Source organism: Durio zibethinus, chromosome 3 (assembly GCF_047325235.1).
Source record: "Durio zibethinus cultivar Kanyao isolate XHJ-2024 chromosome 3, ASM4732523v1, whole genome shotgun sequence".
Taxonomy (NCBI): domain Eukaryota; kingdom Viridiplantae; phylum Streptophyta; class Magnoliopsida; order Malvales; family Malvaceae; genus Durio; species Durio zibethinus.
In genome coordinates, this window is record NC_143164.1 from 37,676,580 (window position 1) to 37,893,907 (window position 217,328).

Genomic DNA, 217,328 nt, shown 5'->3' on the forward strand with positions numbered 1-217,328 from the left:
AACTTTAACTTTTTAACAATAAAACTCTTTTCAAAGGTCGGTGAAACATTTTTTCAATTGAATTGCTTTGTCGATTTTTTTATTTTAAATATTTTTTTTCAGTTACAAGCAAAATTTCCTAGGTAAATAAAACTACCTTAAATAAAACATTAATATGTCTAATCGTCTTCATTGGTATTGAAAAAAAATTAAATTATTTTTAAATTTTTTCTTATTATTGTTCATCAATATGTGTAATTTTTTATATAATTAAAGTTTTTTTATTATAATTATTAAAATTTATATTATAACGTCTAGATCTTGAGATTGAAATTATTAAAATTTTTAATTGAAATTTTGAAGAAAAAAATTTAATTATATTGAAGATTGTCTATAAATATTTCAATACAATGATAATATATTACAAAAAAATTTTTCACCTACGAATTTCTGAAAACATCTTTACTCGAAATATTTTTATAATCCTATTATTGGATAAAATTTTTTTCTTCCTATTTTTATTACTTATATTTTTAATTTATTAATCAATTTTTATTTATTATTATTTTATAAGAAATTTTTTTTATTGTATTGAAAATTTTTATAAATATTTCAATACATTGATAGTATTTAAAAAAAAATTTCTCACGTAGAGATTTTGTAGGTATCACTACTCGGAGTACCTTTGAATCTCATCGTCGAATAAACATTTTTTTTCTTGCATTTTTATTATTTTGGTATTATTATTAAGTTTATTTTTTTATTTTTAAAGTTCATTTTAAAAATTAACAAAATTATAAAAAAATATTTTATCATTTAATCTATCAAATATAAATATTTTAATATGCATAAATATTAATAAAATAATAACCAAAATAATATTTTTTTAAAAAAATTTTTTACCTGAACTGGACCGATCAACGTGCGGTTCGGTTCGACGGTTCGGATGCGGTTTGACTCGGTTTGAGCGTGATCTGATTGGTTCAGTGGTTCGGTACCGATTCGGTCAGAGGCTGATGGAGAAGTGGGTCGCGGTTCGGGTGTACGGACCCCGGGTCGGATCGCGGGTTGACGTGCAGATCCTAGGTGCTTAAAATGACGTCGTTTTGAGCGTTTATTGAAACGAAATCGTTTTGACTATTGACAGCTTATATAAAAGTCAAAAATTTTTTTTCGATCATTTCCTTCTTTCCTATAAAAAAACGCTTTTTTTTTTTTTTTAATCCTTGCCGACGGCGAGCTCCGACAGCCGTCGTCGGTGTCGAAAAATTTTAAAAAATACCCACAAATTCTTTTCGACCTCTTAAACCCAGATCCGACCTCCTTTTCACCAAAAAGAGTCGCCACTTTCTTAGATCTACTTTCAAAGTTTCGGTGAAATTATTTTTTTTTGTATTCTGACTCTTTTTTTTTTAAACTGATTTTTTTTTGCAGGAAGCTCTCGGCGTTGGGTTCCTCCCGATGGGGAGGACTGTGTTTCTTTTTTTGAGTTTGTAGTGTTTTTTTTCATTTTTTTTACAACGTCTTTCCTCATTTGTTTGTTTTTTTGATTTGGCTAAAAGCTCTATTTATAGAGCTCCGACCGTGCGTGTACTTGAGAGAAGGGCACAGGGCTCGCATGGGGTGTAAGCACGAGCCCATGCCTTATTATTTTTTCTGTTTTATCCAATTGAGCGAGAGTAGTGGTATAAGTGGTAGGGTAAGGTGATCAGAGTGGTGGGGATAGGGCAAGGTGAGGGATGGGCAATAGGATATGGTGGCAGTGGTGCCTTCCCCGGCACCACTGCCATCCCCCATTTTTTTGGTTCTGTTTGTTTTTTTTTTTTAATTTTTCTTTGGTATTTTGTATTTTTTTAGTATTTTATATTTTATATTTTTTTGTGTACTGTATTTAATAATTTTTTTGGGACAAATTTGATGTCCACAATATATATATATATATTTGCATTTCCTAATGCTTATGAAACACAATTCCATTTACATCTCTATAGATTGATAAAATTGATCAACAGGAAATAAGATGCCTAACCATAAAAAAGAATCTTAAAATGATAGTTGATTACAAAAATTTATATGTGCACAATGGTGCATTTGATTGTTGTTCATAACAATTCAGAAAAGGCAGGAAAACCCTCTCTGACGAGATAAGTCATCTATATAGATAAATGAGAAAAGATTTTTATTTGAATTTTTAAAAAAATCTCATTATGGATTGATAAAATCCACAAATTCATTTCTTGTGGATTTTTTTTAAGAAAATCCTATTGTAGGTAAGGGGACACTTCTTGAGGATTTTGAAGAAAATCCCCATGAACATGTTTTTTAAAGTTTATTTTCATTTTCATTTTCTTTCTCTTTATTTTTATTCTTATTTTGTTCAATTCTATAAGTAGCTTTTATATACTAATTATAAAAAAATTAATTAAGAGTTTGATGGCAATGTTATTTAACATTATCAGCAAGGGAAAATAATTTTCTCAAATCATACAAAGTTAAAAACATCAAGGCTCCTCGAAGTTTTGAAATTTCTTCTCTTGAAATTGGATCATGGAAAATAAAATGTTATAATAAATTGGATCATAGAAGGTGAATTTTTATAATTAAATTTACATTAATGGATGATACAAAAATGAAAAAACAAATTTGAGTTTATGATCATGTTTTGAATTATATATATGGATCGATAAAATGTGTAGATAAAAGCCAACCACTGAGATTACTTGACTGCCAACATCCAATTTGGTTAGCAAAATATACCGTGAAAGATCCAAAAGTGAGAAAGAAATGTTAGGAAAAGCTATTAAGGTTAGGATAGGAGAGTTTTATGAATGTAGCAACTCAATGCCATTGGTATATATTTAGCATTTGTTTAGCTTGAAAAATTATCATCAACGACAAATGTGTATGTCATTTGGATGTATGTCGCTTAATTTCCATTGCCATATATGTGTTTTATACTTTCACTAATTAAAATTGTGTAAAGCAAGTTAACTAAATTTAATACTATATTTTTCGGGTTTTATACCGCCTAATGTTCATGGGGAAAATCAATTACCATATATGTAAGTCACTTGATTTTCTAAAATATGATTTTGAAAATTTTGATCTAATGCAAATATTGAGGAATTAGAAAAGTGATGCATGTTGACTAGTGGTGTAATTTTTTTTTTTGTTTTGAAAGTGACATCATATATATGATTCTTTTTTGTACAAAAAATGTAATAATCTAAGAAGCGAAAAAAGAATTGTAAATAATGTGATTTGAATCTCATATCTACTGGAAATGTGATATTTTAAAATTGACTTGAACTAAATCTCTAGTTCCATAGCATGTATATGAATTTTTTATTATTGTTTCAATATCCTAATTATCATGTACATAAATGTTTTCTTTTGAATATATATCAATATTTTAATTGGTAATATCTTTAAGTGCATTAGTATTTATTATCATAAAGAGTTGCAAGTGAATATTTATTTTTATTTTAAAATAATAATCTATAACTTACTGTTAAAATGAAGCTTGTCAGTCATTTGTTTTCCGTTTAATCAATTTTATAGGAAATAAAATATTTTAAAACTTATTGAAACATAAAAAATTAAAATTTTTGTAAGATTAATCTTTTAATTATTCAAAATTATTAGCATTAACAAAAAAAAAAAAAAAAAAAGGATTTCTTGGTGTTGGTCAGCTTTCTACACCCCAAATTGATGGCAGGCCTTAGGTAATAGACTTATGATCCAAGTTCAACATAATTTTGACCCAAAAAGTTGGGCTTTTCTTTTCGCCCTTTTGGAAAAAACTTGGGCTTTTGTTATTATTGCCCGGCGTTGCCATGAACTCCAGTTTTCTCTACGTATCAGGGCCCCAAAATTTATTAATTACAAGACACCCCCTGGCAACGAAGCAAAACAAAGCTAAACATTCTTTTTCTCTACCCCTTTTTTTTTGTCTTGGAATATTCTTTTTATCAGACCCATTTTCTCTTGTCTAAAAATCTTCCCAATCCCAAAAATTGCACTTCATTTTCAGTTTCACCTTTTATTTATTAATAATTTTGATGTTCATCATCAAAACCCCATTATTTATTTATTGACTTACAGTGCCCGACCCAAGACTAAGAGCAAGTGGAACGCGTTTAACATATTCCACGATCATGTTTGATAACAGTCTCAAAATCAGTGGGAGGAAATTTCTGCTTGAAGGCGTATTGAGAGAAAAGTCGAACGGAGTCATCTTAATTTAATTCTTGAAACTGATGTATACCATATCAAGTGAATCAACTTCATTCTTTAGGACTTGTTTATCTCTAGATCTTACAATGATTCTACATTCAGAAACTTAATCATGACTAATAGTTTCGAGTTGCTCCGAATCACTAACATCATCAAGGATGACAAGAACTTTTTTCTGGCAGAATTTGCCCTCAGATGACAGTGGATCCTTCTGGCAGAATTTGCCCTCAGATGACAGTGGATCCTACTCTGGGAGTGCCTCGACAACAACGTGTTTGTATACAAGCCTTAATAAAGACTAAAAAACTCATCTCAAACAAATCCATCATTTCAGTTATCGAAAAAATAAGTTCATACATAACAAATACTTCAAATTCTACTAGAAAAGCGCACCATGTGAAAACATAATATGCTGGATAACAAAGGTTCAAGAGTTTGCAAAGGCTACATTTACAACAAAAAAAAAAAAAAAGAAAGGCAGTGCAATATCACAACCGTGTGACAATCTAATATCCCAAAAGGCGCTCAAAAGTAGTGATACATCGTATCTTTTATCATTTGCAGAGCAGTCAAAACGAAAAACTTCATCCTCTAAGATGGGCTCAAAAATCGGTTTCCTTGTAATGGAGTCTGATGTTGTTGCCTTGCCTTCAAAATCAGCCATCTTAGGCATTAGCCTCCTACCAATAAAGCATATTGTTATAACTCTTATTTCTACGAGTCAAACTTTGTACGTAAAAGCAGACAGAATATTACATACACTGACATTCCCTTTATAAATACACCAAGAAAAGGTTTCATGCTAGAAGCATGCATGATATAATTTAAGACTACTTGCACACATGGACATTAACCTCAACAATATACAATTTCAAAATATACTTGCATCCAAATCTTGGCACTCATCAAAAAGCCTGAAGATATTTTGAGATGTACCAAGCAAAACTCAAAAAATACCAAACACTAGAGATATAATGGTTTATTAGCATCAATTATTGAGCCTCTAATCTACATGCTGAATACATGAGAAAGCCACACGAAATAGGCAATACAGAGCAAGTGAGGGAGACTCGAGAGGAAGCAGTTAAATCTAATGTAGGATCTACTCATGTCATGGCAGTTAAAGCAAAGGCACTTTAAAATGAAGTCACCTAGTTAGAATTTTTATATTTTTTAGAAAAACTTAAGAACTGAGGGGAAATTTCAAAAAGAAATAAAAAAAAAAAAAGCACAAAATAGAAGAGATAAGTGGAGCTTGAAATAGAGGTAATAATTCATGAGAAGGGAAAAAGTAAAAAGAGGGGAACAAACAGTCAAGACCCAGAAAAAAAAAAAAAAAAAAGAGATAGAGAGAGAAAAACACGAGAATCTTACATAAAGACTTCCGCATTACGCTATGTATCTGATAATTGAAAGGAATAGATTCAAACATAAGAAAATTACAAAATTTTGGCATCCAAGTTCCTTACAGATTTTTTCAACTTCAAGCATGCTCCACTTTTCCCTTACATGGGAAGAATACCTTTTGCAGCATCCTGTGAAAGAAAATAAAAGGAAAGGAGGCAATAAGCAACCTTTTGGGAGAAAAAAGTTATTCAAAGAAATTCAACATCTAACTCTTGAAAGAAATTTCTTATTATTTTTAGGCTGAAATTTCTCAAACAATGGAGATATATAAGGTTTCATTTTCTCTAACATTAGTAAGTAATTTTTGCCTTAAATATAAAAAAAATTAAACTAAAATTAAACTATCTAATTTTTACCATTTTATTGCAACTATTGAGTGTTCAAAATTTTATTTTTATTAAATTTAACTTGTTAATTGAACAAAGATTAATTAACAGTTATCATATCTCACAATCACATAACCTAAGTGATTAATTTTCATCTAATCAAATGTTCAATTGAGTGAAAATAAATATTCAATGATTTAATTGATTATAATAAAATTTTAAAAGTTTAAATGATAATTTAATTTTAATTCAAAATTTTTTTTATATTCAAACTGTAATTATTTTCATCATGATCAAAAAAATGAAAAAGGTGAAGCTATTGCTTTTAAAGCAAATCATTTGATTGGAAACTTTTTGGTTATTGGGCATTACAAATTATAACAGATATTATTTATAGATTCAGAAATTAGTAACAATTCATAAATGTTTTTTATTGTATCGTATGCATTATGGTGAGAATTCACTAAAAAAGATGGTAGAAAAAGTAACTAGTATCACAAATTAAATCATCCACTTACTTTTGTAGACCCTCGATCAAGAGAGAGAAAATAGTTTTAATCTTATTAGGCTCTGGCTCATGTCCATTGTCAGGGCTAAAATTTCTTTGATCTTCCTCAGAGCCAGAACTTTTTGTCTGCCCAATATCTTCTTCGGTCAGGAAAATTTCACTGGATTCAACATCATCAGAGAGCTGGACCTTTCGCCGGATTATGGCTGCATCTATATAGAATACATGAACACCAACGCAATCCAAATGGGTGAAGTAGGATTGAAATTTAAATGATGCCCCTACATAAGGCATGGCTTCGTGAAGCATATTGTGATCAAAGACAATGAAACGTGCATGATCGCTGCCCTCATAACCATCACCATTAATGGGAGAACAACTATGTATGAAAGTATGACAATCACCGCTTGTGGTTCTCAGTTGGGATTTGAACCTAAAGTGCACACCCGGTCCATAACGGTTCAGGACAATGCATAAAGCAAACCCCACTAATCCACTACTACACTTATCTGGATCTAGCTCCACAGCTATTGAAGAATACCTGCTCCAACGCTCGAACTGTTCTAACATTTGACATCCAGGTAAAACACAAACCAATTTCACTTTGTAGTAACTTGTTTCATAAACTTTGCCTTCGGGGTACCCTACCGATCCCCCGCTGCTGCACATTAATGTTTTATAATCCATCCAATTGGAGTCCACTTTCTCTACCAGCCCCTTTGCCGATTCCACTGTAGATCTCTCCACCAATTGCTTTGTAATGCACTCAATCTTGAGCAGTGTATTAGCCACAATGTTGTTGATTGCATCTCGATTCAGTTTGATGCAGTTTTCAAATACAATCGAGACAAGTCGTTTCAGTTGGAACGGACTATCAACTACAATCAAGTCATGCTCGGGGAATATATTTGGATATTGATCAGTGAACGAAACTGTTTGTAATGAACTGCATCCATCTGCTTCTATTTTTTCTAGATATGGTGGGAGCCCTAGCAATGATTTAAGCCTTTGGCATCTTGTCACTACCAATTTTTGGAGGCTTTTAATCCTAGAGATTGATGATGAGGGAACGTCTTCAATTGAAGTGTTTGCCATATATATTTCTTCTATCTTCTCTGGAAAATTGGGAACCTTTTTGATATTTTCACAACATGATAGACCTAGCCGTTTAAGGGACGTCAAATGTTTCATGCTAGGAAGTTCAACCAGACACCTGCAGCCGTTACATATTAATTCCTCAAGGTTTATGGCTGTTGAGAGATTTGGGATCTCGCGTAACTTAGAGCAGCGGTTGAGGTCAAGCACTCTTAAATTTTGTAGATCCTGCATGAAAGTGGAAGATAACTAGACCAGTTCTAAATCTCTAAATTGTAGGCCATACTAACAATAAAAATAAAATAAAATAAAAGAGAGAAGTAATTAATGAACATAAAATATTAACCTTTGAATGAATAAGACATTAAATAAGAATACCTGGTCTCCACTCCAAAGTAGTTCGATTTTTTCACCGTACGGTAATCTTAATTCAACTAGGTTCTTTGGACTAAAGTTTGATACCAAAGCTTTAAAGGGATAATACTCCCAATGAAGATAGCATAGCTCATCAGAAAGATATTTCAGATCGTGGAACAAAACCCACTTTTTAAACAAAACAGAATGACCGACCAAATCTGGGCAATACAGCTTGATATATCGAAGATTGGTCATCTTTTCAAAAGCAGCATCACAAATTTTTAGAGTTTTACGGAGTTCAAAAGATATCCCTTTAACCGAATCTGTCACCTAATAGCCCAAAGCAAATTATCAAGTATCAATATGATGAAATTTTCTTGCAAATACGCACATACATATTTATCTATTTATTCAAATAGAAGAAGAAAAAGGTGTGTGTGAAAAGCAATTAGCTCTTACCTTATTATCTTTTAACACAAGAGGAACATCGACAGGTCCACGTAACCTACTGCGTTTTCTAGGATCATCCGACTCTTGGCGAACTATATTCCAACACATATCTTCTAGCAAATCATGCATCGAAAGAATATTGTCAGGTGTTGAAATATCAAGTAGGCACTTGTCCTCTAGCTTGGTTATTGCAGATCGTACATTACATTTATAAGAACTATACAGTATTTTTGTTACATCCTCTCTGATTCTCCCTTTAAAGAAGAATGCAACATCAAGAAATATATCCCTTTCTAACTCATCCAGTCCATCAAAACTAATCTTCAATGTATCAAAGACTTTTTTTTCGGGATACTTCTTTAGCTTATCCATTTCACTTACCCAATCTTCTTTATGTTTTGATAATAGTGCAGAACCCAAAACTTTAAGAGCAAGTGGAAGGCCTTGAGCATAATTTGCAAACCTAATTGATAGATCACGGAAATCAGCAATAGGATTGTCTTGCTTAAAGGCATATTTAGAAAAGAGTTTAAGAGAGTCATCCTCACTTAACTTCGTTACCTCATATATTTTTCCATCTCCATTTCTTAATACTTGTTGATCTCTGGATGTTAGAATGATTTTACTTCCACGACCAAAATGTTCAACACATAAATCTTCTAGTTGGTTAGGCTCATCGACATCATCAAGGACAACAAATACTCTTTTAACGCGGAGCACTAAATTGGATAATGAGGAAGCGTCTTGCTTTAATAAACTGCTAAGAAATTCATTTCGTAAAGACTGCCTTCCTTTTTTTTCAAAATTTTCTCGCACATTATAAAGAAAGTAATGATAATGAAAATCAGAAGAGACTTCATCATAAACAGCTTCAGCAAGAGTTGTTTTGCCTATACCACCCATACCACAAATTCCAATTGTTCGAATTTGATCCATACGTACCCAAGATATAATTTTCGCCTTCTGATCATCTATCCCAACCAAGTTCTGATTATGACCACTTGGAGACTTGCTCTTCAACTTATTCCAAACTCCTTTAACGATTTCCTCAATGTGTTCGGATTCAGATCTAATAAATAAAATAAAATGAATGTAAATTTTTTTTCATAAAGAAAACAAAAAACTCAATTCAACATACATATACAATATGAGATCAAGGAATTACGAGATTCAAAATAGAAAATTAGTTGAAAAACAAATAACAAATAAGAAAGTAACAAAGAATTACAAAATTCGGATAAGATCATAAAATCAAATCGAGAGAGGAAGAAACAGTTACCTGTGTGAGTTTTCCACTATATGACAGCCTTTCACATCGGCTACTTTAGCAAAAGCATCCTTCCACTGCTTTACGTCACGGGCCGGCTTCTTTCTTTGATGCTCATCAAAGTATTTTTTAAATTTTCCACTAAGGCTTCGCACATCGGACGGATTAATATGGAAGAAAATGGGCACAACAATAAGTAGTTCCTTAGTATACAACTCCATGATCTCAGAGAGTTCTCTCAAGCACCATGAAGAAGAAGCATATCCTTCAGATAAAATGATTATGGCTATCTGCGATTCCGCTATTGCTTTCAACAGTGCTGGAGAAAGTTCCTCTCCCATTTTCAGGGTTTCTTCATCGTAGAAGACGTAGATTCCACGGTCTTTCAAAGCTTTGAGTAGATGACTCGTAAAGTTAAGGCGTGTTTCTTCACCTCTGAAGCTCAGAAACACTTGATACTCTGGTTGACGACAGGAGGACGAAGAAGAAGAAGCCATGAAAGAGTAAGATCGCAAGACAAAAGAAACAGTAGATCCAGTAATTGAGACAAAGAGATACATATGAAGCTCCGTTAGTCTCCTTTTATTTCTATTTTTATTTGTATTTCGTAAGAGAAACAAATGAAACTTAATTATTTTATTTTTAATTTTTATTAAAGTAAAATATTAACTAAGTTTTATTTATTTCTTTATTGCAAGTGGAATGCTTATTAAAATAAAATTTCTTAGTTGTTAAGTTTTTATTATCCAATTCTTTTGTCAAAGTCCTACTTTAAAACAGGAGTTGATTCGTTTCCTAATGAATATTGTATTATATTATCATTATCAATATAAGAATACCAACTCCGAAATATAAATAATGAACGATATTTTTTTATAATTTATTAACTTAATTATTTTTTTTTAATTTTTATTAATTAAAATATTAGCTAAGTTTTATTTTTTTGTTTATTGATAGTGGAATGCTTATTAGAATAAAATTTCTTAGTTGATAATTTTTTATTATCTAATTCTTTCAAAAATTGTTCCTCAAATCCCTATTTAAAGTTGGATTGATTGTTTGATTGATTAAAAGATATTGCTTAGTAATTAGATTTCTTTGGTAAATAAATTTATTTGATAGACAAAAAAATTTTTTTAAACGAGTATATTAAAGGGCAAGAGATCATGAACGGACAAATTAATTGAGATTATAAATATAAGAAAAAATCTTGAATTTACTTGATAAACTCTGCTTGGCTTCTCTTATATTTGTACATTTGGTTCGAAGTAGAGTGACTACAACAAAAACAATATGACAAAGGTAAAATAACAATTCCTAGTTAGGTGCACACTTCTTATCTGAATTCAACATTAGTTTAATTATGTTATTTACCAAAATGTTAGAATAAGCCAACCATTCATGGGTTGGAGGTTTATCCAACAAATGTAAACTGCCTTGGGCGGTTTTTTGTTTATTAGTTTTGAATCAAATCTGCCCATCAAAACTGCCATGGGCAGTTAAAAATGCTATGGTTCAATCATGCAAAAAATATTGCAGCAGCTTCTCTCCAAAAACTCCAATGTATAGCATTCAACCATTGCAAACAAGAGAAAAAAAATGGCATTCGGTTATAGTATGGAGATGATGAAAAGGCTCTTGTTGAAATCTCTTTCTCACACAATATTCATTTTAGAATTTGGCCATGATGAAAGAGATGAATACATTCATCCAAACTAATTGTGTAGGACTATGTGATGAGTGATATAGTAAACAAAAGAGGAAAAGAGAGAGATCAGCATAGAGAATAAAACCTTCTAAGAATTCTCGTGCTTCGATATTTAAAAACTTACGTTGTGGATAATAAATAATTTTTGAAAACATGATCTTTATATCTTTTCAAAATCAGGGTCTTCCAATGGGACAATAAAACTTTAACTTTTTAACAATAAAACTCTTTTCAAAGGTCGGTGAAACATTTTTTCAATTGAATTGCTTTGTCGATTTTTTTATTTTAATTTTTTTTTTTCAATTACAAGCAAAATTTCCTAGGTAAATAAAACTACCTTAAATAACAACATTAATATGTCTAATCGTCTTCATTGGTATTGAAAAAAAATTAAATTATTTTTAAATATTTTCTTATTATTGTTCATCAATATGTGTAATTTTTTATATAATTAAAGTTTTTTATTATAATTATTAAAATTCATATCATAATGTCTAGATCTAGGGATATATCGTTAGACATTAGCTTTAGGAGTCGCCACCAATATTGTTTTATTTAGGTGCGATTGGTCACCTAAAGAATTTATCCTTTTGAGGAACACCTAAGCCTAAAGGTCCTTAAAAGAATAAGTTCAGGTCTACTAATCAGAATAGAGCTCGGGAGTACGATTACGTGTGAGGAAGGTTGTAGCACCCTCACAACACCCATTGAAATATGGTACCAGCTTAATTTTGTGTTATTCAATAAGCCTTAAAAATTTATCAAGTAATTAATTATTGAAAATTACTCTCAATTGACTCTAATACTTTTAGCAGAAAATTAAAAAAATTCTTTCACCTCAAGAATATACAAGGAGATTATTGTTTCACTTGCAGAGGCTCCATCGTCGGATTATTTAACATTAAAAAAAATCAAGACACAAAAGGAAAAAGAAATAAAAAAAATGATTCAGCTTTAAATATAAATTCTTTTCTCTTCAAAAACTCATTGCTTTTGTACAAGAAAAATTGATACTTTCAACTTTTCCTCCAAAATTTTTTTTCAAAACTTTAATTTCGAAGAAAATTGATACTTTCAACTTTTTCTAAAAAACCTTTTTTTAGAAAATTATTTTCAAATAAAATTGATACTTTTAACTTTTTCTCGAAAATATTTTTCTGAAAACTTATTTTCAAGGAAGATTGATACTTTCAACTTTTCCTCAAAAATATTTTTTAAAAGTTTTATTTAAAGAAAATCATTTTTAAAAAATAAAATAAAAATAAAATAAAATAAGGAATACTAAATAATTCTAATCTAATCAACAAATAATAATAATAATAATAAATAATAAATTAAAAAAAAATCTTTGGAACTACTCGGCTTGGCTGAAAAATGGCTCGGCTCAAGATAGAAAAGTCAGCTCGAAGACATCGGCTCGGCTTGGCTCGACTTGGTTCTAAGAGTCGGCTAGCACAAGGGTCAACGCGGGTCAAACGCGAGTTGACACTCGGGTCGGGCCGCTCGATTTCAAAATGCGTAGATCCTCTGAGAATAATAACATCAAAATGACGTCATTTTCAGCAAGTGTAAAAGGCTCTAACCTCTGTTTTTTTCACAGATGGCTCATTCTCTCTCTCTCCTTCCCCTATTTTCTCTTTATACTATCTAAACAATTTCAGATTCCTATTGAATTTCTACCAAAATCTGAAAAAAAAAAAAAAAAAGCCATCGAAATCTTCAAATCTGGCAAGAAAACTCATTGAAAAATTTAAAGTTCATCAAAAAATTTCACTGGTTTCTGAAAAATTTTCAAAAATTTTTCAGAAAAAAACTACAAAAATTAAAAAAAAATCTTTAAAAATCCTATACTGCCTCTAAACACCTTTAGCTTCTGTTTCACTTCTCTGTTTCTTTTCCTTCTGATCCCTCTCTCCGTGTGTGTTTGTGTTTTGTTCTTTGTGATTTATGGATCTATTTATAGGGATTGATCAGAAGAATTTCTGATCAATCTCAATTCCTTCTTGGATTGGGATTCAATCCTTGAATCCAATCTAGACTCTGATTGAATCTCAAATTCACGATAAGATTCTAATTTTTTATCCTAATCCCAATCGAAAAGATAAAAATAAAAAATATATATTAATAGATAAATAATACTAAAAAAATAAAAAATAAAATAATATATATTTTAATAAATAATAAAATATATTAATAGATAAATAAATTAAAAAATTTTATATATTAATAAATAATAATAGTAATGATAGACAAATAAATAAAAAATAAAAATAAAAATGCAAATGGGCTTACCCATTTGGACCAGGCCCAATTGATCCGGGCCTAGACTAAATTGGGTATCTACAGCTGCCCCTCTTTGCATATTTTTTATGAAACAGAAATTACGCAAAGATGTAGACACCCATTCAAGACTCCATTCGACCTTTTTCTTTTTTTTTTCACTTTTTTGTGTTAAAATTTTGATCAAAGCTCCTCTAAGCAGAGGCTCAACGACTTTGAGAAACATAAACAAAGCTCTTCTAATCAGAGGCTCAACAACTTTAAAAATAAATTGCTCTTCTAATCAGAGGCTCAATGACTTTGAAAAATAAATGGCTCATCTAATAAGAGGCTCAACAACTTTTGGAAATTTTTGGAAAGTAAATTGTTCCTCTAGTAAGAGGCTCAACGACTTTGAAAAATAAAAGGCTCCTCTAATCAGAAGCTCAATGACTTTTGGAAAGTAAATTGCTTCTTTAAACAAAGGTATCACAACTTTTGAAAAATAAATTACACCTCTAAACAGAGGCATCACAACTTTGAAAGTAAATGCTCATTGACAATCACGTCCAAAGGAGTTAAAAATCGTGTTTGAAGGAATTTTAAGAGATTATGCCCAAAGGTCTTACAAATCAACCTTGATACCGAGAGATATCCTATTTCAAGGATTAAAAATTTACTTGACAAGCTTTTTCTCAAATTCAAAAATATCTTCTCATCTATCTTCTCCATGTGGGATTTTGGAATACCTCTGCTTCTTAAATTTATGCACTATATTTTCTTAAATGTAGTATATGCTATGCAATGCGTGTGAAATTCAATGCATGCTATGTAAATGTTGGCTAATTAATTCTTATTTAATTATAGTACTCAAGTTTCTTAAGCTCTTTTCTTGGGCATCGAACCCTTTGTTCTTAAAAAACCAAGCCAGTGTAACTCTTAATCACCTCTTTCATTTAATTCTAGTATCCATTCTGCAGGCAATCTCTTTTCAAATTCAATGTTCTTATCAAATTTACCTTTATCACTCTTGACCTTTCCAATGTAATGTAGTAATCTTTCATGTTATTATTTATCAATCATTATTTCAATATCAAAAAGTAAGAATGTATTCACACATTTCTTCCATTTCAAGGTATTAATGAGAAAATAATAAGAATGATTAGGAAACAGTCAACAGAAGAGGCACACAAAAAGTGAAATAGAATGTCTTTTATTAGCAAAAATGTTGGCAAACTTTGGCCAAGAAAAAAATTACATGGATAAGTATGGGGAGACAATGCCCAAAAATGAACAATCGGACAATCATGATAACACATTTCAAGGTTCTTGAAAACTCAATCATCTGAGGCATTTAACAACTTAGAGCTACTTTGAATTTGCTAGCCTCCGTGCCAATGGATTTTCAAATTTGATGCTATATTCTCCTTATCTAAACTGCCTTTTCAGGTTTTCAACTTAGATAAATCTCTTATGACTAAAACTGTCCTTTTAGGATTTTCGCCTTGAGTCCTCTTTTTTCATTCACTTTTTTTTTCATTTTTTTTCTCTTTTCATTTTTTTTTCATTTTCATTTTTTTTCATTTTTCATTTTATTTTTTTTATTTTTTAAGCATAGTACTTCTTTACAGCATCAAAATTTATAAGGTGGGTAAATCATTTTCATCCATTTCAGTCAGTATCAGTGCTTCACCTTAGAAAAGCTCGTTTCACCACATACGGTCCTTTCTAATTTGGAGTCCATTTTTTTTATTATCATGTTGGGTTGGAAGGATTCTCTTCAAGATCAACTCTCTTTCTTGAAAGCAACGAGATCAAACTTTTTTGTCATAAGCTCTCATCATTCTTCTTTGATATAGCTGACCATGACACAATGCAGTAAATCTCTTTTTTTCTATGAAATTTAACTGTTCATAACGTTCTCGAATTCATTCAGCTTCTTCTAATTCAACTTCTTTTAGAACCCTCAAGGATGAGATCTCCACTTCCACTATTATTACAGCTTTCATCTTATAAACTAAAGCAAATGAGGTTGCCCCAGTAGAGGTGCGCATTAACATTCGATATGCATGCAGTGCAAAAGATAACTTTTCATGCCAATCTTTATAAGTCTTGATCATCTTCTCAAGAATTCTTTTATTTTAGCTCCTCAATTGTCTCATTTATTTTTGGACAGCATGGTATCGAGTTATGATGCTTAATCTTGTATTGAGCACATATTTCTTGCATCATCTTACTATTTAGATTCTTGGCATTATCGAAAATAATTCTCTCTGAAAGTCTATATCTACAGATGATCTCTTTCTTTATGAACTTGTAAACCATAGATCGTATTACATTTGCATATGATACTGTCTTCACCCATTTTGTGAAGTAATCTATCATCACAAAAATAAACTTATGCCCATTAGAAGCTTTTGGGGTGATAGAACCAATGACATCCATGCCTCACATTGAGAATGACCAAGGTGGTGTCATAACATGTAAAGCAGATGGTAGAGCATGGATCTTATCAGCATATATCTGACATTTATGAGCATAGTAAATGCAATCACTCTCTATTGTCAACCAGTAGTATCCTACTCTCATTATCTATCTCACCATTATATGTCCACTGACATGTGCCTCACATATTCTATCATGCACCTCTTTAATAATTTTTCTTACTTCAGCCTTACTTACGCATCTTAGTAATACTTGATCATGGCTTCTTTTGTATAGAACATCATCATCCAGGAAAAAGCTCATAGTTAATCTTTGGATGACCCTTTTAGCGTTCTCCGTTACTTAAATTGGGTATTGCTGATCTTTAATATACTGTAAGATATCATAATACCAGGGCTTCACATCCTCTTCTTCTTATATTTTAGAGCAATGAGCTGGCATATCTTTAACATCTAGCCTGATGGATTGAATGTCAGTATTATCATTAATTCGAATCATTATAGTCAGAATAGCCAAGGCATCGATAATCAGATTCTTTTCTCGAGGTAAATGACCAAATTGGATATCTTCAAATTACTTTATTAACTCTAAAATATGCTTATGATATGAAATGAGTCTTGAATCTCTCGTCTCCCATTCTTCTTTCAACTGATATATAACTAGAGCTGAGTCTTCAAACATTTTTAATGCTTTCACTCTTCTATCTATAACAGCTTGTAAACTCATGAACATGCCTCATATTTAGTGATGTTATTTGTGTAATTAAAATTTAATCTCACTGTTACAAGACAATATTATTCTTCTAAAGAGATCAGAATTGCCCCAATTTCATGTCTCGAGGCATTGGCAGCCCCATCAAAATACATTTTCTAACATTTTTCTTCATGTTTCCCCTTTTTCAGTTGAGAAATATTCATTAGATCTTTGTCAAAAAATTTCAACCTCATTGGTTCATATTTTTCGATAGCACGATTTACAAGGAACTCTGCTATAGCACCCTCTTTTATTACCTTTTAGCTTACATATATAATATCATATTTCGAGAGCATTACTTGCCATCTAGCAATCTTTCAAGATAAAGAAAGCTTCTCGAAGATATATTTAATTGGATTCAGTTTTGCCATGAGCCATGTAGTATGATAGAGCATATACTATCTAAGTCTTTTGGCAATCCATGCTAATGCACAACACATTTTTTCTAATGAGAAATACTTAGATTTTATATTCTGTGAACTTTTTAGTTAGATAGTAAATAGCTCTCTCTTTTTGGCTAGACTCATCTTGCTGCCTCAGCACACATCCTATTAAATTTTCACACACTATCAAATATAGAATTAAGGGTTTTCCTGGAACAGATGGCACCAACACTAAACGATTTAACAAGTATTGCTTAATTTTATCAAAAGCCACTTGACACTCCTCATTTCATTCTCCGAGATTATTCTTACAGAAAAGCTTAAATATAGGATTACATTTGTAGGTAACCTGAGAGATGAACCGAGAAATGTAATTCAATCTTCTCAAAAAATCTCAAACTTCTTTTAGTGCACTCGGAGGTGAAAAATTTTGAATAGCCCGTATCTTGTCTGGAATGACTTCAATCCCTTTTTCACTGACCACAAAGCCTAGTAACTTCCCTGACTTTACCCCAGATATGCACTTGGTTGGGTTTAACTTGAGCTGGAATCTTCTCAACTCCTAAAATAGCTTTTTGAGATTGGTGACATGATCTTTGCCTTCTCGAGATTTTACAATCATATCATCTACATACACCTCAATCTTTTTGTGCATTATGTCACAGAAGAGTATTACCATGGCCTTTGATATGTTACCCCAGCATTCTTTAACATAAAAAGTATGACTTTGTAACAAAAAGTTCCCTACATGGTTACGAAAATGATCTTTTTCATATAATCTACAACCATTTTTATCTGATTATACCTTGAGAACCCATCCATGAAAGAGAAAATTGAATACCTAGCCATGTTATCCACCAATGTGTCAACGTGAGGTCAAAAAATTATCCTTTGGGATAGCCCTATTCAAATCACGATAGTCTACACACATTCATACCTTTTCATCTTTCTTAAGAACTGGTACTATGTTAGATACCCAATCTGAATATTTAGCCACTTGTAAAAAACCTACATCAAACTATTTTTTCACCTCTTCTTTAATCTTTAATAGCATTTTAGGCTTTATTTGCCTCAATTTCTACTGGATTGACTTACATTCTGACTTTAGGGGCAATCTATGCTCTACTATCTCTGTGCTCAGCCCTGACATATCCTGGTAAGACTAAGCAAACACATTTATAAATTTTTGAAATAGATCTACCAAACGTTGCCTATCTCCTGATGAAAGTGAAGTGTCAATTCTGACATCTTTCTTATTCTTTTCATCTCCTAGATTCACTAAGTCAACTATCTCTTGATGAGGCTCAATTGGCTTATTTTCTTGTTCAATCAATCTCATTAGGTCCGAAAGCATAACATATTCCTCAAAATTCTCTTTATTGTCAAGTTCATCAGTGTTAATTGAATTCTCAAAATTAACCTCTTGGTTGTTATCATAATTATCTTCATGTTTATTTAAGGACCTGAATGAATGAAATGAGATATGTTAGCAAGATGTATTTGGGAAAAATGGCAATAATGAAGACACAAGAAAAAATGAATGAAAATGCATCCTTCCTAATCTTTATTAGAATAATAAAAAATAAATAGCCCAAACAAAAAAGACTACCCCAATGCCTAGGGCAATAACTATTGGTATGTACAATTACATTGAATTAGTTTCAAAGGTCAAAGGCATTTCAATGGCACTTTAATTGTTTAGCTCATAATCTGACGGATAAAGACGGACCCACCTTCTTGATTAAGCCCCACTTTATCTTTAATAGTATGGATAGGCAATAGTATGGATGGTTAATTGGGCAAAAGCTTTTTTTATACTTTTTTTTTGTATCTGGGTACATGAATCCTCTAGGTCTGAATATCTCGTATAGGTGTAGGATAATCATTAGTCTTACTGTTTTACCTACTGACCTTCTCTTGATTTTTTATTCTGCTACTTCATAGCCTAGGTCTAGCATTTCACTATTGTCTACCACTGTTAGGGGTTCTTTTATTCCCTATAAGTTTTTACCCAGCCCTAATCCTGGATACCAGCCCTTATTGATGACTTCGCTCATCACTATTTTTGAAAAATATTGGTTTTTAAATCCTTCACCTATAGAATTAACTAGTTCAAAAGATCGATAACAACATTCTATTACTTCTTTGATAGTCTCTACATATAGAGCATTTAACGGTTGGGTCACTAGTATGTCTTCCTCTTCAACTACCACTATCAATTGACCTTTTACATTAAACTTGATCTTTGGTGCAAGGTAGAGGGCACAGCACCTATCATGTGAATCCATAGCCTTCCCAGTAGATAGTTGTAAGATAAAAAAATATCTATCACTTGAAACTTCACATTAAAAGTGCACGACCCAATTTGCAAGGGCATCTCAATATCTCTCAGAACTTCTTTTTTGGTCTCATCAAAAGCTCGCACTATCATTTGACTGTCTTTCACATGAGAGTAGTTGATAGGTAGCTTTGCCAAAGTTGACATTGACATGACATTGATAACGGAACCATTATCAATAAGAACTTTAGCTATGATATGGCTCTTGCATTTGACTGTGATATGCAGAGCCTTGGTACTTTCTTTTTCCTGTGGGAAAATCTTATCATCACTGAATGAAACATAATTTGGCATGACTAAATTTCTAGCCAAATGGTTCACATATTCAACAGATACACTATGTGCCACATATGCTTGGTTCAATACTTTCAGTAAGGTATTTCGATGTGGTTTCAAATTCAATAGTAGTGATAATAATGAGATTCATGCTGGCATTTTGTTCAACTATTCAACAACTAAATATTCACTATGATTTACCAACTTCAAAAATTCACAAGCCTCTTTTCTGACACCGACTTTGAGTGATCCTCCTCAGGTTCTACTTCAAGGTTATTTCTTCCTTCTCCTACATTAGTTTTCTTTCTTCTAGCCCTCTCCAATATTTTTAGAATGTAGCATCTTTCATTTCGAGTAATACCTCCTACACCAATTATATTGGAGGTGTCGACTTTAGAGATATTTTTTTCTTCCCCCTGAACTACTGTATCATAGCCATATTTTTAAGGTACAACTTTATCATCCTTATATGGGAATAGGGTTGGAACTTTAAAAGTTATCGACCTGAGAGTTAGTTAATCTAGGATTGATTTTGGCTTATTCCCATAATGAATTGTCATCGATTTTGGAAACAACTTTGCAGGCTTATTTGTCATGGATATTTCAACACTTTTTAAAACTTTTCCCTCTTCATAGACTTTTAACTGGTATAAATCTAAAAGCTTTTGTACCTCTTGGTGAAACTGCTTACAAGTTTCGATAGGGTGACCATCTGCCCCATTATGATATTTACAACTAGTGCCTACTATATACATTCCATGATAGCTGTATAGATTCACTAGTTGTATCATGTCAACTTTCCATAAAATATCAAATAATTGACTAAGAGGTATCTTAATATCTGTCACTTTCCTTTTCATATAGCATTCATATTCATTACTCAGGGCATTCACATTATGATTAGGCAAAGGATGGCCACTAACGTTTGATATAATTACCCCTCCTGTATCAAAACTAATCATTCTATCCTTAATCAGTCATTGTACTTTATGTTTCAAGGCAGTATAATTTTTAGTGAAGTGACCAGCAATCCCATAGTAATAGTTACAATGAGCTGTGAGATCATACCACTTAGGATAAGATGACTTGAGTGGCTCTAATTTACTAAGAGTAATCAGATGACTGTTGTAAAGCTCACAGTATAACTCTGTATAAGTCATAGGGATTGGGTCAAATACAAATTTTTTACGAGTGGTTCGTTACTCTTAAGAACTTTCCATTGAGCTAGTTGGACGGGTCTGAGATCTTAAGGTAGGTTGAGTGTTGAGACTGTATATGGCATTCTGAGGTCTGAAGAAAGGTTGGTATGTTTGGGGGTAGGATAGCTATGGAATGGGATGGTATGGATAAGGAAATGTGTTATTCACATTAGGATAATATGGAGGGTATCCTTATGATGTGTAGGGTTGATAACCCTTGAATTGTTGCCTATCAAAGCTCACAACTTGAGCTTCAGTCTCTTTCTTCTTCGAAGCTTTTTTAGTGGATGCCTCTCCTCTTTCTAACTTGCTATGCTTGATGGCATTCTTAATAATTTCTCCTGAAATCACCATGTCATCCTGATTTTAGAGTCTTCTTGAGCTTCGACTTTTGGCTTTTCTTTTTCTTTTTCTTTCATGTCATCGAAATCAGGAACTTGAATTAGTTCAACTACCTTTTCAGTAAAGACAGGATTCACATAGCTATGATAATATCCTGGATTAGAGGCTGATGGCATTCCAGGATGTGTAGGATATGCGAAGTGTTATGGTGAAACCTTTTGTGTAGACTGGGCTTGAGGTGAACCAAAACCTAAACGATATAAAAGGTCGACCACTTCTTGTGATGGGAGGCCTTGTTGGCTTGTATTTTCTTCTATTCATTTTCTTTTGTTCAGCTTATTGAGAGCATCTAGAATCTTGCTCAACTCATTATCAATCTTTTCTTGTACTTTTTTTAGCTTTTCAAATCTATGAGAGTTTTTTTACTCTATTTGTCTGGCTCTGGCTCTTGTGTTATATCGATAGACAGGGTTCTCGCTAGATAGAGCTATTCTTAAACCTTGAATACCATATCTTAGAATTAGCAAATTTATATGACTATCTCATGGTTACTTTTTTAAGTGTAATAAGTGAGAATGTAATGAATGAAAATGCATGTATGCAAATAATATTTGCTTTAAGACGGTGTTTAACTAAAAGATTTCATTTATTCCAAAAAACTTTTATTTACGTTAAGTTTATCATCCCAGAGTTATAACCATAAAATCGTTTGATCTACTCATACTGGGCTTTAATTTCCTCGATGAAATTCAATAGACGCTGCCCATATTCTCCTACTGGGGCCACCACTTGTTTCAATGCCTCTGTCTCTTCTACCATCTCTCTTGTCTTGCATACCTCTTTACAAATTTGGGTCGCTAAGTGCTCAATGTATTTCTATCTTTCTAAGTTCTCTTTTTTACCACACCAGACTTAGTATGATAACTCTCTATGCTCTTTAACCAATGCAGCAATATGATCTTCTTGTTCATTTAACTTTTATCTTAACTTGCTTAGGTAGCAATTCAACATGTTATTCTCTATCTGTACTTGGAGACTTTCTTCTTCCAATTTAGCATATTTTTATTTCAATCTTGCATTCTCTTTAGTCAGCTCAACAATTGTTATCTCTTTGGCCATTTCTTTCACACATAACTTCTTATGTTCTTGGTGTAGCTTTGTTAGGTCTTCAATAGTTGTATCACATTCTCTACCAATCTTGTAAACTCTGGCTTCATGTCTTTCAGCTCTATCTTTCTAATGATCATTTTTTTTTAAAGCTTTTAGATTTCTTGCTTTAACTTATCCTTTTCAAACTCAAACTTTTTTGTCGCAAGCTCTAATTATGATGGTATCTCTTCAAGCTTTCCTCCTGTTGACGGTTGAAAGCTTTCATAAGTGAATACCATTTTCTGTCTTCATTTTGCTCTCCAAGGTAAATACCCTAGAGTGACTTTATCAGTAAAAGATTCAAGACTCACTCTTCGGGGGTTTTTCCATGCTTTAATCATCTCATTCATCCTCTGAAATGCTTTTAGCTCACTGTAAGAGAAATTTAACTGATGAAGCTCATGCGTCATAGGAATAAATTGTTTTATCCCAAACTACCTTCTCATTGGGAGTGGTGTATAATTTGTTGACCCTCCTAAACCCAAAAGTGAGACTATCGTATTATCCCCACACTGATACAACATAGGTTCACGATTCATCCATGGGACCAACTAGCTTACTTTGGCACTGGTTAATTTTTGTAAAAAAGCTATCCATTCCATTTTAGACTTTTATTTTGACCACTCACTTTCACAGAATTCCTTGATCGAAGCTCGATTATAGACATAAAGCTTCAAGAAAGCACATTTTTTCCATTCGAAGTGGCTTTTCATCCATAAGTATAATAACTATAGGTAACCTATAAAAACGTCCTCCATTTCGATAACAGTAACTTAAAGATCTGATAGTCTCTGCTAATATTATCGTTGAAGGGTTACAACTATTGATCACACTCTCGAAGAAGTCAACCATCACCATTTCAATATAACCTAAAACTTTTGAAAATATCACCATTCCGCATATAGCTAAGGCAAATACATCTAACCCATGTTATTCGTTGGTATGTTGCACTAGAAACTCATGAAAGAACTTTCAAAGTAGGCAAACCTATTCTTGTTTCTTCTTTGTATGAGAATCCATAACTTTTTTATCTATCCCCATGAGTCGAGCCAAATCCTTACGAAATCCTGACTTTTACTTTTTGACATATATATTATCAAGAGCCTTGAGGTGCAAACCCAACAAAGTCAAATATTCTTCGATGGTTGATGTCATATTAACTTAATTGAAAATGAAACACTTATATGCAAGATCTCAGAATTACGCTGTAGCTCTAATTAGTTGATTGTCGATAACTACTGTGAGAAGGTATGCTATATGTCTGTGTCTTTGACAAAAATACTTTTATCTTGACGGACTCTTTTTCTTCCATATATCAACCAAATCTTCTAGATTATTTTGTTTGAAGAGGATAGATGTTTCTTGAAATAAGATAGAATCATATCCGATTGGTAAACAATCCCCCATCTTCAGTTAAATTTTTGTTGACTGGACCCTTACTTCAATGGGTGACTTACAATGAGCTAATACAGATGAAGAACAAACTTGTCATTCTGTAGAGTTCATGAAAAATTTTTGTTGAATACCATCTTTCAAGCAAATGTTCTTTATACAACTTTATGATATAAGCATGGACCAATGCAAAAGAATGAGAGAAAATGTTAGTATGCCCAAAAAAAGGAATAAATAAATAACAAAGTAAATTAAAACATCACAAAAAATAAAAGGAATAAACCTTATACTTTTGGTCAATTCTAAAAGGGAAGGATGATGGCTCTATCTATAGGTTAGGCATTCTTAAGGTTCACTATATGTGGTTTAAGGTTAAAGTCTAAAGGTTCTCAAATTGCTCCTTACATCATTGTCCATCACAGATTAGTAAGACACCCTAATCCTCACCCATTACAAGCTATAAGCGAAAAATGTTCAATTTGAGTGAGAATATTTCGCTAGCCACTGCGGAGGCATTAAACCTCACGAAAGCAATAAGTACTTTACTCCCTCATAGAGGGACAAAGCTCGGGTATAGAGCTCATGTTATACACATACATATGAATGACATAATTAATAAAGTAAATAAACATGAATGAATAAAAAATCTATACAAAAGGTTCAATTTTATTAGGCTTTTGGATAATACAAATTTATTTGCTGGCCTGACTCTCAGACGTCCCCAGCGGAGTTGTCAAATTGTCATAATATCTAGATCCGGGGATCTATCGCTAGACATTAGCTTTAGGAGTCGCCACCAATCTTTTTTTATCTAGGTACGATTGGCCACTTAAGGAATCTATCCTTTTGAGGAACACCTAAGTCTAAGGGTCCTTAAAAGAATAGGTTCAGGTCTACTAACCAGAACAGGGTTCAAGAGTACGGTTACGTGTGAGGAAGGTTGTAACACCCTCACAACGCCCATCGAAAGATGGTACCAGTTTAATTTTGTGTTATCTAATAAACCTTAAAAATTTACTAAGTAATTAATTATTGAAAATTACTCTCAATTGACTCTAATACTTTTAGCAAAAAATTGAGAAAATTTTCTCACCTCAAGAGTATGCAAGGAGACTATTATTTCATTTGCAGATGCTCCATCGTCGGATTATTTAACATTAAAAAAAATCAAGACACAAAAGGAAAAATAAATAAAATAAATGATTCAGCTTTAGATATAAATATTTTTCTCTTCAAAAACTTATTACTTTTGTACAAAGAAAATTGATACTTTCAACTTTTCCCTCAAATTTTTTTTCGAAACTTTAATTTCGAGAAAAATTGATACTTTCAACTTTTCCTAAAAAACCTTTTTTTAGAAAATTATTTTCAAAGAACATTGATATTTTTAACTTTTCCTCGAAAATATTTTTCTGAAAACTTATTTTCAAGGAAGATTGATACTTTCAACTTTTTCTCAAAAATATTTTTTTTAGAAAACTTATTTTCAAGGAAAATTGATACTTTTAACTTTTTCTCAAAAATATTTTTTAAAAATTTTATTTAAAGAAAATCATTTTAAAAAAAATAGAATAAAAATAAAAATAAAATAAAATAAGAAATACTAATTAATTATAATTTAATCAATAAAAAATAATAATAAATAAATAATAAATGAAAAAAACCTTTGAAATGGCTCGGCTTGGCTGGGAAATGGTTCAGCTCAAGACAAAAAAGGTAGCTCGGAGACGTGGCTCGGAGACGTCAACTCGGCTCAGCTTGGTTCTAAGGGTCGGCTAGCACTCAAGTCAACGCGAGTTGGCGTTCGGGTCGGGTAGCCCGATTTCAAAATGCGCAGATCTTTTAGGAATAGTAATGCCAAAATGACGTCATTTTTAGCAAATATAAAAGGCTCTAACCTCTGTTTTTTTCGTAGATGGCTTTTTCTCTCTCTCTCTCATTCCCCTCTTTTCTCCTTCTTCTCTCTAAACAATTTCAGATTTCGATTGAATTTCTAATGAAATTTAGAAAAAATTATCGAAATCTTCAAATATAACCGAAAAACTCATCGAAAAATTCAAAGTTCGTCAAAAAATTTCATTGGATTCTGAAAAATTTTCAGAAATTTTCTAGAAAAAAAACTCCAAAAATTCAAAAAAAACTTCAAAAATCCTATACTGCCTCTAAACACCTTTAGATTCTGTTTCACCTCTCTGTTTTTTTTCCCTTTGATCCCTCTCTCCATGTGTGTCTGTGTTTTGTTCTTTGTGATTTATGGATCTATTTATAGGGATTGATCGAAAGAATTTTTGATCAATCTCAATTCCTTCTTGGATTAAGATTCAATCCTTAAATCCAATCTGGACTCTGATTGAAGCTCAAATTCATGGTAGGATTCTAATTTTTCATCCTAATCCCAGCCAAAAAGATAAAAATAATATATATATTAATAGATAAATAATAATATATGAATAGATAAATAAAAAAAAAAAACATATATATATATATTAATAGATAAATAATAAATAAAAATAAAAAATATATATTAATAAATAATAAAATATATTAATAGATAAATAAATAAAAAAATTATATATTAATAAATAATAATAGTAACAATAGATAAATAAATAAAAGTAAAAAAAAATTACAAATGGACTTACCCATTTGGACTAGGCCTAATTGATCCGAGCCTGGATCAAATTAAATGTCTACAATTCAAATTTTAAATTAAAAAAAATCACTTTTTGAAAATATTTATATAAATTAATTGAGTTAAATTTTATATTCAGTTTATGTTTTTTTTTAATACATACACAAACATTCTGATACATATATATTAACTTAATTTGCATTGCAATGCACTAAATTTTTTTATTGATTTTAATTTTCATAATTGTTGTTAATAATGCAGCTCAAGTAGCCACTTTATCATTCCCTCTTCCATCGATGGACGTAGAGTAAAACACACATATTGTATATATAGTTTTTTTTTTAATTTTATTTTTTATTACAATAAAGCATATTTATTACAAAATTTTCCAAAACATTAATTTAATTACATTTTAGAAAATTATTCCAATCGTACGATAAAACAATACAATAAGAGAACCTCAAAGTCAAGTCTTTAATTATTATATGGTGGGATTCTATTTGAAAAATTCAACTCAGGAATAATAGAACTTGAATTTAATATGTTAATTTTCATGAAAGTCATATTTGTGGTTTTTGTTTTTCCATTTTATTTCGATGTTTTTTTTGTCAGCCCCAAGGAAAAGTTTCCTTCGTGTTTCAAGGAAACCTCCTGGAACTTGCATGAATGGGACATTGCATGAATGTTTCCTTCATGTTTCAAGGAAACTTCCTGGAACTTACATTAATGGGACATTGCATGAATATCTTTTCAATTTACTATTTAGGAGCTTAAAAGGATATGAAAAAAATGATTTGGGATATTTTCATAAAAATAAATTGATCATATCATTTGGGAGCAAAGTTCACAATAAATTAAAAAATTTTAAATATATATTTTATTCATATTGAGAGTTATTAATATTTTTGTTCACCTTTACTAAAGAGTCGCCTATAAAAGATTTTCTTTTACATGGAATTTCATGATTTTAGGTTGATTTTTTTAGTCAAGAAAAGCTTCCTTCATGTTTCAAAAGAAACTTCCCAGAACTTACATGAATGGGACATTGCATGATTATCTATTGAATTGTTTTGCACTTACTATTTAGAGAAAAGTATTTCATTGGAGAATTATTGTAAAGGGATGACAGCTAACAAAAATAAAATCAAGGATTTTAATTCTCCTTCACCGTGGTGAAATTTCAACCAAAAAAAAATTATAACAAATTTTTAAGTGGAAATTTGGTTCGTTGAAAGAATTCAGTCATCCTCAAATGATACTTGTTGGATTTTTTTTTTAAGACTTCATTAATTTCCGAGTTGATTCATTGTTAAGTTCAAAGTTTAATGTAAATTTGGTCAAACTTTATTTTCACAATAAAATATCACTCGTAAATTCTTCGAATTTTAAACTCAGTTGGATAACTCAAATAATCTTGAATAAGCTCAATAATATTATTTCTCAACCCAAATGAAAATATTTATAATTTTTAACCAAATTTAAATAAAAAAAAGCATAAAAATCAAAGACCTTAACCTTAACAATTGAGAAAGGAAATTACAAGAAATAAACAAATAAAAACATAACAATCCCTAAATCAAAGTTAAAATTATTAAAATGAAAATGAAGAGTGTATATGCATATTAGTTCAAGGGATTGTACCGGTCAATTCTACAAGGGGAAACATAAATCATAGCTAAGAGCTTAAAAGCTGAAAAGCAGGTTTAATCTCAGAGATTGAATTATGAATTTAATTGAACGTTGCTTATGGGGAAAAAAAAAAAAAACCAAAGGAGTGTCAAACTTTTCCACAACTCGAATTCCTAGTGGAAAATCTGAGCCTTGAATTTAGTCATTTTGAAATGATTCTTTCGGTTGGATTCTTTTTCAAAAGTCCTTCGCAAGTATTTCAATTTCCATGAATGCTTATTGCCGACATTACTTGCTTGCATATTCATGGTATTTGTTTTTCCATTTTGTTTCTATATGCTCTTTGTGACGCGCAATCGTACTTGAGAAATAATAGAATTCGATTTAAATTCAAGTAATTTACGTAATTTTTATAAGTGATTTAGGATAAGATTTAAATTTTAATATTTAAATTTTTTATTCTTAAATTAAAGGTACAAGCAAAAAAAATTATGGAGGGATAATTTCGTAAAAATAAATAGTAAAATAGCAAGACAAAGGAAAAAATGATTGAGGGATATTTCCGATTTAGAATCTTAAAAGAATAATGAAAAAAGTAGTCAAAGGTTATCATTCACCGTATTGAAATTTCACAACAAAATTGGATTAATTAGCAAAGGAAAATTATGATAAGAAAAATAACCAAAAATTTCATGAGATCCAATTAATATGAACCTTTTGATAATGGTGAGACCATTACAAATCGTTGGATGTAGCTTTTTGGTGAGATGGTTAGAGATCAAATCGTGTGAACGAATGGCTGTAAATAGAAAAAGAACAGTTGAAAAAAAAAAAAAAACCCGATAGTGGATTGAATATGTAGACTTTGTTACCCTAGAGGCTTAAAATAAAATAAAAAAGCAAATTTAATAATTATTGATAAAGAAATTATATTTAATTTATTTTTTATGATAAAAAGTTTCATGTTATTTCCTTTATTTTTAGTAAAATTTTAAATTTATATAATTATTATATAAACATAAAAAATGAATTTGATGTGTTATAAAATTAGTATTTAATATATTATCATAATAAAATTTTAATTTTACAAGCGATGTTAAAAAATTGACCTATATCTTATTTTATTTTTAATCAATTTTTTATTTTTTAAATATATCTTAAGGATATATATCATTTTCTCAATCTTATTTATGAAATCTAAAAACTTCATTATTAGTGTATTTGATATTTTTTTCATATTTTATACACAACATAAATAAAGCCATATTATGAAAGAAAATTAGCTTTGAACTATATCAAAATTCAAATGTCAAGTTTTAAGAATATTACATCAATTCATTTAAAATATTGAATTTTTGAAAATTATAAGTTAAGTAATTAGACTTTTCAAGTTACAAATTTTTATGAATAATTTTCCTTTTAACATTGTCTTATGTCTACATTATCTACTGAATATACTTAATCAATTTTAATTAAAAAATTGAATTTAAAATTAAGACTTACATACTTCAACATTATGTCAAGCCAATTCAAATTCTTTGTAAGAATGTTTAAATGATATAAAATCTCTGAATCAATTTTTATAAATAATATATTTTGGATTTTAAGTATGAAATGAAAATTAAGTCAACTACTTAATTAAAAAATTTTAATAAATTCATTTTTAAAATTACAATTATAATCAAGTATTGCATTAATATAATCAATTAAATAATTAATTATTACATCATAATCAACCAATGAATTAAAATATAATTAATAAATTTTGTATAATATTTTTATCCTATAAATTTTCTTGTTTCCTTTTACATTTAGCATTTCATATTGGTTTAGAGTTTTCATTTTCTTTGATGGATACACAAACAGAGTAATACATATATATTAACTTAATATGCATTGCTATGCAATAAATTTGTTATTGGTTTTAGTTTTCATACTCGAAGTTAATACATTGTACCACCCCCTAAAATATAATGCAGCTCAAGACTCGTCACTCTAAGTAGCCAGCTTGCCATTATCTCCTTCAACTGGCTTTAGTTTTATTTTTTTAATTGTCTTAATTTTGTCAAATTATTATATATGTAGGAAGTTTGTGTAGTTATTAGCTGTATATAACCTTTTCATTTATTAATATTTAGATTTAAATAAAATTAAAATATTGTTTTTTTTTTATGCATGTAGGGTTTCTAGACGCTTGTTGCATTGGTTAATTTAGAAATCAAATCGTAGACCAAATTAAGGATGGCCGTTAGTATCTATGAATGGGTATTGGGAACTATTTGATCCTATTAAGTAGGATTAGGATATCTTATAATCAAGTTTGATAAGGTTCGAATAGTAAAATTGTTATCCGTCATAGATTTAGGTAGAGTTTAAATAGTGGTCATAGGATATTTATTACATGAATCTGATTATAAATTATTATTTTTTAATATTATATTAATTACTTATTTATAAATCATTTATTATTAATATAAAACTTAACTAAATTAACTTATTAAATATTTTAATTATGATTGTTAACTTTAATTTATTTTTATTAGGTAATTTTAATTTATTAAGTTAAAATTTTGTAATATTAAAATTGGTTTAAATTTAAGTTTGAAAATAAAACTTTGACTTAATAAATGAGTATTAGTGAATTTGGATAATTAAAGGGTATTTTTTATATTATATGTGTATGATTCAGATAATAAAAATTAAAAATATTGGAATAATTATTGAATTCTAATATTTTAGTAAATATACGAATTTAAGTTTGAATATCTCAAAACTAATAGTACCCTACCCTGTAACGTCCTAGACCACATGCTCCAAACTTAGAATCATGAAAGGAAAGAAATCAACACGCATACTTTGATGAATATCATCCTAGAAAGTATGCATTTCGTAATTACAATGTGGCTTTGAAGGATTTAACCGGGCCAGCCCACTCATTTTGCCACCTTTACTCACACCCAAAACTATTTACTATTCTTTTATCTTTTGGTAAGTTGTCCTGCAATAATCACTTATTTCAATAAGATATCTGATAAAAATCTTCTCAAATATTGGACAAAATCTTCATTGTGACAAGATACTATTTATATTTGTATTTCTTAATACCTATAAAACACAATTCTTGTAAATCTTTTATCTTTTTGGTAAGTTATCTTGCAATAATAGCCAATTTTGGCAAGTTATCTCATAGAAATCTTCTCAAATATTGTAACAAAATCTTCCCATATATTAATGTGAAAAGATACTATAAATATTCGTATTTCCCAATGCTTATAAAACACAACTCTAATCATATCTCTATACATTGGCAAAATTGATCAGCAAAAAATAAGATGCCTAGCCATAAACAAGAATTAATCTTAAAATGATAGTTCATTATAAGCATTTATGTGTGCATAATGATGCATTTGATTGTTGTTCATGGCAATTCGGAGAAGATGGGAAGAACTTTTCCAACAAGGTAGGACATTTAGATGAATGAGAAAAGAGTTTTTTTTTTTATTTTTTTATTTTAAAGAAAATCTCATTGTGGATTAATGATAAAATTTACATATTCATTTCTTATGAATTTTTAAAAAAATTCTCATTGCAGATGAGGGGGCACTTCCTGTAGATTTTGAAGAAAATCCCCAGGTCCTTTAAAGTTCATTTTCATTCTCTTTATTTTTATTCTTATTTTGTTTAATTTTATAAGTAGCTTTTATGTCTTAATTATATAAAGATTGATTTGCAACAACGGAAACAGACGATGGAGATTGCGGACCATCTTGGATGAAATTGATAGCTTAAAGGAGAATATTGGAATGGTAGATTTCATATATATTTATAGGAAAGCAAATTCCTTTACAGTTGCATTAGCAAAAATGGAGGTTGACGCTAATGAGTTTTTTTATGCCTGGTTGTAGTTATTTTATTGTTAAAAATATGATTGAGTCACAAGATCTAGTTGACATTATTTCTTGACAACAATTTTATAGGTGAAATTGTTAGGAATAATCACTCAAATCTCATAAGAGATTTATTTGAGATTTGTTTAGGATTTTTCAGATATTAGTTGTGGACAAAAAGACTTGCAAAAGAAAAATTTTAAGAGAAAGATGATTCTTAATAGGTAAGTTTGACTTGCAAGAGAAGAATTCTAAAAGAAAAGAGATTTTTAATAAGTAAGTTTGACTTACAGTAAAAAAATTTTAAGAGAAAATTGATTCTTAATAGGCAAGTTTGTATGGTTATAAATAAGTGAAGTCTCTACAAGTTAGGTATGAGAAAAAGATGTAAGAGAGATGTAGGGTTTTGTGGGATAGACATCCCATAAGAGTATTGGGGCTCTACATTGTCATAACGTCTAGATCCGGGGATCTATCGCTAGACATTGACTTTAAGGGAGTCGCCACCAATCTTTTTTGTCTAGGTGCGATTGGCCACCTATGGAATCTGTCCTTTTAGGGAACACCTAAGCTTAAGGGTCCCTAGAAGAATAGGTTCAGGTCTGCTAACCAGAACAAGGTTCGGGAGTTCGGTTACGTGTGAGGAAGGTTATAGCACCCTCACAACGCCCATCAAAAGATGGTACCAGCTTGAATTTGTGTTATCCAAAAGCCTTAAAATTTTACCAAGTAATTAATTATTGGAAACTTTTCTCAATTGACTCTAATACTTTTAGCAGAAAATTGAGAAAATTCCCTCACCTCAAGAGTATGCAAGAAAAACTACTGTTTCACTTATAGAGGCTCCGTCGTCGGATTATTTAAAGAAAAAAACAAAATCAAAATTAAGATAGAAAAGAAGAAAAGAATGATTTTTTTTTAAGGAAAATTGATACTTTCAACTTTTCCCCAAAAATATTTTTTGGAAATTTCGATTTTCAAGGAAAATTGATACTTCCAACTTTTCCTCAAAAACCCTTTTTTTTTTGAAAAATTTATTTCTAAGGAAAATTGATACTTTCAACTTTTCCCAAAAAATATTTTTTTTGAAATTTTGATTTTCAAGGAAAATTGATACTTTCAACTTTTCCCCAAAAATACTTTTTTTGGAAATTTATTTTTCTTTTAAGGAAAATTGATACTTTCAACTTTTCCCTAAAAATATTTTTTTTGGAAATTTATTTCTAAGGAAAATTGATACTTTCAACTTTTCCCTAAAAATATTTTTTTGGAAATTTATTCTTAAGGAAAATTGATACTTTCAACTTTTCCCTAAAAATATATTTTTTTTGAAATTTATTTCTGAGGAAAATTGATACTTTCAACTTTTCCCCAAAAATATTTTTTGAAAATTTATTTATAAGGAAAATTGATACTTTCAACTTTTCCCTAAAAATATTTTTTTGGAAATTTATTCTTAAGGAAAATTGATACTTTCAACTTTTCCCTAAAAATATATTTTTTTTGAAATTTATTTCTGAGGAAAATTGATACTTTCAACTTTTCCCCAAAAATATTTTTTGAAAATTTATTTCTAAGGAAAATTGATACTTTCAACTTTTCCCTAAAAATATTTTTTTTGGAAATTTATTTGTAAGGAAAATTGATACTTTCAACTTTTCCCTAAAAATATTTTTTTGGAAATTTATTCTTAAGGAAAATTGATACTTTCAACTTTTTCCTAAAAATATATTTTTTTTGAAATTTATTTCTGAGGAAAATTGATACTTTCAACTTTTCCCCAAAAATATTTTTTGAAAATTTATTTCTAAGGAAAATTGATACTTTCAACTTTTCCCTAAAAATATTTTTTTGGAAATTTATTCTTAAGGAAAATTGATACTTTCAACTTTTCCCTAAAAATATATTTTTTTTTGAAATTTATTTCTGAGGAAAATTGATACTTTCAACTTTTTCCCAAAAATATTTTTTGAAAATTTATTTCTAAGGAAAATTGATACTTTCAACTTTTCCCTAAAAATATTTTATTTTGAAAATTTATTTTTCTTTTAAGGAAAATTGATACTTTCAACTTTTCCCCAAAAATATTTTTTGGAAATTTATTTTTTCTTTTAAGGAAAATTGATACTTTCAACTTTTCCCCAAAAATATTTTTTGGAAATTTATTTCTAAGGAAAATTGATACTTTCAACTTTTCCCTAAAAATATATTTTTTTAGAATTTTTTTTATTTTTATTTAAAGAAAATAAAATAATAAAAAATAAATAAAAAGAATATTACATAAACCTAATCTAATAAATAAAAAATAAACAAATAAAATAAACAAATAAACAAAGAAATAAAAAAAAAAAAAACCTGGAGCGGCTCGGATCGCGGCTCGGCTCGGCTCAAGGAAGAGAAAACGGCTCGGGGGAGCGGCTTGGCGGCTTGGCTCGGCTCGGCTCGGCTCGGAGGGGGGCTGGCACGCGCGGGTCAGAAAGCGGGTCGACGCCCGGGTCGGGTTGGGTTCGGCAAAACGCGCGGATCCTCTGGGTTACTTAAGGCCAAAACGACGTCGTTTTGGAAGGGTATAAAAGGCACCTTCCTCCGTTTTTCGACAGAACGCTCCTCCCCCTCTCTCTCTCTTCTTCCTTTTTCTCTCCCTTCTCTCTAGAAACTGAAGAACACCGGTGCCGGATTCTGGAAATTTTCGCCGGAATCTCGAAATTTCACCGGAAGTTGGTCAGAAGATCGCCGGTTCCTGGGATTCTTCGCCGGAAACTGGACTGGTCGTCGGAAACTTCAATGTTCGCCGGAATTGTTGCCGGAAAATTCAAATTTCGCCGAAATTTTCGCCGGATTCTGGAAATTTTCCAGAAATTTCCAGAAAAAATTTTCGCCAAAAAATCTCTAAAAATTTTTTCTCACTCCCAGACCACTCCTAAACTTTTCCTAGCTTCTTATACGTCTCCTTTTCTCTCAAATCAGTAGCTTTGCTTCCTGTTTTCTGTGTCTTCAGCATTGTTCCAGAGGGTCCCTTTTATAGGGGTTGATCAGGAGTTCCTGATCAATCCCAATTCCTCCTTGGACGGGAATTCAGTCTTTGAATCCAACTGGACTCTTCTGATTGAATTCCCCTCCAGAGTGGGATTCTTCAACTTTGAATCTTAGCCATCCAGAATTAAAATCAAAATAAATAAAAAAATACTAGATAATCAAAAGATATGATAGTATAAAAATAAAAAAATAATATCAGATAATTCGAAAAAAAAAATCAGATAAAATTAACAGATAATAAAAAAAAAATAACATAAGATAAACCCAAAAATATATTACAAAAAAAAAAAAAGATAATAATAATAATAAATATATAACTATATACATACAATACATATAAATCTAATCTAAATAAAAATAAATAGACAAAGATATACATAATAATAATACATAAAATACAAAAGAAGAAAAAGAAAAGAAAAGAAAAAAAATACAGGATTGAAATGGGCCTTACCCATTTGGGCCAGGCCCAATTGATCTGGGCCCGGACCCAATTGGGTGTCTACAGCTGCCCCTCTTTGCACATTTTCTGTGAAACAGAAATTGCGCAAAGACGTAGACACCCAATCAAGACTCAACTCAACATTTTTATTTTTTGATTTTTTTTTTTTAAATTTTTGTTTTTTGTTTTTTGTTTTTTGTTTTTTTGTTTTTTTTTTGTTTTTTTTTTGTTTTTTTTGTTTTTTTTTTTGTTTTTGTTTTTTTTTTTTTTTGCCGAAGTTTCTCTAAACAGAGGCACCACGACTTTGGAAAAATAAATTGCTCCTCTCAACAGAGGCACCACGACTTTGAAAAGTAAATTGCTCCTCTAAACAGAGGCACCACGACTTTGGAAAGTAAATTGCTCCTCTCAACAGAGGTACCACGACTTTGAAAAAATAAATTGCTCCTCTAAACAGAGGCACCACGACTTTGGAAAGTAAATTGCTCCTCTCAATAGAGGTACCACGACTTTGGAAAGTAAATTGCTCCTCTCAATAGAGGTACCACGACTTTGGAAAAATAAATTGCTCCTCTCAACAGAGGCAACGGAACTTTGAAAAATAAATTGCTCCTCTAAACAGAGGCAATGAAACTTTGAAAAATAAATTGCTCATCTCAACAGAGGCAACGAACTTTGAAAAGTAAATTGCTCCTCTCAACAGAGGCACCACGACTTTGGAAAGTAAATTGCTCCTCTCAACAGAGGTACCACGACTTTGAAAAAATAAATTGCTCCTCTAAACAGAGGCACCACTACTTTGGAAAGTAAATTGCTCCTCTCAATAGAGGTACCACGACTTTGGAAAGTAAATACTCCTAGACGATCATGTCCGAAGGAGTTGAAAGTTGTGTTTGAAGGGATTTCAGGAGATTATGCCCAAAGGTCTTATAAATCAACCCCGATACCAAGAGACATCCTATTTCAAGGATTAGGGACTTACCTGACAAGTTTCTTCTCAAACTTGCAAAGTCTTTTCATATCTGTCTTTTTCATGTGGGATGTTGGAACACCCCTGCTTCTTGAATTTGTACACTATACTTTCCTGAAAGTAGTGTATGCTATGCAAATGTGCATATGAATTTCAATGCATGTTATGCAAATGTTGGCCAATTAATTCATGTTCAATGTATGGTACTCAAGTTTCTCAAGCTCTTTTTTTTTTCTTGGGTGTCAAGCCCTTTGATTCCTCAAGGATCCAATTGCACTGCTCTTCTAAGATCGAACCAGTGTGACTCTTAATTATTTCTTCCATTCATATTCTTCCTGTAACAAAAAATCTCTTCCCAAATTCAATGTCCTAATCAGGAGCTGAACATCTCGATTCTGCCTTTATCACTCTTGATTTATTCAATGTAATGTAAAAATCTTTTTATGTTGTTATTCATTCATCAATCATTATTTCCAACTCAAAAAGGGAGAATGCATTTGCACATTCCTTTCATGATGGGGTATTAAGAAGAAAGGGATATGAATGGTAGGGAAACAGTCATCAGAAAAAAGAGCAAAGAATGAAATAAAATGTTTCTTTATTAGCAAATGTCGGTAAACTTTGGCCAAGAAAGAATTACAAGGATAGGTATGGGGACAAAACCCAAAATGAACAATAAGATAATCATGATAACATATCTCAAAGTTTTTTCTGAAAACTCAACCCTCTGATGTATTTAACAACTTGGAACTCTTCTGAATTTGCTGACTTTCATATCAGCGGACTTTCAGATTCGATGCTGTATTCTCCTTATCTAAGCCGCCTTTTCAGGTTTTCAACTTAGACAAACCCCCTATGACTCAAACCGCCCTTTTGGGGTTTTCGCCTTGAGTCCTCCTTGTTCACTTTTTCTTTTTTTCATTTTTTCATTTTTTCATTTTTCATTTTTCTATTTTTTTATTTTTTTTAAGCATAGTATTTCTTCACAGCATCAGAATTTACAGGATGGGGTAAATCATTTCCATCCATCTCAGTCAGTATCAACGCTCCACCCGAAAAGGCCCGTTTCACCACATACGGCCCTTCCCAATTCGAAGTCCATTTTCCTCTACTATCGTGCTGGATTGGGAGAATTCTTTTCAAAACCAACTCTCCTTCTCGAAAGCAACGAGGTCGAGTTTTCTTATCATGAGCCCTCATCATTCTTCTTTGGTATAGCTGACCATGGCACAGTGCAGTCAATCTCTTTTCTTCTATGAAATTTAACTGCTCATAACGTTCTCGAATCCATTCAGCCTCTTCTAACTCAACTTCTTTTAAGACTCTCAAAGAGGGGATCTCTACTTCCACTGGTAGTACAGCCTCCATCCCATAAACCAAAGAAAATGGGGTTGCCCCAGTAGAGGTACGAACTGACGTTCGATATGCATGCAATGCGAATGGCAACTTCTCATGCCAATCTTTGTAAGTCTCGATCATTTTTTCCAAAATCCTCTTTATGTTCTTATTGGCTGCCTCAACTGCCCCATTCATTTTTGGACGGTATGGTGCCGAGTTATGATGCTTGATCTTATATTGAGCACATATTTCTTGCATCATCTTGCTATTCAGATTCTTGGCATTGTCTGAAATAATTTTCTCCGAAAGTCCATATCTACAGATGATCTCCTTTTTTATGAACTTGTAAACCACAGAGTGTGTCACATTTGCATATGAAGCTGCTTCTACCCATTTTGTGAAGTAATCTATCATCACAAAAATGAATCTGTGCCTGTTAGAAGCCTTTGGGGTGATTGGACCAATGACATCCATGCCCCACATTGAAAATGGCCATGGTGGTGCCATAACATGTAAAGCAGACGGCGGAGCATGAATCTTATCAGCATATATCTGGCATTTATGGTATTTACGAGCATAGTCAATGCAATCATTCTCCATCGTCAACCAGTAATATCTCGCTCTCATAATCTGTCTTGCCATCATATGTCCACTAGTATGTGCCCCACATATTCCATCATGCACCTCTTCAATGATTTTTTTCGCTTCAGTCTCATTTACACACCTCAATAGTACTTGATCCTTGCTTCTTTTGTAATGGATATCCCTGTCCAGGAAAAAGCTCATAGCCAATCTTCGGATGACCCTTTTATCATTTTCTGTTGCATAAACTGGATATTGCTGATCCTTGACATACTGTAAGATGTCATAATACCAGGGTTTTCCATCTTCTTCCCCCTCTACATTAGAACAATACGCTGGTATATCCTTAACATCTAACTTTATGGGCTGAATGTCAATGTCATCATTAATTCGAATCATTGCAGCTAGAGTAGCCAATGCATCAGCAATCACATTTTCTTCTCGAGGTAAGTGATCGAACTGGACATCTTCAAATTGTTTCATCAACTCTAGAATATACTTATGATATGGAACGAGTTTTGAGTCTCTCATCTCCCATTCTCCTTTCAACTGGTATATAACTAGAGCTGAGTCTCCAAACACTTTCAGTGCTTTCACTCTTCTTTCTATAGCAACTTGCAGGCCCATAACACATGCTTCATACTCAGCGATGTTATTTGTGCAATTAAAATTTAACCTCGCTGTTACAAGGTAGTACTGTTCTTCTGGAGAAATCAAAATTGCCCCAATTCCATGCCCCAAGGCATTGGCAGCTCCATCAAAGTACATTCTCCAACATTTTTCTCCATGCTCCCTTTCTTCCAGTTGAGAAATAGTCATCAAGTCTTCATCAGGAAATTCTAGCTTCATCGGCTCATACTCTTCAGTAGCAGGATCTGCAAGAAATTCTGCTATAGCGCTCCCTTTTATTACTTTTTGGCTCATATATATAATATCATATTCCGAGAGCATTACTTGCCATCTAGCGATTCTTCCAGACAAAGAAGGCTTCTCGAAGATATACTTAATGGGATCCAGTTTTGCTATGAGCCACGTAGTGTGATAAAGCATATACTGTCTGAGTCTTTTGGCAGTCCACGCTAATGCACAACACATTTTCTCCAATGAAGAATACTTGGATTCATATTCTGTGAACTTTTTACTCAGGTAGTAAATAGCTCTCTCCTTTCGGCTAGCTTCGTCTTGCTGCCCCAGCACACATCCCATTGAACTTTCACATACAGTTAAGTATAAGATTAAAGGTTTCCTTGGAACAGGTGGCACCAGCACTGGAGGGTTCGATAAATATTGCTTAATTTTATCAAACGCCTCCTGACATTCTTTGTTCCATTTCCCAGGATTATTCTTACAGAGAAGCTTAAATATGGGATCACATTTGTAAGTAAGCTGAGAGATAAACTGAGAAATGTAGTTCAATCTCTCCAAAAAACCTCAAACTTCTCTTGGTGTGCTGGGAGGCGATAAATTCTGGATGGCCTGTATCTTATCGGGATCAACTTCAATTCCTCTTTCACTGACCACGAAACCTAGCAACTTCCCTAACCTTACCCCAAAGGTGCACTTGGCTGGGTTTAATTTTAACTGAAATTTTCTCAACCTCTCAAATAACTTTCTGAGGCTGGTGACATGATCTTCATCCCCACAAGACTTTGCAATCATATCATCTACATACACTTCGATTTCTTTGTGCATCATATCATGGAAGAGTGTTACCATGGCCCTTTGATATGTTACCCCAGCATTTTTTAACCCAAAAGGCATGACTTTGTAGCAGAAAGTTCCCCACATGGTCACGAAAGTAGTTTTCTCCATATCATCTGCAGCCATCTTTATCTGATTATACCTCGAGAAACCATCCATAAAGGAGAAAATCGAATGCTTAGCCGTGTTATCTACTAGTGTGTCGATATGAGGCAAAGAAAAGTTATCCTTTGGGCTAGCCTTATTCAAATCTCGATAGTCCACACACATTCGTATTTTTCCATCTTTCTTAGGAACTGGGACTATATTGGCTACCCATTCTGGATACTTAGCCACTTGTAGAAAACCTGCATCAAATTGCTTCTTCACCTCTTCTTTAATCTTTAGTAGCATTTCGAGCTTCATCCGTCTCAGTTTCTGTTGAACTGGCTTACATTCTGGCCTTAGAGGCAATCTGTGCTCCACTATCTCTGTGCTCAGTCCTGGCATATCCTGATAAGACCAAGCGAATATATCTACAAATTCTCGGAGTAGGTCTGTCAGTTGTTGCCTATCTTCAGATGAAAGTGAAGTGCCCATTCTGACCTCTTTCTTATTTTTTACATCTCCCAGATTCACTAAGTCTACTAACTCTTGATGGGGCTCAATCGGCTTATTTTCTTGTTCAATCATCCTCATTAGGTCCGGAGGCATAACATATTCTTCAGAATTCTCTTCATTATCAAGTTCATCAGTATTGATTGAATTCCCAAAGCTAACCTCTTGATCGTTATCATGATTATCTTCATGTTCATTTAAAGACCTGCAATTGAATGAAATGGGGATATGTTGGCAAGATGTGCTTGGAGAGATGAAAAAAATGAAGACACAAGAAGAAATGAATGAAAATGCATACTTTCTAATTTTTATTAAAAATAATAAATGATGAATGGCCCAAACAAAAAAGATCACCCCATAGCCTTGGGCAAAAGCTATTGAGATGTTACTATTACATTGAATCAAAATCAAAAGTCAGAGGCATTTCAATGGCACTCCAATTGTTCAGCTCATAGTCTTGTGGACAAAGGCGAACCCACTCCTCTTGATTAGCCCCCACTTCATCTTCAATAGCATTAATGGTTAACTGGGCAAAATGGTCTTCCACATTTTTCTTTGCAACTGGGTACATGAATCTTCCAGGTCTGAAGGTTTCATACAAGTGTGGGATAAACATCAGTCTAGCTGTTTTTCTTGATGGCCTTCTTTTGACTTCCCACTCTGCCATCTCATAGCCTAGGCCCACCCTGTCGCTATTGTCTGCTATTGTTGGAGGTTCTTTGATTCCCTGTAAATTTTTGCCTAGCCATAGTCCTGGACACCAGCCTTTGTTGATGACTTGGCTCACCACTATCTTTGAAAAAGGCTGACTTTGAAATCCTTCACCCACAGTATTGACCAATTCAAAAGATCGATAGGAGCATTCCAATGCTTTTTCGGCAGCCTCTACATATGGAGTGTTCAATGGTTGGGTCACTAGCATGTCTTTCTCCCCAACTACCACTACTAATTGACCTTTCACATTGAATTTGATCTTATGATGCAAAGTAGAGGGTACAGCTCCTGCCATGTGAATCCATGGCCTTCCTAACAGACAGCTTTAGGATGGAGAGATATCCATCACTTGAAATTTTATATTGAAGGTGCACGGCCCAATTTGTAAGGGCATCTCAATATCCCCAGGACTTCTTTTCTGGTTCCATCAAAGGCTCTCACAATCATCTGATTGTCCTTCATATGAGAGTAATCAATGGGTAACCTTGTTAAAGTTGACATAGGCATGACATTGATGGCAGAACCATTATCGATAAGGACTTTGGCTATGATATGACTCTTGCACTTGACTGTGATATGCAGAGCCTTGACATTTCTTTTTCCCTCTGAAGGAATCTCATCATCGCTGAATGAAATGTGATTTGGCATGACTAAATTTCCAGCCAGGTGGTTCACATATTCAACAGACACGTTATGTGCCACGTATGCCTGATTCAACACTTTCAGTAGGGCGTTTCGGTGTGGCTCTGAGTTCAGCAACAGTGATAATAATGAGATTCGAGCTGGCATTTTATTCAACTGTTCCACAACTGAATATTCACTATGTTTTACTAGCTTCAGGAATTCACAAACCTCCCTTTCTGATACTGGCTTTGGCTGATCTTCTTCAGGCTCTATCTCTGGATTATTTCGTCTTTCTCCTTCTTTAGCCTTCTCTCTTCTAGCCTTTTCTAGCATTTCTGGGGTGTAACATCTCTCACTTCGAGTAATGCCTCCTACACCAGTAATGTTAGAAGCATCGGCTTTGGAGACCTCTTCTTTTTGCCTCTGCACTATAGCGTCACATCCATATCTTCAGGGCACAGCTTTATCATCTTTGTATGGAAAAGGAGTCAGGACTTTAAAAGTTACTGGCCTAGGGAGGAGCTTGTCTATGACTGATTTTGGTTTGTTTCCACATCGAATTGTCACTGGTTTGGGAAATAGCTTTTCAGGCCTATCAGTCATGCACACCTCAGTATTCTTCAAACCTTCTTTTTCTTCGTAGACCTCCATCTGATGTGAATTCAAAAGTTTTTGCACCTCTCGGTGAAACTGTTTACAGGTCTCAATGGAGTGGCCTCTTGCCCCACTATGATACTTACAACTAGTACTAGCTATATATGTTTCATGATAGCTGTGTGGACTTACCAGTTGTATCATGTCTACTTTTCGTAAGACATCAAACAATTGATCGAGAGGTGTCTTAATATCTACCACTTCTTTCTTCACATGGCGCTCATGCTCTTTACCTATAACATTCACATTATGATTTGGCAAAGGATTGCCACTAACATTTGGTGCAGTCATCCCTCCAGTGTCAAAGCAGATCATCCCATCCTTGATCAACCGTTGCACTTTATATTTCAGAGTAGTGCAATTTTTGGTGGAGTGACCAGCAATCCCATAATGGTAGTCACAGTGGGCAGTGGGATCATACCACTTGGGGTAAGGTGGCTTGAGGGGTTCCAATTTACTTGGAGCAATCAAATGATTATTGTAGAGCTCCTTGTATAATTCCGTATAGGTCATGGGAATAGGGTCAAAAATAGGTCTTTCGTGAGTGGTTCGTTGCTCCCGCGAGCCACCAGCAGGGTTAGTTGGTCGAATTTGTGGTTTTGGGGTAGGTTGAATGTTAGAACTGTACATGGTGTTTTGGGGTCTATGAGAGGTTTGATAGGTTTGGGGGTATGGTGGTTGGTATGGGTGAAAAGAAGTGTTATTTACAGTGGGGTGATAGGGTAGATATTCCGGTGGGGGGTAGGGTGAATAACCCTTAAGTTGCTGTCTATCAAAGCTCACAGCCTGAGCTTCAGTTTTTTTTTTCTTCGGGATTCTTTTGCCAGATGCTTCATTCCCTTCTAGCTTGCCATTCTTGATGGCGCTCTCAATGATTTCTCCCGAAATTACCATATCGGCAAAATTCTTTGTTGCATTCCCTATCATCTTTTCATAATAGGGAGGTTTTAAAGTGCTAACAAATAGCACTGTAGTTTCTTTCTCGGTCAGAGGAGGCTGTACCTGAGAAGCAATATCTCTCCACCTCTGGGCATACTCTTTAAAAGATTCGTTGTTTTTTTCTCCAGATTCTGCAAAGACAAACGATCTGGGGCCAAATCGATGATATGTCGGTAGTGACTGATAAAGTCATGTGCCATATCGCTCCACGAGTGAATGCGAGTCTTGTCCAGCTGAACATACCATCTGGCCGCAGAGCCAGTAAGACTGTCTTGGAAAACATGCATCAAGAGTTTCTCATCCTGTGCATGAGCTGCCATCTTCCTGCAATACATGGTGATGTGGGTTTTGGGGCACTTTGTACCATCATATTTTTCAAAATTTGGTACCTTGAACTTATGGGGGATAACCACATCAGGAACTAGGCAGAGCCCAGCAGCATCAACTGACCCATAAAAGCTAAACCCTTCCACAGCCCTTAGCCTTTGCTCTAGCATGCTAATCTTGGAACTTTCCTCAGCCTCTACTCTCATCTTTTCCTTCTCCTTCTCTTTTAAATCATCTAGATCAAGAATTGGTTCTACTACCTTTTCAGTGAAGACAGGATTTATATAGCTGTTATACTACCCGGGGTTGAAAGTCGATGGCATTCCAGGATATGTTGGATATGCGAAGTGTTGTGGTGGGACCTCTTGAGCAGACTGAGCTTGAGGTGGGCCAAAACCTGGAGGGTACATGGGGTCAGCTATTTCTTGTAATGGGGGAATTTGCTGGCTTGTACTTCCTTCAACTCATTTTCCTTTGTTCATGTTATTAAGAGCCTCCAGAATCTTGCTTAGCTCACCTTCAATCTTCTCCTGGGCTTTCTCTATCTTTTCAAATCTTTGGGAATTTTCCTGCTCCATTTGCCTTACTCTGAATCTTGTGTTGAATCGATGGGTAGGATTTTCGCTAGACGGAGCTATCCTGGAACCTTGAGTACCATATCTTAGAATCAGTAAATTGGCATGATCATCACATGGTTATTTTGTAAGTGTAATGAATGAGAATGCAATGAATGAGAATGTAATGAATGAGAAATGCATGTATGCAAAGAACATTTACCTCAAAACGGTATTCAACTAAAAAATTTCATTTATTCCAAAAAAACTTTGGTCTACATTGAGTTTATCATCCTAGCATTATAGCCATAAAATTGTTTGATCTGTTCATATTGGGCCTTGGCTTCTTCTATGAAGTTCAAGAGACGCTGTCCATGTTCTCCCACTAGGGGCACCACTTGTCTTAATGCCTCTGCCTCTTTCACCATCTCTCTTGCCTTACGCACCCCTTTATGAATTTGGGTTGTTAAGTGCTCAATGTATTTCTGCCTCCCTAGGTTCTCTCTTTTACCACACCAGACTTGGTATGATAATTCTCTATGTTCTCTAACCAATGCAGCAATGTGGTCTCCTTGTTCATCCAACCTTTGACTTAGCCCGTTCAAATAACTGTTTAGCATATTAATTTCTGCCTGTGCTTCAGTACTTTCTTCTTCCAATTCGGCATACTCTTGCTTCAGTCTTGTGTTTTCCTCAGTCAGCTCGATAATGGTTATCCCTTTGGCCCTTTCTCTCACACATAGCCTCTTATGCTCCTGGTGTAACCTTGCTAGATCTTCAGTAGCTGCATCACGTTCTCTAGCAATCTTATGAACTTTAACTTCATAATTTTCAGCTCTACCTTTCCACTGGGCTTTTTCTTCTTGAAGTTCTTGAATCTCTTTCTTTAACTTGATCTTTTCAAATTCAAATTCTTTTGTTGCCAGCTCTAACTCTGATGGTATCTCTTCAAGCTTTTCTTCTGTCGGTGGTTGAAGGACTTCATAAGTGAATACCATTTCTTGTCTTCTCTTTGTTCTCCAAACCAAGTAACCTGGAGTGACTTTTTCAGTGAATGGTCCAGGACTCACTCTTTGGGGATTTTTCCATGCTTTGATCATCCCATTCATCCTCTGAAATGCTTTAGGCTCACTATAAGAGAAATCTAACTGATGAAGCCCATAGGTCATAGGAATAAATTGTTCTCCCCCCAATTGTCTCATCACTAAGAGCGGTGCATAATTCGTCACTCCCCATAAACCCAGAAGTGGAACCACTGTACTATCTCCACATTGGTATAACATAGGCTCTCGATTCATCCATGGGACTAACCATCTCACTCTGGCACCTTCCAACTTTTGCAAGAAAGTTATCCATTCTTGTTTAGACTTCTGCTTTGACCACCCACTTTGACAGAACTCTTTGATCGGAAAGCGATTACGGATATAAATCTTCGAGAAAGCCCCATTTCCTTGTTCAAAATGGCTTTTCATCCACACGTACAATAGCTGTATGCATCCTATGAAGCGCCTTCCATTTCGACGACAATAACTCAAAGATCTGATAGTCTCTGCTAATATTACCGTTGAAGGATTACAGCCATTGATCACACTCTCAAAGAAATCAATCACTGCTATCTCAATATGTTCCAAAATTTTTGGAAAGATCACCAGTCCGTATATAGCCAAGGCAAATATGTCTAACCCTCGTTCTTCATTGATGTGTTGCATCAGAAACTCATGAAAGAACTTCCAAGGTAGGCAAACCTGTTCTTGTTTCTTCTTTGTATGAGAATCTACAACTTCCTTGTCTATCCCCATGAGTTGAGCCAGACTTTTACGAAATCCTGACTTATATTTTTTGACATATATCTTGTCAGGAGTCTTTAGATGCAAACCCAATAAGACCGAATATTCTTCTATGGTGGGAGTCATATCAGCTTCGTTAAAGATAAAACACCTGTATACAGGATCTCAGAATTGTGTTGCAGCTCTAATTAGTTGATCATCAACAGCCACTGCTAGAAGGTGTGCTATATGCCCATGCTTCTGACAAAACTGCTCTTGTCTTGACAGACTCATCTTCTTCCAGATGTCAACCAAATCTTCTAAATTATTCTGTTTGAGGAGGACAGATGTTTCTTGAGACAGAGTAGACTCATAGCCAATTGGCAAGCAATCTCCCATCCTCAATTGAGTCTTTTCTGATAGGGCCCTTACTTCGTTAGGTGTTCCACAGGGTGCTAATACTGATGAAGAGCAAACTAGGCGTTCATTGGTGTCCATGAAAAAAATTTGTTGAAGACCGTTTTTCAAGCAAATGTTCTTTTATGCAACCTTATGATATGCGTATGAACCAATGCAAAAGAAATAAGAAAAAGGTTAGTATACCCAGAAAAAGAACAAATAACTAAATAATTTTACACATCACACATCACACAAAGTAAAAGGGATGAATCCTATGCTTTTGGTCAATTCTAAAAAGGAAGAGTGATAGCTCTATCTATAGGTTAGGCATTCTTAAGGTTCACTATATGTGGTTTTAGGGTCAAAGTCTAAAGGTCCTCAAATTGTTCCTTACATCCTTGTCCATCACAGACTAGTAAGGCACCCTAATCCTCACCCATTACAGGCTACAAGCGAAAAAGGTTCAATTTGAGTGGGAGTATTTCGCTAGCCACTGCGGAGGCATTAGACCTCACGAAAGCAATAGGTACTTTACTCCCTCCTAGAGGGACGGAGCTCGGGTGTAGAGCTCATGTTATGCACATGCACATGAATGACATAATTAACAAGATAAATAAACAGGAATGAATAATAACACATATATACAAAAATGGTTCAATTTTATTAGGCTTTTGGATAACACAAATTATTTGTTGGCCTGACTCTCAAAGTCCCCAGTGGAGTCGCCAAGCTGTCGTAACGTCTAGATCCGAGGATCTATCGCTAGACATTGACTTTTAGGGAGTCGCCACCAATCTTTTTTGTCTAGGTGCGATTGGCCACCTATGGAATCTGTCCTTTTAGGGAACACCTAAGCTTAAGGGTCCCTAGAAGAATAGGTTCAGGTCTGCTAACCAGAACAAGGTTCGGGAGTTCGGTTACGTGTGAGGAAGGTTATAGCACCCTCACAACGCCCATCAAAAGATGGTACCAGCTTGAATTTGTGTTATCCAAAAGCCTTAAAATTTTACCAAGTAATTAATTATTGGAAACTTTTCTCATTGACTCTAATACTTTTAGCAGAAAATTGAGAAAATTCCCTCACCTCAAGAGTATGCAAGAAAAACTACTGTTTCACTTATAGAGGCTCCGTCGTCGGATTATTTAAAGAAAAAAACAAAATCAAAATTAAGATAGAAAAGAAGAAAAGAATGATTTTTTTTTAGGGAAAATTGATACTTTCAACTTTTCCCCAAAAATACTTTTTGGAAATTTCGATTTTCAAGGAAAATTGATACTTCCAACTTTTCCTCAAAAACCTTTTTTTTTTTGAAAAATTTATTTCTAAGGAAAATTGATACTTTCAACTTTTCCCCAAAAATATTTTTTTTGAAATTTTGATTTTCAAGGAAAATTGATACTTTCAACTTTTCCCCAAAAATACTTTTTTTAGAAATTTATTTTTCTTTTAAGGAAAATTGATACTTTCAACTTTTCCCTAAAAATATTTTTTTGGAAATTTATTCTTAAGGAAAATTGATACGTTCAACTTTTCCCTAAAAATATATTTTTTTTGAAATTTATTTCTGAGGAAAATTGATACTTTCAACTTTTCCCCAAAAATATTTTTTGAAAATTTATTTCTAAGGAAAATTGATACTTTCAACTTTTCCCTAAAAATATTTTTTTTGAAAATTTATTTCTAAGGAAAATTGATACTTTCAACTTTTCCCTAAAAATATTTTTTTGGAAATTTATTCTTAAGGAAAATTGATACTTTCAACTTTTCCCTAAAAATATATTTTTTTTGAAATTTATTTCTGAGGAAAATTGATACTTTCAACTTTTCCCCAAAAATATTTTTTGAAAATTTATTTCTAAGGAAAATTGATACTTTCAACTTTTCCCTAAAAATATTTTTTTGGAAATTTATTCTTAAGGAAAATTGATACTTTCAACTTTTCCCTAAAAATATATTTTTTTTGAAATTTATTTCTGAGGAAAATTGATACTTTCAACTTTTCCCCAAAAATATTTTTTGAAAATTTATTTCTAAGGAAAATTGATACTTTCAACTTTTCCCTAAAAATATTTTATTTTGAAAATTTATTTTTCTTTTAAGAAAAATTGATACTTTCAACTTTTCCCCAAAAATATTTTTTGGAAATTTATTTTTTCTTTTAAGGAAAATTGATACTTTCAACTTTTCCCCAAAAAAATTTTTTGGAAATTTATTTCTAAGGAAAATTGATACTTTCAACTTTTCCCTAAAAATATATTTTTTTAGAATTTTTTTTATTTTTATTTAAAGAAAATAAAATAATAAAAAATAAATAAAAAGAATATTACATAAACCTAATCTAATAAATAAAAAATAAACAAATAAACAAAGAAATAAAAAAAAAAAAAAACCTGGAGCGGCTCGGATCGCGGCTCGGCTCAAGGAAGAGAAAACGGCTAGGGGGAGCGGCTTGGCGGCTTGGCTCGGCTCGGCTCGGCTCGGAGGGGGGCTGGCACGCGCGGGTCAGAAAGCGGGTCGACGCTCGGGTCGGGTCGGGTTCGACAAAAAGCGCGGATCCTCTGGGTTACTTAAGGCCAAAACGACGTCGTTTTGGGAGGGTATAAAAGGCACCTTCCTCCGTTTTTCGGCAGAACGCTCATCCCCCTCTCTCTCTCTTCTTCCTTTTTCTCTCCCTTCTCTCTAGAAACTGAAGAACACCGGTGCCGGATTCTGGAAATTTTCGCCGGAATCTCGAAATTTCGCCGGAAGTTGACCGGAAGATCGCCGGTTCCTGGGATTCTTCGCCGGAAACTGGACTGGTCGTCGAAAACTTCAATGTTCGCCGGAATTGTTGCCGGAAAATTCAAATTTCGCCGAAATTTTCGCCGGATTCTGGAAATTTTCCAGAAATTTCCAGAAAAAATTTTCGCCAAAAAATCTCTAAAAATTTTTTCTCACTCCCAGACCACTCCTAAACTTTTCCTAGCTTCTTATACGTCTCCTTTTCTCTCAAATCAGTAGCTTTGCTTCCTGTTTTCTGTGTCTTCAGCATTGTTCCAGAGGGTCCCTTTTATAGGGGTTGATCAGGAGTTCTTGATCAATCCCAATTCCTCCTTGGACGGGAATTCAGTCTTTGAATCCAACTGGACTCTTCTGATTGAATTCCCCTCCAGAGTGGGATTCTTCAACTTTGAATCTTAGCCATCCAGAATTAAAATCAAAATAAATAAAAAAATACTAGATAATCAAAAGATATGATAGTATAAAAATAAAAAAATAATATCAGATAATTCAGAAAAAAAAATCAGATAAAATTAACAGATAATAAAAAAAAATAACATAAGATAAACCCAAAAATATATTACAAAAAAAAAAAAGATAATAATAATAATAAATATATAACTATATACATACAATACATATAAATCTAATCTAAATAAAAATAAATAGACAAAGATATACATAATAATAATACATAAAATACAAAAGAAGAAAAAGAAAAGAAAAGAAAAAAAATACAGGATTGAAATGGGCCTTACCCATTTGGGCCAGGCCCAATTGATCTGGGCCCGGACCCAATTGGGTGTCTACATACATTTTATGGGTGTGTATGTTTGTTTGTAAGTGGACTAGAGGAGATTGAGAAGGTCTACATAGATATGATATATGGAAGCATATGGATATGTGTTTGATTATATTGAAAGCGTGCACAAAGGTTTGGATTTTTATTTGTTTGAGTTGAGAATACTCTATAAGACTAGCGGATATTGAGAGTGTCGTATGAGTATTCATTGTTAAGTGAGATTGATGATTTGATGTATGTTTGTAATTCTTTACAACTAGTGAATCTTGTTTTTTATCCGTGAATGTAGGTTGATTAGACCGAATCACGTTAAATTGTTGTCTGTTATGTATTTGATTTATTATTTGATTTTGCTTCCGCTTGTATGATTGGATAGGAGGCTTTTAGCCCAACAGAAATATCAAAAAGGCTTGTGTCATTGTAATTAGCATTGCTCATGGATTTTACATTATTCTAATAAAATTATTTTTTCAGCTGAGTGAAAAAATATATATAAAGATTGATTAAGAGTTTGATGTCAGTGTTATTTTAGCATTGCTAGCAATGGAAAATAAATTAAACAAAATTAAAAACACCGAGGCTCTTAGAAAATTTGAAATTTCTTCTCTTAAAATTGGATCATGGAAGATAAAATTTTATAATAAATTGAATCATGGAAGGTAAATTTTTATAATTAAATTTTTATTAATGATTGATAAAAGAATGAAAAAAAAAAAGTTTACGATCATATTTTAAATTATATATATGGATCAATGAAATATGTGTAGATAAAAGCCAACCACGGGAATTACTTGACTGCCAAAATCTAATTTAGTTGGCAAAATATACTGTAGAAAATCCAAAAGTGAGGTCAAAGAGCATGATAGATCCAATTCAAATGTAAGGACATCTCGATATTTAAAATTGTCAACGAGGATGAAATATTAAAAATAACTGTTAAGGTTAAGATAATAGACTTTACGAATGGAGAAGCTCAACGCCGTTGATATATATATATATATATATAGGATTTGTTTAATTTGGAAAATCATCAACAGCAAACCCACAATTATTTACATGTCGTTTAATTTCTATTGCCATATATGTGTTTTATATTTTCACTAATTAAAATTGTATAATGCAAACTAACTAAAATTAATATTTTAGTTTTGCGGTTTTATATCGCCTAATGATTTTGAAAAAAATCAGTTCGAAAACACCATAAAATATGATATTGAAGATTTTGATATAATGTAGCTATTAAGTAATTAGAAAATTGATGGATGGTGACTAGTGGTGTAATTTTTTTTTTTAGAAGTGACATCATATATATGATTTATTATTTTGTACAAATAAAGTCATAATCTAAGGACTAAAAGAAAAATTATAGATAATGAGACTTAAATTTCATAATTACTAGTAATTAGAAATGTCACTTTAGAAAAGTGATTTGGATTAAATCTCTGATTCCATAACATGTATATAAATTTATTATTATTGTTTCAATATCCTTAACTTGTAGATAAATGTTTTCTTTTTAAATATATATCAATATTTTAATTGGTAATATCTTTTAAGTATATTAGTATTTATTGTCATGTACAATTGCAAGTGAATACTTATTTTTATTTTAAAATAATAATCTATAACTTATCATTAAAATGAAGCTTGTCATTAATTTTTTTGTCATGTAATCAATTTTAAAGGAAATATAATATTTTAAAACCTAAAATTTGAAACATAAATAATTAAAAATTTTGTAATATTTAGGGATAAAAAACTTTAAAAAAAATTATTCGAAACTATAATATTTAATTTGATTCGGATTGAATTTTTTATTTGGTTTGAATTAAATTCAAATATTAAATGTATATATTGAATTCGGATCAAATTTCAGATTGAAATATTAAAAACAATAAATCAAACCGAATTATATATTTCATTAGTTTTTATTCATATTTTAAATTTTTAGAAAACAAAAATAATTTTTATATATAAATTTATTTAAATGTATTAAAAATTATATTGAAATATTATATAAAAACAAAAAAAATAGATTTAAAAACCAATAAACTAAACCCATAAAATTTATAATATTATATATTATTTAAAAAAAATTGAATTGATCCTAGTCATTATCACTCATAGTAATATTAATCTTTAAATTATTCAATACTATTACCATTAAGAAAAAAAAAAAAACGGATTTCTCGGTGCTGGTCAGCTTTCAACTCCCTAAACTGATGGCAGGCCTTAGATAATAGACTTGAGATCCAATTTGAGCATCATTTTGACCCTAAAAGTTGGGCTCTTATATTCCCCCTTTTGGGATAAACTTGGGCTTTCTTTATTGTTAGTTGGCACTGCCGTGATCTCCATTTTTCTTTGCATATCAAGGCCCTAAAATTTCTACATGACAGACACCGCCTTCGTTGCCATAGGGCAATCGAAGCACAACAAAGCTGAAAAAAATAAAATCTTTACACTCAGACAAGGTTTAAGGAGGGTTTAAGGCGGCTACTGCTTCCCTTTCTCTACCATTTTTTTTTCTTCGAACATTGCTTTTCTCAAACCCATTTTCTCTTGTCTTGAAATTTGACCAATCTAAAATTTCGCGCTTCATTTTCAATTTCACCTTTTATTTGTTTGTACTTTTGATGTCCATCATCAAAACACCATTAATTTCTTCTAATCTTTTAGACAGATTCGATCACTTTATTCCCTTTGATAATAATAAACCCACAACTCTTTACCAAAACCCTCTAAAGATTTCCAAAGTTATGTGGAGAAACATAGCTAAACATGCCATTTCAAGAAGAACCCATAGTTTTCAATGGTTTCCCAGAACTTATATCTTTCTGGCTGTTTCTCATGATTCAATTTTTCATGAGAAATCAGCGTTTTGGGGTTTAAAGTTTGGATCTTTTTGCTCAAACTCAAGGTCTTTTGATATGGGAGGTAGAAGAATTGGTGAGGTTTTAGCTAATGAGAAGTATATAGGGAAGCCAAGTTTTGGGCTTTGGAGGAATGAGATTGGGTGCAGTGGGTTGAGCCCAAGAGGGTATGCGAGTGTGGCAGAGGCAATTTCATCGACTGATGTTGAAGAGGATGTGTCTGTTGCTGAAGAAATTAAAGAATTGTTGGATGAAATAAAGAAAGAAGGTAGGAGAGAGAATGGAAATAGGCGTAGAATTCGCCAAATAATAGAGAGAGGAATGGGGGAAAGCAAATATCGGTTATTGAGAAGCAGGCAAGTGAAGATTGAGACTGAGGCATGGGAACAAGCTGCTAATGAGTATAGGGAACTTTTGATGGATATGTGTGAGCATAAATTGGCACCCAATTTGCCTTACATGAAGTCTTTGTTTCTTGGCTGGTTTGAGCCTTTTCGTGATGCTATTATTAAGGAGCAAGAGTTGTATAGGTCAGGGAAACTTAGGGCGGGTTATGCCGCTTACTTGGATCAGTTGCCTGCTGATATGACGGCGGTTATCACAATGCATAAGTTGGTGGGGCTGCTGATGACTGGAGGGGAACATGGCTGCGCTCGGGTTGTGCAGGCTGCTTGCCTGATAGGTGATGCCATTGAGCAGGAGGTGGGTGAGATTGAATATCACTTTTCTCTTTATTTGTGTTAATATTATATTTGGTTTTCTTCGAAATTAAGACAGTTGGCTATGTAGGTTCAGATGATGGAAAGCCTATTGTTTCATGTGTGACAAAATGCTTTACCAGATGTTTAGGTGAATAAATTTATGCGTGATAGCTATTTCAGGTTAAACCCGAGTGATATAGACAATAGAAAGTAAGCTCATAAAGACATAGACACAGTGAGAAAAATAGAACCCAAAAAGAATTAAATGCATCATGAGTTATTAGAATGGCAAACCAAAAGCTGAAGGGATGCTAGAAAGGCTGACTTAAACAGTAATTAACTCAAATATTGTGGTGTTGCAAGCAATAAATTTTTTGATCTATTTGTTCCAAATAAAAGAAGGGTGCTGTATTGTGTTTGTTTAAATATTTGGTTAAGATGAATATCCTAAACCTTTATGTTTTGGCATGGTTAAGATGTTTGGTTATTTTAAATTTGAAGTTAACAAATTCTCTCATCTGATATATGTTGACAATTTATTTTGAAATTTAAGATTGCCTGAGTTTTGGGGTTATTTAACCATTTAAAAATGCAAAGAACAAAAGCATTTGAAAGATGGCCATTTTCTATCCTTCAAATACACTAGTTTTTTATTCGATATTGTGATAACAATATCAGACACACCAAAGTTAGATACTTGCATTTTTTTTTTCAAACTTGGACTTTCTGTGTTTTTACATGCTACCTTTGTTCATGAGTCATGACTTTCAAATCTTGTACCTTTTTTTCCATATGGTGCATGATGGCATCTCTCTCTCCCTCGCTCTCTCTTCTTTTTTCCATGTTACTTAAATCCATATACACACATATCATCTCATGGGTAATGCAAGTTTTATGGGGCTTGGACTCCAATGATGCATTTGTCTTTGGCATTTTCTTTTTTGTTTTCATTTTTACCTGGGTGACTCTCGATGATGCGGTATTCTTTAGACCTGCTTCTGTTAGTCCAGAGCTACCCTATTTTTTTCTTTGAAATTGAGAACTAATTGATAAGCATTTCTATCACGGTTAGGTTAGAATACACAAGTTCTTGGAGAAAACAAAGAAAAAAAAGGTTGACAAAAAGAATGAAGATGAAGACGATGAATCTGATGCTGCAATTAAGGTACAAGAGCGGTTGAGGAAAAAGGTAACCAATTTAATAAAGAAACAAAAGCTACCAGCTGTGAGGCAGATAGTGGAGGGGCAGGACGACACAAAACCCTGGAACCAGGATGCTAAGGCTAAGGTCCTTCTAATTTCATGTAATCTGTAAAAAAATGACTTTTTCATTAATCATCTGATTTTTAAAATTGTGATCTATGCTCTTTTTGCCCTAGGTTGGAAGCCATCTTATTGAGTTATTGACGCAAAGTGCTTATATACAGCCTCCAGCTGATCAGTTAGCTGATTGTCCACCAGATATTCGTCCTGCATTTCGGCATTCTTTCAAAACTGTAGTAAAAGAAAACAAGTGAGGACTAATTTCTGTCTTTGGTTAGGCTAACCCTTTCTCTCAGTGATAACTTCAAATATAGTTATAATCATTTCAAATTGCTGTTTTTGGGCATTCTTTCTGCAGGAAAACTGGCAGAAGATATGGTGTTATTGAATGTGACCCACTAGTTCGCAAAGGGCTGGAGAGAACTGTAAGTAAATGGGCATAATATATTACATTTTGTTATTCCTTTGTTATTTAAGTTGTTAGATCCATGTAAAATTTCCTGATAGGATGACTTGTAAACTAGAATCTAGAATATAATATTTAAGCGACAGTTTAGTTTCCCATCCTTCTTTCTCATTTTATTGTTGTCTGTGTTGTGAACTGAGGATAAGTGGTACCATGCACTAGTTGCAAATGTTCTTTTTTCAAATCTATCACAGAAGGAAATATAAAATTGTTCTTTGATTCTTTCTCACACAGGCAAAGCACATGGTAATGCCTTATATGCCAATGTTGGTGCCCCCAGTCAAGTGGACAGGGTATGTTATTTTCCGTTTCATGTCAAGATTATAGTTTGATTTTCCCTTGGATTGAGGTTTTGGATAATTTGCATTAAAGCTAGTCTTCAAGTTCCAAGAAGATACAGCTACAGATCGGTATAAGTATTCAAAATTTGAGGTACTTAATGAGAGGTCAAATTAAGATTGGCGTTGCCTGTTACAGACTAGTAGTAATGGCTAACCAGCATTACAGGCTTAAGATGCTAACTATTACTACTTCCTGGTGACGGAGATTGTCTGTTTATTTTTTTTCTATAGAATTTTTGGTGGCATTCTAGCAAATTTGATTATACATCATTTGTGTTCTAGATAAAGTAAAATGTATGAAGGAAATGTTCTGAGCATTTTTGAATGACAAAGTCTACAATTTTTTATGACAGACCGTTATCCCATGACATGTTTTACTGGATAAAAACTAGGTTCAACTATAGTATTTCAAAAAACTTGGCATTTCTTTTTATTTATTTGTTTTGCAAAATTTTCTTTTTTGCTGGTAAGATGGTTAATATTCTATATACCATGTGGGTAACTGCTATCTTTTTGTCCTTTGCAGTTATGACAGGGGAGCATACTTATTCTTACCTTCCTACATTATGCGCACACATGGAGCTAAACAGCAACGCGAAGCTGTCAGGAGAACTCCTGGGAAGCAGCTAGAAAAAGTCTTTGAGGTTGAAAATTCTTTTTGTTGTTTGATCTTAACCTGATGGTATTCAGCAATGGGAAGTCAGTACCTGACTACTGGCTCAATTGGTTGCACTTATATATATATATATATATATATTTCATTTGCTTACTTGCGTTTTTCCAAGAATTTGATGATTTGTGTAAATAACCTGCTAGGCTCTGGATACACTTGGATATACCAAATGGAGGGTAAATAAGCGGATTCTTAGTGTTGTAGATAGAATATGGACTAGTGGAGGCCGTCTTGCAGATTTGGTGGACCGCAATGATGTGAGCTACTGTATCTTTTTTTTTTTTTTGGAGTAACTGTATTTCTTTCTCGATTTTCCCCCCTTTTTTTGAATTTTTTTAACACAAGGCACTTTTGTCTACTTACTGTGCTGTATATCTTATGGTTTGTGGGGATGAAGTTAAATTCAGTTTGGTTCCATTTCCATTTCTTTTGATTCCCTGACAAGCGGAAATTCTTATCATCAAATCTTGCAGGTTCCCTTACCAGAGAAGCCAGATAGTGAGGATGAAGCATTGCTGAGGAAGTGGAAGTGGAAAGTCAAATCTGTGAAAAAGGAAAACAGAGAGAGGCATTCACAGCGTTGTGACGTAGAGCTTAAACTTGCTGTAAGATCTGTTTGCCTTTATATACTGCTAGTATATTAGTATTTTTATAAACCAGACTTATCCCAACTCTTTAAAACTGTGAACAGGTAGCTCGGAAAATGAAAGATGAAGAAGGTTTTTATTACCCTCACAATGTAGACTTTCGAGGGCGTGCGTATCCCATGCACCCGTATTTGAATCATCTTGGTTCAGATCTTTGTCGGGGTATTTTGGAGTTTGCAGAGGGTCACCCTCTTGGAAGATCAGGCTTACACTGGCTGAAAATACATCTTGCAAATCTGTACGCTGGCGGGGTGGACAAATTGTCTCATGAGGGTCGATTGGCTTTCACTGAGAATCATCTGGATGACATATTTGACTCTGCAGACAAACCACTTGAAGGAAGGCGATGGTGGTTAAAAGCAGAAGATCCATTTCAGTGCTTAGCTGTGTGCATTAATCTCACTGAAGCTTTGAGAAGCTCCTCTCCTGAGACATTTCTTTCACATATACCTGTGCATCAGGTACTTTCTTTTGTCTCCAACCCCCCACCCCCCCAAAAAAAAAAAAATGTTGCTCCTACATTTTGTCTACATGATTATTAGACAATGATCATTTATTAGGGGCACTAATTGATGAATTGAATAGCTCATCTGTAGATTGTTAGAATATATCTTTATGCATATTTATGCCATATAGACATGCATACTTTGTTGATAGACATAAAGACATATATGTAAGCACACACACACACATGAACAAAACATATAATTGAGCTACATGATGGAATATCAAACAGTTTCATGCATATGTCTATAAAAGTGTGCCTGTGATTTTCATTATTCTCAAGGTTTTCAATATCTAAATTGATGGAATTTATTTTCAATGATGATTCCTTTCTACTGGGCTGTTCATTGACTAGCTAAAATGGTCGCTTCAGTTTGATTCATATTATTGAAACCAATACTAACTTAGAATGGGGAATATTTTCAGTTTGGGTTTCATTCAATGGATGATGTATCCTACCTCCTTTCTTATATGTAGTGACAATTCTTCTTTCCTCGCATCTTTCAGAATTTGCTTGCTCTTTTTTTAGCCCATAAGCTGATTCCTTTCCTGTCTGTTTTCTTGTCTTCCTCTAGGATGGTTCTTGCAATGGTTTACAACACTATGCTGCACTTGGAAGAGACAAGGTACCCTTTTTTTCAATAAGAAATTATGATTGAAGTTGTTATACCTGTTTGTTTCTGCTTATAATTTTTGTATTGAAAATTTAATTTCCAGTTGGGGGCAGCTGCGGTCAATCTGGTTGCAGGTGAGAAACCAGCAGACGTGTACTCAGGAATAGCTGCTAGGTAAGCCATTTTTCTCTTGGTTCACACAAAGCCTATTAATGATTGATCCTGATCGTCCGATTTGAGATGGCCATGTCTGGGTGAGCTATCGAATTAAGTCTTTTCTTGACTGCACTTTTCCCCACTCACCTCTTAAGAAATGAAACCAAAAACTATTCTCTAGGAGTGTCCTTTTGAAGAAACTCAGATAAAGTTATTATTCTTCTTCAGCTTTTATTTATGATTTTGAGAAGGGAAATAGCATGGTTAAATCAAGGGCTTCGAACTCATAATTTTATATTTATATAATATTATATATATAAGAGATTGGAAAAGGGAGAGGGGGTTATTTAGTGTTTCCATTCGTTCCATTTGTTTGCAAATTATTTGAAGATGGAAATAAAACATAACTAAGCACTTGCTTTTATTGAGAACTAGAAGTCAATGATGTGTTGTGAGTCAAGTGGATAACCTAATAAGCCTTCATTCCATTCAAACGACAGGGATAATTAAGTTTCAGGTTTAAGTTGAGAAACATAGAATTGCTGGTTTTTATAGAGGAGGCCTCCCTGTTGTGTTTGCCAACTAGGAGACTCAGGGAAAAAGGTCATAAACTCTATTTTATCACATTCTATATATTACCTGTATGCATATTAGGTGTTTAATTTAATACATTTGGACAATCATAATTCATAGCAAGCAGGGATTCTAGTTTATTGGGTTGTGCAATCCTTGAAAATAAGCAACAGTTGAAATGCCAAATGTAAGCTGTCACCTGTGTCTGGTAAATAATAATAGCATTCACACGTATTATATGCTATATAATGAATAGCTGTATCCAGATCTTGATCTTGTTGGGAGCTGCTGGATTTATGTTTTACGATTTATATGTATTTTGGATGACAGAATGCTTTTTAATCAGTTTAATATAACAATATAATAACAAAAAAAAAAAAAAAAACCCATATTCTGAATGTAGAGTACTTGATATCATGCGGAGGGATGCACAGAAGGATCCTGCAGTTTTTCGAGATGCATTGCATGCAAAAGCATTGGTTAACCAGGTATTCCATTACTCTCCTTATATGATATTGACAAACACATTAGTCTAGTTGAGAGATGTCAGAAACATTGTACTATTATTGTTTCTTTCTTGTGCATTTTAATCATTCATGTTGCAAGTATGGCATTGGCAACTTGCTGAGTTAATTTCCATCTTGACGGGTAGCTAGTTTATGTGGTAGTTTATTCTGATGGCTGGAAATATTAACTAGGTGGATAGGAAACTGGTGAAGCAGACAGTGATGACCTCAGTCTATGGTGTAACTTACATTGGTGCACGAGATCAAATCAAGAGGAGGTTGAAGGAACGTGATGTAATCACTGATGACAAAGAGCTCTTTGGTGCTTCTTGTTATGCTGCTAAGGTAAGGAATGCTGGACTTCCGCTACTTTAGCTTCAATTAGTTTCAAGAATATGGGCCCACTTTATGAAATTACACTCTCACCTGTATTGTGAATTTAATGATAAAATATAATTAATTTGTGGGGTGTGCTGTCAATTTAATGATAAAATCTAATTTATTTGTGGGGTAGACAACCTTAATTGCCTTAGGAGAGATGTTTCAAGCTGCACGTGCTATCATGAACTGGCTTGGTGAATGTGCAAAGGTGTGTCTCCCACCCTATGTATTTTCTTTCTGCCCAGTAGTTCTCCATGCTACCATTTGCTACATAATTTAAATTTATTGGATGGTTTTTAGCTTGAAATGTTGAATATGAACAGATAATTGCATCTGAAAATCAGCCAGTCAGCTGGACAACTCCACTTGGACTTCCTGTTGTACAACCATACCGAGTATTTGGAAGGCATCTTGTGAGTTTTAGAATGTTTGTGGAAACTTAGAATCTGCTAATATCTTTATTACCAAAAAAGATCTGAATCTGCTAATATCTGTATTAAATTTAAGAAACTAATACAATTTCGAGCATTTAGCTTCTTTCTGTTAAATTGGCAGGTAAAAACTTCTCTTCAGGTTTTAACACTGCAACGTGAAACTGAAAAGGTACATTTACCTGTCGCAATTTTCTGGTTTATACTTTGTATATTTTAGATATTACTTGTTGAAATCCGCATGCCCTAGCTTCGGTGAAACACTGTATGCAGCATGTCAAACCAGATTCTAAGACAAGCTGCTCTTATGACTGAAAGGGCTAGTCCCAGAATCACACGATTTTAGTGTAAAAGGTAGCTCAAGTTACACTATTAGGTTAGATATAGCTCAGAGTGTTTTTTTTTTATCATAGATGAACCAGCGTTTCGTGCTGCAATGGGCTAAACATTTGATTTTATCAAATTTTCATGCTAGTGCCAAGAGAGGAAAAGGAAAAATGCAAGAGAGAATGGGATGTTACGCTATGCTTGAGGAGTTTGATGGGAAGCAGATTTTACAAGATGCAAAAATCATTTTTCTTAATTTATGTTTAATAGCTTAATTGTTATGATACTGATTATTAAAAAAGGTACAGGCACAATGAGCCTGCTTGCTTATCCCACTATTTCTTGTGGAAATTGGATGTTTATATATTATATTGTTATGGACATTATCTTATAACTCTATATTTTTTGCATAAAGTAGGACTGAGAGTTTAACTTGCACACTAATAAATTTAAGACTTTTGAAATTGCACTATATGAATTCTTCTTATCAAGTTTTTCTATACACACACTCTTCCGCGCGTGCACACACACATTTAGGTGGCCAACCATGGGACTGATTGGCCATGACAATCACTATGCCAATCTTCAGCTATTTTGGAACTCCATACGATGTTTTCACTGTCAACTTTCTAGCTTCACTCTTAACTCTTTTAATGCACATGTACATTCATTTCATCTTATTGAGGACGCTAAGCTATAATAGACTTTGTGGTGAAGTTTGCCTGGTAGCTGGACCTTTTATTGACATGGTTATACTTGCCTATGCCCCAAATGTTAAACCTGATGATTTATTTTCTGCTATAGATTATGGTCAAACGACAGAGGACAGCTTTCTCTCCAAATTTTGTTCACTCTCTAGATGGATCTCATATGATGATGACTGCAGTTGCCTGTAAAAAGGCAGGCTTAACCTTTGCAGGTATTGCAGTTGATTTCATTGTATTTCGATACCTCATTCTTATGGTCAATTTCAAATTACTACGCTGACTAATGCTTACAGGAGTTCATGATTCATATTGGACGCATGCAAGTGATGTGGATAAAATGAACAGGATACTAAGAGAAAAATTTGTTGAACTCTATGAAACACCAATACTGGAGAATGTAAGTGTCTATCCAAATATACCCCAAGTAAATATTATTTAAAAATATTCAATGTTCTTTATCATCCCATAATTTTTTTAACCTTTTCAGTTGTTGGAAAGCTTTCAGCAGTCTTTCCCTACATTGTCTTTTCCTCCCTTACCTGAACGGGGAGATTTTGATCTAAGAGACGTGTTGGAATCACCCTATTTCTTCAACTGATCTCATGTCTTGGGCTTCTCTTCATCCGAGCCTCGAGCAACCTCATGCTTGGTGCTACCTCATTGTTCTTCTTCAACAGATCTGATGTCTTGGCTTCTCTTCATCCGAGCCTCGAACAACCCCATGCTTTGTTCTACCTCTTACTGTTCTCTCAGCTTCCGAATGTACAATCGACAAAAGAGCTAAATTCTAATAGAAAAGAAATCCCAGCAGTGAGTTGATGCTGTACACTTTGTATATAACGTGAAAGATGTTCATGTTATTGAGACTTCAAAGCTGCTGTTAAATTCTCTGGAACTAGGAGGATTGGCTACACTTGTACAGTTGCATGTAATTTCAGAGACAGATTAACAAGGGAGACAATCGCCCCTATTGAAATCCTTTTTTCAGGTAATGTCATGAAAGATTAAATTACTATATTTTTGTACATTACTAACATAATGTGTAATTACATTCAATAATTTAGATCTGAAGTTAAAAATAATATAAATAGAAGTACATCATTACTGCAAATAAAGGCAAGCATTTAGTCTATTGCAAATCTGAATATACAATATTTGCAATTTTACAACTTGATTTTAAGTCTACACAACATGATACAAACTCAAGCATGAAGCATTACCATATTGTACAGAGGGGGATGATGTATTAAACTTAATACACTCCCCTAATAATCTAACTTTATTCATTGGAAGAAAAGTTCGATCTTATAATAGAGCTTATCAAACCTACTTCGAAAACCCAGATTTTCGAATTAGACCTCAAATGATTCTATAACTCAGGTCTCATCAAGGAAACCATGACATGGCAGCAAAGTCTCCTTTCCTGCAATCAAGGAAGCAGCCAGGTAGATCATGCCCTGGGTCCTGCTCCTGAATTCTTCTTAAACAGTGCGTAGGCATCACTATATATGGCCACCAGGTTTGAGAACACAGCAAGGACAATCATGAAAAGAGCTAAGATCTTGTCCTTCTTTGTTGCTATAATGTGGCGATCCCTGAAATGATACCGATGGAAAAGGATTGAGAATATAACAAATAAATATATAGGCTCATTAACAATCTACTGTTTATGCATGTGATATAAGAAAGTTGAACACCAATGTTAAAGAAACGGGAATTAAAATGTAGCTGATATCTAATCGAATGGAAAACAACTCACCTGAGAGTAATAGCAGCAGGAAAAATGAATCCAAGGCAAACTGCAGCAGTTGCTCCAGTGAATTGGAAAGCATCCCAGATGCTGGGTATGAAATTTGCACCTAAGAAGATAACCGTCATGAGTCCAGCAGTAACAAAAGCAAACCTCGTATTGGACAGAGATAAAGGTCTTGCAGAAGGGAAGAGGAGGCCATCCATGTTGAGTCGCAGTGGAAAGAAGACAATGGGAAATACAAGCATGAGGTGAGCAGCATAGCTAACACGGACAGCGTCATTAAGCATGGAGCTATAGGGAATCCCCAGATCACTATCAAAGTTAGCAAGAACATCATCCAATGTTGCATCACCAAATAGAAGGAATCCGAAAAAGCTTATCATTATGTAAACAGTTGAACATAAAGCAAGTGCTGTTCGCACAACTGGTCTTATCTGGGTAGAGTCTTCCAGTTCATTATCTATGCTGTGAACTGCAAATTTAAGCACACAAATAAATCAGATATTCTTGTTATCCTACACCAATGTAAAAGATGAAAACCACATTGCTTAAATCAAGAGTCCAGTTGATGAGTCAACTTGCATACCATTGTAATGGCAGATATATGCAGTGACTAAAACAGGGACTACAGTGAAGAGTTTCCAGAATGAGGTCATATCAGTGACATCAGGTAGCAATCTAGGCATCATTATAGTTCCACTAATCAACTTGACAATTGCTATTCCCACAGTGATGACAAGAAACACAACTGCCAGAGCAACTGATAAGGCAGATGTAAATCTTAAGGAATCTGCAACCATGAGAAGGCGTAACTGCAGGTTAGTCACGTGTAACCAAACAATGAACATGCAATACAAACTATCCAACTTAGATTCTACTGGTAAAAGATGAGGTTCTGAGAGTTCACATGCTATAAAGATTACTGCTAGATTCTATATGATAAACAAATAGCAAACACTTGAAACTTGAAATCAAAGAAAGAAACGCAGCATTCTTGGATTAATACATTCCTCCAGGAAGTGAAAACATATTTGAAATTCCCAAGGAGGTAATTGGTAAGAAAATTTTTCACAGAGCTACTGTAAAAAACGAAATAGTTATAAATCTAATATATTTACCAATTAACATCCACGTTTTTCGCTTTAATTGTGTTTTAATTGTGTCAATACTACTAAGATCTAATGATCTATAATTAAGAACAAGCAAGACGATTAGACAAAATTCAGAAAAAGATATAACACCCAAACCACTAACCAATGCGTTTAAAACATGCCAATGGAGAGAATATGCCCAGTGTTGTGACAATAAGAACAAAGGTACGCCCATTCCACCAGTGTTCTCCAAACCATCCTTCAAGGATACCAGCATGGTGAACTCCACTTGAAGATGTTCCAGAAAGCACATCACCTTGAAGAAACAATAACCATCATAAGTTCATAAGCAAATTTACCCATATTTCCATAACATCAGGCAAGGGAAATCTAGGAAATAAATAAGTCAACAAAAAGGCCATTCTAGTACATGTTCAAGACACAATCGAATATCAAAGAAGAACCAGATATGCAATTCAGTTGTGCGCAATGAAGTCATACCAATAATAATCATGTATACAATGAGTACACCAATGTTGTTGACTAAAACACAGATTTGCAAGAAGATTCTTCCGTACTTTCCAAATGCATCCCCCATAAGACTTCCGTAAGATGTTGTTTTTCCAGCCCTACTAAACCTAAGCAAGAACTCAATTGAGGCATCAGTTAAGAATGCCATAAAGATAATCATAGCAATCCCAAGAACGAGTCCCAGAACTTTCATGGTTGCAGGCAAGGCCATGATCCCAGCACCGACAATTGTTGTTGACAAGTTAAACACTGCCCCAGTAAAAGACGCTCCGTTAAATTCATCATAACCAGCATCTTCATCTCGTTGTTTAGGCAACAAGGGAGCTTTCTCATCAAAAACATGCTTGCTCCTCCTTGACTTCTTCTCTTTCTTTGGTTTTATATCCCCAATTGTCATCTCTTAAAACACCAAAAACTCTCAAAGACACAACTGTATACACAATCTAAACCACCTCACAGGCTAAAACCCTCCTTGAGCACCCTCCGAGAAGACCTGTCCACATAAAAAGTAAAAACTTAGTTGCCAAAACATTAATCCCTTGATAACAAAATCCAAAAAAATTATCTTAATATCCTAACCTGTAACCAAATCTAAACTTTGCACCCTTTTGAGGTCGAAAAAGAGAAGATTTTTCAAATCTTCTACAACAAAAGGTAGATCTTTTCCAAAAAGAACACCAAAATAACCAATGAATGAATTTAATATAAAGGGATTTTTGCAATCAACAGAAACTCATATAATCTACAACCAAAAGGTTGAGTCTTTGATATCAAAAGCCAGCAAAAGAAACGACATATTTCCAATCAACAAAACCTTAAAAACCCAATTTGTATTTCCTTGACTTGAATCAAATATAAGCACCAAAGCAATAATTGAAGCCAAACACAGAAAAGAAAAATCAAAATTTGACCAAACCCAGATAGATCAAATATATATGAGCTTTGAAATGAAGAAATGCGTGACAACCAACAACAAGAAAACTAAGAAAAGACCGTCTTTATGACTCCTCCCAATTCTGGGTGTTTTACTTTGATTTATAAAGAAGCCAAGAGAGCAAAGACGAGAAACACAACACGGCAAAAATATAAAATTAGAAAAATAAATTAACACCTATCTTGCATGATTGGGTGTTATTGTTAATTGGGTTATTAACTGATTTTTTAAAAAATGAAATTAAATGATTATTTTTATCATTTCTTATTTTCATATGTTACTATTAAAATTTATGACAGTAAAGTAGGAAATTTTCAATGAATTTGAACTGTTTTTAAAAAAGAAAATGACATTTTATAGTTTTAACAAAAGCAATGACAACCAATAATGTCTATGTCGTCTACAGGCCCTAAACTTTTGTCTATTTTTTCAAGACGAAGAGCAAAAGAAAATAACATCACAACTATTTCATATACTTTTAAACCAAAATTTAGTTTTTATTTGGCAAGGAAGCTGTTTTCTTTGGATTTTTCTATAATAAAATCTCAAAAAATAACAATTGGCTATAAATTGTAAGGCATGTCATAACTCCTATTCAAAGATGTCATATTCAAAGGTTCTACACAAGGATGCCTCGACTTGTCATCAACACCAAGCAACAATCCCAGCTAAAATTTTCAAACATGTTCAAACGATTCTTCTATAGTAATTGAGCACCAAATCAGCTGCCTTAGTGTAATATACTTGGCTTCCAATGTTCCCTAAGATAATCGATTTTCGTCGTTATTGTCATTAAGCACTGATGGACATGATTAACTCTATAATTAAAATAAAGTAGATTAATTATTTTATAATTAATGTGAGGTTGTTGTTCTTCCAACTGTATAACTGCTGACAACCAAGACAAGGAATGAATCCAAGCCAGCCAACTTATTGGGAGGTTCTTGATTCTTTGTTCTAATACCTATTATCTGATTCATCAGCAAGATTAATAAAAAAGATTAGTTTATTTTGAAATCAAAGGAAGATTACAAAATTTGGTGACCTCATTAGGTTAATAAATCAATCTTTCTGACATGATTTTTGTCTTGGAGGATGGATTGTGGGCTGCGACGATTAAAGGAGGTGGGTCCATTGAGCTCAGTAGGGCACGAAAAGTCGTAAGGAAGTGGACAATGTTCCCATAACTTCACCATCAAAGTAGCCTTTGGGCAGGGAGCAGAGACAGGTCGAAGATTACAAAATTTGGTGACCTCATTAGGTTAATAAATAAATCAATCTTTCTTGCATGATTTTTGTCTTGAGGGATGGATTGTGGGTTGTGGCGATGAAAGGAAGTGGGTCCATTGAGCTCAATAAGAAACAAAAAGTCATAAGGTAGTGGACAATGTTCCCATAACTTCATCAAAGTAACATTGGTGCTTAGGTCATTAGGGATGGGTGAGTGAGTCTTACACCTAGTATTGCAAACTTTTTATATTGTCTCTCACTTTTCAATGCACCCATTGGAACATAATTTTAATAAAAAAAAGTTGAATGACAAAGTTTCTATATGAATCAAGACAACATGATACAAAACAAATTATGTCCTAGACACTTTTTTTTTTTGTTTTGGTTTTGCTTTTGGATTTGCTCTGTTGATACCAACTGTGACGCTACACATAAATTTAGAGAATATAATTGTTTAAATTAAAAGATTATTGGATAAGAATTTAAGTAAAAATTTTCTTATAGTTTTCAATACCCTAGTTTTGATACAAGGAGAGATTACATTATTATTAAGGAAAAGCCAAAGAAATAAGTGAACCTATTTGTTGCACATTTTAGGCTATCAAGCATCAACCCACACTTTTTCACATTATTATATGAATCTTATTTTCGTGATAACCGACATTTGCATGGAAAAAGTTGAAAGTATGCATGAAAACAAGGTCATTCAAGAATTAATTTTAGCAACTCATGTGGCAATATATATATAGTTACATCTTGGACTTTAATTAGGTTTAAGGTTTTTTTTTTTTTTTTTTTTGTGTGTGTGTTAATGTGGATAGGGTTTGGTTGAAGTAGAATATATAGGGAATGGAGTAAGAATGGCATACCACTGCTTAGCTTGCAGGGTTGATGCTACGTATGAATGAGATTGGACAACGATTGAAGCTAGCCCTTCAGGATAAGAGAGAGCAAATTCTGAATGATGAAAATGAAAGCTCAGCGGCACATGGCTTTTCCATTACAAAGTTACGATAAAACAAAGGACATCCTCATAGTCATAAGAAAAATGGATTCAAGGACCTTAGGTTTGCTTGCGTCCGAGTTGAAAAACTATGAGATTCCCTAAACATTTTGTTTTGTTCGATAATTTTTCAAAATATTGTTTGAATTAAATCTTGAATTAGATTGTGTTCAATTATTAAATAAATTTCTATTAACAGTTTTAATGTAATTTGAATACGTTCTAATTCAAGTATGAAATTAATTATGGCTCTTGAATTTATCATTACATTTTTTAAGTTGGATTAAAGCTCAATTTTTAAGTTTTGGAATTTGCTAATTAAGTCTTTGAATTTCTTTTGTTATGCTTGTAATTAAAGATATTTATTAATCAGGTCATATTAAGTTTAATCAAATCTATATTTGATATTAATAATTTATATATTTATTTAGATTCAATTTGATTTGATATTTTAATTTTTAATTTTTTTCAAATTTGATATAAATTAAAAGGTAAATTTTAAATTTACCCATTAAACTTAATTTATATAATAAAAACTTAAAAAAATTCTTTTTTTAAATCAAAATAAAAATTCATATATATATATATATATCTTATATAATATTAATGTTGAATTCAGATTTTAAGTTTTTTTTATCAAAAACTTAACTTTAAATTTAAATGGGATTTAAAAATTATATTTAAATCTTTTTAATAAATTTTAATTTTTTATTTATAATTTTTTTAAATTTAGACCAACTTTCAAGCTTGAATAACTTACTCAACTTTTGAACTGATATACTTGAAACCCATAATTTTCTTTTATGATATCTATTTATCTAAATTTATTTGTTTTTGTGTTATGTAAATAAAAAGTGATCTTTAAATTTTTAGTTTAGTGATTAAATATGTTTGAAGGAACATCAAAAATTTAATTTTGAATCAAAATTTTTTTTATTTATATTAAGACTTTATCTTTTTTATGTAATAAAAAAATAAAAAAATAATTTTTAAACCCAAAGCAAAAGCTAAATCCGAACCCGAATCCAAACATGTCCATTGCGTGACCGAAACAAGGTAAACAATCCTGGCATCATGCAAGAGCATAGCAAAGCGAACGTTAACATGTGTCACTCACTCACTTACTTTATTGTCGGAAATATTTAATGTTTGATTTCTTTTCTTAATCCCATTTTTATTTATTTCGTTTCATCACAAGCCATCCCTTCATTTCTTCCGCTTTCTTGTTCTTTCTCTGCAACTTTGTTGGGGCTCAACACCCTGCAACTTTCCAAAAAGGTAATAAATTTCTCATTTCTCTGCTTTTTTTGGACTTGGGTTTCTTGAGAAACTGATAGAAAACAGCAATTTTCTTTTTTTCTTATTTTTTTTAAAGATTTGTTTGAGTGTGCAAGATGAGCATATTAGGTTATTGATCATGTTGGTAAAAGGTCATTTTTTTTTATTAATATATGGGCAACCTGGAGATGGGCTTTCGGTATTTTTAACTTAATCATAATAATTAGAGAATACAAGAGAAATTGGTTTGATTTATTTGATTTGGCAATGAATTTGCTTGGAGACATTAAATTATAATCACAGGTTAAGGTTCATTTCTTGAGGATCATACTTTAATTTATTTGTTTTTTATATTCAATTATTCACTAGCCGCAATCAAGTAGAAAAAAAAAATCTTAAAAAGAAAATTTTGGTTGGAAAGAATTAGATCGGAATAGCATGTATATATATAGTACTTGAGTGTCTTGATGAAGAGGTTTGTATCTATGGAGTTGTATAGATTGTTATGTCATAAACTTATGTTAAATTGTAATTATTGGCACTAAATTTGTACAAAGTATTTTATGCAATACGTTTTAGCTTTATGCGGTGTAAGAGAATACATGGGATTGAAAGTACATGTTATGGATTACACTAGGTTTATGAGGAATTGGATCACATCTTTGTTGTCTTATGCATTCTTATGTAGCCACAAGGGAGATTTTTTTGTTCCTCTTCCTTGTTTTTATTAGGCAGATTTGTTGCAGTCTTGAGTTTGAGAAGCATGAGCAATTCAATTTCCAAATATAACACACCTACATACTTCTTCAGCATCTACTGAAAAAATTTTAAATTTGTATAATTTTTTGTATCTTTGCCATCTAGAGATGGTCTATGACTGTAAAATTGACAATGTTCTGCACATGTGCATGAAAAGCTAGAGAGACAAAATAGACTGCTTTGACTTAATTCTAGAATGGAATTGTAAACCTTTAAAATGGAATGAAATCATCTCTTGATATCATTTGACCAAGACCCTAGTTCTGTTTTCTCTCATTACTTGCTCTGACAAAATTTTCAATTTTGCTAACTGAATTTTGGTTTTGAATCAGAGCTGCTAACTGACCATTGAAATGGATGCCGATGTCATTCATGAAGAGGGTGTTTCTGGTGATGACTTCAATAGTATGGAACCGGAGGCAGGGTCAAGTAGAGCTGACATACTTGATGGGATATCAGCTGGTGGAGAGGTGGATGGAGAATTAGGAAGGGCTAGTGAGATTCTAACAAGAGTAGAATTAGATTTAGCATGTTCCTCAGAGAAATTGGTTAACTTAAGTGTACTTACAATGCATTTGGCGACTAGGGAAACTGACTTGGAATCATTTACGTCAGAAAAAGACTATTTGCTGGTTGATTCTTTTGAGAAGGCTGTGGAGTTTGATCTCTTATCTGGAATTTTAGATTCCGAGGTTAACGAACTGGATAAGTTTATGGAGTGTCTTGAAACTGACATTATTAGTTCCCGTGAGACAATATCTTCATTTAAGCACTTGGGAGAAGCTTTCTTCAAAATGGAGGATAAGTTATGTGTTTCTGAAGAATCATTGAAGCAGTTAATAGATCAAGTCTCAGAAATTAAGATGCAATCTGCTGATTTCCCAAAGATTTTATCATGTCTTCATGGAAATGAAAATTGTAAGCTACAGAGCTGTTACTAATTTTATTTTGTGTCTATATTTTGCCATTGATTTAATTAAAGAATTAATAATGGGCATATGCTTTAGATTTTTATAACATGGATTAGAAGTCTTTGTTTTTGGTACTATGACTGGGTTTGCCTATTGCTGCTGAATCCCCGACATACCATAGATTATGTCCTAAAGAAGGAAAATGTATGCAAGTTTGTGGAAAATGTATGCAAGTTTGTGGAAACTGAATGCTTTCAGAGCCTTTTCATATTTGACTGGCCTTATTCTACTGGTTCTTGGTAAACCTGCCTGAGATAAAGTAAATGATTCTTTTATGAATCTTGTTTCTCTGGATGTAGGTTAAGGGACAAGGGATAAGCAAGAAAATATTTACTTTTATGCCTTTTTCTAATGTGTGCGTTTTGTAGGGAACAATGAAAATGGTGTGAACGTATCAGAAGCTGACCAATCCTCTAGTGTTGATGCAAAGATAGAAATGCAAACAATTGAACAGCAAAGGAATATTTTGAGGATGCTGGAGAAATCTTTGGCTAGGGAAATTGATCTGGAACAGAAGTTAGCAGAATCTAGGCAAATTGAGGAGGAGCTTAAACCAAGGGTGCTCTCTTTAGAACAAGCGATGATTTGCATGGAGGAAGAGACAATGGATGTTAGTGAAAGGTTGTTTGAAGCAGAGAATGCAGCGGAGGTGTTTATGAGGATTTCAAAGGAGCTACTGGGTCGACTTCAACTTGTTCAGTTTAATTTGAATAGTTCAATTAATCGTGAAACTGAGCTAAGATTGAAGCTCGAAGAGTCCACAGAGAAGTTGGAAGCCAAAGAGAGTGCATTGCGGAAGCTTGAAAGTGGTGATTCTAGAGTCAGTGACTTTCTTCTAGCACAGGCAGACAACTTAAAAGAAAAGTTGACAGAAGCTGAAAATAAGTTCATTCTTGCCGATTCTGAGGCATTCACTTTGCGTGAGAAGATAGAATTATTAGAGAAGCAACTTGAAGAATATGAGTTAAACATGTTGAATGCAAAAGCTTCTGGTGATGAAAGTCGTGAACAACATGATACTTTATGTTCTCAGCTCCATGAATTGGAAAATGTGACTGCTGATTTGAAAGAGAGATTATCTGAAGCAGAAAATAGAGCAGATAATGCTGAATCCAAATGCAAATTATTAGGTGAGGCTAACATGGAACTTAATGAAGAGCTGGGTCTTCTTAAAGGCCAATATATAACGTCTGAAAAGGTGGAATTACTTGAGAGGCAATTGAAGGAATCTGAGATCCGGTTACTGAATGCCGTGGCTTCAGCTGAAGCTAGTCAGGAGAAGCAAAATATGTTGTATTCTACAATTGGAGATATGGAAAATTTAATTGAGGATCTAAAATTGAGAGTTTCAAAAGCTGAAAGTCGAGCTGATACTGCAGAAGATAAGTGTATCATATTATCTGAGAATAACGCAGAGCTAAGTGAAGAACTGAGCTTCTTGAGGGGTAGACTGGGTTGCTTGGAGGCATCTTTAAATCGAGCTCAGGAAATGAAAATGGCAACTGCAAGGGACATAGGCATTCGTGCCAAACTGATAGCAAATTTGCTCATGCAATTGAGCATGGAAAGAGAGCGCCTTCACCAGCAGGTATGGTTGCTTTATCTCCAACTTAACTTAGTTTTCTTTTTCAATGTGGATATGTAACTGAGACATGTCCCCTGTTTGTCATTTTATTGATCACTTTTATGCTTTTCTTACCATCTTTTTTTGAGGTCTTGTATTGTGTAACCAAAAAACAAAGTTCAAAGTTTGAATGAACAACAATTTGGTATATGCTATATTGAGATTGAAAATGATTCAGTCCTGTTTCAAATAGTATTGGTAGCTATCTTACTTTGTTTACCTTAATCAGCATAATAAAGAATTAAAGGCAAATAATTTTTTGGATAAACCTTCATGAAAAATTATAAAACTGCTTTAAACCTGCTTTAACCTTCATGAAACCTTGTCAATCAGTCAATATAATGTATTAGCGTGTGGAAGTTGTTGTACCAAAACTGAATTATAAGTTCTTGAAAACTGTTTAACCTTTTTTGGATTTGAAATATGAATAAACATTCACCAATATTCATTCCCTTTTGAGTAATCTAAGATGCAAACTATATAGGCCTGTAATTGCATTAAAACAAATTAGTACAGGCTTACATGCTGTTAACTTGATTTTAAGATTTACAATAATGGCCATTTAATATTTTTTTAATCACATTTTACTTATTGTACCAAGTAAAGATTTGAACATGTCTGCTGAAGATAGAATAGGCTTTTGACAGCCTTTAATTATATTAGCACTCAATCTGAACAGTAACTATCTTGTTAAGCAGATATCTGGACTAGCTCTGAAAAATAAAATTTTGGTAGTGAAGTTGAAGCAAACTGACAGGGATCCCTCTATAGTTAGGAGCCATGAGAATAGGGGAAATGTGGAGGAATTTTTTTTTTCAAAGCAAGACTCCAGTACTGCTGCTGCAAGAGAAAGTAAGGAAGAAATAACCAAGTTGTCAGCCAGTGGTTCTGAGGTAGGTTTTTGCTAATTTATTTCTCATGTTAGTTAGCAGAGTTGCATATCTAGTAGTACTTGAAGTAATTGTTTCCTTTATTTAACATGTCTTCCTCATGAATTTTATTATGGTTTTGTGCTTTATTTCATGGTATAAAATACTCATCTCGCTTCAAATTTGCCTTCTGTTGTTAGGTTGTTTGAGTTTATGGCCATCTATCTGCCTATTCTGTTAATTTAGATTTTAGGAGTATATGTAGTTGAAGAATACGTTAATACAGGAGTGGCATAAAGGCTCTTCCATCTGAAAGCATTGCTGTTAAAGTGCCTAATTGAAAGTGAAACCTGCTATTCTTGCAATTTGCCTTGTCAAGGAGTTGGTTGTCCTGGTTAAAGTTGCTGTGTTTTCTTGGGATGATGGTTTCACTATCCCAATCTTGGGATAGAATAAAGGTTGTAAATGAATTTTAACATTTCTTTAGAGCAAGTGGGAAAAGCATGTATAAGAGTAATTAAATTGCGATAGCCCATAGGCACTCCAGCTCCTTAATCTCTCTCTCTCATCTATGACTCTATTGAGAGTTGCAAGCCCATGACACTTAAGGCATTATTTGTTGAGACCAAATGATTTCAAATATGGCTATTTCTAGCAGTACCCTGTATTTTTTGCTGCTTGCTAGGATATGTGCATTTTTTTATGTGTATGCTCATATGCCATATATCTGTTTGCCTCAATTGCCATAAACTTTGACATAGTCTTTCCAGCTTTCTCTACCCTCTTGCTACATTTAGCCTGAATTCTTAATTGGTGTAGCCATTTGACCATGCTCTTTTGTTTTGTTTGTTTGTTTTTCTTTTCTTTTTGTTTTAGAACCCTTCTGTAGAAGTGAGATGAAAAAGTAGAATAATGTTTTATGTTTGGAGAGGCTTTTATACATTGATAGCTTATTATATAGCAACTTTATATTTTCTGTATTTGGATGTTATCTGATGTTTGGTTCCTTGTGAAGGATCTCTTAAATGTAACAGCAGTACGCAAAGAAAGAGAAAATATAAAAAGAGACAAAAGGAGAGGAAAGAACACAAGAACTAGAAAGCTAGAACAAGAGGGAAAATGCTCAAGTCTATATTTGATTCTCAACAATCCAAAAACTGATTGACTATAGCCTTTAAGTTACAAATTTTACGAGTTAACTAAAACCCTAATGTAAAGCTGACCTAAAATTAGATAAAGTCCTATTTTCTTAGCTAGGTATGTCTAAAATCCTTAGGTGGTGGTCCTCCATCATCATAATTCTTTTCTTTTTTTGAGTGTGTTCTGTGAAGATTTCTTTTTGCAAAATTGACAGAAATTAAGCATTGCTCCAAATGTTGTTGGTGTGATGTACTATTTGCAGCTGGACAAGACTACTGAATCTGTTGGTGAGTCTGATGTGAGACCTGCAGATGTCACATCTGAGTGCGATAACGTGCAGAGAATAGATGCAAGATTGCTTACCTTCAAGCATATTTCCTTGGCATTACTCATCTTGTTAATTTCAGTAGCAGCTTATTATTTCCAGAAGAAAGAAAGCCCATTTTAGTGATGACGTGCATTCCTCCCTTCTGTCATCTAATCTTGAAAAGGTTTTTACTCATTTTCTCAACTTTAGTTAATCTTTTGCAAATTAGGAATTTCATATCTACCTAACTAAAATGATATGAAGCGTCAAACCTGTAGTATATGCAATCTTTTCCACTAAAATTTTCCTTGGATATATATATATATATATATGTATGTATAGGTATATATATTTGCAGAATTTGCATGATAATGAAATTCATTTTTTGGATGAGGTGATACTCGGTGAAGCTAATACCATCTGGACCTTTGAATGCATAGGAATTTTTGCTGCGGTGGAAGAGTGTTAAGATGCCGGCATCAAAGTTTTCCTTGGATTTCTGACAACTAGTAGAAAAACATAGGCAACCAGCTCTGTTAAATTCCAGGACAGTTAAATTTGGTGTTGTAGATGTTATGGTGTATTTGAAGTAGGCTTTTTGGTGGCTTGCATTGCTTTATTGGTCTTGCAAAGTGCCATAGATGATCTTTCAGTTCTACTATAGTCTATATACATACGCGGGGAAGAGAAATACGTGAACTGTAATTTTTCACCAAAATTTTCATTAACAGTGAAAACTGTCACAAACTGATAAAACGTGAACTTCGTATCTAGTTTCTTTTGAGGTGAAATAAATCTACTTGTATCCTTAATTGTAATACATGGTTTACATCAAAACTCATTGGATGCTTAACATCTAAGTCCTGTGGGTGTTTGCATCGCCATGATGCAGACCTAGAAGCCTCATGCTGTTATCCTGTCAAGTCTGAAAAGAAAGAAAGAATAAGAAAGGGAGAAGAGAACAATTTCTCTGAAGGCAATATTCGTCACCTGAACTTTAAATACATACCACTTGAATGAATTGATGAATCAATTTTTGCCATTTCTTCCCCTATCTATGGCAGTTCTCAAACATCCAAAACTTCTGATACACGTGCTCGCCATGCAAGGTAAGAAGAGCTATACTCTTTTAAAGCTGAATTTCAGGCTGGAAAAATATAGGATTATACGTCCCTTTGATTCTGTGGGCACTTTAAAATTACAAATTACAGAAGCTGTCTTCATGCTTCTTTAATTGGTTTGCCTCTTCCTCAAGGAAAAAATCTATATCGGCCACGTAGCATCTCATTTCATCAACTAAATTAACAAGTTTCCCGTATATCTCTTTGCATCTTGGATGAGCCCTGTCACCTGCAAGGAAAGCATGAACCTCATCTTTTATTTCAATCCAGCTACACCCAGGTTCCTTCTTGAGCTTATTGAACCTCATTATCTTCCTCATATCAGAAACCTTGTCCCACATTCCTGCATCAGCATATATATTTGACAGAAGAATATAAGCGGAAGAATCTTGAGGGTCTAACTGCAAAAGAGAATTGGCCACTTTTTCTGCCACCTCTACGTTGCCATGGATCTTACAAATGCTAAGCAGAGATCTCCATATAACATCATCTGGTGCAAATGGCATATCATTTATGAGCTTTAATGCCTCACTAACTTGGCCTGCCCTTCCCATTATATCCACCATACACGAATAGTGCTCCAACTGAGGAGTTAAACCATAGTCACTTGACATCAAAGCAAAATAACGCAATCCCTTTTCTACCAGCCCTATATGTGCACATGCTCGAAGGACTGAAACAAATGTTGCGTGGTTTGGTATCACATTCTCAGTTATCATATCCTCAAAAATTTTAAGGGCCTCTTCTCCAAGACCATGTTGGGCATACCCACAAATCATGGCATTCCATGTTACAAAATCCCGATTAGTAGCTTTCTCAAATATTAGCTTGGAATCATACAGGTTTCCACATTTTGAGTACATATCCACAAGGGTGCTGCATATGTACACATCCGATTGCAATTCAAGCTTGATACTTTGAGCATGAATTTGCTTACCAAGTCCAACAGTAGCCAAATTGGCACAGGTGTCAAGAACTGTTGCATAAGTGAAGTGATCTGGCTTTATCCCCATCTCCAGCATTCGGGAAAAAAATGTCTGAGCTTCTTCACTTTCTTTTTGCAGTGATAATCCAGAAATTATTGCATTCCAACAGACCATAGTCTGTTGTTCTATTCTGTCATGGATCTTTTCTGCCTCTTCCATCATACCACATTTGCAGTACATATCAACAAGAGCACTTCCGACAAACGAATGCAACCCCATTCCAGATTTGATGATTCTATTATGGATCTCCGTGCCATAATTCAAGGCTTGCTGACCAGCACAAGCTTTTAAGACACTGCCATATGTGAACTCATCAGGCTCCATCGCAGACTGCAGCATGGAAACAAAATGAGAGAGTGTTTCCTCTTCATTTCCATTCTGTTCATGAGCTGCAATAATTGCATTCCAAGAAATAGCATCCCTTCTCTCCATTTCATAGAAAATACGACATGCTTCAGCCAAAGCTCCAGATTTACCATACATGTCGAGAATAGCATTAGCCACACAAACATTTGACTCAAACGTACTTTTAACTGCTAAGGCATGTACTTGAACGCCCTCCAAATACCCTTTCATTACTGCACAAGCACTAAATGCTCCAGATAAACTAATTTCATCAAAACCAAGATCAGACTTGAGCAAAAGTTGAAATAAATGCAAAGCTTGAAAGCCCTGATCACTTTGGGCATAACCAATAATAATAGCGTTAAAAGATTGCAAATTGCGAATCGGAAACAAGTTAAATATCTTTTGAGCTTCAGTGATATTACCACATTTTGCATACATATCTAAAATTGCTGTTCCTACAATTAAATCTGATGCAAAATTAGTCTTCAAGGCATGACCATGCAACTGCCTACCAAACCTAAATGCAGACAACCCGGAACATGACCTCAAAACACTAGCATAAGCAGACTGACTAACCCCAATATCTTCCCTTTGCATCTCCCTGAACAATTCCACACCCTTATTAAATTTATTATTTTGAACACAACCCGCAATCACAGCACTCCAAGAAACCCAATTCTTCTCGGGCATTTGATAAAAGAACCTAATTGAATCATCTAACCTTCTACATTTTCCATACATATCCACTAAAGCACTCCCTGTAAACACATCTTTATCAAAAGCAATTTTAACTGCGGCACCATGTACTTGTAAACCCACATCAAAATCTTCCAAAACAGCACAAGATTTCAAAACAACAGCAAAACTTGTCCGATCAAAACCAACTCCCACCCTTCCCATTTCCACAAAGACTTCAATAGACTTCAAACACTGACCATTCTTCATGTACCCTGAAACCAATGAATTCCACGAAACAACATCCTTTTCAGGCATATCATCAAAATATCTCTTTGCAATCCCCATTGCCCCATTATTAGCATACCCAAAAACCATCGCATTCCACGACACGACATCTCGTTGAGACATTTTATCAAACACTTTAGTAGCAGAACCCAAATCTGCGCATTTTATATACAGCTGGATCAAACAATTCGTAACAAAGATAGTTGGGATAAACCCAGATATTATCAATTGACAATGCGCTTGTTTGCCTGGGTTTAACGATTTTCGTATTGAACATTCTTGGAAAATGTGAGAAAACGTTTTTTTCTTTCTGGGTATTGGTTGGTTTGGTGTTAGAGTGGAAATTGGGATCGTTCTGAAGAGATGTATTTTTGGTGAGGGATGAGACAAGAGGAATTTTGGGAACTTAAAGTAAGAAATCTTACAACCCATGTAAAATTTTAGTTGCTGTCATGCTGTGTCGGGTTTGAGATTTTAAGGTTTGGGGCATGGGGGCCAAGAGCAAGCCCAATTTTAGCTACCCAAAATACGGCAAAACTAGGCAAAGAAACCCATCCCACTATTCAAATGCAATGTAATAGGGACAGCAATGTTTGTACTGTCGCCACTAGGCAAAGGCCTGGCAGCTTCTTTCATCCATGTAACTCCCCTCTAGTTTCTACCATGTGATTTTCTTGGCTTATTATTTTGTTATTGCTTTTTATGTTCCCACATTTTTCTTCATTTTTCTATGCAGCACTCGCTATTTCTTTGCCTTGCACTAAATGTCTCTCTCTGTGTATGAGCAATTATTGATTAGATTTAGACATTTATCATTAAAAAAATTGGTGGTTGATAATATGCCACGGCAGCTCAAATCGAAAATTTTTAAAACTCCATTTCTGACTTCTCTGGATGATCATGCATCCCGTAAAGTTAATGTTTGTTAATAATTTATTGATGTTTCACATTTTCTTTCTACCCAAACAGATTCCAAAAGCTTCAATATTAATTTTTTTTTTTTTTGTAATTTAACACCATATATTTATTATTATATTCAGAAAGCAGCCAGTAAATTTGGTTGATACGCACTATCGGTTTTTGGGTTATGACATTGAAAACTTTTGAGTTGTTTGATTTGTTTCAAATGGTCATGTTTTTAGCCAATAGCAATTCATTTTTAAAATGGAAAATTTCTTCTTTCCTATCCCAGAAATTCCATTACAATAGAGTGAAAATTTAACAATTAATAATCAGAAAGAGTTATGTTTAATTCATTAAGAAGCTCATTTGATCTTGTTCAATTGCTAAATGAGTCCCAAGTTCATATATATTAAGTTAATTAAAGCTAATCAGCTCGATCTTTTACACGAAGAAAGTACAAATTTATTTGTGAAATTAAACAAAATTATTTTTAGATATAAATATATAAATATTAAAGATGATATTCCGAGCAATATTTCATTATAGAAACTATGATTGATATAAGGCCATGTCGATTACATATGTTTCATCATTTTAATTTATGAAACTTTACCAAACTATCAAATGCAATGATGTGAATACCCTATTTATCATCATTGGATGGTCCTGGTAATGAAAGGTACATACCTTTTTCAACCACGAGTTTGGATTTTACTGCCCAATGTGCTCCTATAACTAGCTAGTAATTTTGTCCAATATATAATTTTTTTTTTTTTTTGTGATTTATTATTGGCTCTTACCATCAAATCGCAATGACCTCCACAATCTAATCCAACGTTTGCTGACCAATTTTTTTTCATGCTGTAAATGAATTAAGCCTTCCTTAAATGGTAACAGAAGAATGATGGATAGTGGCTCCTCATGCGAGACGGAGAATTAAACTTGTCTAATCAAACTTTTAGAGGAAGAAGTGAAGTTGCTTTTCTCTCTCTTTTTTTTTTTTTTACGGGCTACTTGTTTCACCTATTCGACAATTATCATGTAAATATTTAAAATCCAAATTGAATTTTCCTTTAAACCATTTGTTATTATATGTTTGTGAATTTGATGAAACCTCTACTTGTCATCTAAAAATTGTTTACAATTCTTCTTTCAAATTTTACTACAAATTCCATTTCTAATGACTACATTGATTGCAAGAGTACGTTATATAAAATAGCTAAGAAATTAATTATATTTCTTTTCTTTTTTTGCAACTTAATTATTTTTTTCTTAATTTGCAACGACCGATATATAATTTATTTCTCGTCAACAATTCTTTTTCCAGTTCAATTTCTCCTCAATAATTTGAAATATTCCATAGTATACACCTGGAGAACCAAAGATTGGTGCCTGGTATCCTACTCGATCATCTTAATGCCCTAATTCTTTGGGGCAGATAAATACAAAACTCGAAAAGCTTCAGTCCTCACCTGGTCACATTGAGGCAAAAAAGCCCTAGAAAAAAGTTGCCCTAGTTTTTGGGCAGGCAAAATTGGGTGGCAAGCGAGGACAAGTTGAAACCAAAAAGAAACAAAGAATGCTAAACGTATCTACAAATGCAGAGTCATGGAAACAAAACCAAAATGATAGCACAGCAGCACCAGCAGCAAGTGCCAAAATTTTCTTAAAATCATTTTTTTTTTCAAAGTTAAAATGATTGAAGAAATAATTCCCCAGTCCCCACATTTTTTAATCTAAATCAGAGAGGGAACTTAGTACAAATCTTGAACCAAAACCACTCCCCAAGGGCCACAGCCATTTTTTCTTGCCCTCTGAGGACACAATGAGACACCATTGGAGAGAATTCCATTACTGACTATGACTTGTTTGTTCCTTTGCACGTTTTGCCCCCCTTTTTTTTATGAGTTTTGCTAATGATGTAACTCCAATTTATATTTTTTTCATAGAAACAACTAATTGATTAAAAACTTAAGGCAAATGGAGAAAACTGAGTGGATTAAATAAGTATGACTTGCTTTACTATGCTTATTCAAAAACTCATTTAGAGCAAACCTGACTGGCTCGATATTTTCTTTCACTAATGTCATCAATAATTGAATATATATGTACCAACAGCGCAGGCCTGATCAAATTTATGTATCCATCACCACCATCATTTACCCGGCTAGAGAATCTAGCTATGATCTTAAAATCTATACATTAATGTAAATAGTGAGTAAAAGTGTATTAAAATTTAATTGATAGAGCCATATCTCCCTATGGGAAAAAACTCCCATATCCACATTATGGATAAGTGCAAACATACAAGTATATGAGATTATTAGTTTTTATTAGTTTACTTTTAAACTAAAAAAACGTGGATAATATACTCAAATATATATATATATATATGCATATGGATAAGTACTTAAAACAATATAATTTCCAATGATTTTCACATATCATAATTTGGGTATGGGGGTATTGCGGATAGAAAACTTGATGCCCTCATACACCATTCAACAAAAATTGTCGTAGGTTGCCTTAATGGGGTGCATAAATGGTGCAAGTGACACTACCGCAAATTGGCGAGCCCTATGTGCCCAGGAACCTAAAAAAAAAAGCCTTCGAAAAAGAAGAGAAAAATTTTTTTTTAAAAAACTCCTGGAAGGAAAAAAAAAAAAAAAAAATAGGGGTTTTCTTTTGCATGAGTTGACAGGCTGAGCAATAGGGTTGTAGGAAGGTGCACTAGGCAAAGCTGCATTGAGCGTAGGGTTAACAAAGTGCCCACAATTGAGATTATCATGCGCCTGCGTGTTTTTTTTCCTACTTCTGTTGCCTACACTTTGAAAAATCATCATTGTAATAATTTTTCTGCGTGGCTTTGTTTGGTCACTTTGGTGTTGAAAGTTGTTGGAGCAGTTAAATCAAGTACCCATCCGTGCATAACCCAAATCTTTTTTCTAGGGAACTGTCCCTTAGTTGGAATGCTCCTCCTCTTCCCAGGATACCCTTGTCATTTTTGTCATGTCATTCAATGGACCAAACAAACAAGCGGAAATGAAGAAAAAGCATGAAGATCAAACAAGGAAATGAAGAAATAGCATGAAGAAAGAGGGGATAAACGAGCACAAGACAAGAAAAGAAAGAGGGGTCTTTCTGCGTCTAATGGCATTATTGACCATAGAGTCCACTCAACCTGACCATAATAAAGTGGCCCTGTATAGGACAATCTCACAAGCAAGTTGAAACTAATTTCAATTAGATTATAAGTAATCAGGAAATTCCCCAATGTAACATGATGTTTCTACATAAAATAAAAATAAAGGCAAAAGCTGGGTGTTTGCTTGAAAAGAAGAAGAAATTGCTCTCCCCTTTCATCTTGTTAAAGTCAGCATATGTCATGGTGTCATACCAAATGAGTTATATAAATTACAAAGGAGAAAAGCTTGCAATTAAGAAACTATTGGCCTGTTTAAATAACTGCATAGAACATCTAGGACCACAAGAAGTCACTATATTAATCTGCCCACCTATTTTCTGCAGTGTTTTTCATTCCTAATTTAATCTCAAAAAGGAGAACCAGCAGATTATGACTGTCAATAGACATGGCATGGATGTTGGCACTTGAAATGAAATCCATTCCTTTCTTGACAAGTGGTATAACAATGCTGACAGATGAAACAGAAGTCTATTTAACTGAAAACCAGACACTGGTTACTGATTAGGGCCAGTAACTGTGTTTATTTAGAGTTATTTTGGTGAAGTGTCTAACTGATGAAGTGGTTGTTGAGTCATCAACTCCTTAAACAATCTTTACTAATTAGAGACATGGAGAAAATGCATCCCTTGCCAAACCTCCCCCACCATTCCTCACGTCAGAAGGCTCTATTGGCTCATGAGCATTTGAGTAAAACCTCAATTCTAAATAAACTTTGCTTGGAAATAACAAATCCCCACTTAAAGATTGACTTTCTTGAATGCCCATAATTTCTTCTCGTTTTGCTTTCTTTAGCCAAAACATTTCCCCCAATCAAATAATTATACTCCCCACAATACCAACTCTATCTCTCTTTCGGATGCAAGCATAATTGTTTATGAAAATGATTATCCTTAACTCAAATTGCATTCCCTTTATGTATGTGCGCGTGCAATCATGCATATGACTTCTATATGTGCACAAATTTATGTATTTGATCTGATATGCACTCATTAATGCAAGACTGTAGACATGATCTGCATGATATTCAAGAGGCCTAATCTTTAAGTAATTTTCACACTGTTGCTATTTATTTGCTAAGAGTGGGACCATTTCAACCTTTTCTCACTCTATAAGAACCTCCTCTCCTCAGGCTTCCCTTCCCCTTCCAACAAGAGCTTAGGTACTTCATTTTCTCCTCCAAGATTTAGTCCCTTTTCACCCAGCTCCAAGTCATGCAGCCTAGTGAGGTTTCAGGGCTCCAATATCTAGTTCCTTCCAATCCATCCCCATATTCAGCACATTTTACCATGAATCAGAGCAAGGAACCTGCATTTGAGTTGAACAGATTCTCAAATCCCATGTATAATTTCTATATCCCTCCTCAACTTAACGAAATCAGTCCCCATTCATCATGTATTAGCAGCAACTCAACCTCTGATGAAGCAGATGAGCAACAATTATGTCTCATCAATGAGAGAAAGCAAAGAAGGATGATATCTAACAGAGAGTCTGCACGTAGATCACGTATGCGTAAACAAAGGCACCTGGATGAGCTATGTTCGCTGTTCGTTTGGCTCAGGAACGAGAACCACCAGCTTATAGATAAGCTGAACCATATTTCAGAAAGCCATGACAAGGTTCTTCAAGAAAATGCTCAGCTCAAAGAGGAAGCCTCTGAACTTCGTCAGATGCTGTCTGATATGCAACTGAGTAGCCCGTACTCAACTTTGAGAGACCTGGAAGATGCTACCCTGGAACATGGTTTATCTGACAACTGAGTCCTAAACCTGTTCACAAATTTATCTATTTGCTAGGCTAAGAAAGAGGCAACGGTCCTATTTTTCCGTTTTCCGTTTTGGGTCTTCTGTTAGGTGGAAGTCAAACCAGTCTGTGCCTAGCTTTAAGATGTTCGAGATTAAGGCAACGAGAATAACATGTTTTTAGCATTTCATTTTAAATCTCATCTAGAACAGCTTTCTTGTTGTTCTTTAAATTATCCAAAAAAAGAAAAAAAAAAGGAAAATGTTACTCTAATAAGTGTTAAATTATGAGACAAACACTTATATTGTGATATTTTTCCATACACCATTCTAACCTTGGACCAGAAAAAGCTTGATAAAGATATTCAGGGGAAGCAAATTTCTATGCACATATGCATTATATCAGGTGTAATACAAAAGGGAGCCATAAGTGGCATCAGGTAGGGGAATAGTAGGACATGACACAAAGAAAGGTGGTGGGTGAGGGTTGTTCATAATACAGAGACTACCATAAAAAGAAAAACTATAAGATTTCCACTTAATACCATGCACTGTTCCTAGCTTTTCAAGAGTTGCCTTTGTCTCTCACCTTTAGTTTTCATAGGTACAAAACACCCTGTATTTTTTACCATATTTCATAAACTGCATCTCTTCCCCTGCCACACATTATTTTAACTTCTTCATGCATCAAGTTTCAGGTCTTATTCAAGCACATGATCATGTCTAGATACAGTTGTTTTTGATACCCATCAAGATTCATGCAATTGCAAAAACAAGAGTTCACATTATTGCTGTTACAAGACTTTTTTTTCTCCCAGATCTTTTCAACCTTACTGAAGATTCTTCCAAGTCTTGATTTTGGAAGTCTTAATCTGTAGAAATTGTTTTTTTTTAAATCCTGATTCAAGTTACAAAATTTTCATGCATCAAGTTTCACCGCGTATTCAAGCACATGATCATGTCTAGATACTATTGCATTCGATACCCATCAGGATTCATGCAATTGCAAAAATAAGAGTTTACTTTAAGATTTTAAGTCATAACTCAAAATTCATAACAGAAATATAACCAAGTTTTAGCTACCAATATTTCAAGTTTGTTTAGCCACAGCTATAGTCAAGTGGTAAGATGTTAATTCACATTGATTTGGAAATATGACGTCAAATCCTATTGCAAGAAAGAAAAATATTAACCAAAGTGATCAGAGCAAGAAACTATGCAATATATTAAACTCCAGAATAGATGACATAGAAGACAAAAGGAATAAAAATAATAGAAAGACTAACATAGGAAAATTTCCTCCCTGAAAACCAGAACAAAAGGGAGAAGCTCTAGCAGAAAATTCCAATCTCAAATGCCTAGGATTTAAAGATCGGTAAGAATAGTTTTTCGATTAATGCACAAAAATACCCATTCCCTTTAATTTTATTCTGTTTTACTCCTTCCAAAAACATTAGCAGAAAGAAGTCACTGCAGGCTCGTTGAACTCAAGATATTCAGAGGCGAAACCAAAATTATTTGCAAATATTTTGGAATGCAACAGAAGACGAAATGGAGATAAATAAGTTCTAATCTCCTTTGCTCCTATAACATCTTCAAGAACAACTTTGGTTGCACATAAATATTTGGTTCAAGTGGAAGATATTTTGATGGTAGCATATCTTGTATAAGTCTAAATTTCGAATTCCTGAGAAAGCAGGGGCAAAATGCAACTGATGATGATTGTGATCAAGGAGATCAGTTAGACAAAAGTACTTTTCCTTGTATAAAGTACAAATGCTATATCTTATGCTCTCTAGTTCCGCTACTCTTTTCTTTGCCTATGTTTACTATATCTCATTTCCGAGTCCGGCAAACAAAGTCTATCGAAACCGCGGGACTCCCATTCTTGCCCGAGGAATGAGTACCGTTGATTCCTAGGCAAGGTAGATGTTTATGCCTATCCCTCACATGTCACAACAAACACTCCCAAATAGTGAAGCTTTTCATTTTATTTTTAACTTATAATTTTTATTTTTATACCAAATGCAAGAGAAGAAAAAAAAAAAAAAAGTGTCTGGTACATTGGTCCTGGTCCTAACACTCCAACTAGATGCTATGATCCGTGGAGTTTTTCCACTTCACAGTCAGTCAGCCTGACAATTTCTAGCGGTCTCAACAATCAATCCCCGTACATACCACAAACCACACCACTCTAAAACTTTCCTCAAATTCTTTATTCCTTTGGTCAGTTCGCTCTGTCAATGTAAAAAACAAAACTCAATAAATTAACAAGCACCGACACGGATATCAGATCTTCAAACCCTTTCGTTGTCAGATCTTAGATCTTATTAGTTTTGTTTTTTGTTTTACCGCCACCTAGAACACATTTTGGTTTCACTAATCAGTTCAAGAGAGACAGAAACTATAACGCTCCTATCATGAACGGATAAAAGATGATATATTGTAGAGATTTAATTTTTTTTTTAGAGATAATTTTTGTGAGATAAAATTATGAGATTTTCATATTAAAACAGATAATATTTTACAAGTTAGATGTAAATTTTCACAAATAGTATCGAAGCGATCATCAGTTCGCAGTCGTGAAAGTTACTAAGTGTTACACGATAAAATCGTGAGAATCATTAAATGTTATACGATGGTCTGATGATTTTGATCCTGTGAATGGATTCGATTTGACAAAAACATCAAGTATTAAAGGTGAGAAGATTGTAATGTCTCTAATCCCACATCAAAAAAATGTGTGGATAAAGAATGATATATACGTAGAGATTTAATTTTTTTTTTACGAGATATTTTTTGTGAGATAAAATCGTAAAATTTTCGAATCAAAACGAATAATACTTCCAGATTGGATACGTTTCTCCACGTAAACATAGCAGTGGAGATAGCTAAATTCAATGGCTGTGGCCATCAGAGGAACTCGAAGGGGCGGATCAGGCGATATCGGAGCTGGTTTCCGTAGCTTATTTTCTTACAGGATCTTTGTCTCAGCCATGTTTTCCCTTCTCTTCATTGCCACTGTCACCGTTCTGCTCACTAGTCATCCTTCTACAACTCATCACCACTCTGTAAATTTCTTCAAAATCCAATATCTTTTTCCGGCTTTTTCAGAGACCTTTTCGATTTTCTAACTTGGGTTTTTTTTTTTTATTATATTTTGGACTCGGTAAAATAAACTTTATTTATTTAATTCAATTCTTCACTTTCAATGCTGCAAAATCCAAATCTCTCCGGGCTTTTTTAGATTCCCTTTAGCGTTTTCTAAATGGGTTCTTATTTTTTGAGTTGATCTTTTAATACTTCAAAATCCAACTTTTTCATGGTTTTATTTCTGATAGCTTTTGGAGCAGAGCTTTCAATGCTTCAAAATTCATTCTTTTTGGGTTTTGAAATATCATTTTAGACATTCTAACTGTTTTTTTTTTCCTTTTTCAAGTTTTTGAACAGAGGCTTCAAAGTGGCGGAAATGCTTACATGCATAGAACATTTCTGGCATTGAACTCAGACCCAATCAAAACAAGGTTAGATTTGGTATACAAGCAAGCCAATGATCACATGACATTAGTGAAAGCATATGCAGCTTAAGCAAGGAAGCTAAAGCTAGAAATTTCAAGGCAATTTGACAATGCTTGATGATTTGGCTAAGAATTTCTCAGATCTTACTTCGAAACGGAGTTATAAATCCTCTTTGTTTGAAAATGATGGGAACTTAGATGAGGATGTTTTAAGGCAGTTTGAGAAAGAAGTGAAAGATAAAGTGAAATTTGCTAGGTTGTTGATAGCTGAATCCAAAGAGAATTATGATAATCAGTTGAAAATTCAGAAGTTGAAAGATACTATTTTTGCATTTAGCGAATTGTTAGGTAAGTCGAAAAAGAATGGAGCTTTTTCAAGCTCGATTGCTGCTAAATCCATTCCAAAAAGTTTGCATTGCTTGGCAATGAGGCTCGTGGAGCAGAGAATTTCACATCCGGAAAAGTATAAGGAAGTGTTGCCTGAGGCTGAGTTTGAGGACCCTAGTTTGTATCATTATGCTATATTTTCGGATAATGTGATTGCGGTTTCTGTGGTTGTGAGGTCTGCAGTGAAGAATGCTGAGGAGCCTTGGAAACATATGTTCCATATTGTGACTGATAGAATGAATGCAGCTGCAATGAAAGTTTGGTTCAGAATGAGACCCGTGGAAAGGGGCGCTCATGTGGAGGTGAAAGCAGTGGAAGATTATAATTTCTTGAATTCCTCCTATGTGCCAGTGTTGAGGCAGATTGAGTCTGCTAAGATGCAGAGGTTTTACTGTGGGTATAAGTTGGAGAATGCAACGAATGATGGGAATAACATGAAGTTTAGGAACCCTGAGTATATGTCAATGCTGAATCACCTTAGGTTTTATTTGCCTGAAATGAACCCAAAATTGCATAAGATTTTGTTCTTGGATGATGATGTTGTGGTTCAGAAAGACTTGACAGGTTTGTGGAAGATTGATTTGGCTGGAAAGGTGAATGGGGCTGTTGAGACCTGTTTTGGTTCATTTCACCGTTTCTCTGAGTACTTGAACTTTTCACATCCTCTCATTAAGGAGAGGTTTAATCCTAAGGCTTGTGCTTGGGCTTATGGGATGAACATTTTGGATCTTGATGCTTGGCGGCGTGAGAAATGCACCGAAACGTATCACAACTGGCAGAGTTTGGTAAGTGTATTGTTTGATTTTGAGTGAACTTAGTGATGTTTGCTACTAATAGAGGTAATAATTTGTTAGCATGATGCTTGGTTTCCTACAGATCATTTCTTGATTTGATGGAGAAAAAGGCATAATGCTTTTACCTGCAAAATTTAACTAACTTCAAAATTCAAAGACTACACCTCAGTTATACTAATGGTAAGAATTATGGGTTGAAGTTTGAAAATGGATGTGTAATTAACTTTCAATTGATGTTCTGATCAGAATGTGGATGGAACTCTGTGGAAATCGGGTACTCTTCCACCTGGCCTGATCACCTTCTACTCATTGACAAAATCACTGGACAAATTCTGGCATGTGCTCGGGGTTGGATACAATCCAAGCATCAGCATGGATGAGATCAATAATGCCGCAGTCATTCATTACAATGGAAACATGAAACCTTGGCTAGACATTGCTATGAACCAATACAAGAATCGCTGGACTAAATTTGTGGATAATGATATGGAGTTCGTGCAGATGTGCAATTTTGGCGTGTAGGAAAGTAACTGCCAGTGCTGCTCTATCAGCTATCAAGTAACAAAGAATACAAGTTTTAGTGATTGTTCATAGTGGCTTGCTGTATTCCAGCAACATTTCGGATTACATTATTCGTTAGTTAGTCTTAACTGCCAGAGCAAATCTTGATGGTTTTATCATCATTTTTTTTTCTTTTTCCCTTCTATTGTAGAATTGCTTTTGTGCTGAACCAGATTGTTCACGTACACAGGGAAATGATTCTTTGAATTATTAAGATCTTTTTATGTCATTATTATGTAAAATTCCCATAGAACTTGCTCTTATTCCAAATCTAAAATATCCATAAATTGATTTAAATTAAGTGATTAAAATAGAAAAAAGAATATTCCCAAAAATTTAAAATTAGAAAAAAAGGGAGAGAGAAGGGAGGCAAAAAAAGCGGTTGGTTTGGTTACCTAACAAAAGGAAGTATCCTCATTCATCTGTTGGTCTTGGGTTAGAAGTTAGTTGACATTGCTGATTAAACTACCATTTTTAATAAATTTTGGTATTACTATGATATGCCAATTACTTACATTATATTAATTTTTTTTTTCAAAAGTTTCTCTTAATTTCTGTAAAATTCTATGGTGAAAAACCAAAAAAGAAAAAAGAAAAAAAGCTATTATAAGAACTGGAATTACAGTCTGTAGGGAAGGGTTTTGACAATGGAAAAATTTTGAAAGAAGATTTTCCAGATTTCAAGGTCTGCTTCAAGTATTCAAAGAATCAAACTTTGATTTTTAAAAGGACCATGAAATAAAAAATTCAATAAAAAAAAACAACCATGATAATTAATATAATAAATATTAATAACTTTTTTCTTTATGAGCAGATAATTTTATAATATAATCTACTATTATATGAGTTTGGTTTGATTTTTATATTTGGTTCAGTATTATATTTATTTTATGATTAGTTTATTTGTTTGATTTAATTAAGTGATTTTTTATTAAAAAAATCAAAACTTACAAATTTGTTAAGCACAAAATTCATCCATTTTGATTGAAAAATTGGAAAAAAAATTTTTGACCAAAATTAGACTCAAACAATTACGTTCATACACCCACGATCAGCATGATAAAACTAAACTGATCCCAAGATCACATTCAAAGAAAATGACTCGCCATCTGATGTTGCCAGGTAAGGAAAAAAGTGGGGTCGATATGACATGGCAAAAATCAGAAGGGTAAACTGTCACTAATGCAGCCTCTTCCAACTACCACGTCGCCATGAGAGCGGCCAAATTTGACCGACCAACTGAGAATTTTAGGACCCTTTTTTCTCCTCTTTTCTATATATATTTGCTCAAGTTCTAAGTACCCATTTGTGTATTTTCTTCAAAAACCCAGATCTTTGATTCGTTGCCTGGGTTCGTTTTGGTTCTTTTTCTATCAGAAACAGAGAAAGAAGTTCTTCAGGTTTGGGTTTTTCTTTATTTTTTTCTTATGTTGAATTTCAATAAAGTTCGAAACTTTTCATCTGTTAGTTTGATCCCTTCATGTTATTTTTTTGGTCAACAATTCCTGCATGTGATTAGTTTCAAAGTTTTGATTGAGCAATCTTCCTACTTTGTTGTTAATTAAGCAAAGAAATTGTCTTCCTGGCTTTTTCTTGACAATTGCTGATCTGAATTTGTGGATTTTGACTTGGTTGGTTGATTAGTTCTTTTTTTTTTTCGTTGTTATAATTTTTATTAGTTTCTGCTTGCAATTTGAATGAATCTAAAATTTAAGTTGTTATTAAGAGTAGTTTAGAATTAGGTTGTTTTATGTATGATTTGAGAAGTCTCAATTTCTTCTTCTTCTTCTTCTGCTTCTTTTTTTTTTTTTTTTTTGTGCTTTGCTGGGGTTAGTTGATGAGCACGTAAAGCATGGAGATCTTATTTGGGATGAACTGTCTTGTCATTTTTTTTCTTCAATTCTTTTGATCTGATTGCTTGTGAATGCAAATAATTTAGTGGTCTTACAGAAGTTATACATTGTATGAGGTATACCTTTGATTAAACAAGGAGAGTTTAATTCTTTCATTTGTTGAATCTGCTGTAAGAGAGTTTTTTTTTTTCCTTGTTGAAGTCTTTTAGGTTATTCATTAACTCTCACAAACTGCTGGCACCTATCTTTCATTTTATCATTATTAATTTTTGAATCTGTTAAGTTGATGGAACTACAGCACAATCTTTTTTTTTTAATGTTTAATTGATTTTTTTTAAACAGTCAACTTTGTATCTAATAAATCTTAAAATGTGAATCAAATTGGTAAATTTTGCATGTAAGAGTTCATAGAAGGTGACGGTTATCTTAGTTGGTTAAGGATTTGGTGGTTGTATCATGGAACTGGAATTGATTTCTTCCTTCGGAAGGGATTTTTTTTTTTTTTTGGGGGGGGGGGGGGGTGTTTATGAGATTGGGAGGGCTCCCTGTGATATATAGCTCTTCCATTGGGCTAAAAAAGATTTAAAAAAAAAAGAGCTTTTACAATGTGAGGCTCACCTTTTATCGTTATCTAAAAGGTCTGAAAGTTTCTATGCAGACAAGATTATTTTTGGTTTTCCACCTAATCAATGGTGATTTATATATAGAAAAATCTTAAAGTTATTTTTCTCATTTTAGATTTTTGTTTCTTTTTTGTCAAATCTTTTTCTTTTGGCATCTCATGATGATGTCAAAATTAACAGGGAGAAATATGGCTCCACCTACAAGAATAGGACTTGCTGGTTTGGCTGTCATGGGCCAAAATCTTGCGCTTAACATAGCTGAGAAAGGCTTCCCCATTTCTGTTTATAACAGAACTACATCCAAAGTTGATGAGACTGTTGAAAGAGCTAAACAGGAAGGAGATCTGCCCGTATTTGGTTTCCATGATCCTGAATCTTTCGTTCAGTCAATCCAGAAGCCTCGAGTGATAATCATGCTTGTTAAGGCAGGGGCCCCTGTTGACCAAACCATTAAGACTCTCTCTTCCTACATGGAGAAAGGTGATTGTATTATCGATGGTGGCAACGAGTGGTATGAAAACACTGAGAGAAGAGAGAAAGCGATGTCTGAACTGGGTTTGTTATACTTAGGGATGGGAGTTTCAGGTGGTGAAGAAGGTGCACGACACGGTCCTTCTTTGATGCCTGGAGGGTCCTTTGAAGCTTTCAAATATATTGAAGATATTCTTCTTAAGGTTGCAGCTCAAGTTCCAGATAGTGGGCCCTGTGTGACTTACATTGGCAAAGGTGGATCTGGTAATTTTGTCAAGATGGTTCATAATGGAATTGAATATGGTGATATGCAGCTGATTGCAGAGGCGTATGATGTGCTGAAATCTGTTGGAAAATTATCGAATGAAGAACTACAAGGTGTTTTCTCAGAATGGAACAAGGGGGAGCTTTTGAGCTTCTTGATTGAAATCACTGCTGATATATTTGGAATTAAGGATGACAAGGGAGATGGTTATTTAGTTGATAAGGTTTTGGACAAAACTGGTATGAAGGGTACTGGTAAATGGACTGTACAGCAAGCTGCTGATTTGTCTGTTGCGGCTCCAACAATCGCTTCTTCTTTGGATTCAAGGTTCCTTAGTGGGTTGAAGGAGGAAAGAGTTGAAGCTGCTAAAGTCTTCAAATCAGGAGGATTTGGTAATGTCTTGACTGACCAAACTGTGGACAAGGCAAAATTAATTGATGATGTAAGGCAAGCACTTTATGCATCTAAGATTTGCAGTTATGCTCAGGGCATGAATCTCATACGTGCAAAAAGCATTGAGAAGGGTTGGGACTTGAAGTTGGGGGAACTGGCTAGGATATGGAAGGGAGGCTGCATCATCCGAGCTATTTTTCTGGACAGAATCAAGAAGGCTTATGATAGAAATCCTAACCTTGCAAACCTTCTTGTTGATCCAGAGTTTGCAAAGGAAATCATTGACAGGCAATCTGCTTGGAGAAGAGTTGTTTGTCTTGCTATTAACTCAGGTATTAGCACTCCTGGCATGTCAGCCAGTCTTGCTTATTTTGACACTTATAGGAGAGCTAGAGTTCCAGCTAATTTAGTTCAAGCTCAACGAGATTATTTTGGTGCCCATACTTACGAAAGGGTTGATATGGAGGGATCTTTCCACACTGAATGGTTCAAGATTGCCAAACAGCTAAAGTATTAAATTTACTGCAGCGGTACTCTTCAGAACTCCCAATAAGTGTAATGACATCTGCTCTGGACTTTATGCTAGACAGAGCTACACCATTGTTATTTCTTTAAAATTTATCTCAACTTCATTCCTCCAATCCAACTGCCAATTTACTCCCTGTCTGAGTGTGTTAGATGTGGTACTGCTTTTTATGTTTTTTCCAGATTTGAGTATTAATAAAGTCTGTGGCTCCATTTTTGACTTAAATGTGATATTTATACAATGGGGGTCACTGTGGTTAATCTGATGTGTGAACTTTAAGTATTTGTTTTGTTTGATGAAGTTTGTGGTCTTTTATATTTATTAATTTGTTTTCTTGGGCTGTTAGATATCAACATCTTTTAGAAAAGTGCACCATCTGACCACTGCAAAAGCCTTGTCCTACATCACTCTTAGGTTTAAGGCAAAATGGTCATTGCTTGTGCAGAATAACCAATGGTGTATATTGCATTGTTTCATTCTTGAACTCTACAACTAAAAGTTTCATATCAAACTATCTTTAGGTCAAGGCAAAATGGTCATTACTTGTGCAGAAAATCAAATGGTGTCTATTCTGCATGATATGTGTCAATCAAATACACCAAAAATGAATTTCAGTACAGTCGGAAATACTGGTTTAGCTAAACCTTGATTATATACCGTTATGTTAGTCAGTATATACATCTTATTTTTCATAAAACACTGGTTGAGCTAAAACTTTATTTTCTATCCTTGTGTTTATACTGATGATGACTTGGGGAAGAAGAGGCATCAGATACCATTGAATCATCACTATTCCCCTCGCTATCATCAACATCATCATCTACGATATTGTGATTGCTGTTATAATTGTTTCACTACATTCGAAATCATCTTCCATAGGAGAGGCCAAGTACCTTGTCCACCCTGATTCACTGCTGCTACATCCTTCGGTGCTGAGAAAGTGTTTGAAAGTGTCCGTTAAAAGAGGTTAAAGGTAGGTGGCTACCAAATACTAGAGGTTAAGAAAGCAATTCCAAAAGGATGTTATTGAGGAAGACCGAAGCTGGCGAGACTATATAGGCAAGAAAGGGCTTTTGTCGTTAGTGCAAGTATGAAGAAACAGAGAGTTTTAGTTTAGGGATGAAGGACCATGATCTTTATTTTGAGAGAGAAAGAGAGAGGGATAGACAATTCAAACCTCATAAAACTCTTGGTTTAGTACAAGCTTTAACTTTCACTTAAACTAGAAATTTTTCCCTGCTTTTCCCGGGTCAGAAATTTCTTTTATTTTTGATAAATGTAAATTTAAAATTTTTTTAACTTAATAATTATATAAAAATTTAAATTCGTACCTTCTCAAATAAAATAATAATCAATTAGTAAAATATTTAAATTTTCTTAAAATTTTTTTACTATTTGAAATCATAATAATTTTATATAAAAAAATAAAAATATGACCTAAATATGTTTAATAATATGTATATATGATTTCCATTTATTCTAAATTTTTATAATTACTTGAATTTAATTCTCAAGTTAAATATATATTTGCATATATTATTTTCAAAAGTTAATCCATTATTATTATATTTAAATATATTAGTTTATTATAATATATAATGTTTTATTTATTTATTTTTTAGAGCAATCAAAGATATATAGATTACAATCATTTTTGTTGTCAATACTTATCTGGCTTTAAAATTTGGGAGAGTGAATAGCTTTAATAATTTGTATAGATTGTTATAGATATCATAATAGTTCCCAAGGTGTATCTAGTATTTAACCATAATGGTAGGATCATTTCAAAACAAACTTTTAGTTACAATACTTACTGGTAAGGATATTTTTGAAATCAAAAGGTATTTTGGTCATTGATTTCATTAGAGATTGTTAGCAAACAATTATAAATATTTTGGAATTTTGAATGGATCCAACATGTTAAATCAACTTAACATGTATAGCGTCACGTGAGCTCAATCATATCATTATTTTATTTCACAAACTTCTCACTTTAAGCTTATAAATAAAGATATTCTGTACTATCATTTCATTCACATTTTATTCTTGCATTTTTTTTTTCCTTTCGACATCTCTCATAGTCCCTCATTTAAGTGTCAAAATAAAAACGCAAAGAACGTTCTTTACTTTTACCTTTAATCACTTTTTTTTTTTATGATTTCAAGATTTTACTCCTTAACTCGGAACTTGACACTAATACTTACTATTATTATAAGCTTGAATCTCACAAATTTTATACTGCTTAATATCACCATTTGTTTTCCTTGAAATTATGAAACATTCAATGTATTAGCATTTTTAAGGTATATAAATTCTCCTTACGAAAATTATATATATTTTATTAATAATAACTATTTTTTGTTTTACTAATTACAATATTAATTTAATTTATACTGTTATCATCCAGGAAAATGTAACAATTTGTTCAAAGATAAAGAGATTTCTCAATTTTTATACTTAAGCCTATATGTGTTTATTTCATAAATAAAAGAGAGTTAAACTTTACATTAAACAAGTAAGCTCCTTTCGTTTAATTTCATTTAATTGACTGAATAAAAATAAAAATAATTGTAAGTTAAAAAACACTATTTTTATCCAACCGAAACAAAAAATTGATTGGAATTCTCCAAAATCTCTCGATTAAATCATTAAAGAGTCAATTTCCAAAATCTCTAATTGTAATAAATAAGGACATGTGTAATAATATGTTATATTATTGATTAATAGAGGAATCAATTGTTAACCAACATATGTCACTTTAATTAAGCATCAACTGAACATATTTTACTGTTTCAATAGAGATTGCTTTTATATTATTTACAGCTTTATAGATATTAGTTTGTGAAACTAGGAGAAAGCATATGGAAACTTCTAGAACTTGAGAATTAAACTTTGAGGTATTGGTTCGAATCTTGAGATGGACTGGTTGAGATTTATGGAAGGAGAGAACTATTTCTTATTATCTATTTCAAAGATCACATGTATGAGAAGAAAAAGAAAAAAAAAAACGCAGAATTTTGGCATAAGAAAAAAAATTGGAAAAGAAATGAAATGAACTTATAGTCAAAAACTGCTCTTTTGGTCAGAAAAAGATTTCTTCTGTCATTATCATCCTAGCCCAACCGTCACCTTTTTTAGGGCAGTGTTACAGATAAAACCATTTCAGTATTTCATAAAAATGAGGGAATATATCTGTGCACTAAAACTTTTGTGTCTTGTCACGATGTTGCTGATGAACACATTCTTCAAAAGTCAAAGCTGGACGAAATATGAGACCCATGTTCTCAAGCATGTCAGGCCACAGCCTCCCCACTTCCATATATATAATCTTTCTTTTCTTTCATGCTTTACTACTGTCTTCTCATCATAAAAAGTCGGCTTTCCTGGATTAAACGTGCATAGGTTCTTTGTCAGGTTATAGTTTAAGTGAGATTTACCTAAGATCTTTATGCTTTTGTTCTGTCTTTGTTTGCTGTTATTTGTCTCCTAAGAAATCTGACCTGTGTCTTTGTTGCTATTGAAATAAAATATGGCATGGTTACCTGTAAAATACAGGACTCCATAAAAAACAAAGTTGTATCTAGAAATGAAATTCTTGTGTTATAAGTCTATAAGATAGACTACTACCTTATTAACCGTAATACATAGTGATTTCTCACATAATCAAGATTAATTGTCATCTATATATGGGCATATAGAGAAATAGAGTGGCCATTCACATACGGAAACGCCCACCATGGCTAAGTTGTTTTTCTTTGATCTTATCTTGTTGCCATGGCCCAATATTGGCAAAAAAGGGGACATAGGGGCCCCAAAGCCATTAGGAACAATCTAGATTTCGCTTGTTTTCCCATTATTTTTATGCTGGGCAACGGCTGAGAACGTCTGGGATTCAGCTGTTCATTATTAAGCTAATATGAACAAAATCTAGATTGTCTCCCACCAAAACAAGTTGAAGTTGAAAAACTTTTCTCCTTGCATTTTCCCCTACTGTTTCTTCATGTTCTAGAGATCAGTAAAAAGCTCAATTAAAGCATTTCAGTGACTTAATTCTATGAGATGATGGAATGTTCTTTTTTCAACTGAATTTATATTAAAAAACCCCATTAATCAAGTGCTAATTGCACCCAAAATTTTCTTTTGTTTTCATCCATCATGTTAATTAGTGAAGAAATAACAGCTTGAGAAAATTTTGTCAAAAAGACTTTACCAAGACTCTGACCAATCCATTTTGTTTACCAAAGTTGATGTCATTTAGGATTTCTAGCTGACATGAAATTCAAAGCTCAATATTCTTTCTCGATCTTTTGGTTCTTAGAATCCATTCGGAAAGTCAACATGGTGAAAAGTTTGTTAGTTAGGTCGAATTTCATTTTTGAAGACATAGTTTAATTGTGATGAGAATTCACTATGAACCATAATTCTCCTCTTCTGGCATAAAAAAAATAGCATAGTTTGGCATTACTGATGCCGGTTCTGATTGCAACTGGAAACAAATGTAAATTTTTACAGCAAAATTTGCCCTGTTGAGAAGTGTGTTTGTGGTCAAATTCGACAACTAGGATCAAGCACAATTATTTTAATCCCAATGAGACAAACTCAGTTTTATTGAAATTAAGATCCAACTATGCCAACATGATCAATACATTTCGGCTCTCTATTACCCGAAGGGGCAAGATAGCAGCTTGAGGAATCTAACAAACAGAACAATATCCATATAATTTGATAATAATTCAAGAGTTTAAGCAAGGGTCATTCCTAGATAATGTAGTGGATTAATGACACTTTGTCTTTTCTGATTGCTCATTCAGTAGATTAAGGGCTGATATTCCTCATTTGTCTGCTTGAAAAGATTATTGGGCAGCCAAATTTCAGATTCAAGTAACTTCTCCAAGAATCAAATCGCCAATGTAGTTCTTTAACTCGAATGAAATAAGGTGACATCATTTTGATTCTTACCCCGTTTTCTTGCAATATTTGAGTTAAAAATGACACCCACTTTAGCCTTTGTCAGTGATTGACTAGGGTCGACCATAGATACTACTGGATAAGAAATTTACAAAGAAATGCCTGAGTAAAAAAGAAAGCCGTATTTAAAAGGCACATCATTAAGGCCCCTCTTTGATATCTGAGGAAAAGAAAAGAAAATGAAATTCTAAGACACAATTTTCTTATGTTTGGTTGAGGTAGAAAAAATTAGAGAAAAAATATTTTAAGGAAAATCTAAAGGAAACTCTAATAATTTTTTTTCTTTGACTTAGTTTCCTTACAAAAATATGAGGAAAGTAGAAGAAATAGCTAGCAGGGTAAATTACTTTCACTCTTTTGCCTGAAACTATCATTTTCATACGTCAATTTTTTTTAAGAAATTAATTTAAATCTCAGTTTATGAAAGTTCAAGTTACTAAAAAAGATATTTAATTAATAACTTTTCATTGAACAAAACTGTTGAAAATTAATTAATGAGCCAAAGATATTATGAGTTCTAGTCTATTTATTTTATGTTTTTAAAAGGTTAATTAACAGTAAAAGGGCAAATTAAGAAAACGGTAGATTCTCTAGGTTTGCTTGGACACTAAAGACACCATCAATTACTCCAAGAATATTTATTATTCCAAACTTCTAAATTAACTAACTAAATTAATTAATATCAAATAAAAAAACTTGGATTAGAATTTAGGAACAGTAACATTATATTTGAAGAATTCGTCAAAACTTAGATACTATTATTTTATTATCCATTATATTTAATGGCTTGAAGGGAACGAATTAGATTTAATTTGATTCATCAAAATATTTTTTTATAAAGGATGTCATAATTTAAAAAGAGAGAGAAAAAATTGTAAATGTTGAAGAATGATCTCCAATCTTACGAGAATTTATGTCTTAAGTTGTGCTTCCACTAACTTTTGTTTTTCCCATGCTATTAATGCATAGAATTTGAGGAAATTTTGGTTTTCAATTGCAAGAATTTGACAGCCAAAGCTACAAATTACATAGCCAAAACTATGCATTCTGATAGGGAGATGAACAACTTGGGTCAATTCCATTTGATAGAGAGATGAATAAATTGGGTCAACTCCAATCAACTTCAATGAGAAACTCAACAAAAATGTGGAAATAACTAAGCAGTTTGTGGAAACAATCATTTCAAATGTCTTCCACTAAAACAAAAGATGATGTAGAAATGCACTTTCCTTAAGATTAATTTGCCATTTTGAAGCAAAAACAAACTTTTCTTTTCACTTACTCTCACTAACCCTTTTAGCTTTTTGTTTTTCCAAGTCTTCCAATTATAATATAGCTCCCCAAGTACATTTTCGAGCCACCACGTCTTTAAACCTAATCCATTAACATTTTTCTTGCTTTTTAATCAAACATGGTTAGGGAATGAGTCATAAAGTAAATTATTAAGGGATTAATTAATCGATAAGGTGGCTAATTAGAAAGATTAATCAATTAATTTTGTCCTTTGTTTTTTTTTTTTTCATGTATCATGAGATAAGTTTAAACCATTGACTATTGTGACCAAATTTAGAGAAATTGATAAGACCAATTTGAGGGGACTATTGATGAAAATGAAGTTTTTTAAATTAGTCAGTTTTCTCAAATTACAGTCTATATATAGAGGTCAATTAATACTAGGGATTAGATAATTGGTAGGAGCTATTAAACTAGGATTAATATGAAAATTTTCACTATAAGATGAGTGAATAGTGTATTTTATCATTGATTATATTCCAATTTATTAAATAATTTAATCATTATATTTTCAATGTTATTGATAAAAATAATAGAATTGAAATATCATTTTCCATTTATTTCCTTTCTTTATATCCAAAAATTAATAAGTTAAAATGGCAAAATTAAACGAAATTGAAGTGCAATGACACATTTCAATGTAGTAACAAAATTAACCTTAATTCCAATAAATTATGACAATGCTCCATAAATTGTTTCTCCAATTTTGCTTAGGGTAAACTCTCTATTAAAGCTTTCATATTTATTTATTTATTTATTTTGATCACACATTTTCCAAAAGTTTCAATTTTGTCAAAGTTTTGGGCAGCTTTTTGTAGTACATAAAACAAAGAAACTGAAAATTGACACCCCAAAGGAACCTACTAATTACTCAACAGAATCGTGCATGTTCCATTTGGCTTTTTAGACATTGAAGCTAGTGGCCATGGCCCTATCCCCAAAACCAAAAAAAAAAAAAACTTGTCTCCTTTCCCCAACAAAGACACCGTCGATTGGACTGGTTTTTTCTGATCTCTTTCCCAGCCCTATTGTTTGCTTTAATATTGCCAGAACAAACACAAAATTAAGATTGCCGAAGGTAAGCTCAACAATTTTTTTTTTCATTTTCATTTACTTAATTTGATCTGATAATTTTCTTTTCTACCTTTGCATATTGGATCAATTCCGAATTTCCAATGCATATGCATTCCTAGATAAACCAAATCAGACAAGAAAAAAATTGAAAAAAAAAAAAAAACAGAAGAACAAAATAGAAAAGGAAACAAATATGAAGACTAATTATTTGTAAAACACCCACAGAAAAGTGATCTTTCATATACTCAACATTTACATATGTTCCCGCAATACTGCAATTACTTTGGACTGTACAAAAGGAAAACAAAAGAAAGATATATGGAAAAAAAATGATTAAGAAAGATATATATAAAAGATTGCTGGAAAGTTTAGCTGCTTAAAGCCTAATCTTTGAAGCTCTCAAACTTGTTCAGTGTTGTGAGTGGAAGAGACAGGATTGGCCAGGTACGTAGGAATTTCATCACCAGCCATGATCACAACAATCTTTGGCTCCATTTCTAGTTGCATGATCACTTGCTTGGCAGGCTTTCCTTCAGCTTCACCAGAGGAATTGGGTGGAGATTTTTTGCATGAACAAGCTAGAAAAACTAATGCCACAGCAATGAGTCCTAGCATGACTGCTATACCACCAAAGAGGTAAGGAATGGGAGAGTTCCAGTGCCGGAATTCGGCCCCGGTAACTGCTGCTGTGGAGTTGCTTGCAGGCCTCATCTCAAATTTTATTATCTCTGTTTTTTTTTTTTCCTACTGGTTTGATGTGCAGTTTAATGGATGTTCATGGGAGCTTTGAATTTATAGTATCAACCAAGTTCCACAGTGCCTGGATTAGCACAAGGAAAATGAGGTTGCTTTTAGTAAGATACCAAATTGCCCCCTATTTTCAACAAAGATTCTTTCTTGGGCTCTACTGATACTAGGGTATTGATTATTTGAGAAGCTTGTTGGTCAATTAAGCAGGCAACAATGCCCTCTTTTGTCACCAGAAATTACATATTCTGACTTATTTAGCTCATTCAATGCAGTTTAAGTTAAATTAACAACATTATTATAAAAAAGAGTTTTATTGATAAAATTTTTTATCGATACTAATTTAAATTTTGTTGGTAATGTATTTACCAATAAAATTTATAAAAAAAAAAAAATCATCAGATTATAAATTAATCAATAATAATAATCCATTGATAAGTTTAAAATTTCATTTATAATTTTATTGGTAATAGTAAACAGTTCAAGGACTGTTCACCCTTATAGTCTTCTAAATTGTGGAATAACCATTAACCAAAGTTGATTTTTTTGGGCCCATAACCATAATTGATTCGAGAATCCACACATACCATTTTCTTTTTTTAGGAGATAGGTTTTGTTTAAAATAAATCAATTCATCGATCACTCAAATTCTTAAACCTACGCGTTACAATATTCATAATCTTAATTAAGAAGTGATTTTAGTTGCATAACTTCTCTTAAGTTATGCAATTAGGTCTTATAATCAACTGAATCATATATTGCAAAAGGGATAGACAGGTAAATTTACTAGGGTTGAAATTCGAGAACGAAGCAACCAACAATGAAAATGAATGCGAATATGTCCCATGAAAGGCTTTTTGCTTGTCTAATAATAGGGCCCATTAAACGTGTTCTTTTGGAACACGTATTGCCTAGTTTTTCCCTTCTGCCTATGACAAGAGAAATGAATTCGTTAAGCAACTTCCTTCCTCCTCCATTTGAAAATGGGGCACTTTTCATGTTCTCAAAACATAACAAGATCCCAAACACTTACCCCTCCTTAACAAGAAATCATCCTTCTTTATATAAGAACATAATAAAAGCTTTGTTGGGATATTAATTAATTGTTGGGAATCCGAGATTTTCCTTTGCAATTGATCAAGCAATTCAGTTTATATATATATAGCTATATATAAACAGACGTAACCTTTTCTTGTTCGATATATAATCTTTTAAGATTAATTATTAGGTTATCAAATGAAGTTAAGTCCATTATCTATACCTTTTATTGCCAAAAACATAAAATTTTTAGTACAATAATTTAGAAACCTCGTAAGCTGTATTGGGTAATACACTAACCATTACTTGATTCCTATGTAACAATCTCAAAGAAATGTGAAAACGAATACTAAAAAAAACCAAAGAAATGGTTGTTTTTCAAGCAACATTGTTGCATGTGCTTCCATAATATAATGCATATTGTAATTGGGTGAGTTTCAATGTTGATGAAGAAGTAAGGTTTCCCTTCATTACAAAGCATGCTTGATCAAAATTTTTGTAGTTATTAAGGTCTCAAATTTGGGAACCACAATGAGACAGTTTAAAAAGGACTGAAGAACTTCATCCAAGTAAATGGTTTAGATTTGAAGGTACTGTAACTTGATTTTTGGTACCAAGGTCTTCAAGAACTTTAAATTTTGATTAATTTCATCACCTCTTTTTAATTTAATTCATTTCTATTTATTCAGCGCACAGATTTCTTTTTAAGTTGCCCAGGCTGACATCAATTGCACATAAAGGTTGACTTAGAAATTTGCTTGATGATCCATATCACTCAAGACAAAGCTAAACCATCATTGTCGGCATAGCCAAACCAGGCATGGTTTTCATGGGAAAATTGTTGGCCAACGTATTTTTTAAGCTGACATAATTTAGAGTAAAATAATTGAGATGGAGGCTTAATCTCAGCAGATAAGAATTAATTGTGATGGGAACAAAAATAATGGTAGGGACGAAGTGTTGGGCATTAGTGGGAGTGGATGGATTGGATTTTGGAAATTAAGAGGGGGGGTGTCCCTTTGGATTACATGGGGACAAGAGATTTTGTCTTAGGGCCTCCTTTGCACCAATAAAGGTCCTAAATTCCTTGTTAATAAGTTAATACTACAATATTATGACGTAAATAGTGTTTTAAAATATTTTTTTGGTACAAAATGCAAAGTAGATAGGTTGCCCAAAGATATGTTGTATCATAAGAATTGTGCAATGGAGATTAGTGCTAACAAAGGGTTCCTGATGGGATCACTTACGTCAAGGTGAATAAATTCATTGATTGAATCAATCTCTTGTTGGTTAGTACTTTAAGTTTCTATATGGATTGGGATTTATTGGCTAGATATTGTGCATCAATTTTAACAGGATGAAATCTACAGTGACATTTCTAGAGTTGGGCAGGGTTGGTTTGCTTCTATCCACATTTATAGCCTAGGATACTTGAATTTGATCCATAAGTCTAACCCATTTCATATTTTCTGAAAAATCAATTTGGGTTTTTCTGTTCTTAATTCTCACTGCTATTCATTACCTATAAAGTGAAGAATCAAGTGTTCTTTTTTTGGGGGGTGGGAGGGAAGGAGAGCAGAGTACACTAAATTTTCCCTTTCTTTCTGAATGGTGACTTCATGGGGTTTTAAGGAGGACTCCAAGTTGAATTAATTCTCAAAACTTTAACTTGGTTCTTTGTTGTTTTTCAGCTAGATTGCCTATGCTGTTCCTTTATTTTGTTGGATATTATGGTCACTGTTAATATATGCAATTATGGATAATCTGTGATTGTGGTGTGAAGACGCTATGACATTCATGGAACGGAATGGTTGTAAATACTCTTTGTAACTCCAGGTAGTTTCTATAATTAATATACGCAAAGTTGCAAGGATAGGTCCTTATGCATGTTGACAAATTGTTGCAGAATGTCAAGTTAGTTCAAGGAAAGTTTAGAATTGGCCGTTTCCAATTGTGTAAGGACAACTCTTAACATGGCCAATTGCAAAGTGCAACTTCCATGGAGATCAAACTAATAAGTTACAATTCACTAATTAAGAGAATTAAACAATGAGAAGCATTTTGGTCATTCCTTATTAGACATCAATGAATCACTTGTTTATTAGTTTAACATGAATAGATTATGGTTCAACATATAAGCAAGAGGATTCTCATTGCCTCATAGGAATGGAAGTGGAACATGCTGCTTTCATTCCAAGGGACTTTGGTTATTCTCTTTCATTTTCGAAGCCAGAATGCCCTTTTATTTAAGACTTCACTCAATGCTGCTTTTTAACTTAAATTAATATTTCTGTCTACACGTAGAATAATTTTTGTATTACACAATTATCAAGAAAAAGGAAAAAAAATGCCATAACCAAGTTGCTTTTTCCTTTTGGGACAGAGAAACTCTTCTGCTTGTCTAAGGTAGTGCGCAACGAATCTTCAGGCAGAGAAAAAGAATGGGGCCAGCCAAAAGGTCCATCTGCATGATTTTATGTTGGATGCTTAACATGCTGCATTATTGATCGCTCTTTTTACTCCCGGAGAAGGTATCATAGTGATTTCTCTTTTCTTAAAGGTCAGAAGAGTAGGCCATCAATTTAGTATGGCAAGTCCTTGATTTTTTTTTTTTTTGCCCACCAACCTAATATTTGAAACTGTAACAAAAGATGGAACACCAAGAAAGGGATATTCATAATTGCAAAAAACTAAATTCCAAAATTATAGATATACATGCATTTACAAGATAGCAGTAGCACGATCTAGACAATCAACAAAATTACTAAACATATACCATCTAATTGATTCAGACCAATTAGATTGAGAAAGATACAGTATCAGTATTAGAGCTTTACTATTAACTCCTACGATTCTCATCTAAGGAGGTTTCTCTTCACTTCTCCCTTTTCTCACTGCATTTAGAATGAAGGGACAATGCCATATCCAGTTTCTGTCATTAGTGTTGTGGAGAACATCTGGTCCACTTCAATTTCCACATCTGTTCTCTTTGCAAACCGACCCTTGATCCGAGGTCTGGTTTCTGCATATGCCTTCCTTGAAGCATACCTTATTGTCTTTTCAAACTTCCTGGTCTTCTTCTTCTCTCTGTATCTCAGGACTCTGGCCTCCCTGTCCATTGGTGTAAGTTGGGGTGGCATCTGAATGGGAGGTCCAGAGAAGAGGTCAATTGTACCTTTGGGAGGCCTTGTATGTGAGATGGAGATATCACTTATAGTTGATTCTGGCACAACGCCGACATCCACAGAGGAAACCGATACCTAACATGAGTCAGGGAAAGTTAGAAAACATAGTTTAACCAACTGACTAGATAGGATTATTATATAAGTTATGTGCAATTCTGAGATGAAGCTGAAGGAGAAAGCGATGCATATCAGGAAAATAGAACCATTTATCATTCTATTACTTTCACAAACACTGGAAAATGAACATGAAAATATAAATTCTACATATTAATGACCATATATAATCTCTAGAACATCTGCTGGAAAGAAATTTAATTCATCTCTCAATTAAACCTTCTATGAACAAATATACGATGCATGCCATATAATTTAGAAACAAGGTTACAGAGTTAGTAAATTTATGGACGATTCTTCTTCACTTGTCTTTCTCTAATGGTATAAGAAAATCAAAATGGATACATAACTAATTAGTATTGATTTTTTTTTTCAATTTTTCAATTCAATAAAAGAACTTTCTTAATTTCAATTATAAATTATATTATAATAATATAACAGCAATTATGAGTCTATGTAAACCCCCGAACATAAGTTGTTACACAGCTCTAGTTATCTAATGAGGTATTTTATCTATCTAGATATGATGTCCATAGGGAATCAGCAAGAAATTATCGTGTTTCAATTTTTCATTGAATAGATTAAAATTAAGGAAACAAAACTTTTAGACTCAAAACAAACTTTCCAAGCTCATAACTGTTTTAAGATTCTTGAAGTTCTTTGTCTTTCCTTTGTGCCTCCACATGGGAAGAAAAAGGGCTTCCTTTACAAGTCTCACTGAATATTATTATTGTTGATTGACTAGGAACTTAAAAGAGAACGTAAGTTACAAGACAAATGATTTCAGATCCAGGGTTTTTGATCAGTCAAACTTAATTTAGAACGATGCAGCTATAAACCATTACCAAGTCAAATATCTGACCCGGAACAAAAGGGAAAAGAAAATAAAAGTGTCAAAATATTTTTTCCATTTGATTCTACTCTTTATGGAAGAAAGGTGAAGTAAAGAAGAAAAGCAAGCTAATAAAGTGCAGAAGAAATAGATAAAAAAGAAGATACCCCTTAGATTTTAATTTTTACAAGATTAAAAATTAGTGGTTGTGAAAATTGCATGTTTAAGCTGATAAAAACAGGCTATGAATGAAAATTTTTGAGGTTGGATGAAGTGAATACCATCTCTTGGCTTACATACCACTAGTATCAAGAACTTAAAACTGAAATAACTTCTATGTTCAATAGACTGAACCACTTCCCAGCAAGTTATTTGTAGCAAAGTAAACCTTACACTGTGACTAATGGAACCATTGTAGCTGTATGCAGCTTTTGAGGAATCATAATCCAGGCCATACTGGAAACTCTGATGTTGCTGCTGCTGCAAGTGATCTTTGGCTTCTCCAGACTGAACTGGCACAACACTGTCACCCCCATAACTCTTATGTGGAACACCATAATGTTGTTGCTGCTGGTTATACTGGTCAATGAATTGATTCTCAATACTTGAATTGTATTCCACGAGGTCCAGATACTCATCAACCTCCCCGCCCAACAAGAACCCATTATTCTGGTTGTTATTTTTCCCAGGATTCAGCAGTAACCATGACGCTGCCTCATCTTCATCCTCCTCCGCAATTGTTTCATCTCCCTCTGTGGCCATAAAACCGTCTTCGGTTTCAGCTGCTGATGCCATTTTTCGTCCACCTTGATCAGTGGCCAAGGGGCCATATAGGCACCCTGAAATTGGAAGAATTGGGACACGGTGGTGGCGACGTGCAAGTGGATTGGCAGAATGGATTTCAGCATCACATGTAGTACATAAGGATGCAGCGTCTGCCCTGCACAAGAAGGCAGCAGGTGCACGCTCACATGCCTCACACACCCACACACGTTCATGGCGCGAGGCCACCCGGTTTGCAGCATGCACACGGGCATCACATCCAGCACAGAGGTACGCTGAATCTGCTCGACAGTACACTGTGCAAGCTGCAGATTGGCATGTGTCGCATACACGTTCCCAATTGTTTCCACCGCCAGCAACATCACTAGTCTCTTGTTTCAACATCTCTTGACACACAAGCTCTCAAAACTGAACTAACTTTGAGTGTGAGCACAGTGAAGATAAGTGAGGAAGGGAGGTCTAGCTGTATGGAAGACCCAAGTGGGGTGGAGAGAATCCAGGGAAGACACATGGCAACAAATTAGTGGCTGCAAAAAGTCGTTACGTTATCTTGTGGTTAGCTTAGTTTTGGGGTGGGCCCGGGACCCACAGCTTCTGCTTTGGCTTTTGGAATAATGTAATGGGAAGGAAGTTGTAAGCTATTTCTTCAAGTAGATGAAAAGATTGTACTCGCCATTTTAGTTGATGGCACTTGGCAGCCAAGCATGCTTATGGGTCCACTGTAAATTGAAACAAAGATTCTGTATCGACGTTTGTCTTTCTGACATGTGAGAACCAACTGGCCACGTATCAGCTTTTTTGGATGAAACAGTTATGGTAGTCACTTTTAGTTTTCTATGGAAGAACGGTATTAGTAGTCTTTGTCTCCATTTCCATCGATAATAGTGCTCTAGGTTATTTGTTGGACAATGATCCTTTCCAATCTCGTTACCGATAAATCTTTCGGCAGACCTGCTTTTACTTCACGGTGTTTGATCAAAATCAGTCAGGACAGTTGGAACTTTATCTGGCAAACAAGAAAGAACTCTTTAAATGGGGTTCAAATTGTTGAACTTGTACATTAAGGCTTCATTTGGATTCACTTACAGCATAAGTGCAAGGAGAATTTTTATCTTTCTGATGCAATCGCACCATCTCATTTCGTTTAGATGTCCACCAATATAGTCTGATTAAACTCCTCTACTGCATTAGAGCAATAATTTTTCACCGCTAAAAAATGGTTCACTGAGTCACTGAACTGAACCATTTACTATAGTACCATCATTTTTTTTTTATTTTGTATTTATATTTAAATTAATTAATGTTTTATATTTTACTTGTTTAATGTTATTTTATTAAGTTTTAATTGATATAATTATATTATTATCAATTTTAAAAATATATATTATTTGACATAAAAATAATTTTTAATTATTTATTAATATTATAAACGTCAAATAATGTAAATTTTTTATTATATATAAATTTTAATATAATGTCTTTAATGATCATTTTCTTATTCATTATAATTCATCTTACTATTATTATTGTAATTACATCCAAACACATATTTTATCACATATTTTAATCTCATCGTTATAATAATTAATTTCACCTCCATCGTTATTTTCAATTTCATAAAAATTAATTTTATCGTTTATTCAAATGAACCCTTAATAATGATTCTTGAGATCTTCCTTTCAACTCCTTTACAAAGATTTACCGATTATTAGATACTGCAATGTAAAACAATTGTTGGAATGGTACGGACATATAACTGCATCAGCAATGCTAGTTTGGTGACCATTAATGACTGTTGCTGTCATTTAACCGCCTAAACTACCCTCATTCAAAGGTAACTCTAAGAAGGGGTGAAAAGAAATGAAGCACCATGGACGTTGGATTAATCAATAATTGAATTATTATAAATTATTCACACATATATTATTAAGATAATCACGTATTTCATGACGGTTCAATTTAAATATATGAAAATGACATTTATTATAGATAAACAATGTAAAGTCAGATGATTATTGGGTGGTTTAATTTTCTCCAATGTGACAATACAACATGTACAATCAATTCTATTGATGGTTAGATATCAAGGGTTTGTTCACACTAACTTTGCTTTAATTACAGTAGTTGAAGTAGCCCCAACCACAAGACAACATGTCAAGCTGACTTATAGCACGTCAGTTGAGTTATGATCAGAACAGTGCTTACGTGGACATAAATAAGCAGCTTTCACCTGATGACAAAGATGCTGGCTCGGAAAACCTAGAGAAAATTTATCCAACCAATAGAAATCTGCCATGAGCTACTAGATTAGGATGCACCTGCACCACAAATTTTGGGACAGTAGAGAGCTGAAACTGATCCCCTCAAATTATGGCCTCTTGGTTCCAACCAAAAAGCTTAGCTCTAAAGTGTGCTGATTGTGCAATTTGTTGTGGTCTTTTGCCCCCAACCATTTATGCTTAAAAGTTCAAATTGCATCCGGCCTTTTTGCCTTGTCTTAATCACTTCGATCATGATATAAATAAATAAATATATCTATTCAATAAAATAAAAATTATGTGGTCCTAATTAATAGTGCAGCCAACCCTTTTTATCTCTTATATAACTCCTTTTCGTAGCATGTAATCAAGAAAAAGAAATGACATAGAGAAAACAAATAAAAAAAGATGATATTAATTTTAATTATATTTAACGAGTGAACGATAACCACGAAATCTAGTATTGCTCTAGAGAGCTAACGATTTTCAGAGGAAGGTATATCCAACAAAATGGGAGAAAAAAACAACTGCCAACGAATTTGGATAAGGTCTGAGCTCTTCAACCAATTTTGTCCGCAGGGGATGGAAATCTCTAGCATATGACTGCATCTTTGTCTGGTTGTTTCAGGAACGAGGATTCTAGGAGATATCCCAACCAACTTTAACACTACGTTTAGGAAATAAGAAAAATAAAAGAAATAAAAAGATGTTAGAAATGCAAAAAAAAAATGTTGTGTTTCCTATAAAAGGAGAAAAATAAAAGATAAAATTATAAATAAATTGTTAATTTAATAGTGTCATATATGCCATTTTACATTTTACTTTTAACTATGTTGATTAAAAATTAACCAAAAATCCATAAGAACTAATTTATTTAGCATCTAATCACATTTTTTTTTGTAATTTGTCCTCGAATATGTGGTTAGACTTTAAAACCGACTTTCCTAAATCTTTCCTAAATTTTGATTTTTTCTTTTTTGGTTATTGGGCTCTTACAATTTCCATAAGAAAGCTCAAATTTCGATGTTTGGAGCCCAATGGACTTAAAATGGGAAAGAAGAAAACAAACTATTCATCTCACTAGTACACATGGGCTTTCGTTTGTTTTGGAATGAAGAGAAGCTTTCCATTGTTGGGTCTCTTCTTTTTTCCCAAATCAGACCTGTTGTTGATTTTCTTAAAGAACAGTACCTGTATGATTTCTTCTTCAGCCAACTTAAAGTGGTGAGGATCAGAGGCCTCTGTGGCACCAAACCTGAATGGGAATTTTTAAAGCTAATACTTTCTCATTCCCCTGTCCTTGAGGCTTTGACTATAGTAAAATATGGAATTGAGAGGGTTACTGAATCATTGTTGCTGCATGTTGAGAGAGCTTCCGAAAATTTGAAGATTATGAGCTTAACATTGTAGGCCAGCTGTAACCATGCTGGTAAAAGGCTGTTTCAATCAATTGTTACTGCAAACCGAGCAGGGTTCAGTTTAGTTTTTATAAAGTTGAAATCTGAAAGCATTTAAGTTATTCACAGGTTGTCATTTAAGCTCATTAGATTATAATATTTTGGGCCAATATTCATTAGATTATAATTAAAAATTAATAAATTAAAATAATTATGAAATAAATGCATTTCAATTATATAAACATATGTCTCTACCATCTTGGATATATAAATTTAATAAGAAGATCATGGATATTTCCAAGCTTTGCTTTAATAGGCTTTGATACAGCAATTTGTTTCCTCTTCTTCCTTTTGTTCTTTCTGTCTTAATTTGGTGTTTCTATGTCTTTGGTGGAGAAATATGGTTTGGGGTTTGTTTTGTTTAGTAATAATTAGGATATGACACACTAGTGATAAGTTGTACCCATCAAAGTGATTATAATTCACTTCGGGAAACTGGCAAGCACAAAATGCATGAGCAACCAAGGATTGAAATGTGCCATATGCTCAACAGAAGGGGGAGATCAGTGAGGACAACGTCCTCTAGACTGTCCAGAATATCAATGTTGCCTGTATGCTTTGTTTTCTTTATTTTGTACCAGTTATTATTTGTTACCTGAACCTCCTGTCCAGTCCTTTCCATTTATCTATCCTCTAAGAAAATATCTATGAATGAAATAAAATAAAATAAAAAAAGCCAAAAAAATAGTGTCAGGGGTTTATAGTAATTGCGCGATTACTCATCTTAATTAAGAATTCAAGCTCAATAACTTTTATTACCGTGCACACATGTATACATACACACATATATGATCATTTGAGAATAAAAATAGTATATAGAGTTAGAATACAAATAGATGAACAAAGTTGGTTGAGGAACAAGCTAAAATTGTTGGTTATTCTTTCTCACCAATCCCACTACAACATGCTAGAGAAATCAATAGTCAAATCTCGAGAAACCACACAAATCTGATCAGTTCCAACATAGTAGGATATCCGAAAAGTTGTTGGGTCAATGATGTTTGAACCGAACCCTGCAGCAGAGTTAGAATTTTTGTAACCAAGCATATATAGTAGGATTATTTAATAGAGTACTAATAGAGAAGGTCCCAGCCAGTTGTAACAGTGCAACAAGAAGTAATGGGGATACCTTGAATTAGCAGAGACTCTTTTACGCCCTTTCTTTTCAAATTAAGAGTCCCAAAAAGATGATTTTGAAGATTGGTGGCAAGTCTCTCTGTATAATGATAGCTCCGTAGCTGTGTCGCAAGCTGATAAACCTTGGAGCCTGGAATGAATTTTTTTTTACCATTATTTTGGCCCTGCATGCTCAGTGAAGCTACTTCCCTTTGTAATTGTATTACAACTTAAGAATATTATGGCTTATTTTGCTTTAAAAACAAGATAGTTCTACCAACATTATAATACAATATTGTATAAATTAGTTTAGATACGATGTCCAATTGCATATTGGTAGTGCATGTATACCTACTCTTTTATGTATATTTACAATTGGACTCCATGTTGTTTATGAATTGAGACATTAATTAAAAAAAGAGGAAAAAGGTAATATTTGAATTCATCAAGTTGGTTGTATACTGAAAATGCCTTTTAGTATCATAAAAATTTCCTTCATCTTTTGGATTCTCTGAGGAAGGAGATGAGCCTTAGAAATTGGGTAGGAGTAGAAACTGGACCACATTCACTTGGTACATAAGACTATGGAAGCATCAGACAAAAGTAAACAAATCCTTTATGTTTAAACAAAATGAAAATTAAAATCTGAAAAAAAATTATCTTCCTAGGGGAGATTGTTGGGTTTTGTTTTACTTTTACTTTTACTTTTCCTTGTGCTATGATGTGTGTTCATGAGAGTATCTCACCCTTGAAACTGAAGAAAAAAAAATGGAAAAGTTCGATGAAGTAGAGCTTTCTGAAAGTGGCTTCGCACTTCTGTTACGCGTTCCCCCATTGATAAAAATACACGTGTATAAACCCAGACTAAAAGTAACAGTATTAAAAATAAATATATATAAAATTTTTGTCAAAGTAAAAAAAAAAAGGACTAAGCATTGATTGGTTTGGGAGGGGGGTTGATTCATTTATATATGAAGGTGGGAACTTGTCTTTGTGCCTTGTTATTAGTGCATCAAATTTTGAAGAGGGTTTCCTTCCTTTCCTTCTCTTTGTCTGTCTGTCTATCTCATATGTTATAATCTATTTGTCTCTGGTAGAGTTTGATATAATATTTATAATCAGTTTGGGTTCATTGAATAAATATTTGTTGGAGCCTTGGGAATTCAGTACTTATTAGAAAAAGATGGGAAGACAACCATGTTGTGATAAAGTTGGGTTGAAGAAAGGGCCATGGACTGCAGAGGAGGATAAGAAGCTTATTAACTTCATCCTCAACAATGGCCAATGCTGTTGGAGAGCTGTTCCTAAGCTTGCAGGTTTCTCTCCCATTGTTTTCAGTTTCTTTCTCTCACCCACATTTCGAGACAGAAAGAGAGGGAATCATAACAAATTTGGATTTTTATTCAAGTTGTCGGGGAAGAAGGGTATCTTTTGTTTTTTTCTAGAATGTAGAAAATTTTTTAGTCTTGTGAATCGTTTTTTTTTCTCAAATAGATCATTTGTACATCTTTCTTACTTTCTTTTCTCAGTTTTTCATGAAGCAAAAACATTGCTCAAGCTGGTTTAGAAATCATTTGTACTTGTTTATGCAATTCATTTAGCTTATTATTTTTCCTTTTTCTGTTTAATGGAAGGATATAAAAATGAAGATGGGGGTTGGCAACTCGGCATAATGATTAGGAATGGCAAGAGTCAGAAAAGCTGACCACTAAGGCAATAATTTTAATTATTTACTCTGGAATATGAATTTGTTGGATGTGTCATTGCAGGATTGTTAAGGTGTGGGAAAAGTTGCAGACTGAGATGGACAAACTATCTTAGGCCTGACCTGAAAAGAGGACTTTTATCTGAATATGAAGAGCAAACGGTCATTGATCTCCATGCTCAACTTGGCAACAGGTTCCCATCTTTGATAGTTTCACCATTCCATACTCAGTCAGCCCCATGTACCCATTTCTTTATTATGCAGTACTCATCAATGTTTGTTAGTCTAAAGATTATATATATATAAAGGTAGAGATAATTCTTTAAAAAAAAAAAAAAAAAACCTGATAGCTTTTGATAACTGGGGCAAATTTGTTTTGCGTTGAGCTCTCTTGTGGCCATAAAAAGCCATCCTTCTAATTTGTCTTCTTTATTATCTCACTTGATTTTATTTTTGTCTTCTTTTCCACTGATTTGTTTTTCTTTTCTTTTTTTTTTTTTATCATTTTTGCAGATGGTCTAAGATTGCTTCTCATCTCCCTGGAAGAACTGATAATGAGATCAAGAACCATTGGAATACTCACATAAAGAAAAAACTGAGGAAAATGGGCATTGATCCTCTCACCCATAAGCCATTATCTACCACTGAACAACAACCCCAGCTACCCTACTACCACCACCAGCAGCAACAAGGGGAAAAGAAACAAGTTTCAAAAGCTGCTGTCAAGTCTCAAATGGACAAAACCAAGGAGCCAGAAACATCCTTACAATCCACAATAACTGAAGCAAAGAAGGAAGATAAGAGCATGACAACTCCATTTTTTGAGCCAATGGAGATGATGATGAACAATAATAATGGTTTTTGCACAGATGAAGTTCCATTGATTCAACCCCATGAGATTTTGGTCCCTAATTGTGCACCATCAACACCATCTTCCTCTTCCTCTTCCTCTTCTTGTGACTCTTCCATGTTCCTTGAAGAATTTCAGTTCCCTGATTTTGGATGGCCCTCTGGTTGCAACACTAGCAGCAACAATAACAACGACCTGAGCTTGTGGGATGATGATTTCAGCATTTGGGATTTGCTAGTCAATGATGATAGTGACAAAAAGCAAGCTCTTAATTCATTATCATCTCCTCTAATTCAGTGCCCAAAAATGGGTGTTGATCAAGATTCTTGGACATATGATCTCTTATGATTCGATTTTGATTTCTTTTTTACTGTGGGTTTTATTTGCAATTTGGCTAATCAGTTGCAGAAAGAAAAATAAGATTTCCATCACTTCTTTTTAGTCTTTTCCAAAAAAATAATTTTTTTATTTGTATATGATGAATTGAAGAGAAAATTTCAATGTGTTGTTGTCAGTTCAATTTAATCTTATTTAATAAGAATGGGATTTTGTGAAGAAACCCGCTCAAGTACTCAATTACTTTGTTAAAAAAAAAAATGACTAAAATAACAAAAAAAATTTTCTGAACTTTATAATTTTATTTAAATAAATTTTATATTGTTATTGAATTCAAAATAAGTTTTTAATCTTTAAATTGAATCTAAATAAGCTTCTAACATTTAATTTATATTTAAATAAGTTTTTAAATTTTTAATTTATACTTAAATAAATTCTTAATATAACTCATTTTTTCATTTAAAATAAAAATTTATTTGAATACAAATCAAAATATAAAATTTATTTAGATACAATAAAAATATGAGTTTATTTAAGAAAAGTAAATAGTACATAAATTTTTTTTAGTATTTTAACCAAAAATTATTTTCAGTCATTTGCAAACTGATTTATTTTTATTTAAATTCATTAGTTTTATAAGAAATATTTTTAGGCTACAAACTAGGTATTCCTTCAGTGATTCCAATGGCGTGATGGTAGTCAGCTTACCTAAAATATATTGACATGAGACAAAAATTTTTATATTTAGAGCCAAACAATTACAAAAGAAAAAATTATTATTATTGAATAGTATATTTTGTAAAAAATTATTTTTTATTATATTATTCATTTCTGGACGAGCAGTAGTATGTTATTCTTAAACCCTAAACACTAAAGAAAAGATTTTTTTTTTTTTCAAAATATATGTATTTATGTTTGCATTTTATCACACTTTGGGTTTACTTGGAAACCAATATTACAAAAGATTGCTTGGTCGTGTTAGCCAAAACCGTAGATTACTAGTAACAATGACATTGGTCCAACCATTTATATATATATCAACTACAGCTTCTGAGAAGCTTCTTGACCCCAATTAATTTGCATTAAATTGAATATTATTTTTTGCTGTTCTGCCACCACATTTTTCTATTATTTTTTTTCTTTTTTCGTTTGTTTGTTTCTTTTTTTTTTTTTAATATATTAGCATTTGTTTCTCTATATTCATATTGCTATTTCTTGTAATTAAGATTCAATTGTAAAATAAAATAATAATAGTTTCAATTCAATTGTAAGAAGGTGAAAATAGAATAGAAGTTTAAGGGTCAATATCCAATACTACAATGTTTATTTCAGGTAATGCGTGTCCTATCTTGTGAATGAAATTATATAGTAGGAAATTTTAATATAAAAAGAAAAAAATTAAAAAAAAAAAACTCAACAAATTTACATATATACTCCAACAATTAAATTAAAATTAACATATGAAAATTAAGAAAATATAATTAATAGATGAGAACTGGAAACAACTGTCTGTGTATTATATATCTTATTATAAAGGTTGACTAATCTCCCCAAACACAACTATAAAGGTTAAATTGCTTAATTTTTCTTGGAATGCCTGCTAAATAAGTGGTATATAACATTTATAAAAATTGGTCACATCAAAGGCCAGTGATTAACACTCGTTTCTTGATTAAAAAAATTATTATTTGAAGAGAAAATCAATAAAAATATCAAATAATAATGTCGAAAGTTAATTTAAAAACAAAATAAAAGGGTTGACTCCAGAAATTAAAACTTGCTAGTCTCCTAAATAAGTTGTCAGATGCTAACTGTTGAGACAGGACATCATACACCATGTCCGGTAGGAATACTTTAGCCTTTGCCGTCTTTGATTTTCTCTGTAACAACTTTTACATTCTTGACTTGAGAATTCAATTCCATTGTGTTGACTATGAAAATTTTCATAAAATAATTGTTTTTTTATAGATAAATTTGAGTGAGATAAGTTGTTAATTTTTTAAATTAAAATAAGATATATTATATCCGATAATTTAAAATAAATAATTAAAAATTATGCATATGAGATGATTCAATAAATATTTATCAATTAAATTCAAATCCAAAATTTTTACATCTAGGAAAACTATTTTTGCTTGTTTTATCAATTTAGTTTTTATTATTTGTATTTTTTAACATAGTTTGTGCATAGTTATTAGATAAATACTAAAAAAAATATATGATTAGATAAATTTAAAAATGATATAATTTGATTAATTATTAATTCAATTGATTTATAAATTAACATTACAATCAAATCAATAAATTATGAGATAAAATTTAAATCTATCGCTCTTCTTAGGGTGGTGAATCAATTATTACTTATCACATTATGAATTAAGTGGAATTTTATATTGGTTTGTGTAGTTTTATTTATTGGTTTTTTCTTAAATGTATAATATTTCATTAAATTATATCTTTATTTAAAAACAAGTAGATGTCAATATATCTTAAAAATAGAAGTCCAAAAATAAAAATGCACAAACTAAAGCTATGGCATAACCAATCGATCTCCTTCACAGATAATTTTCCCCAACTTTTTTATTACAATGTGACAAGTGGCATTCTCTCCCAAACTCCAAAATCAATGTTGGAAAGCTTAAACTCAAAGTCAAATCCAACAAAGCACTTGTCATTTTGATGTTTCATTAATCTCAGCTAACGCCCATATTTTTTCTTTGTTTCTGTCAAATTAGCTCAACAACTTAAAACCAGCGTGTGCAAATTAATTAGTTACAAAAGATCTGATCAATATTTTCTGTTTATTTTGAAGGGATAAAAAACTCTTCCTTGAAAACGACTTTTCAAAATCACTCAAAAGAAGACTTTTCAAAATCACTCAAAAGAAATTCAATTAATTTTGATTTTGGAATTAATTATTCTAGTGTACAAAAAATATAATTAGACAAAACTCGACTCGTTTTACTTTTGATTGTTTAATAATATATTGCATGTATTCACATATAAATAAGTTATTTTTATTTATAAATTTGTTCTATCAAATTTTACTATTACCTAATCACTTTTACTAAAAATTTTATAAGATTCATTTAAAATTCATTTATTTGATTATTTTACTATCGATATTTATTTTATTAATGAAAAACAATTGAACGAAGCCTTGAAATTTTTTATTAATGTTTTTATCATAAAATAAACACATTAAATCTAGCTACCTACTCATGAAAGAATTCTTTAAAAAAAAATTTATAGTAATTACTCAAGAATTGCATAGAAGAAATACTTGTTGATAGTATTATTCATAGGAATCATTAGGTCGATTTTATTTGTAAAGAGTCCGGGGCGTATTAGAGTCGCTTGCAGCTACCAACCACGATTGTCTAAATGTGACTCAATGATTTGGTAGACTTTGACTTTGGGGACAACAAAGAGCAAAAAGTCATAGTGGGATCCTTCATTGTCATGCCCCACTGGTTACCAACATGTATATTTTCTAAATATTTTTTTCATAGTCGATTTTCGAATGCTAACCACTTTGCAACCAAATCCATTGTTGATGAATTAGCAAAGATTAATCATGACATGAGCATATATTGAAGTAGGTGTTCAACAATAGATAAAGAAAGTGTGTAATAAAAAAATGCACATGTGAAAAGGAGTACATATGTTCCCATAACAATGATTGCCTTCCTAGAAAATTTTACTCAAATAAGAGAGGGATAAGAGTAGTGGATGAGTGAATGGATTGGAAAAAAATTTATAAAAGCTTGAGATGAAGCCATTTGGTATAGCATAAAGTTTATTTGAGAGAGAAAAAAAAAATGAAGTTGGCACTTGACATTAATATATATATTTTATAAAAAAAATCATGGTTTAAAATAGAAAAAAGTTGTTAATGATAAGATTTGAATTTTATTTTTTAATATATATAATTGTAAGAATAGATTGAATTAAAATTAAAATTTGATATATATATTTTATTTAAAAAAAAAGAATAAAACAATGGGCAAATAATATTTTTAAAGGAAGTGATGATTTGTCAGCCATTTTTTACATTTTTTTGTTCAGTTCTCCTGGAGATTAGGGCAAATCTGGTTAGACGACATGAAAACTTTTAAGGCATGCTATCTCGGTCGCCCTACGAGCATGTTTACCATTGGCCATTTTAGTGGATTTTGGGGCCCCTTCTGCCTCCACTTTATTTCAAATGTATATATAAATTATATATTTTTGAGGCATTTTCTAATTATTAATCAACTGAATCAATGCTCTAATGAGTGGACATTCAATCTAACTTCAAAACCATAATAGTCTATTTATCCCTTTCATATATGAAATAATAATTATAAGTAACCCAAGATGTCATCGTTTCGCAATGCTCATGTCATGTTGATGGAAATAAGGTTTAAAAAAATTAGGGCTTCAATAAAAGATTATATTGTTTAACCCCTTTAGATGATAAACTTTTTAAACTTTACAACAACAGAAATTAATTTACTATCACATGTTCATTTAATTATTATATTAATTTATTAGTTCTTTTAATATAACTTAATTAAACATTTCATATGTGAAATTTAAAAATTCGTAAAAAATATTAAACTACTACAACTTTTTTTTTTCACTTTATCTTGTTTCTTCCAACGAAAATGAATTGCACTTGAATTTGGTGAAATTAAAGTGATTAATATACAAATGTGTGCATGGTATAAAGTTTCCAATGGACTAGAAAAAGCAAACAGAAAATAGATACGTACTTATTGGGTCCAAAACTGTGGAATGATAAAGTGGAGCATAAAAAAATGTTTTTTCCTCAAACTTTTGCTTGCCACTACATCATCAAATTTAGAGGATATGAACTTTTTTCTTAGGCCATAAGAGCCCCACAAAAGGGGCATGGAAAATTAGAGCTTATGCAGCAAACTTTCCCCATTTTTTTTCATGTCCACCGCTTTCTTTCTTTCTCATGATATATATACATACATATATATATGTATAAATCTTTACCTATATTCAGGTTACGATTTTTTTTTTTATAAAAAAATATAATTATATTTCAGCACCATCCATTTTTATTCAAAAACTTTATCTTCTTGGATACACTGAAAGCTTCTACACTGTTCTTCAATTGAGTAAAGGTGGTAGCATTTTTTAGGGGTAATGAAAAGGAGACATCATATTTTTGGAGACCACACATTTTATTATTTTGGGGTTTCAAATATTTTATGTAACTACTTGGATAAGATTAAGACACATGACCCATTAAAGATTTTTCAATTTGGCAATTTTTTCTTTCCCTTTAGTCTTTGAAATGATCAATTTGATTTTGCCCGCAGGTCTAATCTGTATCAATTATTTTATAACTCATAATTTTTTTGCAATATTAATGTTTCTGTTTGAGTTTAGATGTCATCCATAACGTCATGAACACTGTTTTTGTTTTTCTTTGTTTGATCTTTTTCAAAGATAGATTTCCGACAATTCTGCATGCGCATTTGTATTATTTTTATGAACAAACTTGCGAAAGCAATTACAGCACTTGGGTTGATCTTATTCAATGCACTTGTAAACGAGGAAAGTGATTTGGTTATCTCCTTTCAATCTAAATTTCACATTATTTTATGCTGTCTTTAGTTGAATTCGCGAATAATTTATTTTTATTGATGTCTAATTGTTTTACACGCTTAATGTCTTATTTTTAAGAGTTGGATTTTTTTATAGTTATAGATGTTGTGACGATTGTATTAAACAAATTTATTTTTATTTTATTTTAAAAAGTTAAAAGCTAATGTTTCGATGAAAAGTCATTTTTCAATTTTATCAAATTCACATATAATCGTGATTGATTCAATCATTTAGATTAAGTTTTAGAGATTTGAATGTGATACTAAATGGATGAAACTTTATATCAAAAGTATCATCTGAAAACCTTCAAATTTATCAAGGTATTAAATCAAATGGATTGAACCTTACATCAAGAGTATCATCTGTAAACCCTATCAAGGTAGTAAACGATAAAATTCAATCATTTGTTAGATTTAATTACATGCTTTTGACTTAATTGGAAAGGAAAAATTTGAAGTCTCAATTAGAAAATCATCTAAAAGTGTAAACAGAAAAAATTTTGAACTTCCACTTCACTAGTCGATATTAAACCGAATGGCATCCTAATGTATGCCTGCTGTCTATATCTGTCTAATCTATACGAAGATGTTAGAAACATTTCGTTCGTCCGTGTGCCTAAAGATGTAAATCATTTTGCATATTCTCTAGCTAAGATGAGCGTAAATCACCCCACATACGTAATCGTGTGGCTTCAATTTTGTAATCCTTTCTGTTTTGATAAAATTTCAACTTTCAAAAAAAAAAAAAAGTGTGCGCGTCTGAATCTGTGTTTGTGTTTGTCGATCATAACCAAAGAATGATTTTTTTTCAAAAAAAGGCAAAGTATAGTTATGAAAACTGGAGGATTCAGAATTTCCCATTTAGCTAAATACATGAAAGCAATAATTAGACATTTTCCTATTTCTAAGAGAAACATGTAAACTGGAGTTTGAACTCAATTCGTTAGCGGTTGATTGCTTAAAAGCCTTCAAAATGTTTCTTTGTACATGTTCACGGTTCAAATCTCTAATCAGAATTCCAGTTTAATCAGTGTCTTCTCACCATCCCTATATTGAATGACATCCTCCACGAGACTGGTTGAAACAATAGTCCCACCGTTGTACCCATCTACTAGCAGCTTTCCTATTTTTGATCTCCATTCCGAGCTGTCACTCTCGTTCTTCCGATCATGAACAACTCTGTCACAGTAGTTGAGCATTGTTCCCAAGCCAGTATTTGGCATCCAACCATACTCCATTAACACCTTTGCTTCACCTTCAGTCAAGTCTTCTCCAACCTGAACCAAAGATAAATAAGATGCAGTTACTTTAATGAAACGTCCCATTATATCAATTAACATAGAGATGCAGTCAGGTCTGCTTCCCTTGTCTCCAAATCACACAAAAAATCTGTCAAATTGATGTTCTCAATTTTTTTATTATGCTTTACTACATTTTTATAAAACAGAACCCATAAAAAAAAATGTTTGATGCATTTCTTGTCATTTTTCTGCAAATGAACTTAGGAACCTCTTCTTTGGAAAAACAAATGCCTTTTGAAGTTCCAGCAAGTTGTTTTTCCTCTTGCTTAACAATAGCAGTTGAGTTTTACGTAAGATACAAGTAAAACTATAATCATGAGCTTAGACAGAGAACATCTTTTAAACAAAGGAAAATAAGCAAGGAAATCAAAATTATAACCCAATTATTCATGAAGAGCTCTGTGCAGAAAACAAATGAATTACTCTCACACAATTAACATATAGCCAAGCATGTGGACTGATAAAAACCAGATTAACATTCCCCTTTCTTTTTCGGTAATCCAAACTCATGAATAAGCAATCATACAATTTCTCCCTTTAATAATTTTATAATTTGTCCCTTCTCTGTAGTTATGATAGTAAATTGTAAACTGCTCTAGAAAAACTGATAAAAAATTATAAAATTCATAAATCCATTTGCACTCTAGCAATCATCTAAATAAAAGGAATGAATTATTACCGAAAATCGTTTGTTCTCGATCAGCGTAATCCTGCCACAGCTAGTAAGCTTCATGGCAGTCACCAATCTCTTCAACTGCCAGTCAATGGGTAAGGAATCTAACAGCTCAAAAAAGTATGTTGCATAACCATATTCTGGGCGTTCAAGTACTATTCTGCATTCAGGGCAATATAAAATATTGCATCATCCAAAATAATAAATTGAAAAAAGCAGACTTCAAAACATAATTCAAGAAGTAGATTATTTACCTGTGATGTCTTTTAAAGACAAATATAAATGACTGAAGATCTCGGCACCAACCCCATTCAACTGGCCATCTACGAAACTGCAGATACCGGGTCTGCAAGAGTAGGAAAAAGGAGAAAAGTTAAAAAAATATATAAATTAAAAGAGCAATTAATGACTGAAGACAAAGTAAACTTGTTATGGAGTACAAATTCAACATATTTATGCCATACAAAGCTTTTACCTGTTCCACAAGTGAGAATAGGCAAGCCACGCAATAACTAGGTTTTGAGCCCTTTGAGCATCGTAAAGTGGCAAACCTCAATAAGGAGCTGGGTTGAGAGAATAGCTGTCCCAAACATTATTAATAGAAAAGCTAACATCAGAAGCCATTCGGAAGGAAAAGAATTTTAAATCCAATGTGGCAAATAGAAGTTTTGGAAAATAGAGAAATCTCAGTTCATTGATAATTAATTCCTGCTATGCAGACTGTTAATCCTTTTCATATTGTCAAAGAGAAACTAGAGAATAAATTATTCATATGGAGTCCCCTTTAAAGTTGGATGAAAAAATAAAATTGTCTTTTGAATAGCAGGGGTGCCTCTTAAACTCGAACAGACCAAATTAAACACATCTTCAAGGTATGATGTGTACATACAACAACAACAAAAAAACTAAGCCTTATATCCCATACTCTGAGGTCACCTAAACTAAAAGCCGTAAGCAGAAAAGAAGTTGTGCCTATCTGCTTTGGGAGCAACTTAAAACATATTCAATTAGGACAATTCTCAGCAATGATTGGGAAATAATACTATTAAATCTGTTGACCGCTCCATTTTGAATTTAAATGAAGTGAACTTTACTTGTTGGCTTATGTATAGATAAACCAAACATTAGCGCTTAGTTTTTCAACTTTTTGTAAGTATCCTTAGAAACTGATCTGTCAGATTCCTTTGAATTAAGCATCAAAACACATTAAGGAAACGGCAAAAATAAAACTGCACAAAATAAGTATAGAAGGCAATAACCCTTTTGAACCTTTGTCATCACAGCTTCAAGCTCTGAGAAGCTGCCTTCGTTGAATGATTCATCTAAGGCATCATCATTCTCTGACTCCCCATAAAGCTTAATTTCATCAACTGAAACACCATTATCAAGCAAAACCTGCAATTGATATATTTAAGAAACCTAAAGATGACAATCCAGCCCTAGTAGCTTCAAATTACATAAACAACCACCCAGTTGACATTCCTATAGAAAATCAACCCATGTTTCACCGTAAAGAAGAAAGTATAATGCATACACTACCTTGAGAAGTCCAGGTGCGTCTTCTTCTAAAGCTGTTAGAACTGAATCCCTGAAATTAGTTTCACAAGCAATAGATTCCTGAGACAACGATCACAGAGAAGCGCAATTCAAAAACATTGGATATAACTAGAAGGCAAAACAGATCCTACGTGGCAGTCTTCTTTCTTTTCCTTGGACGGTTTACCCTTAGTGTTTCGGCAGATTCAGAAACAATGGAGCTAAACCCACAGGCTGCAGGATCAGTTTTCCTCAAGCACTCAAAATTCCTGGAAGCCTTCAATTCAAACTCCTCAACTGATGTCAGCAGCTTCATCCGATCTCGTAGTAGCATATAGTCTATCCTATCAGAGATGTCCTCTTCATACTTTATTGATACCATGTTGTCCGAAGTGTTCTTTTCTGGATTTTGCAAGTTATTGTAATCCAATGGTTCAACTTTCACTTTGACAGAAGTATTCAGAGTTGAATTGTATATGTTATTTGTACTTGCAGGAACATAATCATCTCCATCATGTGATTTGAACTCCAAGGATGTTCTCTCAGAGGGACATATTATGTTGCTTTCTTCCATTCTATTTTCTGACCTAGCTGCCTCAGTCCCTACACAACAACCAGGCAATAGTAAATATTGTTACCTGTAGCAGACATCCAACAAACAATATAATCCATTGTACCAGTGGCAGAAGTTCTTTGAAGATCAGAAGCACTTCTATTAGGAATGACATTAAGTTCATTTCCAACCAACCAGGATTCTCCATTAACAAATTGAAGCTCTTCTTTGTTCCTCCCAGCAAAGTATTCCAAACCAGATGAACCATTCACTGAACAACTAGAAAGATCCGAAGCACTTCCTACAGGAATGTCGTTAAATTGATTTCGAGCTGTCATACATTCTCCATCGATAGGCTGAAGCTCTTCTTTAATTATCTTGGCAGAGTATTCCATAAGATCTTCTGCCAACCCCACAGAGGTACCCTGTGTACCATTAATTGACATAAAAATCAGAAAATGAACAAAAAAAAATCCAAAAAGGAGAAGGAAAATGCTTGAATATGAGCTTACACCATATTACTCAAAACAACAAGATTGATCCATAAACCATTGAGCTAAGAAGTCAAAGTTCAAGCTTCAGATAATACTGTTATCCCCAATTTAACAAACAATAACCAATACAAAGATATTTCGCAAAAAAAGGAAAAAAGTCACATTAAAACTTGCATTCACTATTCAATCATTTTCTTCATAGAAGAGGTAGTGGGTAAGAAGAAATTACAAAACACAATTAACAAAAATTGAAACAAAGTTTTACCATAAAACTAGTATAAACAATGTACAAGAACTACCATGTTCTAAGCATGTCCAGAACTCTTTGAAGACAAACAAAGGTTTTACTTCCAACATAAAAAAAGACAAGATAATTTCCCTCTGGAACTGGTTTTGCCAATTCCAGCAAGGCAAGAGAAGAGAAAGCAATGAGAGAAAAAACTCAGATTCAACTTCCAGAACTCTTTGAAGACAAACAAAGGTTTTACTTCCAACATAAAAAAACGCAAGATAATTTCCCTCTGGAACTGGTTTTGCAAATTCCAGCAAGGCAAGAGAAGAGAAAGCAATGAGAGAAAAAACTCAGATTCAACTTCTATTCCCCATTTAATCCTTGTTCTCATAGAAGAGGTAAGGGAGTGGTCCTAGAGGATATACCAAAAAATATTTATAAAGTACAATAAATAAAAACTGAAAATGTAGTTATCCCGTCAAACTGGTGCAGAACTTCTATTGCATTCGCCATGATCTTGCCTGCAAACTTTGAAAACAAAGATAGATCATACTTCTAACTTGTAAAAAGGAACACAAATTACCTCAAGAGCTGGCTTTTCCAATTCCGTTAGTTTCCTGTAAATTCACACATAAAAATTAACTATTTGTTAAACACTGGCAAGTTTTAAAAAGTACAACATATGGACCCAATGCCTAACTTGAAATAAGCAATAATCACCAGAAACAAAATGGCACCTTTTTAGAAGTAATTTTTGTCTTTCTTTCAATACAATGTGGTCAAGTTCATCAAATGTAAACTCACTGAGCCTTTTATCCATGGCATTCTCAGCCATAAGACCAGTATTGGCAGAACTATTTCTATCATCTTTTGATAAACTGAACAGCATGTTATCTGCACAGTCAGCATTTTTAATAGCAGAAGCATTCAATGGCATGGGATTTTGAAGAAGAGGGATGCCAACATTGATTTTATCCAGTCCAGAAGCATCAGCATCAGCATCAGCTTCAGTACCTTTCAGCTGATCTGCTTGACTTCCTTGGCTGTTGCCATTAATAGGCAAGCCTACATCTTGGCAAGAAGCTATATCACCAGTACCAGCAGAACTATTAGTATCATCTTTTGATAGACTCCGCAGCATGTTATGAGCACACTCAACCTTTATAATATCAGAAACATTTGACAGCACAGGATTTGGAGGCAGAGGGACGCCAACATTAATTTTTTCCAGTCCAGAAGCACGAGCATTATCTTCAGTACCTGTCAGCTTGCCTGCTTGACCTCCTTGGCTGTTGCCATTTATAGGCAAACCTACACCTTGGCAAGAAGTGGTATACTGAGAACATCGAGCAACTGCACCAGAATCTAAGGAATGTTCATTGGTTGCAACTTCATTGGTTGCATCAGCAGTAACTTTCCAATTAGGACCGTCTTCTTTTGGCAAATGTTGATCCACCTGATCTCCGGCAGTGCAAGGAGGGAGAGAGAGAAGGCCCTGAATATACCAATCTCCAATATATATAACATGGGAAAGAAAAAAAGAAACAAACAAACAAGAGAGTCAAAACATAAATACACACAGACAATAATTGCCCTTTTTTTCTGACCAGAAATAATTGCTAATTTGAAATTCACATAAAATGACAATATTTCTAGTTTTATCTTCATTTAGCATCCAACTTATAGTGAAATCTCATTTCAACTACTGACGATAAAGCTCATGTTTACTGACAGACGTTCAAATGTTCTAAGCAAAGTCCACTTTAGTTCAACAGATGGAATCACCGATCAACAAAGCCATTAGATTAACTAAACTCAACGACCAGAGAGATAGACCTATAATTAAACAATAAACCACACAAACTAAGAAGCTTTCTTTTCAAGTCAGCCTTTGAAATTGATATTATTCCATACTAAGTTACAAAACTATGCCATTGATTCATTTTGTTTCGTTTTTTGAATAATCTTCATTTAGCTTTACAGCAAAATTTCTTCAACTTATGATGTCTATATCAAAGCATCAAAGTAGACACTTAAATTTTCAAACTTGATCACAAAAAAAAAAAAAAAACCAAATCAATAATTACCATCAAAAACCCTAAAATCCCATTTTTATATACTAAAACTAAAGCCAACAAGCAAATTTCGTCACAAAAACAAATAATTTAATGAAATATACTGGACATGTAAGTAATTACCAGGGAATTGGAGCTTTTAACTTGGTTTTTAAACGAAACGGTGGAAGAAAGTAATAATTTTCGTCTTGTTGATAAAGGAACATGTTCAAGCAACTCTTCAAATTCACCCTCAGGAACACAAAGACAATCCATGGATTTTTCTTTCGCTACATCAAATCTAAGAAAAGGACAGAAATTATCAAATTAAAAGGAAAAATATCAAATTTAGGGTTTCCATAATCTCAGGTTAAAAAAAAAAAAAACCGAAATTTGAGAGGCAAAGGCGCGTATAATGGCGAACGAGTGGGAAACTTTGATTGGAACTCGGCAGAGAGGGAGGAGAGAGTGAAGTTTGCAGAGGAGAGGAGGGATATGGCTGTTTTGCTTCTCTTGTTAAGTTTCTTTAAAGTGGGCCGTAGGCTACTGACGCAAAGAGATAGTACTTAGATTGTGGGCTACTAACCTAAAGAGATTGTTCTTGGGCTGTGGGCTGCTAGGCCAACGTTTTATGGCAATTTTTATTGAGTATTTTAAGAGTATTTTTTTAAATTACTATTATTAGTTAGTATATTCCAACATTGACAACTTCACATTTAATTTGCCATTCATTATTAAGGGTAAAGGTAAAGAATCTGTCCTATTATATGTAAGTCATAATAATGATAGTGATAATGATAAGGAAAAAGAAAATGACCGTTGAGACCAACTGATGGGGTTACCTTGGGTGCTTTTGTTTGTATCTAAGCAAAGGGTGCCCCACAAGCCCAAACTCTACTCCTTGTCTCAAACACCTCAAATCCATAGGTACCCAAAACCTGAGAAATGGACTGCAAATTATGAGCAAGCTGTAACGGCTAAATCCAACGAAATGAAGTAAAATCCAAATACTAAGAAGAAAAAGGTTCCTTGGCGTTGGGTTTTGGGTTTTCTCTCTACAAAAAGTTCTTTAAGATACTGTCCATTATTTGCTGTAACTGACAAACATGCTGCAGATGATATCTTACCCGTTCATCTGCTGACAATTTCATTACATGTTTTAAGGCAGTTTTGAGTTATTTATGTCTTTTGTTTCTCCTAGCTTTACCCCACTTCCATTACTTTGTTTTTACTAGTTTCACAGTTATAAATTGTAGCCGTGTAGTTATAGCTCATTAGCTCTCCCTCCCTCAGTAGTCAGTCGCTCCCTTCTTTTTCTTCTCTTATTTTCTCACACCTTTGCCCACTTCCTTTTACTTGTTGCCGTTTTCCACATCTCACTCTTTTTCTTTCTTTCAGTCTTCTCTTCAGTCTTGAATCTTGTCTGTTTGATCAGAATCATTTTGACCTATGGCTTTGCTTATTCTTCTTCTTCTTTTAGCAGTTGCTCAAGCAATAGCTGATGAAGGTAAGGCTTTTATCTTTCTCTTTTCCATTTCTCAATGTCTGAGAAGTTCATCTAAAAGGGTTTGCAACTATAACCTGATACTTTCTTCTAAGACTCTGAATCTCTAACAAATGTTCTTCAAATGCTTTGCAATGGGCTAACATTGTCTGCAATCTTTTTTTTTTTTTTTTTGTGTTCAGTTTAGTGATGGAAATCTGATGAAGATGAGCTATTGCAACTTAAAAGAGTTAAAAAGGTCTTAGAAAATGTGATCTGTCTGTCTTGGAATTTGGAATTTGGAATTCTTTTTCTTTTTTATTTTGCCTGTGGAATTTAGTAGGTTGGAAGCCTTAAATTAGAGAATAACTAAGGACAGAAGGGAAGTTGGGGGGTGTTAAAGAGAAACTCTCCTGGGAAGAAAGGTATTAACCGCATGTAAGGGGATGCGGTTACTGTAATTCAATTATTTTTTTGAATTACATTGTGGAAGACAGAGAGATTTGTCTATGTACATTGTGGAAGGCAGCTTTCATGCTGGGGGTTTCAAGAATATTTTTCCCCGACCGACTACATATTTTTTAATCAAAATCGAGGTAGCTCTAATAGTGTCTTCCAGCTAGATTTAGAGGTCATTTCGCTGATTCATTCTAGCAACTACTGTATTTTTTTATATATAAAGAAAATCTTGGGCAGTGGCATTACCGTTTGTCTGGGTAGTGAAAAAGTGGTCTAAAGGTTACCGGATGTAAGTACTTTTGCCTAGATATTAGAACATAACGTCGGCATTGGCATAGGGAACATGCCATTCTCCATTATTTTTATTTTTTAGTATTTTTTATTTTTATCATTTTGATGTAGCTAGCAAGCACCCATGATTGACAATAACAGTCTGATTGCATCAGGAAGACGCATGCATTGCTCTATAAAAAGATTTGATAAAATGTACATATACAACAATTTTAAGTTTGGGGGAGCTAAAATTGTGCAACAATTAGCTGGCAAATCAATGTAAAATGGAAAATGTGTTTAAAATTTTGAATGTGTATTTGTAATTATTTTAGTTTAATGTTGTTGCAGATCCATATATTGGTGTGAATATAGGAACAGACCTATCAGACATGCCACACCCAACTCAGGTGGTTGCTCTTCTTAAAGCTCAGCAAATCCGACATGTTAGGCTATACAATGCTGACCAAGGCATGCTAGTTGCTCTTGCAAACAGTGGCATTCGTGTTATGGTCTCTATCCCCAATGAGCAACTACTTGGCATTGGCCAATCAAACTCCACTGCTGCTAATTGGGTCTCTCGGAACATTGTAGCACATTATCCTGCAACCAGCATCACAGCAATTTGTGTAGGTTCTGAAGTTTTGACTACTCTTCCTAATGCAGCACCAGTCCTTGTGAATGCCATTAAGTTCATTCACTCGGCCCTTGTAGCATCCAATTTAGATAAACAAATCAAAGTGTCTTCACCTCTTTCTTCCTCCATAATCCTTGATTCTTTCCCACCTTCCCAAGCCTTCTTCAACCGCTCATGGAATCCGGTTTTGGTCCCTATGCTCAATTTCTTGCAGTCTTCAGGCTCATTTCTCATGCTTAATCTATACCCTTACTATGACTATATGCAATCAAATGGTGTGATTGCACTAGACTATGCACTTTTCAAGCCTCTCTCTCCAACCAAGGAAGCTGTTGACTCTAACACACTTGTCCGTTACTCCAATGTCTTTGATGCTGTGGTTGATGCTGCATATTTTGCTATGGCTTTTCTAAACTTCACCAACATTCCTGTTATAGTGACTGAAACTGGCTGGCCATCAAAAGGTGATTCTAATGAGCCAGATGCAACAATAGAGAATGCCAACACTTACAACAGCAACTTGATCCGCCATGTGATAAATAAAACTGGAACTCCTAAGCGCCCTGGAATTGCTGTTAGTACTTACATCTATGAGCTGTATAATGAGAACATGAAACCAGGGCCAATCTCAGAGAAGAATTGGGGATTGTTTGATGCGAATGGTGACCCTGTTTATATATTACGCTTGACTGGGTCAGGATCGTTGTTAGCAAATGATACTACTAACCAAACTTATTGTGCTGCAAAGGATGGTGCTGATCCAAAGATGTTGCAGGCTGCTTTAGATTGGGCTTGTGGACCTGGCAAGGTGGATTGTTCACCATTGTTGCAAGGAAAACCATGTTATGAGCCAGACAATGTGATCGCCCATGCAACTTATGCATTCAACACTTACTATCACCGGTTGGGGAAGACTTCTGAAGCATGTGACTTCAATGGTGTTGCAGATATTACAACTACAAATCCAAGTAATACATTGATACTAATACATGCATCGATACTAATACATTGAAAGCTTGTGCTTACTACATTAATACAGCCCTTCTTTTCTAGATTGAAAACTTACATTGGAAGAAAACTAATAGCAATTTTGCTAATTGCAGGTCATGGTTCTTGTATTTTTCCAGGAAGGTAACAATTTAGCCATCTGGCTTAGAGTTTTTACTTGTTCCATATGTTATTAAATATGTTAAAAGCTTATCTTTCTCATAAAAACTAATTGTCAGAACCTCAATTTTTTTGTGATATATGATGCAGCCTCGGCAGGAATGGAACCATGGTAAATATCACAGCGCCATCCATGAATTCTACTAGTTCCGATTCACCACCAGGTCGAAATTATGGCAAGGGAGGCTTAACAAGCATTTTAGTGTTAATCAAAGTCATGGTCTGGAGTGTAATTCTCTTGTAGGGCTTGGTGGTTGGTGTATTTTGGGATCTTTTGCAATTTATTCAATCAAATTCGGAGCGTAAAAATGGTGGTCACAGGGAGTTTTTTTCTCTTATTATGGAGATAGTGACCTGGTGTTTTAAGGAGGAGTGGCCATTCAATTTTGTACAAAATTAAGATGGACGAGCCTGACTAGGGATGGCATCGGGTCGGGTTCGGGGTGAGTTTTGCTCTCCCCGAACCCGACCCGATTTTATATGCTTTATCGAATTCGATCCGATTTTATGCTTTATCAAATCCAATCCCGATTCGATTCGATCCGAATTTTTTAATACCCGAACTCGACCCCGACCCGATAATATGTAAATTGTATCCGACCCGATTCGAAATTAATAAAATATTATTTTTTAAATATAAATATTTAAAAATATTATTATATAAATATATATATAAATAATTAATTAATTAATTAAAAAATAATTTTTTAATAATGTCGGGTCGGGTTTTAGGCATATCCGAACCTGACTTGATTCCGATTGCTATTTAATTTTATCCGATCCGATTTTGATCGAAAACTCGAAATTCAAAAAAAAAAACCCGACCTTATGGGTCGGGTCGAGCTGAAACCCGTCGAGGACGGGCTTGATTGCCGTCCTTGAGCTTGACTTTGCTAAGATGTAATTAAATCCTTATTATTTTCATATTGGATTTGCAAGTTTTTTTTTTTTTTTTAATCATTTCGCATCCAAAGAAATTTTGATATTTTTGATTTTGAATAACTTGAATCATTCAAGTTATTAGGTTTTTATCGTTTTGAATTTGGATTGAACAAATTAGGTTTAAGTTTGAACGAATTGGACGAATTTTTTATAATGTAACATTTTATTTAATATAGAACAAACAATTACAATGGTTACTATAATTTGATATTTTATTTTGAAATATCCTTCGAATTTTAAAATGAATAAATATAATTGGAAAACACATGTTAAAAGAACATTTAAATTGTTTCTAATATATTTTTCTAAACTCTTTACGCATTTATCTTGGCTTAGAAAAAAAAAAAAGGTAAAAACTTTAGAATTTATTTCTAAAAGTGGAGTAATACGGTAATAGAAATCGGAAAGGGAATAGCTAAATCCTATTTCAAGCCAACTAACCAAATAAACAAACACCTCGAAAGTACCAAAATTTAGGTATGAGTGAAACATACATGAGTCTAACCCATTTCTCTCCTTCCCTTTGTCATCCTGCGTTCCAACGTCTTCTCCTCGGCTCTCTCTCCCTCACTCTTCTTCTCACTTCAACTTCCATTTATTTTCCTTTTTTTTTTTTTTACTTTTATTTTTTTTCCTTTGGGTTGTAAAATTCGATGGAAAATATGAATATGGCGTTAATTTCATCTTCATCATCTCCAAAGTTATTTTTGTTAGGATACAGTAATCCTAATTACACTCTGAAAAAACCTACCAAAACCTTCACTTTTCGAACTTCCAGGATTGCCCCTCTTCGTTCCCGAATTTCCCTCTCCGCCCATGCTTCTCCTCCTCGACGTCTCCCCCAAATTGGTAATTTGTTCTTTTTTTTTTCATTGTTTTTATTTTAAAATTTAAAATTTAAAATTGTGATTTTTTTTTTTTTTTTGGTTTCGTGTTAATGAAGTACTGACAAAGGCTGGAGAAGAGAGGTTTGCGAGCATTTCTTCTTCAAGTAATCAACAAACTTCATCAGTTGGAGTCAACCCTAATCCAACAGTGCCACAGCCGTCCTCTCAAGTGTAATTTAATCGCTGTTTTCTTTCTATTTACATTCGGTTTCTAAATTCTGCTTTGAAATGGAAAAAAAATGAACAATTGAAGATTAAAATTGTAAACTTTTTGTTTGGAGAAAAAATTTCGTGATTTTACTTTAATGTGGAATAAAAAGTAGTACTATGTATAGAAATTAATGTTGCATTTTTAGCCATTTAACCATTTTTAATCTTTTTTCTTTTAAGTAACTTTTTAGGGAGCAAAAAGCAATTAGCAACTAACAAACATAGTCTTAATTTACATGGTTTACGAATTAGTATATGATTTTACTTGTATATGAAACAAATACATTTGAATTTATATTAAATTTTAAAATTTTACTCAATTTTTAATGAAATTATATATATTTTTTATTATTTACTTTTACTTTATAGCAATTTTGAAGCAAAAAGGAAATAAAAAAAGTAATGATCGGAAAGATTCTTTTTGTGTGTGTGTGTGTGTGTGTGTTGTTTTATGAACATTTATTTCTTTGCTTAGTTGTTTGTATGTTTATGTTTTGTAGAGGGTCACCTCTCTTTTGGGTTGGAGTAGGTGTTGGGCTTTCTGCGCTTTTTTCATGGGTGAGCACCACAATTAAATTGTTTTCGGTGATTTTTTAGTATTATTGTATGAATAATGGAAATGCCGAAGTGGTATCTTTTTGGTACATATTTTGATGAAGTTCTGTAAATGACAGGTGGCTTCAAGCTTAAAGGTGAGTTCTCTCATATGAGGTATAGTTTTATTGTTTTTGCCTGTAATCTGTATGATTGAATCTTTTGTTATTGAGTTGTGCCTTAATGTATATGCATTATGGTCATTGTTGTTGGGTACACTTAACTTTCTTTATGTGCTTAAGATAATGCAAATGGCTAAACCTTTGGCACTCAGTGGAGCTGGTCACAGTATAAGTCTGTTATTCCATTGCTTTATGATATTACCTTTCCATTATTCAGAAATATGCAATGCAACAAGCTTTCAAAACCATGATGGGCCAGATGAATACACAAAATAACCAATTTGGCAATGCTGCTTTTCCTTCTGGATCCCCATTTCCATTTCCAGTACCTCCATCGCCTGGACCTGCCACACCCCCTTCTCCATCTTCTTCTCAAGCTGCAGTTACAGTTGATGTACCTGCAACGAAAGTTGAAGCAGCCCCGGCGACTGATCCAACAACTGAAGTGAAAAGTGAAACAGAAATAGCAGAGACTAAGAGATATGGTAAAATAGAACTTTTACTGCTGCTATATGATGTTGTCTAATGTGCAACTCTTCCCTTTCTGAAGTAAAAAGGAACATTATATGGTTCATTCATGTAAATGAAACATTAGCAAAACTAACTAGTCTTTTCCATTTATGTGGAAGTATAAAACTGATGTCTAGTATTAACGAAATTCCCTAGTTCCTAAATTGACTATTGAAGATTCAGTTAACCTCTGAATTCATTCCAATTGCTGATGTTGTTCTTGAGATCATTTCTTCAGGATTGATTCAAAGTTCTCTTTGCAGCTTTTGTGGATGTTTCTCCAGAAGATACTGTGCAGAAAAGTGCTTTTGAAGATGTAGCTGAGCTAAGTTCTTCAAACAATGCTCAGTTTCCCAAGGATGTAAGTTTTTGGTTGAGCTCTTGCTGTGAGGCTTTGGTAGTATGGATAAATTTCTTTAAGGTTCAAAGAATCTATTCTCAGAAATTCAATTTTTTGGATATTGTATGAAGGTGTCTGGTAATGGAGCTGCATCTAAGCAGAATGCTGGTTCTTTCGGAGGTTACCAGTCAACTGGTATGTAAAGAGCTAGTTGTAACTGATTGAATAATTGTTTGAAATGAAAGTGTGTCACATTTTGGTTTGTAGGCGGCTGTCATTACTGTCTGAAGAGGAGGAGAAAAAACATGGAGTGTTTTATGTCAAGTGCAACACTTTTAACTCTTGTAGTTTTCCCATTTGTTTAAAATTTTACTGGGACTATGGGAGGTAATAATTTGAATATGATTTTTTTTTAATGTATTAGACATCAATAAAGCTTACAACAATGGGGGATATCATAGATTGAGTTATGGTATTATGTTAAAATAAAGGAACATTAATAGGAGGTACTAGGCAGCATAGGAATAAGGGAGTAAGTGCTTAAAATCACTGGATTTGTCATGTGTCCATACGCATATAATTTTCTTAGTAATTAATGCTATTTGTTCAATATTTAGCTCTTTAGATAGATGTTTGCTGGTGCATTTATTGACATAGCTAAATGGTGGTTAAATAGTTGGATTTATTACCTCATTGACAGATTCATTTCTGCTGCCCTCTTATATTGGTGCCACTTTGTTTGTTTTATGATTAAAGTTATACATGGTTCCTCATTGTCACTAGTTTAGTGTACTCATGCATACCAATGCTTTAATCATGCATGTGCACATTTTGGGCATGCTCTCTAATTTCTTTTGTTCTCTCTCTGTAATGCTTAACAAAGCATCCTATTGCATTTGCAGGAACAGCAGGTCCTGCCTTATCTGTGGATGCTTTAGAGAAAATGATGGAAGATCCAACAGTGCAGAAGATGGTTTATCTGTAATATAGCTTCTTTTCCTCATATATTCTATCTTTTCTGATTTTTTTCAATTGATGTCATTTTGGTGTGCCTGAGGTATGGTACAAATTAAGTCTGCTAAAAAATCCCTCAAAAACTCTTAATCTTTAAATAATAGTATAAATCCTTTTCCCTTAAAACTTGGATAAGCAAGCCTGGCTTTCCCTTTTGCTTCCCTTGATTGGATTTTCACATCTGGAAGTCATTTGTCAATGTTCTTATTGGAGAAAATTCTACCTTAAGTTTAATAGTAACTAAATATGGAAGTTAGAAAGTGGACGTTTTCAAGGCCAGCTGTAATGTTACCAATAAAAAAGAGAAGCCGTAATGTTACCAATAAAAAAGAGAAGCTTTCTGGTTTTTATTAGACTGTTAGAACTTAAAAGAGAGGGAAAAAAGAGGTAGGTGGAGGGTTGGGAATGTTTGGATGGGATATAAGATACAGTGCTCTCCTCACATATGAGACCTTCGGCTGAGTCCTAATAGCACCCCTAAAAAAAGAATACCACTAAGTAAATCTTTTTTTATGTGTTTGTTATAAAAGCTTTTACACATAGACTTCCTAGTAAAGTAATGCTGCAAGGAAATTTAATCTTTTATTTATCCATACAGATATTTGCCAGAGGAAATGAGGAACCCTGAGACATTTAAATGTAAGTCCATGCTTTTGGTAACCACTCTTTCCTTCTCTGTTTTTCTGTTCTTTTTCTTTTTTGATGAGGATGGATGGAGGGGGATAAAGAAGGGTAGGCTTTTCTGGTCTCTGTAAAATTTATATGTTAAAAGCAGAGATGATCCTCTGTCTCTTGTCTGGTTAAATTTGATATCAGAGTTTTCAGCTTTTGGAAAGCCTTTTTTCTTTAAATGCTAAGGGAATTGTTGCCCATATACTTATATATTTAAGAGTTTCAGTTGTAATTAATTTCCCCCAGTTTCTGAATCCTGCAAAACTTGTTTCACTTCCCAGACAACTTATTAGAGTTATTTGTTTCATAAAAGTGCTTTGTCCATTTGATGCATAAGCAGTGCTGCAATTTTTTGTGGATTTTTTTTAACAAGCATATTTTTTGCAGGGATGCTACAAAATCCTCAATACCGTCAACAACTGCAGGACATGCTGTAAGCTTTGTTCTAACTTTCTGCATTTGGTTATTTTTAAGGGTCATATCTTTCTCTCAATTTACAGTTTGTCACAAACATTGCCTCCAAAAAACTTACATATTTGCTTCTCATTCTTGTTCTTGTACAGTTATCCTATTCTTACTTAGGTTTATTGATACATGATTCCTTGCTTTTTTTCATACAAATTTTTTAAAGGTGGAGTTGGAATGATAGGATTTCTGTACTCCAATTTTAAAATGCTAATGAATTTTTATTAAAAAATTTTCCCTAAATGTCTATTGTAGTGTTTGAAGAGTAAGAAACTAACAATGACAGTCATCTAAAGTTGGCATGACATTCTCACATGCAAAATTAGCATGATACCATAGCCAAAATTGGCTTTTTGAACACCTTCTAATATGAAAGGAGGTCTTTCTCTTTTTTTTTTTTTTTTAATTTTTCTATTGTCAGTCACATCTCATATTTTATGCATTTATTGGATGCAGGTCTTTAGTTTTAACCCCGTCTAAATTTTCTTGGTTCACATTAACTTTCAGTTGATCAGGAAAACATAATCTTTGGTCGTTCATTGATTCTTCCAAATTTGTCTATATTATGCATTACAAAAAATCATAATATACTCTGTTTCTCCACCAATAGAATCATAATTTGTTTACATTATACCCTAGCATTGCTTGAGTTTTAGGTGTTTGAGGTTGAAAGATAAGTGTTGTGATTTATAGATGGAACTTATTAACTTGATGTGAATTGCTGATCCCTATTCATTTTCCTGTATTATATGTATTAAGGCTTGCTATTGTTCTATTAATTTTCTTGTTATCTAGAATTGGATCTGTTTATGGTGAAACCACATGCTTATCTGTACGTCTTGATAATTCTCCAGAAATAATATGGGTGGAAGTGCTGAATGGGACAATAAGATGATGGATTCCTTGAAAAACTTTGATCTCAGCAGTCCTGAGGTCAAGCAGCAATTTGGTAAGTGTGAAGCTTTTGTTGAAGTGTTCAAATGCTTGGGATAAGATATTGATTGCTTGGTGGGTATCAGAACCATTATTTGTTCTTTATATGTGATATATGTAGTAATTAGATGGTCAAGTTCTGTCCTGCTAGAATGTAATCTATTACCCGAAAAAGGTTCTTAATCTCTTCCTTTTCCCATTTGCAGATCAGATTGGGCTTACACCTGAAGAAGTAATCTCCAAAATAATGGCCAATCCGGAAATTGCTATGGCGTTCCAAAACCCTAGAGTTCAAGCAGCTATCATGGATGTATGTTCTATCTCGTTTACTGATGAATCCTTGATTATCTCTCTTGATGTAATGCATGCATGCTAAATCTCAAGTATTAATACTCTTCACTATTTGCTGCTTTTGCAGTGTTCACAGAACCCACTGAGTATTGCAAAATATCAAAATGACAAGGAGGTAATCTAGGCCTTCGTTCTGTTGACATTGTATATTTAATTTTTAAAATTTTATTTATGGGCAAATTGATCATCACTTGGAGTATCTTGCCTCTATCTGCACAATTTTTTTCCTTTCCTTAATGACCATATATTTTCATAATGTCTGAAAATTGCTACATTTTTATTCAAAAATTTAGTTGTTTTTTGCTCCTAGTTTACTTGTCTGAAATACATGTGTAGACCTGCATGTCCGAATACATGCAAAACATATATACATGGCCATGATGTTACTGTTTCAATGAGCTTCTGACAAATACTGACGAAATTATATCTATGGCATATCAGATCATTGTTTAACCTTTGCCGCCATTTCCTAGCTCTTGATCACAGCAGATATTGTCTTTAAAGTTGATTTCTTGATACCTCTTATTGTTGATAATTCATTTTATATGATTTGTTTTTGTGTTTCAGGTTATGGACGTATTCAACAAAATATCAGAACTCTTCCCTGGAATGGAATGACGGGTTGACCTTGGTTTTGGTCATTCATTGAAGTTACTGCTCCTGAAGCATAGTGTGCTCTTTTCATTTCATATCAGATTGCTGAGGTGATGGGATTTGGAGTAGACGAATCCAAGACTTAGCATAGATCCTACATCACTTGTTCTGAGTTTCAAAGTTTTGTTTTTAGTATGAGAATGAGCATTGCTGTTCGTTTATTCCTATTACTCACCCTTTTACTGTAAGCTAGAGGTTTCATTAGCTGTAGTTGAAGTTGAATGCTCACTTTCACAACTGGGCTTATCCAGAATTTAACTGTAAATGGTGTCCTTTATAAAGAGTTAGCTTTCCCCTCTTTCTCTCTCGGATTACCGACATGGCACATTTAGATAGAGGCGAGGCCTGCACTATTTGCTTTACAGATCAGCCTGATTGAATAACTTACCAGTTCTTTGAGGCTTTACGAGTTCAAGTGAATGATTAACATGATACCTAAGAATCTTGCATTGCCATTCAAATCAAATAGTTGAAGAAAACTGGAAATTTACGAGCACCCAAAGTATAGCAATGGAAAATCCTAGCTTCTGCAGAACTTCATGGCCCCTACTTGAATCTGTTTAAGCAATGGGCATTGGGACGTCCCCGTTTGCCGAAGCAAACCCGTATATCTCTTTGCTCTATAGACTATAAGTCCTACAAAAGTCAACAGCCGTTGCGTGCCGGTGAGTATCATAAGCAGGAATTTGCTGATTAAAACAAACATGCGATAAATCTTCAACCATCCAGCACAATATAGCTGCATAATCAGCCGGACATTGCTTCAATGGCACAAGAACTCGATTATAGTTTTGATAAAATATCATTGAGAGACAAAACAATATTTTCATAGCACTGCCAAACACCCGATGCATCTTCATCCCTAGCTGCATAATCTAGCTGCAATGTTCAAAACCCATTCAAAATCTACAAAGCAAAATACAAGGAAAAAAAAGTTGGAATGGGAAGCACATCTTACTTTGGTAACATTGTTGAAAAGATTAGAATAAAGCTTCCTAAGTTGAGGCCTTTCACCTCCAGGTTTCCCTTGGATGATAGTATAGATATCCTGCTTCAACAATGATGAACTTTTCCTTAACTCCTTCTGAGCTTCACGCCAAGACTTTGAATCGATCAAATCTTTCACTTGCAACAAAGCTTTTGCATGATTTTGAACCCCATTTTCTGCTTCTTCAAGTGTCTGCTCTGGTGCAACCATTTTTAGGTCGAGTCCATATGCAATATTCTCTTCCTTTATCAGTAGTAAAGAAGCCATTGTTGCTATGACTCCTACCCTTCTATTTACATTTGACTGAACAAGCTGCTTTTGAGGTATTTCCTCTAAGTACTGAATCCTGGGTTTTCCATGGCAGGTGATTAAGGTTTGTGAAGAGTGTGGTGGGTTATACTTCGAGACCATCATTGGTCTCAATGCCGTCATTCCTTCCTTTGAATTATACCTACAAATTATACATATACTAAATTCCTTGGAAATACCAGAAAATTGAAGTTGAAAAAAAAAGGAGAAACAGGGAAAGAGGGGATATCAAAACTCAGTAGATAATATATTATTGTTTAAAAAGAATATTAAAATCCTGAAATTTTTGTGGATAGCTGGGATTAGGAAAGAAGAAGCAAAACTATTGATGTGAAGTTGTGTAATGGAAAGTGGGATTAGGGTGAAATGGGAAGAAGTAATAGCAGTAGCTGAGTTTGAGTTGAGGTGGATAATAATACACATGTCACCTCTTATCCTTTCATGCTTTTGTTTTCTTGCATTGCATTGGTAAAGAAAGAAAGGGGAATGCAATTTAAATAGAATTTCATAAATCCACTACTTACAATTTTTTTTTATTTTTTTACCATTGCTTTATTTACAGGAAGATAGGCTAATATCCAACAGGACCCCATAATCCAAAATTCAGACAGCATTGGATAATTTTTGTGTTTTTTTTTTTTCCTAGATAAGCAAATACTAAGTTTTTTTAAATATATATTCATGTTCACAAAAAAGATGGGAAGTAAGTGAAAGCAGACTTCACCATCTTATCCACGTTGTTGGAACGTTAAGAAGATCCAAACCCTGTCTCTCTTTCTCTCTGTGTTTTCCACCTTTTAAATTTTTTGACAATATCGTACCTACTGTTCCATTCCACGGTCAGTTACCATTGACTGGGATCTTAAACCTGCCATTGTTTCAAGTACAAGTCGCTTAATGACTTTCAGACTTACGGTTAGGGCACAAGGACCCTAAAGCCCGAGTTTTAGGTTCCAAAAAAACCATTTTTTAATAAAAACAAAATTTCTGTTGAAATTACGCTATTATGTGGTACAATGGAACAGTTTCGATTATTTACAAATAAAGTAACATTTATATTCAGAAATGGCTTCAACGCCTTTGATGATGGACTAAAACATACACCATAAAAAAATGTTAAATTTCAGAATATTGGTGAAAATTAAGAATAAGATTCCAGAAGAGGGAAAATATTTCTCATAAAAGAACTAATGACACTAAAAAAGCATTTGGCTTGTGAAATCTTGAATTCTAAAAAAATATATAATTTTTTAAAAATTATGATATCTAAGTTTTTTTTTTAATTTTCAAGATATTTTATATTTAAGTTCACTCATTTAATTAAGAGAAACTCACATATATTAATTTTTAAATAATTACCATAATTTTTTTGACATATATGATGATAAATTTTTATTAACTTTTATTAATAATAAATATTCAAACGACAAATTATGTCTTTAATAACAAAAGAAGATAAATATTTTATTTAATTACTATTTTTATTATAAAATATCATCAATAAAAAAATACTGATGATTATTTAAGGTATTTTTAATTAAAAAATATCTTAAATAAATTTTTTTATTTTTTTAAAAGAAATCATTTAAAGCATTTTTAGTCAAAAAATACTTCAAATATATGTCATTTAAAAACTATAAGGGAATTATTTAAAACATTTTTAAACAAAAAACATTTTCAATAATCTTTAATATTTTTTTAAAATAAATTATTTAAGATGTTTTTTACTAAAAAATACCTTAAATAATCATTTTCATTACTTATAAAATTTAAAAGATAAAATATAAAAAAACTAAAATAGCTTAGTTAGTTAGAATATATTGTTATTAATTATAAGGTTGCAAATTTGACCTCTCTAACATTTTAATGTTTCTAAAAGGCATTATTTAAAAAAAAAAAAAATTAAATAATCATTTTCATTACTTATAAGATTTATAAGATAAAATATAAAAAAAATTGAAATAATTTAATTGGTTAAAGAATATAGTTATTAATTATAAAGTTACAAGTTTGACCTCTTTTTTTTTTACATTTTAATGCTTCTTAATGGCATTATTTAAAGTATTTTTAATTAAAAAAACCTAAATAATCTCATTATTATTATAAGATTTAAAAGATAAAATATAAAAAAATTAAAATAACATAATTAGTTAGAGTATATAATTATTAATCATAAAGTCATAAGTTCGATCATTCCCTCTAATGCTTATTTTTTGAAATTATTTAAGATATTTTTTGTCAAAAAACACTTTAAATAATCTCCTTCAATTTTTTGTAGAAAATTATTTAAGAGGTTTTTGACCAAAAAAGGTCTTAAATAATGTCAATCAATTTTTTTTAAAAAATTATTTAAAACGTTTTCGACCAAAAAAATGTTTTAAATAATCCCAAAAAAATTGAATAAAATTATTTAAACATTTTTCATGCTAAATGCCATTAATTGTAATATAAATTTTTAACAACAAAAACCTACAACTAGCTTGCAACCACTTCCAAACATACTTTTTAAAATGTTAACAACTATTTAGTAATTTTTTATTCAAATTAAATTTGACAATAGCGTAACTTTTTTCTTCGAAATCCTATAATACCACAAAAAGATAGATTTTTTATTCTGAAATTTTAGGTACTCTTAAAAATTTGTCACTTTCTCCCGGAATTAAATTAGCTTAAATCAAACGTTGTATTCAAATATCTACCAATAAAATTTCGGGAAAAAATGCATATATTCCCCCTAACTAAATGCCCCCTAACAATTTTAACATTTGATGCTTAATCAACTGTTGATTTCAAATTTCTTGTATTCATATTGCTTTGCCAAGCTCTAATTATGAGACCAGTTCCCAATTACAGCGACCAAGTCTATGCAAGTGAAGTGACCCACATGAAGGAAAGAATCACTCACAAAATCAGCAATCACCAATGAGTGGACCAAAAGGTGTTTTGACAAAGATCAGAAATCAAGACCAGCTATCGCTTTTCTTGGGCGTTTGTCAAGGCAAGAACCTGTTCAAGGCTTCAAAGGCATTGGAGATAACCATAGTCATCAAACAACAATCATCCCAAACTTTGTCTGATCCTTTTCCAATCTTCAAACTTAGCATCTCCCGTCACATCTCACATCAACCAATTTTACTAGACACCAAGAATAAGACTTAACACCCTCCATTTCCATATTAATTAACCTGAATTAGCACTGTTCAAATAGCATCCGAAAAACAACATCAAGCAACAAAACCACCCAATCAACACGAGTAGGGGAAAACCATAATCCAGTGTTAACAAATTTGCAAACGACAAAAGTAAGGGATTACTAACATTGTACTTTGGAGTAACTAAAAGTCTCAACTTCAAAAATGTTCGAATTAAAATTTCAGCATTTTGACTCATTCGAAAATTGTAGCTTGTCTAATAGTAATTTCAGACAGTATTCTTAACTTCAAAACATAATGAGATAATGCCAAAATAAAAACAGCTTAGTTGAATAGTAAACCAAATATTAGGCCAGAAAACACATGGCATAGATAAGCATTACATTCAAAATTCAAGCACACTCACAGCATAAATAAACTCGCTTGCACTAATCATCCTCTAAAAAATAATAATAAGAGAATTTTGACAGACTCAGGGACAACTACATCATTAAATTCTACAAGAACATTTAAAACACATACAATTATCAAAATAACAAACAGCATGCCAATTCTACACACAGAAACACAAAGTAAACAGTAAGAACCGCTACAAGGTTAAAATCATCTTAATGTTCAACACTCAATTCAGTCAATGCCGAAGCCTTCACCTTAGGAGGACGTCCCCTACGCCTAACAGCGGCCGCCATTATAGTTGTGGAACTCCCACCTATTCCTCCTTCCGGCCGCGCCATCTTCCGCGGCCTTCCACGTGGTTTCCCAGTCCCAGAAGCCACCTTAGGCTTTGGGGATCTAGAGGGAGCATTGGGGTCCTTTGGAGGGCGGCCTCTAGGCCTTGCAGGGCTTAAAACCACAGCCGACGACAAAGGAACCTTGGGTTTCGGAGGCCTACCACGGCCACGCCTTGGTGGGGCACTGGGATCAGCTTTCATGTAATTGTTTTTCCAAAAAATAAGCTCTCCAGTTTCTTTCATTCTATTAAGATGGTGAGAAAGGAGGGAGGTATGGCCAACAGGCAAATCTCCATACTTGGATTCAATGTATTTGGATATTGAAGTCTTGTTTGAACCATTCTTGTCGTTCAATGCTTCAATGGCATTAAGAATCAACTGCATGATAAACATATAGATTAATTATTTAGATTTCAAACAATTTTCAGCTAGAAAGCTCAAAATTTATGCTTAAAAGTGAAAGAAATGGGAAAAATTACAAATGAAAAAAAAAATCCTTATGTTGTTGATGAATATCAAAAGTGCAAAAAAAAGATAAAAATGATAACTTAAAACGAAATTTCTTAAAACGAAATTCAATAGAAATTAGTCTGTCTGGCAATTCTGAAAAAAAAAAAAAAAAACCATCTGTCTTTAAAGAAAAACTTTTTTAAAAATTAACACAAGAAATCAGTGACAACCGAAGCGATTTATGAAAAAAAAAAAAAAAGAGAATTTTTAAAAATTGACACTTTAAAAAAACTTATAATGTTATATCAGTAAAAAAATTAAACAAATAACAAAACAAATTAGATCAAAACCTAACAAATTTGAGGTTGCATGTATATGGTTTTCTTTGATATTCCATAAAAAAGTTATCCAAAACTAAAAAAAAAAACTTGTAAACCATAAAACAAAATTAAAGATCAAATTTTGATTATGGTTAAAAGTAAAAAAAAAAAAAAAAAAACTTGCGAGGGAGAGTAGATGTACCTGTGGGTAAGAAGGAAGATTAGGAGGCTTATTGACCTCTTCAGCAGCCATTAATTTTGCAAAAAAAAAAAAAAAGAAGAGAAAATTTCAAAGAAAGAAGGAAAAAATAGGAAAAAAAAAAAGAAGATAATTCCTTCAACAAAGCTTTGAACTTCAAAGGCACTGTCCCCACAAAAACCTCTCTTTTCTTCGGTTTCCAAAATCTTTTCACGAAGAAACCAAAAACACCAAGCCAACACAGCTTTAGCTACTGTTTGATGATCAGTTTCCAAAAAAATTTTAAAATTTGTTTATTTTTAGATGGAAATGAACGGATAGGATTTGTTTGATGCTAGATGATTGACGGTTTAGAAAAAAAGTTCATGCGGATGGATGACGTGGCGGTATAAAATTTTGGGGTGTGGGGTTTTTTTGGGAAAATTAGTGGATAATCCAAATTGTATAATATTTTAAGTATAAAATATAAAAAATATATATTTCTTAAAAAAAGGGCAAATGTGGTCCTCTCTTTTTTAAAGAATCTATGAATTAAAAAAATTATGATTTAATGTCAGGTCTTTTTCTTTTAAGTAATTTTATTTATAATTTTTAACTTTATTTGGCAGAGGAAAATTCATGTTGTTAGTAACAGGTAGATATTTAAAGAAGAAACTAAGCCCATGGATGGAAGCTGCAACCAAGAATAATTTCTGTTCAATTTACAAGCAATTGCATATGTAATTCCTGTTTTTTAAAAATGACTTTTTTTTTTTTTTAAACTAAGTGAGGACTGAAAGAAGAAGAAAAACATTAATGGCAACTCCTCGTACAACTATAGAAATTATCAGTTTTATATTCCAAAAAGTTCATAACACGTATAACATTACCTGATGCAAACAGTAGGATGGAAAAAGGATAAAGCCTCCTTCCCTCTCATTTCAAATCCTTCCTCCAAACCTTGTGGAGAAAAGAGTAAAGAAAAAGTAGGAAGGAAAAACAAGTTACTAGGTTCTCAGCTCAGCTGACAATTCTTCAATTTATTTGAAAACAAAAATTGAATTACCTCGCAGCTGATTCCTTTTATATGTATATATGACGAGCCTAAAATCACCCTTATAGATCATCGCTCACGTTTTTTGTTCTGAGTTCCAAAGCCCTAAGGCCTCCGACATGTTGCAAGATTTCTTGGAGAAGATCCATCCTCCCTTTGTCTCCTTAATTTCTTTGATGGAGCCCATGCACTTCTTTAGAAATTCCGTGTCTTCTTCAAGAGCTTGTAGCATCTCGTAAACATGATGATCCACCTCTTCCTCAATTGCAAGTTTCTTAGTATCCAAGTCAAAACTTGGATCTGGATATTTCTGCATTTCAACTGCTTCACACTCTCCTTGCTTTTCGTGTATCAATCCTTCTTCTGTTTCATTATCTGTTGCATCCGGAAAAAAATAAATAAAAAAGTTGAGAGGAAAAAAGAGAGGGAAGTGGAACAAATTAGGGGGACTTTGATGGTAACTTGAGACCCTTTTTTCTCATAAACAAAGCTACAAAGCCTGTAGTAATTGTGGATGGATGCATGGTTCCTCTCTTGATTGTCCTTTCTGGCTTCATCTTTTATTTATTTTATTTTCTTTGAAAAGTTTATTTCTGGATTTGAGAATCATTTAGCATTTGTTAAGCCTAGCAAACGGTCCTATTAAAAAAAAGTAAATGGTGACCAGATTCAATGCCAAAAGTAGATTGATTGTTAAAAGAAAAATTACTGATTAGTCTAGATTGGGGGGAATAGTGACCAGTTTGGTGCATTCTTAGGTATGGGTCTGGCCATGATAATCTTAACTTAAATTGTTTGTGGGGATGTCAAAAATTGTATAAGGAGCCACCATTAAATGGGATCCATTTGATGGAAATGTTGGATCCTAATATTTGAGCCTGATTTGCAGATTAATTTGGGATTTGCTTAACAATTTGGAACATTGTGAACATTCTCTGGGGATTGTTTACTTTATCTTCCATGGCTGAATTAGGTAGCAATTTTCTTTTAAAACTGAAGCACTGCAGGATATGAAAAACTATAGAGGAAATAAAGCTTATGAATAACATTTCATTAGTTAAGAAAAAGAACTGGCTTATCTTTACATAATCTTCAGGCCTAGACAGATAAAATGGCAACAAAATAATGTGATTTCCTTGAGCCAGCTGGGTATTAGATAATGCGGCTGAGAAAAACTGAATAGATTATTCTGCTAGGCATTAAGAAAATTAATGATTAAATGAATAAATGATTCTTATCCAAAATAAATGAACATTTATCAATTATTTAATTTCATTTGTGAAGTTTAAAAACTCCTGAGAATAAACTGATTTAAGATCGATTACCAAGTATTTTTTTGGTAATTGAAGATGATAGAGTTTAGGAAGATACTATGAACCTGTCAACAAGTACCATATAACATGAAAAACGTTTCTTTTATTATTATTTTTTTTTTTTTTGTGTGGACTAAGACGAAAAAAACGTGTAGAAGTATAGATAGACGACAGAAAGAGGGAGATAGGACCATTGATGTATCATTAAGAAAAGTCAATCACGCAAATGACTGACTGGTGAATTATCAAAAAAACTTTTCCCTTCAATAATTTATTGGATCAACTCATTAAAAAGCTCTCTCTTCTTCCCTATACAAAACAAGCTCTTATTGAACTAACAAAAGTTGTAAACAATGGAAGAATCAACATTAATCCTTTACTCTTTTCTTTCTCTTGTCATTCTTCTCTTTTGTTTCAAATTGCTGTTTCAACCCAAAACTTCCCACAAAACCCTTCCTCCAAGTCCACCTCCTCTTCCCTTTATCGGCCATCTCCATCTCATAAAACGACCCATCCATCGATTTTACCATAGTCTGTCACAAAAACATGGCCCAATTTGCTCCCTTCGGTTCGGCTTCCGCCTTGTAGTTGTAGTCTCATCTTCAACAGCAGCCGAGGAATGTTTCACCAAGAACGATATCGTCCTAGCTAACCGACCCAAGTTACTAATTGGCAAGTACCTTGGCTACAACTATAGTACGGTCGTTGGCTCACCTTATGATGATCATTGGCGCAACCTACGTCGGATTAGTGCCGTTGAGATCCTCTCACCAAATCGCTTGAGCGCATTCCAAAGCATTAGAAAAGACGAAGTGAAGCGATTATTGATGAAACTACATAGTGATTCTCAACAAGGATTCATCAAAGTGGAGCTAAAATCGATGTTTGTTGATTTAACATTTAATAACATCATGAGAATGGTAGCAGGGAAGAGGTACCATGGTGGGGATAGAGTGACAAATGAAGAAGAGGCCAAGGAGTTTAAGGAGTTAATGGAGGAGTCTCTTGCGAGTGGAGAAGTAGCCCATCCAGGAGATTTTATCCCCATTTTGAATTGGTTTGGTGGAAGGAGTTATGTGAAGAAGTTGATGAATCTTGGAGGGAGGATGGATGGGTTCCTGCAAAAGTTGATTGATGAGATTCGAGGTAAGAGCCAAGCTGGGAATACTATGATCGATCATCTTCTTTCTTTGCAACAAACTCAGCCTCACTACTACACTGATCAACTTATCAAAGGGCTAATTCAGGTAAGACCCTCAAGTTATACATAGCTGAGTGTGACACCTGTTCCTAGATTTTTTTTTTGTTTAAAGAACTAGGAATTTCGGATCTTCAGACCACCTTCCCTGTTGTCTATAATGCATAGCCGAGCTCTTTTAGAATCCCTTTTCCCCTACTCTTTTCGTTCAATCTCTCTCTGCCCACCGATCTCCCTGTTGGTGGAGCCTCTTTTTGAGTTCCGTTGGAATAAGATGTTTTAATTTTTACTTGTGAAGTAATCCTCGAACTATATTAATTTTTATGAAATTATTATATGTTTACAAATAAATAAAAATTATAACCACTTTTGTGTAGGTAATGCTGCTTGCAGGAACTGACACGTCAGCAGTTACATTAGAATGGGCAATGTCCAATTTACTCAACAACCCAGATGTGTTAAAGAAAGCTAGAGCTGAAGTAGATAGTCAAATTGGGGAAGAAAGTTTGATTGATGAACCGGATGTTCCCAAGCTACAGTACCTTCAGAGTATCATCTTTGAAACCTTTAGGTTGAACCCAGCAGCTCCACTTCTACTTCCACACATGGCATCGTCTGATTGCAGGATATCTGGATACGATGTGCCACGTGACACGATCGTATTGATCAACGCATGGGCCATTCATAGGGACCCTGAGTTATGGGATGATCCAACAAGTTTTAAACCTGAGAGGTTTGGAAATGGAGAAAGGGAATCAAACAAGCTGATGCCATTTGGATTGGGAAGAAGGGCATGTCCTGGTGCTGGCTTGGCTCAACGAATGGTTGGGCTGACTTTGGGATCGTTGATCCAATGTTTTGAATGGGAAAGAGTGAGTGAGCAAGAAATTGACATGGCTGAAGGTGATGGTACCACCATGCCTAAACTCCTGCCACTGGAAGCCATGTGTAAAGCTCGTCCCATTTTTAATAAGGTTCTCACTGGAACTATTTAGTACTGTTTTTTATGTTTCTAATTACAAGTACCGGGCTAAATAGAATCTAAACTATAAGAAGAAGGGTAACCTCTCGCTATGTATGTATTGTAACCCAAGGTTCTATACGTCAATAGACATTTATTGATATGAATAAAAAGACATCCTTATTAAGATTTTAATTTCTCTTGATATGTATGTGTTGAGAAATGACTTGAAAATTCTAACAAATGTGAACATGAAATTTTGACTCTTGCTGCAGTGAACATGTAATTTACTGTAATAGTAGTTGTTTCTACAGCAACAATGTTATTGCTACAGCGGCAGTCGTTGTTGCTACGTTGATAACCATCGTTGCTACAGCAAAACACAAAAAAATTTTATCGATAAATAAGCATGGAGTTATAGAACTTCTCCATCCTTAAAAATCAAGGAAAAAAATTAGAGAGAAAGAGGAAAAAAATCAGAATGAGTGAGCAAGAAAAATAATAAGTGCTCACAGTGAGATTTTGGCTAAGAGTGTCCTATTTCTAATTGTCTTTTGTGAATCTCCTTATTTTCATAATGAAATCCTTTTTTAATCGTCTTGATCCGTGGACGTAGATTTTTAAGTCGAACCACGTAAATCCTTGTGTTCATTATTTTATTCTTATTGTCTTTTTATTTTTCACTTATCAAAATAGTTTATTCTGGTTGAGGGATCTAAGGCATTTTTGCACAACAGTATGAAACCCAAACCACTATAAATTAGTCATTATGAAACGGTAACAGCTTTGAAACACCAAAAACCAGAAACGTAAACTCGTCGAGAACAGCCCCTTTCCTGCTCCTGTTGACAGTTGGATGAGTTGATTGGCAAGCCAGCTAACGGGGCCACGAAGGGCCCAACTGATTGAGGGCTCGAAAGTTTATGCTAAACACACGCGAGTCGATCAGTTTGCCACTAAGGAGGAGGTTTAAGTTATCGGTTCGAATCCGAATATGGGCTTTTTTTCGGGCATGCGCTTCAATGCAAGAAGCGAATGAATGTTAAGTCAAAAAAATAATAATAATTAATGCAACGCCCCAAAGCCAACTCATAAGTCCAAAGATCGGGTATTTTGGGACATGGTGGCGCCGCCTGCAACTGTGCAATAGAGGCAAAGAACACACCTTTAAAGCATCCATGTCCTTTTGGCAGGTGTCCCAAAATCAATTTGCAGTATTTGTCTGTGTAGTGACCGTACTCATGTAATATTTGTTTTGATTGAAAGTTTTAAAATTTCGTTTCATAAAAAATATATCGCATGTTTAAATTTTTTCATATATATTATATTATATTTATATTTTTTTTAATACGAGATCAGAGATTTTATGATTTTTTTACCTTTAAATTTTAACATTTTTATCAAACTGAATCCAAATATAAAATTAATATTAGAGGTATCATAATTTTTTCATCTTTAAAGTTTGATATTCTTGTTAAATCAAATTTAAATATAATATTTAGTAATTTTTACGATATAACATTTGTAGCATTTAATTATTTTTACGGTATAATACTTATTGACTTTCACGAGTAACATTTAGTTTTTATTAATTAACGATCGTTTTGATACTATTTATAGAAATTCATATTCAATTTATAAGATTTTTTTGTTTTGACCTAAAAAACTCATAGTTTTATTTCACAAAAAAAAAAATTCACAAATTTAAGTTTAGATCTCTATATTTATATTATATTATATTCACACATTCTTCTAATATGTTAAGCCAAATTTAAGTTTAGATCTCTGTTAAGCCAAATTCAACTACAAAATCAAAATCATATCAAATGTTAAAATTTAAAAAATGTTTATTTATTGTGTAATACTTAGTGATTGCCATTGTTTCACTATACAATAAAAACTAAAATCATTAAATGAAGAGATTTTAAAAGTGATTTTTCACCATGTAACACATATCGACTCTCATGATTTTATTGTATAGCACTTAATGATTTTTGACAATTAATAATTGCTTTAATATCATTTGTGGGAAGCTGCACCTAACCTGCAAGATATTGTCTGCTTTAATTTAAAAGTCTCATAATTTTATCTTACAAAAAATATCTTACAAATTTAAATTTATATATATATATATATATATATATCATATTATATTCACTTTTTTTTTTCAATACGAGATTAAAGACGATACGGTCTGCCTCATTTGACTATGCATCAGCATCGTCTTCTGCTTCCTTGTTCTATTTATAAACCAAATGAAACAAATTAACTATAAATTCAGTCTCAGTTCTACTTTGTATGTAACTCATAAAAGCATTGAAAAATGTAAAACAAAAGCAATATGTTATGTGAAATATACGAGAATGCATTACCTTCTGCCTGAAAATATTTAAAGCTTCCCTCAAAGGGTCAAGTGTGGAATGTTTAACAAAATGCTCCTTCCATTCATGGGCAAGCTTCCTCAAAACAGTAACACTTGCTTCAAGGTTATCAGGATAGAGCAGATCCTGTTTCCAAAGATATTGCAAAAACCCAACACAAATTTAACAATATTCTAGATAAGTGAAAGATATTACAGTCAAAGATCTGGGGGAAAGATGAACAAGAAAGGAAGGTAGAAAGCACAACTTATACATCAGTGGATGAAAAATCTTCAAATAGATCAGAAATTGCTTACGCATTGCTTATAACACTCAGGATTTTGAGTTAAACCCCAAATAAAAATATCACTCCCTTCCTTTGATAGCTCAGGAACACCTGCAATAACAACATTAAAAAAAAATGGAATACAGTGCAAATGGATACAGCTAATTTCCTGTACCACAAAGTAGTCTATAAGAATTTAGTTTTGCGTTCCCCAGCAGCTTTAACAGCATAGTTCTGTATCTGCTGGGCAACTTGTTTCGTTGCTTTCCTGCCAGAGGAACCAGCAAGGGCAACCTCCTTCAGGGTAGGATAAATAGCTTCAAACCTCTCAGTTGCCTAAATGATTAATACATTAGAACTGAATCAGATCTCAAACTTCTGGAAACCTTAGGACTGAGTCAAAAGAAACCATGCAAAAGATCCAGCACAAAACCTACCTTAATTCGAGCCGAGGGCGCTGGAAAGGTGATTCTCATCAAAATTCCAAGAGCAGAAGGTGGCACCAACCGATCTCCCTTTCTGACAGCACCATTTACTAAAATAGGACGAACTTTTGGAGAGGAAGCTATTCTGATCTCGACTGATGAAACAAAATGGGAGGACAAAAAGAAGTGTTGGCATAAAGCAGAAAACATATATAGACCTACAATTAGCATGTAAAGATAGTTTCTAAAATCCCAAAGATTTAAAAATGTAAACAGTTTATCAAAAACAAATGGCATCTCACCTATAAAATCAAGTCTCTAGTCTGAGGATTACAACTTGACTTGCCACTTAGCATAGGCAACAAAGCATGTAACCACATGTACAGCCCTACAGCTAAATCTCCTTGACAGGCCTGTGAAAATAAAATCAAATTCACAGTTGAAAGGCATATGCTAAAGCGTGATAAGTACATGAAGAAACATTATATTCTATCGTAGACATGACCATTCTTATTATTATAATGCGTAAAATATTATATTCATATAGTGTTTTATATATAAATTTCGTGTAAAAAATTGTATTGATATAAAAATATAAAATATAATTTTTTATTTTATTAAATTTATTTTTAATTTTTTTAAAATTTTAAATCATGTTATTTTTATATTTTTTATTTATATTATATTTATATTTTATTATCATGTCATATTTTAAATTATTATATTTATTTTTATCGTTGTCAATAGACACATGAGAAATCATCCATACAGTGATAGGAAGTTCCTGCCTTTTAAACATGACTTTTTTTTTTCTTAAATTTTAATTTTAACTAAGGGCGGACCGAAAGAAGAAGGAAAACATCAACGACAACTCCTCATATAACTATAGAAATTAACAGCATATATTTATATTCCAAAAAGTTCATAACATGTATAACCATGCCTGATGCCAACAGTAGGAGAGAAAAAAGATAAAGCCCCGTTCCCTCTCATTTCAAATCCTTCCTCCAAACTTTATGGAGAAAAGAGTCAAGAAAAACTAGAAGGAAAAACAAGTTACTAGGTTGTCAACTCAACTGACAATTCTTCAATATATATGAAAACAAATATAGAATTATATGGCAGGTGATTCTTTATATATATATATATATATATATATATAGGAAGCCTAAAATCACCTCGTGTAGATCATTGCTCACGTTTCTTGTTATGAGTTCCACTGACCTCAGGCCTCGGACATGTTGCAAGATTTCTTGGAGAAGATCCATCCCTTTGTCTCCTTAATTTCTTTTATGGAGCCCATGCAGTTCTTTAGAAATTCCCTGTCTTCTTCAAGAGCTTGCAGCCTCTCATAAACATGATGATTCGCCTCTTCCTCAATTGCAAGTTTCTAAGTATCCAGGTCAAAACTTGGACCTGGATATTTCTGCATTTCAACTGCTTCACATTCTCCTTGTTTTTGGTTATATCAATCATTCTTCTGTTTTATTATCTGTTGCATCCAGGTCAAAACAGACCCTTTTTCTCGTAGACAAAGCTACAAAGATGGTAGTAATTGTGGATGGATGGATGGTCCCTCTCTTGTTTGTCCTTTCCGCTTCAGCTTGTATTTGTTTCATTTTCTTTGCAAAGTTCATTTCAGGATTTGACAATCATTAAGCATTTGTTATAAGGAAAAGCTTAGCCAACGGACACATTAGGAAAAAGTAAAAGGTGACCAGATTCAATGCCAAAAGTAGATTGATTGTTAAAAGAAAAATTACTGAGTGGTCTAGAATGGGGGAATAGTAACCAGTTTACTGCATTAGGGGTCTGGCTTAAGGGTGTAAATTATACATTAGTACTCAGAAACTATTCGAATTCGATTCGAAGAAAACTCAAATTCTATTCGATTATTATCGAGTCGAGCTTGAACTCAAGTAGTTTGACTTATCGATTGAACCGAATTCAAGTATTCTTATATCTTGTTCGAGTAACTCGCGAGCCTAATCAAATTTTTATATTTAAATATATTTTTATTATTTTAATTAATAAAATATTTCGAGTCTGAGTTCGAGTTCTAGTTCGAGCATAAATAATCAAATTTTTGTCGAGTATACGAATCGAGCTTATTTTTACATATTAATCGAGCTTAATCCAGTGAGCTCGAGTAGCTCGAATTCGATCACGAATCGAGCTCGAGCTTGAAAAATAAAACTCGATCGAGTTCGAGCTGAGCATCGAGTCCCGAGTTATGAGTCGAGCTTGAGCTCGAGTTTCTCACTGTATCGACTCGACTTGGCTCGATTACACCCTTAATCTAACCAAGATAATATTAACTTTAAATTTTTTGTCGGGATAACAAAAATTGTTTATGGAGCCACCATTAAATTGGATCCTGGTTACTTCATCTTCCGTGGCTATCATTTTTGTTTTGCTGAATTAGGCAGCAATTTTCTTTTAAAACAGAAGCACTACAGGATGTGGAAAACTATAGAGGAAATAAAGCTCATGAATAACATTTCATCAGTTAAGAAAAAGAACTGCCTTATCTTTACATAATCTTCAGGCCTAGACAGATAAAATGGCAACTAAATAATGTGATTTCCTTGAGCCAGCTGGGCATTAGATTATGCAGCTGAGAAAAAATGAATAGATATTCTGCTGGGTATTAAGAAAATTAATGATTAAATGAATAAATGATTCTTATCCAAAATAAATGAACATTTATCAATATTTAATTTCATTTATCAAGTTTAAAAATTCATGAGAATAAACTGATTTAAGATAGATTACCAAGTATTTTTTTTGGTAATTGAAGATGATAGAGTATTGGTAAAGATATTATGAACTTGTCAACAACTACCATATTATGAGACTAAAGAAAAAGTTTAATAGTATAGATAGACGACGGAAACAGGGAGACAGGACAATAGATGTATCTTCAAGAAAACTCCATCACGCGGAGTGAATGGTGAATTGTCAAAAAAGCTTAGCCTTCGTCAATTTCTTGTATCAACTTATATTAAAAGGCTCCCCCTTCTTCCCTCTCTATATACATACAAAACAAGCTCCAATTGAACTAATAAAAGTTGTAAACAATGGAAGAATCAACATTAATCCTTTACTCTTTTCTTTCTCTTGTCATTCTTCTCTTTTGCTTCAAATTCTTGTTTCAACCCAAAACTTCCCACAAAAACCTTCCTCCAAGTCCACCTCCTCTTCCCCTTATCGGCCATCTCCATCTCATAAAACGACCCATCCATCGATTTTGCCATAGTCTGTCACAAAAACATGGCCCAATTTGCTCCCTTCGGTTCGGCTTCCGCCTTGTAGTTGTAGTCTCATCTTCAACAGCAGCCGAGGAATGTTTCACCAAGAACGATATCGTCTTAGCTAACCGATCCAAGTTACTAATTGGCAAGTACCTTGCCTACAACTAGAGTACGGTCGTTCTCTCATCTTATGGTGATCATTGGCTCAACCTGCGTCGGATTTGTGCCATTGAGATCTTCTCACCAAATCGCTTGAACGCATTCCCAAGCTTTAGAAAAGACGAAGTGAAGCGATTATTGATGCAACTACCGAGTGATTCTCAACAAGGGTTCATCAAAGTGGAGCTAAAATCGATGTTTGTTGATTTAACATTTAATAACATTATGAGAATGGTAGCAGGGAAGAGGTACCATGGTAGGGATAGTGTGACAAATGAAGAAGAGGCCAAGGAGTTTAAGGCGTTAATGGAAGAGTCTCATGCAAGTGGAGTAACCCATCCAGGAGATTTTATCCCCATTTTGAATTGGATTGGTGGAAGGAATTATGTGAAGAAGTTGATGAATCTTGTAGAGAGGATGGATTGGTTCTTGCAAAAGTTGATTGATGAGGTTCGAGGTAAGAGCCAAGCTGGGACTACTATGATCCATCATCTTCTTTCCTTGCAACAAACTCAGCGTCACTACTATACTGATCAACTTATCAAAGGGCTAATTCAGGTAAGACCCTTACTACTAGTGAAGCTTTTTTTTTTTTTTAATTTATTTGAAGGAGATTTCGATTCTTTAAATAAAAAAATACATTATTTTGTTATGTACACTTATTATTTGATCAATAGATTCAAAAGCTCAAATGCTCTATGAAAATTGGTTTTAATCTTAAAGATAAGATTCATGAAAAATTCCACCTTCAGGTTCTCAACAAGACAACGTCTAAATCCAACGTCCAACATAGTTGTTGGGGTTGATTTTGACATTTTTCTTGTAAAAGAATTAAATGACCAAAAAATAAAAAATAAAAACTACGTACTAATTCAAATCTAGTGATGAAATTGGGGTTCAATTCTTCAGTCCCGAGGCTTGAAATCAGAAACTTACGGTGTACTAATCCCACTCCAATTTTCTTCTTCATGAAGTGGACAATTGACCATAGAGGCAGATGGGTCCATGGCATGCCTAACACCAAAGAGAAAACAGATAAAATATAACCTACACAATTTCCAAGCTACAATACCTTCAGAGTATCATCTTTGAGTCCTTTAGGTTGAACCCAGCAGCTTCACTTCTGCTTCCACATATGGCATCGTCTGATTGCAGTATATCCGGATACGATGTGCCACGTGACACGATCGTATTGATCAATGCATGGGCCATTCATAGGGACCCCGAGTTTTGGGATGATCCAACAAGTTTTAAACCTGAGAGATTTGCAAATGGAGATAGGGAATCAAACAAGTTGATGCCATTTGGATTGGGAAGAAGGGCATGTCCTGGAGCCAGTTTGGCTCAACGAATGGTTGGGTTGACTTTGGGATCGTTGATCCAATGTTTTGAATGGGAAAGAGTGAGTGAGCAAGAAATTGACATGACTGAGGATGATGGTACCACCATGCCTAAACTCATGCCACTGGAAGCCATGTGTAAAGCTCGTCCCATTGTTAATAAGGTTCTCACTGGAACTAATTAGTATTGTTCTTGTGTTTCCAATTACGAGCATCGGCCTAAATAGAATCTAAACTATAAGAAATAGGGTAACCTCTCGTTATGTATGTATGTAACCCAAGGTTCAATACTTCAATAGACATTTATTGATATGTATAAAAAGATACCCTTGATCAGATTTTATTATCTCTCGATATGTATGCAACCCAAGCCACTATAAATTAGTCATTATGAAACAATAACAGCTTTGAAACACCAAAAACCAGAGAGATAAACTCTGGTCGAGAACAGCCTCGTGCCTAAGATAGATTAAACATCGCAGACAACTTACCTAAGTCCAAAAATTGGACATTTTGGGACATGATGGCGGCACCTGCAACTAGTGCAATAGAGGCAAAGAACACACCTTTCAAGCATCCATGTCCTTTTGACAGGCGTCCTAAAATCAATTTGCAGTACTTGTCTGCCTCCTTCAATGATGCATCTGCATCATCTTCTGCATCCTTGTTCTATTTATAAACCAAATGGAACAAAATTAGCTATAAATTCGGTCTCAGTTCCACTTTGTATATAAATCATAAAAGCATGTAAAAATGTAAAACAAAAACAATATGTTATCTGAAATATATGAGAATGCATTACCTTCTGCCTGAAACTATTTAAAGTTTCCCTCAAAGGATTAAGTGAAGAATGTTTAACAGAATGCTCCTTCCATTCATGGGCAAGCTTCCTCAAAACAGTAACACTTGCTTCAAGGTTATCAAGATAAAGCAGATCCTGTTTCCAAAGATAATGCATAAAACCAACACAAATTTAACAATATTCTAGTTAAGTGAATGAAAATACGGTCAAAGATCTGGTTGAAAATAGAAAGCACAACCTATACATAAGTGGATGAAAAATCTTCAAATAAATCAGAAATTGCTTACACATTGCTTATAACACTCGGGATTTTGAATTAAACACCAAATAAAAATATCACTCCCTTCCTTTGATAGCTCAGGAACACCTGCATTAACAACATTAAAAAAAGGAATACAGTGCAAATGGATAGAGCTAATTTCCTATACCACTTCACCAGAATGGGTTTAAAAAGCCGCTGCAAAGCAATCTATAAGAATTTAGTTTTACCTTCCCCGGCAGCGATCACAGCGTAGTTCAGTATCTGCTGGGCAACTTGCTTCATTGCTTTGCTTCCAGGAGAACCAGCGAGGGCAACCTCCTTCAGGGTAGGATAAATAGCTTCAAACCTCTCAGTTGCCTAAATGATTAATACGTTAGAACTGAATCACATCCCAAACTTCTGGAAACCTTAGGACTGAGTCAAAGAAATCATGCAAAAGATCCAGCACAAAAAACTACCTTAATTCGAGCTGAGGTCGCTGGAAAGGTGATTCTCATCAAAATCTCAAGAGCAGAAGGTGGCACCAGCCGATCTCCCTTTCTAACAGCACCATTTACTAAAATAGGACGAGCTTTTGGAGAGGAAGTTATTCTGATATCAACAGATGAAACATACAGGATCAGGAGTATGGGAGGAAAAAAAGAACTGTTGGCATAAAGCAGAAAACATATATAGACCTACAATTAGCAGGTAAAGATATATTCTCAAATCCAAAAGATTTAAAAATGGAAAAAGTTTATCAAAAACAAATGGCATCCCACCTTTCTACCAACTGTAAAATCAAGTCTCTAGTCTGAGGATTACAAATTGACTTGCCACTCAGCAAAGGCAACAGAGCATGTACCCACACGTACAACCCTACAGCTAAATCTCCTTGGGAGGCCTGTGAAAACAAAATCAAATTCACCATTAAAGTCATATACTAAAGAGTGATTAGTACATGAAGAAACATTATACTCTTATGGTTGTCAATAGACACCTGAGAAATCATCCACACAGTAATAGGAAGTTTATCCTGTCCCTGGTATTTTGGATTTTCCGTGATTGTCGGAGCCAGACTGATCAAAACATCAGGCTTTCTTCTCAGTACCATTGCTAAAATCACAAATATAGCAACCTGCAATTCCAGATTAGCTAATTAAACATGAATTACTCTTCTGACCAGCTGCTAACATCAATCAGTAGAGAAATATATAACAGTATTCAAACAAAGTGTCTAGCATTCAGGTATAGACTCTGAAATTGGAATCAGTTTAGAACTTCAGTAGAAACGTTTTGAAGAAACCAAATTACACATATTTTGGAAGAAAACAGGTCACTTATGGACATCAGGGAGATTCTTGGTCATTAGATCTCACCTCATTTTCAACGAAGGAAGTTTGCAGTCAACCCTACCAAATAACAAAATAAACAAAAAGAAAAGTAATGGAAAGACTCATGAGGTAAGGATAATTTGCATTGAGTAGAAAAAAACCAAACATAGTTGGAAGGCTTTGGTTTGAAAAGCAGAATATGTTTAGAAAGCTAAGCTATAAGCTTTGTCCAAGCCAACCGATGCTTCATATAGCTAGTAGATGGATTAACTAGACATCCCATCCCATCAAATTCATGAACATGTTTGGACACAATATAGAAATGGCATTGGCCCATCTTTAACCAAAAATAGACGTAACAAGCAATAGACATGTATGAAATAGATGACAATATACAAAAAATTAGGACAAGACTGTCAAATGAGGATAGAAACTTGAGTAAATGCTCAAGTTCCATGTGAAGTTGATTGCTTTTACTCATTGTATAATTAAAATCATCATACTAACTCCTAACATACAGACAAATAGAATAAAAATGGTTGCTACACTGATACAAAACTACATCCATGGCATTCTTACCACTGTTATAGCACACAGATCACAAAACAAGAAGATTACATAAAAACACTAAACCTGGCAGCATATAGATATTGACTTCATATCAAAACACTCATGATTATAGATCCAAAGAAACAATTATGTTAAATTAGCGTATTTGGCACACATGCAATATGCCTATGCATGAAGAAAAAAATGTATTCAAAAGTTATATTTCAAATTAAGGTAGTTATTTATAAAAGAATTACTGTTTATTTGTAGAAATGCACACATATCTTAATATTGCATTCAGTTTTTAAAAGGTGCAGATAGAAATCAAACTCTTTCAAAAAGTTTCACCACTAAGAAAAAATTAGATGCAAGAAAGGAACAGAGGAGAATGGATCTCGTTTTAGGTTTCTCAGTTTCATACATTTTGAAATATCAGTGGCAATTTGACCAGTAACTAGCATGCAAGTGATGACACCCAAGTCTGGAAATTCTATGCGTGATACAAACACATGCACACTTCCATTCTTTTCTACTAAGCGCGTCTCCTTCCATTTTAGACCATTCTTTAAGATGCAGCTCCAAATACACGAATAAATAAGATCAACAATTACCAGAGACTTTGTTGGTGCTTGCTGAGCAACTTTCTTTGATCCCTTTGTAACTCCTTGATGACTTGCAAGGTCAGCCAGAATGCTGTCCAATGACCACAAAACAAAAGCTACTAATGCATCCAAAGATCGCCCATTCAACCAATCAACTGATGTCCTATAAACATCTTCTCGAACATTTGAAAGCGGAATCTATTCAAAACAAAATAACAATAACGAATCCAACATCAAGCTAACAAAGTTCTATTTATGCATGTTCTACAACTGAACTCAGAAGAACTAAAACAAAATCATGACATTTTCCGAAACTATTAAAAAAATAAAAATTAAAGAAGAAAACTTACATCAACCAATTTCGAAACGGTAGATTCTTTGAAAATCTTTAACCAAGGGAATTGCGCTGCACTCACCGAAGCAAATGCTCTTCCAAAGTAATCAGCAAATCTCATTAATTGTATTTCTTGCTGCGTCTCGTATGAACTCTAAAAAAATGAAATTTATTAAAAAATTAAGAATCAGATTCAGATCACTCAAAATTAATAAAACAAAAAAAAAATGTAAATTAAGGTTTTTTTTTTATTTATTTTAGATATTACTCACAGTTATATCAATAAGAAAAGCGCTAAGATCATCAGCGTCGATCTTCGAAGCAGCTTCCACCACAGTCACCTTCGGTTTCTTCGGCTTCTTCTGCTTCACCATCTTAATCTCCACTGCACCGTTCTCGGCAGCACCACCGGTGTCACTATCATCTTCCTCGTCGGACTTCGATCCGTTAGTGGCAGGGGAAGAAACAGCCGCCGCAACATCGGCGGCGCGACGACGGCGAACCTCAGAATGTTCTTCGATGGAGCGGAAGACGTCGGAGGATACGCCGCCATTGGGATAATCAACAGAAAAACTCTCCGACGGAGGAGGCTTCGCCGGTTTCCGCTTCCGTTTCGAATACGACACCGTCTTCCATCCGTTAAAGTCGTCGTTTTTTCCATTCTCGTTTTCAACTTCTTTGAGAATTTGCTCAATCATAGCTGAATTTTCGTCCATCATACAATATTTTTTCTTTTTTTCTTTTATTTTTTGGGGCGGGTTAAAACGACGGAAAATTGGTCAGAGAAGACTGAAAGGAGACAGATCGGGGGAAGATATAAGGCGGGAGGAGAGAGAAGGCGGGTTTTGAACCGGAAGAAGGAAGAAGACTGTATGTTAAAATAGGCACGTGGATCTCTGTTTTGTTTTTTATTAAGCCTGATTTGACCTTCTGAATTTAGATTATTACAGGATTGCCATTATCCGTTTGGGATTAGAGATTTTTGTTTGGTTTTTTTTCTTTTTTCACTCTGATTTCTTGAATTTTCTTAAAAAAATTGAAACACGTAGTTTAGGTAAAAATATAAGCAAAGGAGTAAATAGTATATCATTTTTTCTTTTATATTTTCAAACATCATTTGTCCATTTTTAAATTAAAAAAAATTAAAAGTGATATCAATTTAATTTGAATCATATTTAATTCGATTTAATTTTTTAAATATTATATAATATTATAAAAATTTAAAATTTAACTCGAATTTAAATCGAATTTTCATTTAAGTTAAATCAAATTTTAATTATTTGGTTTTATTTGATTTACTAATTTTTAATTTTTTTAATTTTTATATATTCTTTTAATATAAAATTTTAATATATTTAAGTAGATTTTGATATAAAATTTTTATTTTTATTTTATAAAAATTAAATATATATATATATATAAACTAAAATATATATATAATTCGATTTGATTTGATTTAATTTTTTTTTATTTTTGATCTTTTAATTCAAAATTCTATCTAAATCTATTATATGTATTTAATATTTAAATTTAATTCGAATTAAATAAAAAAATCGATTTAAATTAAATTAAATATTATAATTTGAAATTAATTTTTGAATTTTTCAAAATTTTTTCACCGATTTTTTTTAGTCAAACTATCCCATTTTAATTTTTCAAAAAAACTATTAATATAAATGTTTGACCATTGACTTACAGAATAGAAGATTGTGAAAAAAAAAATTAAAGTTTAACATCTGTTGATTTTTTGACGTGCAAGTGTGAGTCAAATAGTGGAATTTTGTATGGTTGGCATTTTTATTATTTATTTTTTACATTTCTAAAAGTAAAAAGTAAAAAAATAAATAATAACTAATAAAAATATTAGTTTAATGAAATCTTAAAAAAAATAGAAAATGAAAGTAAAAGAAAGGGTCCACAAAAAATAAAAAGGTAAAATTGTTAACCTATAAGATCGAATAAGTGAAATATAACAAGTTAACATCAATTAATTTTTTGAAATGAAATTAATAAAGAGATGGGAAAATAGATAAACTAAAAGAAGGTGAGTCAAATTATCTTATCATGTATATTTATTAATAGTAAAATAAAGGTATCTATGAATTGTATTGGATACTTATAATGTATAATAAAATAATATGATTAAAAAATTATTTTTTGACTGAATCTATTTCAGCTCACTTACATTGTTTTTCTAATTTTAAGCTGTAATTCGAGGACATAAGAAGGACAAAAGAGGAATACGAAAATATCCGATATGAACGAGGATAATTTTCCCTTGTATTGGGACGCACAGTGGCCACATTTGATATCTTGTTAGTCTAACAAACACTTCGATTCCATCACTAATCATCATTTGACTAGTAGGACCCACAATATTTTATCTGATTACATAAACCAAACCTACATAGGATCCGTCCGATCTTCAGATATGATTGTCATTTCTTAAAATCAGGGCCTAATAAGTGGGTATTGGTTAAAGATAGATAATTTTGAAGATCACGGCATAATTTTCTCTGATTATTACGAACGGAGGCCGGTGGTTGGTGAAAGTGATATGCACAAAATCAATGGAAGATATCGACTTCTTTTTTTTTATATATAAAAACTTATTGTTTGCACGTACACAATATAAAAAGTTTGGATCCGATTTCCCATTATTATATTTTGATTCATTATTTTATTATACAACTTTATTCACTATTTACCGGTATAACTTTCAAAATTTATGAGTAAATCTTACACATAAATAATAATAATGAATTTATTATAAAAAATAATGAATGAAAAAGTAATATATAAGATCTTAATAATTTAAAATATAACATGATGATATGATACGATACGAAAATAATATGAATAAATGATATGAAAATAATATGACTTAAAATTTTATAAAGACTATAAATATATTTAATAAAATTAAAAAAATTATATTTTATATTTTTAAATTCATATAAATTATAATACATAATTTTTATATAAAATAAAATACGAATATAATATTTTACAAGACATAATAACACGAATTACTAGATATACAAAATCTTTACCCAAAAATTCTACCTCATTTAAGCTAATGAAACTAGGATATTATTTGCATAAAGATTTTAAGTTTTGATCATAATATTATTTTCTTTGTATTAAATAAATAATGTAAAACTTTTATGTATTAATAAATATAAACAAGCATTATTCAAATCCATTGGCCATTTGGGAATTATGTGAAACAGGTTGGAATACATGATTTTAAAGTACATTTTCTTTCACAAAGTTGCTAAAAAGGAAAAAACAAAATACCCAATTATCTGGTTTTTAAAACAAGACAATAGATTGAATAAAACAAGATAGGACAATAAATTTAAAACGTTTAAAATGTCTTAGTATAAACAGAAAAGAAATTGAGGGTAACAAAATTGTAAAAAGAAACAAATGAATTAAACTTTTGGGACAGAGATCATGGACAAATACCCTCTTGGCTTTGGTAAGAATACATTCTTTGTAGGGTAATGTCATCTAAACTCTCAATCCGGATCATAGGATGATTTTGAAAAAACAAAAAAGTTTGGATGAAAGGGATCACGAAACTGATAAACTTGTTTTAACCCATTTATAGTTCGTTTGATTCAGTGTCATGATGTAGCGAGGGCCTTCTCACCGCATCAAACCCCTAGTTTTTATGGGAACTAGGAGATTTTACCAGCGCACCGTGCCATCTAGTCAAACAAGCCAGCTCTTAATTGTGATTAATGTGAAGAAAGTTGCCCATGCCTTGCTTAGAAACAAACATATTGCTGACTAAACAAAACATTTTGAGTTAGTTTCATTAATGACATTCAGGCCTTTCCTATATTAAAGCTTCTTGGATCCCACACAATAGTTAAAATGGTTGGCATTAAAATTTGCTCATATCATAAAAGTCAAAGTGGAGAACATGGTCACCTTCCTTTTGCGTTATTTATTAGATCAAGAGCTCTACCCAAGCCATGACAAACTGCTTATGGACTATTCTCTGCATCCCTTCCATTAGACATGTCAAATGAGTGGATCGGGTTTAAATCATGTCATTTCGGATAGGGTCATTTTGGATCAAATGGAATTTAAATCATTGAATTTGGACCGTTTTGAGTTTCAATTACCTAGTTCGAGTCGGTTTTTTTTCTTTCATCCCACCAATAAGAACTTATTATGTGATATACAGTGCATAGAAAGAACAAAGAAGATATCATCTGACCAGCAGGTGGTGAAGGCATCCCATATTGAGCAGCAAAGCTTTGTGACATCAAAACTCCCATAAAGTCTCTCTATTCTCAACTTTAACTATCTTTCTCCGTCTTCTTTTGCATCAATTGGAATCAAAACAGGATCTTATCTAGCTTCTGATATTTGAATCTTTAACCTTGGAAAACCAACGAAACCCATTTCCTGACTACTTTTCAAAACTGTTCCAATAGAAAAAATTGACCCTGTCGCATCATTTTCTGACAGGCAGAGCTGACCCGTTGGTTTGCTAAGTTTCGCCTCCTAATTTTCTCAACGGACACACGGGCAAAATGTTTAGAGGTGTGATTCACATTCAGCTCCACAGGCCTACATGTTCTTCAAGCACCAGAATTGCCCTGCTGAAATCACTACATTGACTTCATCATATCACTTGAACCATCCTCCACATTACATGCCATGTCAGAATTTTGGCACAAGTCTTTCTTCTTTAATTTTGAGATTTGTTTTCGCAAGATTTAGCCTCTAAAAGTCAAATTTCCTTTTTTATTTTGAGGTTTTAAAACATGCACGATTACTTTGAAACTAATTCAGAATTTAGAAGATAATACTTGTAAAGTCTCTGAGCACTTAAATGAGTTCTTGGAAAAAAATTGTAGAGTACTAAGAATCCTCGTTCTTCAACATTTTATAAGTACTGTGATCTTAAAACTTACACCACTTGAGAGTCAAAAACACATGAAGAACGGAGAGTTCAGTATAGGCAAGATCAAAGGAAAAAATGCAAACATCTTCAACTTCCTTTATAATTACAAGTTACAACCTCAAGACCCTGATGGTGTTCCTCCAACATGCATGAAGCAATTCCAATGGAAATTGATGTTATAATTTCGTAATGCAAAAACATTGAAGAACTGAGAGGTTAAAATTGCGGACCTAAAGAGTTGGTTATTCAACAACTAGGTTTTTTGAAGTTGAGAACACAGATGTTGCCAGCCAGATGAAGCAAACACAACTTAATTGATTTTGTTCCTCCTTAATTTTCTCTCTACTCTCTACATTCCCTCCCTTTTTTAGCACCAATTCCCTAACATCAGACTTTGATGAGTGTACTAGAATCCATTCACAATACATCTAATGTTCAAAGGGCTCCACAGTAAAACATCAAATTTGCAATTATTTAAGTGAAACTTTTAGATGTTCCTATCAAACAATCTGTTCATACCGCTTAACAAGTAATTCCCAAGTTGCTCATAACAATAACTATTGAATTCACAGAAACTTAATTAACATTTCAAGCATTCAACAAACAGAATCTATCATTCACAACTTCACAAGTATACCGTGTAAAAGATCAAATTTTTATTAACTTAAAACTCCAATATGAAAAATACATTGAAAAGTAAACCAACCTGAAAATTTATCTACATTGCTCAACTGATGTGCAAATTTCCACCATTTTTAGAAATACTCATCGCCTACTCAGAGAATTCTCAATGACCAACCTCAACCGCCTTCCCAACAAGTCCAACTCCGAAGCCTTTTGCTCCTTCCACCTCCTCTCCATTGTATCCATCCAAACCACACCTTGCTTCTCGAAAACCAACCTTACCTCTTTGAAACACTCATCAAACACCTCCAACACACTTTTCGCCACGACCAGATCAATTGCCTCGCCATGAAACCCCTCATCTCTTCCACCACGAAAATCCTCATTAATCTTCACTTCCCCATCATTACCTATCATATTAGAATCATCAAAATAATTCACATCGATGCCATTGTTCTGATGATCTTGAGAAAACCCATGATTAAAGCCGGAAGAGTTGTTACCAAAAGGGGAAGTGGAAGCAAACTCAGGACTCCAAAGCCTTTTAGAAAGATCAAACAAAGCTAGATCATGAGCAGAGAGAGAAGATGCGTTGAGCCCTCGAGCCAGCCTAGAGGAAATGACCCGGAACTTTTTCCGGAGCCGTCTAAGCTTTTCGGAGAGTTGGGACTTGGTGTAAGATCGGGAGATGGAGTTGGAAAAGTTGGAGTAAAAAATGGGAAGGTCTTTGGGAAAGGAGAGTGAACGAGATTGGAGAAGGCCTTGGAGGAAGCTGATCTCGTCAGGCTCGGTCCAGACTCGGTGGAATTTGAAAGGTGGGGTTTTGGGTTTGGGTTTGAGTGGTGAGCCATCAAAAGTAAGGAGTTGGGGTGGGGGCTGGGGTTCAAGTTTGGAGGGGTGTTGGGGAAAAGGGGTTTTGCGTTTGATGGGGAGTTTGGAGGCAGAGGGTTTAAGGGGGTGGGGTTGGGGTTGGGGTTGGGGAAGGAGTGGGGTGGAGTCCATGGCTTCTTTCTTTTGGGGAGGCGAAGGTGAGGGCGAGGGTGGGGTTAACCTTATTTATGATTAGGGTGATGGTGGGTGCCTGGTCAAGTTTCAGGATTTGACTGTGAATAGAGAGGGTTGAATTGGCTTGAGCCTTAAAATGGGGTTGATGGGTGAATTAGCTATTTTAAGCTTGGAAACCTTTTTCATTTTTTTTTAATACAAGAGAAGAAACTTTTACTATTATATTTAACTTAATTTTAAATTAAAATCAAGTGTAAATTTAGTTAATAATTAAATAGATGAGGTATTAATCAAGATCAAATCACATAAGAATATTTCAAAAATGAACACGCTAATGTGAAAAAATATGCTCTTAAATATTTATAAAAAACACTAAATTTAGATAAAACTTAAAATTACTTTGATGATAATTAAAAAAATAAAGACGGATTGTGTTGAATTAAACAACAATATCTCTTTATGAAAAAAAAATTCAATCAAGAAATTTGTTTGCGTTGATCATAAAGAAGTTTATAATTATGGATTCAAGTATGATTACTTCTTGTTTGCATTATTCAAAATGTAAATCTTCCCAGTGGAAAATTTGTATATACATATATGATATAACAGAAGGATTGAAGCAACTTACTTATTGTCTTTTTTGTTTTTTTGAAAGAAACAACAAGTAATCCTATGCTATTTGATTCTCTAAATAAAGAAAAAAAAATACGGTAACTTTGAAAATAAACATACATTATAATTTTAGACACCTTGATGCGTAGTAATGCCAATAAGATTTTAGTTTAGTATCAAAGGAGGAGGTCTTGAAATTTTGAAATTTTATGTTTAAATCTATTATATATAAGTTTACTTTAATTTTATGTTTGATTTGTCCAGATATATATTGGTTTGTTAGTTTGGTTTATTTTGTTAAACTAGCTTTTTAAACCCTATAATGTACGGGATTTTTTATTAAATTTTTCATAATTTTAAATTTATTTTTGATTATTTATCTAATATATAATCATATATTTATAAATGTTAAGTTACAATTAAATGATAAATTATACATAATATATTATAAATGATATTATTCATCTAAAAGAAGTTTAAATTTTTGTAAATTTTCAAGAATTATAAAAAAAAATTTCATTAAAAAATATTTTTTTCAATTTATTTGCTAAATACTAAAAGTTTTGTTATCGTTTTTTCCTTGTTTGATAAAAAAATCAAGAATCAATATTTAAATAGTTAAAATTAATAATTATTTTTATCATAATATTAATTAGGTGGTGTGTGTGTATATACATATATGTATTTGATTGAACAACAAATCACAATTATTAATTTTATTATAATCATTTGCTTTTTATTAGTTTTTATTTTTGATATACTTCAAGTAATTATTATAAAAATATATTGGGCTAACAATTATTTTTATATATGTCTATAAAATAAAGTTATTTTTTAGATAAAAGAGAAACAATAATTCTTTATGTTATGCGTAAAAACTATTTTTTGAAATATTTTTTTAATCATTTTTAACATAATTGATATATTTTTGGGAGTTAGATATAGCAGTGATCATCATTCTTCTCATATATCCATTGTAAACAAAAAAAATTTAATAATAAAAAGTATAGTAAAAGTAAATAGAGAATATAATTTTATATATTAATTTATCAAAATTAAATATATATAATAATAAAAGCAAATATATTAATAAATTAATAGAGAATAAAAACATTGAAGAAATAAATAAAACAAAAAATTATATAATCCTAAAAGTTAATTATAATCAATCTAAGCAAAATTTAAAAAAAAAGTTATGGACTAAAGAGAAATAAATAAATTAACCAAATATATAATATAAAAATATTTGAATTAGAACATAAATAAAACATTAATTTGTTTTCAAAGCAAAAATATATTTTTATCTAATTTTTTTATCAACATTCAAATGTCTCATGTTTTCATATAAAGATGTAAACTTTTATTATTTTAAAAATACATGCTTTCTAGTCAATAATTTATTAACTTATCTAAAAATATTAAATTTAAATAATTTATTAAATAAAATTATTTGACAAAAAATAAAATTTTATTAAGTATATATATATATATATATATGGAATTGCCATTAAATTGAAAAAGAAAAGATAAATTGTGATTTAATATTTATTGAAAATCCTCTCACATCTTTGAACACTACTTGCTGCTCTATGTTATCCAAATTTCAACTTCCACTTTAGTTTCTTCATCTCATAACCATGATTTGATTGCTGCTCCCCATTCACCAATTTCTGAAAGTCGTTCACTCAAAACATACAACAATGATGCAATCGTTAATGCCATTTCTTATCTATTTAAGGCCATCATTGGGGCATCCACGCAAGAACTTCACTTCCTTATCAAACAAGTAACAAAACCAAAGGGCAGCCCCATGCAAATTTTGCTCTGAACTTTCTCTGCTGGTCAATAAAGACCAAGAAACTAGAACCAAATTTTCTACTTCATTACGTTTCATATTCTAGTTCTTGCCCAACAACTCATCCGAGCTGGCTAGAGGATTGCTCGAGCGAGTCAGCTTAACAAAAGAAAGTGAGATTGATTCACCAAGGAAACTTTGCTGGGCAGTTACAATATGTTGCTGCTTTGAGTCCTTTAGACTTAGTACCAAGGTCATAATAACAACAATAATAAATAAGAACGGAATCGCATGGCAATTTCTACAAGGTAAGAGAGGTAGATATAGCAAAGTAAGATAAATTATTCCAGCAAGTGTTACCTTCAAAAGGTGAGCAAAGCAAAGCACAAGTGCTCAACTAGTCTTCTTAGATAATTAAACATGACAAAGAAACTGTCAGAAAAAGCTGAAGTGATTATTTTTGTTAAACGTACAAATATTAATGCAAACATGCCAAGGAACTATTTAAAAACCCATCAACCTAACCAGACACATGACCAAAGAGTGGCATCAGCGCAGCCTCCTTGCTTCCCTCTCAGACTCAAGAAGGGTGAAAAATGTTCCTAAATTAGTGAAAATGCTTTCTTTATCTGACATTAGCAGAATATAAGTATATTTAACTTATTCACTGTAAGTACAAATACGCTAGCAGCGGCCTTCATTCACCAAACCAAATTCCAATGACATTTTCTGCAATCATCCTAAATCCTGAAACCTCTTCTATCCTTAAATTCTCCATTGAAAATCCTTTGAAAAATTTCCCATATTCTCAAATTAAGCTTCTTCCCAAGAAAATTCAGTCTAGCCAGATTGCAAAATCATCTTCAGGACAACCATTTTTCCTAGCCAAAGACTACTGGATGTCCAACTCTGATCCACTCTCTGTTTTTAACTTTGAAGAGTACATGGCAGACAAGGCAAGACAAGTTAATACAGCTCTGATTAAGGCAATCCCTTTGAAATATCCAATGCAAATTCATGAAGCAATGAGGTATTCCCTTCTAGCCTGTGGCAAACGCATTCGTCCTGTTTTTTGTATTGCTTCATGTGAATTAGTGGGAGGAGATGAGACCCTAGAAATGCCAATGGCGTGTGCGGTGGAGATGGTTCACACAATGTCATTGATCCACGATGATCTTCCTTGTATGGACAACGATGATCTTCGTCGCAGAAAGCCTACTAACCGCAAGGTTTTCGAGGAAGAAACTGCTATTCTAGCCGGTGATACTCTTCTCTCCCTTGCCTTTGAACATGTAGCTTGAAAGACTGTGAATGTTTCACCTGACCAAGTGGTTCGAGCCGCTGCTGAACTAGAGTCAGCAGTTGGATCAGAAGGGCTAGTCGGAGGCCAAATTGTTGATCTAAAAAGTGTAGGAAATGAGGTTAGTTTGAAGGTGCTAAAATTCATTCATTCGCAATAAACTGTCAAGCTTTTAGAGGCATCGGTTGTCTGTGGAGCTATAATTGGAGGAGGAAATGAGGCTGATATTGAAAGAGTTAGAAATTATGCTAGATTAATAGGCCTACTGTTTCTGGTTGTGGATGACACTTTGGATGTGACCACGTCTTCCGAAGAGCTTGGAAGACAGCAGGGAAGGATTTGGAAAGTGATAAGGCACTTATCCCAAGCTGATGCGGCTTGACAATGCCAAGAAGTTTGCATCCGAGTTAATGACTCAAGCTGTAGATGAGCCGGTCTATTTTGATCCTGAAAAAGCTGCTCCATTGTACCATTTAGCTAAAATTTTTTATGATCGAGACAACTAGTTAAAAAATAGTGGTAGAAATAATGGTAATAATGCCTATAAATAATCTAAATCTTTAGAGATGAACTAAGATATATTATATTGTATTCAAATTATTCGCATAAGTATAATTTCGAACACTTTATAATTTGACAATGGTTATTATTTTGATTAGGAGGGATAAGATTCAAGATATTTTCTTATTGAACTTTTTCATTTTTTGAGATTGTCATAATTTAATTTTTTATCAATAAAATAAAAATTCGACAATCTACCAACAAATTATATGAATATTGGCTTGTTAGATTTTCTTATATATTTGTTTAAAAATAAAACAATTATATAAACGGAATCAACAATAACCCACAAAATTAGTTTGGTTGATAGAGAAAGGAGTTTTCTTTTCTTATCAACCAAAATTTAATTTGTGGGAGAAATATTTCGAGAATAAAATTATTATTACACCAAATTGAAGTTTAAATTATGCCTTCAAAATCAGCCGATGAGAAAATTAAGTAAATCAAGAGATACCTTAACTGCATTAAAAAAAAAAATTATTGATAAGGGGAAAAACATTTAATCACAGCTAAATTGCCCTCTATCAGTAAGTTTAGCTGTTTGGATTTCTTTCTTATTTTAGGTATTAAACGAGAACATGTTGTCCGAGAACATGTTGTGGTTCAAATTTAACAATAATCTATCGAAATCTCTTATCACTTAAGTAGTTAACGTAAAGGTTTGAACTTGAAGAATCTCCTTTAGAAGCAAAACACATGAATGACTAATCAATGATTCTAGCTGGCCAGCTGTTTATGAACGTAATACTGGTGGTGACTTCTAATATGAGCATTCGCCCCTTTGATCCTAATTCACCCATTTCCTACTGTATTTAAAGAGATTATATTAGATTATTAAGTGACGAAATTATTATTTAATATCTTGACACAATTCCAAGAAATTATTTCGTAGAACTATCATGTCGTTTACATTTAATATATTATTAATTAAATAAGATATATAACTAAACATTAGAATAAAATATAAAAACATTCACAATCTTTAAACAATATTTTATATTCATTCATCAATTTTTAAATATTAAATCCATCTATTTCTCATTATTATTGAAAATCTAAAGAAATATATCACAAAAACATCATGTGAGTATTCGCATGGCATTAATTTTAACTCAAAAATTAAATAGGTTTACTTTTTCAAATACACATTCACATATATCGTTGATCTGATAAATTTTGTGATATTTTAATGATGATAAATGAAAAGGAATAAATATAGAACATTTTTAAATGGTCATGAATCTAAAAGTATTGAGTTTTATAAGTATCAAATATAAATAAAATATTACACAAAAATTATGGTTATGTGATATGATTTACTCTTAAAAAAATATCATATAAGTATGCAGCGTCAATTCACCCTTTATCCCAATATTATTTGGAATTTCCACTTAAATAACACGGATCAACTCTCAATTGAGGGGAAAGGGTATACAACCTTTGGCTCCACTCTGACTGGATCCTGGTAAAATTAATCGCATCATCAAAATTCATGAAACAAATAATTATGTATAATATGACCCCCAAAAAAATGCACTAGAATCATCCAAATCCTTGAATATTTTAATTTTTTTTAAATGAATTTTCAGGCAAGCTGGCATGAGCAATCATTTCCTAAACAATAAAACCCTTAACCATAAGCAATAGTAGCTAGCTAGCGGGATTGAGTCTGTAGAGTTGCATGTTGAATCAACTTCATAGCCTAACAAAGAAGACAATATAACTACATATGCCAATTCATTCAGGCTAGGGGAGTACTCCAATATTCATACCGGCAAAATATTAGCTAGCTAGCTAGCTAGCTAGGCATATATACTTGAGGGAAAAAAAAAGGGTGCATTTCAATGGCCTCTTCTTCAACCAATATCCCTGGTCATAGCAGTTCAACTAGTCCCAAGAACAGCGTCTTCAAGTTCCATAACCTAGGTAATGATATGCCATTTGGTAACTCGAAGCTTGTTGTCGAGAAAATTGAGGCCATGAATGTTGCACATTCGTCTTTGGAACAACCATTCCTAGCAGAAGACATAGTCACCATTTCAGAAGGCAACGCATTACTAACATTACAATTTGAAGAGTGCTTGGTCATGAAGGCGAAACAAGTTAACAAACTGCTTGATGAGGCAGTACCCTTGCAACATCCGATAAAAATTCACGAGGCAATGAGGTACTCTCTTCTCGCTGGAGGCAAGCGCGCCCGTCCTATTCTTTGTTTGGCTTCATGTGAACTAGTAGGAGGAGACAAGTCCTTGGCCATGCCAGTGGCTTGCGCTGTGGAGATGATACATACTGCATCGCTGATCCATGATGACCTTCCTTGCATGGACAACGATGATTTTAGACGAGGTAAGCCTCCAAACCACAAAATTTTTGGTGAAGAAATTGCCTTTCTTGCCGGTGATGCTCTTCTCTTCCTTGCCTTTGAGCATATTGCTTGCAACACAAGAAATGTTTCACATTATCGCATAGTTCGAGCTTTTACAGAGCTAAGCAGGGCAATAGGGTCCCAAGGGCTTGTGGCAGGCCAAGTGATGGATCTTCAGAGCGAGGGAAAAGAAGTGAGTTTGAATGAATTGGAATACATTCATGTGCATAAAACTGCCAAGCTTTTAGAGGCATGTGTTGTTTGTGGTGCCATAATGGGAGGAGGAAACGACACTGACATTAAAAGGGTTAGGAAATATGCAAGGTGCATAGGGTTGTTATTTCAGGTGGTGGATGATATTTTGGATGTGACCAAGTCCTCCGAGGAGCTGGGGAAGACTGCAGGGAAGGACTTGGTTAACAGTAAGGCAACCTATCCAAAGCTGATGGGCATCGAAAAGGCAAAAAAATTTGCCTCTGAGTTGATGATTCAAGCTGTTGGCGAGCTTGCCTGCTTTGATGCTGCAAGGGCTGCTCCATTGTATCATTTAGCATACTATATTGCTAATCGAGAAAAGTAGCTGTATTTATTTGATTTGTAAGAAAATAAACTGGTCTTAGAAATTGCTGCAGTAGCCTGATGATCGATAAAATACTATAACCCAAGTTTGAAATCACAAATGTATAATAAATATGTTATTAGAAAATACTACTGTATGAAATTAAAGATTGCTTTCAATATTAGAATAAACGAAATTTCGAAATCAGCAATATTATGCCAAAACAACATCCACTTGCCTTCGTTGTAATGCTTTGTTAAAATGCCTCAATCTTAACAAGGGAAAACATAAATGTACTCAAAAGAGAAGAGTTTGGAAAGGATCTAACTCAGTTCCCTACCCTTTCTCAGACTGTGTTAATGAAAAGGAACTGATTGAATATAAGTGAGAGGCATGCATAAGACGAGAGAAATACTATTCTAGCTAGACATGGCACAAATAACTGTCACTCCAAACACCAACAGTTCTAAATCACATTATTCTTCTATTACCCTATATACCCAATTTAAAAACAAAAGCACAAAGCTTCGATCTTTCTATTACCAAATGACATGCTATTTGGTAACTCGAAGCTTGTTGTCGAGAAAATTAAGGCCATGAATGTTGCACACTCGTCTTTGGAACAACCATTCCTAGCAGAAGACATAGTCACCATTTCAGAAGGCAACGCATTACTAACATTACAATTTGAAGAGTGCTTGGTCATGAAGGCGAAACAAGTTAACAAACTGCTTGATGAGGCAGTACCCTTGCAACATCCGATAAAAATTCACGAGGCAATGAGGTACTCTCTTCTCGCTGGTGGCAAGCGCGTCCGTCCTATTCTTTGTTTGGCTTCATGTGAACTAGTAGGAGGGGACGAGTCCTTGGCCATGCCAGTGGCCTGCGCGGTGGAGATGATACATACTGCATCACTGATCCATGATGGCCTTCCTTGCATGGACAACGATGATTTTAGACGAGGTAAGCCTACAAACCACAAAATTTTTGGTGAAGAAATTGCCGTTCTTGCCGGTGATGCTCTTCTCTCCCTTGCCTTTGAGCATATTGCTTGCAACACAAGAAATGTTTCACCTTATCGGGTAGTTCGAGCTTTTGCAGAGCTAAGCAGAGCAATAGGGTCCCAAGGAATTTAAATAACGATCACGGTCATATTTTTTATCGCGTCACGTTTATCGCGTTTTCAAATATAACAGAGATCATTGCGATCACTGTGATAATCATGATTGTGAAATTTTTTTTTTTTACATAATTTATTATAAAATGTAATAATTATTATTATAATTATAAAAATTTTATTCAATGATTTTAAAAATAGTTTATGACACTTTATGTTTTTTATTTTCTAAAAAAATTATTCACAATTTTATTTAGATTATAAAAAGCATTCATAAAATTTTCAAACATATATTTTTTATTTTTTAGTTTTTAATCTTAGTAAGAGTAATAGATCATAAAATGCTAAGTTTATTAAATAACTTAATCTTTTTGATACACTAATTGATATAAATTTTTTTATCACAAGTAACTTTCAATAATTATATAATAAATACAATCTTTAATAATTATACAAAAATAACAATAATTAATCTAATATCAAAAGAATTGACAACAATATAAATATCAAAACAACAAAAAAAATAAAATTTAGATATAAAATTATAAATTAATATATAACACAATCAAAATATAATATTTAATTTTAATTATTTTTCATTTAACTTATACAAAAAAATTTATCAAAAATTTTCATATAAAATCTCCATATATATTATATCAAATTATTAATATTTTTTTTAATTATAAATTTTCAAAACCTCTAATTAAATTTTATCTAAAAAAATTTTAAAAATTAATTACAAAATTAAATAAAAAATTCAACCCCACCCCCCCCCCACCCCACATCCCAGCACACTCAATCCCTCCCCACATGCCAAATGTCCCTCAATTTGTTTAATTCTTGGAGAACCATCCAGAAACGCAGCTTGCTCTCTCTTCTGTTCATCTTCTTCCTTGTCCAAAGCTTGGCTTTTCAGAATTTTCTTCTTTTTTTTTTCATATATCATTTTCTTTTGCATTCCTTCATCATTATCACTTACCTAGTATCTACAAAATACCTCAATCCAATAATGGTGACGGATGATGGTACTATCATAATTTTACAATCGCTATTCTACTTTTAAACCGTTATTTGAATCCTGATCCCAAGGGCATGTGGCAGGCCGGGTGATGGATCTTCAGAGCGAGGGAAAAGAAGTGAGTTTGAATGAATTGGAATACTTTCATGTGCATAAAACTGCCAAGCTTTTAGAGACATGTGTTGTTTGTGGTGCCATAATGGGAGGAGGAACGACACTGATATTGAAAGGGTTAGGAAATATGCAAGGTGCAAAGGGTTGTTATTACAGGTGGTGGATGATATTTTGGATGCGACCAAGTCCTCCGAGGAGCTGGGGAAGACTGCAGGGAAGGACTTGGTTAGCAAACCTATCCCAAGCTGATGGGCATCGAAAAGGCAAAAAAATTTGCCTCTGAGTTGATGATTCAAGCTGTTGGAGAGCTTGCCTGCTTTTATGCTGCAAGGGCTGCTCCATTGTATCATTTAGCATACTATATTGCTAATCGAGAAAAGTAGCTGTATTTATTTGATTTGTAAGAAAATAAAATGGTCTTAGAAATTGCTGCAGTAGCCTGATGATCGACAAAATACTATAACCCAAGTTTGAAATCACAAATGTATAATAAATATGTTATTAGAAAATACTACTGTATGAAATTAAAGATTGCTTTCAATATTAGAATAAATAAAATTTCGAAATCAGCAATATTATGCCAAAACAACATCCACTTGCCTTCGTTGTAATGCTTTGTTAAAATGCCTCAATCTTAACAAGGGAAAACATAAATGTACTCAAAAGAGAAGAGTTTGGAAAGGATCTAACTCAGTTCCCTACCCTTTCTCAGACTGTGTTAATGAAAAGGAACTGATTGAATATAAGTGAGAGGCATGCATAAGACGAGAGAAATACTATTCTAGCTAGGCATGGCAAAAAAAACTGTCACTCCAAACACCAACAGTTCTAAATCACATTATTCTTCTATTACCCTATATACCCAATTTAAAAACAAAAGCACAAAGCTTCGATCTTTCTATTACCCTATATATTTCATTCTGAATTTTATATATGGATTCAAATTAAATACAGATAGAGATGTGGCTGACAACATTTTTTTCCTGTTGGAAAATGGGTTTTCTTTAAGACAAGACAAGAAGTTTGGTTTTTGTTGAACCTTCCATGTCCAATTTGAGATTGTTGTGCATTTTTTTTTTGGTAGTGTGAAGATGGAGTGATTGATCGTTCATATATAAAGGGAGCAAGAGTGAAAGAGATTGATATCTGTCATAACGGTTTTGGGAAGAGGAGAAAAGGAGGGGAGGCCGTTGCCATGGCAGCCGGCTCCTCTAGTTTCTTTTTTTTTTTTTTCTTTTTTTTTAATTTTCGTTTGTTGTTTTTATTTATCTTAATTGATTAAATTAATTAATCTTAATAAAATGTAATTGGGCTTTAAAACATGGACTAGGTTTCATCATTAAATTTTGGGCTTTTTAAGCTTTAGATTATATAATTAAGGAACAAGTTGCAAAATAAGTCATCATTGATTTTGATTTATATAAAATGACTTATTTGAAAGTGATCCAAGGTATATATAGTAACAGTCATTGTTTAGATTTTTTTTATTATATGATAATCTTAAATTTAATTCTAATGCACCATTATTAGCCCACAAAAAATGTTAGTGTACAATCATTGAATGAAGAAACTTCAGCATTAAAGATTTCTCATTTCAAAGACGTAATTGGAGGTCAAAATTATAATCTCCTTTATTCCAGTGGTTTAAATCATCAATATCTTTGTTAAGGTGAAAAAGACACCAAGTCTATTATATATAGAACATCTAGGACAAATTTCTATTTCATTAATGTATTTTTTATGAATATTTCATTAATTATTTTTGGGTTTTCTCATGGCATACGCTTATGAATCAATTACATTTGTTCTTTTTTATTTCTAATTGTTGATCTAGTATAACTAGTAATTATGCAATATTAATGAAAATTAATGTAGAAAAATATGAAAAAAAAAAACAAAATGAAGGAAAATACTACGGGACTGCTAGTTATCTATGTTACCAAATCAAATAATAGAAGCTGCAATGTTGCTATCATTTACATGATTATGACCAGTTAAATTTCAAACAATATTTTTTTTTGCTTTTGGTATATATCATTCTTTAAATGTCATTATCTATTGTATCAACGAAATCAAACTTCAAAATGACTTCTCTATAATTAGAAAGTAAGAAGAGAATTATAGAAAACAAACTAATTAACATTCTATGGAATTTTGAAACAAAGATTTCACTCTTTCAGGCATGCACTTGAATGTCAACCAATAAATTCATAGCCTGAGTTAATGTAAATTACTAAGCCCTAAACTTTTATTGAACTTTCATAAGGGAATCTAGAGGAAAAAAACGAGGGGAAAAAAAGACCAACTGGTATGTACCTTCTATCTATGTCCATTAGAAGTTTGGGATAAGCAATAAAACTGCCCTTAAAAAGGGATATCCCTTTCCCTTTGCCCTAAACCCTATCTTGCTTGAAACAGCAGTAGCATGATATGGATAACCTAAATTCAACTCAAGGAACCACAAAGGACTTAAAAAAAAAAAAAATTTTGGAAGAAATTGGGATTCCAAGTTTGAATTATATTTCTTAAATAAGACATGTATATTTAGATTGAATCAAATGCTTTAATAAGAGTTTTCAAATAGACTCTTCAATTGTTAAAATTTAAGATTTTATCTTACAGTTCTCTGAGTTCAAATTTTAAAATAGACCAAATGAAAAAAATTTTTTAAATGAAAGAAGATTACCTCCCATTGTGTAGCCAATAAACAAAATCATTGTACAATTAACATATGGGACTATGAAATGCTTGGCAGTTGAATGACAAACTAATCCTTCTTTGGTGTGGATGACCTTAATCCAGTTTGAGTGTGGAAATTGGGGCTAAACACAATTAGATATGTCTTTAGGGCTATAACCATGCAATTCACCCACTTTTTCCTAAACAATTACATAGAAATTTGGACTTTGAAGCTTTTTCTTTTCTTTTAAATTAACAAGTTGATAAAGCTAGGGGATTCAGATTTCAGAGTCTCCTCTTCGAATAAGACAAATGATTCTCGATTGCTAGGATCCTTTCATTGATACTATATTTCAAGAAAGGTATAAAAATGTTATTTATCTGTTCATTTTTGTTTCTGTACAACTGGAAACTTTAATTAAGCCTTAGCCTATTAATTAATTAGAGGTAACATTTTCTATTCTATAAATTCCACCCCCTATGATCCTAAATCCTAAGATATGAACTCCAAAATCCTAAAATTAAAATTATGAAAACATTTTAATTATAATTTTTTAATACAATATTATAATTATCTAATTATAATCAAGAATTATATGATGGTCTAGTAATTATAAGAGTAGACTCCACGTAATATTTAATAAACCCTAAACAACTCTCAAATTTGATTGTTTAATTATAATAAATCATTGTAAGTAATATATTATCCAAAATTACTTCTTCAGTCTTTGTCTATTTTTTAATTTTTGAATAGTGGTGTAAGTGAATAGAGTTTTTGATAAACCGTTCGTGCATATGTTCGGTTTCTATTCATTTATTAAGTTTAACAAACGATCTTAAACGTCATTTGTATGTTCGTTTATTAAACGATCAAAATATGAACAATTGTTTATTCATTTATTTATGTTCACGAACAAACTCGTTTACGGTTTACTTAAAATTCATTCGTTTATTATTTATTTATTATTCGTTTGTTGTTCGTTTATAATAATACTAATAAAATTATCTTTTTATCTTTTACCTTAATTTTATTTTAAGGTTCGTTTATGTTTGTTTGTGTTTATTTATATTTATTTGTTTAGATTTGTTTGGTTATGATTTGTTTATTGTTTATAAATATGTTTATTTAGATATATTCGTGAACATATTCATTTAATATTCACGAACAAATTCGTTTAACTTAATTGAATAAATACAAACCGAATACGAATAACTTATTATTTAAATGAATGAACATGAACGAACAAAATAATTATTTTAAAAAACATGAATTGAACACAAATATTTTTAAAAATAAATAAACAAACATAAATATACGTTAGATCAAATTCAATTCGTTTACAGCCCTATTCTTAAAGGATTTGAAGCCATCCGGGTGGCTTGGTTCCCCTTTCATTTTCAAAGTGATCTCATCCACCATGGCAATTTCTACATAATTATAACCATTATTTAAAAATCAATTATGTCAATGTTTAACGAACAACTAGTAGTAATTAAACAAATAAAGCTTGATTAAAAAGTTAGATTATTTAATCCTTAATCAACTGTTTGTATGTACTTTGTTTGCATCGTTTTATTGCCGGCATGAATATTTGAAAAGCAATAACCTAAGGAATCATTAGTTGTTAATTAATTATAATAATGTATCTAATATAATAATCGCTCTAATCACCGAGATCAACAATCGAATACAAAAGTTATTTTACGCAATGAGACAACATGGTTTACGAAGAGGATCTTTAATTTACAATTAAGGAATCTTATTGACTTACTATTTGCCAGAGGAATGCTTTGGATGAAGATGCAAATGACAAATGGAAGAAAAAAAAAAATCGGCATTGCCATGTGAATGTAGACAACAATATATCATGTCAGGTTTTGTGTGTTGGAATTTGACCATCTCTATGGAATTCTTCTAATTGTTTACTTTTAAATTCCTTAAAAAAAGTTTTTGATCACTTGTAACTTCATTGAATTTAACCTCTTAGATTATTATTACCAATTACAAGATTAAATTAGAGCCAAGTAAACATATAAAATCAATTGATTGAAGGGAGAGAGCTATCTCTCTTTCTGCATAGGGATTCCTATGAATTTTTACATGGTAAATTATTGTTTTTACATGTACCTAATATTGGCGATCGAGCTTAAATTCCATTTAATTTATTTGTTTAATTATATAATAAGTGTTTATTCTTTTAAATGTTTATTAGACTAACCTATATGTCAATTATTTTCTGTTACTGGCCAAAAAAAAAAAAAAACTTTTTTATTTATATAATTGACCTTGTTGTCTAGAAATTTTATAATTAATAATATAGAATTTTTGAAGTTATGAGTAGGCATTTATTTCCTTTCTTTAATTTTCCCAAAAAATTCACTAAGCTTCATTCATATCTTATTGTGTTCAATAAACATGCAAATCTGAAAATTTTTCCTTGGGAAGATAATCATTCATTACTAATCCACTATTACCAAGACTAGCATGCAAGTAATTAAATTCACTATAGTAATAATTTATCATCTATCATTTAGCAATTATTTTTTAGATTTGATAATGCTTTTTTTTTTTTTTTTGTTTTTCCTCTGAGGTTGTTAATGATATTAAAATTATTATTTTTACTACTTTAATTTACCTGGTAGATAATATTTATATGATTTGGAAAATGCAGTGTCCTCTTCTGTTGGATTATTTTTCTTATTGCTAAATCAATTGCGCAATCCGTTCATATACTCTTGTTAAAATGCGAATTTAATTTTTATACAATAATTTGATCAAACCAAGTTTTTTTTTTTTTTTTGCTTTTTGTAATTTAAATTTTCAAGTAAATTTATTTTAAGGTGGGTAATGCCATTTTGTTTTTGGACAAATATGAGAGAATATCAACTCATTCTACCCTTATTCCAAAAACCAAATAGAAAAATTCATAATTACCAAACAAAAATATATCAAATCAATTATATAATTTCCCATCAATTTCTCTCCTCATTCAAGGACCCTTCCCTTAAATCAAAATGATTCTAATTCTTTTCCAGTCATTCTAAACAAAAAAGAAAGCAACAAAGAACCATGCCAACACAAACTAACATTCACTAATTTACAAAAAAAAAAAAAAAAAAAGTAATAATCACTACACTAAACTCGGGTTATTCACCTAGAGTACAATTTAAAAAATAAAAATTTTTTAAATCTTAATTTGATTCATACAATAATTTATAAGATGTGACATTCATTCATTATTAGTATATAAAATTTTTTTATTATCATTGAATTACGATGTTTTTATATATAAAAAGATTAAAATTCCAACAAACTTAAAGTTCTAACAAAAAAGTTTCGCATGGATGTCACAAATTCAATATCAACACAAATTCCAAAAAGTAATATAGGAATATTTTTCGCAAAAAGAAAATAAAAATTCCTCTAAACAAAATTGGTAGGGCCTACCAAGAGGAAAAGTTAGTGAAACGTGGCAAAATCATATAGTGCTCGGACTTGGACCAATATAAAACTTGATTTGTCAATTTTGTCACTGTGGCCTTTCCCAAACCTTTCTTCTTCCTTCGACATAAAAAAAAATAATAATAATAATTTTCTGCGACAAAAAAATATAAAAAGGAAAAGAAAAAAGGACCTAATTTCCAAAACTCCGTTAAAAGTAACGGCGATACGTTCAACTGGGCCCCATAAGTCTATGGTCCTAAAATCGATGTTGACGTCTGAATGCCTTCTGCTTTTACCAATTCTTTCTCGATTTACATAGGGCCACAAGAAAGCAATCACGTCGGTTTTAGAGAGATGAATCCACGCGCTTAGGAGATTCGCCACGTGGCTTTATTGGACAGTAAGCCTTTTTCCAATTGGGACGTGGTTAATACTTGCTATGTGTTTTTCTGGACTAAAAGTTGACTACATATCTGTCATGTGGCCATGCAGGGGGTGAAAATGACCTGCTCACTCAACTTTATGGAGCGTGTACAAGACACTTTGCCGGCTTTGTTAATTTATCGGTCCAAAACTGTTTTGTTTCCTTTTCTAAAGTCAAAATTGGTCTATAAACTTACCACTAACCAAGTAAGCGTTGCTATTATTCTTCTCTTGAATCTTATTCTTAGTCAAAATGATTAAAATTGACAATGATAAGCAAACCATTTTATGTACAGGAATAAATTTTTTATTTTTATCATTAAAAATTTTAATTTTTCAAAGTTTAAGATAAAATCGAGGAATACTCTTTCCTATGATTCTACTAGTCTCCACGGATTATGGGGTATTTTGTGTTTTATATTTTTGTATGTTGAGCAAAAAGAGCGTGTACGACACGAGCATAGAAGGATGAGTTGAAAAAGAATGGGAATAAATAGGTGGAGCCCACAGTCTGCAAAACCCAAATATATAAGTATTTGGTATAAGCGTACGGCCAGCTGATTCTTTATCAAATGATGGAGACCGGAGAGAGTTAGTTCTTTGGTATACACGGGCTGTACTCTATCAAAATATCCCTTTTATTTTCTTTTGGCCCAAAAATAACCCTTCTTTTTTAGCATTGCGGTGCTCCTATGGCTTTCATTTTTTTTTTTGCCCCTTTTCTAGGAACTATTTGTAAGAATCACGTCTCAAGATTTTCTTAAAAATCTCACTTAAATTCTCATAAATTATAGAAAATATTTTTTAAACTTTTAAAATATTAAATTTATTAAATCAATGTGAAGGAGAATATTTTAAAATTATTTAAAAAATTATATTCAAATAAAATTTAAAGACACCCTTATAGGTATTACAAAAATGTATAATGCATTAATACCAAATTTTATTTTATAAAAATCAGCTTAACAAATATTTAAGTAAATACTGATCAATTTTTTTTTAATTAATAAAAGTTACAACAGAAATTTTAAGAACTATATTCAAAATGAGTAGCATCAAGAAAATTTAAGAAATAATCATTAAAAGTTGCTAAATCATTTTCTTTGATAAAGAGCAATTTTACTAAATTAAAACAGAATTATTATTAGTTTTTTTCTTTATTGAAGCAACAAACTTTTAAAACATTAAAATAAAAAACAAAAAACAAACCCCATTATTATGGCCTACGCTGTTCCTTATCTCCATTACACCTTCCAGCAATATCCCCACTTCACCCATTTCTCTCTTTTCTTCCATCTTTTTTAATCCAAAGAGCTAATTTACAAGAAAATCAAAACCTTTACCCAATTCACTGCCTTGAACAAATTCTAGCCTTGGTTTCTCCTTTCCATGCTCTCCAGAAAAAGAATAATGAAGAGAGATCACGAGGAAATCTATGGAGCCACTGGCTATGGCAGTGGGAGTGGCGCAAAGGCTGAGAGTTCAAGCATTGGTAATCCTGACAAAGGGAAATTATGGGAGGAAGAGCAAGATGCCGGCGGGATGGACGAGCTGTTGGCCGTTTTGGGTTACAAAGTTCGGTCTTCGGAAATGGCCGATGTGGCTCAAAAATTGGAACAGTTGGAGATGGTTTTGGGAACTGCTCAAGAAGATGGGATTTCACATCTTTCTTGTGACAGTATTCATTACAATCCTTCCGATCTTTCTGGTTGGGTTCAAAGCATGTTGACTGAGTTAAACAATCCAGCAACATCAAACCTTGATCCTGTTTTGGCAAATTCGGATTCCAATTCTTCCATCCTTGGTCAGATTAATCACTCAGAGCCTTCAAAAGCACAGTATCAGCAACAAATTGTTGTCAGCAACCAATCCCAGGTTTATAGTGATGACTCCGAGTACGATCTCAGGGCAATTCCAGGGGTTGCTGCTTACCCACCACCAAAATCTAAATCAGATTTGGAAAGTACCCGGAAACGAATGAAGACTTCAATTGGTTCATCCGGATCTACTGGATATGGCTCATCTTCTTCATCACCACAAGAGATTGAAGTTTCAGGTGCTGTAACTGAGTCAACTCGCCCCGTTGTTTTGATTGACTCGCAAGAAACTGGGGTTCGACTGGTTCACGCCTTGATGGCTTGTGCTGAAGCTGTCCAACAAGATAATCTCAAGCTGGCTGATGTTTTAGTCAAGCATATGGGATTACTCGCCGCGTCTCAATCCGGTGCCATGAGAAAAGTTGCCACCTATTTTGCTGAAGCCTTGGCTCGTCGAATCTATAGGATTTACCCACAAGACTCTCTTGACCCATCTTACACTGATATTCTGCAGATGCACTTCTACGAAACTTGCCCCTACTTGAAATTTGCTCATTTTACAGCCAATCAAGCTATCCTGGAAGCTTTCGCCACGGCAAACAGAGTTCATGTTATTGATTTTGGGTTAAAACAGGGGATGCAATGGCCGGCTTTAATGCAAGCTCTTGCATTAAGGCCAGGCGGGCCACCGGCTTTCCGATTAACTGGAATTGGCCCGCCTCAACCGGATAATACAGATGCTTTGCAGCAAGTGGGCTGGAAATTAGCTCAGTTAGCTGAAATTATTGGCGTCGAATTTGAGTTCAGGGGATTCGTAGCCAATAGTTTGGCGGATCTTGAGCCTGAAATGCTCGAGATCCAACCTCCCGAGGTCGAGGCAGTAGCGGTGAATTCAGTTTTTGAACTTCACCGCCTGCTGGCTCGACCTGGCGGGATCGAAAAAGTTCTTTCTTCGATCAAAGCCATGAAGCCCAAAATTCTTACGGTTGTAGAACAAGAAGCTAACCACAACGGTCAGGTTTTCTTAGACCGGTTTACTGAAGCTCTACATTACTATTCCAGTCTTTTTGACTCTTTAGAAGGCTCAGGAGCGGCGCCGCCTAGTCAAGACCTTGTTATGTCCGAGTTGTATTTGGGAAGGCAAATTTGTAACGTGGTTGCTTGTGAAGGAATGGACCGAGTTGAACGACACGAGACGCTGATTCAGTGGAGGAATCGGATGGAAACCGCTGGTTTCAGCCCGGTCCACTTGGGTTCAAATGCTTATAAGCAAGCTAGCATGTTGTTGGCTCTCTTCGCTGGCGGTGATGGGTATAGGGTGGAGGAGACTGATGGGTGTTTAATGCTTGGGTGGCATACGAGGCCGCTTATCACCACCTCAGCTTGGCAACTCTCCAACACTGAGTTGACTAGAGAACTGAGTTGAAGAATCGTAGTCAAAGAATAATGGGGGATATATTTTAACTGAGTTGGAGAGTTTACGAGTGAATGAGCCAATAGAAGGGTAAATTAAAACCAATCCAAGTGTACTGTGTAATTGTCGCTCTTTTTCACTTTGCAGTTAAATTTTTCAGTAGTTTTTCAGGGTAGTTTTTTTTTTTTTTTTTTATGGGAGCGTTTGTAATCGTCAAGGTTGGATCAAATTGGAAGGCTCTTTTTATTTTATTTTTTTTATAAATAAATTGGGATAGCATGATTCTCGACATGAAAGAGTTCATGTTTGTGTGGTTTTTTGTGAAATTGCTGACCTGCAAAACTTTGGACTTGTTTGATACCTGGCTGCCTCTCAGCATGGCATTGATAAAATTTAGGAAAAACACTTTTAGACGAGTTTAAGGGACTAGCTTAACAACGATGCTATCGTTGCTAGCATGGCTGTTTTTCAGACGAGTTTAAGGGACTAGCTTAACAACGATGCTATCGTTGCTAGCATGGCAATAAAAGCAGCTATAGATTATGGAATGGCACCAATTAAAATGAATATAAAGGACACTCGTCATGAAAATGTTTAAGGAAGATCAGAGGATTTCAACTGCTTTGGTTTGCAATAATAACCCTTCAATCAACTCCAACAAAATTGAACTACCCCCTTTAGAAAAACCTACTATGAAGGTAGGCACGGAAATAAGGTAATAGGTTTCGTGTTAAGGTTGTCTGTTACTCAATTATATATGAAGAAGATGGGGCAGCAGCAGGCACCAAAAAATTAAAAGATTATGTATATGAAGTGGTGAAAGATATGCAGGGAAGAGAGCTAGGAATTAGCCTTAACTTTTGGGACTTTGTTGGAGGTGGGAGTCACTATGCAAAAAAGCTCAAGTATTTTTACTGCTTCTGAGTGTCAGTGCTAATCATTTCGGGGAATTTGGAAGTTTTTGAAATAAACAGTTGAATTTTGGAGATGATTGACAACAATCAATGCACTACAGAAGTGGGTTTTTTATTGTGTATTTTTTTATAAGAAAACATAATTATAAAAAAAAAAACACACACGCACAAGGAAGGACATGACAAAGAAAGAAAAACTCAAAAAAAAAAAAAAAAGTGCAATAGAGAGAATGTTAGTTGTAATTATACTTAGAAAGTATAAAAATGTTTTGGTTGCAAGTATATGACATGTTAATTTTGGTGATTAATTAATGACATCTAGCTGGAACAATCCTTTTGAGGGAAAAAGAAAAGGGTTTCTTAATTAAATCTATTTTTCTTCGTGAAACTGTAAAATTAAATTTAAATAACTTCCAATAAATATCCACAAACAAATTAAATAAATATGGACAAATTCGTACATATAAATTATGAGATATAAACTTAAAATCTAAAATTTCTAAAAGCTCATTCTTGTATATACTTAAAGAAAAAGTTCCATAGTAAAACCAATCTGGTTTTAGATACACAAAAGAATTACTAAACTTTTGGCTGTATTAAATCTATTTCCCTCCCATAAATCCCATTGTACATATATTTGAATCTCAATTGGAAGTCATAGATTGTTTCCAGCAGGAGCACATCCACTACAATAAGAAGGATCTGATTAATCAACTTTAATCAATTGGACGGCTTCATCTTTTTTCTTCTTCCAATTGAAACTTGACTGGATCCTACAGCTGACCAGTGGAATCAAAATTCTAGGTAGTGCCTCAAGCTCCAGCCAACCATTGGCATCATATATGGACAATATTTGCAGCCAATGTTAGTGCTGCAAGAGCCGACAACCTCATTATAAGATTTAATTTTACATTCAACAGCTTTGCCATGTGGCATGCATGCCTCCTTAATATGATAGGCCCTTCAGGAGCAAAGAGAAAATTATTATGTGCATGTTTACGTATAGACACGTATATAAACGCATACACAAAAGAAAGAGTCCTGGTAAAAAATTTCTATGGAGCTTTCATCATTGCTTGACTATTCTTAGCATTAATAAGCCACCGATTAGTCAACAAAAGAATTGTGGTTTTGATAAACTTTTATTTGGAAGCCTTTGGTTAAAATCATAGCACCAAAGATGATGATTGACTAGATAAGTTGGAGGTATGATAATTGAGATTGATTGGAAATTTTCCATTGGGTTCCAACAACACAAATACTTTCTTTTTTTCTTTTCCCTTTTATCTAATCTAATCTAATTCAATAGAACTAGTAATTCATTGGCTTGGGGGTCATTATCTCCCCATTAATCTCATCAAACAATTTTATGGTGCATGGGGTGTTCAAATTGACTTGGTGGCTCCATTGATTTCGATGGCTTCCACCAAGAAGCACTCACCCCCCCCCCCCCCCTTCTTTTTTTTTTTTTCTTTAGAGAAACATTGGGGTCCCTCAATGCATGAAAGTTTCTTTACACTCCCCAAATTCAAACGCTACGACTTATATACAGCTTGAAAATCTCCCTTTTCCATGATTGTGAGGAAAGCTCTTTAATTTTTTGATCAAAAGATTAAATGGGTTTAGATAGCAACCCTTTAAAATTCTAAGTCCTTTACTATTGGAAAGCTTATAATCATTGCATTTAAACTCATGACACTTCAACATTTGGATCCCATATACATGTATTCACACACTAATTTCTATTAGACACTATTTACTTTATTGATAAACAATGTTAAAGAAAATAAAAGATAAATTACAACTTTTGTCACTTAATTTTAAACGATTTTTTTTATTTGGATCACCAAAATATAAAAAGTTACAATTTATTAGACAATATTTTTAGTTTTTATTCCTTCATGATTCATGCACAAAAGGAAGACCAAAATAGAGTTTGTAATGAGATAGAATCATGAAATTCAAATCAATGCCCTCCCATAAAAGGAATAGAAAAACACTTGGGAAAAGATTGGATCAAATTAAAATATTGCTTTACTAGTACTGTTGATCATTTTGTCTAAGGTTTGAGAAATCTTAAATTCGTAACCTAACACAAGCCATTAAATAAATCCCTCAATATTATTTTAAAAACTGGTACCATATTTTATTTATTTATATAATATAATATCAAAGATAAAGGAGGTTAAAAAAAAAACAGAAAATTCAATTTTTTTTCTTTTTTTTTTAAGTTAGAAGGTATTTTATATTTGAACTAGTATTTTGAAGAACATATGAAATATCATTTTACAAATTGATATTTTCTTCCTAATTTTTATGTAGAATTTAAAATTACAAAATAGAAATTTAAAAATAAAAATTAAAAAGTTTTATTAATTAAACACAAGTAAATGGGACCTAATCTTCTCTCTATCTTTAGTACTATTATAAGTAAGCAAACTTGTCCAGAGATGTTCAAAAGCCTGCTTCTCCGTCCACGTTTGTCAATCTGATTAGATTCTAGTTGAGTTTGAGTAATAATTTTAGGCTTGAGTTAGCTCGATTGAACTATGTTAGATTATTAGATTAATAATAATATATTTTTACTTAATCTTAATTTTAGGATATTATTAATATATAATTTTTATAATAAATAAATGGACTGACAAGTTTAGTGATATAAATAATAGACTGACAAGTTTATGGATGTAAACAATTACAATATTGGATGAATTGTTTGTGAACATATTTGATATTTGTTTGTTTATTAAATTTAACAAAAATTTTAAATAATATTTTTATATTTGTTTATTAAATAAATCGAATACAAATAAAAATATACTTAATTCATTTATATTTACCAATAAGCTTGTTTAAAATTCATTTAAACTCATTCGTTTAATTAAATTTGTTTATTATTCATTTATTGTTTAATAATAATAATAATAATAACAAAACTATTTTTATCATTTACCTTAATCTTATTTTAAAATTCGTTTATATTCGTTTGGATTTGTTAATATTCGTTTAAGATCTAAGTGTTTTAATTTATTTGATTATAATTTATTTATTATTTATGAACATATTTTTTTATATATTTGTGAACTTATTTGTTTAATATTCACAAATAAGTTTGTTTAATATTCAAAATAAATTTGTTTAACTTAATCAAATCAAATACAATTTAACACGAATATCTTATCATTCAAATAAATAAAACTCGGATGAACAAAATAATAATTTTCTTACATAATACGAACTAAGCCAAACAACTTTTTTAAAAAAATAAATACACTACAAAAAAAATATATATTCATTCATTTATATTCGTTACATTTGCACCTTAACCAAGCTGAGCGTAGAGACATGAGCGTTAAGGGAAAGGCTGGGTAGGTCAACACGACCTGAACTCTGGATATTTTCTCTAAGTCTTGACCCAAGTCTATTTATAAATCATCCCAAAGCCCAGTTTTCGCATCCAATGCAATTTTGTCAAAGCCCCCTAAACTTGGACAACAAATCAAATTGGATAGACCCAAAACCCACGGAGAAGTAACATACAACCAAACTTGGCCAACGAAGGACAGTTTGCAAGGAGAAAATGATGGCTTAACAGCATATCAGCAGTCCAACTTTTTACAGGATATTACCAGGATATTCCCTTCGAGAAACTTCACCCAGTAGTCTTTCCCTGTGCTTGACACTTCATCCAGCAATTTTTCCAATATCAGATACGATTTCATACGTCTTAATTTGTCAATATGAACGTAGATTTTAGATCCAGCTTTTTTTTCCTTTCAAAGAAAAATTCTTCTCAATTTGATTTAATCGTTTCAATGAAAAGAACGTTTTGCATACTACCAAAAGAAAATCGACTAAAATTACAAGTGGGGAAGACAAAGTGCAGTTAGCCATGGAATGACTTTTTTCATCTCATAAACCCGTTCTTTTTATAAAAACTTTAAGTGGATTCACTCCATAATTTTTCTTTTCTACAGCGATACATGTAGAGTTGGCTATGAGATAAGTAGGGTTAGGCGAGTTTATTTGAACGAATTCTCTTATTAAAATAAATTTGGAGTCAAATGACTTGAACGACTTTTCAAGTTAAGGAAATATGCGTGTCTAGATAAAGCGACTCTCTCCTTTTATTTGACCAAACCAACATCTTTTTCAATAAAAATAAATTATTTGATTTAACTAATTTACTTATTTTTTTTAATTTTAAAAATAAATAAATTATTTAATCTTTTAAATTAAAATAAAATATACAAATAATTTAAAATAAATAATTATAAATTATATATTTAAAATAATTTTAATAAATAATTATCGATAAAATCTAAATATAAATTCTTTTTATAAAAAAAAATAATCTTAATCAATTAAATGAATCATGTCACTTTTCAAAACACAAAACTCCGTCAACAAGATTCAGCCGTCACCAAGAATAACCTCACATTCAGTTAAGAACGCACCACGTTTCCTTTTCAAGCCACCTGGTCAACATTGAACTCCTAACTCCTAATTACTGTTTTACCATGCTACTGAAAGGCCCGACCCGGTCCAATTACCCGACTTCCAATCCTTGTTATTATACTATTTCTTCACCACAAAGTAAAAAAAAAGGTCGCTTTTTTTGTCTTTTTCTTAAACAACGTTGTCTTTAATCAATCCCACGTAGATTGAAAAAACTTCCAAAACTAACGCCATTCCAGTAGTAAACCACAGATTGATTTCTCCGTCATTTCATTTGAAATCATCAAATATATATTATTTAGTATTAATTTAATATAACACGGTTTTTTGGCTTTGGTTCCGATATAAAAACCAAGCTTTATAGTTGGGCCTTCCCATCATAAATTTGCAATCCAGCAGCCAGGGCCACCACTCCCCCACCCACCTCCTTCGCTAGTATTAAAAAACCATAACAAAAAAGAGAGTCAACCCCTTTTTCTGCAATAAGGATCGTGATCAGAGATGGAGAATATGTTGGGATTGTTGAGAATTCATGTGCAAAGAGGGGTGAATCTTGCCGTGAGAGATGTTGTAAGCAGTGATCCTTATGTCCTTGTCAGGATGGGAAAACAGGTAATTTTTTACATATTTTTGCTTTTCAGTTTATTTGCTAGCTGATTTTCATTCCTTTTTGGGCTTTTTTTTTTTTTTGGGAGCATTTCAGGTTATGAGTTTTGTCTGTTTTTATAGATTTAGTCAGTTTTGATAGGTTTTTGAGGGTTTCAGTTCAGTCATCCACAAAAACTGACCATCTTTCTTGTTCTGTGTTAGAAAGACACAATTCCTTTCAACAACAAGACATATATATTACCTAGAGTCTTGCTTCTGTTTTCGGTTTCAACTTCTTTTTTTCTCCGTCCTTCTTTGTTAAATTCCTTTTTTCAAATTGTTAACTTCTTTATGTTCTTTCTGTGTAACTTTCTCCTAAAACAAACATTCATTCAGCTTTTTTAAAAACCTGATCGGATCTACAAACTTCAAATGATATTCTTATTTTCTCCTTGATCACTTGAAATGAAAATTTTTTATATTCAACAAGCTTCCTGATTCATAAATATTTTGTTAATAGACAGCACCAGAAATTTTAATAATTTCACGACCCTTTTCCCATGGACAACAAAGCTTCAATTTACAGTAACCTGGAAAAAGAGTTTTATAATATTTGCTCTTTCAGCCACATGTTGGTTTTATGGCTATTTCTACACCCACTAAATTAGGGTCAAAGACTCAAAATCGAGAATATATATGCCATCTCTTTTTTTTTCATTTTTTTAATGCCCCATAGTTAATTCGTAATATTTTTAATATAAAATGCATTAATTCCAACATTTATTTCCTAAGCTCGGTTACTTAAAATCCAATAGGGTAAAAAAAAAATGAGAACAAGCAGTTTATCAGTAGTATTTCTCATTTTTTACGCGAGGAATGAATATTGAATCTCATTTGAAATTTAATCTGTCCAGAAATTAAAGACTCGTGTCATAAAGAAGAATGTCAACCCAGAGTGGAATGAAGATTTAACACTTTCCATTGCAGACCCAAGTCTTCCAGTTAAGCTTGTAAGTATTTATTGAATCTCAAACCTGCTGGAAGAGGATTAGATTTTGTGACTGAAACATTGTCTAGCTCAATTAGACCTTTGAAAGACTAACTTTCTGGTATGAATCATGCTTTTGAATGCAATCGCAGGCTGTATATGACAAAGATACATTCACTTTAGATGATAAAATGGGGGATGCTGAATTTGATATGGGTCCATTTATAGAAGCGGTGAAGATGCGTTTGGAAGGTCTTCCCAGTGGAACTATAATCAAGAAAATACAGCCAAGCAGGCAAAACTGTCTATCTGAAGAGAGTTGTATAATTTGGAGCAATGGCAAAGTTGTTCAAGACATGTTCTTGAGGCTGAGAAATGTGGAGTGTGGTGAAGTTGAGCTTCAATTGCAATGGATTGATGTTCCTGGTTCCAGAGGACTTTAGTTATTTTACTACTTGGATTGATTTCAGCTGCTGCTGTTGTTGTTGTTGTCTTTTTTTTCTTTTGTTTTTTTTTCTTGTGCCAATTAAGCCTAGTGTCAGTGTGTATATATAGTAGATTTTCAGGGTGTCATAGTTAACTTGGCACCATGAAGGTGTTTCATCTTTATAGACATCGAATTTTATTTAAATCTATATTATGAAATTTTGTTTTTAGTTTTTGTTTATTAATATTAAAATTATTAATTAATTATAATAAAAAAAATGAAAGTAAATAATAATAATAATATTGGTTTATTAAAAAAAAAGAGAGGGGACAAGGTTAAGCATGGTGTCGACACCAACCTACCCACCTACTCCTGCACAGTACCATACTTATGGAACTCATACCCAGAGTCTTTGTGTCATGGGCTGAGATTCAATCTTCAGATTCATGCAGTTTCAAGACTCGAATATATATTCATCCGACATCTTAGATCAATTTAATTATCACGATTCACACCCTTGTGAGGTATTATCTGCTCCAATCTTTTTGACCTCACGGTTTTATCTCACAAAAAACGTCTCACAATGAAAGAAATGTATGAACCCTTATATCCTAAAATCAACTCTAGTACTTAATCGATATGGGATTTTTGGCTTCACTCTAGTACCGTGGCATCCTCCCTTACTCCAACAAAAGTTCACCATCATCGGTGGCACATCGCTAGTACCCCCAGAGCTGGTTATGATACCACTTATTACGAGTTGAGACTCAAGCTCTAAGTTCGCGTGGATCTAGGATCTAGGCATGCACTCATTCGACTTTTCAGATTAACTTAATGTTTACGATTCACACCCTTGTGAAGTATTATCTGTTCTGGCCCCTCTAGCCTCACAGTTTTGTTTTACAAAAGGTGCCTTACAATAAAAGGAATGTGTGAACTCTTATATCCTAAAATCAACTCTAGTACTCAACTGACGTGAGATTTCTAGCTCTACTCAAGGACTGTGACACCTGCATCTCACATGTCCCAACTACCCAAAGCCATCAGCCTTACCCTGTCATGGCACCCATATCTTGTCGAGCACCTACTCCACCCACCATCCTAGGCATCTAGCCCTTTAAAGCACCTAGCTTCCTCTCCTTCCAGAGCTCTTGGACACATACCTTTTCTCAAGCATACACCGACACCCAAGTTCTCACACCGAAACAACCCAACTCTTTGCATGCCCCCTAAGCCTCAAAGTCCCAACCTCAACACACCTCACGAGACCCCTCGACCCAACAACCACTCCCACCAAACCATAGCTCCATCAAGAGCATGCACCGAACGACCCCTTTTACCTCACCCAGTACTCAGTCCCTTTCCAAACCGGTAACTTAAAAAAAACAAAACAATACATTTATTTTTGATTTATTTATTTACTTTTATATATATATATATATATTATTTTTAATTGTTATTATTAGTTAAGCATGTTTGATTTTCTTGTTAGTATAAATGTTTGGTGTTTTTTTATAATGATATTAATAATAAATAAAATCTAAATTTTGTTTTTTTTTTTAAATTTCATTCAAAAAAAAACTTAAAATAAACCTAATAAAATAACTAAAAATAGCAATAATAAAATGAAAAAATGATTTCAATTTTCTTTTTAAAATAAATTAAAAAATAAAACATTAATAAAAATAACAATATAATAGAATAATAACCAAAAAATGCTAAAAAAAATCTTTTAAAAAATGATAACAAGAATAAAATGATAAAAAAAAAATTTCTGCCTAGATGATGGAAGGAATAAAAATCGTTTTTTTAAAAAATAATTTTACTTAAATGTTAGGGAATTATTAAACAATAATAATAATAAAATTAAATGTTAATAAAAAACTAATAAATAATAATAATAATAATAATAATAATAATAAAATTTTATAAAAAAGAAATATATGAAAACATTTTAAATTAATTTTCAAAAATCATAAAAATCAAACTTGCCTTGAAAATCCGTCTAAATGTTAAAAATTTTTAGAGATGTTCATGTTTTTAAAATTCAAAACTAAAACCATAAACCCTTTAAATCCTAATATCAAAACCCTAAACTTCAAACTCTAAAATTAAAACCCTAAAGCCTTTAAACCCTAAAAACTAAAACCTCAAATCCTTTAAACCCTAAAACTAAAACCCTAAACCTTTTAAACTCTAAAATCAAAACTCTAAACCCTAAACTCTAAACCAAATCCTAAAATCGAAACCCTAAACCCTCTAAATCCTAAAATCGAAACTTTAGACCTTTCAAACCCTAAAAACCAAAAATCTTAAAATCTTAAACCCTCAAATTGAAATCCTAAAACCTTAAACCCTCAAATTTTAAACTTTTAAACCCCCTAAAATCCTAAACCTTCAAACCATAAACCTTCAAAATCCTAAATTTCAAAACCCTAAAATCAAAAACCTAAAACCCTAAATTTTAATATTCAAAACCTAAAACCCCAAATTTGATACACAATCTCGAATTATCACCCAAAAGTCACCCAACTTTAAAACCTCGACCCATACCTATGTTCAAAACTATTCTAAAACTCTAAGTATGGGTGCGAAAATCTCAAGTGGAGTAATTTATTCTCAAACATGGCCTAAATGATAAAGTATTTAGGAAACTTTATACCATTAAGTTTTTCATACAAGTCCTTAATTCCCCTTAACAACGAGATTAAAACCAATACATAAAATAGGTTCTTAAATATAAATAGTCGCACATAAACTCTGTCTAGACGTTGGAGAATAAAAAATGTCTCATTATATTTAAGAATCCAGTTTCAAAATTGCATTTTACGATCATGTATAACACCCGTTGGCTTACACACGTTTATTTGCTATTGTTTGCACTTGTTTCGCTTATTTATGCCTTTAATTTTTGTTTGCCACATGATAATATCATCATTTACTTTCTCATCGAAAATTTTTTTTACAAAAAAAAATAAAATACGTATTTTAAAATTGTGATATTATAAAACAAAAATAATATTTCAAAGAAAATAATTATTGGTACTCTACCTAGATGTTGGAGGCTCATCAATAATTATCTTCCCTAAAGAATGCTATTTTCATTTTCAAGGAATGTCATAGTAAATATCAGTTAAAAGAGTTATCTTTAAAGTTCTATCTAGACGTTAGAGAATTTTAAGATAATTTTTTAACTTAAATATTTCTTCGATACTCAAATAAAGAATTTTGATAAAATTAATTTTTATTTTTTAAAATAACAAAAGGTAATTAATATTAAATTTCAAATCAAAACTATTTCATCCAACACTGAAAATAGTACATGATTAATTAGTACTAATTTATGGGTACTGTAGATGTACTAATCATTCCCTACACATAATCGACTCCCGAACCTAACTTGATTTTCGTAGATTGAAATTTATTTTTTTATAAACTTTAAATCCGCTTTTATAGTTTTATTAAAAAAATAACTTTAAGTGATCAATCACACTCTAAAAAAGATTGATTGTGATTTTTTTCATTTGTTTCGATTTTAATATTTTTAAACATCTGACAGTTTCAAAATCATTATGACATTCTGTGTTCATATTATATGAATTTATTGTCTTACTGAATCATCTATAATCATGCTAAATGATAATGGAAATTATTAAATAAAAAATGTAATACACGAATTAGAAATAATTAAAAAGAGGGAACGTAGACTTGTTGATTCTTGTTCTTCTTTAGGTTAAAGTAGAGACACTATGTAGTTGGAAAGAAAAGAACTGAGAAAATGAAGATGATGAAAGAAAATCATGTCAGCCAGCAAAACAAATTGTGTACAGTATGGAAGTCAACTAAAAAGTTATGAAAGTAATTGCTTCAACGTACAAGTATTTTTTGTCGAAAAAAAGTTAAAAGTATTTAATTAGTTAATAATAAATGAAAAGGAATTTTGAATAATGTGGGACAATAGTTAGGAAAATGAAACTCTTTATGAACTTTTTCTAATTTCTTATATGTCGGTTGAGGTCGATTTTAATTTTTAAGTATGTGATAAAGATGGTTAGAGGACTTATCATCTCATTTTTGGTCCTACGCATAACGTGGTGCATAAAATTTTGGGATATCAAGACTTCGTCTTAAGTACGCAAATGTGGATGTGACATCCTTGGTTCATGCATGGCTAGATGGATTCAAAGACCATGGATTACCATACAAATTGAGGGTTATTTTCAGAGACTTTGTTTAACCCTTATCTCTAAATGCCATGTTTCAATCTCAAATCATTTTGTATTTGAATTTTACCTTACAAAATATATTCGCTTCAGTGTTGCTCTTTTATTTAATTGAAATAAAAGGAAATATTTAAAGTCCTTATTCAAATCTTATCTCATCTTTATCTTTTGAATTGACTTAATTTAAATAATATTTTTTTATATAACCAAAAAAATTGTATTAAAAAAATGTTTGAGTAACTTAAAAACTAACTATATATATGGATGGTTACAATATTGCCTATTACCTCCACATAGGATAACAAGATAACATATGAGATTTCATGTAAAATAAAATAAAAAAAAAAAATTTTGAAGAAGAGATCATAGGGTTAGAACAATGCACTCTGTGTTTCCCAAAAGCCCATTTAAACTTATTGATATTTACTGTAGGCTGTATCCCCCTTTAGGCCTCTTGGTTTACGGACCCATAACCAGTTCTATTGTTTCAAGAAACATTACTGATTAGTCATAATTAACTTTCTCAGACGGATATAAATTAATTAAACTACTGAATTCATTAATCAATGACTTATATAAGGTGAGTATTTCAACAAGGAAGCTATATAAGTTGAAAGTTTCAATCAAATAAGGACGTTTTCTACATCATAGCTGTTGTTAACTCTAACTGTTGATTTATTAAAATATTAATTTCACATGAGATTATTAAAAAAAAAGTGTAATAGTAATTAATTACTTTAACATTGATTAGTATAGATCATGAATGCATGTTAAATGTTAATTGAAATTGTTTAACTATTTGTTTGATAATCTTTAAAGAAATATTCTCAATAATGTGATGTGAAAATAAGATTGAGTCGAGTATAAATAAATTATTAAAGGTAATAGTTTATTTGTCATAATAAAAGATATCATTTATGCTATGCAAGAAAAGATGTTTTTTTTTTTTTTTTAATAATGGTTTAAGGTATGTGTTGGGGACACTTAATGGCAAAAAAAGTATATTAGTTTTTTCTCTCTTTAAGGACTCTTAGTACATAATTAGGGATATTTCAAATATTTATATCAATTTAACTTAACGCGTTTAGTGCTATATCAATTTGATTATATCATTATTATCCTCCATTGATATCTTACCTTTCATTTATAAATACAAACATTCATGCAGTGTTAAGATAAATTCTTCCTAATCTTAATTCTCTATTTTTCTCTCTTTCTAACATTTTTCTCTGATTTGCACATCGAATATAAATGTAAAGAATACTTCGTTTTTTTTTTTAACCGTTTTTCTGTTTTATCTTTCCAAAACCCCCCCCACATAGGAGCTCGGCGCAAACAGTAATAGGCAAAGCTTTCAATATTTACCTGCATTTGGAATGGAAGCTTTGAAGTCATTGCAATTGGACGGTTGGCTGATTTCCCATAAATAGATCGGGAGATTAATGAATTTGCAGATTGCCTTACCAACTCTGGTGTGAATATAAAGCCAGCATGTGATTTTTCGATTAATTAATTGTGTTACTGATTTTAATAGGAGGATTTGTGTTCTGTACTGGTTCAGAGCCGCAGCTCGTTGCTTTGCTGATTTGCCATAGCTAGCTACTTCACTGTTTTTCAATAAAGTGATTACTCCCTTTAATTTTTTTCCCCACTATTAATGTCCATTATGGACTTCTTAATTTCTTTTTTTTTTCCTTCTTATAATTATATATATATGAAAGAAAAAGTTTCAAAATCTTTTTATTTATAAATAGGAATATTAATTTTATCTATATTTAACAAAAATTTTAAATTTTTTATTCAAATAGAGATAAAAATAAATATTATATTATAAAAATTAATATAATTTTATATTTTTTTGCTAAATACGGGAATAAGGATAGAAATGATAACATAACATATATTTCGTACCTATATTCATACTTTATATATATTTATATATATGTTTAGTAAATAAATTTTTATTAAATTATATAAATTATTATTTTAGATTAATTAGAACTAATATATTTTTATTTAAAATATATCAATATATTTATAAAAAATTTACATAACTACACAAGATAATTTTTTTTTTAATTTTCAAAAATACATTTTGATTTTTATTTTTTTAATTACAAATACAGAGATTATCTATTTAAATTAAATATGTATAAAAAAAATTAGATAAGAATAAATATAAATTTAAAATACCTATTTCATATAAATATAAAAATAAATATAATATAAAAATTAAATAAAAAATAAAAAATATTTTACCTCTCTGATGTGCTACCAATTAACATCTCTACCTATAAGCGACGCGGACATTAAAGTTTAAACATAGACGCCATAATTAGAGACACAGAAAAACAGAACCATGTATTTGCTTTATTCTTACGAAGTTATGTATCAGCCTATCAAGAGAGAGTTGATTTGGATGAGGATGAATCCGACTCGAGCTTTACCAGATTTTTTCGGTGGCTTTAATTTTTTTTTTCCTCATTTAACGTTCTAAGTAATCTGAAAAAAATTAAATGCTCTTTGCTACTTCATTAAAAGAAAATGTCGATACGATAGTTAAATAGGAAAAAAGGATTGTAATAACTATTACAATGTTTTACTGTATTTGTAATTTTTTAACTTATTTTTAAATATATTAACATGAAGAAGATTTTTATTTTTTTGTCAACCTTAATTTAATCCTCATGAAAAGCAATTTAAAAGTAAATTTTAAAATGGATCCGTACGAAGAATGCCCCTTAAAATAATAGCAGGAGAGTGCAAAACTGAAAATATCTCTGATTATATTAAATAAAAAACGATGATAAAAAAAAATTCTTTGGACAGGGAAAGAAAGTTTTGGATATTTTGGCCGCAATCACTTTTTCTCAAGGGATTTTAAGTTGGATCTTAATTAAATCTTCAAAAAATAAAATAGAAAAAAAAGGGGAGAGTTTGGATAATTAAATTGAAATTAATTTCTTATTCTTAAAACAAAAGTTACGAAAAATACATTATGGAAAGACAAGCTGTAAGAACCAATTAAACTAAGAGAAATATTATATGCACAAAATAACTACACAAATCTCATAAACAGATACAAAAATCTGACAATGCAAAGATTAAATTGAAAAAAAAAATGTGTACAGTTCTTTTTGTTGTAACAATTTTGTGGTCCCCGACGAAATTGAAGTCGAAAAGAAAAAAAAGATAAAAACCGAAGTCTGTCATCATTATTTTTTTGGTTAAGTAAGATTGATTAGTTATTAAAATATATTTTTTAATAAAATTTTAAAATTAATTATTTAAAATTTTATTAAAAAGATAATTTTAGAATCTATGAAACAATCTAGATTTAAAAGTTGATTATGCGTGAGGAATGATTAATATTATCACAACACCTTTTTAAAATAATACCAATTAATTATGTATTATTCATTGATTTTAACAAAAATAATATTAGTTTCGATGTTTAAAAAAAAAAATTTTTGACTTCCTTTATTTATTGAAATTTTGGTTTTTTTCTTTCTTAATATCTTTTATTATTTATTATTATATTTTTATTTAAGAAAAATAAATTAAATCATTTTTATTGAAATAATTCTTAAAATATTTCAATACATTGGTAACATTAGAAGAATTTCAACTAGAGATTACTTAAGCATAATTTTTTGAAATACCTTAAAATCTTATTATCGGAGGCTTGAATTTAATTTTTTGTGAAAATTATGTCGTACATGCAATGCAAAATGCTAATATATTGATGCACACATTTTATTTTGTTCTTAGAAACTTTGTTATTATTTTTGTTTATTGTTATTATTTTGGAGAAAAAAGAAATTTTTATTATATTAAAGGTTTTTTATAAATATTCTAATACATTGGTAATATTTAAAAAAAAAAACTTCTTACCTAGGGATTTAGCAAAGCATAATTTCTTATAACACTTTTAGAATCTCATCATCAAATAAAAAAGTTTTTTTTTTCATTTTTTATCACTTTATTTTTAACAAATTAGTTAATTTTTATTTACTACTTTATAGCAAAAAAATTTTTTTTTATTGTACTGAAAACTCTTTATAAATACTCAAATATGTTGATTGTATTTTTAAAAGGTCTTCTTACCTAGTGATTTCGTAAGTATCACTACTTGTAATACTTTTGAATTTTATCATTGAATAAAAAAAAATTTTTACATTTTTACTAATTTTTTTATTCTTACTATTTTTTATTTTTTATTTTCAAAAAATAAACAAAGGTTAGGTGTCATAGTCATTAATTATTAATTATTATTATTTTTTTATCACTACTTTATAAAGTTTATTGCAAAAATTATCAAAAATTGTAATTATGTATTTCATTATTTATTTATTTTGTTCTTTATTAATTATTATTAAAACAACAAAAATTTATTCTAATAAATTTAAATATTTTAACATCCATAAATACTAATAATAAAATTTAAAATAATAAAAATAATATTAAAAATTTTTTAAAAATTTTACCTGAACCAGACCTGTCAATGGTTTGATCAATGCCAGTTTGGGTGGGCCAATCAATTGTGGTCTAGACTGGTCAGTGGTTCAATTGGACTGGTCAACGACTAAAAAGGTCAGGTCATAGGTCAGGTGCATGAACCTCGAGTAAAATCTAGGTCAACACGTGGATCCTCTTCTCTCGAAATGATGTCATTTTGAAAGCTTATTTAAAGGTCAAATCAAATTTTTTAATTTTTTTCTTTTTTTTTCTTTTTCTTCCTCCCAAACACTCTCACTCTCTCTAAAAACCCAGAGCCCGACAGCCCTTATGTCGTGCAGTCAATTGATCTTTGTCACCATCCATCGTTCAACAATTGTTGAAAAAATCCAAAGTCACAAAAAATCTTTCTCTCAACCCCTTAATCACAAATCTGAGCCTAGTTTTGTAAGAAATAACCTCGAACTGCGTAGATCTGGCCTGAAAATTTTGGTTAAAATTATTATTTTATTATTTATGTTTTTTCTAGCGTTGAGATATCGTTTTAAGGATTGTGTTTTTTTTTTTTTTTTTGTAGTGTTTGATTCTTTCCCTTTTTTTAGGTTTTGGTTTCTTTTTCTTTTTGGACAAAAGTTGTTTTTTTGGAATCTGACAATGAGTTTTTTTTATCTAGTTTTTTTTATTTTTACAAGGCTTTTGGGTTTTTGTTACAAGGTTCCTCTCTCTTACTCCTATTTTTATGGCTCTATTTATAGAACTAAAAGATAAAAAAAATCCCAGAAAGTTTAAGATTTTGTTATCTCTGACCACCTAAGATTAGGGCGGCCATCAGAACGGCGACCAATGCAATTGTTAGAGTTGCTGGCAGTGTGATGGTTGGCAGCTGACTGAAAAAGCATCAAAAATAAAAGAAGAAAAAAATAAAAATTAATAATAAAAATAAAAATAAAGAAATGGGTGTTTACACTTTTGTATGAAAATATGTGTATGATAACACTTTCTTTAAATTAAAAATATTTCGAACTTGACTAAATCTAAAATTTGACCTAACTATTATTATTAATTAATTAAGGTCTAAATTTAAATATTAATCCTTATTCCTACTAATATTTTATTTCTTTCGTATGTATTGAAAAGAATAAGCAATAATAAACATCAAATTCATACAGAATATTTATCTCTAAAGGAAAAACATATGGTTGGACTAGTATCAATGTTAGAAGATTTGTCACATTTGGAGTCCACCGAAGCACATTAAAGAACTCATATATACATATTAAACATCACTTGAGTTCAAAAGCTTAAGTTATTGGGTTCTTGAGTTATATATATATATATAACACATCTCATTACATTTTCTAATGATACGAAATTTTTACTTACATGTAAATCATCCCAACAATCTCCCCATTTCATTTATGAGTTCTTATCAAGTTTCACTTCCGTTTCTTTATACAAATAAATCATATCAACACTTCTTTTGGTTCAGGCAACCTCACATCTTTAGTACGATTTTAGGTCAAATCATAACACTCAACCTTACAGCCTAAGTTATTTCAATGCCTCTCAATCTTGCACTCTAAGTCGACTCAATACATTATCTATTTGGGTATTTCACTTTTACACACTCGTTACATCCAAGTTGAATTTGATACCAACATTCAAGCAATAAAATTAATGGACACAACCATCCTCCAATTTGTCAACAATCTCTCTCCAACAATACCATTGGTATTCAAACTTGTAATCTTAGTTTTGATACCAATTGTTAGGAGATTTACTATACTTGAAACCTATAAAAGTATATCAAATAACCCATTCATATATGTTTGACATCATTTGAGCTAGAAAACTTAACTATTAAATCTTTTAATCTTATATATATATATATATATATATAGAGAGAGAGAGAGAGAGAGGGGACATTTCATTCATATTTTGTAATTATATAAAATTTTTTACTCCGCACATGACGTATCCCAACATCCTATAGTACAGTATATAACCATGACTAACTTTTTCTCTTGTGGAGCTTAATTAATTTCTGTGGTCATGAAATTATACACGTCGCCATTGCCAAAAGGGCATTTCTCTACCAGAAAAGAAAGTTGTAAGAGTATATATAAATGGTTTTGACAAAACTTAAAAGATCAAAATCTTAGTTGATATTAGCACTGACATTTACAACGTAGACCCTATGGAGGGCTCATCTTTAGGAGTTAGAAAAGGTCCATGGACTGAAGAAGAGGACATTCTTCTCAGGAAATGCATTAAAAAATATGGTGAAGGAAACTGGCATCAAGTTCCTTGTAGAGCAGGTACAAGTTACTAGTTACGTGGAAGTCGATGATCGAAGAGTTTCTTACAATTTTGGTTGCATTTTTGCAGGCTTGAATCGATGCCGGAAAAGCTGTAGACTCAGGTGGTTGAATTATCTCAAGCCAAACATCAAGAGAGGAGATTTTGCAACTGATGAAGTTGACCTCAGCATTCGCCTCCATCAGCTCCTAGGCAACAGGCAAGTGGCAAATAGCTAAATAAGTATTTTTTTTTTCCTTTTTCATTTTAATTTGATAAAGAGGATATACTCTTATATCAGAGAGACACATGCATATACAAATAATTCAGTGATCAAGTTCGAGTGCAATATAGAAATCTTCATGCTGCTTGGATTTAAAACATATACCATATGCACTTTTCAGTAAATTATACATATGGTGAAGACTTACTAATTCGTGCAATACACTACACACAAAGAGAAGTAACTTGCATCAATATTGTTCCAATGACAAATATTATGGATTCAAATTCTGTTGTTTCCTAAATGAAAGGAAAATTTTGTTTCATAGATCATTAGTTGCTACTTACAAGTTACATCTGCTTGTCATGATCTTAGACTTAATTTTGGGACTCTATCAAATTATATAATGGAATGTAACAATATTCTCCACAAATCCCATCCCGTTTTATCGAAAGGGACTCTTCAGCTGTTAGATATTGGAACTTTATTTTTGAAGTTCTGAGTTGAATTATGGGATTTAAGGACATAAGCTGGTGGAACAGAGCTACTTTTAATTATGTAAAAATAAATAGTTAAATCTTGCCTCTCTCACATTATCATATACGATACCTTCAAATTAGAGTTTAAAATTTTAACTGCTAGGTGTTTCCGACCAAAAAAAATCCGAACTCGAAAGATCCCTTGAAAATGATTTCAAGGTCAATTCTTTTGTACTTTTTATTTTATTTTATTTTATTGTAGTTGGATTTGAATATTCGATGTTAAAGTTAGAGATAGAGAATATCCCATTCTATCTCTCGCGCTGCGATTATAGATCTTGTTGGCTTTGTATCCAGAAAAGATAAAAGTGCCCCACAGCAACAGCAAGGAAAGTTGTTTTGTTGTGAAATTAATATTAATTATATGTTTATGTAATATTCCACTTAATTAACATTTTGCAGATGGTCACTAATTGCTGGTAGGCTCCCTGGGAGAACAGCAAACGATGTGAAAAACTACTGGAACACCCACTTGCTGAAAAAGTTCAATCCTTCAAACAAAAACATGAAACCAAAACCTCATCAAAATCCATCAAAACCCAATATTAATGTTATCAAGCCTCGGCCTCGGACATTATCAATGAATAGTTTCCGATGGACTTTGGATGAAAATACCAACAACAACAACAACATTGCAGCAGCAACTCCAATTAGCAACAGTACTACTTTGTCATTAGCTGCAAGCTGCTGCAATAACAGTAGTTACTGTATCCCCAGTGATAATGACCCCGAAACGATGTGGTGCGAAAATTTGCTAATAAACGACAATGAGTTCGACGATCAGCAGCAATGTTCGTTCAACGATAGCAATCTATGTGGGTTGGCGGACCACCAGGCCGTCAATGAAGAAATGGGTGAAGGTAGAATCAAGGTGATTGAGAAAAGCAATGGTGGTTGGGATGAACCTTTTTGTGATGTGGAACTCTGGAATGCGTTCAACCCAGGGCCAGAAAATTGTATCTAAATTATTGCTCCCTACTAGTATTTTATTATTATTGCTTGTTCCTTGGTTTTTGGTTGGCTGCTTGTTTTTTGTTTTTTTATATGTGATAAGTGACACGAAAAAAGAAAATAATAAATAAAAGTTTTTATTTATTATGTGATAAGGCCATGCTAAAGTTTTCAGGGTTTTATATTCAATGCTTTTTGCCATTTCAAATGGGAGGTAAAACACTGTAGTATGCTCAATATTTGCATGTATAATCATCATTTGATTATGATATTTTTTATTTTTTATTTTTTTGATAAGTTGAATTTTATTTATTCAAAGCAAGTAGAAATCTGTTATAGCACAACTCTTCCAATTTACAGAACAATAATATTATGTTAGCAACATATTTTAGAATAGCAGTCATCACACAATTACTTGTTCATCATATCTGCTGCAATTTGCCTTGATTTATTTTATTTTGTTCGAGAAGATAATGCCGTTTTTCATTTGTGAAATTCTCAATTGATCCCATTGGTTTAAACAGGTTGAGGAAGAATCAAAATTTTCACTTGTGTCCAAGTACGAACAATATCACATCTAAGATTACACATCAAATTATTAGAACTCCATGTCAGAGTAAAAATACCTAAAACCTATCTCGATCAGGTTGTTTCGACGTCCAATTTGCACAAAAATTAACTTCAAATGATCACATTCATTCGTCAATCAGCCTGTCGATAATTTTTCTTTTATTTTGTTGACCAAGTCTCTTAGGTTAAATTTGTTATTTCTCAAATAATTATTCTCTCCTGACCTATGATCTAGACAGGTGTTGTTTTGGTCACCTTAATTTCAGTAAAAGCAGTTGGAAGTTGCAAGCATTTTACAGGTGATCCGTTTGCAATGCCAGATTCCCCGTTTCAAAGGACAGCCTCAAATCTGACCACAACATGTCTTTATAAACCAAAATTCTTGTTCCCCATTCAAAGAAACATAAACCAAAACCAAGACCATAAGCAGAACAACTCTTACCATCATATATAGCAGTAGAAGGAAATGGATGATGCAGAGAAGGCTGAGCGCGATCGCATTTTCAAGCGCTTTGATGCCAATGGTGATGGCAAAATCTCTGCAACAGAGCTCGGAGATGCATTGAAGACGCTCGGCTCTGTCACAACAGAGGAAATTACAAGGATGATGTCTGAGATTGATACCGATGGTGATGGCTTCATTTCCTATGAGGAGTTCACTGATTTCGCCTCTGCCAACCGTGGTCTAATGAAAGATGTTGCTAAAATCTTTTAATTTTCCCTTATCCAATGCTTCATTTATTTGTGAAACTTTAATTTGTCCTACTATGAGAGGTTCAATTGGATTTTTTTTTTTTTTTTGATAGAATTTGTTGGTAGTTTAACTGTAACCTCATGTCTTTTAATTGCTTACCCTATTTGGTTTCTTGCTTGTCAAATGTAAGAATAGAAAGGTCCTTTTATGGGCTACGATTTTTCTTTTATTATTTTTTCACTGGGTAGGCTTATCTAATGAATGAGTAGCAAGCTTAGAGATCTATTTTTTTTCTAGATAACACAACCAAATCCATCATTTGTTGATTAATCATATAGGTCTTGAATACACCTAACTGATCTGAGATTCTACTTACTGTACTATAAAAAAAATCATATAATAAACTGATAGCTGCTGAGTTGCCACATAAGCTCAAATGCAACAGGATATTGTTTAACAAACGTAGGCACGCATGTGTACATCTGTACACAAGTGTGTGTGCGTGTGTGTGCACGCGCGTATAAAAAAACGTTATTCAAGGTTCATGTTTCCCATCACAATTCACAGAAGCTGCCTGCCAATCTATATATAAAAAAATGGCTAGTTGACCTAAATTTGGCCACTGTCTTGGGTTGTGACAGCATAGATGATTCCTTTCATATTCAATCAAACCACAGTTGATAAGCAATGCCAATCTATGAGTAAGGAAATGTTATAATTGGACAAATTTACACACAGTTAATGAAATTCAGGCATTATCTGACAAGATACCTTAAAAGCTAGGTACTCCTGCCACTAAGGAATAAGAAGCCAAAGCTTGCCCTGTTCTTGTACAAGTTAGCAAATGAAATCATGCAATAAGTGCATATTTTCAGAACAATACCATCAACAATAAGGACAATTGAATAATCTTAATAGAAAGAACTGCAAATTTTATAACTTAAAATGAAAATCAGTAGCTTTCATCAGGAATATAGAGCCAGGGAATCAGGGTATGTACACGCAACCAGCTTTCATCAGACTCCTTTTCCTATTTACACTTCAATCTTTTTTCCTCTTTTTTTTTTTTTTGTGCCACGCCTAAAACTTTCTTGTCAAGCAAGCGACAAAGCAAAAGGTGAGGTGAAAATCAGATATATAAAAATGCAGTGTGTTTCAACGACAATAAAGGTGATCATCATCCTCAAACTCTGACACTCCTACCATTGCCAAAGCTAAGTGACTCCTCATCTCACTTTTTGAATGTTGTAGTTGAGGGTAACAATCAATAATTCCAGAGAAATTGGACTTCTTCCTAATTGAGTAAAATGGTTCTTCTTCACCTCTCAATATAGCAATAATTTCATCAATGCCTGGTCTTCGTGATTCTTCATTGCTTATGCAGGCTGCTGCGGCTTGTATCATTCGTGCTATTTGAGTTGACCTTTTCAAAGAGCATTTGAGTCTTGGGTCATGTAATTCTTCAACAGCTGCCATTCCCCTGAGCAAGAGAGGTTTTGCCTGAAAAAGGAAAGAAACTTCAAGATTAAAATTTCAACATTACAGCTAATATCAAACTATTATCATGGTAAGGTCTATGCTAAGGGTGACAAGTAATGTGTTGTAAAGAGTTCCGATGGGGAAATCATATCAGAGCAAGCTAACTGCAAAGGGGCTTCTGGCATTTCATGATATGGTTCTAAAGCATTAAATCCTTGAAGAACAAAAATCTGACAATGTCAATGAATTCTACTAAACATTGAGTCGAGAAGTTATGGAAAAATGTTGAATACTAGGTCTTGATTGATAATAATACGCCACAAAATTTCCAGAAATTCCAGAAAGGAAAAAAAAAAGGGACGTTCCATGATAGAGCTGTCTCACCACAAGAACACTTGTTTAAGCACTATCAGGAGAAATTTCATTATCAAGTGGTATCATCCACATTTGGTTTAAGTATTTTCAGTACTGTCAATCTCAATGTAAAGAGAAGAGCCCAGTTTAGTTCAAGTGAAGCTGTTAGGTGGGACCGTTCTTTCAATTTTCACAAAGTCAATGCAAAGCATGGTAAGTTTTATGAGAAATTAGTACAATAACCTACCCATACAACCAAATTCTCTTCTCCTGGAGACCTTCTTGCCTCAATTGGTTTCCGTCCAGTTATCAGCTCCAACAAAACGACCCCAAAAGCATAAACATCAGTTTTATCAGATACTTTTCCATGTTGGAAATACTCAGGAGCCAAATACCTGCATACCAAATTTAAGTTCACCAAAAATGAGAGGAAGATTAATCTTTACTGAGCATTTCATGGAGCAAACAAAAAACAAAAGAATTCCATTTGCTTCTCTAAGAAGTTGTTCTTGAAAGCATACCCAAATGTTCCTTTAACAGTTTTGCAAAGGAATGGAATTGAGGGAGCAGAAGTCCAAGTTGCTAATCCAAAATCACACAACTGCAACCACCAGAATTACAGAATCAGAAAATCAATTGCAAAAGGACCAAACCAATTTCCAATCTATTCCACTTAACAATTCAGACCAAGTTCCTTACCTTGGGTGTTTTCTTGGAAGAAAGAAGAACATTAGAGGGTTTAATGTCTCTATGAACAACACATCTTTCAGTTCCATTGTGTAAATATGCGACTGCCTCCGCAATTCCTAAGGCAACCTTATACCTAACAGACCAAGGAAGAATTGAAGGACGGCCCTTTACTCCCCATTTCTTATCTGCAAAAGTGTATCTCATAAATCATTCAAAATTCATTACAAATCCAAACAAAATTCCCATAAGAAAACACTAAAACCTTACCATGAAGATGGCGTTCTAAGCTTCCACCAGAGACAAACTTATACACCAAAAACAAACCTTCCTCGGGATCAATACAAAATCCCAAAAGAGGGACAATATTTGGGTGATGCAAAGCACTAGCAATCATCAGTTCTCTGCAAAAGGCCTTAGAAGACTCCTTATCTTCTTTATCCAACCTCTTAATAGCCACAGCTGTCTTCAACAGTCCAACTCTACCCCTGAAAACAAAGCTCAATGCCCCTCTCCCCAAAACTCTCCCTGTCCCATTCCAATAAAAACCAGTCAAAATCCCACACAAAAACATACCAGAAATAAAAATTAAACGACAATTCAAAACAAGAAACCAAATTCATTAAAATGTATACCTTTGGAAAAATTTCTTGTAGCCGAAACAATTTCACCATAGCTGAATCTGACCAAAGAATTAGCCACTGGTGAAATACTTCTTTCCAAAGACTCAATCCTTCTCCATTTCAATTCTTTAGCTCTATCCTCACTTACCCCATTATCCAAATTCACCATCAAAACAGTAGCTGAACTCAAAGAACTTGAATTCATAGCTTCTAGCTCAACTTGAGAACAAAAACTAAACCTGAAAGAAGAGTGAACTGATTGTGGCTCAGAACTTGTCAACTCAGCTCCTCCACCTGACTCAGCCAACAACCACGCCTTGTTATGCTCCAAATTGCTGCCTTTCTTTTCACCATTGTTTTTCTGGTTCTTTCTTGAACCTTTCCTCTGACTACCAGGAAGAAAACAAGCAAAAGCAAAACCCCAAATCATTTTTGTTAAAAGAGATTTGATGTTTAACACATGGTTATCACTACAGTGATCTGTGGGTGATGTAGAGGAAACCGCAAATTGAGCAGGCAAGCCATTTTTTGTAGTTCCAGAGTTGCAAGTTTCTTCATAAAAACCCATAGCTGTGACTGAAACAGATCTCAATGTAAAAAAACCAAAAGCACAGTCACAAAAACCCAGGAACCAAAAGGAAACAAAGGGAATAAAAGAAAGGTTGAGTCCCAGAGAATAAAAATAAAAGTGAAAACTGCTTTGCTTGAGGGGTGACGAGAATTTGTAGAAAAAAAGAGAAGAGAGAGAAAGAAACAGAGGCAGCAACTAGTATAAGGGTATGGGGCAATGTAATCTTGACAGAAACTATACTCAAAAATTAAAACTTGCCCACGCAAAAAATATTAGAATTTTAAGAATAAACTAATGGAAAGTTAGTGGGAGAAGGTGGAAAACGTAGAGACAAATAAAACCAAGAATGTAAGAGATATGGATATGGATTAAAATTTTGCATTTTTTTTAGAAAATTACAAATAAAATTGATATTTGCTTTTGAACATTTGATTCAATAACGAATCCATATTTCTTTGAACACAATTTGAGATCTATTGAAATCATTTTTATTATTTTTTTGTCCATAATTTCATGTATTTATAATCGCTTTTATATTTGTAAGATTCAATTATTAATTATGGATCTGGTGAACATATTGAAAAGTAAACCATAATAATAATAATATTGAAAAGTAATGGGGAAAAGAAAGATCTTATTTGAATTCCCTTGTAAAATTACAAATTTGATATAAAAAATTTAAGATTATTGTTGCTAATACCAAAGTGGACAAAATGAACCCACAGGGTAATGTTTTTGAATGCTGACAAAGATAAAACAAAGAGAGAAGGGAGGGGGGGGGGGGGGGGGAGACCAACTAAGGAAAAGAAGAAGCTTGTGAGATAATGAGGATTTTTTTTTTTTTTTCAGATTGGATTGTGGATTAAGAAACGATTAGTGGACAAATGAGAGAAAGAGAAGTGAAAGAGTGAATTATTGTTGTTTTTGTGAAAAGGGGAAGCTTGTGGGCTTTTGTATTAAAGTGGAGTTTTGAGACAAACAATAATTGATTACTCACACAAATCATGTTTACCTAAATTTCATGTAGTTTGGTGGCCATCCAAGACCATCTAATCTCTCTCCAACAACCACTGTTCTTTTTTTATTACGGCCAGGCTCAGCTTAGCTTTCTCTTAAGCTTGTCTCTAGCTAAATTTTGGAAAATCATGCTCAAACTTTTTTTTTTTTTTAATATGATGAAAAAAATGCTAAGCTTAACCAAAATTAGTTATAGTTTGTAATGGGATGTTTCTTTTAAACACTTTAGTAATTGTAAATAATGTTTTAATATATTTGCTTTTGTATGTATGCATTTTTTGAATTTATTTTAATCCTAATTTAAGTAGAAATTTTCAAGAAACAAAAAGGCGTTATACAAAAGGTTTTTATTGTAAAATCAAGTTTTTTTTTTTTTGTATAAGAAAATTTCCTAATATAAAAATAAAAGAACAATTGTAAGGGTTAAAATTTAAACCATTAATAAACTTCATTTTCAAGTCAACCAAACTTTATCTCACTTGATAAAGTAAATTTGATATTTTATTATCTGATTAACATTTTCTTTGCTTTCAAAAATTAGCTTAACGACTATTTTAGTAATTTTATTTAATGCATTAATTTAATCAAATTCAAAAAAATAAAAAGACATTAAATACAAATTTTTTTCCTACATATCACCTTAATGGCCATTCATTAACATTCTCTATTAGGTTTTATGTTCCTCAAGTCGCCATACATATGTTTATTACCAACTATTCTTAAGATCTTAATTAGTTAAAAAAAAAAAAAAAAAAGTAACGGTGGAAAAAAATATAAATGTCTTAGAGCAAGTACCGAGAATCGATGTCGAAAACATATCATAGTTATAATTAGTGTACTCAAATAATAGAAAACTTTTACTAAAAAAAAGAATCAAGTTGTTGACAACAAGTTAACAGAATTGATGAAATAGAATGAAACCAAAGAAATCAGAACAAAAAACTTTAGCATTGTTGGGTTTTTTTATTCTTGTTTTCTTTCAATTTTCTTGCTGTTGCACAACACCTTAGTTCATGCACTAGGATGCTAAATAATTTTCATGTGAAGAGATTAAGTATTCATTTGGATTTTGCTATACTTTTGGTTCAATGCATTTGAATTTATTACACCATCAATTGAATTTAAATATTAATTTTAATGAGATCAATTAAACATAATTTTTTTCAATCACAATTACAGTAATTTTTTTTAATGATAATTATAGTAATTTTTATTTATATTTTTAATCTTACCACAATCAATTTTATCATCTATCTAAATAGATATTAAAAATAATATTCATTAAAGCATAAGAAAATTACTATTTTTTTTTTGGATGAAAGTGAAACTAAAAAGCATAATTTTTTTTTTTGAAAGAAATAAACAGCATAACTTAATTAGTGGTAAGAGGTGAGATCAATGATTTTGGTTAATTTGGCCAAAAAAAGAGTAATTCCTAGATAAACACTTATGAGTTAAAATATTCTTATTGATAGTCCCAAATAGAGAACTCGATGGCTGGAACTTAAAATTTAAATTTAAAGATTTTGAGTTCAAATTTTAAAATTTGAGGAATGAAATTTAAATAAAATGAAAGAAGAGAAAAAGGATAACTATCAAAATTTTCCCCTTGATATAATTCAATTAATGTTGAATTTTAGTCGTGTTTTTCAATAATTATGTTGACTTTAACATTGTGCTTTTTATTTTAATTGATTTTTAATGGAAAAAATCTTATATATTACTGTAAAAAGTTATTATAATATTATTCTAAAGTTACAAGCCTATTTTAATAATTTTACATTAAAAAGTATATAACTGTTGTAATTAAGGCTCAATCCTTTTCAGAAAAAGCCCCCTTTAACTTGTATTAATAATTATTTTTTAATTTATAGTTGAGCAGACAGTCACCTTTGGCTAGGCTTAAAAATAAAACATTTCACCTATATTGTTGCAACCACAATTTAAATTTAATGTCGTAAAGAAGAGGGACCCAATTTGGTTACCGTACTTTTAGGATTGTGCTGAGAGGATGCCAATTGGGTCCAAAGCATTGGGTTTCGGTAAGGTTGGTCACTTTTAAAATTTTGATTTTCATTGGTTCAAATAATAATATGCATAATAATAATAATAATGAATTTAGTCTTCACACGTGTGCTAGACTGCGTAGGATTTGGTACCCAATTAGGGCCTACCAATTTTAGCTTAGAGAGATGATTGAACCTCCTAATTTTTTTATTATTATATTATGCACACATTTTTATCTAACTAGTAGTCTTAAGGTTTAATTGATGAAGTAGATTAAAGGATATTCTTTTCTTTTTCTTTTTTTTTTTGCTTTGGGGAAATAGATTTTTAAGAATTTTCTCTTTTTAATTTTTTCTTTGATGGGGAAGGAGAATAGAAATTTTTATAAATATTATTCGTGATTGAATAAAATGTGAATGATTTAAATGCTTCAAATAATAATTTATAATGAAAAGAAAAACCTCATAAATAAAAGTGATTAAATAGTTTCTTAAGGGATCGTGGTATAAGACATGAAAAGTGGATGTTATATACAATCCTACTCACATTAAAAGTATGATGATAGAGAAGATTTTGATTCTTATTTTGAAATCAAAATTTATTAGACGTTTTTTAGTAAAACAAAAGCACATAAGGATCATGGCACAAAGAATAATCTTCTTTTAAATTTATAACAAAAAACATCATTGTTATCGTTATGTTGAAGTTGTCTTAGTCATCCTTTTTTTCTTATTGCATTTGAAATTTAATTGCATAGATTATTTAATTAGCTTTTCCTAATCAAGGTAAACCGGTTTAAGTTTATTGGAACCAAAGATTGTGATTGTACTTTGGATTAAACTTTTGATATCGAAATTTTTGTTGAAAACATGATGTTCCATTGACGCCAATCTGGTTTGATTTTGAAACAAGAAACTTCTGTTTTTTTTCTTTTTTTAAATGTCGTTCTACCTTTACACATGGAAGAGGAGAAACATGTACGACGGATTTTATTCTTTTTCCCCCCGATCGGTGAAGAGAATACCATTCAGAAAATGACATGTGTATTCTCATTATTTTAATTAATTATATTTCACATCAAACAGAGATTTTCCAATATTACGGTGAAATGCTTTTTATTTTCTTTTTGATAGATAGTATAAACTATTCTTTTAATTCGTCAATACCCTCTCGCCAAAATCACTTGTAATTGTTTTCAAATAAAATAGTGAGAAATAATTAGACCTACATATTTTTTTTATTTTAAGAAAAAAAGATTTGAATCTATTCAAAAATTAAAAAATTTATGCATCAATTATTAAACTAAATTTTTTAAATGATTTTAATTTGAAAAATTAAAAAAGATGAATTAATTTTCATAAAAAAAAAAAACTCAAGGGTCCAAATACTTTTTTAATTAGTGGAGTAACGATAACTTGGTTAGGAACATAAAATTATTTGTGAAAACTATGCATTATATTTTCTATGTATATAAAAAGACAATTCTGTATGATTCTGTCTGTGGAAAACAATGCATTTGAAAACCAGTGTCTATTCTTTGTCGATTGCAATCAGTTACCGGCTGACATTACAGTTTCCAAACTCTGTATACACTCGCCAGTCCTTTTCTCTCTCTTCTATTACAAAAAAATTATTATATTTTTCATGTTTTCAATTTTGTTTAAAATTATATT

General features: G+C 32.6%; 24 protein-coding genes and 5 pseudogenes across 43 annotated transcripts; 17 read left to right on the top strand and 12 right to left on the bottom strand.

Moving 5' to 3' along the window:
* Positions 1-4,565: 4,565 nt before the first annotated feature.
* Positions 4,566-10,321, bottom strand: LOC111283928 (disease resistance protein RPV1-like). Its single transcript, XM_022872615.2, has 6 exons — positions 9,638-10,321; positions 8,368-9,427; positions 7,930-8,238; positions 6,467-7,779; positions 5,685-5,750; positions 4,566-4,895 (listed from the first exon to the last, which is right to left on the bottom strand). The coding sequence occupies exons 1-5, from the start codon at positions 10,183-10,185 to the stop codon at positions 5,699-5,701; spliced, it is 3,282 nt and encodes a 1,093-aa protein (XP_022728350.2). The 5' UTR covers positions 10,186-10,321; the 3' UTR covers positions 4,566-4,895; positions 5,685-5,698.
* A 42,303-nt stretch (positions 10,322-52,624) lies between these two features.
* On the top strand, positions 52,625-62,401 carry LOC111283771 (DNA-directed RNA polymerase 2B, chloroplastic/mitochondrial-like). 5 transcript variants are annotated; one of them, XR_016341117.1, is made up of 19 exons: positions 52,625-53,798; positions 54,870-55,085; positions 55,177-55,310; positions 55,419-55,485; positions 55,761-55,819; positions 56,394-56,511; positions 56,684-56,797; positions 57,014-57,145; positions 57,232-57,648; positions 58,267-58,317; positions 58,409-58,479; positions 59,438-59,522; positions 59,733-59,885; positions 60,055-60,129; positions 60,245-60,334; positions 60,477-60,524; positions 60,766-60,981; positions 61,484-61,598; positions 61,680-61,700. XR_016341117.1 is itself a non-coding variant. In XM_022872389.2 (19 exons), exons 1-19 carry the CDS (start codon positions 52,860-52,862, stop codon positions 61,982-61,984), a joined length of 3,099 nt encoding a protein of 1,032 aa, XP_022728124.2. In that variant the 5' UTR covers positions 52,625-52,859; the 3' UTR covers positions 61,985-62,401. The 5 variants fall into 5 exon arrangements, 2 of the variants coding, with proteins under 2 accessions (XP_022728124.2, XP_022728127.1); XR_016341118.1 differs by having other exon boundaries at positions 60,828-60,981; XM_022872389.2 differs by lacking the exon at positions 60,766-60,981 and adding an exon at positions 61,874-62,401 and having other exon boundaries at positions 61,680-61,783.
* A 44-nt stretch (positions 62,402-62,445) lies between these two features.
* Positions 62,446-65,773, bottom strand: LOC111283773 (amino acid transporter AVT6A-like). Its single transcript, XM_022872394.2, has 6 exons — positions 65,341-65,773; positions 64,732-65,254; positions 64,394-64,546; positions 63,726-63,929; positions 63,146-63,611; positions 62,446-62,981 (listed from the first exon to the last, which is right to left on the bottom strand). The coding sequence occupies exons 2-6, from the start codon at positions 65,156-65,158 to the stop codon at positions 62,837-62,839; spliced, it is 1,395 nt and encodes a 464-aa protein (XP_022728129.1). The 5' UTR covers positions 65,159-65,254; positions 65,341-65,773; the 3' UTR covers positions 62,446-62,836.
* A 3,200-nt stretch (positions 65,774-68,973) lies between these two features.
* On the top strand, positions 68,974-75,694 carry WIT1 (WPP domain-interacting protein 1). 5 transcript variants are annotated; one of them, XM_022871776.2, is made up of 6 exons: positions 68,974-69,206; positions 70,298-70,883; positions 71,305-72,524; positions 73,259-73,453; positions 74,832-75,060; positions 75,317-75,694. In XM_022871776.2, exons 2-5 carry the CDS (start codon positions 70,319-70,321, stop codon positions 75,015-75,017), a joined length of 2,166 nt encoding a protein of 721 aa, XP_022727511.2. In that variant the 5' UTR covers positions 68,974-69,206; positions 70,298-70,318; the 3' UTR covers positions 75,018-75,060; positions 75,317-75,694. The 5 variants fall into 5 exon arrangements, with proteins under 5 accessions (XP_022727511.2, XP_022727512.2, XP_022727513.2 ...); XM_022871775.2 differs by having other exon boundaries at positions 69,012-69,206; positions 74,784-75,060; XM_022871777.2 differs by lacking the exons at positions 74,832-75,060; positions 75,317-75,694 and adding an exon at positions 74,445-74,775 and having other exon boundaries at positions 69,001-69,206.
* LOC111283327 (Pentatricopeptide repeat (PPR) superfamily protein) lies at positions 75,568-79,041 on the bottom strand. The gene is made up of 2 exons (XM_022871774.2): positions 75,886-79,041; positions 75,568-75,801 (listed from the first exon to the last, which is right to left on the bottom strand). Exon 1 carries the CDS (start codon positions 78,724-78,726, stop codon positions 76,075-76,077), a length of 2,652 nt encoding a protein of 883 aa, XP_022727509.2. The 5' UTR covers positions 78,727-79,041; the 3' UTR covers positions 75,568-75,801; positions 75,886-76,074.
* Positions 79,042-83,489: 4,448 nt separating this feature from the next.
* On the top strand, positions 83,490-84,909 carry LOC111283808 (basic leucine zipper 43 pseudogene; annotated as a pseudogene).
* Positions 84,910-87,445: 2,536 nt separating this feature from the next.
* LOC111283775 (putative galacturonosyltransferase 9) lies at positions 87,446-89,666 on the top strand. The gene is made up of 2 exons (XM_089757986.1): positions 87,446-88,831; positions 89,087-89,666. The coding sequence occupies exons 1-2, from the start codon at positions 87,770-87,772 to the stop codon at positions 89,360-89,362; spliced, it is 1,338 nt and encodes a 445-aa protein (XP_089614112.1). The 5' UTR covers positions 87,446-87,769; the 3' UTR covers positions 89,363-89,666.
* A 1,043-nt stretch (positions 89,667-90,709) lies between these two features.
* LOC111283649 (6-phosphogluconate dehydrogenase, decarboxylating 1) lies at positions 90,710-93,792 on the top strand. Its single transcript, XM_022872219.2, has 2 exons — positions 90,710-90,801; positions 92,058-93,792. The coding sequence occupies exon 2, from the start codon at positions 92,066-92,068 to the stop codon at positions 93,521-93,523; it is 1,458 nt and encodes a 485-aa protein (XP_022727954.1). The 5' UTR covers positions 90,710-90,801; positions 92,058-92,065; the 3' UTR covers positions 93,524-93,792.
* Positions 93,793-100,962: 7,170 nt separating this feature from the next.
* Positions 100,963-101,705, bottom strand: LOC111283996 (protein GLUTAMINE DUMPER 5 pseudogene; annotated as a pseudogene).
* A 3,621-nt stretch (positions 101,706-105,326) lies between these two features.
* On the bottom strand, positions 105,327-108,012 carry LOC111283637 (zinc finger protein CONSTANS-LIKE 2-like). 2 transcript variants are annotated; one of them, XM_089758832.1, is made up of 2 exons: positions 107,087-108,012; positions 105,327-105,915 (listed from the first exon to the last, which is right to left on the bottom strand). In XM_089758832.1, the coding sequence occupies exons 1-2, from the start codon at positions 107,951-107,953 to the stop codon at positions 105,556-105,558; spliced, it is 1,227 nt and encodes a 408-aa protein (XP_089614958.1). In that variant the 5' UTR covers positions 107,954-108,012; the 3' UTR covers positions 105,327-105,555. The 2 variants fall into 2 exon arrangements, with proteins under 2 accessions (XP_089614958.1, XP_022727938.2); XM_022872203.2 differs by having other exon boundaries at positions 107,180-108,008.
* Positions 108,013-113,351: 5,339 nt separating this feature from the next.
* On the top strand, positions 113,352-115,456 carry LOC111283695 (transcription factor MYB20-like). The gene is made up of 3 exons (XM_022872280.2): positions 113,352-113,716; positions 114,170-114,299; positions 114,619-115,456. Exons 1-3 carry the CDS (start codon positions 113,584-113,586, stop codon positions 115,301-115,303), a joined length of 948 nt encoding a protein of 315 aa, XP_022728015.2. The 5' UTR covers positions 113,352-113,583; the 3' UTR covers positions 115,304-115,456.
* A 6,382-nt stretch (positions 115,457-121,838) lies between these two features.
* On the bottom strand, positions 121,839-128,296 carry LOC111283439 (uncharacterized). 2 transcript variants are annotated; one of them, XM_022872007.2, is made up of 12 exons: positions 127,903-128,276; positions 126,719-127,199; positions 126,442-126,598; positions 126,288-126,321; positions 125,103-125,403; positions 124,578-125,028; positions 124,429-124,477; positions 124,159-124,284; positions 123,365-123,469; positions 123,144-123,235; positions 122,896-123,049; positions 121,839-122,192 (listed from the first exon to the last, which is right to left on the bottom strand). In XM_022872007.2, the coding sequence occupies exons 1-12, from the start codon at positions 128,032-128,034 to the stop codon at positions 121,926-121,928; spliced, it is 2,349 nt and encodes a 782-aa protein (XP_022727742.2). In that variant the 5' UTR covers positions 128,035-128,276; the 3' UTR covers positions 121,839-121,925. The 2 variants fall into 2 exon arrangements, with proteins under 2 accessions (XP_022727742.2, XP_022727739.2); XM_022872004.2 differs by having other exon boundaries at positions 126,442-127,199; positions 127,903-128,296.
* A 738-nt stretch (positions 128,297-129,034) lies between these two features.
* On the top strand, positions 129,035-132,291 carry LOC111283670 (glucan endo-1,3-beta-glucosidase 2-like). The gene is made up of 4 exons (XM_022872247.2): positions 129,035-129,265; positions 130,322-131,575; positions 131,711-131,738; positions 131,865-132,291. The coding sequence occupies exons 1-4, from the start codon at positions 129,208-129,210 to the stop codon at positions 132,016-132,018; spliced, it is 1,494 nt and encodes a 497-aa protein (XP_022727982.2). The 5' UTR covers positions 129,035-129,207; the 3' UTR covers positions 132,019-132,291.
* A 916-nt stretch (positions 132,292-133,207) lies between these two features.
* LOC111283812 (protein TIC 40, chloroplastic-like) lies at positions 133,208-139,766 on the top strand. The gene is made up of 14 exons (XM_022872436.2): positions 133,208-133,565; positions 133,660-133,774; positions 134,314-134,371; positions 134,488-134,505; positions 134,747-135,014; positions 135,303-135,400; positions 135,511-135,574; positions 136,282-136,360; positions 136,992-137,032; positions 137,453-137,498; positions 138,385-138,479; positions 138,670-138,773; positions 138,882-138,929; positions 139,382-139,766. Exons 1-14 carry the CDS (start codon positions 133,370-133,372, stop codon positions 139,430-139,432), a joined length of 1,281 nt encoding a protein of 426 aa, XP_022728171.2. The 5' UTR covers positions 133,208-133,369; the 3' UTR covers positions 139,433-139,766.
* Positions 139,767-140,107: 341 nt separating this feature from the next.
* Positions 140,108-143,803, bottom strand: LOC111283813 (psbQ-like protein 3, chloroplastic). Its single transcript, XM_022872438.2, has 3 exons — positions 143,671-143,803; positions 140,427-140,907; positions 140,108-140,347 (listed from the first exon to the last, which is right to left on the bottom strand). Exons 2-3 carry the CDS (start codon positions 140,886-140,888, stop codon positions 140,252-140,254), a joined length of 558 nt encoding a protein of 185 aa, XP_022728173.1. The 5' UTR covers positions 140,889-140,907; positions 143,671-143,803; the 3' UTR covers positions 140,108-140,251.
* On the bottom strand, positions 143,473-146,015 carry LOC111283870 (HMG-Y-related protein B-like). The gene is made up of 2 exons (XM_022872512.2): positions 145,621-146,015; positions 143,473-145,026 (listed from the first exon to the last, which is right to left on the bottom strand). Exons 1-2 carry the CDS (start codon positions 145,669-145,671, stop codon positions 144,526-144,528), a joined length of 552 nt encoding a protein of 183 aa, XP_022728247.2. The 5' UTR covers positions 145,672-146,015; the 3' UTR covers positions 143,473-144,525.
* A 2,189-nt stretch (positions 146,016-148,204) lies between these two features.
* On the top strand, positions 148,205-150,317 carry LOC111283932 (cytochrome P450 81Q32-like). The gene is made up of 2 exons (XM_022872623.2): positions 148,205-149,210; positions 149,539-150,317. The coding sequence occupies exons 1-2, from the start codon at positions 148,317-148,319 to the stop codon at positions 150,154-150,156; spliced, it is 1,512 nt and encodes a 503-aa protein (XP_022728358.2). The 5' UTR covers positions 148,205-148,316; the 3' UTR covers positions 150,157-150,317.
* Positions 150,318-152,163: 1,846 nt separating this feature from the next.
* Positions 152,164-162,675, bottom strand: LOC111283446 (uncharacterized). Of its 10 annotated transcripts, XR_016341124.1 has the most exons (16): positions 162,081-162,658; positions 161,825-161,962; positions 161,484-161,672; positions 159,990-160,127; positions 159,772-159,893; positions 159,469-159,601; positions 159,238-159,367; positions 159,036-159,115; positions 158,749-158,883; positions 158,438-158,615; positions 154,372-154,815; positions 153,496-153,606; positions 153,206-153,348; positions 152,800-153,104; positions 152,495-152,629; positions 152,164-152,362 (listed from the first exon to the last, which is right to left on the bottom strand). XR_016341124.1 is itself a non-coding variant. In XM_089758835.1 (11 exons), exons 1-11 carry the CDS (start codon positions 162,525-162,527, stop codon positions 157,819-157,821), a joined length of 1,659 nt encoding a protein of 552 aa, XP_089614961.1. In that variant the 5' UTR covers positions 162,528-162,675; the 3' UTR covers positions 157,299-157,818. The 10 variants fall into 10 exon arrangements, 3 of the variants coding, with proteins under 3 accessions (XP_089614961.1, XP_089614959.1, XP_089614960.1); XR_016341122.1 differs by lacking the exon at positions 154,372-154,815 and having other exon boundaries at positions 162,081-162,675; XR_016341123.1 differs by lacking the exon at positions 154,372-154,815 and having other exon boundaries at positions 152,800-152,879; positions 153,206-153,411; positions 162,081-162,675.
* Positions 152,330-153,403, bottom strand: LOC111283610 (uncharacterized). Its single transcript, XM_089757850.1, has 5 exons — positions 153,206-153,403; positions 152,975-153,104; positions 152,800-152,879; positions 152,495-152,629; positions 152,330-152,362 (listed from the first exon to the last, which is right to left on the bottom strand). The coding sequence occupies exons 1-5, from the start codon at positions 153,401-153,403 to the stop codon at positions 152,330-152,332; spliced, it is 576 nt and encodes a 191-aa protein (XP_089613976.1).
* Positions 154,831-158,131, top strand: LOC111283447 (cytochrome P450 81Q32-like; annotated as a pseudogene).
* A 4,694-nt stretch (positions 162,676-167,369) lies between the features above and the next one.
* On the bottom strand, positions 167,370-168,463 carry LOC111283611 (putative transcription factor At1g44810). The gene is made up of 2 exons (XM_022872174.2): positions 167,863-168,463; positions 167,370-167,769 (listed from the first exon to the last, which is right to left on the bottom strand). The coding sequence occupies exons 1-2, from the start codon at positions 168,359-168,361 to the stop codon at positions 167,501-167,503; spliced, it is 768 nt and encodes a 255-aa protein (XP_022727909.2). The 5' UTR covers positions 168,362-168,463; the 3' UTR covers positions 167,370-167,500.
* A 3,016-nt stretch (positions 168,464-171,479) lies between these two features.
* On the top strand, positions 171,480-172,648 carry LOC111283984 (geranylgeranyl pyrophosphate synthase 7, chloroplastic-like; annotated as a pseudogene).
* A 2,056-nt stretch (positions 172,649-174,704) lies between these two features.
* LOC111283724 (geranylgeranyl pyrophosphate synthase, chloroplastic-like) lies at positions 174,705-175,577 on the top strand. Its single transcript, XM_089757987.1, has one exon. It carries the CDS (start codon positions 174,720-174,722, stop codon positions 175,575-175,577), a length of 858 nt encoding a protein of 285 aa, XP_089614113.1. The 5' UTR covers positions 174,705-174,719.
* Positions 175,578-176,149: 572 nt separating this feature from the next.
* Positions 176,150-178,191, top strand: LOC149519836 (geranylgeranyl pyrophosphate synthase, chloroplastic-like; annotated as a pseudogene).
* A 7,375-nt stretch (positions 178,192-185,566) lies between these two features.
* LOC111283914 (DELLA protein GAI-like) lies at positions 185,567-187,875 on the top strand. Its single transcript, XM_022872592.2, has one exon. The coding sequence runs from the start codon at positions 185,745-185,747 to the stop codon at positions 187,596-187,598; it is 1,854 nt and encodes a 617-aa protein (XP_022728327.1). The 5' UTR covers positions 185,567-185,744; the 3' UTR covers positions 187,599-187,875.
* A 5,404-nt stretch (positions 187,876-193,279) lies between these two features.
* Positions 193,280-195,190, top strand: LOC111283740 (protein C2-DOMAIN ABA-RELATED 1-like). Its single transcript, XM_022872344.2, has 3 exons — positions 193,280-193,570; positions 194,461-194,556; positions 194,687-195,190. The coding sequence occupies exons 1-3, from the start codon at positions 193,460-193,462 to the stop codon at positions 194,975-194,977; spliced, it is 498 nt and encodes a 165-aa protein (XP_022728079.1). The 5' UTR covers positions 193,280-193,459; the 3' UTR covers positions 194,978-195,190.
* A 10,600-nt stretch (positions 195,191-205,790) lies between these two features.
* On the top strand, positions 205,791-207,784 carry LOC111283820 (transcription factor MYB75-like). The gene is made up of 3 exons (XM_022872446.2): positions 205,791-205,960; positions 206,031-206,160; positions 207,105-207,784. The coding sequence occupies exons 1-3, from the start codon at positions 205,840-205,842 to the stop codon at positions 207,664-207,666; spliced, it is 813 nt and encodes a 270-aa protein (XP_022728181.2). The 5' UTR covers positions 205,791-205,839; the 3' UTR covers positions 207,667-207,784.
* Positions 207,785-207,838: 54 nt separating this feature from the next.
* Positions 207,839-209,420, top strand: LOC111283925 (putative calcium-binding protein CML28). The gene has a single exon (XM_089758836.1). The coding sequence runs from the start codon at positions 208,690-208,692 to the stop codon at positions 208,936-208,938; it is 249 nt and encodes an 82-aa protein (XP_089614962.1). The 5' UTR covers positions 207,839-208,689; the 3' UTR covers positions 208,939-209,420.
* Positions 209,421-209,832: 412 nt separating this feature from the next.
* On the bottom strand, positions 209,833-213,382 carry LOC111283897 (putative serine/threonine-protein kinase PBL7). Its single transcript, XM_022872568.2, has 6 exons — positions 212,073-213,382; positions 211,708-211,965; positions 211,450-211,625; positions 211,272-211,351; positions 210,998-211,145; positions 209,833-210,417 (listed from the first exon to the last, which is right to left on the bottom strand). Exons 1-6 carry the CDS (start codon positions 212,626-212,628, stop codon positions 210,073-210,075), a joined length of 1,563 nt encoding a protein of 520 aa, XP_022728303.2. The 5' UTR covers positions 212,629-213,382; the 3' UTR covers positions 209,833-210,072.
* Positions 213,383-217,328: the final 3,946 nt, after the last annotated feature.

Coding starts and splice junctions, on each gene's coding strand:
- LOC111283928 (XM_022872615.2), bottom strand. CDS start 10,185: ATGTATCTCTTTGTCTCAATTACTGGATCTACTGTTTCTTTTGTCTTG. Junction 9,428..9,637: donor ATAGTGGAAAACTCACACAG/GTAACTGTTTCT, acceptor TTTATTTATTAG/ATCTGAATCCGAACACATTG. Junction 8,239..8,367: donor TTGTGTTAAAAGATAATAAG/GTAAGAGCTAAT, acceptor TTGGGCTATTAG/GTGACAGATTCGGTTAAAGG.
- LOC111283771 (XM_022872389.2), top strand. CDS start 52,860: ATGTCCATCATCAAAACACCATTAATTTCTTCTAATCTTTTAGACAGA. Junction 56,512..56,683: donor AGCTAGAAAAAGTCTTTGAG/GTTGAAAATTCT, acceptor ATAACCTGCTAG/GCTCTGGATACACTTGGATA. Junction 60,525..61,483: donor TGCAACGTGAAACTGAAAAG/GTACATTTACCT, acceptor TTTCTGCTATAG/ATTATGGTCAAACGACAGAG.
- LOC111283773 (XM_022872394.2), bottom strand. CDS start 65,158: ATGACAATTGGGGATATAAAACCAAAGAAAGAGAAGAAGTCAAGGAGG. Junction 64,547..64,731: donor TGTATACATGATTATTATTG/GTATGACTTCAT, acceptor TGTTTCTTCAAG/GTGATGTGCTTTCTGGAACA. Junction 63,612..63,725: donor ATATATCTGCCATTACAATG/GTATGCAAGTTG, acceptor TTAAATTTGCAG/TTCACAGCATAGATAATGAA.
- WIT1 (XM_022871775.2), top strand. CDS start 70,319: ATGGATGCCGATGTCATTCATGAAGAGGGTGTTTCTGGTGATGACTTC. Junction 70,884..71,304: donor TCTTCATGGAAATGAAAATT/GTAAGCTACAGA, acceptor TGCGTTTTGTAG/GGAACAATGAAAATGGTGTG. Junction 72,525..73,258: donor GAGAGCGCCTTCACCAGCAG/GTATGGTTGCTT, acceptor CTTGTTAAGCAG/ATATCTGGACTAGCTCTGAA.
- LOC111283327 (XM_022871774.2), bottom strand. CDS start 78,726: ATGGGTTGTAAGATTTCTTACTTTAAGTTCCCAAAATTCCTCTTGTCT.
- LOC111283775 (XM_089757986.1), top strand. CDS start 87,770: ATGCTTGATGATTTGGCTAAGAATTTCTCAGATCTTACTTCGAAACGG. Junction 88,832..89,086: donor ATCACAACTGGCAGAGTTTG/GTAAGTGTATTG, acceptor TGTTCTGATCAG/AATGTGGATGGAACTCTGTG.
- LOC111283649 (XM_022872219.2), top strand. CDS start 92,066: ATGGCTCCACCTACAAGAATAGGACTTGCTGGTTTGGCTGTCATGGGC.
- LOC111283637 (XM_089758832.1), bottom strand. CDS start 107,953: ATGTTGAAACAAGAGACTAGTGATGTTGCTGGCGGTGGAAACAATTGG. Junction 105,916..107,086: donor TTAAGTTCTTGATACTAGTG/GTATGTAAGCCA, acceptor GACTCATGTTAG/GTATCGGTTTCCTCTGTGGA.
- LOC111283695 (XM_022872280.2), top strand. CDS start 113,584: ATGGGAAGACAACCATGTTGTGATAAAGTTGGGTTGAAGAAAGGGCCA. Junction 113,717..114,169: donor AGCTGTTCCTAAGCTTGCAG/GTTTCTCTCCCA, acceptor GTGTCATTGCAG/GATTGTTAAGGTGTGGGAAA. Junction 114,300..114,618: donor CATGCTCAACTTGGCAACAG/GTTCCCATCTTT, acceptor TCATTTTTGCAG/ATGGTCTAAGATTGCTTCTC.
- LOC111283439 (XM_022872004.2), bottom strand. CDS start 128,034: ATGGATTGTCTTTGTGTTCCTGAGGGTGAATTTGAAGAGTTGCTTGAA. Junction 126,322..126,441: donor CAAAAATTACTTCTAAAAAG/GTGCCATTTTGT, acceptor GTGAATTTACAG/GAAACTAACGGAATTGGAAA. Junction 124,478..124,577: donor AAAAGAAAGAAGACTGCCAC/GTAGGATCTGTT, acceptor AACTAATTTCAG/GGATTCAGTTCTAACAGCTT.
- LOC111283670 (XM_022872247.2), top strand. CDS start 129,208: ATGGCTTTGCTTATTCTTCTTCTTCTTTTAGCAGTTGCTCAAGCAATA. Junction 131,576..131,710: donor TATTACAACTACAAATCCAA/GTAATACATTGA, acceptor TGCTAATTGCAG/GTCATGGTTCTTGTATTTTT. Junction 131,739..131,864: donor TCTTGTATTTTTCCAGGAAG/GTAACAATTTAG, acceptor TATATGATGCAG/CCTCGGCAGGAATGGAACCA.
- LOC111283812 (XM_022872436.2), top strand. CDS start 133,370: ATGGAAAATATGAATATGGCGTTAATTTCATCTTCATCATCTCCAAAG. Junction 133,775..134,313: donor CCACAGCCGTCCTCTCAAGT/GTAATTTAATCG, acceptor TATGTTTTGTAG/AGGGTCACCTCTCTTTTGGG. Junction 138,774..138,881: donor TTCAAGCAGCTATCATGGAT/GTATGTTCTATC, acceptor CTGCTTTTGCAG/TGTTCACAGAACCCACTGAG.
- LOC111283813 (XM_022872438.2), bottom strand. CDS start 140,888: ATGACGGCATTGAGACCAATGATGGTCTCGAAGTATAACCCACCACAC. Junction 140,348..140,426: donor TTTTCAACAATGTTACCAAA/GTAAGATGTGCT, acceptor TGAACATTGCAG/CTAGATTATGCAGCTAGGGA.
- LOC111283870 (XM_022872512.2), bottom strand. CDS start 145,671: ATGGCTGCTGAAGAGGTCAATAAGCCTCCTAATCTTCCTTCTTACCCA. Junction 145,027..145,620: donor ATCTTCCTTCTTACCCACAG/GTACATCTACTC, acceptor TTTATCATGCAG/TTGATTCTTAATGCCATTGA.
- LOC111283932 (XM_022872623.2), top strand. CDS start 148,317: ATGGAAGAATCAACATTAATCCTTTACTCTTTTCTTTCTCTTGTCATT. Junction 149,211..149,538: donor TTATCAAAGGGCTAATTCAG/GTAAGACCCTCA, acceptor ACTTTTGTGTAG/GTAATGCTGCTTGCAGGAAC.
- LOC111283610 (XM_089757850.1), bottom strand. CDS start 153,403: ATGTTTTCTGCTTTATGCCAACACTTCTTTTTGTCCTCCCATTTTGTT. Junction 153,105..153,205: donor CGCCCTCGGCTCGAATTAAG/GTAGGTTTTGTG, acceptor TTAATCATTTAG/GCAACTGAGAGGTTTGAAGC. Junction 152,630..152,799: donor CTGAGTGTTATAAGCAATGC/GTAAGCAATTTC, acceptor CTTTGGAAACAG/GATCTGCTCTATCCTGATAA.
- LOC111283446 (XM_089758833.1), bottom strand. CDS start 162,527: ATGATGGACGAAAATTCAGCTATGATTGAGCAAATTCTCAAAGAAGTT. Junction 160,128..161,483: donor AAGCACCAACAAAGTCTCTG/GTAATTGTTGAT, acceptor CTGGAATTGCAG/GTTGCTATATTTGTGATTTT. Junction 158,884..159,035: donor CCGAGTGTTATAAGCAATGT/GTAAGCAATTTC, acceptor CTTTGGAAACAG/GATCTGCTTTATCTTGATAA.
- LOC111283611 (XM_022872174.2), bottom strand. CDS start 168,361: ATGGACTCCACCCCACTCCTTCCCCAACCCCAACCCCAACCCCACCCC. Junction 167,770..167,862: donor TGCTTCCACTTCCCCTTTTG/GTAACAACTCTT, acceptor CTAATATGATAG/GTAATGATGGGGAAGTGAAG.
- LOC111283724 (XM_089757987.1), top strand. CDS start 174,720: ATGAAGGCGAAACAAGTTAACAAACTGCTTGATGAGGCAGTACCCTTG.
- LOC111283914 (XM_022872592.2), top strand. CDS start 185,745: ATGCTCTCCAGAAAAAGAATAATGAAGAGAGATCACGAGGAAATCTAT.
- LOC111283740 (XM_022872344.2), top strand. CDS start 193,460: ATGGAGAATATGTTGGGATTGTTGAGAATTCATGTGCAAAGAGGGGTG. Junction 193,571..194,460: donor TTGTCAGGATGGGAAAACAG/GTAATTTTTTAC, acceptor TAATCTGTCCAG/AAATTAAAGACTCGTGTCAT. Junction 194,557..194,686: donor CAAGTCTTCCAGTTAAGCTT/GTAAGTATTTAT, acceptor ATGCAATCGCAG/GCTGTATATGACAAAGATAC.
- LOC111283820 (XM_022872446.2), top strand. CDS start 205,840: ATGGAGGGCTCATCTTTAGGAGTTAGAAAAGGTCCATGGACTGAAGAA. Junction 205,961..206,030: donor TCAAGTTCCTTGTAGAGCAG/GTACAAGTTACT, acceptor GCATTTTTGCAG/GCTTGAATCGATGCCGGAAA. Junction 206,161..207,104: donor CATCAGCTCCTAGGCAACAG/GCAAGTGGCAAA, acceptor AACATTTTGCAG/ATGGTCACTAATTGCTGGTA.
- LOC111283925 (XM_089758836.1), top strand. CDS start 208,690: ATGGATGATGCAGAGAAGGCTGAGCGCGATCGCATTTTCAAGCGCTTT.
- LOC111283897 (XM_022872568.2), bottom strand. CDS start 212,628: ATGGGTTTTTATGAAGAAACTTGCAACTCTGGAACTACAAAAAATGGC. Junction 211,626..211,707: donor CTTAGAACGCCATCTTCATG/GTAAGGTTTTAG, acceptor ACACTTTTGCAG/ATAAGAAATGGGGAGTAAAG. Junction 210,418..210,997: donor AAGAGAATTTGGTTGTATGG/GTAGGTTATTGT, acceptor TTCCTTTTTCAG/GCAAAACCTCTCTTGCTCAG.